Genomic DNA, 288,358 nt, shown 5'->3' with positions numbered 1-288,358 from the left:
TTCACACCATTTGTGTATTCATACATGTACTTAGAGTAATGATGTCCATCTCATTCCACCATCTTTCCTACCCCTGTGCCCCTTCCCTTCCCCTCCCACCCCTTTGCCCTATCTAGAGTTCATCTAATCCTCCCTTGCTCCCCCTCCCAACCCCCCTATGAATCAGTCTCCTTATATCTGAGAAAACATTCGGCATTTGGTTTTTGGGGGGTTAGCTAACTTTACTTAGCATTATATACTTCCACTCCATTCGTTTACCTGCAAATGCCATGATTTTATTCTCTTTTATTGCTGAGTAATATTCCATTGTGTATATATACCACATTTTCTTTATCCATTCATCTACTGAACGGCATCTGGATTGGTTCCACAGTTTAGCTATTGTGAATTGTGCTGCTATAAACATTGATGTGTCTGTGTCCCTGTAGTGTGCTGTTTTTAAGTCCTTTGGGTATAGACCGAGGAGTGGGATACCTACCTAGGTCAAAAGGTGGTTCCATTCTCTGTTTTCCAAAGAATCTCTTTACAGCTTTCCATATCAACTACACCATTTTGCAGTCCCACCAGCAATGTTTGATTGTGCCTTTTCCCCCACATCTTTGCCAACACTTATTGTTGTTTGTCTTCATAATAGCTGCCATTCTGACTGGAGTGAGATGAAATCTTAGAGTAGTTTTGATTTGCATTTCTCTAATCACTAGAGATGATAAGCATTCTTTCATGTATTTATTGATTGATTGTATATCCTCTTCTTGGAAGTGTCTGCAGTTCCTTGGCCCATTTATTGATTAGGTTATTTGATTTTTTTTGGTGCTTAGCCTTTTGAGTTTTTTATATATCCTAGAGTTTAGTGCTCTGTCTGATGTGCAAGTGGTAAAAATTTGCTCTAAAGCTATAGGCTCTCTGTTCACCTCACTGATCATTTCTTTTGCTGAGAAGAAGCTTTTTCATTTGCGTCCATCCCATTTATTAATTCTTGATCTTAATTCTTGCACTATGAGAGTCTTAGGAAGGAAGTAGGGGTCTAATCTGACATGATGGAGGTTTGGACCTACTTTTTCTTCTATGAATTTCAGGGTCTCTGATTTAATTCCTAAGTCCTTGATCCGCTTTGAATTTTGTGCATGGTAAGAGATAGGGGTTTAATTGGGGTCTGAAGAAAAATTCATTTACCTTATCACATTCTTGATTTTGCTACAGTAACAAAGGGGTAATGGTTACTTGAATTTTGAAAGTGGTCAGAAAATTTTTCATGCCACTGAATATGTTCTCATGGAATTATTTATATGAAACTAGTCTTTTTCTAATAATCATTTATAAAACAAATAATACATTCAAGATTGTTAAATGAGTAGAATCTCCAAAAGAACCTGTAGCCATGATATTCCGTGGAGCTTTGTAGAAGTGGTTTGTATGTTGATTGTCTAGACAGAAATATTTTGCAGATTATTCAACATCCCAGTTTTCTAGGTCCTTAGTGTTGGAAAGATTATACTTGAGTGGACATAAAAAGTATTTGATTTTGAAAGAATGATTATTTAATATTCTAGTTTAAAAATATTTTAGATATTTAAGAAGTTAGTAAACAGAAGAATGAAATATAAGAAATTAGGGCATGAAGTCACTGATATGTTTGTTATTCAGGCCTGTGAAAATTAGTCTCTGGAAATCAGAATCAGGCTAGCCAGCAGCTAATTCTTGGGTCTCCTTCAGGAACCAGCTTAGAAAGTCACTTCCTACCATGGTTGGTGAAGTTGATCATTTTGTGTATTCCTTTATAACCTATATGCAAATTATATTTTATCTAGATATTTATCCTATATGCAAGTTATAATTTAGATATTTAGCTGTAACTCCAAAACAAGGAAAGTATATTATTTTGTTTATTGCTCCATCCCCAGCACGGCTGAACAAGCCCACAGCATCCCAGGAGCCCAACATCAGTAGTTATGAAGGGTAAAAGAAATAGAGTGCCTTACTTATATACCTATTTCAGCAAGTAGAAATCTCAAATCATTTGTATCCAATAATTCCCTATGGTATAGTTCATTGGTAAAAAATATCTTTTGCCTTCTTGTACTCTGTTTTAGTCAGCTTTGTGCCACTGTGGCCTGACAAAAACAGAACAGAGTTGGAAAAGTTTATTTTAGCTAGTGGTTTCAGAGATTCAGTCCAAGGTCAGCTGACTCCATATTTCTGGGACTGAGCCGAAACAAATATTATGGTGGAAGGGTATGGTGGAGAGAAACAGCTCAGGACATGCCAGTCAGGGAGCTGAGCTCTCCAGGGACAAAACATAATTCCTAAAGGCACACCCCAATTCCAGGCACACCCTATCTGCCCATAGTTGTCACCTAATTAATCCATATCAGTAGAGTAATCCACTGATTAGGAAGAAGCTCTCAATTAAATCATCTCACTTTTGAAAATTCTTGGATTGTATTGCATGTGAGCTTTTTGAGGAACACCACCTATGTAAACCATAGCATAATCACAAGTGTTTACAGATGATATTCATCTGGAAAGGCCTTTTCTCAGTTTCTGGAGTTATTTTGTTCCCTGACAGCCTTAGTTTTCTTATTTCATAAATTGTTCAAAAGAATCTAAAAATACTGGAATTGTGTCCTGTTTAATTTAGCAGTATTTACCCCAAACACTTTGGGAGTGATACGAAATGTGCACTCATGGTGGCTTTCTCCCAGGATCAGTTGTTGCCCTAGTCATTATGCAACTATACTTGTTTCTGGTTAATTGAAAGCTTCCAGATTCTAGTGTCATTGTGTTTCAAGAATTGGAGACTGGGAACACATTTAGAATTAAAGTTCGCTTTTCTACATTCTGTTTTTGCCCCTTATCCAGAGTTGCTCTGCTGCTAAGTTTCATTATTCCCTAAATCAACTTTGCATCATCTAAAGGAACAACTAGTTTATTTCTACACAGATTTGTAGCTATCAGTCTCAGCAGTAACTCAGTGATTGATTTTTTTTTTTTCATACCTCCATCCACGTCAGAAAGACTTAGATGGGAAGGAATAATTTGAATCAAGTCCAGGGTGTACTTGTAGAAGTATGAAAGTGAAGACTTCATGCCATACAACAGTAAATCTTTGTCATGAATTTCTTAAACCACTTTTTAATTGGGAGATATAATTGGAATGGTCATAAAGTAATTTTATTTACCATTTTCTGATTCTGTTCCTTCATTGTCCTTTCCATATTCTTGCTTCTCAGTAAGGGTATCAACTAAAAATTCTTAAATTATGACTCAAAGGGACCTCACTTTTAAAGCATTTAAAGTAATCACAGGTGAAAGCTTTCTCAAGAGCTTTCAGTCTTTCAAATACATGGATATATAACTTATGTCAGTAATGAATACTGAACATTAAATTGACCTGAAAGATTGGAGCCCAAACTTTTTTCTTAATTTTGGCAAATTTCTGACATAAAATTGAGAATGTAAGAGTTGAAAAAAGTTATTAGAATAATGTACAGACTCTGAAAGGATTTCCAGGTAGCTACATTTTTTTTTCTTTTCTAAATATAATGGAAATTTCCAATATTTTTTACTGAAGAATAATTTCAGTTTCTGAATTTGGTAGTTAAAAAAAAGATAAAATTGTTAGAGGAGCTGTAAGTAATTCAGTAAAGGATTTTAGGCAAAATATCATGTACTTGATAAATTTACGTAAAGGTTCTTCTCTGGGTTCATTCCAGCACCAAGATAAAATCATCAGTGTCATAAGATTGCATTCTTTGTGATTCAGGTAATTTACTTTGACTCTCTTCCTGACAACCATTGGAGTAACCTTGCCCAGATATCCTGTACATCTCAATACAACAGTGAATGAAAGATGAAAGACAGACCAGAGCCAGTGCAGAGCCATCTATAAGTGAATATATTACTAGTGTGCTAATATACATACATGTTTATATATGCCTACATATATATGTATATATATACATACATATACATAGTGTCACAGGCATACACATCTATGTATATATTAAAACAATCCTTTACAAAAAGAAGCAAATCTCTAAATGATAATTATTTGTTTTCATTCTAGTTTTTAAAGCAGTAAAATGAAACCAGATTAACTTTCTGTTTGATCAAGTGTCAAGTTCTTGCATTTGTAATTTTACAGGACAGAAAATATCTACAAAAATGTTTGTTTCAGAGAGAGCAATAGTTTTTGGCAGTTTCCTAAAATGGGCAACAGTTAAACCTAAACTTCTCTTACTATTTGGCAACTTAAGGAGTGTTCTAAATTCATAATTTAAAATCTTTATGCTGTTTTTCTCTTAGTAACAACATAAATGACAGGATTCTTATCTGAAATGTAAATAACTTACCATCATTCATTCTCCTCTTTGGACTCCTAAGCATAATGCTCTGCCCAAAGCATTCATGGCAAAATGTTTGTTAAAGATATTTAGTCAGTTGTCTGTTGTAGAGGAAAAATGTCCAAAACTCTTGATCTACAATTACAGTTTCTGGCGACCTTAAAATGTACCATCTTGACATTTATTTAGAATTTGTCTCCTTGACCTCTTTTGGCTCAGAGTCACAAGCATTGGTTGAGGACTTGTAAAACAACTTGTTTTGACCTCTGTTCTATTATTTGCCGAATTATTTTAAATTGAGCCAGAAAATTCCTATGTATTTTATCAGTGCAATAACCAAACTTCTCAATTAACCCATTAGGTTATATTTCATCATTTCCCCACATTGTGTACGTTAAGTTGTTTAGTATTTTATTGGAATATTCCTCTTTTTCCTGGAGTTTGTACTTTTAAGTTCACCAGGAAAACATCAAATCAATAATACTTAATTAAAGCTCTAAGTATAAGTGCTCTATATATTTTGCAATGTTTAATTAATCTCCCCCAATACAATAGTTCAATTCTGTTTTCAAAACGAGAATAGTAAGAGCTCTAAAAGTATCTTGTGTTACTGTCATTTATTTTTAAAAAACCAATTAAAAAATTTTTTCAATTTAGTTGTTAACTCTTGAAAAGATCCAGTTGTAACACAAGACCTCATGCTCATAGTCCAACTCCAATGCTATGAAGCTTTTCTAACTACTTTTCCAAATGGCAATCATCTTTCTCCTCTGAATCTTCTATACCTTCCTTTAAAACCACAAAATAAAATCATATTGTCATACATTTTAAAAACTCCCATTTTTATGCCAAAACTAGGATAGATATTTCACATATATTTTTTCTAATCCTCATAGCAACTCTGTAAAACTGAGTTTATCTCTATTTTGTAGATGAGGAAATATGCTTAGAGAGGATGCCAAAAATTATACAACTAATTAGGGACAAAAACCAATATTTAAGTCCAGATCTGTCTTCCTTCAGAATCTTCACTTTTAGCCCACTCTATAATACTGCCTTTTACCTAAAAGTACCACACTAATAACCATCAGTCACTGTTTCTGTGACGTTGAGTATATTTAATCTTTTAGCACCTTAGTCTCCCCATCCATGAAATGAGGATACATACATTGCCTTGCTGTGAAGACTGAAGAAGAGGATGTATGTAAAAGTGTTCTATAAACCATTACAGTTACTGTTATTATATTTACTAGGTTTTATGCTCCTTCGGAACAAGTTCATATATGTTCATGTGTGTCACCTTCAAAGGTCAATAAAGGACTTAATATGAATTGAAAAAAAAATTTTAAAAATCTTCTATTTCAGTCAGTTATTATGAAGTAAAACTTCATTCCTATTTCCTCCTTGGTGTGCAGTCATACTACTTACTGTTTATCATGTCCTGCATTTTATGCCAGATAAATTGGTTATATACACTTTAATTGCATATAGTTCATGAATATTCTATAATTTTTCTACTGCTTAAGATCTGCCTACACTATATTTTTATTATGTCAGTACCCATTTTATTCAAGTTACTATGTCAAAAATGTCTTTTTAACCTTCATGAAGTGGCTTAAGCCCAGACTGTTTCTTTCTAGATATAATATGATTGCTAATATCATTAAATAATATACAAAGACACATTGTCAAGAAAAGACAAAAAAAACAAGCAAGAAAGGATACAGTCCACACTTAATTCTTTTCACATTACTATAAAAATTTGATTTGTCATAATGTTAGTTGATTATTTGGAACACTGAATCCAATCAATCTAGTCAGTTTACCAAGGAAAGAAGATAGTGTTAAACTAGGACTTTGGTAAGATTGGTATGCAGTACTAAAATAGATTTAAATAGTTTGGGGCATGTTTTAATAAAAACAGTGCTGTGTACTTTCATAGATAATATATATGTTCACACAGAGCACAGTGTTTTGTTGACAAACTTTATTTTCACTTCTTCTAAAAACCATCATCATTGCATTCAGTGCAGTGTGAATATTATTTAGTATATGTCTATGAATCCTTCAAAGAAATATGAGAGATTATGAAACTGCCAGAAACCGAGTATAGGTAACTGATTCTAAATCTTACAGACTCCTATATATCTCACCTTGTAAACATTAGAAATAATAGAAGTTTTAATCTAGCTGATAAACATATTTTACATAAACATATTTTATGGATTTTTTCATGGATGCATATAGGGATAGCAAACGTAGTTAATAACTGTAGAGAATCAAACGTGACTGCATGTGTGCTTGCAATCAAACGTGACTGCATGTGTGCTTGCAAACAAGACGCTTTGCAGTCTTTGGTTGAGCTTGCCAAGTAACTATTTTGGTTACCAGAAGTGTTCTGAAGTGTGACTGGAATTCTTCTCATATTTGTGTGACTCCTGTACCATATAGTACCAGTGATTCATGGAAATCCATTGGGGTTTCCCCTCGAAGGTTCGTATACTGCCGACTACGCCAGTTGTTGTAAATAACTCAAATGCAGGTCAGCATGAGCAAGGAAGAAGAAGCAGAAGAAGCCCCTTTATTGAATACAGCTGTCTTTTTATAGTATTATGAACAAAGAAGGCAGCAATCCAATAGCAATGACTCAGGTCTATAAGCTTGCAAAATAGTGTATGTAGAAGTAACTTGCTGATCATGTCTTAATCTACTCTTGGGCTGGAGCATTCTGAGCTCTGTTTCTTTTTAAGAACAGATAAACATTCTTGTTTGCAAATAATGTTCTTTTCTCAGAGTCCTCCTAGCCCACTTGGCAGAACATCCTGTTTGCAGGCAAGCTCCACCAAGGACTGCAAAGCATCTTCTTTGCAAGCACACATGCAGTCACCCTATCTAATTCTGTACATTCTTGGCAGAACATCCTGTTTTCAGGCAAGCTCCACCAAAGACTACAAAACATCTCGTTTGCAATCATGCATGCAGTCACGTCTGATTCTCTACATCAACATTAAGCAATCTTAGTGTAAAATCATCAATTTCTTTTGATTTTAAAGTGAGGATTATGAAAACAATAGTACTCTACAAGCAACTAGGTTTCCATTTTCATTGGACATAAAACAATTAAATAGTAACGCTTCTCCCAAATCTTAAAACTAAAGCTTTTTTTTTTATGAAAGCAAATGCAGATACATAAAATGGTCTTAAAGCAACTTGAGTCCTTTGTATCTGCAGTTTTCACATCTGTGGCTTCAATCAACTGCAGATCATTTACTATGTATGTAGTTGGGCCTCTCATGGCTGCAGCTGTACTAAATATGTACAGGCTTAATTTTCATTCCATAAACAATACAGTATGCAAACTATTTAGATACTATTTGCATTGTATTAGGTTTATGCAGAATCTGTAGATGACTGAAAGTACCAGGAAGTGTGTGTGTGTATATTATATGGAAATACTATACCATGTAATGTAAGGGATTGGATCATCAGTGCACTTTATAGGAAAGACACCACATTATTACTTGTAATTTAAGAGCTAATTTCCAACAATTTTCTATATTTTCCCTGCTCTTATTAGTTTTACCAAGTCTTTTTTATGGCTACAGCCTAAGTTGTTCTCTTCAGCTTTAAAGTAACAGTGACGCTAAATCTACCCATTTATTTGACAAGCATTTCTTTTCGGGAACTGTCCTATGCTGGGCTTCATGAGGGTAGAAATAATCAGCTCCACTAAAGGTTTAAACTTAGAATCTACATCTACACTCTTGTATGGATAAATTGAAGATGAAAGGTACATCTGGTTTATGCATGATTGGCTTTAGCATATTGGGAGGGACTTCATACCAAGGAACCAGAAAAAAAGTGATATCTATTCACAATATGTAGAGAAAGAATCCTAGAATGCACAAAATCTCTAGGATTCTGGAATGTCTCAGAAGCATTGACTTCCAATGTATATAAAAATTGATGCAATTTATAGAAAAGTTTGAACCACTGTTGTGTTCTCTGTGAGGGCTGTGGGCCATGCTTATATCAAACAGGGAGCATTGGGAATCCATCATCCTCAGCTCATTTTCTAGACAGTGCATCTTCTTTTTTGTCCTGCCATGAAAGCAGCAGCACTCTGCCATTATCCTAGGTGGATCAGTTTCTTTCTCTTAGAAGGTAGTTCCCCTAGCCTTCTGTGACCATTCCCTTAAACCTCTTTCAGGACCACCTGGGACTCTTGCATCCAGTCTGTCTTGGTTTAATCATACACTTCATCACATCAGGCTGAACAAAGAGAGACAGGAGGAAAAGGAGGAAGTGGAAGAAGCCCTGAAAGACTCATTGATGAGGGCCATAAGACATCTTCCAGTTACTATGAATTGCCTGATATCCACCAACCTCCCTGCTGCAGTGTTGACTGTTGGGTGAGTATGAAGTCTTTTCTCTGGATGCAGCTTTTAATACTCATTAAATGAGTATTATACTTGTATCAGTCATTATTTCTGGGCAGTTCAGTGAAAATTCAGGATGATGAACACAGGAATAACCAGAGTGGAGTGGTTGTGGAGACTGCAGCAGCCCCACAAGCACCACTTATGCATGTGTGGAGCAGAGATCTGCATGGTCTCTTTCCTCCAAGCTGTAACAGTTGATCTCTCCTATAATGTTCTTGCTAATTTTTGATCCTGAACACAAAGTAAGTCTACTTTGAGAATTGGTGAGTGTACAAATAGGTTAATACTCTTGATTGCATCATGGGAGCTATTGTTTGTATGGATCCTCATGAATGTGTTAGAATCATTCCAGAAGGCCTGGACTGTACCCTGACACACTCCACTCCCTTTAATAGAAATTATCCTGCTGTCTCAGTTGCATGAAAGATGTTTCCTCATTGGAAGGTCTGTAGAACCCACACATCATTTTAGTCCCCATATATAATCTCATATCTACCAAGAAGCACCAGCTTCTGGAATAAGGTCTGAGTCTTCAAGAGAGTTTTCTAGAAGCCAGTCTTCAAGTTTGTGTTCTTGATCACTGGGATAATGAATAGATTTAACCGATCACAAGATTTAGAAAATAGAATATGATGCTATTAATTGACCAAATAAAAGATATCTGACCAGTGACTAAGGAAAGGGATACCTTTCCATTCTCAGAAGATACAACCCAGGAGTTCCTTGAGTGTCCTCCTCAGAGTTTCCTTTCATCACATAAAGAATACACTCACCCTATGAATAAATTGGTACAAGGTTGGTAATAAGGCAGTAGATTAAGGTTTTGTTGGGATTGTTTCTGTATGAATATATTTGCAGAAACTCAAGGCAATCTAAAGCAAAAGAGACAATGGACTCCAAGTAAATATGAAAATCATGGATAATGAATGTAATGGTGACATCTTGAGATCACAGGTCCCAAGGAAGAGCAAAAGCACGGAATGTACTCATTTCATCCATTCTGATAACCAGGAGGGGGATCCATTGTTTTCCCCTGGTGGTTCTTTTCTTGGTTTCTATCTTCCTTTAGTTTTTATGTGTAGTAACCTAGAGACAGTCTTTCCCATGTGTTAAACTTAAAGTCAGATTTCCTTCATTCACAATGAACCACTGCGCACTCTTGTTCAAGGTAGTTAGGAGGAAACACACATCAATTTTGTGGGTTTGGCTTTGTTGAATTCCATAGCAAGAAATGTGACCAAACCAAACCAAAATCATATTAATTCAAAATATTAAAGAACAAGGCCTGAATGCCCAACATCTTTTGGAATCAATAATGCCTCAGGAACTTTGATTTACCAGAACCATTCAAGGAACATGGACCAAAAGACACTGGGGTTGAACCATCTGTTACTGCTGTCATCATGGTATGACATGCCTAAACCACGCAGGGAAAGATGAGTCTCCTTCCTCATCAGCAATGTTACCTAACCAGTAAACTGAGCATATGAAGCCCTCTCTCACAGTCCACCCTCCTTCTTAAACTCCCACAAAAGTCACACTCTATAATCAAAGGGGTTTGATTTGTTCCTCCACTTTGGAGGGATAACCACTCTGCCTTCTCAAGATTTTCTTCAAAGGTTTTAATCAAGACCAGGTGAGTAGTTGTGAAGTCCAGTCGTTCATATTTTAGCATTCTGCTCTCCTTACATACAGGTCTCAGCATGGAGCTGCAAGTGGAGGAGGACATGCATGAAGTGCTGATTGACTCATTGAATGAGGCATTTTTGGCTCATTCCAGCTCTCATGACTTGTCTCACCTCCGCAGGCCTCCCAAGACTCCAGCCTGCCTCTCTGAGGACTATGTGGTTTAATCTACTCTGGATGTTGCCAGTGAGTACACAGTATACAATAAAAAGGCAGTGGACTGGAGCTGTAGCTCAGTGACAGAGTGCTTGCTTGGCATGTATAAGGCACTGGGTTCAGTCCTTAACACTGCTTAAAAAAAGTAAACAAAGGCATAAAAATAAATAAATAAATAAAGCTATCTGTCTACCACTGTTAAAAAAAATTAAAAAGAAAAAGGTGGCTCCTGGTGGCTTCCCAGATAGGTTCCCTATTATTTAACTTCAGCCCTGTAGGTGGGTAGAGAGATCTCCCTGCAGGCAGGTCCCATGGTTACTCATTGGTTTGAGTCAAACACTAGGACCAGGTCTAAAGCAGAGGCATTGGTTGGGTCAGGTAGCTTGCACTCTTCCTACTTTTAGCCCCACCTGTCCCACCTGGCACGCACTGACAAATGCAAGTTATGGAACATTGTGGGCAGGGGTGAGGAGAGTGAATGTATCCAAAGAAACAGATAGTTCTTCAACAGGCAGATGCCTCATCATCTATCGAGAAAATTCTTTTGCAATGAGTCCTCTTATCTCTCCTCTACTTGTCTTGTTAAATGTCGATTCTCAACAGTGTTTTTTGAGCATTTGTGGCTATCCAAGAAGGACAACAAAATTGATTATATTTTTTGAGATGGTACCATGTTTGCTTGGCTCTAAGCTCCTGTCCCAAATTCTCATTGCCCATGTATGGCATTTTCCCTGAAAGGAAGGCTTCACCCTGTCACCTGCAAAATCTGAGTGGCCAAGCATCCTGTGTCCGTGGAGCATCAAAATTTTTTCCCTTGTGTGACTGTATATTCCATCTAAATCTACTTTCAGTGTCTTTTCTAATCTGAACCAACATCAAGTAAAGTGTCTGCTGAGGCAAGTTACCCATGTGTTTTAGAAGGCAGCTAGGCACTTTTACCAGGATCTATGGGGGGGGGGGGGGAAGTACATGCTTGACTTTTTGCCAGAGTTCAGACAGTGGATCTGGGTCAGTAATTTATCAGGACTGCCTACTCATTTGGTCCCCAAATAAGGCCAGTTTTTCTCATAGTGCAAGGGTATGTAGGTACGTTTAGGTTCTCCTTCAGTAATCTTCTTAGGATATCCCAGTGTACCCAGAGAACATTTATATGCTTGTGTTTGCAATGTGTAAAGCAGGAGTGGTGTAATGTGACTGGTCTACTCTTTTTTTATTGGCAGAAAACAAACAGGATAGTAAGGATGAAGAACAAGAGCCGAATGCCCCCAGGTAATTCTGATCATCCAGGGGTGCTAAGCTAACTAATGTGATATGTTGATTGTATATCATCTTCCCTCTAGATCCAGGGAAAAATTGGTCTGCTTTATTTATGTACCTATAGAACATAATTTCAAAGTGTGTTTTCAAAGGACTTTGCTTGCTTTCTTCAATATTCCTGTATTAAATGCCAAAACTTATTAGTTTCTTAACTTACTAAAAGAGAGGTCAAGTAAAGTGTAAATGCTCATGGACTTTTGGCATTAAATGAGTCAGAATTGTACTGAAGGACTCCCCATGATACCTTCAGAAACACCTCCCTCAAATCCTTATCACTTATCAATACAGTATGCATTCTGATGTGTTTCCTTGTTCCTGCATCAGGAAATTGTTTGTTCTAAGTCATGCTCAGGCTTGAGAGCTGGCACCCTGTTACCCAGCAGTCACTGGAAGGGAGAGATGCCTCCTCCTCAGTCAGCATCTCAAGGACTTCCTCACCAAGAAAGACTCTGACAGTCACCTGGAGCAGGTCCTCTGAGAGCAAGTGGCTGATGGGAGTAGGCTGGCACTGCACTTTGTCTCTAAGCTCAACCCAGGTGGAAGGACAAAGAGATGCATGACCACTTCCATGACAGAGATACACACAAACTGCTGATTTTTACCATTTCCATTCACCCAAATAACAATGCCATTGCCCACATAAGTTTGTATGTTTTCCTTTTGGTACTTGTAGAGTTACTCCGAATGAATCAGTCTCAGGATTTCCTGTACCCAGGTCCCATTCACCTTCACAAGTATTGTCTAAAGGCAGGGTTAAATTCAGACCTCCTCTCACATACTTCATAAATCATACAGAATAAAATCATGGCATTTGCAGGTAAATGGATGGAGTTAGAAAGATAATGCTAAGTGAAGTTAGCCAAATGCCTAATGTTTTCTTTGATATAAGGAGGCTGACTCATAGTGGGATAGGGGGAGGGAACATGGGAGGAATAAACGAACTCTAGATTAGGGCAGAGGGGTGGGAGGGGAAGGGAGGGGGCATGGGGTAATTAATGATGGTTGAATGTGATGATCATTACTTTCAAAGTACAGGTATGAAGACACAAATAGGTGTGAATATACTATGTATTCAACCAGAGATATGAAAAATTGTGCTCTATATATGTAATAAGAATTATAATAAATTCTGCTGTCATATATAAATAATTTTTTTTAAAAAGAATAAAAAAATAAAAAGAAAAGAAAAAAGAGTCAGGCCTAAGGAAACTTTTCAGATATCCGTTGTGGGCCAACAGGTGATTTATCCTTTCTGGTTTATGTGTTCTCTTCTCAAAAATAGTATTTAAAATGCATATGGCATGATATCTATAGCATTCAAACAGGGAATGTTTGTGAGTGTACATTCTAAAGAATAAAGGCACTCCCAGGGTTTGGTTTAGAGAGTTGAATAGTAGAATCTGGGGCTAGGATGTAGGTTACACTGGAATACTTAAGAGGTGACATGGAGAGACTTTTCCCTGGTTAAGTGATAGAAGCAGGGATCGAGCGTCCTGTGAAGTTCCCAGATGTATGGAGTGTCATGGGACAGGGTTGTCTTTCTTCCCTGAAGAGGAATGAGTAGGTTTTCTATAAAGTCATATTGGGGGGTAAATCACTGAGCCTGGGAAGCAGTCCTGTGGCAGGAGGTAGGTACAGCTGGAGTTTCCCAGTGTTCACCGGTTGTCTCCAGTTTCTGTTGATGTGGGGAGAAACAAACATTTTTCCCTTTGCCCAGGTAAACAAATAGCATGCTGCTGCTAAGGAGATTCATTTGATGGGGGCCACTTTGATTCATGGATACCTGGGCAGGCTATTTGTTGAAAGAAATGCATGAACCCTTTCTAAATTCATACTGAGAATTTCTATGTGCCATGATAGGCCACTGTGTTTTAAACATATGAGGTAGAACTGCCTAATATCTAAAGGGGCTTTTATAAATTTGGTTGAAGAAAATAGTGAAGAGCATCATGATGAAGAAAAGGCATCACTCAAATCACTGGCCCCCAGGGAATCTTCAGGGGAGGGTAATTATCTGACAAAAAGGAGCACAAAAACAGGCCAAAATAGCTGCAGGGTAAAAACCATCTGCTGGTGTCACTGGTTTATTTTGCTTAAACCCATGTCTGTATTGCCTGTTTTCTGTTGGACATTTTTATTATTTGTCTAAGGAGACTTAGGGACTTTTTCCCTTAAAAAAGTGACTTGTTCCTTTGTAAGCACTAAAATGAGAATGGCATGAATAACTTCTCTCTGCAGTGTTATACCAAGATCATGGACAGTTCTGTCATAGCAAAAACAGCAGCTACACAAACAACAACAACATATCATATGATGTGAAAACATTGACAGGAAGAGGCCTAGAAGGCACAGTTCTCTGGAACTTTCCAAATGCAGGAGGCTATATTCACTGGATAGGTGAGTGTATGGTTATGCATAAAGTTGACCTACTCCTATGGTTTTCACTCTGACCTCTTTTCTGTACCCAAAGCTGTTGTCCTTCTCTTCTCTGTAAGCACCACACTGAAGCAGAGCCAATCCGGTGTTCAAATATTATGAAAATGATCTTTTAAATACATGGTGCTGTCCCTGAAATCACACACTTTGTAGGCTGTTTTGCCTTCTCTTCCCAGCTCTCTCAGCTCCACTGCATCTTTCTCCTGGGAGACATGGTCTTCATAAATCATTGGCACATGGAAGGTTTTCTAGGACCTATCTATTAGAACAAGAGTAATTCAACATGTAAGCCTTTTCTTCAGTCAACCATTAACTTTTATACAAAATAAAAATTTAAATCTGACAAGACCCCGATTACAAACCCTAAAGTGCAATGTGGATTATAGGTGGGAAACAAACTGTTCTGAGGACAGTTTTCTCTAGGTCACATAATGCAGAGTCATGTGGAGGACTCTGTATGTGGCATTCATAGTCGAATTGAAGAGGACAGTAACTGGAAGGCTTTAGATGACATTGTAAAGGGACTTCATTCTAATAACTGTGGTATGCGACCACTTTTATGCATTCATTGAGTGTAACTTGGCAAGAAAGAATGGGCAAAATAAAGGGGGTACAGGGATTCTAAAAGAACAGAGCATGAGGTCAAATGTAGTCACAGGTTTCTTAAAGGCATATAGCAGGAATGCTGAGTGCAGTGAAACTATTGATTCAACCCAAGATGATGGAAGCCTTTAACAAAGTTCTCTGTTTTCTTTATGGTATTGTAAGAGTGAGTCTATTAATGGAGAACTGAGCAGCCTTGGGCACTTCTAGCTCTTAAAATAATCATATATTTCCTTGGTAAAGGCTAAACTCAGGATGAAACCCAAAAATCATTTCTGTACTGTTTCTGTTCACTCTTTATTCTGTCATTTACTCTTTATTTGAGTCTGAATGCCTCTAATATTTACATTGGAAATTTAGGACCACCAAATCTGGGATAAGGCTGGAATTTATTGTCTGTTAATTTTATATGCTCCACAAAATATTTTGTCTAAAGTACACGTTAGAGATGCCTTTAATTCATAGTTAATATATTCTATTTGGATTCAAGGATAAAAATCTCCCTTGAGTAAAAATGAAAAGGTTTTTTCATTCTAAACACATTCTCTATGATTTTACAGAGGATTCACCATCTCTGCTGATATTTTCAGAATATAAACCTTAATCTTTAAAATTAGTTCTCATATGGCAGCTACTTAAACTCATTTTTTGTTCTTAAACATAACACAATCAGATCTTTGCTAAGTCTTAAGGACGAAAAATATATCTATTCTCTATTAGATATAAATAGATTTTTTTCTGATTGACTGTATTTTAGGGGGCTGAAACCCTGTTAACCTTTTGGGTACAGCAAGCCCTTAGAAAATGATCTTATTTTAATGAAATAAAATTTAAAAATCAGTTCCTTAGCTATAATAGTAGCTGCATTTTAAAAACCATGCATGATTATTAGATACTTTCTTGATAGTACAGATACAGAATATTCACATCATCCCTGAAAATTCCTTGAGGCAACAGTAGTTTACAGCTTCTCTGTTTTGGTGGCTTTCATATAGACAATTTAGCTCATCCAACCTTCTGAATTAAAAATAAGCTGTTTTACTGAAAAAAAAAATCATATTTCCCTTATCATTTGTTTTGTAGTTGCAGCATTTGACTCTTACTCCCATTTTTCTGTCAGAATGTAATCATTTTCCTAAGGCCTAACAGCCCCAGTTTTCCTCTTTATCACTGCTTTTCAATAATTTGATTCTGATGTATCTCATATGGTTTTCTATGTATTTATTCTTCTTGTATTTGTTCATTGAGCTTCTAGGAGTATCATTTTTGTCATAGTTAGAAGTTTTTTGCATTCTGTTTCTGAATATTTTTGTGTTAGCTTCTCTGGGACTCTAGAAGCATTTTAAATAACTTGATATTCTTCACTGATCTGTGAGGCTGTTTGCTTTTCATTTACATTTTGGTTATTCTCTATTGGAACAGCTTCAGATTTTCTTCCCTGTTCTGCAAAGCTTTATCACCTGTGTTGTCTATCCAGTGATTTTTTTAAAAAAAATGTTTATATATTTAAATTTTTCTCCCTTCTCTACATTCTGTTTTCACCCCTCATCCAGGCTTGCCTCTGCTGCTAAGGTTTATTATTCCCTAAATCAATTTTGCATCATCTAAAGGAACAAATTGTATATTTCTCCACAGATTAGTAGCTATCCGTCTCAGCAGTAACTCAATGATTGCATTTTTTTTCAAACCTGCACATCAGAAAGACTTAGATGGGAAAGAATAATTTGAGTCAAGTCCAGGTTGTACCCCTCAAACTAAGAAAGTTAGGATTTCATGCCATATAAAGGAAACCTTTGTCATTAATTTATTAAACCACTTTTGAATTGACAGATATAATTGGAATGATCATATAAAGAAATTTTAATTCCCACTTTCTGATTCTGCTCCTTCTTTGTTCTTTTCATATTATTGCTTCTCAGTAGTGGTATCAACTAGAAATTCTTAAATTATGACTGAAAGTGGCCTCATTTCTAAAGCATTTAAAGTTATCACAGGTGAAATCTTTCTCAAGAGCTTTCAGTCTTTCAAATACATGGATATACAATCTAGGTCACTAATAAATGCTGAACATTAAATTGACCTGAATGATTGGAGCCCAAACTTTTTTCTCAATTTTGTCAAATTTCTGACATAAAACTTAGAATGTTAAGAGTTGAAACAAGCTATTAGAATAATGTACAGACTCTGAAAGGATTTCCAGGTAGCTACATTTTTTCTTTTCTAAATATAATGGAAATTTCCAATAATTTTTACTGAAAAATAATTTGGCTTTCTAAATTTCATAGTTTAAACAAAAGATAAAATTGTTAGACAAGCCATAATTAATTCAATAAAGGACTGAAGGCAAAATATCATGTACTTGATAAATGTATGTAAAGTTTCTTCTCTGAGTTCATTCCAGAACCAAGATAAAATAGCTAGGATCATAGGATTGTGTTCTTTGTGATTCAGGGAGTTTACTTTGACTCTCTTCCTGACAAACATTGGACTAATCCTGCCCAGATATCCTGTACATCTCAATACAACAGTGAATGAAAGATGAAAGACAGATCAGAGCCAGTGCAGAGCCATTACAGATACAATATCTATAAGTGAATATATTACTAGTGTGATAATTAGGTAAATATTTATATATGCCTACATGCATGCATATATATATATACACACACACACACTCACACACATATACATATTGTCACACATATACACATCTATTTACATAGTAAAACAATTCTTTACAAAAAGGAGCATATCTCTGACTGAATGACAATTATTTATTTTCATTTTAGTATTTAAAGCAGTTAAGTTAAACCAGATTAACGTTCTATTTGATCAATCATCAAGTTACACATTTTTACTTTTATAGAACTATAAAAATGTTTGTTTCAGAGGGAGCAAAAGTTTTTGGCAGTTTCCTAAAATGGGCAACAGTTAAGCCTAAACTCCTCTTAAGGTGCATTCTAAATTCATAATTTAAAAACTTTATGCTATTTATCTTTTAGTAACAACAGAAGTGACAGGTTTTCTGTCTGAAATATAAATCATTTACCATCATTAATTCTCCTCTTTTTACTCCTATGCATAATGCCCTGCCCAAAGCATTTATAGCAAACTGTTTGTTAAGGATATCTAATTAGTTGTGTGTAGCAGAAGAAAAATGTTCCAAACTCTTGACCTACAATTACAATTTCTGGCAAACTTAAAAAGTCATCTTTGACATTTATTTAGAATTTATGTCCCTGATTTCTATTGGCTCAGAGTCACAAGCATTGATTGAGGACTTGTAAAGCAATTTGTTTTGACCTCTGCTCTACTATTTGCCAAATTATTTTAAATTGAGCCAAACAATTTCTAAATATTTTATCAGTGCAGTAACCAAAATTCTCAATTAGCCCATTAGATTTTATTTCACCATTTCTCCCACATTGTGTACACTAAGTTGTTTAAGATTGTATTGCTAAATTCCTCATTTTCCTGGAGTTTGTACTTGGAAGTTCACCAGGTAAACATCAAATCAATAATACTTAATTAAAACTAAGTACAGGTGCTCTATATACTTCACAATGCTTAATTAATCTCCCCCAATAAAATAGTTCAATTCTATTTTCACAATGGAAATAGTATTATGAGTCTCAAAATATCTTCTGTTGCAGTCAATTATTATGATGCTAAACTTCATTCCTATTTCTCCCTTGGGGAGCAATCACATTACCTACTGTTTATCATGGCCTGAATTTTATGCCATGTAAATTGGTTTTATATACTATAATTGCATATAGTTCATGAATATTCCATAAGTTTTCTAAAATCTGCCTACACTATTTTTAAGTTATCTTAGTATCCATTTTATTCAAGTTGTTATTTTAAAATTGTCTTTTTAACCTTCATGAAGTGGCTTAAGCCCAGACTGTTTCATTCTAGATATAACATGATTGCTAATGTCATTAAATAATATTCAGAGACTCATTGTCAAGACGAGACCAAAAAAAGAAAAATACAAGAATGGATACAGTCCACACTTAATTCTTTTCAAATTACTGTAAAAATTTGATTTGTCATAATGTTAGTTGATTATTTGGAACACTGAATCCAATTGATCTAGTAACCTTACCAAGGAAAGAAGATAGTGTTAAACAAAGACTTTGATAAGATTGGTATGGAGCACTAAAATAGATTAATTAGTTTGCGGCAGGCATGTTTTAATAAAAGTGGTGCTGTGTACTTTTATAGATAAAATATGCATTCACACATAGAACAATGTTTTGTTGACAAACTGAATTTTCAGTTCTTCAAAAAACAATAATCTTTGCATTCAGTGCATTCTAGTTTGGTGTGAATACTGTGTAGTATATGTATATGAGTCCTTCAAAGAAATATGAGAGATTATATAACTGCCAGAAACCAAATATAGGAAATTCATACTAAATCATACAGATTCTTATATAATTCACTTTGTAAACATTAGAAAATAATGAAAAGTTAATCTAGCTGTTAACTAACCTACATAAACACATTTTATGGATTTTTTCATGGATGCATATAAGGATAGCAAACCTAATTAATAGCATTAAGAAATTTCAGTGTAAAATCATCAGTGTCTTTTAATTCTAAAAATGAGAATTATTTTTAAAAATCCCACTTTACAAGCAACTAAGTTTACATTTTCATTGGACATAAAACAATTAAGTAGTAAAACTTCCCCAAAATCTTAAGCTAAAGCTTTTTTCTTTTATGAAAGCAAATGCAGATACATAAAATGGTCTTAAAGCAACTTGAGTCCTTTGTATCTGCAGTTTCCACATCTGTGGCTGCAATCAACTGCAGATCATTTACTATGTATGTAGTCCGGCCTCTCATGGCTGCAGCTGTACTAAATATGTACAGGCTTATTTGCCATTCCATAAACAATACAGTATGAAAACTATTTAGATACCATTTACATTGTATTTGGTTTATGCAAAATCCATAGATGACTGAAAGTACCAGGAAGTGTGTGTGTATATTATATGGAAATACTATACCATATGGTTTAAGGGATTTGAGCATCAGTGTACTTTTGTAAAATTCCAGGAACCATTCTGTACACATCAAGGACAACCATATATAAAATGAAAAAAAATATTAAACAATTGTTTTGAATAACTGTATATATAAGTAAATCTCATTCTTAATGTAATTATTCAAGATTACACCACTTATATAACTTCCTTTTTGTAGCTATGTTCGGTGTAATGTCTTTCTTACAGATAATGGTTGAAAAATTAGTTAAGTGTAATAGAGATGTTTTGGTTACTACCTAATAGTTGGTGTAAAGGATAAGGATAAGTGTAAGTAAAGGATAAGGATAAGTGTAAGTAAAGGATAATGTGTTATCTAATATGATTTAAGTTCTATTTGTTTTTTCAAATGAGAAATAAAGAGTACACTTCCATTTTTAACAACAAAATCTATAAAACAAAATTTGGCTTTAATTCATTTTTGAAAACTAAGTACACGATATGATATAAAATATAATACCTGTGTATTTGTGTATATGTATGTATACACTTGCACCTATGTATAAATATAGGTACATTGATTGAGTGATTGATGGAAGAAAGGTATTGCATTATTGCTTCTAATTTACGAGACAATTTCCAACAATTTGCTGTAATTTTTTTGCTCTTATTAGTTTCACCAAGTCTTTTTTATGGCTACAGCCCAAGTTATCCTCTTCAGCTTTAAAGTAACACACTAAATTCACCCATTTATTTGAGAAGAGTTTTTTTTTTTTTGGGGGGGGACTCTCCTATACTGGGCTTCATGAGGGTAGAAATAATCAGCTTCACTAAAGTTTTTAAACTCAGAATCTATGTCTACACTCTTGTATGGATAAATTGAGGATGAGATATATATCTGGTTTATGCATGGGTGGCTTTAGCATATTGGCAGGGATTTCATACCATGGAACCAGAAAAAAACATGATATCTATTCACAATTTATAGAGAAGGAATCCTAGAATGCACAAAACCTTTTGGATTTTGCAGTGCTTCAAGTGCATTGACTTCTGAAGTGTGTAAAAATCAATGCAATTTATAGAAAAGTTGGAGCCACTGTTGTGTTCTCTGTCGGTGCTGTGGGCCATGCTTGTATCAAATAGGGAGCATTGAGAATCCATCATCCTCAGCTCATTTCCTAGTCAGTGCATCTTCTTTTATGATCTGCCATGAAAGCAGCAGCACTCTGCCATTATCCTAGGTGGACCAGTTTCTTTCTTTTAGAAGGTAGTTCCCCTGACCTTCTGTGACCACTCCCTTAGGCCTCTTTGAGAACCACCTGGGACTCTTGCATCTGACTTTCTTGATTTAACCATACCCTTCATCACACCAGGCTGAAAAAGAGGGACAGGAGGAAAAGGAGGAAGTGGAAGAAGCCCTGAAGGACTCATTAATGAGACCCGTAAGACATCCTCCATTTACTGTGAACTACCTGATATCCACCAACATCCCTGCTCCAGTGTTGACCTCTTAGTGAGTATGAAGTCACTTCTCTTGATGCAGCTTGGGAGTAGTTCATTAAAAGAGAATTATACTGATATCAGTCAGATTTCTGTTGGGGTTCAGTGAAAATTCAGGATGGTGAACACAGGAATCACCAGAGTGGTGTGGTTGTGGAAATTGCAACAGTCCCACAGGCATCACTGATGCATGTGTGGAGCAGAGATCAGCATGGTCTCTTTCCTCCAAGCTGTAACAGGTGATCTCTCCTATAATGTCCTTGCTAATTTTTGATCCTGAACAGTAAGTCTACTTTGAGGATTGGTGAGTGTACAAATAGGTTAGTGCTCTTGATTGTATCATGGGAGATATTTTTTTATGGTCCCTCATGAATGTGTTAGAATTATTCCTGAAGGCCTGGACTAGACCCTGACACACTCCACTCCCTTTAATAGAAATTATTCTGTTTGCTCAGTAGCACAAAAGATCTTTCCTCAAGGAAGGTCTATAGATCCCACACATTATTTCAGTCCCTGTAAATAATCTCAAATCAAAGAAACTAGCTTCTGGAGTAAGGTCTGAGTCTTGAAGAAAGTGTTCTACAAGCCAGTCTTTAAGTTCTTCTTGATCATTGGGGTAATGAATAGTTTCAGCTGTTCACCAGATTCAAAAAATAGAGTATGATGCTATTAATTGACCAAACAAGGGATATCTGACCAGTGACTAAGGAAAGGACACCTTTCCATTTCTCAGAAGATACACCCCAAGAGTTCCTTGAGTGTACTCCTCAGAGTTTCCTTTCATCACATAAAGAATACACTCACCCTGTGAATAAATTGGTACCAGGTTGGTAACAGGACATAAGGATAAGTTTTTGTTGTTATTCTTTGTGTCTGTCTTTGCAGGTCCCAAGGAAGAGAAAAAGTACAGAATGTACTTATTCCATCCATTCTGGTAAGCAGGAAGGGGATCCATTGTTTCTTTTCTTGATTTATACCTTCCATTAGTTTTTACCTTAGCAATCTAGAGACAGTCTTTCCCATGGTGTTAAAGTCAAGTTTCCTGCACTCACAGTGAACCACTATGCTCTCCTATGCAAAAGGTAATTAGGAGGAGACACACTACATTTTCTGTGGGTTTGGCCTGAGTTTGTTGGCTTTGTTGAATTCCATAGCAAGAAATATGACCAAACCACACCAAAATCATATAAAATCTAAATATTAAAGAACAAAGCTTGAATGCCCAACATCTTTTTGGAATCAATAATGCCTCAGGAACTTTGATTTATTTGAACTTGTTCAAGGAATGTGGAAGAAAAAGACTCTGGGGTTGTACTGTCTGTTATGGCTGTCATTGTGGTATGACATGCCTGAACCATGCAGGGAAAGATGAGTCTCCTTCCTCACCAGCAATGTTACCTAACCAGTGAACTGAGCACCTGAAGCCCTCTCTCACACTCCACCCTCCTTCTCAAATTCCCGTGAAAGTCAACTTGAATGGGTGCTTTTGACTCATTCCAGCTGTCATGACTTGTCTCACTCTGTTGGCCTCCCAAGCAAGAGTCCAGCCTCCCTCTCTGAGAAACATGTGGTTTACTCTACTCTGGATGATGTGGCCAGTGAGTACACTGCTTACAAAAAAAGGTGATGGAATGGGGCTGTAGCTCAGTGGCAGAGTGCTTGACTAACATGAGTGAGGCACTTAGTTCAATCCTTAGCACTGCATAAAAAAAAGGCATAAAGAAATAAACAAATAAAACTATCCATCTACAATTATTAAAAAAAGAGAGAGAAAAAGCAACTGGCTGAGGAGTGCAAGCTGGCAGAGCATTTTGTAAGGTGCCCAGAGGACCTGCTCACAGGAAGCTGCTCCAAAGTGCCCAGCTCATGAGAGATTCCATTAGGCAAGTGATATTTGTACCTGCTTTCCTGGTATCTGCATTTTGTGTGTAGTCTTGAATGATGAGGACTGCCTCAGGGGGAGGACAGTAGATTCTTCCAGAAGGTAGAGGTCATACTATCCCAACACTGTTTCTGTCTAGACCAGGCATGTGCCTTTTAGATAGCAGGCAGCAACTACCTAGCATAGTTTCAGGAAAGATCGTGTTACAGGTGCAAGTTTGTGAAATTGAAAAGAGTGTGGCCTAAGAAAGAAAACTTTTAAGGAATTTGCAGGCTGATTTAATTGTGGGCCAAGGGAGATGTATCCTTTCTGGTTTATGTTTCCTCTTCTCAAAAATATTGCTTAATGCACATTGCATGATAGCTGTAGCATTCAAATGGAGAATGTTTATGAGTGTACTTTCTAAAGTCACTCCCAGGGTTTGTTTTAGGGAGTTGAAGTAGTAAAATCTGAGGGTGGGATGTAGGGTACACTGGAATACTAAAGAGGTGAAATGGAGAGAATTTTCCCTTGTTAAGTGATAAAAGCAGGCCTGGAGGGTCCTGTAGTTCGCAGATGCATGGAGTGTCATGGGACAGGGTCCCTGAAGAGGAATGAGTATGTTTTCTATGAAAGTCATATTGGGAGGTAAATCACCGTGCCTGGGAAGCAACCATGTAACAGCAGGTAGGTACAGCTGGAGCTTCCCAAAGTTTACCAATTTTCTCCAGTTTCTGTTCATGTGGGGAGAAAAAGACATTTTTCCCTCTGCCCAGTTAAACAACTAGCATGCTGCTCATGAGATCTATTTTACAGGGACTACTCTGTTTCATGGATAAGAATACCTGGGCAGGCCATTTCTTTAAAGAAATGCATGAGATCTTTCTAAATTCATACCAATAATTTATCTGTGCCATGATAGGCTACTGTGTTTTTAACGAGTGAGGTAGAATTGCTTAATATCTAAAGGGGCTTTTATAAATTCAGTTGTAGGAAATAGTGAAGAGCATCATGATGAAGAAAAAGCATCACTTGAATCACTGGCCCCCAGGGAATCATCCTGGGAGGGTAATTGTCAGACAAAAAGGAGCACACAAACAGGCCAAAATAGCTGCAAAGGTAAAAACCATCTGCTGGTGTCACTGGTTTCCCTTGCTAAACCACTCTGTATTGCCTGTTTTCTGCTGAGCATTTTTATCATCTGTCTGAGAAGTCTTGGGGACTTTCTCCCTTAAAAAAAAGTCAGTTGTTCCTTTAAAAGAACTAAAATGAGAATGACATGAATAACTTCTCTCTGCAGTGTTATCCCAAGATCCTGGACAGTTCTGCCATAGCAAAAACAGCAGCTACACAAACAACACCAATATATCATATGATGTAAAAATATTGACAGGAAGAGGCCTAGAAGGCACAAGTTCTGTGGGACTTTCCACATGAAGGAAGCTATATTCACTTGATAGGAGAGTGTAAAATTCAACTTTGGTTATGCATAAGGTTGGCTCACTTCTATGGTTTTCACTCCGAACTCTTTTCTGTATCCAAAGCGGCTGTCTTGCTCTTCTCTGTAACTGCCACACTGACGCAGAGCCAACTCAGTGTCCAAATACTATAAAAATTATCCTTTAAACACATGGCGCTGTCCCTGAAATCACACACTTTGTAGGCTGTTTTGCCTTTTCTTCCCAGCTCCCTCAGCTCCACTCCCTCTTTCTCCTGGGAGGCATGGTCTTCGTAAATCACTGGCACATGGATGCTTTTCTAACACCTATCTTTTAGGACAAGCATAAGTCAATGTGTAAGTCTTTTCTTCAGTCAACCTTTAACTTTTATACAAACTAAAAATTTTTTAAAAATTAAAACTGACATAAGCACTGATTACAAACCCTAGAGTGCAATGTGGATTATAGGTGGGAAACAAACTGTTCTCAAGACAGTTTTCTTTACTTCACATCTGCAGAGTCATGTGCAGGACTCTGTATGTGGCACTTGTGGACTCATTGAAGGGGACACTAACTAGAAGGCTTTAGATGACACTGTAAAGGGACTTCATTGTAATAACTGTGGTATGCAACCACTTTTATGCATTCATTGAGTGTAACCTGCCTCAGTGCTTGGCCTCACTGGAAACTGTGAACACAGAGATGGGTCGAACATAATCTTAGCTTATACAGAACTATCAGTCTCGTAAACAGCAAGTGAAAGAACTGATAGTGGACTCATTGGTGAGTGTAGCCAGTGCTGTATCAAAAAAATGTTGGTAGTCAGGTTGATCCCCCTACTAGTTGTTTCCAACAGGTCCCAGCATAATGATGGATGACTTCTCAGACCAACACCTGCTCTCCAGTTTGGCTCATAGAAATCCATATTCTCAAGATCTGAAGATGATTTTAATGACATCAATAGATACTGAGTATGTTCTGGCCAGCTGGAGAAAGAGGCAGGGTAAGTAAGACACATAAGTTCTTCCTTGCGAAGATTATTGTGATGTTTTCTCTAGACCTCAGCATTTTCTGTCCACTTCAAAACAAACTAATATTGTCATTCCTCAAAGTTGAACTCTTGTTTTTACTCAAACTTCATTTCAAATGCAGGTAAATAATTGAAGTAATTTTCAGGTTTGCAGTCCAAAGGGAGGAAGGTGTGGCTAAAAGCCTGGCTTTCTGACATTCAAGTGGATGAGAGTCGATGACTCTTGTGTTCATAGAAGCAGAATAAACTAACTCCCCTGCTTTGCTCCTCAGTTTACCCTGTGATGTGTATAAAATGTAAAATCTCCATGTATATAGAGAACTTACATTATAAGTGAGTTAAACCAAATGAATGCATTTGCTGAGCTTAGACAGGTAAAGCACTGGGCTCATTTCCCTGCAGCATGCTAGGAAGGGTATCCAATCCTTACTGAAAAGAGCTTAATGTATCTGCTTCAGATTCAGCCATGGTTCTCAGTAGGTGAGAACATTGATTGCAGACACCAGTAGCCTGACCTAGTGAAGGGAAGATTGCCATGAAGAGCAGAGTCAGCACTGGACATTATCTGCTTTGGACTTAGTAAGAGGGATCTGGAAAATTTGTTCCAAGGAGCGTCCCACAGTTGAGGGTTCACAAAGACTTAGCATGGCTCCCCTCCATGTTTCTATTCTCCTTTCCATGTTCCTATTGCCTGAGCCAATTGGAACTTTTATAATAAGTAAGGAATTCCTTCAGAGTCCTGTACACCAACAGATGTCCCAGTGAGAGAAAAGAAGCCACAATAAAAATGGAGTATAACAAAATAATATTGAGAGAGTGCAGAAAACAATTTCAAACACTCATGGTTTACTCTTTGTTCTGTATTTTTAGTGGATTTTGAAATAATGGCATATTCAGAGAAGAACATTATGGCTATATTACATTGACAGTTTTGCATTGTTCCCTTGAGGAAAAACCTTATGATCCACTTTATTATTAAGGAAATAATGAGGTAGTCCTGTAGATAATTTTAACTTGTTGGGAAACCATTTTTACTTCGAGGATTCTCAACATATACCTATAGGAGTAATGTGAAATATGGTGTTTGGAGAAGGGTACAAAGAAAAGTTGGTAACATTGGCATGAGGGTACACAAGTACTGAGACTGCCCAATGAGTGGTGGTCTACGTCTGTACTGACCTTCTGAAGAAACCAGTGGATCAGCCATCATGAGCCAATTGGAAGGCAGAGGCTCCCACATTCCATGACATCTCCAACCTTCTGATTCTGTTAGACTGTTACCTAGCGCACTCAGCCCTACCTCCTCATTTCTGTCTTGAGTCCACGCTATAGACTCAGGTGTGTGAATCCTTGTTTGAAAGGTGAAGGAGTTTCAAGTGTTGTGGACTGCTGAGTACTTGTTTCTCAACAGTAAGTGAATCATGACAGCTGCTGTCTTCCCTTAGTCCTGATGAATTCTACTTGGGTTATTTTATTATTTTTTTAAATATTTGGGTCAGAAGCACTCAAACACTTAGCCACATATGCAGCCCTTTTTTGTATTTTATTAAGAGACAGGGTCTCACTGAGTGGCTTAACACCTTGCTATTGCTCAAGCTGACTTCTAACTCTAGATCCTTCTGTCTCACCTTCTGAGCCTCTGAGATTATAGGCGTTTGCCACTGCAGCCAGCTCTTGGATTCTCTTGTTTTTAACCCATAACATGTTTGGGTTTTCTTTGCAGGTCCTGGCTGTACATTTACTGTACAAACATGGCAGTATTCTTCAGCCCTTCCCCTGATGGAGGGGATGAAATGAACCTTGATGGAGAGCCTCAGATGAAACTTAAAGAAATCATACGGGGACTACAAGCTGAATTACAAGAACACAAACTGAATTTCCGGGATCTGGAAGAAAAATTCATCTTATGTCAATCTACCGTGTATACCCTTGCCAACCAGTTCCAGAAATATCGTAAGTTGCAGATAGGTTTATGGTCACTAAAGTGAGGTATGATTGTCTGTTTCCCCTCTGAGAAAAAGATTCTCTCCAAATTTTTTTCTCCTCTTTTCTTTCATCAAAAGGAAATCCATCATTTCCAGAAGTAAAGATATTGTTATTTTGCCTTCAGTTTACTAACAATGGAATAATGAAACACAAAGACTACAGCCACTTTTAGTTTACAGGGAAGTGTAGGGTGGGCATAGGTTAATTCCCAGTTACTGATTTCTACTGGAGACATGAAAATGCCTTTTCATCCTCAAGAATAGCTCAAACCTTTTTTAACAGTATTCTCTTGTACCATATCAGATCCACAGACATATAACAGCCGTGTTGGTAAAGGTCTGGGACTAATGACTCTCCATTCAGTTCAGGCTTCCCCTGTGTTTGTAGTGAGTGATGTAGAAACTACTCATTGACTGACTGGATGTTTCTGAATTTGATTTCAGGGAGTGGTGCAGAGGAGGAGAGTGGAAAAGAACAGGACTTGCTGGCTCCCAGGTAACAATGAGTGTTAAGAGCCTGGAAGAGGATGGGTTAAATATGAGGAGGGTCCCCAGATGAGCAAACCAAGAGGTGCAAAGTGTCCACACTATTCACATGCAAAGGCAAACACAAGCTGCTGGTATGACTGCATTCCTCAATCACGGAAAAAGTCCATCTTTTAAGGAGGTGTTTTTCTTTTCTCTGTCGTTCCTGTCTGTATCCAACTAGAAGTAATCAAATTAACTGAATGTTTTGTTTTTTTGTTTGTTTGTTTTTTTACCTCACAGAATCTACATCTCCTGTCTTGTATGGGTCCATTGAGTATGAGATATAAATCTGGTTTCTTTCTGGTTGATAAGACTTTTTGGCAGGAATGTCATAGCCTTGGGTGGGGGGAATACACATACACACACACACATATAAAAATGCATGCACACACACACACACACACACACACATAAAGTCCATTTTCTGTGTATGCTGTGGCTCATGGTTGTATCACACAGGGAGAGTGGAGTCTCTGTCCTCAGCTCTTTTCTAGTCAGTAGATTGAGCCCCTCTTCCTATCTCCTGTCATGAAGACATGTGCACCCTGCCCACATCCTAGGAGGATCATTTTCTTTCTCTTTGAAAGGAGTACCCTCTTGCCCTTCTGTGACCACTCCCTTAGGCCTCTATTTAGACCAACTGGGACTCATATTTACTACTCTCATTTAATCGTACTCTTTATCCCTCCAGTCTGAAACAAGCCCCACAGGAGGAGAAAGAAATCCTGCAGGACGTATTGAATGAGGGCTGTAACACTTGCCCCAGTCACTCTGAATCATCAGATATCCACCAGCCCCCATGCTTCAGTGCTGATGTCTTGGGTGAGCATGAAGTCTCCCTTTGTCTAGCTGCAGCTCATGACTACCCCATTAAAACACAAATGCACTCCTATTAATTATACTTCTGAGGGTCCAGTGACAAATTCAGGATGGTAAACCTAGAACTAACAAGAGCAGGGAAGTTGTAGAGACTGTAACCTACTCACAGGTACCATTTATGTGTGTGCATATCAGGGCTCTGCATGACCTTATTCTTACAACCTAGGACAACTGATCTCTCCTACAGTGTTCTTGCTCATGTTTGATCCTTTGATTACAAGCACAAGCCTATAATCCCAGCTGCTCAGGAGGTTGAGGCAGGAGGATCTTGGGTTTAAAGCCAACTCAGAGGGCATGGGATGTGGCTCAAGTGGTAGGACAGTCACCTAGCATGCATGAGGCACTGGGTTCAACACTCGGCACCATAAAAATAAAGATATTGTGTGTCCACCTAAAACTAAAAAAAATTTAAAAAATTTAAAAAGCCAGCCTCAGGAAAAAGCAAGGCAGTAAACAACTCAGACCTTATCACTAAATAAAATACAAAATAGGCCTGGGGATGTAGTGCAGTGGTCATGTGCCCCTAAGTTCAATCGCCAGTACCAAAAAAAAAAAAAAAAAAAAAAAAAGAACATTGAAATGGTTAATCTTGCTTACATTAAAATGCTAGAATCAGGTGGTGGAAATATTGGTTTATACCAGAAAAGTTCTGAAAGAGGAATTTCCTTCTAGTACACTGCCAAAGTAAACTTTGAGATCCTTAAAAATAATCCCTAGTATTGAGAAAAATGAGGCTCAGGTATTTTAATCCTCTTCATAGAGAATGAAACTGGTTCTGTTTGAGAATTGTGAGGGGGCCCAGAGCCACTAAGTCTTGGAATGAGCTTTGTGGAAGGAAGGAAGCTGCAGTTAGTGAAATCCAGAAGAACCTGGAAGAGTATCAAGGGATCAGGAGACCAAAATGCATTTTGACTTTGTCCAGTTACATGAAGAGCATTCCATAATAATGATCCACCCAGTCAGAGACGTTGTGCATGATGGATCAGCATAGCATCTCAGACTATTTCTTTAAACTCAACATGTGAGTTCTTCCAGGTTAAGTCCCTTAGTTGCTCCCTGAATTATATATACATAAATTATGTCTTCTTCTGAGGGAGGTGTCTGTACTGGAATGAGTAAAGTGGAGTTATTTAATGACTTCTACATTTCTGAATATGTTTACAGAACACCATGACAATGAGGACAGTGATAAAGAAGAGTCACTTTATTTCAGGTAACAACGAATGACCAGGGGCTAGAAAAAAATGGGTAAAATAAAATGGGTGCAGGAATCCTAAAAGTACAGAGCATAAGGTCAAATGTAGTCAAAGTTTCTTAAAGGCACAGTAGGAGTGCTGACTGCAGTGAAGTTGTTGATTCTATCCAAGATGATGGAACCCATTAGCAAAGTTCTCTGTCTTCTTTATGGTATTGTAAGAGTGAGTCTGCTCAAGAAGAACTGAGCAGCCTTGGGCACTTCTAGATCTTAAATAAATCATGTGTTCCCTTTGTAAAGGTCAAACTCAGGATGAGATCCAAAAATCATTTCTGTACTGTTAGCCTGAGCTCATCAACAGGTATTCCATAGCAAGAAAAGTAGATAGAACAAAAATGACATCATGTCATAATATGGATGTGCAAAGAAGGCAAAATGTCTCTGAGACTCTTTAATTCAGGAGACTACTGATCAGACACTTGTGTCTAAAATTCACCATGCTTTATGCACAAGGTTGGCCCCTGCTATGCTTCTCATTGTGTGATCCTTCTGTGACTGTACCTTATAGGCAGAGCTGTGCCCTCTTCCTCTTGAGCTTGTTATCTTGTTATCAGTACACTGCGCAATGGTGGCCCTTGGTCTCTCTCATACCATGGCACCTAAACTATGTCCTTGAGATGAAAATGGTTTTTTGAATCATTTTTGAAGGGAGGCACCTGTTTGGGACTCCACCCTTCATCTTTGAATCTGGACCAGCTGGGAGACTGTAATTTTCTAAACCACCATGATTTCATCTTTTGTTCTTCCCTGCCTCAGCTGTCCCCGCAGTCTCAACAGTGAACTGCAGGAAGAGGAAGAGAATGACCTCCAGCTGGATGAAAAATATTTTGGGGACTCTGGTCATCCTGATTCATGTGACACACAAGAACTTGTCAGAAGCTCTGTGTTCCCATCACATGAGCCTAAAGTCAGCTCTACTGTGGATGGAACCAGTGAGTACTTTTATCCTAATTCAGATGAATGCAACTTGTCTCTGGTAAATCACAAATTCTCTGCACTCAACTCCACTATCTAGGCTGAGACATATGCCTGCAGAGCCAGGAGACCCAGTTTGTTTCTCAACAGGTGTAGAGGTCAGGTGGATCTGAAGCTTTGTTATTTTTCTTGCCAGGTCAGTTTATTTTTAATCCTGGTCTGCACTGTGCCAGCCATAGTTGCGAGTAGACTGGAGTTAGGAGGAGGGGATTAGAAGCACCTCACAGACATCACTACAACTTGTTCCAGGAGGGATTGGTCAGACCTCAGTCTTTAAAGGGGTTAAATCATTCCTTCTGCAGTGTCCTTGGAAATTGCATTTATTTTCTAATGATTTCCTCTCCTCTTTTCATGAGATAGAATACTCAAAAATCATATGGAAGTCTCTTATGGTTCTTGAGTGTTGACTCAGTTTCTCAGCTTCCTCTGAGAAGGCTATCCTTCAGTCAATCATTCCTGTTTCTGTTCCACCATACATTGCTGCAGTTTTCAACCCAAAGGAGCACAAATGATTCTTTCCTCCAGAGATTACATGTCGAATCATCTGTTCCATCTGAGAGTTATGTTCTCATGTAAATTGTCAATGGCCAGTGTACATGATGGGGAACTGGCCCAGTTATTCAGACAGCAGAGAGCATTTCTCTCCACAAGTTCCAGGATTGTCACTCTTGTTGAACAAGAGCCCTGAGTGATAGTAGCTTTATAGAGTATGTAGAGAAAAAAAATATATTCTTCTTTCCTCTCTCTCAAGGTAGAGTTCAACTTTTCCTCAGATAAACTTTTGAAATTCTTGAGTCTTTACTCATTAAATCAGTTTTTAGGAAGAGCAGAAGTCTGTGATGTCTCCCTGTATCCGAATGTTTTATAGTAAAATTAACTGACCAAATTTATTTCCCAACCCTTGCTTTAGTCAGTGCCTTTTCAGGTGTGACCATCTTTTTCTTTTTCCCATTTCCACTGAGGTGCAATGATGCAAAGGTTTAATCTCAGTGTCACAACATTTCAGAAACAGAAATACAATACATGTGGTGAACTATAACCACTGCCAGGTGATCTCTGTATACAGACTACTCCATTAAATCCTCAAGAGACACTGTCCACAGTTGGTGGTGTCTCTACAGTAGTGCTGCGGACACTGAGATTCAGCATGGTCACTGCCCCCAAATCTCCACTAGTGTGTGGTGGGAACACAGGGCCCATGTCTGCCTGACTCCTCAGCCAACATATTTTTACTGCTGTGCAGCCTGATCTTTCAAAGATGAGGCTGGTTTGGGTGTTCACCCATTCCTAATTCTGTATGTTACAAATGTTTTTGAGACAATTTCAAACAGAAACAGAGACATTGCTTCTCTGGAACAAAGAATTCATAAGGCCTCTCACATGGGTTGTTGAGCTATTAATCAGTATACTTTGTCCCTGGGAAGAGCCAGTGCCTCATCCATTCCCTCCAAATAGAGCTGGACACAGTCACCTTTATACCTGAATCTGAAATGAAGAAAAAGAGCATTCTAATCGTACAAATATTCATCCTGTGTGGGTTCTCTGACCCTAATGTGTATATTGTGAACAGGACACAGCTGTAACTACAGTAGTGGTGCTGACCTCTCTACTCAGACCTATCCTCTGTGTACACAGAAAGCCCTGCAGAAACAACATGAATATAACTAAGCTACAACTTGATATTTTGTTGAGGACTTTCCCATCTTGCCCACTAATGGCATGTAACAATACTTTTAGAATTTGATAAATGGCTCCAATAGTTGTAGAGGATCTTCTACTGTGAGCCTTGAAAAATGTCAGCAGGGTTCCTCCCTGCTAAAAGCAGGCAACAGAAAACATGACAAAATTCTAACCCAATTTAAAATATTTATTGCAGATGACCTAGAGGGTAGACCTGGCTCTGTGGTCATTCACAGAAGTGGTAGAGAGAGCGAGTCTACATTGAGCTACAGCCACCTTGAGACTAAATTACCCCAGAGCCCTTCAGTCTGAGTTCAAGGTAGTTTAAATGTAATATCCTTGTGGGAAGGTGAGACTTTCCCAAGGGACTTCACAGATTTGGCCACTTTTCATAATAGACACTATATATAGGAGGGGCTGGAGGTTTAGACACAGTGGAAAAAATATTGTACACAATGATTGAGGGATCCAGCCTCAAGGAACTGAAAGAAGTAGATTGAAGGGGAGGAGATTTGTTTTTGATATAATGAGACTAAATAGGATTTCATGAAAAGGAATGGGCCAGGATGTCAGGGGTTGGACATATAAAAGGAGTTCTCCTTCCCACCAAAATTATGTAATGATAGAGTGGCTGGTAGTAAGCATGGCATACAAGACTTTTGTGAAGAAACTGTCCACGTTGCCAAGAGTCCATGAAGAGATTCTTGTGTCAGTGGCCATTTTCAATCCTTCCAGGTCTAATCTCCTTTTTTGTCTGTTTCACCATTGCTTTCACAAACAGGTATATTGGTTTAAGATACTTTCTCCTTCAGGTCAAGAGGATCTCTCATGCATGTTACTGAGTGTCTTCAGTGACAGATGATTAATGATGGATGAACTGAGACTTGGGGACACACAGTACATGAGAGGCAGGGAGCAGCATCTGTAGACAAAGACCTGATTGCTGGAAGACAGTGAAGCAGAGTGAGAGTCAGGGAGGAGACAGCCTGACAAGGAAGGATGGTGTATGGGAGTGTTGGGATGTGATGTTGGATAACCTTGTGGGGCCAGGAATGAGGACTTCAAATGCAAGATGGGGAGTTGAAATTATTCAGGGGGATGTAGGAATACAGTTTTCACAAGCAGAGAGGGAACATGGTAAGAGCAGGACAGTGAGTTAGAAGGCTAGTGAGGCTGGGCTCAGTGGTCCCAGCAGGAGGTTCTCTCATGGCCAGGAGTGTGAGGCCAGCATGGGTAACACTGTGCAGCTGTATCTTAACAAAAGTAAACCTGACGGGAGAGTTGATCTTTGGGGGACTTCACAACCAGAGAAGGTAGTGAGGAGGAGAGTGGAAGAATCTAGACACCAGTAATGAGAGTATGATGAGGTGTGTTCTCAGGGTGATGGAGCCAAACAGTCAGATTGAAGAAATTTTGAGAAAACTGAAGCAGATCGTGGTGAGAATGAGGGATTTTCAAGGAGAGTGTGTGGAGAACACAGTAGTGGGCAGCAGGCCCTCTTGTACCCAGTTCTTCCTGAGCCTGACTTGGATTGACATGAGGCTGCTGGAAACCTCCAGTCAGTTTAATTTCTGAGGACATCTATTCATTTCCCTAGGGACATAGAACACAATTATATCAGGAGGAATGTCCAATTTGCCTCTGTAGTATGTGGAAAATATAAGGATTATGGACCCGATATCTCTTCACAGTTTCATACAATTGATTTACAATAAGGAGCCAGCTCCTCTGCTGCATTGCTTATAGCTGCTAACAGCCTCCAGGTGGCAACAGACTGTACATGTGTATGGATTGTAGGTGGTACATAGTCCACAAGGAATCATAGGCTTCCGAAATGCAGAGAGGGAATGTTATACAACCACTCGACACCCCTTTCCATGGTATCCTATATTCTTTCCATGATCTTTCCTCCCTGGGGAGAGAGATCAAGAAATCTTTTTATTTCAATCACGTCATTGAGTCTCAATAGAATGTCCTCTCTACAAACAGTGATGGAGTTTAATAATACTGAGAAAATAGCCTTGAACTCATTTTTTTCTTCAAAGCCATCTTAAGTGGATGATTTTTCTTCAGGGACACTCTTTTCTGGACACCTGCCTTTGTTGTTGTTGTTCTTGTTTAGTAACATACGACAGTAGAATGTATTTTGCAAATTACACATTACTAGAGTATAACTTATCCTGTCGATGATCCCGCTCTTTTGGTTTATGATGTGAATTTACCCTAGTTATGTATTCAAATACAAGGCTAGTTAAGGCTAGTTAGGTCCAGTTAATTCTATTGTCTTTCCTGTTTCTCTCTCCCCTCCCATCCCTTTATTTTCCTTTGTCCAATACAGTAGATTTCTATTATTCCCTTCCCCAACCTCCCTTGTTTCTGGTTAGCATCTACAAGTCAGAACATATAGCCTTTGGTGTTTGGGATTGGCTTATTTCACTTAGCATGATATCTCCAGTTCCATCCATTTACTGGCAAATGCCATTGTTTTATTTTTCTCAATGGCTGAGTAATATTCCATTCTCTATATACATTACATTTTCTTTATCCATTCATCTGTTGATGATGTCAAATGGTGGTTTCATTCCAAGTTTTCTAAGGAATCTTCATACTGCTTTCCATAGTGGCTGCTCTAATTTTCAGTCCTACCCAGAATGTATGAGAGAACCTTTCTCACTCCATTCCCCACCAACATTTATTGTTACTTGAATTCTTTATAATTGCCATTCTAATTCAAGTGAGATGGAATCTCTGTGTAGTTTTAATTTGCATTTCTCTAATTGCTAGAGATGATAAAGAGTTGTTTGTGTATCTTTTGGCCATTAGTATTTTTTCGGCTGGGAGGTGCATGTTCAGTCCTTTGCCCATTTGTTTATTGGGTTATTTAATGTTTTCTTTTCTTTGGGGTTTTTAGTTTTTTGAGTTCTTAATACATCCTGAGGATTGAATACTCTTGTCTGAGGTGCATGTGGTAAAAATCTTTTCTCATTCTGTAGGCTCTCTCTTCACGTTATTAATTGTTTCCTTTACTGTGAAGAAGCATGTTCTCTCGGTCAGACTGAAAGCTGCGATTCTCTGATATAGTGATGTGAGCTGGAGCCTGGGGCCTAGGGTTAGATACACTCTCAGGTCCTGGGCTGGCCTTTACCAAGTGCATATCTTAGGTGCTTTCATCTCTTTCATTGTTTATTAAAATAATTTCCATAGTACCAGTTCAATAAAAATAAAAATTTTTAATGAAAGCTTTGACTCTGTAATCTCAAATCCTCAGATAACTTCTGGTGATTTGATAAATATAATTTCACAAAAGATATTTTCATTTGATATAGAGCAATTTTTCAGTAATAGTACCAATCCTGGGCCCACAAGTGTGTGCACTGACATATCCAGCTCACTTTTCTCCTTTTCTCATCTCTTTGAATTAACGTGACACCTTCACACAGAAAGTGCACAAATTGGTCTCCCTGATGACTCCACACTGAGTCCATCCTCTCCATTCATCTGTCTCCACAGCCATGTTGCCAGTGTCCTCACAAGGACTCAATTCTGCTCAGATGTGAAGACTGAGTTTCAGTCCCTCCTGCCCCCTTAATCTGGGTTGTGTTCATCTTGATTCTCTGTCTCCCTCAATATCAGCTTCTGGAGCCTGTGGTTCTCATGTCAGGTAGCACACTCATCTGACAGATGTGGGCAACCTTGCACTCATTACAAACCTCTGAGGGTCATGCAAGAGGAGAAACACCTGCCCCTCATGTGGAGCACTCCCTGGCATGGGCTCAGTGTGTGTCACTGGTGTGTAGTTCTTGAAGCACATGTGATAATTTAGGGAGGTTCACCATCTTTTCTTCATGCTGAACTCTCTAGGATGATCCCACAATCCCAGTCAAGACTCAGCCTACAGGCTCAGTTGGATGATAGTGTTCTGGTGTCTCACAGGGAATTTTTGAACATCTGCTTTTCAAACATCTCTCTTTTTTTCCCTCAGGTCTCTAAATTATTTCTGACTTCTAGTGGCCAGAATATTGATATTATACAATCCCACATGTAAAATGTTCATAATTTTCTGTTCATCAGATGTATCCATTATATGTTAGGCATATACAGTAGTTCTATTAGTAATAATGCCTGTATATAAAATAAGTCAGTCATAGTAAGATTTAAAATATTCCAGGGATGATTCTTCCCCAGTTCTCTACTTTCATATAGTTTTCCTTCTACTATGATTTTGCTTAACTTTGATTATCTCTATCTGATTAAAAGCTCTGTCTAGATCTCTAGTGTTATTATTGCCTTTTATACTGGGGAGCTATAGGTGTCTATAACTTCCATATTTCTTGAATATTTTCAAGAATTGGAAGCACACTTGCCTCCTGTCAAGTTTATCATACTGGATATGCCAGAATCATCAACAAAATGAAAGCATCAGTCCCAATGTCTTTATTTTTATGTGGTAGTGAGGATAGAACCCAGGGCCTCATGCATTTGAGGCAAGTGCTCTAACTCCAAGCTACAACCCCAGCCCTGAAAGTATCAGTCTCTATAAGCTACACATCAATACTTAGACTTTCTTGTGCAAGGCTGCTTTCTTGATTAGGTGACTCTTTGGGGTCAATAGGTATGTCACAGGATAATAGTTCCTGTTTTATTTTCAGAACTGAATTTGGATACTTGCATTGAACTGCAGAACCTTCCCACACTTGAGGGTGATGCCCTTGGAGGCTTGGCTGTCAAAACACCTGGATGTGAGCTGCATGTCCTCACTGATACCATGAGTGTCCTGAAAGAGAAGATCATGAAAAGAAAACAACTCTTCAGCAAGTGGAGAATGGCATGCAGATTCCCTGGACTTCAAGCTTCGGGTAGAGTGGTGACAGCTCCTGTGGCTCTGGGATGCACTTTCCCATTTTAGCTTTCTCTATAAGGATGTAGCTCCTTCTGCTGTGTTTTCTCTTCACCATTGGTTCTTTCCAAAACAGATGGAGACTGTCTGGTCTTATGTCTCTATTTTATGTTCTCCCACCCTGAGAGGCCCTTCCATCTCCACCTCCTGTTTGCATTCTGAAGTCTGCTCTGTTCCTACATCTGCTGTCCTGATATTCCCTGTAATTGCCACGGGAAAGCCCAGCTTAATTGGGGGTCCTAATCCCATGAAGAGCATCTTTCAGACACATGCCACCTTCCCTGGAATCACACACTTTTGATCTAACCACCTTCCTTGACTCCGCTGCCTCTTTCTCCTGGGAACATGGCTCCCTCTTGGACCCTCCTTGGCAAACAGGACTAAGTCAACCCTGGATTCTTATCTTGTACACACAGAGGAAAATTGTGAAAACTGATGGGAAAGATTATGACAACTGAACTTCATCTGGGCTTTAGGTGGCAGACCCAAACAGGTCTGGAGTCATTTTGTCTTCACCCCTTAGCCCACTCCATTTTCCATGACTCCTTCTTCTGCTCATTCCTGATCTAAATTGCAATAACTCTCAAGATTTCCTGCAGATCTTATTCCTGTCTAGCCAAGGTGACTGAAGAACCCACATGGGCTCTGTGTTGAGATGGGTGAAACAGCACTATGTAATGACTCCTGGATGTTTTTGAATTGTTTGCAGAAAACCATGAAAATGATGATGAAAAAGACCAAAATTCACTGAATTCCAGGTAACAACAAATAATCTGGAGATTGTAAGAAAGGGCAAAATAAGGGGTTAAGGATAACCTGAAAGAATAGACCATGAGGTCAAAAGTAGACACATTTGATGACCAAATGTAAAAAAGACTACTGTTGGCAGTGGTGATGTTGACTAAGCCCAGTGTGATGGAGCCCTTTAGCCAGGTTATCTTTTATCTTCCTGGTGCTGGTACAGTGAGTGTGACTGAGAAGAACTGCACAGTCAGTCTTGGGCATTTCTTCCTTTTAACAAAAATCACTTGTTTATTTTTAAGTTGAATAATCAGAATTAGAGGCATAGTATCTTTCTGTACTATGGCCTGATAATCGCAGACAGGTATGTCATAGCAAGAAAAGCAGAAATATGCTCCCTTTCTACCCCTTTCACCCCCCCCCAAAAAAAAAGTATTATGTCAAAAAAAAAATGGATAGAAAAAGTTCTAGAAGGCACACATTCTTTGGGCACTCTCTCATGTACCAGGCTGTATTTGCTGGCCATCTATATGTAAGTGTCAATATCAGTCCTGCCCTAGGTTCAACTACAGCTTTGCTTCTCATTGTATGATCCTTCTGTAGTTGTACTTTATAGATGAAGTTGAGCCTCCTTTCTCTTCAGCTTGTAATCTGGCCAGTACACTGGACACTGGTGCTCTCCCTCTCTCTCTCATACCATGGCACCTGAACTATGTTCGTCAGATGAAAATAATTTTATGGATCACTTTTGAAATGAGGGATCTGTTTGGGGACTCCACCCTTCATCTTTAAATCAGGACCAACTGGGAGGCTGTAGCTTCTAAACCACCTTGATTTTTTTCTGTTATTCTTCCTTGTCTCAGCATTCCCAGTGGTGAACTGCAGGAGGAGAAAGAGGATGACCTCCTGCTGGGGAAAACTTATTTTCTACCCTCGGATCATCCTAATTCATCTAACACACAAGAACTTGTCAGAAGCTCTGTCTTCTCATCAGCTGAGCCTAAAGTCAGTTCTGCTGTGGATGAAGCCAGTGAGTACTCCTATCATAATTTAGATGAATCTAACTTGTCTTCCTGAGAAAGCAAAAATTCTCTGCATTCAACTCTACTGTGTAGGCTGAGATATATGCATGTAGAGGCAGGAGACCCATTTTGTTTCAGAGTAGGTACAGAGGTCAGGTGGATCTTAACCTTTGCTGTTTTCCTATGGCCTGGTCAGGTTTATTTCATTGTTGCCTTTTCTGTGTCAGCCATATATTTGCATGTAGGTTGCAATTAAGAGGGAGCACATCATGAGCACTTCAGAGACTCTGACTGATTCTGTCTTTAAAGTATGTCCGCTGTGCTTGGCATGGGGCTCAGGCCAAAAATCCCAGTGGCTTAGGAGGCTGAGACAGGAGAATGAATTCAAAGCCAGCATCAGCAACAGTGGGGTGCTAAGAAATTCAGTGAAACCCAATTTGTAAATTAAACACAAAATAGGGCTGGGGATGTGGCTCAGTGGTCAAGTCCCCTGAGTTAAATCTCTGGTGTCTCCCCGCAAAGAAAAATATGATGTTCACCATTTCTATTCATGATCTTTTCTGCCTGTGGATCAAGATCAATAAATTCCTTTTTTTGTCCCATGCCCTGGTGTCTCTGTAGAATGTTCTCTCCAGAAAATGTAACTAAGATTAATCATATTTGGATAATAAACATGAACACATTGTTACTTCAAAGCCCTCTTTGTCAATTGGATTACTTTATTTTAGGAACTTTTGTATGGGCACCACCCACCCAAGAATACCTAGGCACATGTACAAAAGATGACATGTCCATTGGACACATGATTTCTGTCACTGTGCCTGGGTCGCTAGGTTGGGTCAATTTGCAGGGACATAAAAGATGGGTTTTCCAGGAGTGGTTAGCAAAGGAAGAATTGGGATTGTTACTGAACCCTCTTTTCCTTTCAACTTCCTCTGAGAAGGCCCAAGGGCCTTTGAGTGGACATGTGAGCCCATACATATCATAGATGCAAGTTTCCCATGCACAGGTGCAATCAAGAGCCCAAAGGAGCAGTTGTCCATCAGATAAATATAGAGATCCCTCTTGTGTGTATTACACATTGTTTATACATGTGCTTTATCATATATAATGGGTATACATGAAGTATATCATTATTATGCATACTTTTTAATTCCTTAGGATGAGTTTTCCTTTCTTTAATAATGTGTTTGTTTCTCCTTTGATTTTGCTTGATTTTTATTATCTCTTTCTTCCCCAAAGCACAACCTACCTCCACTCTGATTTTCTAGTGTTTGGCAAATATATCTGGGTGCTATTGGATTTTACAAATCCTGTCTTACTTGCACATACTTACAGAGCATGTCCTCAATGATGGCACAGGTGTCTGCAAACAGAAAATAATTACAAGAAAAATTCTGATGAGCAAGAGGAAACTAGCATGCAGATTCCCTGGCCTTCAGGCTTCAGGTATGTTGGCTCTGGGATGCACTTGACTCCTTTTAACTCTATAAGACTGTAGCTCATCCTTCTGCAGTGATTTCTTTTCACCTGTGCTTGTCTCCAACAGCAGATGGAGCCTCTGTTGGGTCTTATCTGTATTTCCCATGGCCTTGTAGCCCTGACCTGCCCTTCCATCTACACTTCTTGTTTACATTCTGAACTCTGCTCTGTTCTCACACCTGGTCTCCTAATATTCTTGATAACTGACACAGGGAAGCCCAGTCAGATTAGGGTCCCAACCTTATGAAGAGCATCTTTCAGACACATGCTACCTTCCCTTAAATTCTATACTTTCTAGACTTTTTTGCCTTCTGTACCTGATTTCCTTGACTTCATTACCTCTTTCTGCTGGGAATGAGTCTTTCCTAAGTTACTAGCACATGGATCTCTCTCTGGGGGTTTTCATAGGGAACAAGTCTAACTCAAACCTGGGTTGTTATCTTTTTTTAATATTTTTTTTAGTTGTAGTTGGACATAATGCCTCTATTTCACTTATTTATTTTTATGTGGTGCTGAAGATCGAACCCAGCGTCTTGTACATGCGAGGCGAGTGCTCTACCACTAAGCCACAAACCAAGCCCCCTGGATTGTTAACTTAAACATGCAAATTAAAGTGTCATTTTTTATTATGTTTTTTGTTACTTTTTAGTTATTCATGAGAGTAGAGCGCATTTTGATATAATATAGAAGCATGGAATATATCTTAATCTAATTAGGACCCCAGGCATTTGATGTACATAAAGGTGACATTCTCTGCATTGTGTTCCTATATGTACACAGCAAAATTATGTCAGGTTCATTCCTTTTCTTACCATTCATTTCCTTTCCTTACCGTACTCTTTTTCCTTCATTTCCCTTTGTCTAATACCTGGAACTTGTATTCTTCCCCTCTTCCCTCCTTAGTGTAGATTAGCTTCCGAATGTCAGAGAAAACATTTCATATTTGTATTTGGGGAGATTGACTTAATTCACTTAGCATGGTAGTCTCCAGATTCATCCATATATTGGCAAATATCATAAAGTTATTCTTCTTTATGGCTGAGCAATACATGTGTGTGTATATATATATATATATCAAAACCTAGGTTGAATCCATAGCTTAGCTATTGTGAATTGTGCTGCTAAAAACATCGATGCGACTATATCACTATAGTGTGCTGAGGATAGCCTCTTCAACAAATGGTGCTGGAAAAACTGGAAATCCATATGTGGTCAAATGAAATTTAGTCCCTCTCTCTTAAAACTGAACTGAAAGCATATCAAAGACCTTTGAAGTAGACCAGAAACCCTGCATCTACCAGAAGAACATGTAGGCCCAACACTCTAACATCGAGGCTCAGGAACTGAATTCCTTAAGTACACTCCTAAAGTTCAAGAAATAAAATCAAACATCCACAAATGGGATGGCAACAACCTGAATAGTGTTAAAACTGATGAGCAATCATCCTGGATAAAAAGCTGTATTGCAAGACCAGAAGATGGTGAGATAGTGGAAAGCTGCATTACCTTGTCTCATGAGCACAGCAGCAGGAATATATCCACTTACTGAGGTTGATGAAAAAGGAATTTCACAAAATATAATAGTGTACATTCAATTGGACTAGGGAATCAGAAATTTGAGTACAAAAACAAAGAATAAGAATATATAGACGCCAACGCACCTGCCACATGGGTACCGAAAGCAGCAAAGATTCCCCACAAATGGAGGGGAGAACACAGAGAAACACAGATTTAGTACAGAAAAACCTGAGATCAGAAATCAGATCAGAAAAGCTGCCTAAACTTGGTTGATCCAGAGGTTGCAGTATTTAAAATCTTAGCAATTAGAGAAATGTAAATCAAAAGTACACTGAGAATTCACTCACCCCACTCAGAATGGTAAATATTAAAAATAAAAGAAACAGTAAATGATGGCAAGGATGTGGGGAAAGAGATTCACTTAATACATTGCTGGTGGAATTGCAAATTGGTACAATCATTCTGGAAAGCAGTGTGGAGCTTTTTTACAAAACGTGGAATGGAACCGCTATTTGACCCCATTATCCCACTCCTCACTTTATACCCAAACAACTTAAAATCAGCATACCGCAGTGACATAGCCACTTCAATATTTAATTAGCAGCTCAATTCACAATAGTCAAGCTACAGAACCAACTTAGGTGTCCTACATCAGATGAATAGATAAAGAATTTGGTATACATACAAAATGGAATACTACTCAGCCATAATGAAAAATAAAATTATATCATTCACCAGTAAATGGATGGAACTGGAGACTATCATGCTTTGTGAAATAAGGCAGTCCGAAAACCCAAAGGCAGAATGTGGATGCTAACTCACAACAAGGGAGTGAAAGATTAGAGGTTCATTGGACTAAACAAAGGGGAATGAAGAGAAGGGGGGAACATGTAATAGGAAAGACAGGAGAATGAATAAGACACGTCTTTCCTATCTTCATGTATGAATATACAAACAATGAAGTTCTTCGTCATGTACAACCACAATAATGGGGGATCCTATTTTCAACAAGTTATAATTATTCTATGTATGTATAATATGCCAAAATATGCTATTATGTAAAAATAATATTTTAAAAAAGAATTTTCAATAAAAATACTGTATTCCTAGATTTGGGGTTGTAGCTCAGTGGCGGAGCACTTGCCTAGCATGTGTAAGGCACTGATTGGATCCTCAGCACCACGTAAAAATAAATAAAGTAAAAGTATTAAACAAAAATAGCTCTGCCAAAAGAAAAATACTGTATTCCTAAATATATATATATTGTAATTCACCACTTCAAGTTGGGATGTTAATATATTAGCCTACATAGTTGTCTCCTACTATCTAATTCTTGAACTAATTTTCTATTTCAGTTTGTTTTTTATTATTGGTACCACTGTTAAATACAAAACACCCGACAATAAGTAATGCTGCAGAGCTCTAGTAACAAAAAGCATGATATTGTCACAAAAATAGACCCAAAGACCAATAGGTCAGAATAGAAGACAGAGACAAATCCACATACTTAGAGCCCTGTGGTACTTAACAAAGGTGCAAAAATATACATTGGAGAAATGAGCCTTTTTATTAATAAATGGTTCTGGGACAACTGGATAACTATGTAGAAAAATAACACTAAAACCCTATTTCTCACCCTGCACAAAACTCAAATGAAAATGGATCAAACACTTAGGAATTAGACCAGAAAACTTACAACTGTTAGAAAAGAACGTAGGGCCAACATTCTACATATTATTGCTGGCACCAGCTTCCTCAAAAGTACATGAACTGAAACTATGAATAAATAAGTGGGACGCCATCAAACTACAAAACTTCTTCCCAGCAAAGGAAAGAAAGAAGAGTGTGAAGAGAGAGCCTACAGAATGGGAAAAATATCTTGGTCAGCTACTCATCTGATTAGGGATTAATACCCCAAATATATAAATAACTCAAAGCACTTCATACAAAAATATCCCAAATAACCCAATCAATAAATGGGCAATAGAAAAAATGAAATAGAAACTTCTTAACAAAAAAATTACAAATAGCCAAATAGATGAGAAAGGTTCAACATCACTAGCAATTAGGGAAAGCAAATGAAAGCAATACTAAAATTTTATCTCACTCCAGAATTGCAATGTTCAAGAATATACATAAAAAAAATGCAGGCAACGTTGTGGGGAAAATGTACACTTGTATAGTGTTAAGGGGACTGCAGACTAGTCCAAGTCCAGAAACCACTATAGAGATTCATCAAAAAACTAGAGATGTAAACATCCTATGAGGATCTTCCCACTCCTTGGTATTTTGCCAAAACTTCTAAAATCATCATACTACAGTGACAGCTACCTCAATGTTTATAGCAGCACATTTCACAATAGCTAAATTATGGAATCACCTTAATAGATAAATAAATTTTATAATTCTGACACATATATATGATATGTGTGTGAACACACACACACACACACACACTGGGGTTCTTCAAAGGCATAAAAGAAAATGAAATAATGACATTTACAGGTAAATGGATAGCAATGAGAATATCATGCTACGTGAAATAAGCCAAACACAAAAACTCAAAACTTGAATGTTTACTCTCATGCAGAAACTAGAGTAAAACAAAGGAAATGGGGAGGGCAGGATAGGATATCATACAGATAAAGAGCAGTAATGGAGAAGATTGAGAGGCAGAGTGCAGAGATGGGTAAGGGGAGGCAATGCATTGATTGTTTTTTGTTGTTGTTATAGATGAACACAATATATTTATATATATTTTTAACCTGGTGCTTAGGATTGATCAAAGGGACTCAGGCATTTGAGGCAAGTGTTCTCGACTAAGCCACAACCCCAGCCCCAGAATGAATTCTTAAAAAGTTGTTACGTGGGCATATAAATATACCGCAGGGGACGCCACCTTTATGCATAGGTAGAAAGAAGCAATCAAATATAAATTAATAGATGAGCAAAAAGAAGTTTAGTAGAGTAGATGAAAAAGATTTGGGAAATGTTAGGGGGAATGGGAGAAAAAAGAGAGAGGGAAGGGGGCAATCATGAACTGAAGTCAAATTGCATGTGTGTATGATTTTGTCCGAATGAACCCACTACTATGTATAACTACACAGTTCTAATCTTAAAAAAGAAATATAGGTAAGAAAATCATTATGAAACCTAAAAAGGCAAAAACAAATTTCTATGGAAGTTTGGCTATAAGTGGGAGACACATACTGGCCTGGAGCCTGTGTTTTCCAATGTCATTTATAGTAGGACAGGTTTTACTACATTTTTATATTTTACATGATCCAACTGGCAAAGAGGGGCACTGAGACATTAATAGACAAGCTGGGTTTACACGGCTTAGAGACCTAATCAGGTGCTTGGCTTTTTAGTTGCTCTTCCTTCCACCTCACTAGGCTCCGTCTCAGTATCACAGACCTTCCACACTCTCTAGAAGGGCTTCCTTTTCTTCACCTAGGGGGACCTCAGTATGTGGCACAATGCTCCTGTCCCTAAGGAAACCAGGGCTGTGGAAAAGTGCTGGGTGGCAGGCACATTTATTCCACGTGGTAGACATCCACTTGTGCCCCAGTCTCTTCCCTGCCTCTTCAGATAAGCATGTTCACCAGATTTCTCTGGCTCTCTTCAATATCCAGCCTCTATCTTGCCTCCCTAGTTTTAATTTGAGTGTTAACAGAGGTCCCACTCCCCAGCCTCTTGACACAACATTCCGCTCTGTGTCTTCTTTTTTGTCTTTTGGGGACACCAATTGATTCACGCTCTCCAATCACCTCCATGGCCATATCCTCAATCACTTCTGCTCAGGTTTCTCTAAGTCTGAGCCTTGACATTCTCATGCCAGATATTCTTGGGTCATGTTGATCCTTATTTTCTCTGTTGCGCTGAATACACATTTTTCAGATAATGACCTCAAGTGTCAGATGAAAGTGGACTATTTCATGGACTTTTTATTGTGGCCTGTAAGTAAGAGATATCTGTAAACTGCTAAGCACAGTACCCAGCTGGCAGGAAGTGCTCAGCATACATTAGGTTGCTGCCTTGCTCTTTTGGAGCTGCCATGGTGGGTGTGGTGTTGAGTCTCCTCTTCACTTCCTCCTGACAGGGCTTCCCTGTCACTGTTTGCCCATGTACCAGCTGAGATGCAGCAGCATGGCTCAGTCCCTGCTCTTCCTCTTGTTCCCAGCCCCAGAGGCCTGAACTGGAACCTGGCTCTGACCCACTCTCCTCTTAGCAGGAACTCCTTTTATTGATAGTTTACATTTTGATGAACTTTTGTAATACAGGGAATTTGAACCCAAGTTCTTCTATGTGTGCCAGACCTGCCATACTCTATAGAGTGGTTTCTTTTTCTTCATTCTACCACTGAACTGCACCCTAGCCCTTGATAAATATTTTAACATATACATATTTCACATATATGCATATGTATATGTATTTTATAGATGTATGTGATTTTGTGCATATTGAAGTTTCACTACAAGGCATTGTACTAGAAAGCACATAGAAAATTATACATAAAGGTGGTTTATGAAACTGTACCTAACAGGTTTTTACTGGAAGTTACATTCATGTGGAATATCCATCCATCAAACATTTTTTTCCTAAATAATAGAAACATATCAATCTGTTGACTTTTGCTTTTCCATGTGACATATATACGCTAATGATATGAGAAGGAAGTCCTGGCACCTTAGATCTTGTGTGGTGAAGGCTAGACTGTGCATGATATGGGATGCAGGCTGTTTGTGATGTCCTTGACACTGGTTGTTTTTACTCCCTAGATTCAGGTATTTCCTCTGTATTTGGGGTGTTGGCATAGATTTTCTAACTCTGGTCCTCCACAGCTCTTCTTTCTCTTCTCCTGGCTCAGATACTGTCATTGTCACCAGGACAAATGGTATAAATATGACAACTAAAGGGCTTGGACACAATGAAGGAAAATTATTAATGCAAATAGCTGTTGGTCCTCTGTGTGTCATGGGAATTTAGAAAATTTTCTGTGTGCGACATCCTTTTTCCTGACAGAGAAAGCATCGTCCATGTTCCTTGACTCCTCTGTGGCTGCCTTTCTTCTCATTCTTCTTCTTGCCACAGTTGTCCTATTGCTCTCTTTTGGTCATTGCCCTGTACACATTCTTATTCACTTGTCTGTGCCTTTCTATCCAGAAAACTTTCATGTTTATAATATTGTCCTGAATAGCCCACTTGTCAATGAAAACAAAATTTGTCTTCTGGAAAGTTTATCATTATGTAATGATGTAAGAAAGATTATAAAAATAAAGAAACCAAAAGGTGTCTATGGGCTTGAGCCACCCTGCATTTCTGAAGGCTGCCTTTCTTGAACCTGGGCTCTTTCACTGTCTCTGCACTGGTGGGAACTGAGGATATTATCATGAATAACAGCAGATCCTTATTATTGTGGTTTTCTTTTTCAGAGCTGGATTCAAATGATCCTTCAGGAATGAAGAACTCTCTGAAGCTAGAGGGTGATTCTGTGGATGGCTCCTTCGCCAACAAGCATGGCTGCCACATCATAGGCCGCATCGATGACTATACTGCTCTCAGAGAGCAGATTGGGGAGGGGAAACAGCTGGTTGAAAAGATCCAGTCTCTCCTGAGGCCCACATGCAACTTCCTGGGCCTTGAAGCTCAGAGCTCAGAGGTACTCACACCTGTAGCTCCTGGGTTCACCCTTTCTTTGTGCCCTTTGTCCTTAATTCTAGTTTCTTCTCCTCTATTTACTTTTGTGGCCTGCATCTCCCAATGACAGAGAAAGCATCTTCCAATTATTCTATCCAAGCCCTTGCTTCCCTATCTCCTGATTCATTCTATGTTCTACTCTGTGGTACAGGAAGCCAACTAGATATTCTCCCTCAGAGCCACAGAGGTGTCTGTGCAGTGTTGCCACCATCGTCAGTAAAGTATTTGTTAAGAGTTTATGCCCGTATGATGTTGAAATCAGCACTGTCTCATGGTTCATTATCTGTTACAGTCATGCTGGCCCATGTGGATTAAAATCAGTCAGATGGACAGGTAGTGAGGGATTTGCATCCTTATATGTGGAAAGAGTAAGAACCTGGCAATGGGAGGGAGGCAATCTGCAAATGCTTCTCAGAGTGCATCTCTGTTCAGAGACAACAAGGGCCAATGGCTGTGCTGTCTGAGCCACCAGAGACCCATGGATGTATAGACAGAGCCTTGCATCCAGGTAACCCCCACTTCAGGGCAAGACACAGACCCCTATTTATAAACCAACTAAGGGGCCACAGGCCCAGTGTGAGAAGTCACCTCTTGTGCCTCAAGTTCACTGGTGCAGAGGGGTCTTTTATTGCATGCGAGGAAGGTAAAAGGTCTGTAGAGGACATGACATGGGAATGAGCTTTGACAGCCTTATATAGGGTGTCCAGGTGAGGAGTCATTCCAGGTAAAAGGAGCCACACTTAAGTCCTGGGACCTCAAAGGGATGAGCTAGGGTTTTCCAGGTTCAAGCAGCCCATGCTTTGTGCCTCATCAACAAAGGAAGCTTGAGTCTTGTGCAGGGCTGCAATGTCATGAGCCCTGAGATGTCTCAACTTCAGTGATGTCCATGGCTCCCTCCCACCTTTCCACAGGCACCAAGCAGCAAATGTTTCCATGAGCTAAGAAGCAGTGCTCATGCCCTGCAGCACATCCTAGATGAGTCAGCCTCGCTCCTGACCAAGTTCTGGAGAGCAGCTTTACCAAGCTTCCACGGTCCGGGGCTGCCTGGCAAACTGGTAAGAGGCCAGTGTTGTCTTCTGGTATAAGCTTTGTTCTTCTGCCCCATGAGATTCTGTATTCTGAGTTCCAGGGCTTTCTGAGGGTCAGGAGCTACATAGGTTGTGCTGGATCTTAATATAGCATCCTGGAGGGAGACCCCTGGTGGATGTTTTCATTGAAGCTCTGATTACCTTACTTTGTCCTCACACCCCAAACACCAAGATAATAATTCAAAGAGAAGAAAAGGAAATGGAGAAGCACAGACATAGATGCCCTGGTAATCCATAAATATCTGCTTCCAATAAAGCTGAAGTTTGAGCTGAAATTCAGGGGCTTTTGAAGCTTCTCCATTCCTCAGGGCTTCTTGGTCAAAAGATCAAAGGAAGTCACTGTGATCCTGCAGCTTCTTTCAGTCATGCTCCTAGAATCCCAACACACCTTTTATCTCTGTTCCAGTCTGGGGAAAAGGTAGAGCCCCTAAAGAATTGTCCTGCCTTGGGTGGGCTACTATCTGGATCTGCTCCCTAGTTTTTATTTCCATATTAATGTAACTGGTATGTCTGGGGAAAAACTATGCTAATTACAAGGAAGCACTTTACCATCTTCAGATTCGTACAGACATTTTGAAATGTGAACACTGTCATCAGGTAGCCCTGTGTCCCAGACATAGTATCTCTGAAATTCCAAGTCCTGCATGGATGGGAGAAGAAGGGTGAGACAAAACTTCTGCAAGGACTGATTTGGAGGTCTTGTTCACAGTTGGGAGTTGCTGTGGGTCTGGAGTCAGGGTCTCCTTGATCCTTGATTGGGGGCTTTCAGGTTCTCAACATTCCTACCTGTGGTCTTTTTTCCAACTGTTCTGAACTGAGGGATTGAGAAGCTATAATGAAGGAAACTCAGTCTGCAAGTGCTGAGAAGATTATAGAGTTCTACTTCTGATTGGCAGGAACCACAAAGAACTGGATATGTTTGGTGTCCAAACTGTTGTCTGAGAGCTTGTCCTTCTTCCCCAGGATGAGTCAATGGAGAGGGAGCTCCTGGATCTGCGAGCCCAAGTATCCAAACAGGAGAAGCTCCTTGAGAGCACAGCTGAGCGTCTGAAGACTGCCAACCAGCAGAAGGAGAACATGGAGCAGTTCATTGTCAGCCAGCGTAGGTGCCCCTGAGCTGTGGAGCAGCAGAGGAAAGGGCTGGTCTTGCAGATGTCCCACTTGTGCTGCAGATAAACAGTGACCACAGAGGCACTGGAATGTTGGGAAGGGAGAGTCTGATGCACTGGGACCAACCCTCCTGTGACATGAGCAATTGTGGTTGCAGAGGGAGCAGGGACAAAGGGGTCAGCAATAGGCCATGATTGAGGGGTGAGAAGAAAATGCTCTAGAAAATGCATGCCCAGCAAGTAGAGCCTAGCTGGAAATTCCTTCTTTGTGGGGCTCTTTTCTTCTTTCAGTGTCCAGGACACGTGATGTTTTGAAGAAGGCAAGGACTAACTTGGAGCTAAAGCAACGATTGCGTCTTACACAGTCACAGAGCCTGCTTCAAATACATCACCATCTGACATCAGATCTGTAAGTGACCCTGACCTCCTTTACCTTCTAGGAGATAACTGGTCCACCGCACAGGTCTTAGCTCCTGGATAGCCTCCTCTTAAGACTCCATACCTTCACCCTCCTGCCCGCTCAGCTTTCTACCCTGTTATTATTCTCCTCTCGTCACCATCTCTCCCCTTTAGCCCAATTTTCTCTCCTGATGTCAGTCAAGCAAAGAGTCAGAGAAATGCAGTTCAGTTGGTCCTTGAGGGAAGAAACTTTCAAAGTCTCCCTGTGAATCAGTTGTCTACCAAGAGATCTTGAGGCCATATGTGCATTCTGGACTTTCCTGAACTACTTTATGAAACACCAAATAAGGCATAACCTTATAAATTGACTTTAGTGCACAAAATTAGGTTAAGAACAGCATTTTATTTTAACACCTCATTTTCTTTAAAAAACATGAAGGAAGATCCACTTGGTCTCCTGGATATAAAAGAAAAAACTGATAATGAAAAAACGACACTTTAAGGGAAATTTGTAATAGATAGATAGATAGATAGATAGTATCTATGTATCTATCTATCTATATATATATATCAGATATTCTCTACATTTATTTAAATGCTGTGCTAATAATTCCCTAGAAATCCTATTAAGAGAAACTTGATGTGTAACTGATTGTTTTAAATATGAGACATTAAACCTTTAAACTTATATGGTAAACATCAGAGCAGTTGAGCCTTCTAGGAATGTTCCTAAGTTGTACCCTGAGAGCCTTGACACACATAGTGTGATTAAGCATGGGATGTATATCAACTAGCTCTTGCTTTCTAATTCCATTTGGATCTTCTCTGAGGATTGCTTTCTTTCCTGAGTCTCTTATCACAACACTTAGAGGATTGGCTCTGTACAGCCTCCTCCTATCGCTGCCAAGTTAACCCACAGCCTCCAGTTCCTGCTGGCTCCCTCCAGTGTGCAGCCCACCCTCTCCTTGTTCATGATTTCTGGTCTCTAACTCCAGGCTTAATGTTAACTGGTTGTATGCCTTTGGCTGGCCCCTTTGCCTCTGTGAGCTACTACCCTTCATCTGTTAAAGGTGGACCTAGACTTAGATAATCTCTGAGGTCCCTGCCAATTTGACTTCTCCTTAAGAAAAATGAGACACACACTTAACAGGGGAACTTGCCTCAATATGTCCTCTTCAGTACAGGCTGTTTCTACATGTGTGTGTTTCATGCTCCATCCTTATTTTCCTAGAATATGACAAAGGCCTTTATTTTTCTTCAGACCATATAACATGTAGTATGAACTGGGTAATAAAAGGACAGTAGTAGGATCTGACCATATGATATGCAGTAGGGCTATGGCTGGGGCACCAGGGATTTGGGTGCACAGGGAAACTTATCCTCTAAGATGGAACCTGGAATCTCCTCCAGACCCAGTGCATCCCCTTGACTCATTCTTTTTACCACCTCCCACCATGTTTATACCTTCCTGCATGCTTTGCCCTAATTCCAGTGTCTGGGCATCATAAGTGGGGTCTAACAGTTCCATCTGAACAGGATTCTTTTGTTTACTTGCAGGTGAAATCCTTAAGGGTCCTTCTGTGTGCTCCAGCATTGAGACTCTTGCCTTCCAGGAGCCACAAAAGAAGCAAAGCCACCACAGGTCCCTTAAACACAAGGAAGCCTAGGCCTAACCCCCTCACCACATCTGAACAACTGTCTATCTGCTAAGGAGCACCTGGGCCCTATTCCTTCAAATCTGGTGCAGGTCTGAAGAGGTGATCAGAAATGTCTCCTACTAGGGTAGTCAGAAAGGCAGAATGACTTCCTGGCAGTGATGGAATACCAGTAGTCAAATACCACCAGGCCTCTCACTAGACAAAGTGCACCTAAGAGTGCATGCTAAACCTCGAGACACTGCTTCTGAACAGCCTCAGTGACACAGCACCTGCCACAACACAGTTCTCACCTCAGCAGCTCTCCTCAGAAAATCAGCTCTGGGGAAATTGTTGCCTCCTACACAAGGGTCTTGTGGTTCCAATGTAGAGCTCCTTGGCAGTTCTAGAAGCACCCTAGTGAGCAGCAGGGCCCTGCTGGACAGTGTCAGTGAGACTCAGCTAGCACCTTTCACAGATCCACACCTGACCATGTAGCTCCTCTAGGCCAAGCCAGGCTGGACTTTGCACTGCACCATCAGGTCTCACCTCTTTGAGTCCATGTGAGGAAGGAAATTGATGACTTGCTAAGAGGCCCTCTCATTTATAGCCTAGCACAATCTGCTTCCTTTATTCACTCATTCTCCAAATTTTACTGCCCCCACTCCTCCACATTAAATATGCTGTGCCATTTTGCTAATCTAACTTCCCTCAGGGGAATATGAGACTGATGTCCACACCAAGCCTATGCAAAGTCTTGCATATGGCAGCCTCTACTTGTTTCTTAGTGGTGTGGGCCAGGCCCCAATTGTACTGAAGCCTCCTTTGTGTCTTCAGAGTGCTCCTGGTATGCGTAAATGTAAGATAGAGGTTTATTTATGTTGCTGTAGCCATACGTTGAAGGCCAACATCACTGATGGCAGGCAGGGTGAAACTGTAACGGTCTTTCAGTGGCTTTTTTTTTTTTCTTTTAAAGCAAAGTTTGTATAAATAGTTTCTTTTTTTGTGTGTGTGTCTTTGTTTCCCATTTCTATATTAGTCCCTAGAACAAGTGTTAAGAATAGAAAATAAAATAAGCCATACCCCAAAAAACAAAGACTGAATGTTTTCTCTGGTAAGCAGATGCTGATCTATAAAGCAGGGTGGTGGGGAATGAAGGAACCTTGGATTGAACAGAGGGGAGGGAGGTAAAGGGAGGGGTGTGGAGGTGTGGAGGATTGTGGAATGAGAGGGACTTTAATACCCTATATACATTTGTGACTACACTACTGGTGTTGACTCTGCACCATGTTCAGCCAGAGGAAGTGCTCCATTTGTGTACAGTACTATCATATATTATGAATTAGAATAAATTTAAAAATTAATATTAAAAAATGATAAAAATCTTTAAAAGAATAGAAAATAAAACTGTCGTGAAGAAATTTATTGGCTCATTCTGAGGTCTAAGTTTTAAAAAGTGACAATTTTTCCTCCTTGCCATTTTTCAAGAATTTCTAAGATAAGACAAGTGTTTCTTAAACCTGATGTGCCTTTACAAATTCACAGGGAAGGACATTTTTTGCTGTTTGTTCTGCAGCATTAAAACTCAGGAGTCAGGATGGCAATGGAGAACTGGTTTCTTGCCATCCTGGGTTTGAGCAAGATAGAGAAGAACATTTTCTTTGACCTTGTCTTCATCTTTGATGACCTATCTCTAGTTACCACTCAGTTAATCCCATCAGGGATTTATTCACTGCTTAGGTTAAGGCTATGACCCAATCATTTCTCCTTCAAAACTTGCATTGTCTCACATGTGAGCTTTTCGGGGACACCACATCTAAACTATAACAGACAATACCTTTATTTTATTTTTTTAAAATGTAGTGCTGCGGATTGAACCCAGTGCATCACACATGCTAGGGGAGCTCTCTAAAAAATTATGTACTGGGGAATCTGGCTCTTAAAGATATTTTGCTGTCAACTTTTTAAAAATTATTAATTCAAAGATCTATTTTCTACCATCTCAAAGGGTCAGATACGATAGCTTTTAAAAGTTTTCCTCAAAATTAACATAGGAGTATATCCACCAGGTCTCAGACTTATATCATGTAATATGTTGTTATCCTTGTCATAAAGTTGCTAGTTAGTAAGCCTATTTACTAAGTATTAGTATTTGAGTTGTCCTATGATCATTGATTATTTTATCATTGTTACCATCCCTGGGAGCACAGAAATAAAGAAAGGAAACTTGTAGGCTTCTGTAATAGCCTCACATCCAGAGGTCCTTACTACTGGCTGCTTTATATTTAAATGATTTATGTTTGAATGGGTTTGAGGTCTTTTCAAACATTCAGCTAATTCTGCCAGAAAATTTCTCTGTATTTCTCAAGTCAGAAGCACTCAAGCAAATTCCTCTGTTTCAAGTCAAAAGCACTCATGCAAATACTGAAACACCTGAGTATAAGGCATAGGTTGAGTTCATATCTTCTTATAGGGGTAGCCCTATCTCTACACAGGGAGGTCTCTTGAAGGATCTTTTGTTATTGCTGCTGGTAATGGTAGTAGTTATGTTGATAATGATTGGTTCTGTTCTAGCTGTCATTGTTTTCATTTTTAACTGTTTCTAGGGTAAAACTGTAGAGAAATAAGTTTATTTTAATTGCAGAAGGCATAAGGATACAAGTATTTTTCTGAAGGATCCTTTCAAGGTTTTTATTTCAAAATTTATGGACTGACATGATTTTCAACTAAGGTTCTTAAATTATTTATTGTTGTGACTCAATGATGTAGAACAATGTGTGTTAAACTGTGGTCTGTAGCCCACCTGCATCAGAATCACCTGGGATTGATTATAAAGATGCAGATCCTAGATTAGAGTCCCACACCCACTAAAGTGCTTGGTATTACAGGCCAGGGAGTTGCTTCCACAAACTCCACAGCTGATTGTGAAATAGACGACCCCCGCCCCTGAAATAAAAAACTTCAAATTCTAAACTTCTTAATACCTAGGATGGAGGCTGATGGATTGCCCCTGGCCCTGCTAGGCATTGCACAGGAGAACCTGAGACTGAGACATGTTTCTGATTAACACTATCTAGCTAAATGTATACTTGGGAACTTCCTACCTTGTATCCCACTGTATACCCTCTATTCTTATAAAAACTTTCCATGCCATTGAGTCACCAAAGATGGAGATTTGTGAAAAGAAATTATTTACCTCTGTCTTGCTCAAACTTAGGATGGAAACAAACCTATGTTTCTTCTGCTATCCTAACATAAAGATGACAGTCATCTGAGATACCTTCTCACCCTTCACAAAACACTTTGTTCCACTTTCTGGGTGTTCTCTTGTTGATGATCATAAAATTAAATTTCATACTTCACTAGTTCTGCATAACTCCACAGTTTGCCTGAGCAACATCAGCTCTACAGGGAAGGAAGCATGGAAGCAACTGTGATCCTGTGAGGGGCTGGTGGACTCACTGTTGCACAGGATTCACACATGCGTGAACACATCTGAATATGAAAGCAAGATGAAGGAGAACTATGTACACCCTGAGGAACCTGTACTATCAGCTGGAACTGGATGTCTCTGAGGCCTGGCTACCTAGAATGAATGAGTTGGATGACTTACTAGGAAAAGAGTCTCCCTGCAAAGGCTCCAAGTCAAGATGAAGGAAGAAGAAAAAGGAAAAGAGAATACCACAAGAGGATCAGTGGTATGGAGTTGGTCCTATCCCAGCACTATCCCAAAGGAGCTGATATGCTCTGGTATCTGTCAGTGCTAAAACCTTATCTGACTCTTAGCAGAAAATTTTAACCCAGCCACCTTGGAAGGCTCTGTTGAATCTCTCCAGAATCTCTCTGGTAGCAACTGAAAGTTTGCAGCATATATATGGGCACCTGTCCCAAAACAAAAAGGGCTCCCATCCTTGAAGAATTTCTGAGGATAGGTAATGATAGTTGACCACTGCTTTGAGAAATATGGAACTCAACATACACAACAAAGAGGTTATAGGTGAATGCACCATGTGAGTCCTCAACAGGCTTCCAGGTGGCCATGGCCCCAGCATTGTCCAAGAAGACCGTGGCAGCCATGTGTCCTACTCTGCACAAGTTCACCAGGAAAATCATGGAGAATGCCAAAGCCCTGACCAACTCTGGAGACATGCAAAAGCTGGTGAACATAGTCAAAGGCAGAAGAGACAGGTCTTCTAAGGCAGCATCCCAGGTCTTCAATACATTATGGTAATCTCAAGACCTCTGAAGCATTTATAAAAAGGATATGTGGAGGGAGAAGTGCTCTGGCCACAGTCTGGCATGCTGGGAACTGTATTTGTCATGCAACACCCTGCATCTGAAGAAGTGTGGGCAATAAAAGCCACTAAGTCTGGCTTCCTTTTTAGCATGACTTGTGGCCCCAGGTGTGGAACTACTAGGGAGTGGTGAGAGACAGGGTCATCCCAAGAACCAACCAGGAGTGTCTCCAGGCTGGTCATCTTCCTGGCCAGTTTTTATGTGTCCATAGTTTCCCTAAGTGAGCACTACTCCTCAATCCCATTTCACTCACCTGGCCCAGCCAGGTCTCTGCTATAGCCACCCAGGTGCTGTTGCCACCTTATGCTTGGAGGCATCAGGTAACATGCTCTCCTCTCCCCACTTCCCCTCCCTACCACCCTGGCCTCTCCCTCTGGCACCTAGACTTGCAGCAGCTATGGCAGCCACAAGAGTAGCTGTCTCTGGCACCTCACACAGCCATGGTCAAAAACTCCAGCTTGGAGAACCACCACATCAAGAGCTTCAAAAACAAGGGCTGCAATGTGGAAACAATGTGAAGACAGAAATGAAGTGACAGTTGAACTGCTGAAGAACAAAAGAGTGGAACATTTATTGAAAAAGATAAGTGTTCCCCAAGAAGAAAGTTTAGAAGACTCAGATGTCGATGCTGATTTTAAAGCACAAAAAATATAATATTAGGAGCTATATTGCAGAATGCCACAAGTACTAACCCAATCGTCCAGTTGAGTCCCGTCAAGGCAGCAAGAAAACTATTATCCACTGACAGAAACCCACCAATTGATGACCTCATAAAATCTTGGATTTTAACAATTTTAGTCAAATGTCTAGAGAGGGGTGATAATCCTTTGTTACAGTTTGAAGCTGCTTGGGCACTAATATACCATCAGGAACTTCTGCAGACTCAAGCTGTTGTACAGTCTAATGCAATACCTCTTTTTCTGAGACTTTTTCATTCACCACATCAGAATGTTTGTGAACAAGCAGTGTGGGCTTTGGGAAACATAGGTGATTGTCCTCAGTGTAGAGATTATGTCATCACTGGGACGTATCAAACCTCTTCTGTCCTTCATCAATCCCTCCATTCCCATTACCTTCCTTCAGAATGTCTTATGGATCATTGCCAATCTCTACAGGAATAAGGACCCCTACCACCTATGGAGACAGTTCAGGAGATTTTGCCAGCTTTATGTGTCCTCATATACACTATGGACATAAATATTCTTGCAGGCACTGTTTGGCTCTGTCATACTTGACAGATGGAGCTAATGAACAGATACAGGTGGTTATTGATTCAGGGGTTGTGCCATTTCTTGTGTCCTTTCTGCATCACCAGGAAGTGAAAGTTCAAACTGCAGCCCTCAGAGCAATTGGCAACATAGTGACAGGCACTAATGAGTAGACTCAAGTTCTCTATTGTGATGTCCGATCACACTCCCCAAATCTCTTATCACTTCCAAAAGAGAAGATAAATAAGGAATCACTATGGTTCCTTTCCAACATTACAGCAGGCAACAAACAACAAGTTCAAGCTGTAATAGATGCTAAATTAATCCCTATGATTATTCATCAACTTGCTAAGGAAGACTTTGGAACACAAAAAGAAGCTGCTTGGACATTGGGAACTTAACAATTAGTGGCAGAAAAGATCAGGTTGAATACCATGTACAATAGAATGTAATACCACCATTGTCAGTAAAAGATTCTCAAGTGGTTCAGGTCATTCTGGATGGTCTAAAAAACATTCTGATAGTGGCTGGTGATGAAGCAAGCACAATAGCTGAAATAATTGAAGAATGTGGAGGTTTGGAGAAAATTGAAGTCTTGCAACAATAAGAAAATAAAGACATATAAATTAGCATTTGAAATCATAGATCAATACTTCTCTGATGATGATATCAATGAAGATTTTAGCCTCATTCCTGAAGCAGCACAAGGAGGTGCTTACAATTTCCACCCAACAGCCAACAATTAAACAAAGGAGTATATTTTTTAAGTTCAATTGAGTGCAGCATCTTTCTCATGTTCAATATAAAGCACCACAAGATGGCTACCAAATGATAAGAACAACAGCCACAAAAGGTTCCAAAACACATGCTTTACACTCATACATTGCTGGTGGGACTGAAAATTAGTGTAACCAATCTGGAAAGCAGTATGCAGATTCCTTAGAAAACTTGGAAGGGAACCACCATTTGACCCAGCTATTCCACTCCTTGTCAATAAAACAGCATACTACAGTAACACAGCCACTTCAATGTTTATAGCAGCACAATTCACAATTGCCAAACTGTGGGAGCAATTAGATGCCCTTCAATAGATGAATGGATAAAGAAACTGTGGAACACATACACAATGGGCTATTACTCAGCATTAAGAGAATAAATTATGGCATTTGCAGGTAAATGGATGGAGTTGGAGAATATCATGCTAAGTGAAATAAGCAAATCTCAAAAAAACAGGGACTGAATGTTTTCCCTGATAAGTGGATGCTAATTCATGTGGAGAGGGGGCATGCATGGGTTAAGTGGAGAAATCTGGATGGGGAAAAAGGGAGGGAGTAGGGGGAAAAGAAATAGGAAAGACGGTGGAATAAGACAGACATCATTACTCTAGCTACATGGATGATTGCATGAATGATGTGTCTCTACTTCATGCACAGAGAATTGAAAAATTCTGCTCCATTTGTGTACAGTGAATTGAAGAGCTTTCTACTTTCATGTATAACTGATTAGAACTAATAAGTAAATAAGATTTAAAAAATAAATGCCTCTTTGCTTTGATGCTTCTAAACCAACTCATGTCTCAGTTACTTTGCAGTTACCAAAAATCACTTTTACATGGACTGTAAATGCATATGCATGATTTCCTAAACTGTTGTAGAATTCTTAAAGATCTCAACTACCCTATTTTCCCTAGTCCCTGGGGCCACTTACTGACAATTGCAGTCTCTAGTTTAAACTATTCCATAGTGGGGGTAGGTCAGCTGCCTGTTGGTATTCCTTTGGAAAATGGTGCACTGTCAATCAAGAAATTTTGGTATGATGCATATTCACATTGTAAGACTGAAGAGCTACAGTATGATCTAAGCTCTATAACTGTCCTCCACAAACATATTTTCATATTCTTTATGTTGAAGAATAGATTTGAAAGTATAAGCCAAATGATTTTCATTGGTGGAACTGATACAAAAAGAGTAAACTTAAAAACAAAAAACTTGGTTATTGATTAAACAGATAAGTTTTAAAAAACTGTACTTCATCTACCAGTAATTGATATGTTTATTATCTGCCTCAGAAGCCAGGGTTGGAGGAAGAACTTTATATATGGATGGTAATGCTTTCACTGTTGTATCTATAACAAGCCCTATTTGACAACTCACTTCAGCCTGTGTGCTCCTGCTGTTTTGAAATAATCAAATGCTGTGCATAGTATTTTACCTGAGCTGCAACATGTTACAGACTTGAACTTCTGCTTAAGTTGAAAGCAAAATTCCCTGCCTACAAAGGGAAACAAACAAATAAAACAAAACTGCAAACGTCAAAAATATTCATTGGTCGTGTTTTTAAAAAAATCTTGCTTCCAGTTTTCAGGAGTTAATATTTTTGTTTTAATCTGATAATTAGATATGGTTTATTTATGCTAGGTTTAAACTGTGGAGCTTTCATTTTTATTGTAATTTAGTCTTAAAACATTTTTTACTTTGTAACCAGTGCTTTTAATAATGTAGTTGGCAACAAACCAGAAACTATTTAGAAGTGTTATAAGACTTCATTTTTTGAGTATTGAGACAGTTCATTCAGCTCCTACTCTAAAAGCATCTACGTATATTAAAAGGTTCAAACAGTGATCTGTGTGGAGGAATACTCTGTAATTTTAAAATTTTATTTAACATAAGCCTGATTTGCAGTGATCTTGAAGTAGTTCTGCAAAATATGATATTACTATGTAAAGTTATTGCTTTTGGTAAATTGTCTGACCCAGTTATTAATGAACAAATATGGATTTGAAAATTTTATTAATGAACAAATACAGATTTGAAAAATTTTAAACTAAATAATTTGTGCTGTCACAGAAACTTGCTCTTGTTTACTGAATATGATTTCCCAATGTTTGATGTGAAGGAATAGAAAGCCTGAATGCATTTAGTTATTAGGGGGGTGTATTTACTGTGATGAAGATAACACAGATGCCCTCAGAGTTTTGTGAATCAACTGGAGTGTTTTCTCTGATAAACTATACATGATAGGTGTGCATTCATTACAAATAAACATATCTGCCAAGGTGGAGCCACTTTAAAGTGTGAGTTTTGTCTTATATTTAAAGTGAATACAAGCATATGTTCACACTGCAAGATTTTTACGTGCTAGAGAATCTGTTTTAATATAGTGGTTTGGCCTCTGATTATTTATAGGTTTTATAAATTTTAGAATCAATTTCTCTTTAAGGTGGCTCAGATTTTTCAACTTGTGCACATAAAATTGAGTTGAAGTTTACTGTTCCTTTTTTTTTCTTTATCCAAATTTTGAGTTAAAGCTTCATATGGTAACTGCATCCTGTTTAGATACTAATATCTACATTTTTTAGACTGTGTGGTATTCACTAAAAATAGGAATAACAAAATCAAATCAAATTAAGGTCACAAATGTTGGTGAAAACCTTAAAGTACAAATTGTCTGGATATTGTGAATTGTTCCCCTTCCAACTTAGTTTCTTCCAGACTTTCATATTTAATTGACAGTAATCTTTCAAATTTTGCATACACAGAGATTAAAATTGTGCTTCACTATGATGATTCCTATTTCCTCTTATACTTTAATTGCAAACTAACATTTAAGAGAACATTAATATCAAGTAGTGCAGACATACGTGTGCATTTGCTTGGTTCAGTTTATTGTAATCTTACCAATTTTGAATTGGAATTGCACCATCTCATAAACAAAGGAAAGGAAGTATATTGCTGCACTTTCAAGTTTTCAAAACAGTGTTTAAAAATTGCATCATTTTTATTTTCTTAAACTCAGTTAAAATAGACTAAAATGTTCTTGTAAACAATTAATAACATGAGGAGAGAGCCTACAGATTGGGAGAAAATCTTTACCACATGCACCTCTGACACAGCATTAATGTCTAGGATATATAAAGAACTCAAAAAACTTAATACCAAAAATTCAAATAACTCAATCAATAAACATTCTAAAGAACTGAACAGACACTTCACAGAAGAAGAAATACAGTTGATCAACAACTATATGAAAAAGTGTTCAGCATCTCTAGCAGTTAAAGAAATGCAAATCAAAACTACTCTAAGATTTCATCTCACTGCTGCCAGAGTGGCAATCATCAAGAATACAGGCAACAGTAAATTTTGGTGAGGATGTAGTAGAAAAGGTACACTCATACATTGCTGGTGGGACTGCAAATTGGTGCAACCACTATGGAAAGCAGTATGGAGTTTCCTCAGAAAATTGAGAATGGAATCACTATTTGACCCAGCTATCCCACTCCTTGGTTTATACCCAAAGGACTTAAAATCAGCATACTATAGTGATGCAGCCACATCAAGGTTTATAACTCTCAATTCACAATAGCTAGACTTCGGAACCAACCTAGGTGTCCCTCAATAGATGAATGGATAAAGAAAGTACTCTATGGAATATTACTCAGCTTTAAAGAAGTGTGAAATTATGGCATTTGCCAGTAAACTGTTGGAGTTGGAGAATATATGCTAAGCGAAATAAGCCAATCCCACAAAACCAAAGGCTGAAGGTTTTCTCTCATATGTGGATGCTAATTCACAATAAGGAGGAGGGGGCACTAGGAAAGAATAACCTACCTTAGATTAGGTAGAGGAAAGTGATGGGGGAGAGGAGGAGATGTAGGAATAGGAAAGACGGTAGAATGAAACAGACATTATTATTGTATTTATATATGTGACTACATGACCAATATGTTTCTGCAACATGTACACTCAGAAAAATGAGAAATTATATCCTATCTATATATGATATATCAAAGTGCATAAATGCATTCTACTGTCATGTATAACTAATTAAAACATATACAATTTTTTTTAAAAAAATGGGGCATCTAAATATGTTCTTAATTTTGTATATGGGCTTAGGTTATGTAACTAATAAAAAAAGCTGCTATCGACTAAAAACAAAAGGATATATGGAATCAAAACTATTTTATTATACCTATGACAACATTATACCAAGACCAATTCAAATCACATTCTTCCTTGTCCACCACTGACTAACAGGTCACCCATCGTATATATAAAGGACTGAGGATGTAGCTTAGTGGTAGCACACTTGCCTACCATGCTTAAGGAACTGGATCAGTCTTGTTAATGTTTTCCAACTAGAGTTTCTGAATATTATTTTATAAATAAATTTTGTTTTATTTTTTATTTATTTGGTCCATAACTAATGATGGAATAATAAACTTCGGGGGAATTTCTTTTCTGTTTGTAGTAGCTATTATTAGCTATGGGAGAAATAAGTAGTTGAAAAGTAAGGGGGAGACTGGGGTTGTAACTTAGCAGTAGATCACTTGCCTTGCATGCATTAGGCACTGTTCTAGTCTCAGCACCACATAAAAATAAATAAATAAAGATATTGTGACCATCTACAACTAAAAAAAAATATGTAAAAGAAAAGAAAGGGGGTACCTATTCTGAGAATCCCACTAATATGGTCACGTCTGTGAATTAATCCATGGAAACACAGGAATTTCTGTAGCCTCTACAGTTCTCTCATCCTTTGTTACTTAATAAGTGGTAGTACTCTTATTAATTAATTAATCATAATTAATAGCAATTAATCTATTGATTAATAAGGGGTAGCTCCTATTTAAGGCAAAGTACTTTTCAGCTGAACCACTTTTCTTTAATTTTTTGTCATTCAGAAAGCAGTAGAAACTAATGACACCCCTATTCCATCCTCTTCAAATCACTCAAATTGCTCAGAATATCAAAGATACCTGGAGTAAAAGAAAGTTTGCCCAAATCCTCTAAGCAAGTGTCTTTGCTGTGGCTGGGAGGTGTGCAGTCTGCAAGCCAGTATGGTTTACCTCCCCCCCCCCAGGCTCCTAAGAGTTCAAATGAATGGTCCCCAGAATCCAGCCCCACCCACAGCCCCAGGAACTTGTGGGTGTAGAAGGAAGCAGCCCCACATTTGCCTGGAGAGCTGTTAGGTCTCTCTGGAGTCTGCAGGGATGCTCTGATCGGATGTCACTGCTTGGGTTAGAAATACACATGGAAAGGTATGCCACTCCTTCTCCTTCTGTATACTTGAATTAGGAGGAAAAAACAATATCACTTTAAACACCATCATCTCTCTCAGAAAGTTCTGCTTCCACATCATTTCTTGTGCCTTGTGTAATTTCCCCTGAAGATCTAACATGTTTCCTAATTTTTTTTCCCAACTAGAAGTTTCCTACCAGGTAAGACAGACAGGAGACAGGTAGCTGACAGACCCATATTGTCCATCTAGGAATGCACTTAGAGTTGAGCAAAACAATCAAATGAACAAACAAAACTTCCAACTCTGAGCAAATAAGATGCAGTTCTATATTCCTGCAAGTCATCACATGAGATAGTGATGAAGATTAAGAGGTAGACAGCAATTAGTATTCAGGTATAATGTATAGATAAGAAGATGGGTATATTTGCCACATATTTTAATCCATTCATCTATTGAAGGGTCTTCCATTAACACAAGAAAATGTGTTTATGATCCCAACATATGAAGTTCAGAACACAGTGTTTGTTAACCACTGGAGCAAGACAAAGATGTTAACAACCTCTAACTCCTTGCCAATTTCATTTATCATCTCCAGTTGGCTGCCTTTCATTTGATGCTCAAGGATTTAAGTGCAGCATATTATATGTAACTCATTATTTTGCTATTATTAGATTGTTTCAAAGAATCTAAGAGTTTTTGCAATCATAGCTTTTAGGCCTATGCTGAGTCAGAACATCATGGGAGGGAGCATGATGATGAGCAAAGCTACTTACCTCATGGAAGCCAAGAAGGGGGACAGAGAGAAAGAGGGAGAAAGGGGCTGGGAACACATAGTCTTAAAGGGCACAGCCCAAGGGGCCTACTTCCTCCCGCCAGGTGCCACCCCTAAAGTCTTCACCACATTACAATTTGATCCAGTCATCCCCCCAGTGGTTCTCCCTCTGCACACTGCTGCACAGGGACCAAGCCCTCAACACATGAGCTGTTAGGGGATGTATAAGGGTCTAAACCATAACACATGGAAAGTTGAAGAGGTGGAGACAAATGTGTAGATTATTGAAATATTTTTATTTGTCCTTTATCTATTTGCCAACTGATTAAAATAACTTATGGATTAGCATCTATAATTTTATTTAAAAAGAGATACTACCAGCCATAGGGGGGAGATCAAAGTAAAAGCAAAGACATCAAGACCTGTTGTGGAGTTTCATACCTTCCTCATTACCCATGTACGTAATGTTGACCCACCAATCCACAGGGAGCAGTTGAAAGGGTAGTGTTGTTATTATCCTTGGAGTTATCCAGAGTCTAGCATTTATAAAGGACTTTATCCTAAGATTTGGGAGCTGGGTAAAAAGAGACACATTGAGATTGTTTTTCCCCACATTCTAATAAGAGACAGCAAAACGGAAAGATTTCTAAAAACATCATTCCCTTCAGGAACCAAACTCAAGAAGGAATTTACCATGTGGACTTGGTTTGAACTGGACAATATCACCAAGTAATATCTTACAAAGGATATGAAGCTCCTATTTGAACTTGAGATTTTTATGACAAATGTGCAAAAATAAGGGGTCTAGATGATGAGATGTAACATTTTATTTATGAAAAACTAACTTTACACAAAAACAAAATCTGAAGACTTAGATGGCTACCATGCCATTTATTGATGTCTGAAACATAAATTTTACCTATCATTTGACAATTCCTAAAACATAGTCAATAACCATTCAAACTATTTCTGATTAGTAAATGTTATAGACTAAGTATTTGTATTTCCACAAAGTTCACATACTAAACTCTAACCTCTAAGTGTGGCAGTATTTGGAGATGGAGTCAACAAAGAATTAATTAAGAACAAACCAGATCGTGTATATGGGATCCTGATCCAATAGAATTAATGTGCTTATCAGCAGAGGCACCAGAAACATCATCTCTCTTTCCACCTCTCTCTTTTCACCTCTCTCTGTACACACCAATGGGAGGACATGGTAAGGTGACCATCTATGTTATGGTCTGGACACAAGGCATGCCCCAAAGCATTTGTGTTTCTAAATGAATGTTCAGAAGTGACTGTAGTCTGAGAGCTCTAACCTAATCAGTCCATCCTACTTTGAATGAACTAACTGGGTGGTAACTGTAGAAGGTGGGGCAGGCCGGAGGAGGTGGGTCACTGGGTAAGTGCCCTGGAAGTTTTGTTTTCCAGTGGCCCCTCTCTCTTGTGCTCCTCTCTCTTATTCCTGACCCTGCTATGAGGAAGCAGTTGTCCTCCAACACACCCTGTCCCCATGATATTCTGCCTCAAGCTCAGAGCTATGAAGTCAGCTCACTATGGACTGAGACCTCTGAAACCATGAGCTCCAAATAAATTTTTCTTCTAAAACTATTCTTGTCAGTTCTTTTGGTTCTAGAAGCAAAAAAGCTGACAAACACACTGTTAATTTGGCTGACCAATCCATAGTATTTTGTTGTGTCAGCCTGAGCAATGTAATACATCCAATGAATAGATCCTTGTTCCATATGTTTTGATCCTTGTTTGTCTCTCTCAATGGAATGTAAGACTCATGTGGAAAGAGATTTCTGTCTTCTTTGCTAACTGATTTCCCAATGTCAAGAAAATGACTTACATGTGGATGATACCCTACAAATGTCTGTTAAATCAATGAGTGTTTTGGAATCACATTATAATTCTCTCCTAACTGTGATCCATTTGCTACTTACTCCTTTGATACCTGTCTTCACTCTGCATCCCCAGCCTTCTTTTTCTTTGGAGGCTGCCCCTTGGTTTCCTTCACTGGATTGCTACATGGTGGATTTTTCAATTCTACTTCTATTAGATTATTATTATTATTAGATATGACCTTTTCATTACTGATAAATTGCAGAGATGATTGACACACATCTTAGACAAACATCTGCTCTATTTATACAGTCCTTGAAAAGTCAAGAAAAGTGGACCTGTTCTTGCACTTGTCTCTTCACCTAGTACCAGCCACACAAGTGGAATTTCTTAGTTTCTCTGCACATTTTATAACATTGAAGTGAGCATGAGAGCCCCTCTGTCACATCAAGGCTGGAAGTATGGGGTTGCAAACCCATAGCCTGAAGCTATGTGTAACAGGTAGGGGAGGGACAAAGCACCTGAATGTTCCCACTTTCATAAGTCTCACCCTCGCTTTCTGCCATTTCTTTGTCTTCTCTTAATAAGTCTCAGGTCCTCAGTGTCCAAGTTGAAACATTGTAAGTGGAACACTGTTGGGATTCCACTGGTTGGAACTTCTGCAGCAAAACACCTTGCCTTGAATGTGTTCTAGGATCTTCTAAACAAATGCTGACCACCAGGAAATAATGATGAAAAATTTAGTTTGTTATCTTGGATGAAATGACATCACTTCTCTTACATGTGCTATTTGTGGCTGCTTGGTACTTGGTCTAGGGCTGCACAACTAAAGTCAGCAGCAAGGCTCTGGCTCTGACTAGGAAACACAATGGTGGATGCCAGTAATGTCTTGCTGTTTGACTCTCTTTTTGCTCTTTCCTCCACACAATCTTTAACACTATTTTGCTTGCCAGAGGAAAAGTCCAAAAATGGAAAAGAAATAGTTCTTCTTCACTTTTCACTTTCACAATAATTTCACAACAAATGTGGGTGACAAGGATGAAAATTTCTCATGAAGTCTAGTGAGAAGAAATGACCAGGAGACCCTCCACCACCTCCAGTCTGACCCCTAAGGACTCTGTGGAGAGGGGGGAGGTGGCTAATCTCACTGTTGGCACCCCACACCAAGAGTGAGGACTTTAGCACTCCAGAGTGGTCTACAGACTTCTCCAGAGAGAACCCTGAGCATGTGTGCCGACAAGGGAAGGCACTGCTCCTCTGTAGATACATGAAAGCCTGAGTGATGGGCAACAAGACTGCACAGAACTCAGGTTGACCATTTAGAGGTCACATACAGGAATATTACCATCCACAAAATCACAAGAGCAAGGGTCAAGCCATGTGCTGCAGTATGCAGGCTGCAGAACAGTGGAAACTGGCCAACTGGTCCTCTGAGGGGAGCTTTGCTCCATTCTGAGACTGGATCTTAGTCAACAGTTGGGATTTCCCAAAGCTGTACTCAAGTCCATGCTAGAAGCTGAAGTCAATCACAGTTCCCCCTTAGCCAGGAGCTGGCGACATCTCAGCAAGTGGCTCTGCTTCCACACTCCAGGCATCATGACAGTGGTCATTTCTTTATCCAGCCCACTGCGGTTTTCATCCTGAGGGCTTGTTGGTCCTTACTTGAATGAATACCATGTGGCCATCCAACCACAACAATCTTCCATGTGGCCTTCCAGTTGTCACAGTTCTGCAGCTATTAGTTTTCTAGCTGGGTTACAGAGAGGGAAATACAGTGTGTATGTTTTACCAACTGTGAGCATATGTTGCTATTTTATATTTGTCAACAACTTTGGACTTCAGGTCAGCTGCACCAGGTCACTGTCCTTGCAAATTTTGAGAGCACTCAGATCTGTGTCCAAATCCCAAGATTGCAGCACGGTGTGGTGTGCCCACCCTGGGCTTGGGTGGCTTGGAGGTGGAGGGAGTGGGTGTCTTGGAGTAAGCAGGGCTTTCAGTTCTCACAGGGTAGTGTAGCACAGTGCCAGGACACAGTGGCAGCTCAAGGGAGGAAGCAATTAAGACTTCTGGCCATTTGGGGACCAGACCTCATGAGTGGAAGCTTCAGTGAGCATTCAGCGCTCTTCCCCTTTCATCTGAGTATCTACCTGCCTTGTCAGGCTTTGAAGGTGGGCTTCCACAGAAGGTACTGCAGCATTAGAATTTGTTTCAAACTGCCCTAAGCACAAACATAGAAATGATGGTAGTAGCAACACAGGTCATGAATCTCTATTCTTTGTATGTTTACCTTTGCCATTTCAGGCACATCCCACATTTACAGGATCATTGTGTCCTAGCTGCTCAGAGAGAGGAGAAGTGGGCCAATTGGTGATGGAGAGTGGACACATACAGTTATCCTCTCTACTCTCCATCTTGCACTGGAACAAAGAGGGCCTTGAGGCACAGGGTGGGACTCCATAGGGCATAGGTCAATGGGGTGCACAGAGCCCTGGAGAGGAGGCTGAAGAGATGCTGCAGCATTCCTGCACCAGCTCTTCCAAGCTGAGCTTTTGAACCCACCTTGTTGTGGGTGCCCCAGGCCTTTCCACATGCACAACTGAGTTAACTGAAAATAACTATCTAAATTCAGGGAGAGACAGCTCACTTACTCAAGTGGGGAGATCTCTACTTTTCTGTAAGACTGGGTTCCTTGAGTATCAACCTGGCCCTCATGCTGTTATGACCTATGCTTAGAGACATCAAGAGCAATTCAAAGAGTATCTTTGGTAACTTCCTGATGTCTTTGTAATTATGATACTCAGCTTCAGAAGTGTGTTATGTAGATTTTCTTTCACTTGACATTAAGTGTACCACATGTGAGCGTGACATTGTCCTCCTTTGGGAAGAAGAATGTCTGCATCAAAGTAAAATGTATGGGCATGGGATGCACATGAAATGAAACCAGGCCTGTGAAGACTGAGTCATGGAAAACGATTTCTAGCTAGAAGAATGTTTGAAGCTACAAAAAGGGAATTCATTGTGGATGGTGAAATTAGGTCACTTCTTTACTAGATTTATATCATGCTTAATAAAATAAACCCTATTTACTATAAACATGAGAACTGTTAACAAATAACAGAAGTCCAACCCTGCTCCCTGAGTTCTAAGTGTGCAGAGAAGCCCACTGTCAGAAGGCCCACTTAACTGAAGAACACAACCCTGAGGTCCTGGGCAAATTCTCTCAATGGTTATTGATTTACTTCTAGGCAGAATGTCTACCCTGAGAGATTCAGAAGCAGTCAGGGACTCAGAGGAATGCTATTGCTCACCGTCACAGGAATCCAGTGAGGACAACTGCTTGGAAATATCTTGACTGCAGTCAGGCCTGCACTTTGCCTCAGATGCTTCATTGGTGACAAGTTCAAGATCCTTCAAAGCAGTCTTCTCCACCACTCTGATATATTTGGCATCATGTGACAGCATGAGGGCCAGGTTGATACAAAAGGTTCCAGAGCCATACCTGAGCACCCAGTGCACTCAGATACCTACTGTGTTCACTTCATATTTCTCTGCTTTGCACAGGGCGGTGTTTGGAAGCAGCAAGCATACTGACATACAGAATGCACTGGGAAAACTTGGGTGGCTTTGCATAATGGTAATGCTGAATGCCTTTGTATTGCTTTCTTAGCAAACAAATGCATACATACATGTAATTTTTAACTTTAGTATCTTGCTTCTGAAAACAAGACATATTTTCCCTCAGCAGTTTCATTACAGAGAATGATTTGTTTCCTCAGGCTTTAGGGTCATTATCTTTCACTGATGACCAGATACACCCTGTCAGTCCTGCACTAAGGAAAATGATAAAATGATGATTTGTAAACCTTCACTAATGAGTTTCTAAACTTTGTCTTTGTTTCTCTACATTCATATTTTATTAAATAGGATGTGTTTACATGTATAAATCATCTTGTATATAAATGCGTTCTCTTAGAGGATAACTGGCCCTTCCCACACCAGGATAGAATCACAAGGTCAGTGAATGTCAAACGAGGAAGAATTTAGTTTTGAACTGCTCAAATTTTTGCAAATAGTGATCATTTAGAGGGTGTCACCAAGACTGCATCTGAGCCACCAATCTTTTTGATCACCTCATGTGTCACTGTAGATGCCAACACTCTGCTTCCATTTGACTTTCAACATTTGCTTTTTCAGGATCTTTTCAGGATCATCTGAGCCAACAAGGAAAAAAAAGAAAAAAATGAACAAAATGAAAGTATGTAGCAATGGCTTTATATAATTTTGTGCATGTGTGTGTGTGTGTGTATGTGTGTGTGTACTGGGGATTGAACTCAGGGGCACTGGATTACTGAGCCACATCCCCAATCCTATTTTGTATTCTATTTAGAGACAGGTTCTCACTGAGTTGCTTAGCATCTCGCTCTTGCTGAGGCTGGCTTTGAACTTGCAATCCTCCTGCCTCGGCCTCCCCAGTCACTAGGATTACAGGTGTAATTACCACCATGTCTGTCTTATTTGGCATTTTGTTCACACATCATATGGAGCCCCTGAGATAATGTGAAGATTGAAAATGATTGAATAATAACACATTTTCCACAGAACTCTTAAAAAAATTTCCAACACCCTATAATTGAAAAACAAAGAAGTCATCTGTCACCGTGTTTTTAACTCCACTAAGTCTACAGGAACACTCTTCAATTAGAAAGAAGCCAGGAATAGCAGTCTCTATACTGAAAGAGCTGAGTCTCAGAGCTGTCTCTTGGCACATGACCGTAGTGAACTTTGCCCCTTGTACATCTTTCTTTGCATAGGAAGGCAGGGGAGCAGCAATCAGATTAAGCCTGTAAACTGCTGGGCACACAGTCTGCCTACTTGTTTCAGTGGATCTTTTAAAGGGATTTCAGATTTCAGTTGACTCCCCAAAGAGAGTCCTTACTCCTGGTACCTGTGACTGCAGCCTTACTTGGAAGTTGGTAAATGATGAAGTTAAGATGAGATCATCAGGGAAGATCCTAATCCAATACTACCTTGTCCTTTCAAAGGGGGGAATTTGGACATATGCCATGTGAATGTTGGAGCAAAGCTGTCAAAAGCCAAGGAGTACCAAAAGCAGGAGAGGGGTCAGGGTTCAGGAGAGGACATCCCCGGGAGCCCATGGAGGGAGGCTGACCCTGTCATCACCTGCATCTGGGATCTCTGTCTCCAGCACTATGAGAGAACAAGGTATGTCTTTTAAGCAGCAGTCCTGTTACAGCTAGCTAGGCAGACAAATGCCCATGTCATCTGAGGAAACCCAACTTTGAGCATCTGAAGGCACCATTTTGATGAGAAGTATAGATGTGAAAAGTGTATCCACAGGGGAGGAAGATTGGCTAACTTGGACAGTGGTGAGGCCACCTCAGCCCACACAAGCAGGTTGATTCTGCGACACTCAAGAAGAAGAGAGGGCTGAAAACTCACCTAGGAGAAATCTCTGCTGTAGACTTGATCACAGGAGTGCTTCCCTCTTTCTGGTTCACCTTGTTCATCCTTCTTACCTGGACAGGATCCCACAGCCCTGCACTCTAATTTGCCCTCTGCTGCGGTAGGCAACAGGGGAAAGGTGCCTGATAATACAGGTTAAAAGTACGTGTTGGCCTCAGGAGAGGTTCATGTCTCTCCATTTAATTTTACAAGATTATCATGTTAGCTCTCACAGTTTTGAGTTTATTAGAGTCCTTTTCATCTCAGACATTGTCAACATGTGCTCCGTTAAAAAACATTAAAACTCAGGTTTTCTGTGCTATAGGGTTTCTTGGCCAACTTACCAATAAGCTGCAGGGACAATGGTCTGTGCTCTATGAAGTACAAGGCACATTCCTTGTGTTCTCAGAATTTGTTCAAGAGGCAAGTGACAAGCCAGCAGAGCTCTCACCTTATCAGCACTGATGCATGCCTGATTTAAAGTCGTGTTTCTTTTTTTTTTTTTTAATATTTATTTATTTATTTTTTAGTTCTCGGCGGACACAACATCTTTGTTGGTATGTGGTGCTGAGGATCGAACCCGGGCCGCACGCATGCCAGGCGAGCGCGCTACCGCTTGAGCCACATCTCCAGCCCCCTAAAGTCGTGTTTCTTAATGTACATGTGCAAACTTGCATGTGAAGGAGAGTGGGTGTCACATGCCAGGAAGGGCACTAGTATGAAGGCCACGGTGCTGCCCTGAGCCTGGATGCTGTGCTGAACATTGTGTAGGTTAGACACCAGGGTATGTGCTTACTTTTCTCTGCCCCTGTAGTTTTGATTTACAGGAATTGTCAGGGAAGAATGACCTACTGATTTCTGAGTCATCTGGAACTTGAACCTGGAGGTAGGGTTGGGAGACAGAACTAAGGTGCCTTGGCCCAAGCACTTTCTTGGCAAAGCAGAAAATGTTTTTAAAACCACATTTGAGACAGAAAGTCCATACCACTTTGCAATACTGGATTTCCAGGCTAGTGTAGCATCTCCCACAGGGCCATCGCAGGACAGTTTGCATGAAGAATAAACAATGAATTGCTTTTGCTTTCACCTAATTAGAGTAACTAGGTCCAATTTTCCTTAAAAACACTGTGATTAATTGATCATTTTCTTTTGTGTTTTGACAGCATTCACAACTCCAGCACTGGGTAAAAGCAAATTTGATCTGGTGGGAGAACCTGGGGTTGGTTGAGAAACTACCGTGAAAGTTCTAGGTTCCCACATTTCAGCTGAAGCCTTGACAACAAACTGTAATGGCTTTGGGGTAATGGGTCACCCCCAGGTCCTGGCTCTTCCAGCCCAACACTCCTTCTCTCTAACTGCAACAATTCCTTTCTCTTCTGTTATTTATCTCTGTATCTTCCTGGATTACTTACATTATATCAGAACACCTGGTCAATTCCTAGGCTGCTGGAGGAGGAGGAAGGCTACTGGCAGTGTTCAGCTGGCTGCAAGGCATGGCCTAGTCTAAGCACTTCAGGCACTGCAAGAGGCAGTCCCACATGCTTTTTATGTGGGAATGGCCATTTTGTGGCTTTATTTCACTTCACAGATGTACCCAGTCATCTGATGCTTCTGTAGAAGTAGACAATGAACAGAAATTCAGGCAGGCACACCTCTAGCAGATGCAGTTTCTGCAGGACATGGTTCAGATACAGTACAACTGTATATGAAGAGTAGTGCATGTGTAGTCTGTGTCCATAAGATGATGCACACTGGAACATACAGCATGGGAGCTTCTAGAAAGCCAGGTGGGTATGCTTCTGCCTTCACAATCTTCAATTCACCATGCTCTGTATTTGTTCCTTTTCAGTGAATACAAGAGTACCCTACTCAATATGTGTATAAATTGTTCTTATTTGACACATCTCTAGTGGTACCCAGCTAAGGTTTTACACTGGTAAATCATTTTCCAATTTTATTTTAAATTTTAATGCATATTTAAATATGTGTTTTACTGCATAAATACAAAAATGCATTTTTCTTATCTTTCACTTCTCTCCATCTGTATAAATTCATCTCCCTTAATACCAAATTAATGTTCTGTGTTAGTTACCTGTGTTATGTAACAAAGGAACACACTTTTTCACCTCAGCTTTTGCAGGTCAGGGCTCTGGGCATGGCTTAGCTGCTAAGGTCTGCTAAATTCTCACAAGACTGACACCTAGCTGTGGCTGGCCTGTTCTCATCTGGAAGGACAAGTGAGCAAGGATTCACTTCCAGGTTCTTCAGGTTGTTGGCAGAATTCACTTCACTTGGGCTATAGAACTTGTGGCACCTTGCCTTTTCAAAGCCATCAAAGCAGAAAATCCCTTCTGCTTCCCTTCTCTCCCTGCTAGACTGGCATTCAAATGATGTACCTGATGAGGTCAGGCCCATCTAGGATGATCACCTTCTGATGAACTTGAACTCAGTCAAGTAGGAAATTGTCTTAGTATGTAGTTGTAACAAAATATCTGACTGGGAAATTTATAGACAAAATAGGTTAAATCTTTACAGTTCTGGAGCCTAGAAAGCTAAGGTCAAAGTCCCAGGAGGTCAGCTTCTGGTGAGGGCAGCTCCTCATAGAAGGCCCAGGTGTCCTCACATGGCAGAAAAATAAGGGGATCCAAGCAGCCCTTGAAGGTCTTTGATGAGAGCATTAATTCCATTTATCAGGGTGAAGCCCTCAGAGCTTTCACTTCCAAAGGCCCCACCTCTTGATGCCTCTACAGTGGGGGTACAGTTTCATCAGGAATTTAGAAGGGACACAGATGTTCTCACCACAGTGGAGCTTTATTATATCTGCAAATTCCTTCACTTGTCTGCATACAGAACAGAATCCCAGGTGAGGTGGCCCAGCACACTGACTATTCTGCCTTGGTTGCCGCAGTCTTGGCTGGGCACAGAATCACGAGCCACCACAGCTTTGTACATTCAAACAGCAATTCTTTATTCCCGAACTCACACCGGCCTCTACACACATTCTGGGGAAATCCAAGTTCTGCTGCCACCCAATTCACCTACTCCACGAGGCTTTTTTCTCCAATACTTTCTGAATCTCACGAGAACTCAATAGGAACTCAAGGATCGGCGTGCCTGAGGCAGCAGGATACGCCCTATTCCCAGTAGCAATAACCTTAAACCTGGAACTTCCCTAAACCCAGATTGTCTTAAACCTGAACGCCTTAAACCCAAATTATCCTAAACTGGGATACTTACTAAAACCTGCAGGATACACCCTAAACCTGGATCCACCCTCGTCCTTGAGCAGGGTCACCTTTCTCAAACACACATGCAATGTCACAGCGAATTTCCAAGGCAAGTCCATTTAACATGGGGTACGCTGGCAAGGAAATTTCAATGCGTCATTCCTACTTGACAATGGCCCTCAGCACTTGGTGAGAACCATTTCAGGACCCACATTCACAGAGGAAGGGATTGCACAAAGGCCAGAGCTCTACCCATCTGTGTCTTCTGCCTCTGCCTGTGTGCTGATGGACTCAGGATTGACATGTGCAAACACTGGCTCATGCAGTGGTGGGACCAGGCAGTTGCCCTTGCCATCCACAGGACAGTATGAGGATGCATTATCCTGGAATGAGAATCTCTGACAGAAGAACTATAACCCTCTGCCCCCTGGAAGCAGGCCTGATAGGGGGACTGACATGAACTGGTGGACCAATATCCTAGGGACCCTGATCCTTGTCCATGTTCCTTGGGGGCTTTCTCCTCTGTCTTCCAGGACAGGGTCCTGGATTTTCCTGAAGATGGCATGTGGGTCAGTGCCCTGTATCTGACACTTTCCTACCTTGTCTCTCTTTCTAGATCACCCACCAGGCCTTCCTGAGGTCACCTCCCAATAATGTGCTTGACCTCTGGTTCCTGACTCAGCTCCAGGCCTGCAATAAAACTCAAGTTACTTGGACTCACAGTGTCTGGGGGTATACTTTAGCATGGGAGAGTGAGTTTCCTTGACCACCTCAACAAAAAATCCCAGCCAGGCAACTATGTTCTCTCCTAGATCTGGAGACCAGAATTGTGCGGCCAAGGTTTCAGCAGGGTGGGAGGGAGAGCCTGCTCCACATCTCTCCCACTTTTCAAGACAGCTGCCATGTCAGGTGTTTTTTGGTTTGAAGAAGTGTCATCTGGAACTCTACCTTTGTCTTCACGTGACATTCTCCCTGGTTTCAGTGCCTGTCCAAATCTATCCTTTTAATAAACAAAGAAATGTTAACAAATAAGTTGAGAGAAACTAGAAAAAACATGAAGTCTTCTATTCTTGGTTTATGAAAGCTACACTTCAGAACAGACTTTCCTTCTGCAAAGCAGCAGAATGCTAGATAAAACACTGCTGTGCCCTCTTGCCAAGTAAAAAATCCTGCTCTCATGGTCAATCACCAACAAATTCACACCTCTACATTTTCCAAACACGACTTCACCCACCCCAGAGCAATGTCATCAGTACCCCAATCAGTAGGATTACCAAGACACTCAAAGAAAACTTTCCAAGTTTTGCACAAAGAATCAAATTACTGTGTTTTACAATCTCTCAGTATTGTTTCTCTTTGTTTCTATGCCACTAACTTTACCCTTGTTTGGGTTTTTTTTTTTCCTATCATCTTGTTTTTTTTAAAAAAAATTCAATTATCTTCCTAATTTTGTAAAATATTTTCATGGTTGCAAATTTAAATCTCCAAAACAAGTTGTATGCTTGTTCAATCTGTGTCATTTCTTCACCCATTTAAAGATGATTACATTTTTAACATTTTTTAAAATTATAAATTGACAAACTATAATTGCACATATTTATAAGACAAAGTAAATTTACAGATTATGAATACAATGTGGATTAATAATCAAAGTCAAGTTAACTCCCTTGTTCACTACCTCAAATACTCATACTTTTGTGGCAAGAACTTTTGAAATTTAATCTGTTAGAAATTTTGAAATGCAAGGTGCATTATGATTCAGTATGTTTATAATATTGTTCAATATATCTGAATAAAAATCATTCATTCTCCCTGTGTAACTGAGGCTTTGTACTCTCTGACCATAATCTTCTCATTTCAGCCATACCCCTGCCTCTGATAACCACTATTCTGCTCTGTTCTTTGAGTTCAGTTTTTGACTATATGTTTATTTGTTTTGGTTTTCATGTCAATAAGAAATGGTGATACTGGTATTTTGGGGCCTGGTTAATTTCACTTAGCATTTCAGAACACTGGAAATGTCCTCCATTTCCAACCACACTGACACAAATTTCAGGAGTTCACCCTTTTGTATGGCTGAGTAGTATTCCCCAAGTACATACACCATTTTCTTATCCATACACCACCTAATGGACATTAAGGTAGATTTCATATCTTGACTAATGTGAATAGTGCTGTGATGAATACAGGGGTGAAGATGTCTTCTTGACAGGCTGGTCTGTGATCTCTTGGGTCAATACATGGAAGAAGGGTTTCTGACCCATGTGGCATTCCATTTTTAGTTTTGTGAGCAATTGTATGTAGTTGTCCATGTGACTGAGTAAATTAGTTTCCATCACCAGTGTACAAGAGCTTCCTTTCCTGCACACCTTTCTGAGACTAACCATTCTGACAGTTGTAGGTGGTACTGCATTGTGGATTTCATCTGTGTGTACCTAGCAATTAGTGATGCTAAGCATGGTTTCCCATATCTATCCACCATCCGTATGTCTTCCTTTTTAGAAGTGTCTATTTAGCGCCCTTTCTCAATATTTAGCCAGTGGGCTTGTTTTCCTTCTGTGTAGTTGTATGAGTTACCCATATATTTTGGATGTATATGTATGATTTGCAGGTGTTTTCTCCAGTCAGCTTGTCATTTTTTCTCCCTGTTTTCTTTGTAGTGCAGAAGATTTTATTTTGATGCAATCACATTTTCCATTTTTTCCTGGGCTTTGAGGTGTAAAACATCACTGCCTAGGTCACTATCAAGCTTTCAGGTGTTTTCCTTCAAATACACTTTGAGTTGATTTTGGCATATAGTGTGAGATAGAGGTCCAACTTTATCCTTACTGCATATAAATACACAGTTTTCTCAACATTTAACAAAGAGACTGTTCTTTTCCAAATTGTATTCGTGGCATCTTTATCAAAACCCAAATGGATCATACATGTGTGGCATCACTTCTGGAATCTCAGCTCTCTTCCATAGGCCTATAGATATTTTTATGCCAGTACCATGCCCTTTTAATTGCTTAAAATCTGATACTGTGAAGTCTCCATCTTTTTCTTTTTGCTCACAATCGACCTGGTTATTTATCTATTTACTTATCCATTTTTTTGTACTTCCATGTGAATTTTAGCACTTTTTTCTACAAAAAAAATGGAATTGGAATTTGGATAGAAATTACATTGAATGTATAGATCTCTTTATGTAGTGTAGACATTTTAACATTAATTTTTTCAATACATGAATATGAGCTATATTTTCATTCATCATTTTTTTAATTTCTCTTAATAATGCTTTATAGTTTTCAGTTTATAGATCTTTCACCTCCTTGGTTAAATTTATCCTTAAGCTCTTTTTAACACTATTTTAAATAGGATCATCCTCTTGATTTTGTTTTCAGATTGTTCATTGCTAGTTTGCAGAAATGCCACTGATTTTTATGTGCTAATTTTGTAACCTGCAACTGTACTGCATTTCCTCATTAGTTCTTATAGATATTTTGTTACATATTATATGTTCAAAAGGATTTTCTATGTTCAAAAGATAATGTTCTCAGAAAAGAGTAAATATTTCACATTATCACTTCCTACACAAATGTCTTTTTTTTTCCTCCTGTCTAATTGCTCTGGCAATGACTTCTGAAACTATGGGGAATAGAAATGACAAGATGGGCTTGTTGTATTCTGAATCTGAGGGAGAAAGATGTTTTGATCTTTCACTATTGAGTGTAATGCTTGCTATGTACATATCATGCATGGCTTTTATTACATTGAGATGCATATCTCTAATCATTAAATGTTTTTATCATAATAGGATTTTGAGTTTCATCAAATGTGTTTTCTGCATATAAGGAAATGATCCTAATGATTTTCTTCCCTTCTTCTGGTAATGTGATACATTGTATCTACTAATTCACATGTGTTAAACCCCAACCCTATATCACAGTAAAAATTCCCACTTGACTGTGGTCAGTTGTCCTTTTGATATACTGCTGCCCTTTGTTGACTGGTGACTTTGCTGATGATCTGTTGAAGATTCAAGGCCCTCTTCCCACTCTCTGCCCTTCCTCCAGGCTTTGCTGTTTTCCAGAACTCTTGCCGTTCTGTAGTCCACCTCACAATTCTTATATTTATTGTTCAAGTACAGCCACAAGAAAGCAATTTTGAGGTAGTAATGCACGTTGATCAAAGTCATCCCTAAGCCCACACTACTTCATTATACATAGGAGCTGCTCAACAAATGTTTTCTAAACCACTGAACAAATGATTAACACTGAAAGCTACCACTCTTTTTTGTTTATTAAATGTGTTCATAATTTCCAGGTATACAACTCTTTAAGGGAGAAACTTTGAAAGAGAATTATATCAAGCTGGTGTTTTCCAAAAAGTTATATGGTAATTTTAGATTTATAAGAACAGCATATTGGCTATTTATTTATATCATTTAACATTCTAGAACTGGACCTGTTAATTTATGTTTTAAATGTAATATCATATTGTGATAGCTGATATTTATGTGACCTCAAGCAACAATCTATGATAATTTTATAAAATGATATTTAAAAAGCAAAGATCAGCTTCAGTACTAGAACACTTTACCTAAGATTTATAAAGAACCCTGCCTTCCATCTTACCACATGTCAGAATGACTTCAAAGTAGGCTTCAGTTAAAGCCCAGTACTGTTAATTTAAGACTGGTGAGATGGAATCACTAGATGTTTAAGATCAAGACTGAATATTAAAGTTAAATATTTGGCTCTGGCCCTCTGAGTCAGTCTGAATCCAGGGAACAGGGAACTTCTCTAAAGAGCTTTGCAACTCTGGGCCATATAACCTCCTGATTAATGAGACCATTGGAGAATGAAAAGCCAACCAGTGCACTTGCTATGAAAAGAGGGTCATTGGAGAAGGGAGACATCCCTGATGCTTCCAAGGGAAGCCACATGGTCAAGCAAGACCTGGGCCTATCCTAGCACAAACGGCACTAGCAGAACTAAGAAGCTGCTCTCAAGTTCCCCCTATGAGTGACCCCTGTGGAAACTCAGCTGACTCTTAACAGTAGACAGAAACAAAGTCAATTTTGACCAGCTTGATCTTAAACCCCTAGCAAAAACAGTTAAACCAAAACACAGTTATTCCTGGGGGTAGTGAAGGACAAGATCAAACAACTACAAGAACAGCTAGAAAAGAGGAGACAGCAACTAGGTCAACAGTCTCTATGAGGTTTGTTCAGTCAAGTATGGCCTTGGCTCCTCCCCCTTGTAAGACCCCTATTAGTCCTCTTTATGTTTCTCCTAATAGGACCATGTCTGTTAAATTGCCTACAGAAGTTCCTGCAAGATCAGATACACAAATTCATCAACTACTTCTTCAAGACTACCAGCCCCCAATACCTAAGACAGAAAGCTACTCCTCCTCATGACCAATTCCTCTCGCTCCAGAGACTCTGCCTTCACCTAAAACCCTCCCTGACCCCTTTCCAGGAATGAGATTCTTTGCCCCTAGCCAGCAGGAAGTATTCAGATGGAAATTGGAGCCCTATATCATCAAAAAGGCCAGAATGTTAGGTTGGTTTGAAGTGGGCAAGGGAACAAAGCACCAGGCAACCTCCACGCATAAAAAAACAACCAATAAGTCACCCTGCCTCATAACCACCTGTCAATCAGCAGGGTCTCCTGACCAATCCTGGAAGGACACACAGATCTCAGCAAGCTCCCCGCCCCCAACACCAACCCCTGGAGGACAGGGGACTCTAAAAACCTTCCTTTCCTGTCCCAAGCCCTCCCTTCCTTCCCTAAGCCCAATAAATTTCCAATCTAGCTGATCCTGGGTGCAATTCCCCCTGACCCTCTCTGTTGGACTGGAGAGTCTCACCCAGGAGCAAATCTCAATAAAGCCTTGTTCAGCAGCTCTAAATCTGCTTCCTTTTGGTCACCAATGCCTGACCTTAGAAGTTCAATCCCCAATACCAAAACAAACAAACAAAAAACCCTATGCTTCCATCTCTAAGTCCATTCCACTCTCCAATTGCCACATTTCAGTAGAGCACCTCAGATGGAAAGCCAACCTTTCAAATACCCAGTTCATGGCCCCGGGAAACGTTTGCACAGCAGGTCAGTGATTAAGGTATCTTCATCAGGTCTGTTGCTAACAGTCAGCTGAGATACTGCTGCCATGAGAATCACAAGCTCGAAAGTATGTGTTGGGTGTGTGGGAGACTCCCCACCGAAGTTAAGTTTCAGTCTTGTGAAAACATCACGGAATCCCTTACCCCTCCCCCTTACCCCTCCCCCTCCTCTCTGAAGAGTGCCAAGATGAAGAACACCAAATTCAAAGGTTTTCTCAACCAATCCCCACGGAACAAAGTGTCTGCTTGCTGTTCCTAAGGCACCTTACCAGTCAGCACCTGCCACATCACCTATGGAACCCTTCTTAAGCCAAAGCTTGCAAGCTCACGCTCTCTGCCTTCTTCCTCTCTGCTTTCTTCTTCTTCTTTCTCTCCTCTTCTGCTCTCTTTCTCTTTCTCTCTGTTCTCTTTCTCTGCTTTTTCTCTCTGCCCTCCTCCTGTCCTCTCTCTGCTCTCTGCCTCTCCTTTTCTTCCCCTTCAGACAGCCCCCCAATAAAATCTCTTGGTTGAATCTCCATCTCAGGTGCATCACTAGCCTTTCACTATGCCTTAAAGATAATTGTATTTTCCTTTTCTTTTATTAAAAAAATAAATATTGATCAAATTGGAATTATTTAATGGCCACAGAGGTAAAATTCCCAGATGACATACAGATATACAGTTGGGGTGTGTGTGTGTGTGTGTGTGTGTGTGTGTGTGTGTGTGTGTGTGTCATCTGTATATATCAAGTGCCTATCATGAAAAACTTTGCTATTCTCATTATTTATTAAAGAAGGATCAAATTTCCACTTAGAATCACATGGTCTTTGGAGGAGTCAGCTTGTTTTGAGAAGTTCTGCTTGGAGGCTCCTCTTCCTCTTAGCCCACAGCCCTGCTGTCTGACAGTGAAGCCAGAATTAAACAGGCAGTCAGTATAGATAGGTAAAGTGTCAGGTCAGATCAAGGAGGCCAATTTTTGAGTAAGTTGGAGACAGTCCCCTGAGGGATTGAAATGTTAATTCCTTTGGAGCCCTTCCTTCACCATTATAAAGAATCTCCCCCTGCTCCAACCTGTTGCTAAGATAACCTGTCCAGGAGTTGCCCTGCCCCTCCCTACAGGGAGCTATAAAGTTGTTAATTAATGTGTCCTGGCTGCATCATCCTGCCCTTCCTCCTTCAGCCCACCTGTTTTCCACCTTTTGGTCATTCCAGAGCATTCCTGGGCCTAGTCATGTATACAGGAAGGAGAAAGATAAGGGGGAAGAAGGCAGGAGAACAAAGGAAGCCTAGGACCTATAAAAGGGGCAGAACACCTCGCTTCTTGGGATACCAGGATACCAGTTATGGCCCCCTTCTCCCTCACAGGAGAAGTCTATATTACTGCTTTTTAAATAAACCCTGCTTTAATAATGCTTGCCTCGGCATGCTTCTCTAATGTTCAAACTTCAACATGTGAGGAAGCAGAACTCACAAATAACCATCAGTATCAACAGGAACTTCCCTGGTGGCCCCACCAGCCTCCCTTCCTCAGAACACCTTCTGCTTGCCAGTAGGGACCAAGGTGCTACCCCTGGAGAAAGCAACCCATGCCCCTCCTCCCTGCCTTCCTGGCTGGTGAGCTATGAGGGGGTGGGGGCTGCACTGAGGAGAGGCCTCAACCCACAGGGCAGGAAAAGTGTGTCCTGAGGAGGTGGCTGTGTTGGATGTGTGGGAGGCTCGCCCTTCTCATGAGAACATCATATAATCCTTTACCCCTCCTCCTCTCTGAAGGGCACCAAGTCGAAGAGCACCAAATTCAAAGATTTTACAACCAATTCCCGCTGGACACAGTGTCCGCTTGCTGTTCCCGAGTCACCCTGCCAATCAGCACCTGCCACATTGCCTATGCAACCCTTCTTAAGCCAAAGATTGCAAACTCACACTCTCTGCCCTCTTCCCCTCTTCCTCTCTTCCCTCTTCCTCTTCTTTCTCTCCTCTCTCTGCTCTCTTTCTCTTTCTCTCTGCCCTCCTCCTCTCCTCTCTCTGCTCTCTGCCTCTCCTTTTCTTCCCCTTCAGGCAGCTCCCCAATAAAATCTCTTGGTTGAATCTCCATCTTGGGTGAGTCACTCACCTTTCATTGGTGCCATGACTTAGATGGGACCCCCTGCATTTAAGCAGGACTCCCATGCTGCTGGAGATCACCACCTTAGCAGAGACTAACCTGCACCCATCTTCTCGATCGCCTGCTTCGCATCCACCATCTGCCTACAAATTGGTGAGTTCCACTCTCCAGACTCCTGTAAGGAACCGGCAAAACGTCGGAGGAAGAGACCACAAGAGACTGGCTTCATGCAAAACACACAAGGGGATTTTTACTGAGGATCCCAATTGAGTGGGCCTGAGACTCTAGGCCCACTCAAGAAGCCAGAGCAGCCCAGAGCCCAGAGCAGGGGTTGAACAATGCTTAAGTACACCTTTTGGGGAGGACAGGGGGAGGGGGGGCTTTGCATACATCACAGTCTCCTTTAACAAATCACCTTACACCACGGGAAAATCAAACAATAATTCTTAGACTTGATTAGTACATTCATTGGCGGGAACAGGGCTGGCTGGAGTGATAGGTCTTTCCTAAGGAGGGGGTTACATTTAAACTGATTGGTTTGGACCCTGAATGTCTTCATGACAAGCAGCACAGGGTCTTGAATGCTTACATGAGGAGTTGCACAGGACCCCAAGCCATAAATCAACTAAATGGCCAGTAGGGCCTTGTCCTAACTGCCTCAGGAATTTAACCCATGCTTTGCAGTTTAGAAGCAGGTTTACAATGCCTGGTCCTTTACATTTTAACTCAGGCTTTGCAGCTTAGAAACTTTACCCTTTCACTCCTAAGCCCACTGAGGCAGAGTAACAGGGAACTGGCCGTTGATCATCTAGCAGCCCCTGTGTGTCTCGTGGGGAGGAATACACCCCACCCAGACCTTCACGGTCGCAGTGGTCCTCTTGTAGTCTTCCCCTTCCAACAGACCTCAGCCAGCTTGAGAACTGGCAAGTTCCCTCCCCTCCTCAAGCTTGGGTCTCCTCCGCTCCCCTCTTGTTCATAAACCCTGGTGCCAGGTGACCCAGAGCTCCCAGGGCTCACCAGAGGATTTTGGTGACAACTCTATAAAGGCTTGAGGTCTCATTCTGATATTTGGCTTGAGTGGGATGCCTCTCCAGTCAACATATCATTCCCTTCCTCATAGCCCCATGGGAGTTGCCTCCTTTCTGCTGGCCGACTCCCCTCTCAAATGCCTCCTGAAAAATTTGGACACCCTCAGCCTAACCCCCAAGAGAAATCCCAAGAAGTTGATAAAATTATCTACTCACGATTGGCCCAATTATCCCTTAGATAACCAAAACCATTGCCCCGCTTTTGGATCCTTAGACCCCCGCCATTTTGCGGGATCTCTACAATTATTGTGTGTGATTGAAAAAATGGGCAGAGATTTTATATATTCAGGCTTTCTTCCTCCTTCGCTCGAGTCTGTCTCTCTGTACCTCTTGCAACCCAAAGCATGTCCTCTTGGCTTATAAACCCTCCTCTCTTTCTGCCTCCTCATCCAGCCAAAAAGCCACCACCATATGGTCACCCAAATCCCTCCCCCTACTCTCCTCTTCCCTCATCCATGCCAGTCCCTGCCCCTCCGGCTCCTTTTTTGGGTTCTGCCCCCACTTCCTCCTTCAGTCCTCCTGTCACCTGTTCCTGTGCACAGTCTTGCCCAGCCACACCCTACTTCAATTATGGCTCCTTTGAGAGAGGTTGCTGGGACAAAAGGGTTCATTGGGGTCCACGTGCCCTTCACAGCAGACCTTTCACAGATTGAAAAATCAAAGAGGAAAACAAACCATATTCAGTAACATAAATAAACAAATATGGCTGGAAGGATAACCCATATCTCAATAATAACCCTAAATGTTAATGGCTTAGACTCACCAATTAAGAGACACAGGCTAGTAGAATGGATCTCAAAACATGACCCAACAATATGCTGCCTACAGGAGATGCATTTGATAGGAAAAGACATACATAGACTGAAGGTGAAAGGTTGGGAAAAATCATATCACTCATATGGACTTCGGAAACAAGCAGGAGTGTCCATACTCATATCAAATAAAACAGATTTCAAGCAAAAGTTAATCAAAAGGGATAAAGAGGGATACTACATACTGCTCAAGGGAACCATACACCAACAAGACATAACAATCATAAATATATATGCCCCAAACAATGGTGCAGCTATGTTCATCAAACAAACTCTTCTCAAGTTCAAGAGTCTAATAGACCACCATACAATAATCATGGGAGACTTCAACACACCTCTCTCACCACTGGACAGATCTTCCAAACAAAAGTTGAATAAGGAAACTATAGAACTCAATAACACAATTAACAACCTAGACTTAATTGACATATATAGAATATACCACCCACCATCAAGCAGTTACACTTTTTTCTCAGCAGCACATGGATCCTTCTCAAAAATAGATCATATATTATGTCACAGGGCAACTCTTAGACAATATAAAGGAGTAGAGATAATACCATGCATCTTATCTGACCATAATGGAATGAAACTGAAAATCAACGATAAAAGAAGGAAGGAAAAATCATGCATCACTTGGAGAATGAACAACAGGTTACTGAATGATCAATGGGTTATAGAAGACACTAAGGAGGAAATTAAAAAATTCTTAGAGATAAATGAAAACACAGACACAACATATTGGAATCTATGGGACACATTGAAAGCAGTTCTAAGAGGAAAATTCATTGCATGGAGTTCATTCCTCAAAAAAAGAAAAAACCAACAAATAAATGATCTCATACTTCATCTCAAAATCCTAGAAAAAGAAGAGCAAAATAACAGCAAAAGAAGTAGAAGGCAAGAAATAATTAAAATCAGAGCTGAAATTAATGAAATCGAAACAAAAGAAACAATTGAAAAAATTGATAAAACTAAAAGTTGGTTCTTTGAAAAAATAAATAAGATCGACAGACCCTTAGCCATGCTAACGAAGAGAAGAAGAGAGAGGACTCAAATTACTAGCATACAGGATGAAAAAGGCAATATCACAACAGACAGTTCAGAAATACAGAAGATAATCAGAAATTATTTTGAATCCTTATACTCCAATAAAATAGAAGATAGTGAAGGCATCGATAAATTTCTTAAGTCATATGATCTGCCCAGATTGAGACAGGAAGATATAGACAACCTAAATAGACCAATATCAATTGAGGAAATAGAAGAAACCATCAAAAGATTACCAACTAAGAAAAGCCCAGGACCGGATGGGTATACAGCAGAGTTTTCCAAAACCTTTAAAGAGGAACTAATACCAATACTTTTCAAGCTATTTCAGGAAATAGAAAAAGAGGGAGAATGTCCAAATTCATTCTACGAGGCCAACATCACACTGATTCCTAAACCAGACAAAGATACTTCAAAGAAAGAAAACTACAGACCTATATCTCTAATGAACCTAGATGCAAAAATCCTCAATAAAATTCTGGCGAATCGGATACAAAATCATATCAAAAAAATTGTACACCATGATCAAGTAGGATTCATCCCTGGGATGCAAGGCTGGTTCAATATACGGAAATCAATAAATGTTATCCACCACATCAATAGACTTAAAAATAAGAACAATATGATCATCTCGATAGATGCGGAAAAAGCATTCGACAAAGTATAGCATCCCTTTTTGTTCAAAACTCTCGAAAAAATAGGGATAACAGGAACATACCTCAACATTGTAAAAGCAATCTACGCTAAGCCCCAGGCTAGCATCATTCTGAATGGAGAAAAATTGAAGGCATTCCCTCTAAAATCTGGAACAAGACAGGGATGTCCTCTCTCACCATTTCTGTTCAACATAGTTCTCGAAACACTGGCCAGAGCAATTAGACAGACGAAAGAAATTAAAGGCATAAAAATAGGAAAAGAAGAACTTAAATTATCACTATTTGCAGATGACATGATTCTATACCTAGCAGACCCAAAAGGGTCTACAAAGAATCTATTAGAGCTAATAAATGAATTCAGCAAAGTGGCAGGATATAAAATCAACACACATAAATCAAAGGCATTCCTGTATATCAGCGACAAACCCTCTGAAATGGAAATGAGGACAACCACTCCATTCACAATATCCTCAAAAACAATAAAATGCTAGGGAATCAACCTAACAAAAGAGGTAAAAGACTTATACAATGAAAACTACAGAACCCTAAAGAGAGAAATTGAAGAAGATCTTAGAAGATGGAAAAATATACCCTGTTCATGGATAGGCAGAACTAACATCATCAAAATGGCGATATTACCAAAAGTTCTCTATAGGTTTAATGCAATGCCAATCAAAATCCCAATGGCATTTCTAGTAGAAATAGAGAAAGCAATCATGAAATTCATATGGAAAAATAAAAGACCCAGGATAGCAAAAACAATGCTAAGCAGGAAGTGTGAATCAGGTGGTATAACGATACCAGACTTCAAACTATACTACAGAGCAATAGTAACAAAAACAGCATGGTATTGGTACCAAAACAGGCGGGTGGACCAATGGTACAGAATAGAGGACACAGAAACCAACCCACAAAACTACAACTTTCTTATATTTGATAAAGGGGCTAAAAGCATGCAATGGAGGAAGGATAGCATCTTCAACAAATGGTGCTGGGAAAACTGGAAATCCATATGCAACAAAATGAAACTGAATCCCTTTCTCTCACCATGCACAAAAGTTAACTCAAAATGGATCAAGGAGCTTGATATCAAACCAGAGACAAGGCACCTGATAGAAGAAAAAGTTGGCTACAACCTACACACTGTGGGGTCGGGCTCCAAATTCCTCAATAGGACACCCATAGCACAAGAATTAATATCTAGAATCAACAAATGGGACTTGCTCAAACTAAAAAGTTTTTTCTCAGCAAAAGAAACAATAAGAGAGGTAAATAGGGAGCCTACATCCTGGAAACAAATCTTTACTCCTCACACTTCAGATAGACCCCTAATATCCAGAGTATATAAAGAACTCAAAAAAATTAGACAATAAGATAACAAATAACCCAATCAACAGATGGGCCAAGGACCTGAACAGACACTTCTCAGAGGAGGATATACAATCAATCAACAAGTACATGAAAAAATGCTCACAATCGCTAGCAGTCAGAGAAATGCAAATCAAAACCACCCTAAGATATCATCTCACTCCAGTAAGATTGGCAGCCATTATGAAGTCAAACAACAACAAGTGCTGGCGAGGATGTGGGGAAAAGCGTACACTTGTACATTGTTGGTGGGACTGCAAATTGGTGCAACCAATTTGGAAAGCAGTATGGAGATTTCTTGGAAAGCTGGGAATGGAACCACCATTTGATGCAGCTATTCCCCTTCTGGGTCTATTCCCTAAAGACCTAAAAACAGCATGCTACAGGGACACTGCTACATCGATGTTCATAGCAGTACAATTCACAATAGCAAGACTGTGGAAGCAACCTAGATGTCCTTCAAAGGACGAATGGATAAAAAAAATGTGGCATTTATACACAATGGAGTATTACTCTGCATTAAAAAATGACAAAATTATAGAATTTGGAGGGAAATGGATGGCATTAGAGCAGATTATGCTAAGTGAAGCTAGCCAAATCCCTAAAAAACAAATGCCAAATTTCTTCTTTGATATAAGGAGAGTAACTAAGAACAGAGTAGGGAAGAAGAGCATGAGAAGATGACTAACATTAAACAGGGATGAGAGGTGGGAGGGACAGGGAGAGAGAAGGGAAATTGCTTGGAAATGGAAGGAGACCCTTAGGGTTATACAAAATTACATACAAGAGGAAGTGTGGGGAAAGGGAAAAATAATACAAGGGGGAGAAATGAATTACAGTAGAGGGGGTAGAGAGAGAAGAGGGGAGGGGAGGGGAGGGGAGGGGGGATAGTAGAGGATAGGAAAGGCAGCAGAAGACAACAGACATGAGTATGTCAATATGTAAATCAGTGGAAGTGTAACTGATGTGACTCTGCAATCTGTATACGGGGTAAAAATGGGAGTTCATAACCCACTTGAATCAAAGTGTGAAATATGATATATCAAGAACTATGTAATGTTTTGAACAACCAATAAAAAAAAAGTCCCCAAATGGAAGGCTTCTTAGAGTCAGGGCTCTCTAGGTCTCTGTTGTTTCTCCAGGGATGGAGATAGCTCTAAAGAACTCAGGAGTCTGTTGTAGATGCCATCCTGCCTCCCACTAGGGCAGTGAGTCTCAAACAGACTCAGGAACATTCTCTTCTGTAGTGTAGTTACTGTTTGTATAGGTGTCATGGTCCAGTTGGGTGTAGATAATTTTTTTAAAATCACATTTTACACCATTTTAAAATAGCACAAATACAGAAAGCTTCAACTTTTTCTTAATTAATGGTGGAAGATCCCATCATTTCAAGGTAACAAAACCACTGGTAATGTTGCTGGCACAGAACAGGTGCCCATGGGGCAGAGTAGATTTGTGATTTGCTCTTAGCAAATGTTCAGTCATATCAGTAATAATCCATCTGGGCTCAACCTCAGTGCTGTGCATCCCAGTCCCAAAGAGCAGGAAGCCCAGGGACAAAATCACTGCAGCAGATGACAGCTGGGCACAGCCACAACTGCTCTTCTCCAGAGCCTACTTCTTCTAGTTGATCTCTTACAGTAAACTACCTCTTTTCTCAGTGCTACTTTTTGTGTTTTCTATTTTATCAATATTTCCTAGTGCTGTTGAAGAGACACTCATTTTTTTTATTGGTTGTTCACAACGTTACAAAGCTCTTGACATATCATATTTCATACATTAGATTGAAGTGGGTTATGAACTCCCAATTTTTACCCCTAATGCAGATTGCAGAATCACGTCGGTTACACATCCACAATTTTACATAATGCCCTATTAGTAACTGTTGTATTCTGCTACCTTTCCTATCCCCTACTATCCCCCCTCCCCTTCCCTCACATCTTCTCTCTCTACCCCATCTACTGTAATTCATTTCTCACCTTGTTTATTTTCCCATTCCTCTCACAACCTCTTATATGTAATTTTGTATAGCAATGAGGGTCTCCCTTCATTTCCATGCAATTTCCCTTTTCTCTCCCTTTCCCTCCCATCTCATGTCTCTGTTTAATGTTAATCTTTTCTTCCTGCTCTTCCTCCCTGCTCTGAGACACTCATTTTTTTTTAACCAAAATAGTTGGATCTTTCATAAATCCACAGGTGATTTCTCTCATCCAGTCACTTTTTTTGTGTGAAACATCTTTTCATCTGAAACTCACATCTAATGGAACTGCTGCTCCCAACATAGGGCCATGTGTGTCCTCAAAGGACTTCTTCTCAGCATTCTGGGGCACCCACTGCTCTTCTGGCAGGTGGGACACAAAATATAATTTTCTCAGAGAAGAGAACACCACCTGAATCTAGATTAACAGATTTCCTTCTTTCCTATTTAGGCTGTCATTTGCTGTTTTTCTAGAATTCTGTCACTGTTTCATGTTCTCTTTGTACATCCTCTGTGATACCTTACATCTAGAATCTCTTCCTACATCAAAGGTGAGATGCCACCCAGAAAGACTGGAGTCCTCCTTTGTAACAAGGATAGTGATGGCTGTGGAGACCTTCCCTTGTGTTTCCTTAGAGCTCCCCTTCAACACAAGCCTGTGAGCACCCTGCTTGCCACTCTGCAGACCTCACCCATGGTCCCAGACTAGAACACAGACTCCTGAGGACCTTGAGGCCTCATCCGTGTGTATATGTATAGCACCCTTTGTGCCTCCCAGGGTGCTCCCCAGGCAGATCCAGCAAAGAAATGTGAAATGCCCTTTGAGCTTTTTGTCATTTGAGTACTTGAGCTGCTGATGATTCTCAGAATTGGTAAAAGAAATTTTCTGTCACCCTGGAAAATCATCAAAACAATGGTCAATAGACAAATGTCCAGTACATTAAAATAATTGCTAAGATACTTTAGAGAGATCAATACCTTTGAACCAAAAAGACAATGACAGAAGGACAAATTGGTGCCATATTTGTACCCACTCCAATCCTCTGGTGTGATTATCAGTCATTGCTAACTGCTCACCAGAAAAACCATCAGAGCCAGGCCCCAATTTCTCTTAAATCAGAGGAACTAAAAGCTGTACTCTCAGAGCCTTCACCTGAGGACCTGAACTCTGAAAGGGCAGTGTAGTGTGCTCTGAACAGAACCCAGTGATACCAATGCCACAAACACTCATGAGGCATCTCTACAGAGTAGCCTACAAGCAATAGCAGTCTTGGCACAGTTTTTCTGGACAACTGTGCCCAGAAGAGAAGCTAGTGACCACAGGGAAGCTAGCAAGTCCTCTAGGAAACCCTGGGCCTGGCTAGTGAGTGGGGGCCACTTTGTCCTTATTGTGGATCTGCATTTGCCACTAGAAAAACAGGCATAGCCATTTGGGCAGGCTGGCACACCTGAAGCACCCTGTACAGCTGCAAATCAACGTGCTTGTCTTTATGATTAATGGCAAGCCTGTGATCAAATGGACAGGTATAGATGTCCCTTATGTGCAAACACAGGATCAGACCCAGGATGGTCCACTGTGGCTTCTTGCCTGACAGTTGTCATATACAAAAATCTAAATCTTTGTGAAGCAGCTTGTTGGGCCATGTTCTGCCCTCCTGTGCATTTGTCTGTTGGTGTTTGCTTATGTAAAGAGTTTTTCTGGCTTCAGCTCAAATAGGCAAGAAAAATTCAAAGTGAGAGAAGGCCATGGGGGACCCTGGGTCACTACCTATAACACTCTGCCTTTCTGAATGATGGCATTTTAACTGGTCAGCTTTTGAACATCCACAAAGACCCCTGCGCTTGACAGCATCCTCTCTTCCTCCTTCCTGTTGCACTGGAATTTCCTTCCAGGCGGTGGTGGAGGACCAGGTACCACCCTGGTCTTCCCTGGATGAGCTGTGAGAGAGCCATCTCTTGTGAGCTCATGCTGCACATGGACAGGAGAATTGTTCCCCAGAATCCATGGAGCTCTTCAGCTGTTTTAAGTTGCACACCACCCTTTATTCCCTGTATTCTTTCTGAAATGCTAGTTTATTATTAGAATGAGAATAAAATCATCACTTTCCTATTTTTTGATTGACTCAGAAACTGAAAATAACTCCTGGCTTCAATTGCTGGGAAAGTGTACATGCCGATGTCTTCAAGGGGTCTGCATGGGGGGCCAGCTTCTCTCAATAAATTCTTTTTGCATGGGTTTAGGACTCAAAGTCCTACCTTCAAATCTCAATTGTGGAAACCAGGATGATAATAATTTAATAATCACCACAATAACCATATTATGGGGTTTCTTGTAGAGCTAAGCAAAATGGCCTATCTAATTTGCTGAGCTGACCTGGCTCAAAGAGAGCAGTTTAAAGATAGGGGAGATATCATTATGTTAGGTACATGTATGACTACACATGTGGTGCGACTCTACATCATGTACAATCAGAGAAATAAAAAGTTGTACTCCATTTGGGTACAATAAATCATAATGAATTCTGTTACCATGTATAATTAATTAGAACAAAAAAGATAGGGGGAAATACAACAAGTGCCAAAAGTTATGACTCAGGACTTCTCACCCAGGTGGAATGTGCCTGAATCTCCATTCTCAAGGGCACATGAGGTCCAGTTTGAGTTCCCTGTGCAACCAGACTTCACTCTCTTAGGGTGATATGAGTTTTCTGAGGCTCATGGTATTTTCTAGAAAGGAGTCTTTCCATGGTGTTGGAAGGCTTGAGGATCTGTCAGAAAGTAGATACTGCTGAGCAAGAGATGGCTAGTCTCCCTTGCCTGAGAATCTGCCAGGATTCTGGGCCCTGAGGTCCAACGGGTACAGATTGGTCAATGGTCACTGGGTCAACATTGAATTGACAAATATATTCATGCATTTATAGGTATGTGTTTTAAATAAAAAAGGTGTAATACTACACAATATTCTTTGATTAGAGAAATAAAAATATTAAGGGCCTAGTGTGCTTGAACAGGGCTTGACAGCTCAGGACCTGTCTCCATCCCACAGAACAAAACTGAGATCCACTTAGGTATGGCATCCCTATTTTGCATACCAACTATAAGCTTGACACACCTGCTCTCCAAAAGCTAATTTGATATTTGCATTGAAACTTGGGGGCAATGAGCAAGGGACACTTGGCTGGTGAGAGCTAGGACTGCTGGGAAGTGGATGAGTAGGGGCCAGGGAGGGGTATGATGCTGCAAGAAAAGGAAGCATCCTTGGCCAAAGTCTGGCATTCATCAAGAAAGCCACTCCCTCCTGGTCTGAATCTGGAAGCACATACTTCTCCAGCAACCTTTAAAGGGACTTTAAAGCCTCACTCAGAAACAAGAGCTTAGTGGTCCCCAGCAGTGTGGCAAGAACTCCAATAGGAAGAGAGCAGCCATCTCCCCCATAGAATGAGGTTGGCTGCCTTGAAAAAGAGAAAACAGCTGGTCGAGGCTGGGCTGTGTGCTGGCAGCTCTACCTGCAGTACCTGCAGAAAAAAATCACACATTAATGAAGCCAGAGCCTCACTTTGGAAAGACTTTGTATATGAAGAGCAAATGTTGGGTGAGTCTAGTGAGTCTGAAGGCTCAGCCATCCCAGGAGGAACCACAGGTGGAAGCAGAACACCAACAGGTGTTCATGAGACAGGACAGGTATGAAAGATGAGGAATCAGAATAAGGACACAAATACTAGACGCCCCTGATCAATGCTGTGCTGGGGTCTTGCTCACTTTCCAGAAAGAGAAGGTGCTTGCACTCTGCCCTGCTGCTTCTTCGCCCAGGAGGGAAGAGCATGTTGGCGTGAACACAGCTGAACCCTGCAGCAGGCTTTACCAAACTGATTGAAACTTTTCCTGTGGACAAGTCCAGGCATTCTCACACTGCTTTTTAGTGTTGACACATGCTTTCTGCTTAAGGACCTGCTTTAAGTTACCTTCACTGACATCTACTATCACCAAGCAGTAGGTGTGACCCTGACACTGAAGCAAACAGAGCAGATGTGGCTCTTGGCAGTGCCTCCTGCTCTGCAGACCTGGACTCCCCTGCAGCCTGAACTGAATCACTAGAGGTGGAAACTCATTACCAGTCTGTGGCAGACCTCTCTGTGAACTATCCCATCCCTATTATTCAATTAAGGGACTCTTTCACATGCTTCCATTTTAAAAAATATCTCACCTTTTTAGAGTTGAAATATAAGATATTTGGGGAAAATAACTATGAAAAATCAAAATTGGAAGCCAGGGTGCCAAAAACAGAAGCCTGAGGAATGGATGCCCTGGGTGGAAAGTTGATGCATGTCCACTAAATGTATGAAAGTGCTGTAGACACTCTTGGATGAGAAGTCAGGAGGGACAGTGTGGTATAAGAGCAGCAGGCAGGTCAGCAAGGTCACATGCAGGCGCCAGCACGCAAGAAAGATTTTCACACTTGTCAGTTCTTGGGTTAGTTCTTGGCCCAGGAGCCCCTGGTTTCCAATTGATGACACATGGCAGCTGGGAAGCAGTGGCCCATGCTCATTCACAGCCCCCAACTAAATCATTACCAAGAGCCCCGACCCAGTTGCCAAGTGCTCTCAGGTTATGTCTCCTTTTGTCCCTACCCCTCATGCCAGTCCAAGCTCTTGCCAGCCTTTCTAGCTTCCCAAGACCAAGCTCCTGACTGGCTCCTTGACTCCAGCTTGGCACACCTGCCTTTCCCCATGACATCAGCCATGCTGTTTCTCAGCTGCAATGATATTCTTACCCTGGCCATAGTCTATGAAACTCCTACCCCATCTGGAGGTTGAAGGTGAAATGCTGTCAGAGGCTCCTCACCACCTGAACTACATACTTTCAGCCTCAGTCCTGACCTTTCTCTGATGTGCTGAGTTCTTCCTCCCCAGGTGACCCTCTCCTTGCACCCCTAGATTCAGCTCAGTCCTTCTTACTAACACAATCCTCCTGGGTGCTCAGTGACCTCACAGGCCACTTGGCTTCTCATATTCACCATGCCATGGTTTTCTTGTCCTTTCCAACCCCATCACCAAGTCCCTGAGGACAGATGCTGTCTGTTGCTGATGAGTTGATTTCTGGGGCCTTCCATAGAGTGGTCCAAGGACTGTCACTAAAGAGATAGAGTGCAGGACAGTGGTCCTTGCAAGTGGCTCAGAGGTGGCAGAGGTAGAAGCCACAGAGAAAGCCAGTGTAGGCTGTCCTGTTGGATGGGAATGAGAAGGTTGGAGAGACTAGAAAACAGGAGCAACCCAAAATGAACACCAATGAGAAGACATGTCACGTGTATTTTACTTCCCCAAGCATTCCCAAATTGCAGGCAGCATGGTCCTTTCTACAGGAAGTATCTGAATCAAATAGACCTCTCGCCTGGTAAGTCAGGCTCCTGGTTGTAATTCCTGAGAGGTGTGTGAAGAGCTTTTCTTCTCCCCAGGGACTGTGCCCATGAGTGACTCCCCAAGTACACACAGACACACATTAACACAATACCCTGTCCTACACATTCATGCACACACACACACACACACACACAAATACCACCCACACCCACAAGGACATATTCGCATAGACATGCGAACACACACTTTCTCTCGCCATGCACAAAAGTTAACTCAAAATGGATCAAGGAGCTTGATATCAAACCAGAGACAAGGCATCTGATAGAAGAAAAAGTTGGCTACGACCTACACACTGTGGGGTCGGGCTCCAAATTCCTCAATAGGACACCCATAGCACAAGAATTAATATCTAGAATCAACAAATGGGACTTGCTCAAACTAAAAAGTTTTTTTCTCAGCAAAAGAAACAATAAGAGAGGTAAATAGGGAGCCTACATCATGGGAACAAATCTTTACTCCTCACACTTCAGATAGAGCCCTAATATCCAGAATATACAAAGAACTCAAAAAATTAGACAATAAGATAACAAATAACCCAATCAACAAATGGGCCAAGGACCTAAACAGACACTTCTCAGAGGAGGACATACAATCAATCAACAAGTACATGAAAAAATGCTCACCATCTCTAGCAGTCAGAGAAATGCAAATCAAAACCACCCTAAGGTATCATCTCACTCCAGTAAGATTGGCAGCCATTAAGAAGTCAAACAACAAGTGCTGGCGAGGATGTGGGGAAAAGGGTACACTTGTACATTGTTGGTGGGACTGCAAATTGGTGCAACCAATTTGGAAAGCAGTATGGAGATTTCTTGGAAAGCTGGGAATGGAACCACCATTTGATCCCGCTATTCCCCTTCTGGGTCTATTCCCTAAAGACCTAAAAACAGCATGCTACAGGGACACTGCTACATCGATGTTCATAGCAGCACAATTCATAATAGCAAGGCTGTGGAAGCAACCTAGATGCCCTTCAATAGACGAATGGATAAAAAAAATGTGGCATTTATACACAATGGAGTATTACTCTGCATTAAAAAATGACAAAATTATAGGAATTGGAGGGAAATGGAGGGCATTAGAGCAGATTATGCTAAGTGAAGCTAGCCAATCCCTAAAAAACAAATGCCAAATGTCCTCTTTGATATAAGGAGAGTAACTAAGAACAGAGTAGGGAAGAAGAACATGAGAAGATGACTAACATTAAACAGGGATGAGAGGTGGGAGGGACAGGGAGAGAGAAGGGAAATTGCTTGGAAATGGAAGGAGACCCTCAGGGTTATACAAAATTATATACAAGAGGAAGTGAGGGGAAAGGGAAAAATAATACAAGGGGGAGAAATGAATTACAGTAGAGGGGGTAGAGAGAGAAGTGGGGAGGGTAGGGGAGGGGAGGGGGGATAGTAGAGGATAGGAAAGGCAGCAGAAGACAACAGACATGAGTATGTCAATATGTAAATCAGTGGAAGTGTAACTGATGTGACTCTGCAATCTGTATACGGGGTAAAAATGGGAGTTCATAACCCACTTGAATCAAAGTGTGAAATATGATACATCAAGAACTATGTAATGTTTTGAACAACCAATAAAAAAATTAAAAAAAAATGACCATATTCCAAAAGCACTATACAGATTTAATGCAATTCCGATAAAAAATTCCAATGACATTCTTCGAAGACATAAAAAAGCAATCATGAAATTCATCTGGAAAAATAAGAGACCCAGAATAGCTAAAGAAATCCTTAGTAGGAAGAATGAAGCAGGTGGTATCACTATATCAGACATTTAACTGTACTACAGAGCAATATTAACAAAAACAACTAGATCTTAAACTGTACTACAGAGCAATAGTAACAAAAACAGTATGGTCTTGGCACCAAAACAGACTGGTAGACCCACGGTACAGAATAGAGGACACAGAGACTAACCCACAAAACTATAATCATCTTATATTAGACAAAGGTATCAGGAACATGCATTAGAGAAAAGATAGCCTCTTCAACAATGGTGCTGGGAAAACTGGAAATCCATATGCAACAAAATGAAATTAAACCCCTATGTCTCACCATCCTCAAAACTCAACTCAAAATGGTCAAGGACTTAGGAATACAACCAGAGATCCTGCATCTAACAGGAGAAAAAGTAGGCCCTAATCTCCGTCATGTGGGATTAGGCCCCAACTTTCTTAATAAGACTCCTGTGGCACAAAAATTAAAATCAACAATCAATAAATCAGCTGGACTCAAACTAAAAAGTTTCTTCTCAGCAAAAGAAACAATCTGTGAGGTGAATAGAGAGCCTACATCTTGGGAGCAAATCTTTACTCCTCACACATAAGATAGAGCACGAATCACTAGGGTATATTAAGAACTCAAAAAGCTAAGCACCAAAAAAAAACAAATAACCAATCCATAAATGGGCCAAGGACCTGAGCAGACACTTCTCAGAAGATGATGTACAATCAACCAGCAGATACATGAAATAATGTTCATCATCACTAGCAATTAGAGAAATGCAAATCAAAACCACTCTAAGATTTCATGTCACTCCAGTCAGAATGGCAGCTATTATGAAGACAAAGAGCAATAAGAGTTGGTGAGCATGTGGGGGAAAAGGTACACTCATACACTGTTGGTGGGACTGCAAATTGGTGCAGCCAATATGGAAAACAGTATGGAGATGAATGAAACCACCATTTGACCCAGCTGTCCCTCTCCTCGGTGTATACCCAAAGGACTTAAAACACAGTAGACTACAGGGACACAGACACACCAATGTTTATAGCAGCACAATTCACAATAACTAAACTGTGGAACCAACCTAGATGCCCTTCAATAGATGAATGGATTAAAAATGTGGCATATATACACAATGGAATATTACCCAGAATAAAATTATAGCATTTGCAGGTAAATGGATGAAGTTAGAGAAGATAATGCTAAGTGAAGTTAGCCAATCCCAAAAAACCAAATGCCAAATGTTTTCTTCAATATAAGGAGGACGATTCATAGTGGGATAGGGAAAGGGAGCATGAGAGGAATAGATAGGGCAGAGGGGTGGGAGGAGAAGGGAGAGGGCATGGGGTAATTAATGATGATGGAATGTGATGATCATTATTATCCAAAGTACATGTATGAAGACACAAATTGGTGTGAATATATAACCAGAAATATGAAAAATTGTGCTCTATATATGTAATAAGAATTGTAATGCATTCCACTGTCATATATAAATTAAAAAACCGAAATAAGATTTTTATGTATCTCTCAAATCGATTTTTCTTTTTAAAATGTTCTGTTATTCAAACTTGAGAGAAACTGCCTTTTACTACTGCTCTACTAGAGCCTTCATCATTCCAGTACACCCTGACATTTCACACCTGCCTCTTTGTCTCTGTTCTTTCCCCTGCCAGGTATCCTTCCACTTGATGAGTTCTTTCTCCTCTGAAAACCACATTCCGAACTATTCACACTCTCTTTGCATTTTAAATGTATCTATTATTCTGCATTGATAATTTACTAGATTATAGACTAAGGTTTTTTAATATTTATTTTTTAGTTGTAGTTGGACACAATACCTTGATTTTATTTATTTATTTTTATGTGGGATGCCAGGGATCAAACCCATGTCTCTGCCGGTGCTAGGTGAGCACTCTACAGCTGAGCCACAACCCCAGCCTGTAGACTAAGTTTTTACATATGTATTTTACTTTCAAAAACTCTTAAGCAGATTAAGACCTTGCCTGTCCTTGCACTGGATTTCCTACCACTTAGTCTTATCTCTCACAGAAGATACACATCACTAAATATTCATTAAATGAATTGAGTTTATTGAAAAGTCTGTCTGTCTTGATTTCTAAGGTGCTATCTATTGCAATACTATCTTTCAAATTGACAAAAGTTTTTCAGAAAAGAAAACCTACCAATTTAAAAATACATTTTACTTTAAGAAATATTAAAATGGAAAAAGTATTTACGTATCTGAATTGATGTAACCCAACAATGTTTAGAAAGGAGACCTACATATATTAAAATAAATAAAGCATGTGCATAAAATGAATTAATAAAAAACATAAAATATTCCAAAGTAAAACTACATCTTCTGTTTTAGAAAACAGCACTGCATGTAAAAATGTTGCTTTTGTTCAAAAACAGGCTTTTAATTTTAACCCAGTATGTTTTGTCTCTAAGCAGTTTTGCAAAAAAATATAACAGCTTCTATCTCTTGGTTCTTTCGTGATGCTAACTGCACTCCCAAGTAATTATCTCATCTTTTCATCAATTATTACATTTCCCACCTGTGAGTTAGTGATGCCTTTGCTTGGTTGCATATAGGTAGAATTAAGGTTAAGGACAAATGCACATTATTTAAGTGAATTGCAATCATTCATGTTATTAATAAATGGAGGGCAAAAGACCACTAAGGTGAAGTTGAAATTTCTGGAGTTTACCATCCTGTGAAAGTTATTAATCAGCTACATCACAATGGCCTGATTGACCTTAAGAACTCAGAGGACTTCAATTATGTCACAAGGTCTACACTGCCACAACAACTAATACTCTGTCTCTAGAGGGTGAAGGAGGAAATTATGTACCTAGTCTGGTGTTTGAAAATTTATGTCTAATCTGCAGAGGAAAAAAAGTTATTTAAGTTCTACTTTTTTTAGAGTATTAGCATTGTACCATGTTATATACTCATGTAAATTAGGAAAAAATAAAACATTTAATGATAGCACTGCAATCCTCGACTAGAAATTGAAATAATTTTATATTTATTTTAAATGCTAAATATCCACACACTTAATTTCACTTTGATTAAATTTTAATTCTCCAATTTTTATATCTTCAAAATTTTTTCAAAGAATACTAAAAGGATCACAAAATTATTATCTTTAACATTAAGACGTTAACTTAGACACAATATACAATAACATAACTCTTATATTAAACATCCTGCAAATCTAGGCACAAAATCAAAATGCTATTTTCACCCTGTGGCTATTAAGGGAAACAATTAGTCAACAGAGAATCAGTTACCTGTATGAGTGTCATTATTATTATTACAGACTATTATACTTATGTCATAGCACAATAAATTATTTGGTTCATTTATAATTCTTTCAATGAGGGGTATATTACGGAGATCATTTTATAAGAAAAAGATTAGACACACAGTTCCCTAGAACAACGTATAAACAAAACCAAGAACAGTGAATCACTATTTTTTAAAAAAATATGCTCCCAGATACACAGTTCCTTATTGTGTGTGTCTGTTTTCTGTGGGTCTTGCTTCATGACCATTTTATGCAACTTGTGTCCAGTTACAGACAAATGGAGATTTTTAAGGTTGCTAAATGAATGGAATTTGAGTGGTTATCTGACTGCAAAAAAGCATATATAAAAGGTGTAATTATTTAATAGCTAAAAGAACACAAAGCTATTGAGCATAAATCAGCACACACCAAAAAAAAAAATCCACAAATGAAATTGATTATGCTCAATATTCATTATAACTAGACAAGCAAAGAACTTTTTACTAGACACCCATATGATTAACAAGAAAATAACTTGTTACACAGGACACTTTTTCAAGAGAGGTATCTATTATGAGATTTGATACTTACCCTCATCTGAAAACCTAAAACTAAGGGAAAAAAGCTGTAACTGCTGTTCTCCATAATGTGGTTCTACCACGAAGATTTTTATTTTAAACTTTTTCTGGTTTTCTTAAGTATTAATGTAAAGCATAAGCTTATTTTTTAGATATTTTTAGATATAGATAAAAACAATATCTTTATTTTGTTTTATTTGTTTTTATGTGGTGCTGAGGATTGAACCCAGTGCCTCACATCAGCTACATCACAATGCGAGGCAAGTGCTCTGCCACTGAGCCACAAACCCAGCCCAGCAAAAGCTTACTAACTTAAGAAAATTCACTATTGAATTACCATTTTCTTGACATAAATTTGCATATAACAACGCAGAATAATATTAGAACCACATACATGGTCATCCAAAAGTTCCTTTTTTAATTTACAGTTTTTTTCTCTCTTTTTAAAAAATGATTTATCAAAACTATACTGAGATTTTATCTCGCTCCAGTTAGAATACCACCCATCAAGAGTACAAATAGTAATAACTGCTGGCAAGAATGCAGGGAAAAGGGAACACTTACAGACCCTCGGTGGAATTTTAAATTAATACAATCACCATCTATATCAGTATGGAGGTTCCTCAAGAGTACAGGACCCAGCCACACCACTCCATAGTATTTATCCAGAAGAACTACAGTTAGCATACTTTAGAGATGCATAAATCGTGTTTATAAACATGAAGACATGCATAATCATGTTTATAGCGAAACAGTTAACAATAGCCAAGTCATGCAACCAGCCTAGATGTCTGTCACCAGATGAATAAAGAAAATGTGATATATATACATTACACACACACACACACACACACACACACACACACACCCGTTTTACTCAGCCCTAAAGAAAAACAAAATTATGTCCCTTGTAGGAAAATAAATGAAATTAGAGAACATCCTGTAATATGAAATAAGCTAGACTCAGAGAGTGAAGGGTCATCTGTTTCCATTCTATGTGGAAGGTAGAGAGAAAAAGGGATAGAGAGAAAAAGGAATTTAAAATTCTACCGAGGGTCTGCAATATCTCATAAAAATAGAAGAGAGAACAGTAGTTTAAAGGATGGGGTCAAGGGGCGGGAGGATGGGAGAGAGCGCGCAAGTCCTGGGGAATGAAATTGACCAACTTGTGCTATGTGCAGGTATAAACATATCACCATGAAGAGGAGGGGGGTCCGCAGAGGAGGCAGCGCTCCTGCGGAGCGGGGTGTACCTGGGAGCAGAGGTACGCGCCCTGGACGCCCGGCTTGATGCACTTACGACGCTGGAGCTTGGTCTCGCTGCGGCAGACGTCCACCTCGCACACCCGCGCCGCCGTGCTGTCCGCCAGCCTGCCTGCCGAGGAGCACCACACCGGGGAAGAGGTGGGAAGGAAGAGGGAATGGCAGGGCGAAGGAGAAAAGTCAGCAACCCAGCCGAAAGCGGAAGGGGGAAAGGCGGACGGGGGGAAGGCGGACCCGCCGGGACCACGCTGCGCGCCCCGCCCTCGTCCGCCACCCCGCCCCCCCACCCCGCCCCCCCACCCCGCCCCCCCACCCGCCACACACCCCGCCACACACCCCGCCACACACCCCGCCACACACCCCGCCACACACCCCGCCACACACCCCGCCACACACCCCGCCACACACCCCGCCACACACCCCGCCACACACCCCGCCACACACCCCGCCACACACCCCGCCACACACCCCGCCACACACCCCGCCACACACCCCGCCACACACCCCGCCACACACCCCGCCACACACCCCGCCACACACCCCGCCACCCCGGCCTACCCCGGCCTCCGGGCCCAGCACGGGATCGGGTCTCGCTGCGGCAGACGTCCACCTCGCACACCCGCGCCGCCGTGCTGTCCGCCAGCCTGCCTGCCGAGGAGCACCACACCGGGGAAGAGGTAGGAAGGAAGAGGGAATGGCAGGGCGAAGGAGAAAAGTCAGCAACCCAGCCGAAAGCGGAAGGGGGAAAGGCGGACGGGGGGAAGGCGGACCCGCCGGGACCACGCTGCGCGCCCCGCCCTCGTCCGGCGCCCCGCCCTCGTCCGGCGCCCCGCCCTCGTCCGGCGCCCCGCCCTCGTCCGGCGCCCCGCCCTCGTCCGGCGCCCCGCCCCCCCACCCCGCCCCCCCACCCCGCCCCCCCACCCCGCCCCCCCACCCCGCCACACACCCCGCCACACACCCCGCCACACACCCCGCCACACACCCCGCCACACACCCCGCCACACACCCCGCCACACACCCCGCCACACACCCCGCCACACACCCCGCCACACACCCCGCCACACACCCCGCCACACACCCCGCCACACACCCCGCCACACACCCCGCCACACACCCCGCCACACACCCCGCCACACACCCCGCCACACACCCCGCCACACACCCCGCCACACACCCCGCCACACACCCCGCCACCCCGGCCTACCCTGGCCTCCGGGCCCAGCACGGGATCGGGTCTCGCTGCGGCAGACGTCCACCTCGCACACCCGCGCCGCCGTGCTGTCCGCCAGCCTGCCTGCCGAGGAGCACCACACCGGGGAAGAGGTGGGAAAGAAGAGGAAATGGCAGGGCGAAGGGGAAAAATCAGCAACCCAGCCGAAAGCGGAAGGGGGAAAGGCGGACGGGGGGAAGGCGGACCCGCCGGGACCACGCTGCGCGCCCCGCCCTCGTCCGCCAGCTCCCACCCCCGCCACCCCACCCCCCCACCGCGCCCCCCACCCCCCCACCGCGCCCCCCACCCCCCCACCGCGCCCCCCCCCACCGCGCCGCCCCCCCCCTCACCGCGCCGCCCCCCCCCTCACCGCGCCGCCCCCCCCCTCACCGCGCCGCCCCCCCCTCACCCCGCCGCCCCCCCACACACCCCGCCGCCCCCCCACACACCCCGCCGCCCCCCACACACCCCGCCGCCCCCCACACACCCCGCCACACACCCCGCCACACACCCCGCCACCCCGGCCTACCCCGGCCTCCGGGCCCAGCACGGGATCGGGTCTCGCTGCGGCAGACGTCCACCTCGCACACCCGCGCCGCCGTGCAGTCCATCAGCCTGCCTGCCGAGGAGCACCACACCGGGGAAGAGGTGGGAAGGAAGAGGGAATGGCAGGGCGAAGGGGAAAAGTCAGCAACCCAGCCGAAAGCGGAAGGGGGAAAGGCAGACCAGCCGGGACCACGCTGCGCGACCCGCCCTCGTCCGCCAGCGCCCACCCCCGCCGCCCCCACCGCGCCGCCCCCACCCCCACCGCGCCCCGCCGCCCCCACCCCACCGCGCCCCGCCGCGCCACCCCCACCGCGCCACCCCCACCCCCGCCGCGCCACCCCCACCCCCGCCCCGCACCCCGCCACCCCCGTCCCGCACCCCGCCACCCCCGGCCTACCCCGGCCTCCGGGCCCAGCACGGGATCGGGTAGCAGAGGAGTCCAGCCTCCTTTTCCTCCGTTTGGGCGCAGTTTTGTGTCCGCACGCAGCTCTCGCGAGCTCGTGGCTCAGGGCGGTGAAGGCCAGTCGGGGGTCAGCGACAAGGGGGCACGCCGTGCCCTCTGGTGCTTTGGAAGACGCTGGCCCAGACGTCCTTACTGACGGAGACTCTAGCGCTCTGCAGGTTCCCACATCCTGCGCGTCGGGCAGATGGAAAGGGCGCTCTGCTTTTCTTCTTTGGTTCCACTGGCCGCTCTGTGCAAAGTAATTTCCTTTTCTATTTCTCACCTATAATATTTGTTCTCAGGCCTAAGGACCACCGCTTGTCACATAAAAGGGCATCGCAGACCTGTCAGTGGGGCAGCGAGCTAGGGTTTGCCTTTGCCCCCCCCCTTTTTATTTGTTTGTTTATTTATAACTTTTACAAACACCACCACCACCACCACCACCACCGCCCGCTGTTCAAAATGCATAATGTTACTAACACAACTACCAGGATTAAATACACTGAATTATTGTATTATCCTGGTTGAGTATGTAAGAAGTAAATAGGAAAAAAAAAAATGTGTTAATCGTGAAATGTCAGAGTTGAGAAAAGTTTTAAGGGTTATCATCAGCTGCAAACCTGTTGTCTTAAAACTTCCAACTACATTCCAGATCTGCCATTTTCTAAATTGTGCTTGAATACTTCTGTCACTAGGGAAGATAAACTAGTATTTATTGATCACCAACTAAATGCCGTGAACTTTGTTATTTTTTTAACTTTCATATTTAATACACCAGAAAAACTCACATTACTTTTAATAACTTTGTCTTGCTATATAAGCATTACTTGTAAGGTAATTAAAATCAAGTAATAGGGGCTGGGGTTGTGGGTCTGTGGTAAAACACTTGCCTAACATGTGTGAGGCACTGGGTTCAATTCTCAGCACCGCATATAAATAAATAAAATACAGGTCCAACAACAATAAAAATAGTTTAAAAATCAAGTAATAAAAATGTTTATATACACATTTAAGAAAATTAATATATCACAATGAATCTCACTATTATGTATAATTATACTGTATATATTAATTATAATGTAATTTTAGGTAAAATTATCATTTACATATTTTAAAATATATAGAACTTAAATACTCAATTTTATGACAGTTGATAATTCCTGTAAATCACCACCCAAGCAAAATATGACATTTCTATTACCCAGAATATTTTCTTTTCAATTCTCAATCAAAGGCCATCGTCAAACAATCATCTTTTAAATTTCTGTCTCCATAAATTAATTTTACTTTTCTAGTAAAACAAATGGTTTGTAGTATGAACTCTTTTGTGACTAGCTTCTATGCTTTGCATAATATGTGTGCTACATGCACCTTTCAGCAGTTTCTTTCATCTATTATTGCTGAATACTCTGTTATGTGAATATACTACTCTTTGTTTTATGCAATTTTTTCATACATTATCCTATGGATGGATATTCAGATTTTTTTCCAGGTTTTGATTAGTATAAATAAAACTTCTATGAACATTTATGATAAAATCCTTTTGTTAAAATTCAAGATAGGGGCTGAGGTTGTGGCTCAGCAGTAGAGCACTTGCCTAGCACGTGGGAGGTGCTGGGTTCAAGCCTGAGCACCACATAAAAATAAACAAATAAAATCAAGGTATTGTGTCCAACTACACTAAAAAAAAAAAAAAAAAAATTCAAGATAGGACCCGGTATGATGGTGCATGGCTGATGGTGCATGGCTGTAATCGCAGTGACTCAAGATGCTGAAACAGGAGAATTGCTATTCAAAACCAGCTTGGACATTAGTAAGACCCAGGCTCAAAATAAAAAAATAAAAAAGACTGGGGAGGTAGTTCAGTGGTATAGAATACATCTGGGTTAGCTTCCCAGTACAAAAAAAAAAAAAAAAAAAAAAGAAGAAGAAGAAGAAGAAAAAAAATTAAGATAGGACTAGAAGGGAAATTTTTCAATGTGATAATGGTTCCCATGAAAAATCTACAGCTAACCTCACACATAATGGGGAAATATCAATTCTTTTTCTCCTGAGGTAAAAACCAGTAAAGGATGGTTTAATATTAGTATTTCTGTTCCAACACTGAATGAAAACCTTAGTAAATGTAATACTACAAGAAAAAGAAATAAGAGGCATAAAAATTGAAAAGGAAGAAAGATAGTGGGCATCATTCATAGACCACATACTGTTTCTGGAAGATATCTTTATGGATTCTACACCAAATCTCAAAATCTAACACTTGAACTGTATAATGTGATATAATTTAAAGTCAAAATATTAAAGGAAACTTTATTTCTATATAATAGTGTAAACAACTAAAAATGAAATTTATAAAAATATAATTTAAGACAGTAACAAACAACCTCTTAAAGTTGACTTGTTCTCAAACTCTTGTTGTCCGTTTTTGTCCTGCTTTGACCCAGACTTCTAGACCTTTGTTAACATACAAAACTCCATTTCTACTATTCATGATAATCAGCTACAACAACAAAACATGCATATCTGTAGTAAATACATTCAAAGGTTTGTAAGCCCAGATGATACCAAGCATGTAAGTGATACAAAAACACATTAAAGAGTTACAGACATTTCTATTTATTTTGAACCATTTTCAATGAATATTATTGCATTAGCTCTTCAGTTTATGTCATCAGTCAATGAAGAGGAAACTAATTACGACAAAGATTATTAAGTTTACGTTGGGCATATTTTTATAGCTGTTTTTCAGAATCAGAAATGTGTGGGATCAGCATCCACTAATCAGACGAAACATTCAGCCTTTGGTTTTTTCGGATTGACTTATTTGCTTAGCATGATATTCTCCAACACCATCCACTTAACTGCAAATGCCATAATTTTGTTCTCTTTTAATGCTGAGTAATATTCCATTGTGTATATATACCAGTTTCTTTTAAAATATTTTTAGTTGTAGATGGACACAATACCTTTATTTTATTTACTTATTTTTATGTAGTGCTAAGGATAGAACCCAGTGCCTCATAGGTGTGAGGCAAGCACTCTGCCACTGAGCCACACAATCTCAGCCCCCCCCCCAACAGTTTCTTTATCCATTCATCTATTGATGGACATCTGGGTTGGTTCCAAAGTTTAGCTATTGTGAAGTGAGCTGCTATAAACATTGATATGGCTCCATCACTATAGTATGCTGATTTTAAGTCCTTGATCCATAATGGGGGACATGGGAAAAATGGAGAAACTTTGGATTGGGCAAAGCGGGATGAGGGGCAGGAAAGATGGTGAAATTAGATGGATATCATTACCTTAGGTACATATGTGACTGCATGAATGGTGCAACTTTACATCATGTACACAGAACTGAAATGTGCTCTATTTGTGTACAATGAATTGAAATGCATTCTGCTGTCATGTATAACTAAGTAGAACAACAACAAGAATTGTGTGGGTATATAAACGTGATTTCTATTATTACCAGGTTTTGTTTGTTTGTTTGTTTGGGTCTTTTTGTTTGTTTCCTTGCTTGCTTGCTTTCTCTGTTACTCCAAAAAGGAGTTAGTATAGAGGGGAGACATACAAGGCTGGTACATTCCATATTGTAAGTTGGAATAAGAAAGACACGTGGCAGTCAAAGTTTTTTACCTAGATGGGATGTCAAAGACTATGCAAATTAAAATGTGAGATTAATATAATCTTATTTATATATCCGATTCATTGTGTATGTCATGGGAAACAGCAGTAAATCGTTTCCTAGATAGTGCTCATGTTCTATAAAAGACCAATCTAGCCATAACGCTTCCACCCCCACCCCCGCCCACAGTTCTTGATTCTTCTGTGGAAAACCTGCATCACTTTCACATCATGATCAAAGACGAGAAAGGAGAAATATTTTATGCTTCATATTTTCCCATATCATCAAATCACTACCCTTTCAATTCTTTCTCTCTTGAATTCAATGGAGAGATGACCTTTTGGAGTAACATGAATTCAGGAGCTGTATCAATGGTCATTCATCATTTTTCCCTGATACAGAGAAATAATTTAAATATTCATTCAATGAATGTCATTTAGTAACATTAATGCCAAATAGAAAATTTTCTAATTTGCAATTCTGTAACTAAGTAGTACTTTTATATATCATGCATTCATCCTAGACTATGCCAACTAATACGATATCTCAAAAGAGTTCATTCATTAATGCTATGGTCTTAAATAAACTCTAAACTAATATGACAATGGAAATTATAATAAGATTTTAAAAGTCTGGAGACCATATCTTCAATGACTTCTTTGGGTATTAAAAACAATTTTTTTACCAGAAATTATTTTTAACACTAATTTTCTATTGAACCTGCTAATAATCTCTCATAATTCACAATCCTCACAAAAAGAAAATAAACTAATATTTTATTACTTTAGTGTATACTTAAACAGATATCTTTCTAGCCCTTTAATGAGCTATAGCTGTTTGCCCTGAGAAGTTTTACATTAGAAATTTTTCTAATTTGTCTAAACTCTCATCTGTGAATTTTCTGTTTCCTTATGTCAAAGCAATAAATGTTAAAGTACAGTATATTCCACAGTCACCACACCAAGAATCTAAATGAAAACAGATAGTTTGAAAAACCCAAGTTTCTTTTTGTGTGTAATGGTGCTGGAGATTAAACCCAGGGCCTTGTACAGCAAAGTGAGCACTCCACTAACTGAGATATATCCTCAGCCCTGAGAAACCCAAGTTTCTTAACAGAAACACTTGTGAGAGGTACACTTGCAGGGACAAAGATTTACAAGGCCATAAAGCTAGACTTTTAACCTTTAGGACTCCATTGAGATAAACCCCAGAGATTACTGCATACTATAATTATAAATATGTTTCTTAAATACCAATGTGCTTGAAATTCCATTAAAATTTATTCCACATATACGATGCTTTAAAGAGCTAGAGAATTTTCTGTAGCACTCCATAATGTGTTCATAAATTTTTACTTACTATATTTTGAGGTTATAATAATTCCAGGGGCTGGGCCTGGGGCTTAGCGATAGTGCACTTGCCTGGCACATATGAGGCACTGGGTTCAATTCTCAGCACCACATAAAAATAAAGAAAGAAAATAAAGGTCTATCAACAACTAAAAAAAAATCCATTTTTCCCTTGAAAAAAATGGTAGAGATGTTTAAAATTAATATTAATTATGTTTAGTAATGATAATGGTACTTAAAATACTATTTATAGTAATAATACAAACAAATAAAAGGTACTAATTTGTATAATGTACATATTTCATATGGTAGACCAGGACCACAAATATGAGTTAGATAATTATTGGTCAAAGGCCTATAAATGTATGAATATTTCAATTCTTCAAATAACACTTCAAGTGAAGTAAGTGTTCTGATTTTCTAGTATTAACCTATTACAAATCAAAGGACATTGTTTAAAAAGTTTACAAAATGAACACATAACAATATTAAATGCATAAGGTGGTACATTCTATGTTGAAAACATTGTTTCCCTATAAACACATTTAAAAATCAAAAAACTAAACTGGAATAGTTCCTTCTTCAAAACATGTAAAATTTAAGGAAAATATTTAAAAGTTATAAATTAATTAAAATAATACATTTAATTTGCATATGATAATTGTATATTAAATATTGTTAATTCTCCTTCAATTTTTTGTCTAGGTGTTGGTAAATGCATTTTAGAGTTTTTTTTACACCTAATACATACCTTTTTTTTTTCTTTGGTTGTTCAAAACATTACATAGTTCTTGATATATCATATTTCACACTTTGATTCAAGTGGGTTATGAACTCCCATTTTTACCCCGTATACAGATTGCAGAGTCACATCAGTTACACTTACATTGATTTACATGTTGACATACTCATGTCTGTTGTATTCAGCTGCCTTTCCTATCCTCTACTATCCCCCCTCCCCTCCCCTCCCCTCCCCTCTTCTCTCTCTACCCCCTCTACTGTAATTCATTTCTCCCCCTTGTATTATTTTTCCCTTTCCCCTCACTTCCTCTTGTATGTAATTTTGTATAACCCTAAGGGTCTCCTTCCATTTCCAAGCAATTTCCCTTCTCTCTCCCTGTCCCTCCCACCTCTCATCCCTGTTTAATGTTAGTCATCTTCTCATGCTCTTCTTCCCTACTCTGTTCTTAGTTACTCTCCTTATATCAAAGAAGACATTTGGCATTTGTTTTTTAGGGATTGGCTAGCTTCACTTAGCATAATCTGCTCTAATGCCCTCCATTTCCCTCCAAATTCTATAATTTTGTCATTTTTTAATGCAGAGTAATACTCCATTGTGTATAAATGCCACATTTTTTTTTATCCATTCGTCTATTGAAGGGCATCTAGGTTGCTTCCACAGCCTTGCTATTGTGAATTGTGCTGCTATGAACATCGATGTAGCAGTGTCCCTGTAGCATGCTGTTTTTAGGTCTTTAGGGAATAGACCCAGAAGGGGAATAGCTGGATCAAATGGTGGCTCCATTCCCAGCTTTCCAAGAAATCTCCATACTGCTTTCCAAATTGGTTGCACCAATTTGCAGTCCCACCAACAATGTACAAGTGTACCCTTTTCCCCACCTCCTCGCCAGCACTTGTTGTTGTTTGACTTCATAATGGCTGCCAATCTTACTGGAGTGAGATGATATCTTAGGGTGGTTTTGATTTGCATTTCTCTGACTGCTAGCGATGGTGAGCATTTTTTCATGTACTTGTTGATTGATTGTATGTCCTCCTCTGAGAAGTGTCTGTTTAGGTCCTTGGCCCATTTGTTGATTGGGTTATTTGTTATCTTATTGTCTAATTTTTTGTGTTCTTTATATACTCTGGATATTAGGGCTCTATCTGAAGTGTGAGGAGTAAAGATTTGTTCCCATGATGTAGGCTCCCTATTTACCTCTCTTATTGTTTCCTTTGCTGAGAAAAAACTTTTTAGTTTGAGCGAGTCCCATTTGTTGATTCTAGATATTAATTCTTGTGCTATGGGTGTCCTATTGAGGAATTTGGAGCCCGACCCCACAGTGTGTAGGTCGTAGCCAACTTTTTCTTCTATCAGATGCCTTGTCTCTGGTTTGATATCAAGCTCCTTGATCCATTTTGAGTTAACTTTTGTGCATGGTGAGAGAAAGGGATTCAGTTTCATTTTGTTGCATATGGATTTCCAGTTTTCCCAGCACCATTTGTTGAAGATGCTGTCCTTCCTCCATTGCATGCTTTTAGCCCCTTTATCAAATATAAGAAAGTTGTAGTTTTGTGGGTTGGTTTCTGTGTCCTCTATTCTGTACCATTGGTCCACCCGCCTGTTTTGGTACCAATACTATGCTGTTTTTGTTACTATTGCTCTGTAGTATAGTTTGAAGTCTGGTATCGCTATACCACCTGATTCACACTTCCTGCTTAGCATTGTTTTTGCTATTCTGGGTCTTTTATTTTTCCATATGAATTTCATGATTGCTTTCTCTATTTCTACCAGAAATGCCATTGGGATTTTGATTGGCATTGCATTAAACCTATAGAGAACTTTTGGTAATATCGCCATTTTGATGATGTTAGTTCTGCCTATCCATGAACAGGGTATATTTTTCCATCTTCTAAGTTCTTCTTCAATTTCTCTCTTTAGGGTTCTGTAGTTTTCATTGTATAAGTCTTTTACCTCTTTTGTTAGGTTGATTCCCAAGCATTTTATTGTTTTTGAGGATATTGTGAATGGAGTGGTTGTCCTCATTTCCATTTCAGAGGGTTTGTCGCTGATATACAGGAATGCCTTTGATTTATGCGTGTTGATTTTATATCCTGCCACTTTGCTGAATTCATTTATTAGCTCTAATAGTTTCTTTGTAGACCCTTTTGGGTCTGCTAGGTATAGAATCATGTCATCTGCAAATAGTGATAATTTAAGTTCTTCTTTTCCTATTTTTATGCCTTTAATTTCTTTCGTCTGTCTAATTGCTCTGGCCAGTGTTTCCAGAACTATGTTGAACAGAAGTGGTGAGAGAGGGCATCCCTGTCTTGTTCCAGATTTTAGAGGGAATGCCTTCAACTTTTCTCCATTCAGATACATACCTTTTAATAGATTCAAATGGGCTGTAATATATTTAAACTAATCTAATTATTTGCTTAGTTTAAAACTTTTTTTTACTTTCCCTTGTTTTTACTTAAATAATTGAGTTTTTGTTAGAACTTTTAACAAACATAGTAAGAGCTTGGTCATTTAAAAAAATTAGTTTCACAAAGCAAGTGGCAAAATCAATCAAACTATAACTATACGAATTATTATAAAGGAGTCTGAATGACTCCTGCCCTTTCCCCCACCCGTTATAGATATGCATGAAAATGTAAAGGACTACATGGAATTCATTTAAAGCTTTCTAATTATTTCTCTCTGTTTGGCTGACAGAGTACTAAAGCTGAGGCTCAGCAAGCTCAAGAAATCTGGTCTCCCAGCATCCACAGAAGAGTTTTGCTGCAGTTTCAAAGTCAATGTCATTAAAATAAATCCTTGATAAAGAGTAAGCTACCAGGCAATCAACACAGAACAACTTCCCAAGGAAAATAATATTCTAGAACCTCTCAGAATTAAAATTTTAGAGAACTGAAAATGAGGAAGTAAAAAACAGTTTTCTGCCTCCTTCAAGCCCTAAATACTGGCCAGGTTTATTTCACTAAATCATCTGAGCTCATCTACTTTTTCTCAGAGTTGAGTGCACAATCCTATTAAGGTCTCTTTCTGTCCCATGAATTGACTAAAATCTTCACTTGTATTCAAAATTTGGAGGATCTGGTATAAACTATTTCCATTTTTTTTTTTTACTCACAGCTCTTCTTTATCTACTTTACGTATTTCAGTTCCATGTAAGTGGTTCCTCATATACTAAGATGCATTTTTTTGAACTTATTTCTTATAGTTCTCTTTAGCTAGAATTTCCCTTTTGCATGACCAAATACTACCATTTCTTTCAGGATCTGCTAAAAGTCTTCTCCAGTATCTTGGAGAGAACTTATAGCTTCACTCTTGTAAATTTTCTTGGGACATTTATCTACTTCTTCTGCCACTAAACATTTTTTTTGTTGTATACAAAATTTAAGATGGTTTTCTCTCTTGCAGGAGGAAAACAAGGAGAATATATATATATTCATGTAACCAAGAATACAGTAAGATCTGAATAAATGATGAATGAAAGAATCAAAGGTAAATGGATGTATTAAAAAGTTATTTTCTTCAAGTGACAAGAATTTTTGGCTAGAAGATTAGCAGTGGAATAGAAATTAGCCAAATAAGGATAAACTGAGTATTTGTACAAAAAAGATAAAGATGAAAGTGCCAAGCTGAGGTTGTAGCTCAGTGATAGAACACTTGCCTCACACATATGGGTTCTATCCTCAGCACCACATTTAAAAAAATAAATAAATAAAGATATTGTGTCCACCTACAACTAAAATATAATAATAAAAAAGATTGAAGTGTCAATCATATAGGCAGAAAAGTTTCTACTGAGAAGTTTACAATTTCATTAAATAGACATTAAATGGGCATGTAAGTCATGTCCAAAGTATTGTAATTCAATGTAAAAGAAACAAATTCATTTATTTTATATGGAAAAGAAAAGTATTTTCATGTTTTGGGTCAAACATGATGAGACCTTCCTAGAACTACTGAAAGATGTATACTTAGCTTAGAAAAACAAAGAACACAAAATCAGATATTTTTATGTTTCATGGATTTTCTTTTTTACTTTTTAGAATAAGAGGGAATATTACATTATTACACAGGCCTCCCTGACCTCTTAAAGACTGAGTTGGGATGGGTGTCATAGGCATCACCTCCCTGGTCTTCAGCAAAGCCCACAGGATGGTATCTCTATTTTGCATGAATTAGGTAAGACCTTGTCCCTTCAGTTTTCTACCTCTGTCCTTGATCTTCTTTGCCAAAATGTGGGTATATAGAAATATTTATATATATCGAAACATATGACAATTTAGCATCTGTAATAGATTGCATTCAATTAGAGCCCTTTTTATGGTCACCTCACTAATTTTTACTAAAAGATTACTAATGTTCATGTAAAACATGAAAAAAATTCAGTGAAACTGATAGTGTGAACTTGGAGGTCTAGATGCTCAGATCTGTGGCCTCATGCAGTGGGAGAAATGGTTGGGCTCTCCTGTCCTGGACTCAGTTCTGTCCAACCCTCTCTTCCACTCCAGATGATCAGTGATGCCTGTTCAGCAAGTGCCCATGCCTCCTGGGCATGCAAGTCTTGGCACATGGCCTGTAGGGTCCCGCTCCACATCCAGTCCCAGCTCACACATACTGTTGTGCAGCCTTCGCAGGAATTGTTTATGGCGGTGGAAGGCTTGTTGAATACTCAGGATATACAACAACCTTTTAATTTGGGAGCCTTGTTGTCATTCAGATGTGTACCTCTGCAGGTGTACAGAGGATCAGATTCTCTGTCTGTGGGTTGTACTTGCCAGACAGGTCTTAAATTGTATGATTTTTGAAGAACTTCATATACTTTCTTGGAGACAGGTTAGCCATTTCTTTAATATCCATTTAAAATCTATTCATTTTATGTTAGTAGGAGTGTTAACTTGTCACCACACAGGACTTGACTTAAAACAAAATTTAAAACTTTTTGTGGCTTGTATGTGTAGGCTGGGCATGGTGGTGCATACCTGTAATCCCAGCTGCTCAGATGGCTGAGGCAAGAGGATGGCAAGTTCAAAGCCAGTCTCAGCAAGGGCAAGGTGCTAAGCAACTCAGTGAGACCTTGTCTCTACATAAAATACAAAATAGGGCTGAGGATGTGGCTCAGTGGTCAAATGTCTCTGAGTTCCATCCCCAGTAACCCCCTCCCCCCAGAAAAACATAAAGCTTCATAATGATGTTTTTTTTTTTTTTTTTGTTTTTTTTTTTTTTTTTTTTTTTTTTTTATTGAACACATTAACCAGCTGTGAAACACAGACCTTTAGCAATTCCAGGCCAAGAATTTCAGGATAGACTGTAAAGTCATGTATTTTGAAAAGCAGTGTTGGGTTATGAAAAAACACTCAAGTTGCTTGTGAAGTTAAGCTAATTTAAAAGATGTATAAATGTTCTTGAAAAAAAAAAAGAGATCCCTGGCCCATAGTTAGTAAGTAAAGCAGTCAGGGTGGAGTCTGGGACACTCTCATTCCCAGTTCAGAGTGATGTCGTTTAACATGGGGCCTTCTGTCACAGTCTCCTTCTCAGATAGATGCTTCCCCTTCATCCTGAGGTTGTTTTCAATCAGGAGGAAAGGACTGTTGGACTGCTATGACTTTTCATCCTGTGTATCTTCTGTGACCCACTCAGGCAGTCCTGATATTGCCATACCCTAAATCTGACATGGAAAACAGAAGAGCTGGTCAAAAGTTCACTTGGTGAGTGGAACATCCTGAGATCCAGGAACCTTGGAGCAGCAGCTCAGTGTAATAAAAGTCTCTGGCAACTTTACATGGGCTGTTTGAGGACAAGCCACTCTGCCAACCTATGCCCCTCAGCCAGTAGCTAGCTCATGGAGGTCCTGCCCCTGGTGGCTGTCAGAGTCTTCCTGGGTGAGAAAGTCCTTCAGATACTGGTTGAGTATAAATGACACATCTTTCCACTGTTGTAATTTCCTCCTTATCTCTGGGACAGCTCCTGGGTTTCATCTTGAATGAGCATACTGGATTCTCTGAAGTGGAATAGAGAGAAATTTAAGACTGCAGAGTTGCACAGTAGATTATCTGGGCTTTGAGAAAGATTTTGGTGAGAACATGCCCAAGGATCTTTCAAAGGAGAATTCCCATAGCCTATGGGAAAATGGTGGGGGGAGGTAAAACAAAGGCCCTCCCCTATATGAGAAAGTGCTGAGTAAGATTCCTAGACATCTCCCTAGATATTCTCTAATTATGAATCAGGTGTCTTCCTGAATCTCCTTCATAAAGATGTCCCTTCAGTTCTCATTCCACTATGTGGAAATCCACATAGTGCATTGTGCCTGGATGCAATATTAACCACACACATAAATGTGATTCACACAGCTGTAGTTAACTCCCAAGCACATAATTAATGATGTCATTACCCTCTTCACATTCTGAGAAGACACAGATGTGCCTTCCTCAGTGGTCAGCTGGACATGCTGTTGTGGACCTGGCCTTCAGAAGAGTAGGCAGGCCTACACCAAGGATAACAGAAACTTCAGTCCTAGGCTCTATGCAGGAACCCCCACCTCTTGAAATCTCCCCAAATACATGACATTTGATTATCCTCAATGTATAGATGATGAAAGAGAAGTTCAAAGATGTAGGAAATATCATGGAAGAGCAATTAAATGAATTTGGCAGTCAGAATCACTTCTATCTCCAAATCTTAGACCACTTTAATTACTGTAGCTACAGTTGCTTAAATGAGATACTAAGCTGGACATGAAGCACTGATTCCTTGTATACACAGGAAGGCCCCCAAGGACCACAGGGCTGAAGGTTTCCTTGTGCTCAGAATTTCAAGGAAAAAGCAAACCGCTCCAAGATAAAAAAATTGCATCTGGATGCTCTTGAGTGAAGTATAATCTTATGACTATAAGTACCTTGAAAGAACTATGTCCAAATTAATAAAATTTGTGTTAAATGAGAAGCACTAGAACAAGGCACTATTGGTGTTTACTCTATGCCAGGTACTGATGTAAGTAAGATCTTTAAGAGAATTAACACATAAGGACACTGAAACTCAAAGATGTAAGTATCATTATATACCATATGGGCAGAGTAGGAAATTGAGGTGCAGCAAACAGAAAACCCTTTATTAGCACCCAGGACATTGGCCTGTGCTCATATGCTGTACATAGTTAACCAAACAGATTATTTGGGATATTTTTCTTTTTCAACTTCAAATTTCTTCTCTATATTTATAATATGATTCTGAGGAAATACATTAATTGTGGAGAGTGGTGACTTGGACAATGGTCTTTGACTGCCTCAGAGCTGTGGCTGCACTTTGCCCTGGGAACTTTCTGTGCAAAGGTTGAGGACAAGATTGCCCAGAAGTTATGGTAAAGCCCTGCTTAGGAAGTTTTGTGCAAAGGCATGAAACTATATCAGTTTTGAACTTGAGCTCAGACACCAGCTGCAGGGGATAGAAAATTCTGAGCATAACAAGATAATAACAATTTTTTGTGAGTGCTACAAACTTCAAGCCGTCTTGCTTTGCAGAAACTTCCCTACAAATAACCTTTTGATGATAAAACCTATATAAAAATGAGCTGTCCTAGCTCTGGGTCATGATTCCTCCATCAGAGGTTGGTGTCCCATTTGGTCCCAGCTGTCTCTATAAATGTTTGTGTGGGTGGAGGCAATTAATAAAATATAGTCTTCCTTATTCCAAACCTCATTTCTTGAATTCTTTAGAATGCTTCTATACTTACTTTTTTGGGTATTCCTTCCCTATTAAAAATTATACCACTAATTTCTGGAAAAAAAAGTTGGTGAAGGAGGCAAATTTGAGCTCAGAAGTGGTAAGGTTCTTTCTAACCATAGTAATTAGCACAGGTCCTTATTTCCATGATTCCTTTAGTCCTACCAGCCCACTGTACTGAACAGGCAAATGGGCTTCTATTGCTGGGCTGACAGTGGGAGGGAAGGCCCTGCCCTTCAGCACAGCTTGTGTTTCCCTGGGGATGATGGTCTCCTCCACCTACCCTCATTCTCATCTTGACCTTATGTACCATAGTTCAGAACAGACAGCAGCTTCTGGACCTGCTGGCCATCCTCCATCCCTGAAACTTCCCCAGCTCAAGAACAGACATAAAGGGTGCTAAATATTTTTTAATGTCCCAGAAACACCTGCATCTGCACTACATGGAGAAGGTACTTCTGCATTCATAAGAAGAGCCTGCATCCCAGGAAGCAGGGATTTCCCCTCACCAATAGCATTCCTGATCTTCATGGTGTCACTTCTGGATACCACAGTTTCTGTTAACAGCAGATTGCTCTTCAGCTCCTTTAAAAAAGGTACTGTGCACTGTCACATTGGTTCCCACCATAACTAGATAATGCTGTCCAGTTACTACTCAACAGAAGTTTGAACTGAATGGATGATCATTAGTTGCAGTCCATTAGACAAACATATTGTTATATGACTTTAGAATCTGAAATGGTTTAGAGATGACCCTGCTAAACATGGAGTAAGCTATTCTTGAAGATGAAAAGGCATTTCCATACCTCCAGCAGAAATCGGTAGCTGGGAATTAACCCTACTATTCCCACCCTACACCTCACTTAAACGAGAAGTTGCTGTGCTGTTGTTGCCTCATTATGCCATTGTCAGTAAATTAAAGGCAAAATATCAACCTATGCTTCTAAAAAATGTGCTAATGATGGGATTTATTTTGAAGAAAGAAAGGAGATTTAATTCAAAATCTTGTTTCTCAAGAGAGGAAACAGATGATCGATCATACCTCACGTTGGTGACTGAAAAACTATTTGCAACATATGGTATTTCTGCAGTTGGTTGGCCAGGGAGTAGCCTGTAAAATTAGACATAAGGAAATTTCTCTTTGAGGTCTTAGAACTACTGTTTTCTCTCTTCCAGTTGAGAGTGAAGTTCCTGGTTGTTTTCTAGGAGGTTCATTCTGCCCCGGATCAGGTGAAGAACTTATAGACACAACCATGATGACATTTGTGGCAGAGGAGATGCAGACAGGGACTGCAAAGAAGAAGCCCAAACGTGTAACAGGTTAAAAAACAAATTAAATCAAGTAGCGTGCTGTAATGATGAACTTACTGATAAGAAAAGGTTAATCAACACCCGAAACACTTGAGAGTCCTCAACTCCCCAAAACAAGGATCCAGATGCCAGACATCAGACCTGAAAAGCCTCTGCATGTAGTTTAGACTCAGATAGTGAAGAGGTAGGGCCGAGTGTTCTTGGTAGCAAGAAGTGTAACAGAATTAGAAGGTGGGAGATGTCGTGGAATGTGCAGAGCTCTTGCTTTCCAATTGCCTCATCCAGCCTGATCCACAGGACACCTGCTGTCTTCAGAATGTCTCCACAGATATGGACCTCTCATTCATCTGCGAGGATAAATACTTCACAGTTGTATACCTCATGCCAATACCACCACCTTCCCTTTTATACCACCCTCCCAAACTAATCTTATTTTACCTTTCTTCTACATGGGGATGCTGAGACTCCTCAAAGCACAAATGGTTTCCCAATAAGTTATATATTCTTCAGGACTACCCAGAAGTGTCCTTATCCTTTCCTTAAGATTAAAAGTCAATCTTAAGGCTTTTCCTCAAGTGAAAAATACAAAACTGTCAATGTAAAACTGGCATGTTGTTTTTCCTCTGAATATCCACCTACCATGTTTAAATCCATTAAAAATATAATACAAAGAGCACTGTGTAACACTAAGGAAAAAACTGAGTGTTTGAAGTTGTTTTCTGCCTATATCAGTATTATTTTTGTTAAAATCAATTTTATGTTGGCCCCTTATCTCTAACTGGGACATATGTTGGAGTTTCATTAAGTCTACATCAAGTTTGACATTACTACTTCTTAACCTCCTCCTCTGTGTCTGGTTGCTTGGCTTTTGTTTCTTAATGTCACTTAAACATTGAACTTCATACTTGTTAATTATGGATTTTATTCTGTCCCTAAGAGAGCTCTGAATAGGTCAATGTGATTAAAACTTTATGTATGTAACTTTGAATACACGTAAACACCACTCATGATGCTGTTGTTGTTTTTTGATCAGATTTGTCACATATTGAAAAACAGAGGGTCTATCAGAAATTTTTGTGGACATTGATCAAAAAATCTGTGTGGTTTTTCTCACCCCTTATAATCTTCAAATTACTCTGTGTAAGGATTTCCTGCTGAGAATTATTGAAAGCTTGAAAGAAATTCCTGATTTCAAGAAGAACATTTGCTATTGGACCAGAAAAATATAGGATAAATTTGGCAGAGAATGGTTATAGAGAAGAGGTTACAAATTTAGTGTCCATTGAGTCAAAAGTTTCTCCTTCCTCCTATGTCTCCTACCCTGGGATGCCTTTCCTTTCCTGGCCCTAGAGCCCCAGCCATTCTTCTAACTTGTTTAAGTGCATGAGGGGCTACAGGTTTCTGTGAGGTCAGCTGAAGTATCTGCTATTTAGTAGAGTGACACCAGTTGGGTCGCTTGGGAATGTATTTGTTCCAGAAGTCATTAGGAGCTGCTAAGTGCAGTAAATATTTTTTTCATTAGGGGATAATTAAACCCCACTAATAAATGGAATTTCTCTGACTTCCCTTTTTGAGTAGGATTAGACATGGTTGGATTGATACTGTACAAACAGGTATTCAGACTTTTCCAGACCACTTCTGTGTGGCTTCTCTTGATTTTGCTACTATCTAAATATAAGCTGTGAATGGGACATGTGGAGGGGACTCATGCTAATTATTTGTGAACTCTCAACTGTGAGACACTCATGAAAGAGGTTTTCCAGATTCCTCTTGTCCTAAATCCTCATGTGATAGAGTCCAGTGGACTCTCCTATTCATTGCAGTCTCCTATCACCAGGTTGCATATTGTTGTCTACTATCGATGTTCTCACCTACTGAGAACCCTGGATGAATTTGCAGCTGAGATTTTAAGCTGTTTTCACTGAGGACTGTTATATCCTTCCTATGTATCTCCCAGTGTAAGCAGCATAATGCTGATCTCATATTCCTTCGACTTTGGCAGTACCTTTAGTATTTCATAACCCAAGTTTGCTGATGTGGGATCACTCCAGTTATGGAGTGGTTTTGGATCAACCAGTCTAATCCCAGGCCTGCAGGAATAGTCCTAGACATTCAGCAATTAAGTTGGAGGTACTACTTCACTTGGCCTCCCCAGAAGAAACCCTCAAGAGGATTCTGACAGGAGAAAAATCCATGCCTCTTTGTCCTCTCAGAGTGTGGTAGCCGTTCCTATGATGGACTGTAGGTATGCTAATGGTGGGGAAGCATGGCAGGAAGGAGAAGAAAAGGGGGCAGGAGCCAAAGAGAGGAAGAGCAAGAGCTGAAGAAGAATAGATGTAAAAATAGTTAGAGCAAGCTGGGAAAAATGGGTAAGGGGGGAGTCAGAAAGAATGCAGAAGCAGAGACAGGGACTCAGGAATTAAAAATGGGCAAGAGGAAGAAGAGGAATTCCAGTTAGTAGAAATCTTTTTTACAAAAGCCATCAGTGTGGACCTGGGATCCTCAGGAGGCGGTGCTTATCTAGCTGGCCAAGTCTGTGCCATTAGCCCCAGCTTGGTCATTATGGGAGACCAGAAGCCCAAAAGGGCAGAGGTAGCAGCCCGTGGGGGTTTGCCCCTGGAAAGGGCCTCTTAGCAGGTCTTGGCCATGGTGTTGCAAGATGTTATGGCTGCCCACATGGTTCCCCTGGTCCCCTGAGTCCTCCATTCCACAGAATTAGGGAATAATTAAAACCCACTAATACATGGAATTCCTCTGACTTCCCTTTTTGAGTAGGATTAGACATGGTTGGATTGATACTGTACAAACAGGTATTCAGACTTTTCCAGACCACTCCTGTGTGGCTACTCTTGATTTTGTTACTATCTAAATATAAGCTGTGAATGGGACATGTGGAGGGGACTCATGCTGATTATTTGTGAACTCTCAATTATGAGACACTCATGGAAGTGGTTTTCCAGATTCACATGCCCCACCACCCCAACAGGTCAAGTGACTTTCACAGGCCAGGCCTCCTGACCCACTGCATTTGTGCAGAGAACGCTTGATTCCCATCCATTGGCCTTCTTCCACTCTGAGGCGGCAATGAAGGGTAACCCCTGTCCCAGAGGACAGCCCTTTCCCAAAGGTGAGCCAGCCCCCCAACCTACCCTGGTGGTGATGCTGATCCCAGACTCCCAACTGAGGACTTTACAGATGAAAACTGCACATTTGCTGTCCCATCACAAAGAGTTGAGCCTACCATGATGGTTCACCAGCCAATGCCTACATCTAAGGACCTAAAACCTCCATTCCAGCCATCCACCTTTTTTGCAAAGTTTCCAGAGAGCCCACCACCAGCCTCAGATTCTGCTCTGGAGCCCCTATCCATCCCATCACCATCCAGTCTTTTATATCTCAGTGTCAGTCCCTGGGGCTTGGCCCCCCTCTTCTGTTCTGTCTGCTTCAAGCTGGAGAGTTTTGCTGACATATTCCACAAGTTCAACAAGACCCTGTGGGCCCTGCCCCCATCATCTCCCATGAAACTGGAGTTGAAGAGAAGCCGGGAACGCCGGGGGCGGTGAGAGCAACCAGGGCAGCGCCGGCTGTAGAAACCGCGGCGGAGAGAGGCGTGGGAGCTCGAGGCAGAGACACACCGGAGAGAGCGAGCCAGCACCCCGCCATCATCCCGAAATAGCGAGAAGAGGAAGATGGCGGCGGGAAGTAAGTAAGCCCCTCCGTGTTCCGCGCCCCGCACCGCCGCGTCTGAAAAGCTGAGACAGACAGCTGCAACTCAGCATTAAGCTATCCGGCTGAGGCGGCTGGTCAGCCCTTCTCATCCTACGGAGGTGGATGCCTGCCGGGCCTTCGTGGGTAGTGGCTGCAGGGTCCAGGCGGGGCTTGGGAGACAGTGGGGACCCGCCCGTGGCGTTGGTCACCCGGCAGGGTGAGGCGAACTGTAGCCGTTTGCGGAAGACACCATTGTGGTGGAGGGCTGGCATGGCAGGACTGCGGCGGAGGAGATAACTTCTTTGAAGCCTGCTGCAGCAGGTGTGTGGTCTCCTGGCTTTCCCTCTCCACGCATCAGGGAAACCTTAAGAGCCCCTCCCAGCTCTCCCGAGAGTGCTACAGCCAGCCCGAGGGAGTCAGAGGTGGTGTGGGACTGCCGCTCCCGCCAGGGCTGACTGCTGAGGTCTCTTGCACCAGCTACGGGGGTGTGGCTACCGGAGGGCAAGCAAAATTCGCTGATGATTCTCAGCACCAAGCTCTACAAGCTTAGGGTCTGAGGGAATGGCAATCTGGAGGAGTGAGCCCAGTCGTTCATGAAAACAGGGCTCCCGGGAGCAGCAGACCTGGCCTGTAGCCAGTATTGTGGTGAGAGGGGCCTGGCTAGAGGAAAAGTGGAAGTGATTGGACACAAGAGGAGGCCCTAGGCACTCAGGATTGGAGACTCGCCCAGTCTGGGAGGAGCTGCTGCACAGTGATTGGTTCCCGCGTACTGACGGGAAAGACTTAACCTGGTGGGCACAGCGCCACCTAGTGGAAGAGAAGTTAATCAAACTCTAAGACGGCATTTATTAGTCTTTTTTATTGTTTTTTTTTTTTTTATTGGGGTTTTTCTTTCATCTTCATTTTTCTATCTTGTTTTTTCTTTCTTTTCTCTTTTTTTTCTTCTTTCTCTTCTAATCTTAATTTTATTTTTTTTAATTATTATTAATATTTTTTAAAATTTTTGTTCTTTTTTAGTTCCTATTTCTTTCTTCTTTTGTCTTTTCATTTTTCTCATCCCCCCTTCCTTGAATTCTACCTGCCTACTCTCATTCTCCTTAGTGACTTCTTCCCTTCCCTTCTAATACCTTTCCTCCCTAGCATCAAATAGATTTATAGGAATAAACAGTAACCCAGCAGTCAATCAGAACAAGAAGCAACATGAGCAGGTTCAAGAAACAAGGAAGAAAAGGAGTACAAACAATGCAGGACAGCCTAAATATTCAGGAGGACCTAGAGTCATCAGAAAAATGGTCATATAAAGACCTCAAGGAACACCTTAGACAGATGGAATGGAACGTCAAAGAGGATACAAGACAGCAAATTCAAGCAGCGAAAGAACACATTGAGAATGAGTTACATAAACAGCTAAAAGAAGAAGTTAAGCATCTCTATAAGGAGATAGAGATTATAAAAAATAATCAAACAATAATTCTAGAAATGAAGGAAACGATAAACCAAATTAAAAACTCAATTGAGAGTATCACTAACAGAGTGGAACAAGTAGAAACCAGAACGTCAGATAATGAAGACAAAATATACCATCTTGAAAAGAGTCTAGCCAACTCAGAAAGGCTGGTAAAAAATCATGAGAAAAACATCCAAGAGTTATGCGATAACATGAAGAAACCAAACTTACGAGGCATCGGGATAGAAGAAGGTACAGAGATTCAAACCAAGGGAATGAGAAACCTGCTGAATGAAATAATTACAGAAAACTTTCCAGAAATAAAAAAGGAAACAGATATACAAATTGAAGATGCGTACAGGACACCGAGCACACAAAATCACAGTAGACCAACGCCAAGACACATTGTTATGAAGATATCCAATATACAGAACAAAGAGAAAATATTAAAAGCTACAAGAGAAAGGAGACAGATTACATTTAGGGGTAAACCAATAAGGTTAACAACGGACTTTTCATCACAGACACTGAAAGCAAGAAGGTCATGGAACAATGTATTTCAAACACTGAAAGACAATGGATGCCAACCAAGAATTCTGTATCCAGCAAAATTAAGCTTCAGGTATGACAACGAAATAAAGATCTTTCATGATAAACAAAAGTTAAAAGAATTTGCAGCCAGAAAACCTGCATTGCAAAGCATTTTGAGCAAAACACTACACGAGGAAGAAATGAAAAACAATAACCAAAACCATCAGTGGGAAGTGCCTCAGTAAAGACAGAGGGCGAGGGGAGAAACAAACTAAATATTTAAAAAAAAAAAAGGATAAACATTCAAACATGGATGGAAGTTCAAACCATATATCAATAGTAACTCTGAATGTTAATGGCCTAAACTCTCCAATAAAGCGACATAAGCTGGTATCATGGATTACAAAAACAAATCCAACAATATGCTGCCTCCAGGAGACACATCTGATTGGAAAAGACATACACAGGCTGAAGGTGAAAGGATGGGAAAAAATATACCACGCACACAGTTCTCGTAAGCAAGCAGGAGTGGCCATCCTCATATCGAATAAAATCGACTTCAAGACTAAGTTAATCAAAAGGGATAAAGAAGGTCATTATATACTGTTAAAAGGAACCATTCACCAACAAGACATAACAATTATCAATATTTATGCACCAAACAATGGTGCTGCGACATTCATAAAACAGACTCTCCTCAAGTTCAAGAATCAAATAGACCACAACACAATAATTATGGGTGACTTCAACACACCTCTTTCACCGTTGGAGAGATCCTCCAAACAAAAATTGAATAAAGAAACTATAGAACTCAATATCACAATCAACAACCTAGACTTAACTGACATGTATAGAATATATCAACCATCATCAAATGGATATACTTTTTTCTCAGCAGCACATGGATCCTTCTCAAAAATAGACCATATATTATGCCATAGGGCAACCCTCAGTAAATATAAAGGGGTGGAGATAATACCATGCATTTTATCTGATCATAATGGAATGAAACTGGAAATCAATGATAAAAGAAGGAAGGAAAAATCCTACATCACATGGAAAATGAACAATATGTTACTGAATGATCAATGGGTTACAGAAGATATAAAGGAGGAAATTAAAAAATTCTTAGAGATAAATGAAAATACAGACACAACATATCGGAATCTATGGGACACAATGAAAGCAGTTTTAAGAGGAAAATTCATCGCCTGGTGGTCATTCCTCAAAAAAAGAAAAAAACAACAAATAAATGAGCTCACACTTCATCTCAAAGCCCTAGAAAAGGAAGAGCAAAACAACAGCAAATGTAGCAGAAGGCTAGAAATAATTAAAATTAGAGCGGAAATCAATGAAATTGAAACAAAAGAAACTATTGAAAAAATTAACAAAACTAAAAGTTGGTTCTTCGAAAAAAAAATAAGATCGACAGACCTTTAGCCATGCTAACGAAGAGAAGAAGAGAGAGAACTCAAATTACTAATATACGGGATGAAAAAGGCAATATCACAACAGATGCTACAGAAATACAGAAGACAATTAGAAATTATTTTGAAAACCTATATTCCAACAAAATAGAAGATAGTGAAGACATCGATAAATTTCTTAAGGCATATGATTTGCCAAGACTGAGTCAGGAGGATACACACAATTTGAACAGACCAATATCAATGGATGAAATTGAAGAAGCCATCAAAAGACTACCAACCAAGAAAAGCCCAGGACCAGATGGGTATACAGCGGAGTTTTACAAAACCTTTAAAGAAGAATTAAAACCAATACTTTTCAAGTTATTTCAGGAAATAAAAAAAGAGGGAGCTCTTCCAAATTCATTCTATGAGGCCAACATCACCCTGATTCCGAAACCAGACAAAGACACCTCAAAGAAAGAAAACTACAGACCAATATCTCTAATGAACCTAGATGCAAAAATCCTCAATAAAATTCTGGCGAATCGAATACAAAAACACATCAAAAAAATTGTGCACCATGGCCAAGTAGGATTCATCCCTGGGATGCAAGGATGGTTCAACATAAGGAAATCAATAAATGTTATTCACCACATCAATAGACTTAAAGATAAGAACCATATGATCATCTCGATAGATGCAGAGAAAGCATTTGACAAAGTACAGCATCCCTTTATGTTCAAAACATTAGAAAAATTAGGGATAACAGGAACTTACCTTGACATTGTAAAAGCTATCTATGCTAAGACTCAGGCTAGCATCATTCTGAATGGACAAAAGTTGAAGGCATTCCCTCTAAAATCCGGAACAAGACAGGGATGCCCTCTATCTCCACTTCTATTCAATATAGTTCTCGAAACACTGGCCAGAGCAATTAGACAGATGAAAGAAATTAAAGGCATAAAAATTGGAAAAGAAGAACTTAAATTATCACTATTTGCAGATGACATGATTCTATACCTAGAAGACCCAAAAGGGTCTACAAAGAAACTACTAGAACTAATAAATGAATTCAGCAAAGTGGCAGGATATAAAATCAACACGCATAAATCAAAGGCATTTCTGTATATCAACGACAAAACTTCTGAAACGGAAATGAGGAAAAACACTCCATTCACGATATCCTCAAAAAAAAATAAAATACTTGGGAATTAACCTTACAAAAGAGGTGAAAGATTTATATAATGAAAACTACAGAACCCTAAAGAGAGAAGTTGATGAAGATCTTAGAAGATGGAAAAACATACCCTGTTCATGGATAGGCAGAGCTAACATCATCAAAATGGCGATATTACGAAAAGTTCTCTATAGGTTTAATGCAATGCCAATCAAAATCCCAACGGTGCACGCTCCGCTGGGAACAGAGTCTAAAACGCACTTCCCGCGGGCTCCCCAGCTCCAGGCCAAAACTGTTCCGGGAGACAGAGTTTCGCTGCCCCTGTCGCAAGTTTCACTTGAGGCTGGCCTCAGCTTGCGGTCCCCGCAGGCTCCGCGGCCCTGGGCTCAAACAGCCACGGGGAGCCGGAACCCAGCCTCTCCGATCCCTGCCATACTCTGCTAGGTGCAGGTTCCACAGAGGTACCCCAGCCTCAGGCCCAAGTGGCCCCGGGAGCCGGAGCTTGGCAGCTCCAATCTCTCCCAGCTCAGTGTATGCTCAGCCAGGGGCAGGGTCAAAGACGCAGTTCCCTCGGGCTCCTTAGCCCCGGGCCAAACTGTTCTGGTAGCCAGAGCCACGCCGCCCCTCAGCGCACAGTTCCCTTGTAACTGGCCTCCACCCGGAGTCCCCGACGGATCGCCCGCCCTGGACCAAAGCAACCTGGGGAGCTAGAATCTGGCCGCTCAAAGTCAGGCGCCCGGCGTGAAGCCCGAGGAGTATTCTCCTCAGGTATCCCCGTCCCGAGCCTGGGCGATCTGTCTGCGCGACGCAGGCAAATACCAGCCTGGAATCACCTGTTCTGTAGTTGAATGAGCTGAGATCAGTAGAAAACAGGGATGATTGCATCAGCTCTTCATGATGGCGGCTGCTGCCCTCGTCCGTTTTCCGACCGGTGTCTGGTATCGAACTGGACCGGTTCTCTCCTCTGATTCAAGGCTGGAACTCAGCACTCAGCGCGGCCAGTGCGCCGCTGGCAGGAGCCCCAGAATCCGCTTCGCTGCAATCCCGCACAGTAACCAATCCACAAAACTACAACTATCTTATATTTGATAAAGGGGCTAAAAGCATGCAATGGAGGAAGGATAGCATCTTCAACAAATGGTGCTGGGAAAACTGGAAATCCATTTGCATCAAAATGAAACTGAATCCCTTTCTCTCACCATGCACAAAAGTTAACTCAAAATGGATTAAGGAGCTCGATATTAAATCAGAGACACGGCGTCTGATAGAAGAGAAAGTCGGCTATGATCTACATACTGTGGGGTCAGGCTCCAAATTCCTCAATAGGACACCCATAGCGCAAGAGTTAACAACCAGAATCAACAAATGGGACTTACTGAAACTAAAAAGTTTTCTCTCAACAAAAGAAACAATAAGAGAGATAAACAGGGAGCCTACATCCTGGGAACAAATCTTTACCCCACACACTTCAGATAGAGCCCTAATATCCAGAGTATACAAAGAACTCAAAAAATTAGATAATAAGATAACAAATAACCCAATCAACAAATGGGCCAAGGACCTGAACAGACACTTCTCAGAGGAGGACATACAATCAATCAACAAGTACATGAAAAAATGCTCAACATCGCTAGCAGTCAGAGAAATGCAAATCAAAACCACCCTAAGATACCATCTCACTCCAGTAAGATTGGCAGCCATTAAGAAGTCCAACAACAACAAGTGCTGGCGAGGATGCGGGGAAATGGGTACACTTGTTCATTGTTGGTGGGACTGCAAAAGGGTGCAGCCAATTTGGAAAGCAGTGTGGAGATTTCTTGGAAAGCTGGGAATGGAACCACCATTTGACCCAGCTATTCCCCTTCTCGGTCTATTCCCTAAAGACCTAACAAGAGCATGCTACAGGGACACTGCTACATCGATGTTCATAGCAGCACAATTCACGATAGCAAGATTGTGGAACCAACCTAGAAGCCCTTCAATAGATGAATGGATTAAAAAAATGTGGCATCTATACACAATGGAGTATTACTCTGCATTAAGAAATGACAAAATCATAGAATTTGGAGGGAAATGGATGGCATTAGAGCAGATTATGCTAAGTGAAGCTAGTCAATCCTTAAAAAACAAATGCCAAATGTCTTCTTTGATATAAGGGGAGTAACCAAGGCCAGGGTAGAGATGAAGAACTGGAGAAGAAGATTAACATTAAACAGGGATGATAGGTGGGAGGGAAAGGGAGAGTTAAGGGAAATTGCATGGAATTGGAAGGTGAGCCTCAGGGTTATACACAATTACATATAAGAGGACAGGAGGAGTAGGATAAAAATTATATAAGTGGAAGAAACGATTTATAGTAGAGGGGGTGGAGAGAGAGAAGGGGAGGGGAGGGGAGGGGAGGGGAGGGGGGGATAGTGGAGAATGGGATAGACAGCAGAATACATCAGTCACTAGAAAGGCAACTTATAAATCAATGGAAATGTAACTGATGTGACACAGCAATCTGTATACGGGGTAAAAATGGGAGTTCATAACCCACTTAAATCAATCTGTGAAATATGGTATATTAAGTTCTATGTAATGTTTTGAACAACCAACAATAAAATATTATAAAAAAAAAAAAAAATCCCAACGGCATATCTTGTAGAAATTGACAAAGCAATCATGAAATTCATATGGAAAAATAAAAGACCCAGAATAGCAAAAGCAATTCTAAACAGGAAGTGTGAATCAGGCGGTATAGCAATACCAGATTTCAAACTATATTACAAAGCAATAGTGACAAAAACAGCATGGTACTGGTACCAAAACAGGCGGGTGGACCAATGGTTTAGAATAGAGGACACAGAGACTGATCCACAAAGTTACAACTATCTTATATTTGATAAAGGGGCTAAAAGCATGCAATGGAGGAAGGATAGCATCTTCAACAAATGGTGTTGGGAAAACTGGAAATCCATATGCAACAAAATGAAACTGAACCCCTTTCTCTCGCCATGCACAAAAGTTAACTCAAAATGGATCAAGGAACTTGATATCAAACCAGAGACTCTGCGTCTGATAGAAGAAAAAGTTGGATCCGATCTACAGATTGTGGGGTCGGGCTCCAAATTCCTTAATAGGACACCCATAGCACAAGAGTTAACAACAAGAATCAACAAATGGGACTTAATTAAACTGAAAAGTTTTTTCTCAGCAAGAGAAACAATAAGAGAGGTAAACAGGGAGCCTACATCCTGGGAACAAATCTTTACTCCTCACACTTCAGATAGAGCCCTAATATCCAGAGTATACAAAGAACTCAAAAAATTAGACAATAAGATAACAAATAACCCAATCAACAAATGGGCCAAGGACCTGAACAGACACTTCTCAGAGGAGGATATACAATCAATCAATAAGTACATGAAAAAATGCTCACCATCTCTAGCAGTCAGAGAAATGCAAATCAAAACCACCCTAAGATACCATTTCACTCCAGTAAGATTGGCAGCCACTATGAAGTCAAACAACAACAAGTGCTGGAGAGGTTGTGGAGAAAAGGGTACACTTGTACATTGCTGGTGGGACTGCAAATTGGTGCGGCCAATTTGGAAAGCAGTTTGGAGATTCCTGGGAAAGATGGGCATGGAACCACCATTTGACCCTGCTATTGCCCTTCTTGGACTATTCCCTGAAGACCTTAAAAGAGCATGCTACAGGGATACTGCCACATCGATGTTCATAGCAGCACAATTCACAATTGCTAGACTGTGGAACCAACCCAGATGCCCCTCAGTAGATGAATGGATAAAAAAAATGTGGCATCTATACACAATGGAGTACTATGCAGCAATAAAAAATGACAAAATCATAGAATTTGCAGGGAAATTGATGGCATTAGAACAGATTTTGCTTAGTGAAGCTAGCCAATCCCTAAAAAACAAATACCAAATGTCTTCTTTGATATAATGAGAGCAACAATGAACAGAGCAGGGAGGAAGAGTAGGAAGAAAAGATTAACATTAAACAGAGACATGAGATGGGAGGGAAAGGGTGAGAAAAGGGAAATTGCATGGAAATGAAGGGAGACCCTCATTGCTATACAAAATTACATACAAGAGGTTGTGAGGGGAATGGGAAAATAAACAAGGAGAGAAATGAATTACAGTAGATGGGGTAGAGAGAGAAGTTGGGAGGGGAGGGGAGGGGGGATAGTAGGGGATAGGAAAGGTAGCAGAATACAACAATTACCAATAGGGCATTATGTAAAATTGTGGATGTGTAACCGATGTGACTCTGCAATCTGCATTTGAGGTAAAATTGGGGGTTCATAACCCAATTCAGTCTAATGTATGAAGTATGATATGTCAAGAGCTTTGTAATGTTGTGAACAACCAATAAAAAAAAAAAAAAGAAACTGGAGTTGAAGATTGCTATCTCAGAGACTGAGCAGTCCTGGGCTGAGGGCACTGCATCTGTTAGTCCCCAGCCTCCCATTCACCAGTGGCCAGTTTAGGACCATAATATCCCTCTTCCTAAGCTTTCTCTAGGCCAAGGCCTCTTCTGCCCTAATCTGGGGCCCCCTGTCCCAGGTACCTGCATTTGGCCCACAGTTCCACCCCAAACAACCTGGCCCAGGCCCCAGTGGCATACTGTGGGTTGTGGGGAGATGGCCCAATCCTCACCACCCCCTGGGCCCTATCTCTGGAAAGAAATCTTCCCTCTTGGAGGAGTGGTATCCTCCACTTCTCTTGCTACGTCTTGCTCATCCACCGAATATACTTATTACTTCTCTGAACGAGTAGAACCCTGATTGGGCTCAACCAAGGGGAAGGAACCAAGACCCTCAAAAAACAGGTGCTTTCAGATCCTGAGACTAAGACTATGGGAAACGTACCTCAATTCAGAATATGCAAGACACCAGTCTGTCTTCAACTCAACCCCATACCAATGGGGCTGCCTCGATCGGTCAGGTTAAATGAGAAGGAGTTCAGCTTGGAGGAAATGTATAACAACAAGAATTATCAATCACCCTCAACCAGGAGGACCTTTGAGACCACCTTTGAGGAAACTGGGAACACAATAGGACTCTCATATTCACCAGCTCAAGGAAGCTCCAGAAGGCTATAGAAATTCAGGACAGCAGCCTTCCCAGATCCTGGTGGCCATCCTGTGGTGTCCAGGCAACACCTAGCAGAAACCTTACTCCCAACCTGCTACCAGCCCAGATGTGAGATCCCTACTGCAGAAGAGGCTGGAGGAGCTAGATGTCTTGTTCTTTGAGGAGGAAGATATAGGAGAGAGCAGCTCCATAAACCCTAGAAATTCTCTTTGTCAGTCCATCCATCTGGAGTGAGGAGAAACCTCTCTGAGGCAGTTATATTTTTTCTCTATATTTCTAGAAAAGTTTTCAGTATGTTTCTGATTAAAAAAAAAAAAAAAGAGTCATCAGTGCTCCATGAACAATGGGCAGAGGCCAACTGCAAAGAAAAAGAAAGGAACCCTTGGGAGGGCAATATTTTGCATTGGACAGAAAATTCTAGTAATTCCAATGCAATAGAGGGATTTTATGAAGGCCTAAAACACACTTTATTCTTGCTAACTCCAGAATGGATGCCTTAGTTTTATTCTCAGAGATACGAACCTAGAGAAAAATCCAGAGAGAACACAAATAAGAGTGGTGGTGACACCTCTGGTTATAGATGGATGATACTCTGGTCATGTCTGGCAAGGAGAAGGGCCTGGATGAAATTCTGGGGCAGAGTGGAGGCAGAGAGGACTTGACATCTACAGTGAGGCCACACCACTTTGTTCTTATGTTGCTGTGATTAATTGTGCAAACTCTGGACTCTGAATCCAGCCATCCCAAGAGCGAGTCTCAGGGAAAACTTTCTATTTAATGAAAACCAAAGCTGTCTTTTTCTCGGTGTTTAGAACTGGTTCCCCAGAGCAATCTTATTACTTCAGCAGAGTGGATGGGACTTGAGTCCCATGTCCCCTCCACAGTCTGGGATAGGGAATAGAAAAGCTTAGAATAGGGAAGGAAGCTGTGAAGGGTAAGGTCTGCTCCAGGTCCTGGGTCCCTGCTGCTCCCTGCTGCCATTTCCACTGCTGCAAATGTGTCCCATGTGTTTTCCCACTGGCTCCTCAGGAGTCTTAGTGCAGGTGATCTGTTGTCAATGAGGCCCAGTCCACAGAGGATCACGGGCTAATCCAATCAGGGTGAGCATGCCTGAGGTGACCTTTCCTCAGGGAGCCTGCCTGGCTACTTGCAGCTCTCCCTGTAGCTGGCACAGGAGGTGGCATCCCTGTCCAGTGACCAGGTAAGTCCATCTACAACCACCACCTGTCCCATACAAAGGTTTTCCTCAAATATCCAGGGTGGCAGGTAGCCAGCATTGAAAAGGCTGTTCCTACTAAATCCTACTGGCGGAGATTTATCTCACACTCTGTCCAGCACCCCACACACTCCTTATAACTGAACAGCTGTCCTATGAATTTCTGGACAGTAAATGATTCATTGAGCAACTCTATTTCATGTTTTCTTAATCCCTTCATACATTAGTGTGGTGCTGCTTTTCATCTCCTGATCATGGGTTAGGAGCATTTAATTAGGTGCATTTAATTTTGTTTTTACTGGATCCTCTCCAGCCAGCTACCGGAGGATTCCCTAATTTCTTGTCTTTGTGAATAACAACTACAGATAGCTGTGATCCCAAATCCTGATAACTATCTCTGGGAAAATGCCTCAGTCACCTCATCAACCATTAGAATCTGGCTAGGGACTCCAAGACCCCGCCAGACTCCACTAGGGGTGAGAGTAAGATGAGTTGTACAGTTGCCAGGGGTGAACTGGATCTCAGGGCCCTCTCTCTTACACTGACTCTGCTCCAAGGAAAAGATACCCCAGTATATGAACAGGTGTAAATATTTCATCATCTTCTGCTTGATTAAAAAAACAATTCAGTTGGAGCTGGGGCTCTAGCTCAGTGAGAGTGCTTGCTTTGCAGGTGTGAGGCCCTGGGTTTGATCCTGAGCACTCCTTGTAAATAGGTAGGTAGGCAGGTAGGTAGGTAGATAAAGAGAGAGAGAGAGAGAGAGAGAGAGAGAGAGAGAGAGAGAGATGATAGATAGAGATATTGTATCCATCTACAACTAAAAAATTAAAAACAACAATTTAGTCAATAGTTCTGAAAGACCTTTTCATATTGCTGAAAACAATCACCACAAAATCTCTCTCATTATGAAACTTTCAGTGCTTACAGCACTGTAAAATGAAGGGGTTTTCAAGACTCACTTTGGAAGGTCTGAAATGGGGCTGAGGACCCAAGAAAGCAGTTTAGGGAAGAAGAACTAGGGGATGAGCAAAGGGGAGCAGGAAGAGAAGGAAGTACAGGGGAACAGGCATTCATAAAACAGAATGACTGTCACTTTTTGCCACCTAGGATCCTAATTCTGGTGTATTTCTGTTCATGGCTTGAATCTCTCTCTCCCCCACCCTCCCCTCTCTTTCCCTCCCTCCCTTCTTCCTTCATATTCTCTCTCTCTCTCTCTCTCTCTCTCTCTCTCTCTCTCTCTCTCTCTCTCTCTCTCTCTCTCTTCTTTCCCACTCCAATTTGTGGTACCAGGAATGGAACCCGTGGCCCTGAGCATGCAAGGAGGGTTCAAGTCTAATCCTCAGGCATTTGTCCTTGTGATGATTCTTGTCATGGAATGGAATAAGGTTATTAGTGATTGGGAGCCAAGTCAGGATGTTGCTTAATTTCTTGGAGTTACTCCTTCCCTATCTCTCTCCTTCCAAGACAACTTTTTGCAGGGCAGAGCCTGGAGAGGGCCAGGGCACACAAAGCTCTGAAGAACTTTAGGGAACTAGTCTAGATGGAAATGCTAGGAGAAGCTCAAAATGTGGGCTTTTAGGGCAGGCACACTGGGGGCCATTAGGTTAACTCTGGGTTTCTGAACCACGATGCAGACTTTCATTTTTGAAGACCCCAGATCAGGTCTTCCAGCTCTCCCTAAGAACTCTTTACCATCAGAGCTATTCTTCCAGTGGATCTGAAAGTTTGTTCATAAACTTTAGACACTTCTATGGCCAACCTTCCTCAGCTGCCAATGGCCAGGTAAGGGTCACTCCCTTCCTAGAACTCTGGAAGTCCAGAACTTTGCTTGGCCTCTGAGAGAAAAGGCTCCTTCCCTTCTTTTCTCACCAGAACTGCCCTAGCAAAGCACCTCAGCCTGGTGTCCAGGACAGTCCCTTCACTAGTCTCCCTGAGCTGGGAAGGGTAGATTCTCTTAAGTTGCCAGTGTAGAGCACAGCAGGTTGACAACTACATACAGGTGTCACGAATGGGTTAGTTGCGGCCTTGGCTTGAATCCCATTTAATGCAATTAACTAAACAGCTGCCAGTTTCCTCTAAAAAACAAAACACACAACAATAAAAACAGAAAAAAAAAACCCTCTGATTAAAACAAACAATATCATGGGACTTCTCTCTTTGCCCTGGAAATACCAGGAATAGGGTGAAGGACCCTCTATCCTACATGATGATGTGCTGAGGACTGCAGTCTGTGTTCCTGGCAGGAAGTGGAGACCTGCCTAATGTGTGAGAAACCGCCCAAGCACACAGGTCTGCAGAATAGTCTTGTTCACCCCAGAACTCAGATGGAGAAAGTGCCAGCAGATAGGCTTTGAGCAAGAACTGGTGACCACAGAGAGCATGCCCCTGGGACTACTAACTCTAATGTATGTGTAAGGCACAAAAAAAGAGGTGGGCTGGGCAGGCAGCAGCTGCAGCTTATGGGCAGCAGAGGGGAGCTCTGGGGCTGCATCCACATCTTTGCTGGCCATGGAAGAGGCACCTTGGGCATCTGGGAGAGGATTGAGTTGTCTACCACTGCCAGCGCAGATGGTGGGAGAGCCTCTGGGAAGGGGGTGAGGTACAGTATGGGAGGTCAGAGTGGCAGCCACTAGGCAGCATGTGGCACTTAAAAAAAATTGGATGCTGCAGCAATGACCCTGAAGCAAGATAGTTCCTAATCCCTAACCCCTGCTGCTTGACCTGGAAAGAGAAATCCCCTCCCCCAGCAGGCCTCATTTGTGGAGGAGGGGCAACCACAGATCTGCCAAGAAGCTACTTCGAATGGCAGAGGCATAGAACCAAACACTACAGCCATCACTATTTCACCTTGCTTGAAGGAAAAGAAGAAAAAGTTTTAGTTTCAACCACTCTCCAGAGAATTGGAAGTAGAAAGGCAGATTGTTGCCAGTCAACTAGAGAGATGCATGCTTGGAACAGAATCACCAAGCACCCTACCATAAGCTCAACTGAGAAGTCATTTCAATGAAGATCAGCAGATGAGCCATCTACTGGACACATCCAAGCAAATCTGGAGTTTCTAGTGCTGTCTAACCCAACAACTATCTCATCAGGACAGAGCTATAACAACGGGCCCTCTATTCACCAGAATAGATTTCTCTCCATGAAAGATCATTAGGTAATTCAAAAAGTTTTACAGAAATAAATTATTAGTCTGACAGTGAATACTAGGAAGCCAGGAGTTCCACAACCACCAGAATGTGAGCAAGGCAGATAAGAGCAGCACTCACTCATGAGATCAACCACTAATAATTTTGTGAAGGATCCAAGAGCTGAAGGTCAAACACTGATTCATCACAGGCAGGGCTCCTTTAAGGGGGTAACAGAATTTCTCTGGGTAGTGAATTTGGCCTGGCCTTTAAGCTTTGGGTATAGTGGTGATCACGTATGTGGCTCTGGGATGCACTTATTCTTTTTAACTCTCTCTTTAAGATTATAATCCCTTCTCATGCTGTGACTTTTCTTCATTTTCTCTAACAGCTGATGGAGCTTCTGTCTGGTCTTACCTCTGTCTTCCTTGAATTGCTGCCCTGCCATGCCATTTAATCTGCATCTCTCTTTTGCACTTGTGTCTCTGCTTCATGTCCTGATCTATTCTGTAACAGCCAGAGGGGTCAGATAGGGGTCCTATACCCATGAAGAGCATCCTTTAAACATGTGCTACCCTCCCACAAATCACACATTTTCTAGGCTTTTTTTTTTTTTTTTTTTTTTTGCCTTCTTTCCCAACTTCCTCGACTTCACTGTCTCTTGTCTGGGAGCATGGCCTTCATAAGTCACTGGCACAAGGCCTGCATTGAGAAAAAAAAAAAAAAAAGACTGAGTCAATGCTGGACTATTCTCTTGGATATGCAAATGAAAAGTGTTAGAATTGATGAGAAAGAGCCCTGATTACAAACACTAAATTGCATACTGGGCCCTAGATGGGAGAAGCATGCTGGCCTGAGGCACATTTGTCTTCAACATCACATGCTCAGCCCTATGCCAATGAATGTGGGGTTTCCAGGACTCAGTGTCTAGTGATCCTTGACTTATTTAAGCTGACATTAACTAGAGGACATTAGATGGCACTGTAGATGAATATCAGTCTAATAACAGACCCCAGAGCAGTGCTTCAAACAGCGCAGATCCAGAGCTCCTTAGGCTCTGTGTTCTCCCTTTTTATTCCTGTTTCCACTTCTACATGTCCCATTAAGAGTTAAAAAATGCAACTTTATTGAATCTTGAAGTCTGAGAATATCAGAGAGCATTTTTCTTGACTAACTTGACAAAAGTAAGTCTGGAGACCAGCTCTATCAAAACCCAATGTTATTGATAAGAACATAGGACACTTTTTGCCTCAGACCAGTCCAAATGACAAGAAAGGGATTTATGTGCAATTTTCAGATAAAAGAGTTCCAGCTATAGTGCCAACTAGGAAAGAGCCAACCATGATGAAGATGGAGAGATAAAAGAAGATGATGGGAGTCAGGGGTTCATTCACTATATGTAAATGATGTTGTCAGGCAACAGGTACCTGGGGAGATGTTCCTTAAGATGAATGTGAGAGCACATCTGAGATTCTCACACAAATGGTCTGGGATATAATTTGGGCATCAGCATTTTCAAAAGCTCTCAGATAATTTTTAGCAATAAGAAGGAGCATGGGGTGCACTATGACCTCAGATTACCAACATGGAAATGCTCCAAACATGTGAATTACTGCATAGAAAAGGCTGAGCATCCATCAGCCACTGAGAAAATGTTGATTTGCCTCTCAGGACAACTTGTTTTATATCACAGAAAAAGTTTTCAAAAGAAAACATGCAGATTCATGCCTTATGCCTGTAGCCTCTCTATTGAAGCACATGTGTGCAACTCATTTAGAATAGAAGATAAAGTAAGAAGTAATAGCTGCATTGAAACTCAGTGCACAAAAAATAATACGTCCGGGCTGGGGATGTGGCTCAAGCGGTAGCACGCTCGCCTCGCATGCGTGCGGCCCGGGTTCGATCCTCAGCACCACATACCAACAAAGATGTTGTGTCTGCCGAGAACTAAAAATAAATATTAAAAATTCTCTCTCTCTCTCTCTCTCCCCTCTCTCACTCTCTCTTAAAAAAAAATATAAAAAAAACAATACGTCCTGTTATTACAAATAATCAAACTGAATATTTTCTTTTTGATTTTTAAAGTAAAACCTGCAGTTTACATGCTACCACATGACTTACAGCATTTCAATGAGCTCAGCACCACAACTGAGAGTTTTACTTTAGTTTTACATCCCCCAATAAATCTCTTCAGTCTCACTCCCTTGAATGCTACAGAATGGTATATCTCAATGGAAAAACAGAAAACATGGTTATTTAGACTTTATTATGTGATTCTTGACATCAGTATGAAATATTATCAAGAAATCTTTCCCAAAGGAACACTTTGGAAAGAAAGAAAATGAAGGGAGGAGAGTACAGTAATACACAATGTCATCCTTTCACTTGAGAGAGGTGTTGAACTGTCCATAGAGAATGTCCTCAGCCCTGCTCAGTGGTACATGCCTTTAATCCCAGAGACTCAGGAGGCTGAGGCAGGAGGATCTGGAGTTCAAAGCCAGCCTCAACAAAACCTAGGCACTAAGCAACTCAGTGAGTACCTATCTCTAAATAAAATACAAAATAGGGCTGGGGATGTGACTCAGAGGTCAAGTGCCTCTGTGTTCAATCCTTTGTTACCTACCCCACCCCCCAAAAAATAAACAGAATGTCTTGGAAATAATTCACCTTCTGACAAGGTGCAGAGTCACCTACAGGGAATTAGAGAAAAGGATTTGGGCGGTGGTTAAACTCACTGCTCTCCCATGGCTCATGGCACTTTGAATGATTCCTTTTTCTATTAACTCCTGATCTTCTTCGGAAGAACTGCTAATGTTTCCCATGGATTCTTCTTTCTCTCTAGCCAAGGTGACCCCAACAGTCCATAGTGCCTGAGGAGGCATCCAGATTGCAGCCTTTCGGTCCCTTCCCCAATATTTATGGAAAGGTCCTGAGGCCTCAGTTTTGGATCCAGGCTTCTTAAGACAGGTTGTATGGCTTTACTTAAAGCTCAATCCCTGTGATCCCTGTGGCATCACTTTTTTCTCATTCGTGAAATGTGGTAGTAGCCTTGGATGTTGTCTGTGGTCCCCACTGGCTCATCCTTCTAGAATTTTTCCTATCCCCTACCCCCATCATTGCCATGATAGCCTGGAGCACAGAGTTCTAAGAGTGGGCACTTCTCCTCATCCTCCTATATCAGCCTACTTTTGGACATGCAACACTGGTGCTAGCAGCCTCTTTCCCTAGGAGGTGGGAAAAGCCCTCAGTTTGGTCAAGAGAAAGAGGAACAGGAAGAAGATGTTTGGTATCACTGCTGATGGGTGGGGCAGTGCAAGTGCCCAATGTCCTGCAGCCCATGCTAAAGTGCAAGTTCAGGAGGGTTTTCTGTACCTTGTAGATGTCACATTCCTATTAGCCAGTGTGTGGCCCAGCCCTTTAGTGCATCTTTCCAGAGGAGTTTAGAGGGCCTCTGACCATTGTTATCACTGAGTCATACCTCCTGGGTAACTGTCAGCTGACCTGACCAAGTCTCTCATTTGATTTCTCTTTTGCTCTCTCAGAGGCCAAGAACTACTGGAACTAAGATATTACTGATTTGAATAAAACTGCATTGCCAAATGTAGTTTTCCACTTGATGAAAAAGAAAAGACAGCAAACCAAGTTAAAGGCCAAAGTGAACACTGGAGAGATCATTTATGAACAATAGATTTCACAGATGTATATAGCTTTTTTTCCCCTCCAAATGTCCAGGTTTACTGTTATTCCATTCCCTTAGCCACAAATTGTGACAAATAAGAATTCCAAAGCCTAGATCTACATATTCTATTGACCAATCTTAATTCTGGTTGTCTCCAATCTCAACCTGCATAAAACCAATGACATGATCAAGTGAAAAGAGACCATATGTCAACATGAACATTCTACCTTGAAATAGGTACAGATATTATTAGCATTTACTATTAGTAATTCATATTTTTGCTGAATGTTTAGCCTGAATTCAAGCACAAGGAAATTATCTGACAACTGCAAAATGTAAACCACTGAAAAAGACAGCTGACCTATCTTCTTAAGTCAATGTCACCAGGAATAAGATAACAGGACTCTGCAGTGTGGCCCTTGGGCTCCTCAGTGTGAGGACACAGAATCCTGAGCAGGGGCCTATCCTAAGGGGAAAGGAAGTGTGCCCTATGCAGTGCTCCTGACCCTTCTGAAGTGCATGGACTTGGCAGGGCTTAGAGTCTTGGTGGTTTAAATGGTGACTACAATAACACTTTGAGAAAGTGTGTTTTTCCAGAAATGTCATCCAAACTATCTGTTCTGGCTACAAAAATTAAATCCATAAAGTAATACATATGACATGTGTCTGTGCTTGTTTGTATGTTTCAGATAAATGTGAGCATGCATGTATTCAAGTTTTTCTTCTGAACTTGAAAAATGGGTCACAATATGTACAGTAAAGGAAAGATGAGAACATTTAATGTAGGAATGAGAGGATCAAGGAAAAGTAATCAGATAGAGAAGAGGAGAGATCAGTTACCCTTCTTATAAAACTCATAAATAATCTTTCTGAAAAGAAAGAAGGGAGGGAAGAAGAAACAAAGAAGGAGGACAGAAGAAAGAAAAAGTAGAGGGAAGAATAGAAGGAAAGATAGTAAGAATGAAGGAAGGAGAGAGGGAAGGAAGAAGAGAAGGAGTTAGATAGTAAAATTTTATCATCAATGATTACATCAAGGAGTCTCTGCCAGTGTATAAAAGTCAAGCCAGAAACATCTCTCAGAAACTTCTTGCTCACATATGTACACACACACACACACACACACACACACACACACACACACAGAGTCATGTACACACATGTTGGCCCATAAGGAACCACATGTGTAAAGGCAGCCTCCTCAAGTCCCATGGCCAAGCAATGGCGAGATTTGGTTAGCCTCTGTAAACATGCTCTGTAATGTTTGTGCAATGAAGAAATCGCCCAACCATGTGGTTCTAAGAAAATGTCCTTGTCTGAACAGCACTTTGTTCCATGTTAATCTAGCTATATCTGGGGTGCATGAATATCACTGTTTTAAAGGTCAAGTGAGCAACCCCATACCCAGAAGCAAGCCAAGCTGCAATGTATTGCTTTGCATGCCACCTCTGACCCTATGCTGCAGGAAGGCCATGTTATTTAGGATGTGCACCTTCTCACAGATCTGAGGGCTCTGCATCCAGGGCCCTCTGTGGCAGCCTTTGTTTGTGGCCCCTCTCTGCACAGACTCCCAGGGTCTCCCCAGCCTTGCTTGGTGTCTGCTGACAGGGACAACTCTGCATGGTCAGATGTCTCCGGACTTCTGCAATCTGAGCCTTCTCAAGACCCTCTTGGGGCCAAGGGCCCTCTAGTGAGTGGGCTGTCTGCCTTCTGCGGGATCAGGGAATCTGCATCTCCAGAAGGCCTCAGCCAGTGCTGCCTACCAGCTCACTGCCCCTGCTTGACAGGGCCACTTTGCCAAGGATATACTCAAGACATCTGTTACATCTCCAGAGCTACCTCTGTGCCCAAGGCATGGTATCATCTGCAATAGTCCTGTTTCTGTAGTTTTTTTCCCAGTAGCTTTCTCTCCATTAGAGCTCTGGATTCTGTGTAGGAGGGCCAGAGCAGCAAGCCTTACCCAGTCTGAACCCTCACTTCCATCTCTCTTTGACCAGAAGTGTGGTCTCTACCCTCTTGGCTCCTTGAAATTCAGTCTGAGTTCCTGATTCTAGGACTCAAAGCTCCACCTTTCAAAATCCTTAACTATAAGTCTATTTCTAAGGCCAGGTGATATCTAGATGTCAGGTTGTATCCTCTGTTCTCTTAAATTAAAGGGTGTCTCTCATTCAAGAGTGAAGATAATATAGCTCAAAAGGGCACAGAAAAGAAGACACCTTTGTGTCTCTAGATACAGTGCTACTCTACCCTTCTGTGTCTCTCTGCCCTACAATCTGAGGAAATTCTAGTCTAATTCATTCTATTTGGAAGACGGCTTTCCCAATTTTCTTCTTCATTTTCTGTGCACATTCCTTCCTATCCATTCCACTAGGATTTCTGTTTCCTATCACAGAGCACCAGAGAAGTGGACTCAAACCACAGTTCTTAGCCACAATCACCTTCTTGTCCCAAGTCTAACAAAGAAATTAAGAGCATAGAAAATCGAAAACATCCCCTGTTCTCCCCTCTCCCTTCCCTCTCTCCATTTATTACTGCAGGAGAAATAGGCTGGGGAGGCCAATTTGGTGTGATTCTCTAACAGATTTTAAATTTTACCATGTGCTTATGGAGATATAAAAATTAGTATTGGTGGGGGGAAATGCAAAAATCAGAAGAAAAATCATTCTTCTTTCTTGGATTGTGGTGGTAGTCACAGGACTATATGTGTGTGTCAAAGCTAATAAACTATTTACCAAAAGAAGCATTTCAGCATTTCGATTTTCAAAAAGTGAACAATAAAAGAAAGAGATGAGGTGGCAGAGAATTGAGAGCAGAGTAGGGAGAAGCCACTGAAAGCTCAAGTAGCCTTCCTTGGGTAGAGAGAATGCCTGGGCCGATCCTGCCTTGGATTGAAGGAGTACCCTAACCTCCACAAAGCTGTTCAGAACTTGCTTCTAAAGACCTTGTGGAAAGGAGCTTCAACCCCTTCCTGCAGTGACCCCGACTGGCCTCAGGAAGTTCTCTATGTCCTAAATTATTCCCACATGATGCCCTTGGAGCTCATCTCCCTCAATCTCATGTTTACCTGCTGAGGGCAAAAAGCAGACATCCACTGTTCCCGGATGACACCTGTTGGTGTTTCTGAATGTTCCATACAGGTTAGCTGTCAGCCATCTCATAATTAATCTACTGCCATGCAAGGCCAATAGCCTTCCCAAATTCTTGCCAAGCCATTAATCGAGTTCATGTTCCCTGCACAAAACTGAGCACAGGGCTTAGGGAGAACCTGGGTTCCATACACAAGGGAGGGCATTGTGCTTCTGTAATCCTGCCTGTGGTTTTCTGCAGCCCACTGCCTACACATGTCAGGTCTCCATAGTGCCACACAGTGACACAATCTTACCGTGAGCTGCTCCAACATCCAGCTCCTCCAGAGCATGTATTTTCATAGATCAGTGGCAATTTTAGGGCTGATGACTATTGTGTAGGGCATCACGTCATCAGGTCTGGGCAGATCATTTGGCAAAGGGACAATAATAATAAGACATGAGTTCGCTGCTGTATCAGGTGGAATCACTAGGAGATCTTCTAAACTGAGTTCAGTGCAGAGGTGAGCGACCATTAGCCAGGGAGCAACTGGCAACTGATCTCTAATCTGAAATGTTGGAGATGTGTCACTTTAGACTGCTACAGTCAAAAGCTTTCATATCCAATACTTATTTAGTACTTGTGAAAGCATTGTATGCTAGTGTGTGTTCGCATGTCTATGCGAACATGTCCTTGTGGGTGTGGGTGGTATTTGTGTGTGTGTGTGTGTGTGTGTGTGCATGAATGTGTAGGACAGGGTATTGTGTTAATGTGTGTCTGTGTGTACTTGGGGAGTCACTCATGGGCACAGTCCCTGGGGAGAAGAAAAGCTCTTCACACACCTCTCAGGAATTACAACCAGGAGCCTGACTTACCAGGCGAGAGGTCTATTTGATTCAGATACTTCCTGTAGAAAGACCATGCTGCCTGCAATTTGGGAATGCTTGGGGAAGTAAAATACACGTGACTTGTCTTCTCATTGGTGTTCATTTTGGGTTGCTCCTGTTTTCTAGTCTCTCCAACCTTCTCATTCCCATCCAACAGGACAGCCTGCACTGGCTTTCTCTGTGGCTTCTACCTCTGCCACCTCTGAGCCACTTGCAAGGACCACTGTCCTGCACTCTATCTCTTTAGTGACAGTCCTTGGACCACTCTATGGAAGGCCCCAGAAATCAACTCATCAGCAACAGACAGCATCTGTCCTCAGGGACTTGGTGATGGGGTTGGAAAGGACAAGAAAACCATGGCATGGTGAATATGAGAAGCCAAGTGGCCTGTGAGCTCACTGAGCACCCAGGAGGATTGTGTTAGTAAGAAGGACTGAGCTGAATCTAGGGGTGCAAGGAGAGGGTCACCTGGGGAGGAAGAACTCAGCACATCAGAGAAAGGTCAGGACTGAGGCTGAAAGTATGTAGTTCAGGTGGTGAGGAGCCTCTGACAGCATTTCACCTTCAACCTCCAGATGGGGTAGGAGTTTCATAGACTATGGCCAGGGTAAGAATATCATTGCAGCTGAGAAACAGCATGGCTGATGTCATGGGGAAAGGCAGGTGTGCCAAGCTGGAGTCAAGGAGCCAGTCAGGAGCTTGGTCTTGTGAAGCTAGAAAGGCTGGCAAGAGCCTGGACTGGCATGAGGGGTAGGGACAAAAGGAGACATGACCTGACAGCACTTGGAAACTGGGTCGGGGCTCTTGGTAATGATTTAGTTGGGGGCTGTGAATGAGCATGGGCCACTGCTTCCCAGCTGCCATGTGTCATCAATTGGAAACCAGGGGCTCCTGGGCCAAGAACTAACCCAAGAACTGACAAGTGTGAAAATCTTTCTTGCGTGCTGGTGCCTGCATGTGACCTTGCTGACCTGCCTGCTGCTCTTATACCACACTGTCCCTCCTGATTTCTCATCCAAGAGTGTCAACAGCACTTTCACACATTTAGTGGACATAAATCAACTTTCCACCCAGGGCATCCATTCCTCAGGCTTCTTGTTTGGCACCCTGGCTTCCAATTTTGATTTTTCATAGTTATTTTCCCCAAATATCTTATATTTCATCTCTAAAAAGGTGAGATATTTTTTAAAATGGAAGCATGTGAAAGAGTCCCTTAATTGAATAATAGGGATGGGATAGTTCACAGAGAGGTCTGCCACAGACTGGTAATGAGTTTCCACCTCTAGTGATTCAGTTCAGGCTGCAGGGGAGTCCAGGTCTGCAGAGCAGGAGGCACTGCCAAGAGCCACATCTGCTCTGTTTGCTTCAGTGTCAGGGTCACACCTACTGTTTGGTGATAGTAGATGTCAGTGAAGGTAACTTAAAGCAGGTCCTTAAGCAGAAAACATGTGTCAACACTAAAAAGCAGTGTGAGAATGCCTGGACTTGTCCACAGGAAAAGTTTCAATCAGTTTGGTAAAGCCTGCTGCAGGGTTCAGCTGTGTTCACGCCAACATGCTCTTCCCTCCTGGGTGAAGAAGCAGCAGGGCAGAGTGCAAGCACCTTCTCTTTCTGGAAAGTGAGCAAGACCCCAGCACAGCATTGATCAGGGGCGTCTAGTATTTGTGTCCTTATTCTGATTCCTCATCTTTCATACCTGTCCTGTCTCATGAACACCTGTTGGTGTTCTGCTTCCACCTGTGGTTCCTCCTGGGATGGCTGAGCCTTCAGACTCACTAGACTCACCCAACATTTGCTCTTCATATACAAAGTCTTTCCAAAGTGAGGCTCTGGCTTCATTAATGTGTGATTTTTTCTGCAGGTACTGCAGGTAGAGCTGCCAGCACACAGCCTAGCCTCGACCAGCTGTTTTCTCTTTTTCAAGGCAGCCAACCTCATTCTATGGGGGAGATGGCTGCTCTCTTCCTATTGGAGTTCTTGCCACACTGCTGGGGACCACTAAGCTCTTGTTTCTGAGTGAGGCTTTACAGTCCCTCTAAAGGTTGCTGGAGAAGTATGTGCTTCCAGATTCAGACCAGGAAGGAGTGGCTTTCTTGACGAATGCCAGACTTTGGCCAATGATGCTTCCTTTTCTTGCAGCATCATACCCCTCCCTGCCCCCTACTCATCCACTTCCCAGCAGTCCTAGCTCTCACCAGCCAAGTGTCCCTTGCTCATTGCCCCCAAGTTTCAATGCAAATATCAGATTAGCTTTTGGAGAGCCGGTGTGTCAAGCTTATAGTTGGTATGCAAAATAGGGATGCCATACCTCAGTGGATCTCAGTTTTGTTCTGTGGGATGGAGACAGGTCCTGAGCTGTCAAGACCTGTTCAAGCACACTAGGCCCTTAATATTTTTATTTCTCTAATCAAAGAATATTGTGTAGTATTACACCTTGTTTATTTAAAACACATACCTATAAATGCATGAATATATTTGTCAATTCAATGTTGACCCAGTGACCATTGACCAATCTGTACCCATTGGACCTCAGGGCCCAGAATCCTGGCAGATTCTCAGGCAAGGGAGACTAGCCATCTCTTGCTCAGCAGTATCTACTTTCTGACAGATCCTCAAGCCTTCCAACACCATGGAAAGACTCCTTTCTAGAAAATACCATGAGCCTCAGAAAACTCATATCACCCTAAGAGAGTGAAGTCTGGTTGCACAGGGAACTCAAACTGGACCTCATGTGCCCTTGAGAATGGAGATTCAGGCACATTCCACCTGGGTGAGAAGTCCTGAGTCATAACTTTTGGCACTTGTTGTATTTCCCCCTATCTTTTTTGTTCTAATTAATTATACATGGTAACAGAATTCATTATGATTTATTGTACCCAAATGGAGTACAACTTTTTATTTCTCTGGTTGTACATGATGTAGAGTCGCACCACATGTGTATTCATACATGTACCTAACATAATGATATCTCCCCTATCTTTAAACTGCTCTCTGTGAGCCAGGTCAGCTCAGCAAATTAGATAGGCCATTTTGCTTAGCTCTACAAGAAACCCCGTAATATGGTTATTGTGGTGATTATTAAATTATTATCATCCTGGTTTCCACAATTGAGATTTGAAGGTAGGACTTTGAGTCCTAAACCCATGCAAAAAGAATTTATTGAGAGAAGCTGGCCCCCCATGCAGACCCCTTGAAGACATCGGCATGTACACTTTCCCAGCAATTGAATCCAGGAGATATTTTCAGTTTCTGAGTCAATCAAAAAATAGGAAAGTGATGATTTTATTCTCATTCTAATAATAAACTAGCATTTCAGAAAGAATACAGGGAATAAAGGGTGGTGTGCAACTTAAAACAGCTGAAGAGCTCCATGGATTCTGGGGAACAATTCTCCTGTCCATGTGCAGCATGAGCTCACAAGAGATGGCTCTCTCACAGCTCATCCAGGGAAGACCAGGGTGGTACCTGGTCCTCCACCACCGCCTGGAAGGAAATGCCAGTGCAACAGGAAGGAGGAAGAGAGGATGCTGTCAAGCGCAGGGGTCTTTGTGGATGTTCAAAAGCTGACCAGTTAAAATGCCATCATTCAGAAAGGCAGAGTGTTATAGGTAGTGACCCAGGGTCCCCCATGGCCTTCTCTCACTTTGAATTTTTCTTGCCTATTTGAGCTGAAGCCAGAAAAACTCTTTACATAAGCAAACACCAACAGACAAATGCACAGGAGGGCAGAACATGGCCCAACAAGCTGCTTCACAAAGATTTAGATTTTTGTATATGACAACTGTCAGGCAAGAAGCCACAGTGGACCATCCTGGGTCTGATCCTGTGTTTGCACATAAGGGACATCTATACCTGTCCATTTGATCACAGGCTTGCCATTAATCATAAAGACAAGCACGTTGATTTGCAGCTGTACAGGGTGCTTCAGGTGTGCCAGCCTGCCCAAATGGCTATGCCTGTTTTTCTAGTGGCAAATGCAGATCCACAATAAGGACAAAGTGGCCCCCACTCACTAGCCAGGCCCAGGGTTTCCTAGAGGACTTGCTAGCTTCCCTGTGGTCACTAGCTTCTCTTCTGGGCACAGTTGTCCAGAAAAACTGTGCCAAGACTGCTATTGCTTGTAGGCTACTCTGTAGAGATGCCTCATGAGTGTTTGTGGCATTGGTATCACTGGGTTCTGTTCAGAGCACACTACACTGCCCTTTCAGAGTTCAGGTCCTCAGGTGAAGGCTCTGAGAGTACAGCTTTTAGTTCCTCTGATTTAAGAGAAATTGGGGCCTGGCTCTGATGGTTTTTCTGGTGAGCAGTTAGCAATGACTGATAATCACACCAGAGGATTGGAGTGGGTACAAATATGGCACCAATTTGTCCTTCTGTCATTGTCTTTTTGGTTCAAAGGTATTGATCTCTCTAAAGTATCTTAGCAATTATTTTAATGTACTGGACATTTGTCTATTGACCATTGTTTTGATGATTTTCCAGGGTGACAGAAAATTTCTTTTACCAATTCTGAGAATCATCAGCAGCTCAAGTACTCAAATGACAAAAAGCTCAAAGGGCATTTCACATTTCTTTGCTGGATCTGCCTGGGGAGCACCCTGGGAGGCACAAAGGGTGCTATACATATACACACGGATGAGGCCTCAAGGTCCTCAGGAGTCTGTGTTCTAGTCTGGGACCATGGGTGAGGTCTGCAGAGTGGCAAGCAGGGTGCTCACAGGCTTGTGTTGAAGGGGAGCTCTAAGGAAACACAAGGGAAGGTCTCCACAGCCATCACTATCCTTGTTACAAAGGAGGACTCCAGTCTTTCTGGGTGGCATCTCACCTTTGATGTAGGAAGAGATTCTAGATGTAAGGTATCACAGAGGATGTACAAAGAGAACATGAAACAGTGACAGAATTCTAGAAAAACAGCAAATGACAGCCTAAATAGGAAAGAAGGAAATCTGTTAATCTAGATTCAGGTGGTGTTCTCTTCTCTGAGAAAATTATATTTTGTGTCCCACCTGCCAGAAGAGCAGTGGGTGCCCCAGAATGCTGAGAAGAAGTCCTTTGAGGACACACATGGCCCTATGTTGGGAGCAGCAGTTCCATTAGATGTGAGTTTCAGATGAAAAGATGTTTCACACAAAAAAAGTGACTGGATGAGAGAAATCACCTGTGGATTTATGAAAGATCCAACTATTTTGGTTAAAAAAAAATGAGTGTCTCAGAGCAGGGAGGAAGAGCAGGAAGAAAAGATTAACATTAAACAGAGACATGAGATGGGAGGGAAAGGGAGAGAAAAGGGAAATTGCATGGAAATGAAGGGAGACCCTCATTGCTATACAAAATTACATATAAGAGGTTGTGAGAGGAATGGGAAAATAAACAAGGTGAGAAATGAATTACAGTAGATGGGGTAGAGAGAAAAGATGTGAGGGAAGGGGAGGGGGGATAGTAGGGGATAGGAAAGGTAGCAGAATACAACAGTTACTAATAGGGCATTATGTAAAATTGTGGATGTGTAACCGACGTGATTCTGCAATCTGCATTAGGGGTAAAAATTGGGAGTTCATAACCCACTTCAATCTAATGTATGAAATATGATATGTCAAGAGCTTTGTAACGTTGTGAACAACCAATAAAAAAAATGAGTGTCTCTTCAACAGCACTAGGAAATATTGATAAAATAGAAAACACAAAAAGTAGCACTGAGAAAAGAGGTAGTTTACTGTAAGAGATCAACTAGAAGAAGTAGGCTCTGGAGAAGAGCAGTTGTGGCTGTGCCCAGCTGTCATCTGCTGCAGTGATTTTGTCCCTGGGCTTCCTGCTCTTTGGGACTGGGATGCACAGCACTGAGGTTGAGCCCAGATGGATTATTACTGATATGACTGAACATTTGCTAAGAGCAAATCACAAATCTACTCTGCCCCATGGGCACCTGTTCTGTGCCAGCAACATTACCAGTGGTTTTGTTACCTTGAAATGATGGGATCTTCCACCATTAATTAAGAAAAAGTTGAAGCTTTCTGTATTTGTGCTATTTTAAAATGGTGTAAAATGTGATTTTAAAAAAATTATCTACACCCAACTGGACCATGACACCTATACAAACAGTAACTACACTACAGAAGAGAATGTTCCTGAGTCTGTTTGAGACTCACTGCCCTAGTGGGAGGCAGGATGGCATCTACAACAGACTCCTGAGTTCTTTAGAGCTATCTCCATCCCTGGAGAAACAACAGAGACCTAGAGAGCCCTGACTCTAAGAAGCCTTCCATTTGGGGACTTTTTTTTTATTGGTTGTTCAAAACATTACATAGTTCTTGATATATCATATTTCACACTTTGATTCAAGTGGGTTATGAACTCCCATTTTTACCCCGTATACAGATTGCAGAGTCACATCAGTTACACTTCCACTGATTTACATATTGACATACTCATGTCTGTTGTCTTCTGCTGCCTTTCCTATCCTCTACTATCCCCCCTCCCCTCCCCTCCCCTCCCCTCTTCTCTCTCTACCCCCTCTACTGTAATTCATTTCTCCCCCTTGTATTATTTTTCCCTTTCCCCACACTTCCTCTTGTATGTAATTTTGTATAACCCTAAGGGTCTCCTTCCATTTCCAAGCAATTTCCCTTCTCTCTCCCTGTCCCTCCCACCTCTCATCCCTGTTTAATGTTAGTCATCTTCTCATGCTCTTCTTCCCTACTCTGTTCTTAGTTACTCTCCTTATATCAAAGAAGAAATTTGGCATTTGTTTTTTAGGGATTTGGCTAGCTTCACTTAGCATAATCTGCTCTAATGCCATCCATTTCCCTCCAAATTCTATAATTTTGTCATTTTTTAATGCAGAGTAATACTCCATTGTGTATAAATGCCACATTTTTTTTATCCATTCGTCCTTTGAAGGACATCTAGGTTGCTTCCACAGTCTTGCTATTGTGAATTGTACTGCTATGAACATCGATGTAGCAGTGTCCCTGTAGCATGCTGTTTTTAGGTCTTTAGGGAATAGACCCAGAAGGGGAATAGCTGCATCAAATGGTGGTTCCATTCCCAGCTTTCCAAGAAATCTCCATACTGCTTTCCAAATTGGTTGCACCAATTTGCAGTCCCACCAACAATGTACAAGTGTACGCTTTTCCCCACATCCTCGCCAGCACTTGTTGTTGTTTGACTTCATAATGGCTGCCAATCTTACTGGAGTGAGATGATATCTTAGGGTGGTTTTGATTTGCATTTCTCTGACTGCTAGCGATTGTGAGCATTTTTTCATGTACTTGTTGATTGATTGTATATCCTCCTCTGAGAAGTGTCTGTTCAGGTCCTTGGCCCATCTGTTGATTGGGTTATTTGTTATCTTATTGTCTAATTTTTTTGAGTTCTTTATATACTCTGGATATTAGGGGTCTATCTGAAGTGTGAGGAGTAAAGATTTGTTTCCAGGATGTAGGCTCCCTATTTACCTCTCTTATTGTTTCTTTTGCTGAGAAAAAACTTTTTAGTTTGAGCAAGTCCCATTTGTTGATTCTAGATATTAATTCTTGTGCTATGGGTGTCCTATTGAGGAATTTGGAGCCCGACCCCACAGTGTGTAGGTTGTAGCCAACTTTTTCTTCTATCAGGTGCCTTGTCTCTGGTTTGATATCAAGCTCCTTGATCCATTTTGAGTTAACTTTTGTGCATGGTGAGAGAAAGGGATTCAGTTTCATTTTGTTGCATATGGATTTCCAGTTTTCCCAGCACCATTTGTTGAAGATGCTATCCTTCCTCCATTGCATGCTTTTAGCCCCTTTATCAAATATAAGAAAGTTGTAGTTTTGTGGGTTGGTTTCTGTGTCCTCTATTCTGTACCATTGGTCCACCCGCCTGTTTTGGTACCAATACCATGCTGTTTTTGTTACTATTGCTCTGTAGTATAGTTTGAAGTCTGGTATCGTTATACCACCTGATTCACACTTCCTGCTTAGCATTGTTTTTGCTATCCTGGGTCTTTTATTTTTCCATATGAATTTCATGATTGCTTTCTCTATTTCTACTAGAAATGCCATTGGGATTTTGATTGGCATTGCATTAAACCTATAGAGAACTTTTGGTAATATCGCCATTTTGATGATGTTAGTTCTGCCTATCCATGAACAGGGTATATTTTTCCATCTTCTAAGATCTTCTTCAATTTCTCTCTTTAGGGTTCTGTAGTTTTCATTGTATAAGTCTTTTACCTCTTTTGTTAGGTTGATTCCCTAGCATTTTATTGTTTTTGAGGATATTGTGAATGGAGTGGTTGTCCTCATTTCCATTTCAGAGGGTTTGTCGCTGATATACAGGAATGCCTTTGATTTATGTGTGTTGATTTTATATCCTGCCACTTTGCTGAATTCATTTATTAGCTCTAATAGATTCTTTGTAGACCCTTTTGGGTCTGCTAGGTATAGAATCATGTCATCTGCAAATAGTGATAATTTAAGTTCTTCTTTTCCTATTTTTATGCCTTTAATTTCTTTCGTCTGTCTAATTGCTCTGGCCAGTGTTTCGAGAACTATGTTGAACAGAAATGGTGAGAGAGGACATCCCTGTCTTGTTCCAGATTTTAGAGGGAATGCCTTCAATTTTTCTCCATTCAGAATGATGCTAGCCTGGGGCTTAGCGTAGATTGCTTTTACAATGTTGAGGTATGTTCCTGTTATCCCTATTTTTTCGAGAGTTTTGAACAAAAAGGGATGCTATACTTTGTCGAATGCTTTTTCCGCATCTATCGAGATGATCATATTGTTCTTATTTTTAAGTCTATTGATGTGGTGGATAACATTTATTGATTTCCGTATATTGAACCAGCCTTGCATCCCAGGGATGAATCCTACTTGATCATGGTGTACAATTTTTTTGATATGATTTTGTATCCGATTCGCCAGAATTTTATTGAGGATTTTTGCATCTAGGTTCATTAGAGATATAGGTCTGTAGTTTTCTTTCTTTGAAGTATCTTTGTCTGGTTTAGGAATCAGTGTGATGTTGGCCTCGTAGAATGAATTTGGACATTCTCCCTCTTTTTCTATTTCCTGAAATAGCTTGAAAAGTATTGGTATTAGTTCCTCTTTAAAGGTTTTGGAAAACTCTGCTGTATACCCATCCGGTCCTGGGCTTTTCTTAGTTGGTAATCTTTTGATGGTTTCTTCTATTTCCTCAATTGATATTGGTCTATTTAGGTTGTCTATATCTTCCTGTCTCAATCTGGGCAGATCATATGACTTAAGAAATTTATCGATGCCTTCACTATCTTCTATTTTATTGGAGTATAAGGATTCAAAATAATTTCTGATTATCTTCTGTATTTCTGAACTGTCTGTTGTGATATTGCCTTTTTCATCCTGTATGCTAGTAATTTGAGTCCTCTCTCTTCTTCTCTTCGTTAGCATGGCTAAGGGTCTGTCGATCTTATTTATTTTTTCAAAGAACCAACTTTTAGTTTTATCAATTTTTTCAATTGTTTCTTTTGTTTCGATTTCATTAATTTCAGCTCTGATTTTAATTATTTCTTGCCTTCTACTTCTTTTGCTGTTATTTTGCTCTTCTTTTTCTAGGATTTTGAGATGAAGTATGAGATCATTTATTTGTTGGTTTTTTCTTTTTTTGAGGAATGAACTCCATGCAATGAATTTTCCTCTTAGAACTGCTTTCAATGTGTCCCATAGATTCCAATATGTTGTGTCTGTGTTTTCATTTATCTCTAAGAATTTTTTAATTTCCTCCTTAGTGTCTTCTATAACCCATTGATCATTCAGTAACCTGTTGTTCATTCTCCAAGTGATGCATGATTTTTCCTTCCTTCTTTTATCGTTGATTTTCAGTTTCATTCCATTATGGTCAGATAAGATGCATGGTATTATCTCTACTCCTTTATATTGTCTAAGAGTTGCCCTGTGACATAATATATGATCTATTTTTGAGAAGGATCCATGTGCTGCTGAGAAAAAAGTGTAACTGCTTGATGGTGGGTGGTATATTCTATATATGTCAATTAAGTCTAGGTTGTTAATTGTGTTATTGAGTTCTATAGTTTCCTTATTCAACTTTTGTTTGGAAGATCTGTCCAGTGGTGAGAGAGGTGTGTTGAAGTCTCCCATGATTATTGTATGGTGGTCTATTAGACTCTTGAACTTGAGAAGAGTTTGTTTGATGAACATAGCTGCACCATTGTTTGGGGCATATATATTTATGATTGTTATGTCTTGTTGGTGTATGGTTCCCTTGAGCAGTATGTAGTATCCCTCTTTATCCCTTTTGATTAACTTTTGCTTGAAATCTGTTTTATTTGATATGAGTATGGACACTCCTGCTTGTTTCCGAAGTCCATATGAGTGATATGATTTTTCCCAACCTTTCACCTTCAGTCTATGTATGTCTTTTCCTATCAAATGCATCTCCTGTAGGCAGCATATTGTTGGGTCATGTTTTGAGATCCATTCTACTAGCCTGTGTCTCTTAATTGGTGAGTCTAAGCCATTAACATTTAGGGTTATTATTGAGATATGGGTTATCCTTCCAGCCATATTTGTTTATTTATGTTACTGAATATGGTTTGTTTTCCTCTTTGATTTTTCAATCTGTGAAAGGTCTGCTGTGAAGGGCACGTGGACCCCAATGAACCCTTTTGTCCCAGCAACCTCTCTCAAAGGAGCCATAATTGAAGTAGGGTGTGGCTGGGCAAGACTGTGCACAGGAACAGGTGACAGGAGGACTGAAGGAGGAAGTGGGGGCAGAACCCAAAAAAGGAGCCGGAGGGGCAGGGACTGGCATGGATGAGGGAAGAGGAGAGTAGGGGGAGGGATTTGGGTGACCATATGGTGGTGGCTTTTTGGCTGGATGAGGAGGCAGAAAGAGAGGAGGGTTTATAAGCCAAGAGGACATGCTTTGGGTTGCAAGAGGTACAGAGAGACAGACTCGAGCGAAGGAGGAAGAAAGCCTGAATATATAAAATCTCTGCCCATTTTTTCAATCACACACAATAATTGTAGAGATCCCGCAAAATGGCGGGGGTCTAAGGATCCAAAAGCGGGGCAATGGTTTTGGTTATCTAAGGGATAATTGGGCCAATCGTGAGTAGATAATTTTATCAACTTCTTGGGATTTCTCTTGGGGGTTAGGCTGAGGGTGTCCAAATTTTTCAGGAGGCATTTGAGAGGGGAGTCGGCCAGCAGAAAGGAGGCAACTCCCATGGGGCTATGAGGAAGGGAATGATATGTTGACTGGAGAGGCATCCCACTCAAGCCAAATATCAGAATGAGACCTCAAGCCTTTATAGAGTTGTCACCAAAATCCTCTGGTGAGCCCTGGGAGCTCTGGGTCACCTGGCACCAGGGTTTATGAACAAGAGGGGAGCGGAGGAGACCCAAGCTTGAGGAGGGGAGGGAACTTGCCAGTTCTCAAGCTGGCTGAGGTCTGTTGGAAGGGGAAGACTACAAGAGGACCACTGCGACCGTGAAGGTCTGGGTGGGGTGTATTCCTCCCCACGAGACACACAGGGGCTGCTAGATGATCAACGGCCAGTTCCCTGTTACTCTGCCTCAGTGGGCTTAGGAGTGAAAGGGTAAAGTTTCTAAGCTGCAAAGCCTGAGTTAAAATGTAAAGGACCAGGCATTGTAAACCTGCTTCTAAACTGCAAAGCATGGGTTAAATTCCTGAGGCAGTTAGGACAAGGCCCTACTGGCCATTTAGTTGATTTATGGCTTGGGGTCCTGTGCAACTCCTCATGTAAGCATTCAAGACCCTGTGCTGCTTGTCATGAAGACATTCAGGGTCCAAACCAATCAGTTTAAATGTAACCCCCTCCTTAGGAAAGACCTATCACTCCAGCCAGCCCTGTTCCCGCCAATGAATGTACTAATCAAGTCTAAGAATTATTGTTTGATTTTCCCGTGGTGTAAGGTGATTTGTTAAAGGAGACTGTGATGTATGCAAAGCCCCCCCTCCCCCTGTCCTCCCCAAAAGGTGTACTTAAGCATTGTTCAACCCCTGCTCTGGGCTCTGGGCTGCTCTGGCTTCTTGAGTGGGCCTAGAGTCTCAGGCCCACTCAATTGGGATCCTCAGTAAAAATCCCCTTGTGTGTTTTGCATGAAGCCAGTCTCTTGTGGTCTCTTCCTCCGACGTTTTGCCGGTTCCTTACAGGAGTCTGGAGAGTGGAACTCACCAATTTGTAGGCAGATGGTGGATGCGAAGCAGGCGATCGAGAAGATGGGTGCAGGTTAGTCTCTGCTAAGGTGGTGATCTCCAGCAGCATGGGAGTCCTGCTTAAATGCAGGGGGTCCCATCTAAGTCATGGCACCAATGAAAGGTGAGTGACTCACCCAAGATGGAGATTCAACCAAGAGATTTTATTGGGGAGCTGCCTGAAGGGGAAGAAAAGGAGAGGCAGAGAGCAGAGAGAGGAGAGGAGGAGGGCAGAGAGAAAGAGAAAGAGAGCAGAGAGAGGAGAGAAAGAAGAGGAAGAGGGAAGAGAGGAAGAGGGGAAGAGGGCAGAGAGTGTGAGTTTGCAATCTTTGGCTTAAGAAGGGTTGCATAGGCAATGTGGCAGGTGCTGATTGGCAGGGTGACTCGGGAACAGCAAGCGGACACTGTGTCCAGCGGGAATTGGTTGTAAAATCTTTGAATTTGGTGCTCTTCGACTTGGTGCCCTTCAGAGAGGAGGAGGGGTAAAGGATTATATGATGTTCTCATGAGAAGGGCGAGCCTCCCACACATCCAACACAGCCACCTCCTCAGGACACACTTTTCCTGCCCTGTGGGTTGAGGCCTCTCCTCAGTGCAGCCCCCACCCCCTCATAGCTCACCAGCCAGGAAGGCAGGGAGGAGGGGCATGGGTTGCTTTCTCCAGGGGTAGCACCTTGGTCCCTACTGGCAAGCAGAAGGTGTTCTGAGGAAGGGAGGCTGGTGGGGCCACCAGGGAAGTTCCTGTTGATACTGATGGTTATTTGTGAGTTCTGCTTCCTCACATGTTGAAGTTTGAACATTAGAGAAGCATGCCGAGGCAAGCATTATTAAAGCAGGGTTTATTTAAAAAGCAGTAATATAGACTTCTCCTGTGAGGGAGAAGGGGGCCATAACTGGTATCCTGGTATCCCAAGAAGCGAGGTGTTCTGCCCCTTTTATAGGTCCTAGGCTTCCTTTGTTCTCCTGCCTTCTTCCCCCTTATCTTTCTCCTTCCTGTATACATGACTAGGCCCAGGAATGCTCTGGAATGACCAAAAGGTGGAAAACAGGTGGGCTGAAGGAGGAAGGGCAGGATGATGCAGCCAGGACACATTAATTAACAACTTTATAGCTCCCTGTAGGGAGGGGCAGGGCAACTCCTGGACAGGTTATCTTAGCAACAGGTTGGAGCAGGGGGAGATTCTTTATAATGGTGAAGGAAGGGCTCCAAAGGAATTAACATTTCAATCCCTCAGGGGACTGTCTCCAACTTACTCAAAAATTGGCCTCCTTGATCTGACCTGACACTTTACCTATCTATACTGACTGCCTGTTTAATTCTGGCTTCACTGTCAGACAGCAGGGCTGTGGGCTAAGAGGAAGAGGAGCCTCCAAGCAGAACTTCTCAAAACAAGCTGACTCCTCCAAAGACCATGTGATTCTAAGTGGAAATTTGATCCTTCTTTAATAAATAATGAGAATAGCAAAGTTTTTCATGATAGGCACTTGATATATACAGATGACACACACACACACACACACACACACACACACACACACACACACACACCCCAACTGTATATCTGTATGTCATCTGGGAATTTTACCTCTGTGGCCATTAAATAATTCCAATTTGATCAATATTTATTTTTTTAATAAAAGAAAAGGAAAATACAATTATCTTTAAGGCATAGTGAAAGGCTAGTGATGCACCCGAGATGGAGATTCAACCAAGAGATTTTATTGGGGGGCTGTCTGAAGGGGAAGAAAAGGAGAGGCAGAGAGCAGAGAGAGGACAGGAGGAGGGCAGAGAGAAAAAGCAGAGAAAGAGAACAGAGAGAAAGAGAAAGAGAGCAGAAGAGGAGAGAAAGAAGAAGAAGAAAGCAGAGAGGAAGAAGGCAGAGAGCGTGAGCTTGCAAGCTTTGGCTTAAGAAGGGTTCCATAGGTGATGTGGCAGGTGCTGACTGGTAAGGTGCCTTAGGAACAGCAAGCAGACACTTTGTTCCGTGGGGATTGGTTGAGAAAACCTTTGAATTTGGTGTTCTTCATCTTGGCACTCTTCAGAGAGGAGGGGGAGGGGTAAGGGGGAGGGGTAAGGGATTCCGTGATGTTTTCACAAGACTGAAACTTAACTTCGGTGGGGAGTCTCCCACACACCCAACACATACTTTCGAGCTTGTGATTCTCATGGCAGCAGTATCTCAGCTGACTGTTAGCAACAGACCTGATGAAGATACCTTAATCACTGACCTGCTGTGCAAACGTTTCCCGGGGCCATGAACTGGGTATTTGAAAGGTTGGCTTTCCATCTGAGGTGCTCTACTGAAATGTGGCAATTGGAGAGTGGAATGGACTTAGAGATGGAAGCATAGGGTTTTTTGTTTGTTTGTTTTGGTATTGGGGATTGAACTTCTAAGGTCAGGCATTGGTGACCAAAAGGAAGCAGATTTAGAGCTGCTGAACAAGGCTTTATTGAGATTTGCTCCTGGGTGAGACTCTCCAGTCCAACAGAGAGGGTCAGGGGGAATTGCACCCAGGATCAGCTAGATTGGAAATTTATTGGGCTTAGGGAAGGAAGGGAGGGCTTGGGACAGGAAAGGAAGGTTTTTAGAGTCCCCTGTCCTCCAGGGGTTGGTGTTGGGGGCGGGGAGCTTGCTGAGATCTGTGTGTCCTTCCAGGATTGGTCAGGAGACCCTGCTGATTGACAGGTGGTTATGAGGCAGGGTGACTTATTGGTTGTTTTTTTATGCGTGGAGGTTGCCTGGTGCTTTGTTCCCTTGCCCACTTCAAACCAACCTAACATTCTGGCCTTTTTGATGATATAGGGCTCCAATTTCCATCTGAATACTTCCTGCTGGCTAGGGGCAAAGAATCTCATTCCTGGAAAGGGGTCAGGGAGGGTTTTAGGTGAAGGCAGAGTCTCTGGAGCGAGAGGAATTGGTCATGAGGAGGAGTAGCTTTCTGTCTTAGGTATTGGGGGCTGGTAGTCTTGAAGAAGTAGTTGATGAATTTGTGTATCTGATCTTGCAGGAACTTCTGTAGGCAATTTAACAGACATGGTCCTATTAGGAGAAACATAAAGAGGACTAATAGGGGTCTTACAAGGGGGAGGAGCCAAGGCCATACTTGACTGAACAAACCTCATAGAGACTGTTGACCTAGTTGCTGTCTCCTCTTTTCTAGCTGTTCTTGTAGTTGTTTGATCTTGTCCTTCACTACCCCCAGGAATAACTGTGTTTTGGTTTAACTGTTTTTGCTAGGGGTTTAAGATCAAGCTGGTCAAAATTGACTTTGTTTCTGTCTACTGTTAAGAGTCAGCTGAGTTTCCACAGGGGTCACTCATAGGGGGAACTTGAGAGCAGCTTCTTAGTTCTGCTAGTGCCGTTTGTGCTAGGATAGGCCCAGGTCTTGCTTGACCATGTGGCTTCCCTTGGAAGCATCAGGGATGTCTCCCTTCTCCAATGACCCTCTTTTCATAGCAAGTGCACTGGTTGGCTTTTCATTCTCCAATGGTCTCATTAATCAGGAGGTTATATGGCCCAGAGTTGCAAAGCTCTTTAGAGAAGTTCCCTGTTCCCTGGATTCAGACTGACTCAGAGGGCCAGAGCCAAATATTTAACTTTAATATTCAGTCTTGATCTTAAACATCTAGTGATTCCATCTCACCAGTCTTAAATTAACAGTACTGGGCTTTAACTGAAGCCTACTTTGAAGTCATTCTGACATGTGGTAAGATGGAAGGCAGGGTTCTTTATAAATCTTAGGTAAAGTGTTCTAGTACTGAAGCTGATCTTTGCTTTTTAAATATCATTTTATAAAATTATCATAGATTGTTGCTTGAGGTCACATAAATATCAGCTATCACAATATGATATTACATTTAAAACATAAATTAACAGGTCCAGTTCTAGAATGTTAAATGATATAAATAAATAGCCAATATGCTGTTCTTATAAATCTAAAATTACCATATAACTTTTTGGAAAACACCAGCTTGATATAATTCTCTTTCAAAGTTTCTCCCTTAAAGAGTTGTATACCTGGAAATTATGAACACATTTAATAAACAAAAAAGAGTGGTAGCTTTCAGTGTTAATCATTTGTTCAGTGGTTTAGAAAACATTTGTTGAGCAGCTCCTATGTATAATGAAGTAGTGTGGGCTTAGGGATGACTTTGATCAACGTGCATTACTACCTCAAAATTGCTTTCTTGTGGCTGTACTTGAACAATAAATATAAGAATTGTGAGGTGGACTACAGAACGGCAAGAGTTCTGGAAAACAGCAAAGCCTGGAGGAAGGGCAGAGAGTGGGAAGAGGGCCTTGAATCTTCAACAGATCATCAGCAAAGTCACCAGTCAACAAAGGGCACCCAAGCAAAGGCTCAAGTAGGGAGTAAAATCCCACAGAGAGTTGTTCCCAGAAGAAGAATTTCCAGCACAAGGCTCTGAGGTGGGAATAGGAGGCCACCAAAGAAGAATGAGGGCAAAGAAAGGATCAGGAGAGCATGAGGCTATTGCCATAATGGGCCAGGGTGACCACCCAGGGCCTGCAACCCCTGTAAGAGTTTGACTTCTATTCTAAGTGAGACTGGGTATTTTTGGAAGCTTTCAAGCAAAGAAATGGCATGATGTGGTTTACATTTAAAAGAGTCATTCTGTATTCTTTAAAGTAGATAATAGGAACTGTACTATTAAAAAACAAACAAACAAAATAAAAAAACAAACAAACAAAAAAAAAAAAACAAAGAAAAGAATCCCTGAGTCCATCAAAGTCCATCAAAGTCCTGGGAGCAGGGGCTTGGGGCTTGGTCTCCACTCTGGCTATTGGGAGCACCCATTTCACAGAACCCATCCACAGCCTCTCCTGGTTCCAGCCTTGGGCCTTACCTGATATGCAGGCTGTAGGCTGAAGTCCAGCTGAACACTGAGGAACCCAAGCAGGTTTCTGTGGCTCTCTCTGTTACTACATTTTCTCTAGTGTCCTGACCTGCAAATTCTGAGCAACTCAGCCTCTGGGCCCTGATTTTTCTCATCTCAGCTCTGTGAGAAGGCCATGTTCTGCTCCTGCTACCCTAACACCATCCCAGGGAAGCGTCTCCTAAAGGAAGGTCTATTTTCTGTGTTCCTATTACCTTCATTACCTTGGTGATTACAGTCACTGACTGCCTTCAGTTCAGAATCTAAGAGCAGTTAGATGACTGACAGATGCATAGGTAGACAGAAATATAAAGAGATGTCTGACAGGTAGCAGATTCATAGTAAGATACACACATACTGCATTTGTCCTCTAAATTATGAGTAATTAAATCATCACAACTAACCAGGACTATTCCAAAGAGTAATGTTAATAGCATAGTGGAATAAGAGGTCCGAGGCTTCACTCACCCCCACAGAATGCTCCACAGACAAGAAAACACTGTTGAATGGCCTTCCCAAACCAACCAATTAGGAATAAGTCTGAGTTACTTATGTGGTCATAGAATGGACTAAAATTTTCATGGAAAGGGGAAAGAACTGGTCCCCATTTATCAACTTCCCTGCCCCAAGTAGGCACCTTATTACATAGAGAAGATCCTCTAGAAGCCACAGTATCTCCATAAAAGAAAGGTGGCAGTCATCTGGCTTGCCATCACCCAGAGACACTTCCTAGAAAACCCATTCTGGGGTCACCTCTTAGGAAGATCAAGGAGAAATGGCAAGGCTGCACCACCTGGGCTCATGTGGAAACAAAACACAAAGGCAAAGCTCATCGTGACCATCACTCAGGTCTTAGTGCTAGTTCTTTGGACCTGCCAGTGGTAATGCATGATCAGGAGCACTGGATCACTGCATAGCCCACTTTCAAAACTGAGCTGTTCACTCTCAGAAATGGTGGTAATATTTACCTGCTTTGAATCATAGAGAACCAGCCTCCAGAACTAACATCAGACTCTACTCTGAAACCTTTCCCAGGGAAGACGGTGGTCATAACAAATTTGGCTGAGGAGGGTCTAGACATGCTATCCCTAGAAGTCTAAACAGTGCTCAGCCCCAGTCTTAAGCTGATTCTAAAGCCCTTCATAGGCCAGGAGGCAAACCCCAGCCAAGCATTTCTACTAAGCAAAGCAGGAAGTCATATCCATCCCAATCAGCAATCTTTAACTCATTTTAGAGCTCCTCCTGCAACCCTGTTCACCTGCTGAGCTCAACACTGCTTCTGACTTACTGAAGAACATATCAGGACTCTCTGAGGTGGCTGTAGAACCTATCCAGCATGGTGAGAGATCACTGCCAGTGGTCTTCAGAGAGAACAGCAAGCATCCAGTCTCATGTCCTGCCTTAGTCAGAACCAAGGGAGCAGACAGGCCATCTATAGTACTGCAAGAAATCTTGGTCTCAAAATTGTGACCAGAAGAACCATCTAGAATCACAGTCTACACCAAATAGTAGAGGTCTATCATGCCAATGAATACTTGTGTAAGGAAATGGTAGCTCCCTCTTCAATGCTAAACACCCACAAAAAATCCAAAGAATTACAAAGACTCAAGTCATCATGACTCCTTCCAAAGGAGCCAACAACACTCCAAATGTGGATCTTCAAGCAAGAGGAATCTGTGAAATGTCAGATTAAGAATTAAGACTAAGGGGAGGGGAGGGGAGGGGGGATAGTAGGGGATAGGAAAGGTAGCAGAATACAACAGTCACTAATATGGCATTATGTAAAAATGTGAATATGTAACAGATGTGATTCTGCAATCTGTATTTGGGGTGAAAATGGGAGTTCAAAACACAATTTGAGTCTAATGTATGAAAGATGATATATCATGAGCTATGTAATGCTTTAAATAATCAATAAAAAAATTAAAAAAAAAAGAATTAAGACTAATCCTCAGTGAATTACAAGAATATATGGATAAAAAATTAAGTGGAATTTTGAAAACAAAATGACAAGTTTGACCAAAAAAATTGAAACAATAAAAAGATAGAAATCCAAAAGATGAAGAATACAATGACTGAATTAGAACAATAAAATGCTTCAACAACAGTTTTAATCAAGCTGAAAAAAGATTCATTGAGCTCCAAATTAACATTTGAAATTAACCATGCAGAGGAGCAAGAAACAATAACAAAGAATGAAGAAAGATCATAGAAAGTATGAAACCCCATTAAAAAGCCTAACTTAAGCATAAGATGGAATGTAAGAAGGGGAGTAACAGTAAAAGGAACAGAAAAAAATTTAATAATCACTGAAATCTTTTCTGATATAGGAAAAATTATCAATACTCAAGTATTGGAAATAGAGAGGTCACCAATAAAATTTAACTCAAAGCAGAGTTTGACAAAACATATAATAAAACATTAAAACTCCAAGAGAGAAACAATTCTGAGGGCTGTAGGGACCCCAAAACACATCATTGATAATGGGACAATGGGATTTCTCAACCAAACTCTATAAGCCAGGACTCAGTGAGATGGCATATTCTGAGAACTGAAGGGGGCAAAACTTGCAAATAAGAATGCTTTACCCACAAAGTCATCTTTCCAAAATGATAAAAAAATAAAAAACATTCCCAGAGAAATGAAAGTGAAAGAGAGCTATCGCCAGTAGTTCTTCTTGCAGGAGTTGTTGAAAGGAGTTCTCTAAGCTACAGCAAAGGGCCTCTCATTAACTACCTAAGATTTACAAAAGCACAACACTCAATGGCATGAGTACTACAATGTCCTACCCTGAATACTCTAGGGCTGTAATGACCATGTATGTGGAGATTTCATACCTGCTATGAAGGTTAAGAGACAGAACTGTTAATAACAACTATAACTAAAACAAATTATCATAAGACATATATTACCAAATGATGTGCATTTTGGCATCAAAACATGAAATGTGGGGAATGAAAGTGCAGGCACATAAACAATCAGTTAGGCTGTCATCAGTTTAATATAGACCGTCATAATTGTAAGGCATTCTTTGTGAGCCCCAGGGCAGCCACAGAGTGAAAACCCACAGTGTGGGAGGCCGACATAGCATATGACCAGTGTTTGCCTCCCCTTCTGATTGGTGTGGCACTGTGATCTGGTTGCTTAGGTAACCAAAGATAGTAGCCCCAATCTTTAGGGTTGAGAAAACACAAATGTGTTTTTGTGCATGAGAGTGCCTTCCTACATCCTCAGGGGTCCTTCACCTGTTCCTTTGTGATATTACCCTTGCCTTGTTTAGGATAGAATGTTCTATGGAAATGCCCTTTGTGTGTTCCTTCTCTTACTCTGCCCTTGGGTGTGGCCTATCTAGATGTCAGTCAACCTGCTGATAACAGACATTATGAAGCTAGACTCAGCCCCTGAAACCTGACCTCTTGCCTCATTTGAATGCCTTCTCCTCAATAAAAGGGGTCAGCATGTGTGGGCTCTCTCTCTTTCTGCGGACCCTTAAGGTCAGAGGAGCCATCACAGCACCCCTAAAGAAAAAGGTATTTCTGTCTCTTGTATGGTTATTTCACTTGGCCCAGTTCCCCTGGAGTGACCCCTGAGTGTTTAAGTCACAGGAACGTGACAACACAGGGAATGTGCTATAAAAATATGGAGTATCACAAGAAGCTGTTACAAACAATCACATATCAAAAATGGATAATTAGAATAAATGGATACCTTCCTGCACACTTACATTCTTTTTTTTTTTTTTTTGCCATTCCTTCTTTGGAATGTCACTTTTTTTTTTAGAATTTTAATGTTTATTTTTTAGTTATTGGCGGACAAAACATCTTTGTTTGTATGTGGTACTGAGGATCGAACCCGGGCCGCACGCATGCCAGGAGAGCGTGCTACCCGCTTGAACCATATCCCCAGCCCCACACTTACATTCTACTAAGATTGAATTGTGAAGAGATGGAAAATGTGAACAGACCAAAAATAGATAAGATTGAATAAAAAAATATGAAATCAGATAAAAGCCCAGGAGCTGATGACTTCACTAACCAGTTTTATTAGTCATTTAAAGAACTTATGTTGAGAGCCACAGCCAAAGGGGCCCCAGCAAACTTCCAGCTGCCGGCTGATGATTGGCTCACAGCGGCCCCAGCAACATCTAGCTGATTGGCTCCTCTGCGGTGATGTTCATTGGGCTGTTTCCCCACCCTTCAGACTGCAAAGCTGATGATTGGCTCACAGCGGCCCCAGCAACATCTAGCTGATTGGATCCTCTGTGGTGATGTTCATTGGGCTGTTTCCCTGCCCTTTCAGACCACGGAGCTGGTTGCTCATTGGGGGACTTCTTTGGTTCCGCCCACATGACCCAGCCAATCGGCCTCAAGAGCAGGAGGATTGTGGGAGGTGGTGAGGCTTGTGTGGGTGAGAGGCTTGTGGGAAGCCGGTGGTGGCAGTTGGGCTCTGAGGGTTTTTTCCTGAGGAGCTGTTTTGTTTGGTGTTTGTAGTTCTAAAAATAAAGTTCATTTCTTTTGACAAGTGGCTCCTGAATTGTGCCCAGCCAGACTGCGGCATTTGGTGGCCTGTAAGGGGATTGAACCTGCGACCTTGGCGTTATCAGCACAGTTCTTGAAGTACTAGCCAGAGCAATTAGACAGACAAAAGAAATTAAAGGCATAAAAATAGGAAAAGAAGAAATTAAACTATTGCTATTTGCGGATGACATGATAATATATTTAACAGACCCAAAAGAGTCTACAAAGAAGCTGCTAGAGTTAATAAATGAATTCAGCAAAGTGGCAGGTTATAAAATCAACACGCATAAATCAAAGGCATTCCTGTATATCAGCAACAAAACCTCGGAAATGGAAATAAGGAAAAACCACTCCATTCACAATATCCTCAAAGAAAATAAGATACTTGGGAATCAACCTAACAAAAGAGGTGAAAGATTTATACAATGAAAATTACAGAACCCTAAAGAGAGATAGAAGAAGATCTCAGAAGATGGAAAAATGTACCCTGTTCATGGATAGGCAGAACTAACATCATCAAAATGGCGATATTACCCAAAGTTCTCTACAGGTTTAATGCGATGCCAATCAAAATTCCAACGGCATTTGTTGTAGAAATAGACAAAGCAATCATGAAATTCATACGGAAAAACAAAAGACCCAGAATAGCAAAAGCAATTCTAAGCAGGAAGTGTGAATCTGGAGGTATAGCGATACCAGAGGTCAAACTGTACTACAAAGCAATAGTAACAAAAACAGCATGGTACTGGTACCAAAACAGGCAGGTGGACCAATGGTACAGAATAGAAGACACAGAGACTAATCCACAAAGTTACAACTGTCTTATATTTGATAAAGGGGCTAAAAGCATGCAATGGAGGAAGGATAGCATCTTCAACAAATGGTGCTGGGAAAATTGGAAATCCATATGCAACAAAATGAAATTGAATCCCTTTATCTCGCCATCCACAAAAATTAACTCAAAATGGATCAGGGAGCTAGATATCAAATCAGAGACACTGCGTCTGATAGAAGAATAGTTTTAGAAGAAAAATTTATTTGGAGCTCATGGTTTCAGAGGTCTCAGTCCATAGTGAGCTGACTCCATAGCTCTGAGCTTGAGGCAGAATATCATGGGGACAGGGTGTGTTGGAGGACAACTGCTTCCTCATGGCAGGGTCAGGAATAAGAGAGAGGAGCACAAGAGAGAGGGGCCACTGGAAAACAACCCTTCCAGGGCACTTACCCAGTGACCCACCTCCTCCGGCCTGCCCCACCTCCTACAGTTACCACCCAGTTAGTTCATTCAAAGTAGGATGGACTGATTAGGTTAGAGCTCTCAGACTACAGTCACTTCTGAACATTCATTCAGAAACACAAATGCTTTGGGGCATGTCTTGTGTCCAGACCATAACATAGATGGTCACCTTACCATGTCCTCCCATTGGTGTGTACAGAGAGAGGTGAAAAGAGAGAGGTGGAAAGAGAGATGATGTTTCTGGTGCCTCTGCTGATAAGCACATTAATTCTATTGGATCAGGATCACATATACACGATCTGGTTTGTTCTTAATTAATTCTTTGTTGACTCCATCTCCAAATACTGCCACACTTAGAGGTTAGAGTTTAGTATGTGAACTTTGTGGAAATACAAATACTTAGTCTATAACATTTACTAATCAGAAATAGTTTGAATGGTTATTGACTATGTTTTAGGAATTGTCAAATGATAGGTAAAATTTATGTTTCAGACATCAATAAATGGCATGGTAGCCATCTAAGTCTTCAGATTTTGTTTTTGTGTAAAGTTAGTTTTTCATAAATAAAATGTTACATCTCATCATCTAGACCCCTTATTTTTGCACATTTGTCATAAAAATCTCAAGTTCAAATAGGAGTTTCATATCCTTTGTAAGATATTACTTGGTGATATTGTCCAGTTCAAACCAAGTCCACATGGTAAATTCCTTCTTGAGTTTGGTTCCTGAAGGGAATGATGTTTTTAGAAATCTTTCCGTTTTGCTGTCTCTTATTAGAATGTGGGGAAAAACAATCTCAATGTGTCTCTTTTTACCCAGCTCCCAAATCTTAGGATAAAGTCCTTTATAAATGCTAGACTCTGGATAACTCCAAGGATAATAACAACACTACCCTTTCAACTGCTCCCTGTGGATTGGTGGGTCAACATTACGTACATGGGTAATGAGGAAGGTATGAAACTCCACAACAGGTCTTGATGTCTTTGCTTTTACTTTGATCTCCCCCCTATGGCTGGTAGTATCTCTTTTTAAATAAAATTATAGATGCTAATCCATAAGTTATTTTAATCAGTTGGCAAATAGATAAAGGACAAATAAAAATATTTCAATAATCTACACATTTGTCTCCACCTCTTCAACTTTCCATGTGTTATGGTTTAGACCCTTATACATCCCCTAACAGCTCATGTGTTGAGGGCTTGGTCCCTGTGCAGCAGTGTGCAGAGGGAGAACCACTGGGGGGATGACTGGATCAAATTGTAATGTGGTGAAGACTTTAGGGGTGGCACCTGGCGGGAGGAAGTAGGCCCCTTGGGCTGTGCCCTTTAAGACTATGTGTTCCCAGCCCCTTTCTCCCTCTTTCTCTCTGTCCCCCTTCTTGGCTTCCATGAGGTAAGTAGCTTTGCTCATCATCATGCTCCCTCCCATGATGTTCTGACTCAGCATAGGCCTAAAAGCTATGATTGCAAAAACTCTTAGATTCTTTGAAACAATCTAATAATAGCAAAATAATGAGTTACATATAATATGCTGCACTTAAATCCTTGAGCATCAAATGAAAGGCAGCCAACTGGAGATGATAAATGAAATTGGCAAGGAGTTAGAGGTTGTTAACATCTTTGTCTTGCTCCAGTGGTTAACAAACACTGTGTTCTGATCTTCATATGTTGGGATCATAAACACATTTTCTTGTGTTAATGGAATACCCTTCAATAGATGAATGGATTAAAATATGTGGCAAATATACCCATCTTCTTATCTATACATTATACCTGAATACTAATTGCTGTCTACCTCTTAATCTTCATCACTATCTCATGTGATGACTTGCAGGAATATAGAACTGCATCTTATTTGCTCAGAGTTGGAAGTTTTGTTTGTTCATTTGATTGTTTTGCTCAACTCTAAGTGCATTCCTAGATGAACAATATGGGTCTGTCAGCTACCTGTCTCCTGTCTGTCTTACCTGGTAGGAAACTTCTAGTTGGGAAAAAAAATTAGGAAACATGTTAGATCTTCAGGGGAAATTACACAAGGCACAAGAAATGATGTGGAAGCAGAACTTTCTGAGAGAGATGATGGTGTTTAAAGTGATATTGTTTTTTCCTCCTAATTCAAGTATACAGAAGGAGAAGGAGTGGCATACCTTTCCATCTGTATTTCTAACCCAAGCAGTGACATCCGATCAGAGCATCCCTGCAGACTCCAGAGAGACCTAACAGCTCTCCAGGCAAATGTGGGGCTGCTTCCTTCTACACCCACAAGTCCCTGGGGCTGTGGGTGGGGCTGGATTCTGGGGACCATTCATTTGAACTCTTAGGAGCCTGGGGTGGGGGGAGGTAAACCATACTGGCTTGCAGACTGCACACCTCCCAGCCACAGCAAAGACACTTGCTTAGAGGATTTGGGCAAACTTTCTTTTACTCCAGGTATCTTTGATATTCTGAGCAATTTGAGTGATTTGAAGAGGATGGAATAGGGGTGTCATTAGTTTCTACTGCTTTCTGAATGACAAAAAATTAAAGAAAAGTGGTTCAGCTGAAAACTACTTTGCCTTAAATAGGAGCTACCCCTTATTAATCAATAGATTAATTGCTATTAATTATGATTAATTAATTAATAAGAGTACTACCACTTATTAAGTAACAAAGGATGAGAGAACTGTAGAGGCTACAGAAATTCCTGTGTTTCCATGGATTAATTCACAGACGTGACCATATTAGTGGGATTCTCAGAATAGGTACCCCCTTTCTTTTCTTTTCTTTTTTTATTGATTATTTAAAGCATTACATAGCTCATAATATATCATCTTTCATACATTTGACTCAAATTGTGTTTTGAACTCCCATTTTCACCCCAAATACAGATTGCAGAATCACATCTGTTACATATTCACATTTTTACATAATGCCATATTAGTGACTGTTGTATTCTGCTACCTTTCCTATCCCCTACTATCCCTCCTCCCCTCCCCTCCCCTCCCATCTTCCCTCTCTATCTCCCCTGCTGTTGTTCAATTCTCTCTCTTTTTTTCCCTCCCCCTTGCCCCTCATAACCTCTTATAATTTTATGTATCATTGAAGGTCTTCTACTATTTCCATGTGCTTTCCCTTCTCTCTCCGTTTCTCTCCCCCCATTCGTCTTTGTTTACTGTAGTCTTTTCCTCATGCTCTTCCTTCCTGTTCTGTTCTTAGTAGTTCTCTTTATATCAAAGCAGACATTTGGCATTTGTTTTTTAGGGCTTGGCTAGCTTCGCCTAGCATAATCTGCTCTAATGCCATCCATTTCCCTGCAAATTCTATGATTTTGTCATTTCTTAGTGCTGCATAATACTCCATTGTGTATAGATGCCACATTTTTTTTATCCATTCATCTATTGAGGGGCATCTAGATTGGTTCCACAGTCTAGCTATTGTGAATTGTGCCGCTATAATCATTGATGCAGCCGTATCCCTATAGAGCGCTTTTTTAAGGTCCTCAGGGAATAGTCCGAGAAGTGCGATAGCACTTTAGTGGGTGTGGGACTCTAATCTAGGATATGCATCTTTATAATCAATCCCAGGTGATTCTGATGTAGGTGGGCTACAGACCACAGTTTAACACACATTGTTCTATATCATTGAGTCACAACAATAAATAATTTAAGAACCTTAGTTGAAAATCATGTCAGTCCATAAATTTTGAAATAAAAACCTTGAAAGAATCCTTCAGAAAAATACTTGTATCCTTATGCCTTCTGCAATTAAAATAAACTTATTTCTCTACAGTTTTACCCTAGAAACAGTTAAAAATGAAAACAATGACAGCTAGAACAGAACCAATCATTATTAACATAACTACTACCATTACCAGCAGCAATAACAAAAGATCCTTCAAGAGACCTCCCTGTGTAGAGATAGGGCTACCCCTATAAGAAGATATGAACTCAACCTATGCCTTATACTCAGGTGTTTCAGTATTTGCATGAGTGCTTTTGACTTGAAACAGAGGAATTTGCTTGAGTGCTTCTGACTTGAGAAATACAGAGAAATTTTCTGGCAGAATTAGCTGAATGTTTGAAAAGACCTCAAACCCATTCAAACATAAATCATTTAAATATAAAGCAGCCAGTAGTAAGGACCTCTGGATGTGAGGCTATTACAGAAGCCTACAAGTTTCCTTTCTTTATTTCTGTGCTCCCAGGGATGGTAACAATGATAAAATAATCAATGATCATAGGACAACTCAAATACTAATACTTAGTAAATAGGCTTACTAACTAGCAACTTTATGACAAGGATAACAACATATTACATGATATTAGTCTGAGACCTGGTGGATATAATCCTATGTTAATTTTGAGGAAAACTTTTAAAAGCTATTGTATCTGACCCTTTGAGATGGTAGAAAAATAGATTTTTGAATTAATAATTTTTAAAAAGTTGACAGCAAAATATCTCTAAGAGCCAGATTCCCTAGTACATAATTTTTTAGAGAGCTCCCCTAGCATGTGTGATGCACTGGGTTCAATCCGCAGCACTACATTTTAAAAAAATAAAATAAAGGTATTGTCTGTTATAGTTTAGATGTGGTATCCCCCAAAAGCTCACATGTGAGACAATGCAAGTTTTGAAGGAGAAATGATTGGGTCATAGCCTTAACCTAAGCAGTGAATAAATCCCTGATGGGATTAACTGAGTGGTAACTAGAGATAGGTGAGTTGTGGCTGGAAAAAAGTAGTTCATTGGGAGTGTGGCTATGGGATATATATTTTGTATCTGGAGAGTGGCGTCTCTCTCTGCTTCTGATCATGATGTGAACTGCTTCCCTTAGCCACACTCTCCCACCATGATGTTCAGCCTCCTTGAGGCCCAAGGAATGGAGCTGGCCTTCTATGGACTAAGACCTCTGAAACCATGAGCCCTCAAATAAACTTTCCTCCTCTACAGTTGTTCTAGTCAGATCTTTTAGTCATGGTGGTGAAAAAGCTGTCTAAAACAGTGTCCATCTACAACTAAAAATATATTTTAAAAAATGAGAGGTGTGCAGTTGGCAGTAAAAAAAGCACAAGCTACATCAAGGTAGGAAGTCCCTGACACTAGTTAATGAGAAGAGGGGATGATACATGCTTCTGACTAGAGAAAACTTCCTGTATCAGTTTCCACATTAATCAAAGACAATGTCATAAAATCAATTTAAGACAAGAACACTCAATACAACAACTTTCTGGTCTTTCTCTGGTAGTGCAGGAAAAGGGCCAAGTAAGTACATTGGAGGGGGTGGTTACAGGAATTTAGAGTACTATGAAGCAAATTACAGCCTTCTCTTTGATTAATGTGAAAACTAGTACAGAGTAGACTCATTCTTGCCAGCGTCATTAGAGTTCTTTGCTAAAACAATCCTAAAAGGGTTCCACAAACTGAATGAAGGGTTCCTTTTCACAAGGACTACTGATTCCCAGGTGGATATCAAGACAAGTCAGGCAGAAACATTCTTATTAAAGTCTTCATATAAAATTGAAGTTGGAATAAAGGAATAATAATGACTGATTACTGAGAGATGCTAAATTATACCTAATAATGAGAGCTATACTTCTCCTTTACTACTCACCAAGAATTGTTCAAAGCACTTTATGTATACATTAATTCTTTCAACCCTCACAACAACCCAGCATCCTTGCTAGTATTCTCATTTTGTAGATGCTGAAATGGAAACAGTTAGATTAAAGGACTTATTTGAAGTTGCACCATTCCATATTTCAGAATCTGTAGTTATTACTCCTGGGATAGAGACAGGGTCTTGTCTGTAGTTATTACTCCTGGGATACAGACAGGGTCTTGCAGGGTTGCCCAGGCTGGCCTTGAACTCCTGGACTTACTCCATCCTCCTGCCTCAGCTTCTGAGTAGCTGGCACTGTAGGCATGCACTATTGCACCTGGCTCCAGAACCTTTTTATCCACTGTATGCTAATACTATCTAGGCAGTCATTTCATCTAAAAAAATGTGTTTGAGTTCCATAAAAATTCTCTTCCTCATGGGTTAATATTGGCTAGAGCAGCATTTTTTCACTAGGGAGGATACTTTAGGGAGGATATTTTAAGCTGTATTTAGTTGTTTGGGACATATTCATAAGCCATCACTGTCACTTGCTGGCAATATGTGGAAAAAACTTCACCTCTTGAAAACCAGAAGGAAACCCATTAAATGAAAATGCTGCAGAACTATAGCAAAAATGTGATAGCAAATATAACAGTGTTTGGAAAATGTTAATGTCCAGGACTGCTTCAGCTCCTAGATAATCTACTCTGAGGCCTCCCAAGAAGACTAACTAAAAATCAGAGGTTTCTTTCTTCCTAATTTTAGATGTTTTAAACATTATCTGCTCTCTAAATATGAATAATAAAATCTTAAAAAAACAAAAATGGAATTCCTCTTCCAACATTGATGATGCATGTGACTAGATCCTTCAAGTTTCCCCTAAGATTAACCATGAGACATGAATGAATGGCTTTGATGCAGGATGTGGTCCATGACCTTGGAAGAGACTGAGGCCAAATAAATCTGATTGTATCTTATTATTGTCTTTATTAGAGAGATAAGACATATACTGAGAAATGATCTCCTTGTACTCAAGGATTAAATCTAACACTTCTTTTATGTACCCATATAGTACAAAGCACTTACTAAATGCTTTCTAAATAAGGATGAACTTTCTTTTCATAAAGACCTTAATCTCTTTCATCAAGGACAAACATCCTTTTTGTGTTCCTGTATCTATGCCATCAGAATTAAGGTCTACAAAAAATAAGATAATGAAACTCAGATTATGAATTCAAAATTAATTCAAGTTCTTATTGATTTGGATATAGGAAAAATTCCATCTCCTAAAACTGATTTCAAATTATTTAATAGTGAAAGCACTATGCAACTGGCAAAGCACCACAAATGTCATATGGTATTTTTGATTTGAGTCATATAAGCAATGCCATAATAATTATACAGAGCTGGCAGTTTCATTATAATCACATTTTAAACAATAAAATATTTGTTAAATTTTACAACACTATTCCAGAGATACTCCTGGAAGAGGGGCAATTACCAAAGAGATTATCTTATTTTCCAAATTCATGGCTGGGAAGGAAAGCTAAATGTCAATAAAACTTTCCCCAAAATTACAAAAAAATAAAATAAAATAAAGACATTCCCAGGTGAGTGATGTAACTGGAACAGAGTTACTTTTTTAAATGTGTTTAAACAAGCCTAGGTTTTAGCCTTACTTCTTTGTTGAGATCACAGCTTGCATAGGTTGAACAGAAAAGAGCTCCACTCTAGAAGTCCAGTACTATGTTATGTCAACTGCCTTGATTCTCTCCTTTTTTAATACTCCTTGGTAATAACCTTACCTATCAGAGGATTATGGAAAAATGTACCAATGGGTGGGATGTAAAAGTACCACACCACTCTTTATTTGTCTGCTGTGGTTTACCTGCCCTGGTACTCAGGAGAAAAATAAAAATGGGTTGCTGTCCAAAGTATTTTAAACACAGGTGTCTCTCTTTTCCTCTCACAGAACCATCCACATGCTCGTAGCTGTAGCCTTTACAAGAAGAAGACAAACAAACAGGTCTTAACTCTTTTCAAGGACTCTTCAGGAAATAAAAAAAATCAAGTCATTCCTAAACCAAATGCCTATTTTTTTCTTTCCATATTCAGGCATGCTCCTACTTTAAATAAACCCCAGGGGAAAGACCTAAATTTAGGGAGACGATTCATCACTTTACAAAAAATTTCACCATAACACGCTAGCCTCAGTTTTTAAAACACATGAGCCAAAGTTTTTGGGATTTACAGAGTTAATATTTGGTTGTGACTATTCCCAGGCAACTCTAAATATCCATACTCTGTGGCAGTTTGTATTTGCTGAGACACAATTTTTACTTAGGCAAGCCATAAATCAAGCCCTTGGGAGCCTGCCTGAAGACCCAGCATCTGCTTTTCAATAAAGCTTTAGGGCTTTCCACCTATCACCACCTATCAGGAAGGAAAATTATAAACTCAAGTCATGTTTTGGCACTGGAGAGTCCTATCAATGGCATAAGTGTCCAGGTTATTGCAGTACTTGGGGGGCATCAAGTGGATCTGAGAGTCCACTATGAACTAAATTTTAAAGCTGTTAGTTCCACAGCTAATACTCTCCCACAGACTCAAAAACCAATCATTGTTCAAGCTTTTCCCCATTGTCCCATATCAATTTTATTATATATTAAACAGAGTTCTCAAGTAATTGCCCACATTCCCTATTGTCCATAGAAATAATTAATCTTACCTTCCCCCTGCTTGATTTGTGGGATCTCTATACTATCAATATTTATTTTCTTGCTAATGCTGAATAAGTACACAACTGTTGAGCTGTTGCAAGACACTGAAAGCTTTTGTCACAGAAACTTGACTTATCATACATTTTTGAAGATACTCAACATTTTCACAACATCTGCCCCAGTACCCATCATGTACATCACCTGATGAGAATGTGGGTGTTTATTTCTGCCCATGCACCAATCCTTGCTTCACACAGCACTGTCCACTCTCCTCAAATTTTTCACCTTCTTTTGATTCTGAATAAAGTTTTTATACCCTTTTCCTCTGCAACATTCCCACAACCCTTATTATTCTTCATGGACCTATATAATCATTAAATCTAAAAAAAGGTTTAGATAATGTAGTGGTCAAGGGGAGTCATATTTGTAATCCATATAGTCTTGAGGAATATCCAAAATCTGGGTCATTTGGGAGAAAAGTAAAACCCAATGGCCCCTGACAATAAGAAGAAAAGGAGAAATTGCCAACTCTAGTAGTATTTAGGGTGAGTTACCCTCAGGCAAAATTTACCAAAGAATACAATTTTATAAATAAGTGAAATGCTAAAGTAGAAATATAAATGTCATAAAACTTTCTCAGAAATTCTAAATACTTTATTACAAGAATACAAATTGCCTCCACACGTAGCTGTATCCTACAGAGCAGTAGTTTTAAAGCTACAGTGGAGACATTCCCAGAGCACCTGTCAATTCACCAGGGAGTATGGAAGCCCTAGAGTAACAAAGGAGACTCCTTCTGGAATATCGCTTCACTCAATGAAAATATAAGCTTTCACTTTAATAGTAAAATAAATATACATGTGAAGAGTAAAGGGCAAGGTTCAAATACATGTGCACCTCCTCCCCAAGATCCTAAAGAGCTATGGTAGGCTATTTACTGCAATTACCTACTTGGGAATATAAGCATTATCATCTAGAAAAGTCTGAGAAGCATCACTGTAAGAAGCAATCTCCCATGGTACATGAGAAAACTTACATTTAGAGAGCGAAGAAAGGAAAGAAAAATTCAAAATAATGCAGTGAGAACAAAGTCAAAGTGACAGCCCTTTGTTATCAGACATTGTTTTAAATTTGCCTAAATAAAGAGGTACAATGCTGTCAAAAAAATATTCTTTTCAAGAAACAAACTTAATTTAAGGTTGCCACAAGAGTAAGATCAAGAGTTAGGGAGAATATCTTCCAGACTCTAGCCCCAAATTGTTGGAAATAGCATTGAGCTTGAAGGTGAGTATCTTAATTCTTATCTCTTTCTACTATTTGCTGGATATATGACATTGGACATGACCTTTCTAGGTCTGTGACATAAAAAACATGGATGGAAGGTATTTATATGTTCTTCTTCATCTCTAAAACACTTATGGTAGACATGTCAAAGGCAATAAAATACAGTAAGACATGAAATTATTTAATTTGCAAAAGACTGGGCAATTTTGCCCAGTTTTAGGTTAGTTCAGGCCATACCTGGGACAGTCATCCTAAAGGGACAATTTTGAATTTCTTGAGTATCTGGTCTTTTCCTAGACTCCCCCTTTCCTGTGGTGATGAAGATGTACATGCTGAATACCAGGCTGATACCCAACTCACATTTCTGGGAAAAAGTACCCCAAGTTCCCCTTAAGTTTAAATCAAACCCCACAGGTTAACAAGAACCAGTGTTTATTCAACCTTTATTATGTGTCAATTCCAACACAAGGTACCAGCAGGCAATTGTAAAAGAAATGCTCAGTTTTGACTCATCCTTGTGGATGTAAACAATATAGCTGGATTGATGAGATGGAACATACACTAACCAACCAGGTAGTAGATTAAGATAGGGCTTGCTAAGTCCTGAAGCAAGATCCTAAATGCTGTAGGAATTCAGGAAAGAAAAGATAATGGTGAAGAAGTCAGGTTTGATGAGATGGAATGGGGTAGGTGTATACTTGCAGAGAAAGTAGACCCTGAATTAGAGTCTTGTAAAAAAGAAAAATTGAATCAGCCTCAAGAAATCACTAAGTTCCTTATTATTCAGGTTTGAACCAGTCACTCCCCCAGAGCAGTGAATGTAAGCCTATTACCTACCTGGAATGCAGGAATGCCAGTAGCTTATATAGCAGGTGAAGTTTCCCACTAGCCTCAATCAGGTGGTCTCCAACTTCAAAGGCTCTAGCTCAACATCTGGAAAATAAAGAGCCCAATCCTAATCATGTGCCCTGAGTCAGGGCAAACTTCTTGAGTAGAAAAGCCAATAGCTAGGCAATAATAGCGAAAGGAACCAAGCTCTTTCTAATGCATTATGTCCCTCAGTCTCATCTATTTGAGGCATTTTATACTTATTTGCTTCCATGACTATCTCAGTGCTGCTTAACACCAATTGCAGAGCTTGGCACATCCCAAAAGCCTAATAAATACTTATCTGAGAAATAAAACCACTCTTTAGGAAACTGAGGCAAAGGGAGATTCCAAAGGTTAAGAAAATCCAAAAATGAAATCCTAAGACTTTCACTCTAGATAAGAAAACAAGAAGTAGGCTTAGGTGTGTATAAAAGTGATTCTCAAGGTATAAGGTGGCAGTCAGAATATTCTAGAAGATTTCCTTCAAAATATATATTCCTAATGCCCCTTCTCCCTTAAAAAGAAAAATAAATTTCTAATGTGCATCTGATTAAAGTTCTGTTAAACTTTTAATTCGTAGTGCTACTTGGCAAAGACTCCTTAAAACAAGTATAGCAAACCTTTTGCATTCTTTCTATATTAGAGCCTCTATTGCCAGAGAATTGCCCATCAGAGTGTATAAAAAAACCAATTTGAATGAAAATGAAAATACATCAAATTTATAGGCAGGAATGAAAGCAGTGCTTAGAAGGACATGTATAGAAGTCAGTGAGATGAAGGGGAAGCAGCTACTATACCAAGTTCACTGAGAAGGAGCATGCAGGCAGTGCTTAGAAGGACATGTATAGAAGTCAGTGAGATGAAGGGGAAGCAGCTACTATACCAAGTTCACTGAGAAGGAGCATGCAGGCAGGAGGAAAAGCAGGAAAAAATGCTACCCCAGAAGCTGAGTGAAGAGTAGTTCAAGGAAGAAGTCACCTACTGTGTCAAGCGTTTCTGAGTGGTTAACTGAATTGTGAATTGACAATCACTGGGTATCACAGAGATCTATGGTGAACTTGGCATAGTAGCTGAGTAGGTTCAAGACAAAAGGAAATCTAATCATGAAGAAAGGGTCAGATGAGTCCAAATTATGACACATTCTGTAAAACTACCAGTTTTATTCTCCACAGCTGTCAATATCATGAAAGACAGAAAAGCCCCCACCCTCCAAGAAAGGTTAAAAACATTTCTAGATTGTAGAAAAATAGAGTCATGGCAAATGCAATGCACACCCTATGACTGGATCTTGATTAAGAGAAAAAGAAAAGCATAGCCATAAGGGATATTACAGGGAAATCTGAAGAAATCTGAGTATGAATAACATTAGATACTATTAATATAGAGAAAATGAGAATATGAAAGATAGACAACAGTAAATACAGGTAGTTCTTTTGAAGAATTCTGCTATGCTTTTTGTTACAGAACTACTAATAAAAAATAATGTGGAGAAAAAGAAAATTGCCTCACCATCAAACAATCATGGGTGATTCATGCACTGTGATAGTAGGAGCAAATGTGACTCCATTTTGTTTTATGACTTGTAAAACAACCATGCCAAGTAGAAGAGTCATGACTGGGGCAAGATGTTATTTTCCTTTTGCTATAGAAACCTTTAAGAACACAAAACTACCTAAAGGGGTATTGTTTCTGTAACTAGGGTAATGGGGCTCTGTTTCTGTAACTGGGGTGACTGGGCTAACTATGATTGGTTAGGGTTCCCGCTGCTTGACTGCACTCTCCTGCTTCTGTAACCTGGCTTGCTTGCATTGGCTAGACCCATGAACATCCTTTTTGCGGTTTTCAGTCTCATAAGGTCTGCCCTTGCAATTGTTTGGGGCTGATCAGGGGAACAGCTTTATGATCTGGTCAGCTGCCACTGGTGTGCTTCAATAAAGGCTTGATTCGATTTGATTATATGTGAGTGGTCTGGAAGTCAGTTTATGAAACCCAGGGACATTGCTTTAACTGTAACACACTTTCAAAGCTGGAATAAGATATTCTGAAGTTTAACTTTTTTTGCCATTTCATTTTCAAATGCATCTGAAATTTTGAAGAGAGAAAAATGGACTAACAAATAGAAAACTAAAACAAAAAATAAACCCAACTCTTCATCAATAACTTTACCCATTTCATAGTATATTCCTCAAATTTATACTAACCTCCCAAGTGGCAATCAGCTGCACTGAGAATTAAAAACTTATTCATATGGAATTTTCTTACCCATCACTTTGTTTTGAGAAGGAAGTCTATAAATTGAACTTAGGAGTGCTTTGTTATAATGATTGAAAATTTCTAAAATGTCCTTGTTTAACTGCTATTGTGGATTCAAGAGGGGTCAAAAAGCAAATAGAGGACAAAAGGCATGAATGGGAACAAAAAGTATTTATTCCATTGCAGGCAATAAGAAAAAGTAGGTAAGAGGAAAAAGGGAAATTTCATCATGCAACAGCCAAGTCTGAACTGCACTTAACACTGCCACTGTCTCACTGTAGTTGACCTGAGTATCATTCAGAATACAAAATTCTATCTTATATTCTTGCTATACAAAGTAAGTGTAATTATATTTCCCGGCACAAAAATCATATCGTCATTTAGTTTCTCTTTGGACCAAGTGCCCTCTGATTACCTAGGTCTTTCATCAAATATCTAGTCTCAGGCCATTGTCCTTTCCTGGAAATAAGCATTCCTGGAAGTGATGCAACTTAACAAACAACACATGGATTGTTCACATGCTTGCTTAATGGAACCCATCTGAATTTGCCATTCATGCTGTATTGTTCCTAAAGAAAAAGTGGACAAACACCATGACCCTGAATGCTGCCTTTTTATTCCCCAAACCTATCAAAAATAAGGAAACAATGAGAGCAAGCCTAGGCTGGAAAGTCCAGATACATATTACCTTGAAGGACACTGGCTTTCTCTATGCACACTGGGAACTAGGGCAAGTTAGTGTTATCTGTAAAAAGACACTTGCTTTCAAGTATGCTATGACAGTTGTTCCTTGGGATGCTGTTCATACAAGCAAACTAATGTGATGTCACTGCTTCCTCATCTAACATAAGACCCCTCCCTGAATGGAGATGAGCAGAAAACTGAAGGCACTGTGGAAAGGATACATGTCACTTGTTTGGCCAGTGCCACTAGGGAAAATACTACAAGGAACAGAGGAACTACTTGGAGACGCACCTTAAGGGACACAGATGCTATCTGTTCAATCTGTTGCCACAGAACTCTTCCTGGAGCTGTCACTGACCTGTTAGAAGCTTTCCCCAATAAATCATGTCTCTCATGCTGTCTCCAGCACCTTCTTTGGCCTTTCCACAACCTAGCACAAGTGGGCTATGGAGTGACATACGCTAAAGGATAAAATGAGTACAGGACTAAACTGTGCTTCAACACAGATGCAGAGGTAAGAATGAAAATGATGCTACATAAAGAGTGTTTTTTAAAAAAATATTTATTTATTTGTTAGGTGTAGATGGACACAACACAATGCCTTTATTTTTATGTGGTGCTGAGGATGGAACCCGGGTCCCACCCATGCTAGGGGAGTGCTCTACTGCTGAGCCACAATCCTAGCCCCCATAAAGAGTGTTTAACACTGTACAAGGATGGCAAGATACTTGATAAATATTTTAGGTATAAAATATTTATGAGTAGATATCTCTCCCTATATATACATATATATATACATAACATATACATATATATGCATGTGTATATTTATACACACACACACACACAATAGGTCAAAGGTCAAAGATTGGATAGTCTTTCCTGTGCACCAAGAAGGACACAGCAGGTGCCATACAAGCGCCAGGAGGTGCATGCTGAGAGGACATCTGCTGGGAGCTGCTGCTGTGGGTCAGCCTCAAGGTTAGTCTGGGAATTCGTGGGTAGAGTCCTAGAATGGCTACTCTGTTCTCAGGAATAGAGCTCAATTCTGTTGACTCAAGTGATAAATTGGGTTCCATCTTGGAATCCCCTGACCTGTTCTCTGTTAGTTTTAGGCCAAATGAAAGCCTATGAACATTAGTGAATTGAAAGCACCAAAGACCTTATGCTGCCAAGGATATTTCAAGAAAACTATGGGGAGTAAATTGAACCAATGTGTTAACTTAAGGGTGACTCAACATCAGTTTTGAGTGATTTATGATGTAGTATACCACTAATACTAAAATTATAATAATAACAAAATTACTGCATTTATTTATGTAATTCTAGTTGCTACCTTAAGGAGTTTACACATATTTTCTTATTTAACACAACAATTTTATTAATAGGTCTTATTTATTGTAACTTGGAATTTGAATCACCAAAACAGGGAACAGAAACTATTATTTTCCTAAGTAATGTTATCAGAATATTATTTCCACATAAGTTAATCCTGGTGCTTCAATTTCATTTTTTTATTAGTTGCTAATGACAATACAATGATCTTGATATATCATACATTTTAATCAAATGGGGTATATAATTTCTCATTTTTCCAAGTGTACAGGTTGCAGAATCACATGGGTTATACGGCCACGTATATACATACATCAATACTACTGTCTATTTTATTCTGTTGCCCTTCCTATCCCCCTCCCCACCCCTCCCTTCCCATCACCTCTCTCTACCCAATCTAATGTGACACATTTCTCTCTCTCTTTTTCAACCTCTCACATAATACATGTATTTTGTATAACGATGAGGGTCTCCTTCCATCTTCCATGCAATTCCCCTTCTCCCTCCCATTCCCTCCCACCATTCTTCCTTATTTAGTGGTAATCTTCTTCTAATGCTCTTCCTCCCTACCCCATTTTGAGTCACCCCTTATATCAGAGAAGACATTCGGCATTTGTTTTTTAGGGATTGGCTAGCTTCACTTAGCATAATCTGCTCTAATGCCATCCATTTCCCTGCAAATACCATTATCTTGTTATTTTTAGTGCTGCGTAATATTCCATTGTGTATAAATGCCACATTTTTTTGTCCATTCATCTATTGAAGGGCATCTAGGTTGGTTCCACAGTCTAGCTATTGTGAATTGTGCTGCTATGAACACTGATGTGGTGTGTCCCTGTAGTATGCTCCTTTTAGGTCTTTTGGGTATAGTCTGAGAAGGGGAATAGCTGGGTCAAATGGTGGTTCCATTCCCAGCTTTCCGAGGAATTTCCATCCTGCTTTCCAAATTGGCTGCACCAATTTGCAGTCCCACCAGCAATGTATGAGTGTACCCTTTTCCCCACATCCTCGCCAGCACTTGTTGTTTGACTTCATAATGGCTGCCATTCTTACTGCAGTGAGATGGTATCTTAGAGTGGTTTTAATTTGCACTTCTCTGATTGCTAGAGATGGTGAGCATTTTTTCATGTATTTGTTGATTGATTATATGTCCTTCTATGAGAAGTGTCTGTTCAGGTCCTTGGCTCATTTGTTGATTGGGTTATTTATTTTTTTATTGTTTAACTTTTTGAATTCTTTGTATACTCTGGAGATTAGGGCTCTATCTGATGTGTGAGGGGTAAAAATTTGTTCCCAGGATGTAGGCTCCCTATTTACCCCACATATTATTTCTCTTGCTGAGAAAAAGCTTTTTAGTTTGAAATCGTCCCATTTGTTGATTCTTGATTTTAACTCTTGTGCTATAGGTGTCCTATTAAAGAATTTGGGGCCTGACCCCACATGATGAAGATTAGGACCAACTTTTTCTTCTATTAGATGCAGAGTCTCTGGTTCGATTCCTAGATCCTCGATCTATCTTGAGTTAACTTTTGTGCATGGTGAGAGAAAGGGATTCAATTTCATTTTGTTGCATATGGATTTCCAGTTCTCCCAGCACCATTTGTTGAAGATGTTATCCTTTCTCCATTGCATGCTTTTAGCACCTTTGTCTAATATAAGGTAGTTGTAATTTTGTGGATTGATCTCTGTGACCTCTATTCTGTACCATTGGTCTACCCACCTGTTTTGGTACCAGTACCATGCTGTTTTTGTTACTATTGCTCTGTAGTATACTTTAAAATCTGATATAGTGATACCACCTGTTTCACTCTTCCTTCTTAGGATTGCTTTAGCTATTCTGGGTCTCTTATTTTTCCAGAAGAATTTCATATTGCTTTTTCTATTTCTGCAAGGAATGCCCTTGTGACTTTGATCGGAATTGCATTGAACCTGTAAAGCACTTTTGGTAGTATCGCCATTTTAATGATATTAATTCTGCCTATCCATGAGCAAGGTATATCTTTCCATCTTCTAATTTCTTCTTCTATTTCTCTCTTTAGGGTTCTGTAGTTTTCGTTGTATAGATCTTTCACCTCTTTTGTTAGGTATATTCCCAAGTATTTTATTTTTTGACGATATTGTGAATGGGATAGTTGTCCTCATTTCCATTTCAGAGGATTTGTCACTGATATACAGGAATGCCTTTGATTTATGTGTGTTAATTTTATATCCTGCCACTTTGCTGAATTCATTTACTAGTTCTAGAAGTTTCTTGGTAGAACCTTTTGGGTCTGCTAGGTATAGGATCATGTCATCAGAAAATAGTGCTAATTTAAGTTCTTCTTTTCCTGTCTTTATGCCTTTAATTTCTTTCATCTGCCTAACTGCTCTGGCCAGTGTTTCGAGAACTATGTTGAATAGAAGTGGTGAGAGAGGGCATCTCTGTCTTGTTCCAGATTTTGGAGGGAATGACTTCAGTTTTTCTCCATTTAGAATGATGCTGGCCTGAGGCTTAGCATAAATAGCTTTTACAATGTTGAGGTATGTTCCTGTTATCCCTAGTTTTTCTAGTGTTTTGAACATAAAGGGATGCTGTATTTTGTCAAATGCTCTTTCTGCGTCTATCAATATAATTATATGGTTCTTATCTTTAAATCTATTGATGTGGTGAATAACATTTATTGATTTCCGTATACTGAACCAGCCTTGCATCCCAGGGATGAATCCTACTTGATCATGGTGTATGATCTTTTTGATATATTTTTTTATCTGATTTGCCAGAATTTTATTGAGGATTTTTGCACTATGTTCATTAGAGGTATTGGTCTGTAGTTTTCTTTCTTTGAAATGTCTTTATCTGGTTTTGGAATCAGGGTGATGTTGGCCTCATAGAATGAATTTGGAAGTACTCCCTCTTTTTCTATTTCCTGAAATAGCTTGAAGAGTATTGGTATTAGTTCTTCTTTAAAGGTTTTGTAAAACTCTGCTGTATCCATCCGGTCCTGGGCTTTTCTTTGTTGGTAGTCTTTTGATGGCTTCTTCTATTTCCTCACTTGATATTAGTCTGTTTAAGTTGTGTATATCCTCCTGACTCAATCTGGGCAGATCATATGACTTAAGAAATTTATTGATGCCTTCACTATCTTCTATTTTATTGGAGTATAAGGTTTCAAAATAATTTCTAATTATCTTCTGTATTTCTGTAGTGTCTGTTGTGATATTGCCTTTTTCTCTTCATTAGCATGGCTAAGGGTCTGTTAATCTTATTTATTTTTTCAAAGAACCAACTTTTAGTTTTGTCAATTTTTTTAATTGTTTCTTTTATTTTGATTTCATTGATTTCAGCTCTGATTTTAATTATTTCTTGCCTTCTACTACATTTGCTGTTGTTTTGCTCTTATTTTTCTAGGGCTTTGAGATGAAGTGTTAGATCATTTATTTGTTGGGTTTTTTTTTTCTTTTTTTTTTTTTTTTTTTGAGGAAGTAACTCCAAGCAATGAATTTTTCTCTTCGTACTGTTTTCATAGTGTCCCATAGATTCTGATATGTTGTGCCATTTACCTCTAAGAATTTTTAAATTTCCTCCTTGATGTCTTCTGTAACCCATTGTTCATTCAGTAGCATATTGTTCATTCTCCAAGTGATGTAGGAGTTTTTCTTCCTTCTTTTATCATTGATTTCCAGTTTCATTCCATTATGATCAGATAACATGCATAGTATTATCTCTACTCCTTTATATTTTCTAAGAGTTGCCTTATGGCATAATATACGGTCGATGTTTGAGAAGGATCCATGTGCTACTGAGAAAAAAGTATATCCGCCTGATGATGGTTGATATATTCTATATATGTCAGTGAAGTCTAGGTTATTAATTGTGTTATTGATTCTAAGTTTCTTTATTCAACTTTTGTTTGGAAGATCTGTCCAGTGGTGAGAGAGGTGTGTTGAAGTCAACCATAATTATTGTATTCTGGTCTATTTGTCTCTTGAACTTGAGGAGAGTTTGTTTTATGAACATAGCAGCACCATTGTTTGGGCATATATATTGATGATTGTTATGTCTTGTGGTGGATGGTTCCCTTTAACAGTATATAGTGTCCTTCTTTATCCCTTTTGATTAACTTTGGCTTGAAGTCAATTTTATTTGATATGAGTATGGACACCCCTGCTTGCTTCCAAGGTCTAAGTGAGTGGTATGATTTTTCCCAATGTTTCACCTTCTGCCCGTGTATGTCTTTTCCTATCAGATGAGTCTCCTGTAGGCAGCATATTGTTGGATCTGTTTTTTTTTTTTTTTTAATCCAGGTTACTAGCCTATGTTGCTTAATTGGTGAGTTTAAGCCATTAACATTTAGGGTTACTATTGATATATGGTTTGTACTTCCAGTCATGTTTGTTTATTTTTGTTATTTAACTTGATTTGTTTTTCCTCTTTGATTAATTTTTTCCTTTACTGAGCTACTTCCCACTGTTGATTTTTGTTGTTGTTTTTCATTTCCTCTTTGTGTAGTGTTTTGCCCACAATGCTTTGCAGTGCTGGTTTTCTGGCTGCGAATTCTTTTAACTTTTGTTTATCATGGAAGGTTTTTATTTCATTGTCAAACCTGAAGCTTAATTTTGCTGGATACAATATTCTTGGTTGGCACCCATTATCTTTCAGCATTTGAAATACGTTGTTCCAGGATCTTCTAGCTTTCAGCGTCTGTGATGAAAAATCAGCCATTAACCTAATTGGTTTACCCCTAAATGTAATCGGTCTCCTTTCTCTTGTAACTTTTAATATTATCTCCTTGTTATGAATGTTGGATATATTCATTATAATGTGTTTTGGTGTGGGTCTCTTGTGGTTTTATACATTCAGCATCCTGTAGGCTTCTAGAATTTGGATTTCCGTTTCATTCTTCATGTCTGGAAAGTTCTCTAAAATTACTTAATTTAACAGATTGCTGATTCCTTTGATTTGGACCTCTATAACTTCCTCTATCCCAATAACTCTTAAGTTTGGTTGTTTTATGATATCCCATATCTCTTGGATGTTTTGTTCGTGGTTTCTTGCCAGCCTTTCTGAGTTGACTAGACTCTTTCCGAGATGATATATTTTGTCTTCGTTGTCTGATTGTTCTGACTTCTATTTGGTCTACTCTACTGGTGATACCCTCATTTGAGTTTTTAATTTGATTTATAATTTCCTTCATTTCCAGGATTTCTGTTTGATTTTTTTGTATAACCTCTATCTTGCTGTAGAGTTGTTCTTTCACTGCTTGGATTTGTTTATGCAATTCATTATCAAAGTGATCTTTCATTGTTTGCATATGCTGTCTAAGGTCTTCTTTAAGACTCCATACCAACAGAAGCAAGTATATCTTGAAATCTTTATCTGACCATCTCTCTGCTGTGCCTAGCATCTCCTGTAATGTTGAGCTGTCCTGCATTGATTGTGTTCCTTTTCTTCCTTGTTTCTCCACTAAGTCCCAACTTCAGTTTTCAGGCCGGTGCCCTGTGGAGGCGCGGTTAGCAGATCTTCACAGGATCCAAAGCTCTGATTCTTTGCCAGGTCTCCGCAGAGCTCAATTTCCTCCAGCTGTGGCAGGTTACTATTCAGCTGTTCGGGTACCTCCATGCACCGGGCTGCTGGGGTTCTCTGGAGTGTGAGCCACAACCCTGCCCCTCAGATGCTCAATCTCTTGCCTCAGGCTCCATGTAGCCCAACTTCGTTGAATATTCCTGACAAGACAGCATCCGGCCGTTCTGAACTCACACCCTGCTGGCACAGCAGCGCAGGTCACTGGGGTGCTCACTCCCTTCCCGCCGCCATCTTCCCCATAGCCTGTGCTTCAATTTTAGAAGTGCAATCACCTTCAATAAATTCATTGTAAACTACAAAAGAGTTTAATTTAGTTGTTTTTTCATAGAAACTCCAACAAAGCACGGTTTTATGAAGCTAATTTTGTGTCATGGGTCTTCATGAATACTGCTTGAGCCACTTTATGTGCCAAGCACTCTATGACAATAGAGAGAATCTACTAATTTCATGGAACTTATATTTTAAAAAGAAAATACAGGCAATAAATTAAAATCAGATAGTGATCAATGCTAAGAGAGTGAGAAATGTTAATATCAATGGTAAGACAATAAAACAGTGTCTCATCATAGGCTATATTGATTTTGTCCAGCACCTTTCCTGTTATCCAAGTTTGAGGCCAGAGGACTAATTCTGGGGGTCCCAACAAATCAAAACTAACCAATTACCCCAAAAACCAAATGGACAAAATAATAGGGAAAAGGAACTTTAATCACTGTACCTATACTGGAAAGACAAGTTGTGTCAAGTGTCTCAGTCCTATCTTTCAGGATATTAATGTGAGCTTTAGTTAAATAGAGGAAGAACTGGGCAGGAGACAAGAGGTATGTGTCTTAAGCAGTCTTGGTCAAACTGTGGTGTGGTTTATCATTCTCTTTGAGTTCTGATCATACCAAGTGTTATTGGTATTGAGGAAATTGCCAGCTGTTCAAGGGGCAATTTCCACTTGCTTCATAGGATATTCATCTATTAGATCTATGATCCTGGAATGGGGGCAAATTCAGTTCCCATGGGACTATATTGCTTCTGCTGAGGGAAAGAAGCCTCTTCATCATTGATCCGCCTATAAGACTCACTGTTTGTGGAAAAGAAGAGTAAAGACTGAAGACTTCTAGGCACCACTCCAAGGCCCTGGAACAGGACATAGTAAAAGCAAGAAGTCTGGAAAATATCTTAGTTTTTCTGACCTTGATGTCTTCAGTCTTGAAGGAAGCATATTATCAGCTTTAGATGAATACTCTTCAAATGATTAATATGCTTATGCTCATATATATTAGTACAGCAATTATGGAAATGTTGTGGGGCTCCTCAAAGAAAACAACAACAACAACCAGAAATAGAACTATCATATGATCCAGAGTTGTGCAGAAATCTGACCCAAAGTTTAATAAGGTAATAAAACAGGTGAATACAAAATGAAGGCAGAGATGCTAAACTTTATCCTGCTTTTAGTTACCCATTGGGCATCAGCAAACCCAACTTAAGAGACAGAACTTTTTAACAAAGGCAGCCTAAGTCCCTGTTTTACTTTCCTATTTGGGTGTTTACTGAAAACATTATCATAAATTTGTATCCTTTGGTTGCTTCTCTGAAAGACCCTCTGTCCTACAAAACTACTTCTCAGTATTTGCATCCTGTTCTCTCTTTGACTTGTTTCCTTCCCTTCAGATTCCAATGCACTAAATTTATCTACTAAAGCAATGATATCAAACACCTTCCACTTAAAAAAAGATTCTTATTGTTTTTTAACTTAAAGTACATTTCAGAGATAGGGTCCTAAGCTAAGTAGACTGTTGATATATTGAGTATGGCATCTAAAATATAACTGAGAAAGGTAGCTGAGAGACTCCAGGTCTTCAAGTTGGTAATACATTTAAAAGTTTTACTCTGAATACTGTAGGAAATGATCCTGTAGAGAGAGGCAGGGGAGAATCAGAGAGTTCAGTTAGGAGGCTATTGCAATAGTCTGGGCAAAAGATGATAATCTGGGGGCCAGCATGGTAGCAGTAGAGTGGTGAGTGGATATATTGAACAGGTAATGCCTAGAAGATTCACAGTGATGGTCTTCATCAAATGCAGTTAAGAGCGAAGTAAAGATAGGATAGAAAATAAGCACTAAATTGGGCAACATTATGGTTGTCAGTGACCTTGGCAAGGAGTCCAGGGCCTGACTTGAGTGATAAAAGAAAGAGAATGAGAGGAATAAAGGTGGAGACAGACAACCTCACTCCTTTTGAAGAGTTTTGATGTAAAAGGAAGCAGAAAATTGGCAGCAGTAACTACCAGGTCAAGTGCAATTTATTTTGTTTTTAAGATAGGTGATGTTATAATATATTGAATGCTGATGGGAATGATCCATTGGAGATAAAATCTAATGATACATACCAGGGTGATGTCCTTGAGTGAGAGGAGGTGGGACCTAATGCACAAGTAGAGGGGTTGGCATAGACAATAGACGATACAGTATGAAAACAGATTTGGTCATGATAGTACCTGATGTCTCTTGACTCTATTGTCTAAATGAAATAAGAAACAATATTATCAGGTGAGCTTGTGAGGGAACAGTGTTGGAGGTTTGAAGACAGAAAGATGTGAAATAGTTGTCTAAGGAAGTAGAGAGTGAATGGACTAGAGGAATATGGTACCATTGCCAAGCAGCAGTGAGGACCACTTGAAGTTGATGGACATGAGACCAAGCAGCATGGTGTGTGTTGGCTGCAGGTGGGGAAAAGTTAGAGAATTCAGTTTTACCAAAATGGATATTTGCCAGCTGAGTACAATAGAGAGTGATTATATTGGTCATGTCACCAATGTCTAGAAGAGAGGGGAACACGTTAGATAAGATATTTTGCTAAGAAAACTGTAAAACGGGGTAATGATAGTCAGAATGGGGCTGGGGAGCAGCTCTGGATAGAATGGGTTGAAGAGGATATTGCTGAAAAGATGACATTCAAATCAAGGTCTGAATGATGAGAAGCCAGCTTTGTAAAACCAGAGGAAGAAGTTTAAGGTAGACAGATGACAAATAGAAAGACATTGAGACAAGATTTGTAAGAGATAATAAATATATTTTAAAAATTGGTGACAGGGCTGGGTGCAATAGAGCACTTCTGTAATCCCAGCTACTAAAGAGGCTGAGATAGGAGGATGGCAAGTTCAAGGTAAGCCTGGGCAATTTAGTGAGACCCTCTCAAAATAAAAAAGACTATAAAATAAAATAAAAGTATGTAAAATAAAAAGGATGTAGCTTAAAGGTAAAACAATTACCTAGCATGTGTGGGGCCCTGGGTTCTATCTCTAGTGCTGAAAGGAAAAAAATTTAGTGAAGATGCACTTGAAGGGATTTTGTTATTAATAAACACAGCACTGAAGGAGAGAGAAAAGTTGTGTACTCCCACAGGTTTCTGCCCTGGGATATGCATATTTATGCCACCACTGAGTAATTACAAGAGATAAAACTGGTTTAAGGGAGGGAAGATAATAAATTCATCCTTAGGATATACTGGATTTGCTCCTAGAACAGTGTCTGGACTCTAGAAAGCATTCACAAAGTATTGTTAAATGTTCGAGTAAGGGGTCTGTGGAGCAATTAAAAAAACTAGGACCTATCATTGATATAACCTGAGGTAAAGAGAGGACATTTAACAAGTGGACAAACTAAGGTACAGAAAGTTTAGGAAACTTGTTCAATATTTTCAAGCAAGTCATTATTAACTGTCAGAATGAAATCTACCTCAACTCCTTTTTCATTCATTTCTCAGGTTATACAATCATAATGTTTATTTCTCCACATAAAGGGTAGGTCCTCTGAAAACAGCAACCCAATAACATTAGCAGTAACCAAATCATGCCTTTGATAGATCTTAGCATCTTCAAACCCAACCAAAACAAGCATGATTGTAGCACAGGTTAGTGAACAGGTTATGTTTGCTGTCCACTATGTCCTTGGTTTACTGGGTTACAACAGGATACTAGCTGGCAGCATTTAGTGAGTCAGATATGGAGCTTGAAAAAAAAGATGTGACCATAGGGGAAATGTGTACACACCTCTTCTTGCATACATGAACTTGGACCTTTGAGCTAAGGTTAGGATTAGGTCAGTGCCCTACACTGAGTTGCAAGTAATGCGTCTTTCCTTTCTCATAGTATTGGCACCAAAACAGACTGGTAGACCAAGGGTACAGAATAGAGGACACAGAGACTAACCCACAAAATTATAATTATCTTATATTAGACAAAGGTGCCAAAAACATGCATTAGAGAAAAGATAGCATCTTCAACAAATGGTGCTGGGAAAACTGGAAATCCATATGCAACAAAATGAAATTAAACCTCTGTCTCACCACACACAAAACTTTACTCTAAATGGATCAAGAACCTAGGAATTAAACCAGAGACTCTGCGTCTAATAGAAGAAAAAGTAGGCTCTAATCTTCATCCTGTGGGGTTAGACCCCAACTTCCTTGATAAGACTCCTATAGCACAAGAATTAAAACCAAGATTTAATAAATGGGATGGAATCAAACTAAAAAGTTTCTTTTTAGCAACAGAAACAATCTGTGAGTTAAACAGAGGTCCTACATCCTGGGAGCAAATTTTTACCCCTCACACATCAGATAGAGCACTAATCTCTAGGGTGTATAAAGAACTCAAAAAGCTAAGCATCAAAAAAACAAATAACCCAATCAACAAATGGGCCAAGGACCTGAACAGACAATTTTCAGAAGAGGATATACAATCAATCAACCAACAAATATATGAAAAAAATGCTCATCATCTCTAGCAATCAGAGAAATGCAAATCAAAACTACTCTAAGATATCATCTCACTCTAGTCAGAATGGCAGCTCTTATGAAGACAAACAATAATAAGTGTTGTTGAGGATGTGGGGACAAAGGTACACTCATATATTGCTGGTGGGACTGCAAATTGGTGCAGCCAATATGGAAAGCCATATGGCAATGCTTTGGAATTCTGGGAATGGAACCACCATTTGACCCAGCTATCCCTCTCCTCAGACTATACCCCAAAGGACTTAAAAACAGCATTCTACAGGCACACAGCCACATCAATGTTTATAGCAGCACAATTCACAATAGCTAAACTGTGGAGCCAACCTAGATGCCCTTCAGTGGATGAATGGATAAAAAATGTGGCATATATATATACAATGGAATTTTACTCAGCAATAAAAGAGAATAAAATAATGGCATTTGCAGGTAAATGGATGGCGTTAGAGAAGATAATGCTAAGTGAAGTTAGCTAATCCCCCAAAAAACAAATGCTGAATGTTTTCTCTGATATAAGGAGGCTGACTCATAGTGGGGTAGGGAGGGGGAGTATGGGAGGGTTAGATGAATTCTAGATAGGGCAGAGGGGTGAAAGGGAAAGGGAAGGGGCAGGGGATTAGCAAGGGTAGTGGAATATGATAGACATCCAAAGTACATGTATGAAGACTAATCGTGTGTCAGCATACTTTATATACAAACAGAGATATGAAAAAATTGTGGTATATATGTGTAATAAGAGTTGTAATGCAAAAAAAACAAAGTACATGTATAAAGGCATAAATTTAGGTGAACATACTTCATATACAAAGATATGAAAAATTATGCTCTATTTGTGTAATAAGATTTGCAATGCTGTCATGTAGTTAAAAAATGAAATCAATAGTAAAAGAAAATAAAGGAAAGACAACATTTGATTTTGATGTAATTATATACCTTAGGCATTAAATTTATATAATAATTATAAAACCCAGAGAGTCTAAGAGCCTGAGAAGATATACCAAAGAGAATATACATTTAACTATAGCACAAAATGCCTTACAGAACTCTTGTTCAGTCACCTCTGAGAATTTTTACTCCCTTTCAATACCAAAGGTAAGGGAACACACTAAGATATTATCAAGTAAATTTGTGAGGACGCATGTCAGAGATGGTAGATAGTTCTGCACTGAAGTTTGCCTGTGTGTCTTTTGTTTGACAGAACAGTTCCTGTTTTTCTCTTTTGTTTGTTTGCAGTACTGGTGCAGTACTGGGACTGAACTCAAGGTCTTGGTCATGTTAAATAAGCACTTTCCTACTGAGCTACACCTCCATCCCTTTTTATTTTATTTTATTTTATTTTATTTGGGTGGGTGGGTGGGTAGTCCAGCTAAATTGGCAAGATTGGCCTCGAACTTTTGATCCTCCTCCATTAGCCTCCTGAGTAGCTATGATAACAAGCATGTGCCATCATGCCCAGCTTTTATTTTTCCTTCATAATCGAATAATTTTTAAAGTAGTCACAAGCAATTTCACTCTTTTTCTTCTCTGTCCAGCAGGAAAACTTTTATGCAATCTACCTAGATAGTCCCTGTAACTTTGAGTTTACTAGTGCTGGAATTTAACTTTTCTGACAAATTTTTACATAAGGAGCAAGTTATCAATAATAAAATTATATGAAGCCAAAATGTTCCCCATGATTCAGTCCACACCGAATTCCTAAGAACTCTCTGGGACATTCCTCTTCCTCTAGTTGGTAAGAAAGAACCCAAAGCTATCTTATACCCTACCTTCACAAAGCCTGGGTCTTACATTTGAAAAATGAACATATCTGTTGAACATATATATCTATATTTCTGAGGTACAGGTGTAACATTAAGCCAAGGAAGTTCCCCATTTTGATACCCCAAAATGCTCAAAAATGGCACGTAAGGGGCTGGGAATATAGCTCAGTTCGGTAGAATGATTTCCTTGGATGCACAAGGCCCTGGGTTCTATCCCCAGCACCAAAAAAAAAAAAAAGGCATGTAAAATAATCTTCAACATCAGAAGGCTTAAACAATCTGAGTGCATCTGAAAGGCCCATAATGCATAGTAATTCACAGTGAGGACAATGGAAGCTGTCCTATAACACTGTTGTGAATACTAAATAAAACCACCCTTTTTTATAAGAAATTAAACACAAATTTGAATTTCCAGGATATTGTGAAGGACCAAATCACTTTAGCTGGAAATAAACCTGGAGATCACCCAATTGTCCACATCTCACCAGTAGACTCCAGAGATTAGGAGTTATCCTTCATGGTTGAGGGTCCATGTTAATCTCATTAGCTTGGGAAGTCTGCAAGTATAGTGTTTTCCCCAATTGCATATCCCATAGATATGATCTCTGAAGGTAAACAGAAACACAGAGTGTGCTATACCTACTCAATTATGGGTCATGAATAGCCAACTTTGTAGTAGATTTTATTCCTATTCCCAACTATCCACTTTCTCCCCTATAGGATTATTGTGCATCCAGGCCCTTAGTCATATAGCTTTCTGTGTCAGTGAATGGGCAGAACCCATGTGCTTTGTTTTGGAATGTGAATGGACGTGATATATGAGTTGAAGCTTTAAATGTGCCTGCTCAGATTGTTCCTGCCCCTGCCATGAAAACTATACAAACCAAATAAGTTCCATGGTGGTTAAAATCTTTCCTAAACTTTCATGTAAGTATTAATTCATATCATTTTCAAAATGCTTCTGTATGTGTATCGATATATGTGTGTCTCTTAATGTCATCATCTGTAGAGGTGGAACTTCAGTTGGGCCTTTGTCTCCTTCATCATGCCATGTGTGTTATATCTCATATCTCATTTCCAGCTTACGTCTCCACCTTAGTTTTTCTTGTGGGGTGTATACATTTTACTAAGCAAATAAGGTAAAGGTAACTGTTGGTCAATTCAATGACTATTTTGCACTTGTGTTTGTCCCTCAACACCTACAGTTGCACTTACTATCTGGGAAAGTCTCTGCTATTAATAGTTTCTTTCTTTTTAATTTTTTTATTTGTTCTTTTCAGATATACATGACAGTAGAATGTACTTTGGCATATTATACATACATGGAGTATACCTCCCCATTCTTATGGTTGTGAATGATGTGGAGTTAAATTGCTTGTATATTCATATATGAACAGAGGAAAGTTATGTCCTATTCATTTTACTATCTTTCCTATTCTCATCCTCTCCCTTCCCTTCATTTCCCTTTTTCTAATGAAAAGTACTTCTATTCTTCCCTCTCCCTGCCTTATTGTGTATTAGCATCTTCATATCAGAGAGAACATTCAGCCTTTGATTTGGGGGGATTGGCTTATTTCACTTAGCATGATAGTTTCCAGTTCCATTAATTTACCAGCAAATGCCATAATTTCATTCTTTATGGATGAGTAATATTCCATTGTGTGTATATACCATAGCTTCTTTATACATTCATCTGTTGAAGGGCACCTAGTCTCAATTGAACTGCTATATACATTGATGTGGCTGCATCACTGTAGTGTGCCAATTTTAAGTCCTTTGAGTATAAGCTGAAGAGTTGGATAACTGGGTCAAATGGTGATTCCCTTCCAGGTTTTCTTAGGAATCTCCATACTGCTTTACAGAGTGGTTGCACCTATTTGCAGTCCCAACAGCAATGGGTCAGTGAACCTTTTCCCCCACATCCTCGCCAACATTTACTGTTATTTATATTCTTGATAATTACTATTCTGATTGGAGTGAGATGAACTCATTGTAGTTTTAATTGGCATTTCTGTAATTGCTAGAGATATTGAACATTTTTTCATGTTTTTTTTCTGCTATTAATATTTTCAGAATAGTGCAGACCTAGTTTGTCTGGCCTGAGTTGGCCTATATGCTGACCACATAGTCTCAGGAGGCCTGTCTCCTGGTATGTTATTCACTCCCATAGTCTTGAAGACTGGTGTAATTTTAACTACTAATTTTTTAGAACACTGTTAACCCCATAAGACTGAGAGTTGCCTGGGTTGTCTTATTTCACTAAGGTGTTTATCCCTTAGTCCTAAAGCATCTTGTTTTCTATGGATGGAGGTCCCTGACTATTCCAAACCCACCAACTTCAATTCCTGTCTTCCAGAAGTCTACCTGGTTATTAACATTCCAAACTACAAAAAAGGAGAAGGAGTGAAAGACTAGATCAAGCCATTTTTTAAAAAAAGTTTAGGTAGTAGTTGCTCTCATTTGCTCTTCTTATATTCCTTGGTGAGAACTTAATCATAAATTTACACATAGCTTCAAGGAGAACCAGGAAAATATAGTTCCCCTTTAGGCAGCCCCATTCCAAAGGAATATATGATATTGTAAGAGGAGGGGAAAACATTTTAATGAGTATCTAGTAGTTTCTGCTACTCATCTAGCCACTATAATTCTCTGTTAATTATTCTCTTGATATGCTCATTCCTACTCCAAGGAAGACAACACCAAACCCATCCAGCTACTGCACTCAACTTGAATTGTAGGTCTGCTTGACTAGCAATTGTCTCTCTCAGATTCAGATGTAGCTCCTTGTGGTTCAGTGATTCATTAACTGAAAGAATACCAGTCTGCCTTCTCCAACACCCAGTAAACCATGGTTTAATAGAAACTGGATGGTTGTATATGAGATGTCCTGTGCTTAAGCATCAACTACCAAGGGGCCCTTCTGTTACCATAGGTCTTGGGAGGGATGGAATAGGAAACTAATTCTGAAACCTGAAAGGAGATACATTGAGGTACTGAAAAAAAGAACATTACTTTCTCTTCTAGGAGAAAGTAGCATTAGACAGAAGGAAAGTTACTTGGTGACAAATCTTTTTGCTGATTATCTGTCAGGACAGATACTAGTAAATAAAGGTTTTAGTGAAATATTGCAGGAGCAAAATGAGAAGAGAATCCAGAGCAAAATTAAATAGCAGGTCTTTTTAAAAAATTTTTTTAACACAATGCCTTTATTTTTTTATGTGGTGCTGAGGATCGAACCCGGGTCCCGCCCGTGCTAGGTGAGCGCTCCACCGCTGAGCCACAATCCCAGCCCCAATAGCAGGTCTTTAAAATAAAAACTATTTGACTAAGTCATCTTTATGTATCCATTGAAAGATAAGGAATATTTTGATGAATAATTATTTTGACAGAACCACATCAAAAAGTAAAAACAGGGGCTGGGGATGTGGCTCAAGCGGTATCATCTCGGCATGCGTGCAGCCCGGGTTCCATCCTCAGCACCATATACAAAACAAAGATGTTGTGTCTGCCGAAAACTAAAAAAAAATAAATATTAAAAAAATAAAAAGTAAAAACATTCTGCCTGGTCCTGTAGTGTTCACCTATAATCCCAGTGGCTCAGGATGTTGAGGCAGGAAGATCACAGGTTCATAGCCAGCTTCAGCAACTTAGTGAGGCTCTAAGAAACTTAGGCCCTGTCTCAAAATAAAAATAACATGGCTCAATGGTTAAGTACCCATGGGTTCAATCCCTGGTGCACACCCTCCCCCAAGTGAAAACATTCCTTTTTATTACTTGAGGTGTGTGTGTGTGCGTGTGTGTGTGTGTGTGTGTGTGTGTGTTTATATACACATACACATACAAATATATACTCACATATGACTCCACCTTTGATCCTCTTTTCTTTCATTCTCCCATTAGGTGATATGGAGACCATGTGTTCCCCATTCTGTGCTAACTATATTTTAATATAATTCAGACCACCTATTGGACAGGCATCTTCCTGGTGGAGTAAAATGATTGTCTGAGTCAAAGATCTATTTTTGACTATATTTAAAAGTGTTAAAATGAAGCCTGCTATAGTTCAGCTAAAAGCAGTTTAAAACATGCATGGGGATTTTAAAGTAAATTTTTCCCAGTAGTGTAGATCTGAGGATCAAGTATATGAGGTGGGGAAGACCCAGAGAAGGGGGTAGAATCACCTGTTTGAATGGATCCCCTGAAATGTAGGTGTTCTGCACTTAGGCATTTGTATCCAGCTTGACTGGGAGTTGTTGATAGTTTCACTTCAGTAGTAGGAGTTTATTACTTTAAGGGAAAAGCAGGAAGTTAAAAGTAGTTGCAGCCGACAGGAAAGCAAAGGAGATTAGAAGACTATTCTGTCTCCAGAGGGAGTAAAAGGGCACTGCCAACAACAGCAGCTGAAAAATACAGAAGTTGTAGATGATTTTTTTTCCTGCCCAAAGCAGATTCAAACCATGTTTTCTTCCAATTAAGAGAGAGCGAATTGGTGCCCGTGAGTGGGTGGAAGTGTTGTCTGAAAGGAGGTGGGGCCAAACAGCACCAGCCCATGGGCTATTGCTGCTGTTTGTACTTTCCTAGTTTATATTTCTTTCGTAACAGCAGAATGAGTAAGTTCCAGATCACAGCTGAAGGATCAGGTGCTTCTGGAAAGAGAGTAAGATGACACTGAGGAGCTTCTCAGCTCTGGTTCTTGTAGACACAGGGCTGCCCCATCCTGTGCAGGAGATTCCTTCTAAAGAGGGCAACCAAATCTGGCTTCCCCCAAATCACTTCTTGTTACAGCATTTTTATTTTTATTTTTTTAGTGTCATGGCAGCTGTCTTTCTTAAGAACTGGTGACAGATTCGTGGCTTTCTGTCTCTTGTTCTTTCTTTAGGATAAGTGACATTGCCCAAGCAAGGTGGAGATCTGTGAAGACCATGACCAAGAAAAGAATCTGTGTGATTGGGGCTGGAGCCTGTGGGCTCTGTTCTATCAAGTGTTGCCTGGATGAAGACTTGGAACCTGTTTGCTTTGAAAGGACTGATGACATTGGAGGGCTCTGGAGGTATCAGGTAAGTCTCCTTGTCCCTTAATATTTGAGTACCTCCCTGCAACTGGGTGCATGCAATATTTTATCTCATGTCAGGTGATATGAGAGCTCAATAGTGACCAACCTGATTCTGCCTGTTGACTTAACATCCTCCCAACCGACCTTTTATGAAGGTTTCTCTTCCCTCTGTTGGCTGCAAAATTCATCACACATGACTCTGTTTCCTATTCTAATGTCTATGAAATCCACAGAGAACATTTTTATTTCATTAGTTTTGCTGTTTTTCAGAAGAGGGAAACAGTCTGGTGAGGAGGGGAGAATGAGTAACAAAACCACACACATTAGAAAGCACATAAGGATTAGAAAATGGAAGGTTGTTCCTTCTGATATGTCTAAAGGTAAATGAGCTAGAATTACCTGGTAACAACTCCTTCTAGGAACCCCCCCCCCTTCAATCATTAACCTTATTTTTCCTATTAAAAAACCCAGGTATTTCTGACAATTCTAGTCCTTGAATAAAATATAAAATCTGATAGTATTGTTTGCTTCTTGCATTGAGAAGTTCAAAGTCCTTTGTTTTCCAGAAGAGGGCAAAGTGCAGAGGACACCTGCAACTGGATTTTTCTTGTTCTTGCTTATATACAGCTTTAAAGTTAAATTGTTTTATTTTTTTTATTATTTTTTATTTTTTTTTATTGGTTGTTCAAAACATTACATAGTTCTTGATATATCATATTTCACACTTTGATTCAAGTGGGTTATGAACTCCCATTTTTACCCCGTATACAGATTGCAGAGTCACATCAGTTACACTTCCACTGATTTACATATTGACATACTCATGTCTTTTGTATTCTGCTGCCTTTCCTATCCTCTACTATCCCCCCTCCCCTCCCCTCCCCTCCCCTCTTCTCTCTCTACCCCCTCTACTGTAATTCATTTCTCCCCCTTGTATTATTTTTCCCTTTCCCCTCACTTCCTCTTGTATGTAATTTTGTATAACCCTAAGGGTCTCCTTCCATTTCCAAGCAATTTCCCTTCTCTCTCCCTGTCCCTCCCACCTCTCATCCCTGTTTAATGCTAAGTGAAGCTAGCCAATCCCTAAAAAACAAATGTCAAATGTCTTCTTTGATATAAGGAGAATAACTAAGAACAGAGTAGGGAAGAAGAGCATGAGAAGATGACTAACATTAAAATTGTTTTAATATGCATCTAACTCTGCAACTTGTTAGTAACCACTTAAAATATTACTGTTTAAATGATATGCTTGTTAAGTGCCAAAATATCAATCACCTTCATTGATCTCTAATTCGTATTGCTTTTAAACTCATTTTCTGAACCAGTGAATTCTGTCCATCTACAACTACCAAAAAAAAAAAAAAAGTTAAAAAAAAGTGGCCTCATGATATTTCTTTGTTGAACATAATTATTATATCTTGGCTCCATTTTGGGAACTAATTATATTTAACAATACTCTTATTCAGGTCCAAAATGGACCCTCTTAGCAAATCCCTACACCTTTATCAGAATCAGTCAGACATGGGCTGAAAAACCTGTTAATTCATTTTAAGTAACAGAAAATTCTACTCTTGGAATCCTGTCACACCCTAGTGTAGAGGTTAAGAGCACTGTTTTAGATTCAAAGACTGTCTCATTTACAGGTAGTATGGCCTTGGGCAAATCATCAAACCTCTCTGTGCCCACTGTTTTTTAATCTTTAATCTTTAAGAAGGGATAACAGAAATACCCACTTTCTACAGTTATACTGGGGAATAAGTGAATAAATAATTGAGCCAATCACTTATAAAAGTGCCAGCTCTGCACAGTGCTACATGTCAGTTATTATTCAGGCCTAGAGTGGGACCCCTGACATTTTGAGTCTCCATAGGCATCCTAGCCAGGTTTGGCAATTATTGAACAAGAATGAAATCAGTTGAGGCAGGGATGATGTTGGCAGGGTAGCCATTATCCTGTCTGACAATCATATTTCTGGTTTTTATCTATAAAGTGATTTAAAGTTATTACCTGCTAAAAGTACAGCATGAGGATTTTTAAAAAATTATCCTCTGGGCAAAATTTCAACACCTTACGAACTACTTCCTTGAAAAGAATAAACTGTTTCATCGTAATGCTCTAACTTCTTTTAACACAGACATACCTATATGGTTCACCATTATATTCTAGACCAAGAATGATGCCTGGCACATATTAGCTTCCCAATATATTTATGTTTAATGTATAGATTCCTGAGAAGGAAACTGTCCTGAGTGGCTGCTAAGAATCTTTATGGAGCTGAGACCCTCCTTCTCACATTTTCCACAGTTACAAAGCTATGGAGACTAGGGTATTATAAACATCCTTTAATGTTGGACTGAACATATTTTACATGCTGTTGGTGGTTACCTTGAGAATTTTTTCTGAGACATGCCTCTCTATCACTCCCTTGCTTGTTTTTTGGAGTCTAGTTGTCTCTCCACACCCCCCCCCACATACACCAAAAAAAAAAAAAACTTTTTTTATAATTTGTTAGCGGTTTCATATGTGGAACTGGCTTAAGCACTTTGGAATTCCACCTCCACTGCCAGATGTCCAGTAAGAACACTGGGAATTCAGGGCTTTCATTTTCTCCTTTCTTTGACAGGTTTCTGGGATTCAGTATATTTTAATTTTCTTTTCAGTACCATTTGTACTTACCTATCATGATTCCTCTTTCTTTTTTCTATCTGCCAAACAAGTATTTTCTCAGATACCACCATTTGTATTTTCTTCTCTCTTTTCCTTTTTTGTTCCACCTGCCAAACTAATATTGCCTCTTCCTTGTATAGCTGAATACTTTCTAATAATAATCATATAAGTTCCCAAGACATTAATTTCAATCAATTCTTGATCTCTTCATTAACATTAAATAAGATTTATGGTGGAAAGTAGGTGCTAATGTGATATATATCAGTTTATTTTATGTTAACTTATAAATACAATAGCTTTAAAAAGTAATAAATTTGGGCTGGGACTGTGTATCAGTGGTAGAGTGCTTGCCTGGCACATGTGAAGCACTAGGTTCAATCCTCAGTACCACATAAAAATAAAATAAAGGTATTGTTTCCACCTACCACTAAAAAATACATATCAAAACAAAAAGTAATAAATTTCTTAGAAAATGCTGAGGATTTAATAAGTGCTCAATGCTATATAATAATCTTTGCTATTTTTTGGTCAAACTGCATTATTAAAAATAATTAAAGCATGCTAGACTGCGTTTCAAAATTCAATGCACACATGAATTACAGGAGATTCTGATGAATTAAGTTAGGGTATACCAAGATTCTAATGGATTAGAATTTCTAACAAGCCCTAAGTAATATTTATGCTGCTGATCAGATAACTACATCATATAGTACATTTATAAAGTATAGACAAATAGATACCATGTGGACGCAATATAATGTAAAATGTTGCTGTTTAATCTGTTAATTTAAAATAGAAAATTAATTAATAAATACCCTTAAATGAAATATTTTTTAAAAAAACTATAAATTTCATAACTCCTCCTTTCTCAAAAAAAAAAGAATAAGACAATAAATGGATTAAAAAACACTTAAAAAGGAACAGCTATCAGCTTTCCCTGCACACTAAAGAATTAAGCACTGGGGTAACATTAACAAAAAATGATGTCAGCCCATTCATTAGATTCTGATTGTGTTGCTCTGGAGTCCCAATAAAGCTCTCTGCTAGGTATTTCTAATACACAATTGATGTGAAGGAGCAAGGCTTTACAGCTTCTACCCCAGCTTGCCCAGATCATAAATGAGGATGACATTGCATCCTTAAAATAAGATCAGTAATAGTTTATGACATAGACATTTCTGGACCTGAAACTCTCTCTAGAGGATGCAGAGATACAGAGAAATAGCTTCCTCCCACTGCCCTCAGGCATTTTGCGGTTTAGCTAAGAAATATGCAGAAAGGATTGTTGAAGTTGATGGAGTAAACTAGTGCTGTGAACTCTCCAGGGCCAGCATACTACCTCTTATTGGCAATCCTCACACTTGTCTACACATTACACAGGGAGCACTTAAAAGAATTTCTAGGAGTAAAACCCTGGTTCTGGTACTTTTTGAAAAGTTCTCTATCTGATTTCAATATACAGATAACAGAACTGAGAACTACAGTTCGAACAGTGCTCTTGTCCATGGGATTTGTAGACTATGACAAGGAAACAGAAGTCATCATTCCTCCCACCGAAAGGGAGTCATTTTTCTCCTTGTTTTGTCCTTCTACTCCTTTAATCCATTCATTTCCAACTTACTCCATTATATACCCTCTTTCCCCACGCTTTAAAAAAATTCTTTAATAGACTTTATTTTGAGAGCAGTTTTAAGTTTATACAAATTGAGCTTCTACCTTTATAGGTGTACAGTTTTCCTCATTATCATCATCCTCCTATAGTGTGCTACATTTATTACAATCAATGACAGATTATCCATCATTCACAGCTCATGGTTTACATGAGGTTCACTATTGGTTTTGCACATTCTATGGGTTTGAGTAAATGTATAAAAACATATATTTAGATTATGTTTCAATTGAGATTTTTCTGCTGTTTATTCATGGTTACTGAGGTTATAGATTTTTTAAAGTAATACTGAAAATGGAAAGTACCATTCTCATTATATCATATCAAAGATACATTTTGTTAGTAAGCCTTATCATTATTTTGTTAATGATGGTATGTTCCTTAAAGTGGAGTTTGTCAGATTTTTCCAGAGTAAACTTTATCCCTTTTATCTCTCTTGCTTTGCTATACTATATTCTTTGAAGATTACTATGCACAGCCTACACTTAAGGACAAAGTTGGCTATTTTTAGCCTTCTGTCTTCCCACACAAACATTAGAATCAGTTTGTTGATGTCTAAAATGTACTTGCACTGCATCTATATATCACGTTAGGAAGAAATGACATCATAGTTTGGTGTCTACAAATTCATTCTCATAATTGCATAACTAATTCATTCCTAAGCATACATTAATCATTCACTATATATATCAGGTACTGTGTTGATGACAGAAATATAAAGAATAATAAGACATATATACTATTCTCAGGTCCCTTAAAATCATGGAAACAAATGCAAAATAATATAGTATGTTTACATTACTTTTGTAGCAATATGAATTGAAAGGTTTGGGGACTTGGAGGATCAATGGAAATACAGGAAAGTCTTCATCAGAAAAGTAACATTTGATATGACTCAAATGATAGGATTTTTTCAAGAAGTAGTGATATGCACAAAAGTTTAAAGTTGTGAGAAAGAGCCTACTAGAATATTTCAGCTAATAATTTAATGATTTAGAAATATGGGATTTGTTAAGGGGAACAATGAATGATAACTAAAAGTTATATTGGGCTAGATTGTGAAATGTACTAAATTTTAAAATAAATATGTTGGTTTCCAGAAGGAATTAGAAGCCAATAAGCAGTGGAGTAACAGGATGTTCTTTGTATTTAGCAGAATACCTGTGGAATAGTGTCAAAGATAAATTGTACATCATATTGAGATACTGTAACATAACTAAACCACTCATGGATTTGGGGGATATTTTAAGTTATTATTAACTAATACAAACTTAATTAAATAATAATTAATTTAAATAATATAAAAGTGGTATCTTTTTGAATTTGATTTTTATATTATTCCACAATTTTCCTTAGAAAATTTCAGAAATGACACAAATATGTCTCATTCACATTGTTTTGAATGAAATTTTTATCTATTTCATAATTTGTTATGTATTATGTGAAAATTGCTTTTTCTATAGATACCTTTTGCAATTCAATTGGACATAGATTTATTAAACATTTATTAAGGGCTATTTATAATTCTAGATACTCTAGAAAAAAAATGACTACAATTTAAAGGAATTATAATCCAATAGGGGAGATAAAGTCTACTAGACATTATAAAGGCTTTTGAGTTCTAAGCAAGAAATAGGAACTTTATAGGAAATGTGAACAGCTAAAATGTTAATTAGGGGAGAGATATAGTCACAACCACACTTTAGAATGTATACTTTGTTGAAATAGGTAAGATTGATAAGACTTGAAAGGAGACTCATGAAAAAAGAAGTCAAAAAGACATGATTATGGGACAGACAAATGAGTATGATCAATTTCAAATTCCTAGACTAAATAATTCTTTAATAAGAATTGGGAGGAAAATAAACCTGAATGTGGACAAATACAATGCTCTGTTTTGTGGACATTTAATATTTCATAATACCCACTCTCCTCTTATTTATTCATTGCTGTAATAAAAAAGAAGAGTGTCTGAATTGGTGAAGGTGATTTTCTATAATCATATTGCATTATTTTATTGGATCACCACATCAACCCATGAAATAATTAATTGGAAATTTTTGAGGAAGCAAAGAGTTTGTTGTAGGAAGACACTGAATTAAGGATTAATGTCATCTAAAGCAGTGCTCCTTTGTTTTTATGTGCATCTGAATCAATTGAGGATTTTGATAATATGTCAGTTCTAATTCAGTAAATCTAGAGCAGGGCCTAAAATGATGCATTTCTAACAATCTCCCTAGTGATCAATCCCCTTTGTGCTGGTCCACAGATGGTAGTTTGCATAGCAAGGATCTAGAGCAGTGGATCACAAATTTCAGTTATTTTTTTCTTAAGCATTTAATTTGCTTCTTTTAATTTTATGAATAATGCTGACACTAACATCCTTCAACAAAAATCTTTGTTTACAAGTCTGAATATTTCTTTAAAAGGCTATGTAAATTTCAAGGATTTTTCTATACATTGCAAAATTGCTCAAAAAATATTGTATTCACTTATACTCTCCCTAGTATGTTTTGATTGACCCAATTTTTACTCATTTATATAACTATTACTTACCAATAGTAAAAATGGAGTAAATAACAACTTATACTAAAAAGAGACTTAGTACATTTTCTTGAGAGCAATATCTCAATATAAATGAAAATTCTTGAGACTTATCCTTTCAACTGGTAAGTTCTCACTTGAAATCTCATGTGATTGCCATCTGATGACAGCTAAGACTGGATTTACACGTTTAGAACTTCAGATGGGATAGCTAGAAATTCTAGTTGAATATTTCTCTACCCTAGATATTTTCTTCAACATGCCTAGGTTGGGCTTCCTAACAGTATTGTTGTTTTAGTGTAGTTGGACTTTGTTATAGTTTAGATCTAGAATATCCTCAAAAAGCTCATGTGTTTGAGCTCATCCCATATATTGATTCTTGATTATAATTCTTGCATCACAGGAGACTTATTAAGGAAGTTAGGGCCTAATCCCACATGATGAAGATTAGGGCCTACTTTTTCTTCGATTAGACACAAGGTCTCTGGTTGTATTCCTAAGTCCTTGATCGATTTTGAGTTGAGTTTTGTGTATGGTGAGAGATAGGGGTTTAAGTTCATTTTGTTGCATCTGGATTTCCAGTTTTCCCAGCACCATTTGTTGAAGAGGCTATCTTTTCTCCAATGTATGTTCTTGGCACCTTTATCTAATATAAGATAATTGTAGTTTTGTGGGTTAGTCTCTGTGTCCTCTATTCTATACCATTGGTCTACTAGTCTGGTTTGGTGCCAAAACCATGCGGTTTTTGTTACTATTGCTCTATAGTATAGTTTAAGGTCTGGTACAGTGATGCCACCTGCTTCACTCTTCCTGCTAAAAATTGCTTTAGCTATTCTAGGCCTCTTATTTTTCCAGATGAATTTCATGATTGCTTTTTCTATTTCTCTGAGGAATGTCATTGGGATTTTTGATCAGAATTGCATTAAATCTGTATAGTGCTTTTGGAATTAGGGTCATTTTGATAATATTAATTCTGCTTATACAATAATCTATGAGGTGAATAGAGAGTCTACATCTTGGGAGAAAATCTTTACCCCTCACACATCAGATAGAGTACTAATCTCTAGGGTATATAAAGAACTCAAAAAGCTAAACACCAAAAACAAACAAACAAAACAAAACAAAAAACCCACAAATAACCCAATCAATAAATGTACAATCAATCAACAAATCTATGAAAAAATGTTCATCATCACTAGCAATTAGAGAAATGCAAATCAAAACCACAATAAGATTTCATCTCACTCCAGTCAGAATGACAGCTATTATGAAGACAAACAACAATAAGTGTTGGCGAGGATGTGGGGAAAAGGTACACTCATACACTGATGGTGGGACTACAAATTGGTGCAGCCAATATGGAAAACAGTATGGAGATTTCTTGGAAAATTGGGAATGGAACCATCACTTGACCCAGCTGTCTCTCTCCTCGGTCTATACTCAAAGGACTTTAAAACAGCATACTGCAGGGACACAGCCACATCAATGTTTATAGCAGCACAATTCACAATAGCTAAACTGTGGAAACAACCTAGATGCCCTTCAATAGATGAACGGATAAAAAAAAATGTGGCATATATACACAATGGAATATTATTCAGCAATAAAAGAGAATAAAATCATGGCTTTTTCAGGTAAATGGATGAAGTTAGAGAAGATAATGCTAAGTGAAGTTAGCCAATCCCCCAAAACCAAATGTCAAAAGTTTTTTTTATATATATATAAGGAGGCTGATTCATAGTTGAATAGGGTGGGAGCATGGGAAGAATCATGAACTCTATATAGGGCAGAGGGGTTGGAGGGGAAGGGAGGAGGAATGGGGTTATTAATGATTTTGGAATGTGACGATCATTATTATCCAAAGTACAGGTATGAAGACACGAATTGGTGTGAATATACTATTCACACCAATTGTATACAACCAGAGATATAAAAAATTATACTCTATATGTTTAATAAGAATTGTAATACATTCCGCTGTCTCATATATATACACACACACACACACACACACACACACACACACATACACACACACACACACACACACACACACACACACTCATGTGTTCAAGTCTTGTTATCCAATGCAGCATTGTCTAAAGGTGGGTCTTTTGGAAAGTGATTGGTTCATGAGGGCTCTGACCTCATCAATGGATTAATTCATTGGCGCCTGAATGGACTACTAGGCAGTGGTGGATAGTGTATGCAGGTTGAACATGGTTGGCAGAAGCAGATCATGGGGACAGGAGAATTGCCCTTTGGGACTATATCTTGTCCTGGGCCTCTTCCCTTACCCCTGATTTCTGGCTGCCATAGCTGAGAAGCTTTCCTCTGCCATGCCCTTCCATCATGATGTTCTGCCTAAAGCCAAAAGCAATGGAGCCAAAACCTCTGAATCCATGGGCCATAATAATTCTTTCTCCTTGTCAGGTATTTGGATCACAAATGAAAACTAACTTCTTATATGGCTGCTGGCTTCCACTACAGTGAGTCTTCTAAGAGACTCAGATGGAAGCTGCAAGGCTACTTATGAGTTAGTGTTGAAATTCATTCAGTGCCATTTCAACTGTTGGTCAAAAACAAATCATAAACATAACTGAGATTCAAGGAGAAGGAACTACACAGGGGCACAAGTACTGGGAGATGAGTGGAGGTCATGTATGTGTGTAATTTGTTTGAATTGACATTTATTTCAGGAAATTTTTTCAACTGTTGATTGGGTATTTGTAAATCATGAAATTAATTCTCAAGTTGCCATAAATGCTTCTTATTTACTGCAGGAAAATCCTGAAGAAGGAAGAGCCAGTATTTACAAATCAGTGATCATCAATACTTCTAAGGAGATGATGTGCTTCAGTGACTACCCCATCCCGGATCATTATCCTAACTTCATGCACAATTCCCAGATCCTAGAATATTTCAGGATGTATGCCAAAGACTTCAACCTTTTAAAGTATATCCAGTTCAAGGTAGGAAGTTTTGTGGGTGTCTTGTGTTTGAAGTTATTCATCAGTAAATGAATAATGTGGCTTCATTAACCAGTATGTAAATGTAAATATTAGAGCGATATACTCAAGTACAAAAACTTAACTCTTTGTTTATTCTCTCTAAAATACCCATGGAAAGCTCTCTCTTATATATTTTGGCTGCAGATACAGAAAGATACCTGCCCGAGTATTTTCATTGCCTTCATTTCACATTCCCTGCTTATAATCAAGGAGATGAAAGGAATAAATAAGTATGGGAACTTTAAATCCTTCTGTTCCCCAAACTTGTCCACTATTTCTTAATTCTTTTATACTTTCTGAAGCACTTTTGAATATATTTTTTATATGATCATCACAAAGTACTTAGTGACTGGGAAGTTATTGAAAAAGCAAAGAAGTTGAATCAGGTGTAGAGTGTAGAACATTGTATTGGGAAACCATGAATTCTGGCCCATGTTCGTACCACTAATTAGTGACCTAAGACAAGTAAGTTTCTCAACATGAATTTTACCCTAATTTTATTTTCTGTAAAAGAAGATGATTGTACTGTATAACTTTTAGTTCCTTCCTTTTCTAAAGTCTGCCATGATTTTCCCATAATTTATAATCATTGCCATATTAAATCACCTGGCATAAAGTCCAAACCTTCCACCTTTTTATGTTTAGCAACAATAATAAAGTGGCAACATCTGGTGACAATTTCCAAAGTTATTTATAGCCCAGTGGTGCATCTCTTCACTTGTTTAAGAGACACTTTTTGAGCAAGCTTGTTACTGTACTAAGCAGTGATGATGCAAAGACAAAAAAAACCATAAGTAACTTAACAGTCTAAGTTAAGGACACAGGAAAATGAAGAAAATTATTATTATACATATAAGTAATAAACCAAGTGAAATGCTATAGAGATCTATACATTTGCAGCTCAGAAGAGGGATGTTTAACTCATCAGGGTAGAGGAATCAAGTTCCAGGAAAGATTTTTGGAGAAAATAATGTCTAAGCTGAGGCTTCAGCAGGAAGGAGTCCTCCAAATGAAGAAGGAATAAAAGGGTGATCCAAGTAGAAGAACCAGCTTGTGTAAAAACACATGACAGGAAATATAAATAGTACAGGATGGTTAAAGCATAGACAGTGTCTCTATTAGTCAACAAAGACATTATAGCCAAGACCCTAGAAGCACATTGGAATACATTCTTGATGTTTCCTTTGGCTGGACAGAGTAACCCATATTTATTGTTTATTTTTATTTTTGAAAAGCTAAAACTTATGCCACTGACTACCCTATGTCACAACCTATTTCTTTATAGTTACTTGTAAAATGGGCATATGTAGAAGGAAAACAGAAATTCTTTTATAAAAAATAAGAGCCACTGACATATGTTCCTGCTCTAACAGGAAAGGTAGCCTCATAGTCACATGTTTAAGCCTAGCCAAAGAGAACAGGACTTGGGAATAAGAAGACATCAGAGAGTTTAAGGATGTCTGGGGTTAGTGGAGAAATAGGTGTTTAGTGCAGAGTGCCACAGAAGTACAGGAGAAATCCAAGCTTTATTCAGGTGCTACAATGCCTTAAGGTAGAGACTTACTGTCCTAGCAATTTCTACTTTTCTAGAAGCAGAGGAGAATACACTGGTCTGTCAACTCTGTTTTACTTTGTCTGCCTTATAGTTTTCTCACTCAGACCACAGCCCCAAACAAAACTGTTCTTTATGGAGGATGAAAATCAAATATTCTTGCAAGGACCCTAATGATGTGATGGTGCCTGTTGTATCAGCCCTTTGTGTAACATTTTGCAGGAAGGGTCATCTCAGGGAAGATACCCACTGTACAGGCTCTGTGTATGTCATTTTTCTTTCAGACTACTGTGTGCAGTGTGAAGAAGCGGCCTGATTTCTCTACTTCAGGACAATGGGAGGTGGTCACTGAGTGTGAAGGAAAAAAGGAGGCTAATGTCTTTGATGGAGTCATGGTTTGCACTGGCCATCACACTAATGCTCACTTACCTCTGGAAAGTTTTTCAGGTTAGTGACCTTCCAGGAAGGAGATTGACATTTGAGCCATGCCTATGACCCTGAGAAATAGAAGGGTTATGGTCTGAGTGATTTTTACCTTGGGGTAAAATAAGAGCCTAATTATGCATGTTCCCTTGAAGATGGAATAACTTGTATTATTGCTATTTGGGAACTAGAGTTGGTGATTTTAGAGTTTAGAGGTCTGTAAACAATCATGCCACCAATTAATCAATTGTACTTTCAGTCAAGGCTGGAGAACATATAGAATGGCGCTCCCATAAGATTATAAGGGGACTGAAAATTTTCTATTGCTGAATAGTATCATAACCATTATAACATCACGGTGATACTGATGTACAAAACCTTCTGTCAGTTGTATACAATTATAGCCCATACAATTACGTATGTGGTACCTAATACTTAATAAGAAACAACTATGTTACTGGTTTATGTATTTACTGTGCTATATATTTGTTTTAGTGTGTACTCCTTCTACTTATAGAAAAGTTTACTGTAAAACTGACCGCCATGTTACACCAGCAATATCTTCACATTTCTCATGATTATTGTGGATCTTGATTGCATCAAGAGGCCATATTGAGTGGCTGGCCCATACAATATAGGCTTATGTAGGTACTTCTGTGATTTTTCACAATGATGAAACCAACTTACAGTAAAATTTTAAGAATGTATGTATATCTGTCAAGTGGCACATGATTGTATTTAGCTTTACAATAACTTTGGTTTTCCTTTTTATTTTTTAATTAATTAATTTAGTTTAATTAGGTATACATGACAGCAGAATGCATTTTGATTCATTGTATAGCACAACTTTTGCAGCCCAACTCTTTATTTCTCTGGTTGCACATGATGTAGTGTCACACCATATGTGCTGTCATACATGTACCTAGGTTACTGATGTCCATCTCATTCCACCATCTTTCCTACCCCCAACTTTGGCTTTCCTCAGGATCAAAAAGGAAGACTGTGGAACACTTACTTAGTATTGGTTCAGATATAAAATTTTTCAGTAATTGAGGAAATGAACAAATGTTGAATTTCTAAGGCTTAAATGAAAGCTTGAATAGTTTCAATTTTGGTCCTAAACTTTTTTTTAAAAAATGCACTGTATGTATATCCTAGAGTATACAAAAACATATATACTCTAATTAAAACAGGAGTATATAATTAAGGGAATGAAAGACAAAAAGAGAATGGCAGTTTTCTGAGGCAGTTTGGATTTATGAGTCTACAAATCCAAAATACAAACTACTTATGATAAAGGGATAACAAGTTACTATTCCAAGGCTCTGGAAGAAAAAAAAATAAGCAAAAGTATTTAGAAAGACAAGAGTAGCTGAATAAAGGGAGAACATGTGGAGAATATGTTCTTCAACTTTAAATTCTACAAAAGAATTTTACAAATGATATCCATTATATAAACTATCATCCAATAATTATTTTCTGTTCTCTTGCAGGAATTGAGAAGTTCAGAGGACAATATTTCCACAGTAGAGACTATAAAAACCCAGAGGCATTTGCTGGGAAAAGAGTCATTATAATTGGCATCGGGAATTCTGGAGGGGATCTGGCTGTAGAGATTAGCCACACAGCCAAGCAGGTTTGAATCAGTGACTTACTTTGCTTCATTCTATCTTCAGTCTCACCAGGGAGACAGACCCAACAGAGTATAGATGGCTGCACATTGCCCATTAGTGCCACTGGCAAATATAGGGCTTGGTTTCATTGCTTCAGTTAGCATTACGGTAGATGCCATAATGGTTAGAGTTCCATTACTCAGCTAGCTTCACACTAAGGAATAACTTCACTGCTTCAGGTTGCACTCATGATCCCAGTTATCCTCTCCTGGCTTTGATGAAGACCAAATATCTGCTGGAAGAGGTTGGGAGAATGCAACATTGACAGTGTGAATTGTCCATTGGCCAGAAGAAATGCCATGTTCTCATATACACATGTGGAAAGCACACTGTGGTTATTGAAAACTTTTCATTAAAAGTTTATGGGTGAATTTCCTTTTTGCCCCCCAAATGGGAAAAAAAAGAAGCAACCTAATCTTTCCAAAAACAATGTAGATATCGGCATATGTGAACAGATTGTGTCAGCCTTTGCATGCAGTTAGGTAGCACAGAATGGCAGTCACTTCAAAGCAACTTCTATCTCCTTGGTTTTTTGTTTTGTTTGTTTTGGTTTCTGTATCATAGATTTTGAGCTTTGAAGAAAGTGTCTTCACTATAAACTTCTAGGAAAAGGCATGCTATTATTATATTTTTTGTCTTCATTGAATCATAACTTTATTAGTAATAGGTGAATGCTTGGTTGTTCTTCAGTAACTTTAATTATGCTATACTTCTCTATAAATATGCTTCAAATTATTTTTTAAAACAGAAGTTTAATGACATAATTTTGTTAAATGACCCTTACCTAGCAACTTGATTCCAATAATTTCTCAGTACTATTTTCATCTATCAATATATAAATGATCTCATATGTTATTCTGTGAACTAACTCCACAAACATTTATTAGGAAGTAATTATATAAACAAGAAAGAGTAAAAAACACATGTGGTAGAATGATGTACAATGTAGGTAGTGGGGATCCATGCAAAAGTCTTCTTTCATATCAAGTGGTCATTTCTAAGGAAGCTGGACCTAACCTGCACTATGGAATTAAAATTTCCCAGGAACAAAATATCCAGAGTGTGGAGATAAGGTAGCCATATTTGTGAGAAAGCCCTGGGAAAACACATAGCAAACACATCTGCATAGCAGGGGCAACATCCTCACAGCACTAATGCAAACTGAAGAAATTTAATTGCTGAGTTTTACATATTAAAATGTATTTATATTTAAGAGAAGTTGTTTGCAAAGTCAAAATTTTTAAATGGGTCTATAAATTTCAGTGCATAACAAAATTTTGGTATAACCCTGTGGTATAATGATTTGTGAAAGCATCCCTTTCTCATCAGGTTAATTTCATACACAATTATACTGATTTAACAGTTTTCCTTATAAACCAGATTTATAAATATATTGTTTGCTTAAAACAAAGTATTGATGGAAAAGTTGACATAAGTATGACAGCCATTAAGCATTTATTCAGTGTTTACTGTATGCCACACTTGTTTTATAAAAATTATCACAGCAGTCTTGTGATGTATGTGTTGTTGTAACTATTTTATAAATAGGGAGCCCTTTAATAAGGCTATAAGCATTAAACTAAATCATTTGAATCCCAAGACCATGCAGGCTCTTTCAACTGTGAAATGTAAAAGCACTTAAATCTGATAGTGCTTAAAATTACTCTCTGTGAGGATATATGTATGAAGTAAAGAATTATCCCTTTGTATACAGGCATCTTTTTACTGAGAGCTTAGACAAAGACTATGAAACAATATACTAATCTACAGTAACACTCTAAAAACTTCTTCCAGGGGGTAAAGTTGAAAGTGTAAAGTTGAAAATGTCCTGATACTACTGCCAGGTAATTGAATATCAACCTTAATCCATTCTGAACATGTATTTTTAGCCAGAAAAGAACAAAGAATTACTGAAAAATTTCCTGTAGTTCTATTAGCAATCTTTATTTTTTTCCCCATTCAATAATCAATAGAACATTTCTTAATAGGATTTAGAGTCAGTCAGATATGGGTTGAAAATTCAGTTTGTCTCTTAATAGCTATATGATCTCTGGCAAATTTTTCATCTTCTTGATGTCCCTCACCCATAAAATGAGGATAACAGTGGCTCCTCAAGGGATTGTTGTGTTACCATTGTAAAACCCGTTAGTCAGTGTCTCATGCCTGTAATTTCAGCTACTCAGGAAGCTAAGGCAGGAGTTTTGTAAATCTGAGGCCAACGTGAACAACTTAGAGAGACACTATATCAAAGTAAAATAATAATTTTTTTAAAGAGGGCTAAGGATGTAGCTCAGTGGTAGTGCCTTTGCTGAGCATACATTTGGCCCTGAGTTTGATCCCCAGCACCTCAAAAAAGAAAAAAGAATACAAAGAACTTAGTATCCAGAGTTACAGGTCACAAGTCTCATTAAATGAAAGTAACAATGATGTGCTGAGGAGACTAAGAGATGTGCAGGCTAACCCTCCCACTGTGAAGAAAACACAATTGGACACAATTGGAGAGACAAATTAAGAGCACAGAAAGTTTCACATCATATACATGACATAAATGGTAAATAATAGTTCTTAATAATGCAAACAATGTCAATGAAAAAAAGACTGGAGATTTTGGGTTAAATGATATCCAGTTGTTTTCAGTTTTATCATTACATGATTTTTTTTTTTTTTTTTTTTTTTGGTACTCGGGATTGAACCCAGGGGCACTTAGCCACTGAGCCACATCCTCAGCACCCCTTTTTTTAAAAAAAATATTTTTTTAAAGATGGACACAATATCTTTTTACTTTATTTATTTTTATGTGGTGCTGAGAATCTAATCCAGTGACTCACATGTGCGAGGCAAGTGTTCTACTGCTGAGCTGTAACCCCAGCACCCTCAGGACCTTTTTATATTTTATTTAGAGATAAAGTCTCACTGAGTTGCTTAGGACCTTGCTAAGTTGCTGAGGCTGGCTTTGAATTCATGATCCTCCTGCCTCAGCCTCCAGAGCCACTGGGATTAAAGGTGTATGCTCTGCTGCACCCGGTCTATTGCATGACTTATTTTTTTAGTTGTCAATAGACCTTTATTTTATGTATTTGTATGTGGTGCAGAGAATTAAACCCAGTGCCTCACACATGCTAGGCAAGTGCTCTACCACTGAGCCACAACCCCAGCCCCTATTCCATGATTTTTATTTATTTATTTATTTATTTATTTATTTTTATTTTATTTATTTTTATTAGCTCATGACAATACAATGATCTTGACATATCATACATTTGAATCAAATGGGGTATGATTTTTAATGAGTCCTATAGGTGCTAGTGAAGTTCAGAGAAGGGAAAGAGAATTATCAGCCTGAAAGGTCAGTGGTATTCTCATGGGGGATGCAGACTTGATCTGGACCTTAAAAATGAACGGGCTGAAGAGAATTCAAAAGAGGAGGACTTTTCAGGCACATTGGCTTTAAACAGAAATGTAGTGGTAAATCACAACAAGACATATTCTTTGACAGTGTTTTGGAAGGAAAATTTTTAAAAGATTGTACAGAACTAAAATGCCACACTAGTAAGTATGAACTTAATCTTGAAGAAAGTGACAGTGCTTTCAGATAGTGAGACAGAATGACAAAAGTGAACAATATTTCCCATGCCTTAGGTATTCCTCAGCACCAGGAGAGGGGCTTGGATCCTGAATCGTGTAGGGGACCATGGATATCCTTTTGACGTGGTACACTCTTCTCGACTTAAATATCTTATATCAAAGATATGCGGTCAAGCATTAACAAGTACATTTTTGGAAAAACGTATGAATCAAAGATTTGATCATGAAATGTTTGGCCTGAAGCCTAAACACAGGTATGTTCTCAGGATGGGAATGGGGTTGGTAACAGCCAAGGCATAAGAATAAGGACTGTTCACAGAGGCTAATAAAGCTACCTCTACCCATACATTAAGAAACATTAAAAAAATGGTTTTTACCTATCAACCACAGAAGATCAAGATCTGCTGGTCTCACTCTCATTGACATTAGCCATTTTCTTATTCTGCCAGGTATCAGTTCTTTTTATATGATGCCCAACAATAACAAAAATGTAATAGAGGGCAATGCCTCATTTAGTCATTCAACAAATACGGGGTACCTGTTGTGAGCAAGGCATTATATCGGGCATGAAAATGCAGAGAGAAAAGACATAATAATAAAAATAACACCCTGCCCTTTTTTAAAAAAAATTTTGAGACAGGATCTCGCTAAGTTGCAAATGGGACCTCTCCAAGTTCTAAGGCTGGCCTCAGACTTTTTTTTTTTTAATATTTTTTAGTTGTCAATGGACCTCTATTTATTTATTTATATGTGATGCTGAGAATCAAACCCAGTACCTTGCACATACTAGGCAAGTGCTCTACCACTGAGCCACCACCCTAGCTCCCATACATTGCCTTTTTTTGAAGACTTTTTAAATAGAAGCACAGTGATGAGCATACATATTATCTCATTTAATCCTCACAAATGGCCCTATGGGTCAGTGCCAGTTTTTTGTCTATTTTACAGATATAAAATATTGAAACTTAGAGAAACTAAGTAATTTGCCCAAAGGCAACATGAGTAACAAGTGGAAGACTTCAGAAATGGATCTTACCTTAAATATACAAATGAAAAGACAGACAACAGAATATGACAAAGAAATGAATAGAATGCAATGAGAGTCTAAAGAATGAGTTCTTATATAGCCAAAGGTACATTATGAAAGAATTTCTATATACTGACTTTCAATGACTTTTTTCTGTCCAACTTTTTATTTTTGAAAATGTTCAGATCTACAGAAAAGTAGCACAATAATAAATACATTGAACATCCTTATATTTTACCTAGATTCACCTATCATAACAGTTTGCTATATTTGCTTTTTCTCTCTTCCCTCATGAAAGATAGATCCAAACAATATGTAGTATACATACATATTTAAGTACACATTTTTTTCTGAAAGTAAGTAAAAATCATTAAGACATACCCCCCAAAAAGGGCATTCCTCTATATACCATAATACAATTATCACATTTCAGAAATTTAACATTGATAAAATACATTTTCTAAAATGTTGGCATATTCAGAGTTCCACAAATGTCCCAATAATAGTCTTTTCTTTTTTTTCTTTTGGTACTGGGGATTGAATCCCGAGAGTCACTTTACCACTGAGTTATATCCCCAGTCCTATTTATTTTTTATTCTGAGATAGGGTCTCACTAAGTTGCTTGGGGCCTTGCTAAATTGCTGAGGCTGGCCAAATTTAAAATCCTCCTGACTCAGCCTCCCAAGTTGCTGGGATTATAGGCATGCATCACTGCAATCAACCCAATAATCTTCTTTATAAAGAAGCTTTTCTTTTTCTCTTCTAAATCCAGAATCCTAAAAAATGTTAATCACACCATTTCACTTAGTTGTCATGTCTTTTTTAATTTGAAATAATAAGTCTCTATCCTTCCTTTTTTTATATACTAGGTATTGAAACTAGGAGTACTTTACTACTGAGCTACATCTGCAATTCTTTTAAATTTTTTTTGAGACAGGTCTCAGTAAGTTGCTAAAGCTGTCTTCCAACTTGTAATCCTCCTGCCTCAGCCTCCAGAGTCACTGGGCTTATAGGCATTCACCACCATGCTTGGCCATTCATTTTTTTTAATATGGACTTGTATTCTCTTCCTCCTCCTTCTCCTCCTCTTCTTCCTCCTCTCCTCTCCCTAAATCTTCTTCCTCCTACTCTTCTTTCTTTTCCTTCTCCTTCTTCTTTCCAAGGCATGGTTTTTGTAGAACATCTCTAAATTTTGAGTTGCATTGTATCTTAGCATATATACTACATAAGTGATATTGTCTTCTTAGTGAATCCCATCAGGACCCACATGATGTCAGTTTATTCCATATTAATGATGCTAAATTTGATTGTGTTTAAAAAAGTGGCATCTTCCATGTTTCTCCAGTATAAAGATATTTTTCCCCTTGAGATTAATTAGTGGGATGATACTGGGACACTGTGTTCCCTAATAATTTTTCATTCAATTATTTAAGCATGAATATCTTTTGTAGTTGCAAAACAAATTGAGGTTTTATTGAATAATAAAAGATAGGCAAATAGGGTCAGCATGTAGCATTCTAATTGTAATAGCTTAGAATAGCAAAAGGCACATTATACCCTGAGACTTGTACACAGTCTGGTATTCCTAGACTTATATGGCAAAGCTAAAAGAGTAGTTGAATACATCTCTAGGTCTATCAGGCATGAAACCTTTTGTATTCTCTGCTAAATAAAAAGTATGAGGGGCTGGGGATTTAGCTCAGTGCTTGTCTAGAACACACAAGGCTCTGAGTTTGGTCCTTAGACCTGAGACAGGGAAACAAAAAAAAAAAGTTTGGAATGAAGACAGCAAAACCATTCAAGTGAGTGACATATTAATAATAAGTCTATAATCTATTTTAGAATGACCAAGCATGTGTCACTGCACCTGACTGAATAATATTCTTTATAGATTTTTTTTTCTTTTCTAAATCAAAGGATCCTAAAATCTTGTTTATTTGCCTTGCTTATTCTAAGGCAAATGGTATAGAGGGGAGATGAGAAGGGAGCCTTAAAGACAACTGTAATTGTTCAGGTGAGACAGTAAACAAAACTATTCTAGGAATTCTTCTTTTTTAAGAGAGAAAGAACATAGGCTTGGTGAGTAGATGTGAGTCAGTTTTGTGGCTTAGGCAACTATGTGGATGGTGGTACTGCTAGTGAAAAAGAATAGGTTTAGAGAGAAAGATGAAATCGTGAGGTTGGAATGCAGAACAGAATCTTCCTAAAGGTTAGAATCAAAGCAAATTTAATTCAACAAATCAGGTAAAGTTGTAAAACGTATAATATTCCTGAGGCTAGGCCAGGAAGATGATAGGATGAGGGTTCTCAGAGCCTGACTTAAGTTCAGGAATTAAGACTGTTTTAAAACTGAATCAAGGGGCTGGGACTGTGGCTCAGTGGTAGAGCACTCGCCTAGCATATGTGGGGCACTGGGTTTGAGCCTCAGCACCCCATAAAGATAAATAAATAAAGGTACTGAACATCTACAACTAAAAAATAAAGATTCTTAAAAAAAAACTGAATCAAGACTTTTTTTCTAAAGACCCAAGATACTGGAAACCTGATTTATTTATTTTGATACCCTTATTCCATGCTGTCTCTAGAAAACACTACTTAACATGTCCAAAGTATTCCAAGAGAGTTTATAGAAAACTATTTTGATAGAAATTCTAAAATCCTAGGCTGTATAACATCAGTCAAGTCATTTAATTTCTCTAGACCTCAGTTTCTTCATTCATACAACCTGGATAATGACATCTATCCTACCCACTTCATAGAGTTTGTGTGACTGTCAAATAAGTTAATACGTGGAAATGTAATTTAAACTCTAAATTGCTGTACATATGTAATTTATTACACAGTTTGGAAAATGAACGTCTAAGTCTACCTCTTGGGCCTTTGGAATTAGAAACGAAACAATATTAACAGCCAAGTTCTGTCAGACTAATTGATATATGAACAGAAACTATTGGCCTATGGCCTTAAGATACCACAGAGCATTATTATAACTTGAGAAACCACATATGCACTCCTCAAATAAGACTCTTGTTCCTTCACTTTGGGGAAGGAAGGTATTGCCTTCCCCTTTCAGTGACTTCCAGGGTTCAGCCTTTTCAGTCTTGTGTCCTGAAAAGCTGATATAAAGTAAAACTGGTGTAAAGTGGGACTTTTCCAAATTTCACAGGTAAACTGAGGGGAAACCATTGATGTATTGTTTAACCACCTCCACCAAAGCAAAAATTTACTTACATGATTTATTTCTCTCTTTCCCTTTCTTTCCATCTCTCGGTCACTCTCATTTCTCATTCTCTTCATCTTTATTGTCACACATAGAGCTCTGAGCCAGCATCCAACAGTAAATGATGATCTGCCTAACCGTATAATTTCTGGCTTGGTGAAGGTGAAAGGAAATGTGAAGGAATTCACAGAAACAGCTGCCATATTTGAGGATGGCTCCAGAGAGGATGACATTGATGTTGTTATCTTTGCAACAGGCTATAGCTTTGCCTTTCCTTTTCTTGAAGATTCTATCAAGGTGGTCAAAAATAAGATATCCCTATATAAAAAAGTCTTCCCCCCCAACCTAGAAAAGCCAACTCTTGCAATCATAGGCTTGATTCAACCCTTAGGAGCCATTATGCCGATTGCAGAGCTCCAAGGACGCTGGGCTACTCAAGTATTTAAAGGTAAGTGACAATAAAATTCTCTCCTTAATTACTTGGTGATGTTTAATTATGTTTTTGTGCTTGCTTTTAAAAAGCAGTATGTTTGATCAAAATCTTGAGGGCTGCATAATATCTAGCACAAAGTTAGTATTGGAAAACTTATTTTTAAGTGAATCTAACGTAGTAATTTATAACCATAGACATATCTTAGAATCACCTGGGATATTTTCCCAGCTTACGCATGCTTTGATCTCACCCCTGGTGATACTTATTCAGTAAATGTGGGTGGGGCAGACACAAGATTTTTGACAAAATTGTTCCCCAATTAATTCCAATGTGTACTTCAGATTAGAATCCACTCATCTAAATTTTAGACAATTGGTATATATTTGTGAAGTAAAAGAATTTCATCTTTCATTATGGAGAATGTCAAATATAGAAATGGTGTGACTTACTTTCATACAATAAGTTAACGCTTGGTAGGAGATTAATCTAGAACGTAGAATATTCAACTTTCAAATCCTTACATCCTACCCCCGTTTATGTCCCCGCTTTCAGTTTTGGCCAGAAGTACAAAAAAAAAAAAAAAAAAAAACACTTTGAGCTTTGGGATAGTAGGCTCAATATGAGTCAGCAGATGATAAGGGTTCCAAAAGGCTTCTTTAAATCTAGCATCATCCCAGAACATCATAATTGTTCTCTAAACTGGTCAGATTACCAACTAAAGACATTGTAAAAGTGAAACTGGAATTCACTGAATGAGGAGAAAGATAAGAATGGTTTAAGGAATGTGAAAACATATCATTTGAAATACAAATAAAGTTACTGGAGAAGTTTAGGCTAAAGAAGTTAATATCTGAGAGTTCTCTTCAAATATTTGAAGGGATACTCATTGGATAAGATTTAGACTTATTTAGTGAGCAAAGAGTCAAACTAGAATCAAGGAATGAAATTTTGAGGGTTGCATAATATCAGCTTTACGTTAAAAAAGACATTTTTTTCTTTTCTTCTTTTTTGTCCATATAAAGTTTTTTTAATTTGTTTTTTTTTTAGATATACATGTCAATAGGCTGTATCTTGACATATTATATATTAATGGAGTGCAACCCATTCCAATTTGGATCCCATTCTTGTGGTTGAACATGCTATGGAATTACACTAGTCATGTATTTATATATAAGCATAGGAAAGTTACATCTATTTAATTCTACTATCTTTCTTATACTCAGTCCTTCATTTCCCTTTGTCTAATCCAGTAAACTTCTATACTTTCCTCCCTATACCACCTTGTTATGGGTTAGCATCCACATATCAGAGAGTACTTCAGCCTTAGGTTTCTTGGGACAGGTTTATTTCATTTAGCATGAAATTCTCCAGTTCCATTCACTTAATGCCAAATGCCATAATTTGATTCATCTTTATGACTAATATTCCATTGTGTATATATGCCACACTTTCTTTGTTAATTCATCTGTTGATGGCACATAGTTTGGTTCCATAGCTTTGCTATTATGAATTGAACTGCTATAAATATTGATGTGGCTGCGTCACTGTAGTGTGCTGATTTTAAGTCCTTTGGTTATAAGCCTAGGAGTGGGATGACTAAGTCAAGTGGTGGTTCCATTCCAAGTTTTCTGAGGAATCTCCATAACTGCTTTTCAGATTGGTTAGCACCAGTTTGCAGTTTCACCAGCAATGTGGATATACATTTCTCCCCACATTCTTACTGACTTTTATTGTTACTTGTATTCTTGATAACTGCCATTCTGACTGAAGTGAGATGAACTCTCAAGTGTAGTTTTAAGTGGCATTTCTCTAATTGCTAGAGATGCTGAACATTTTTCCATATATTTTTGACCATTTGCATTTCTTCTTCTGTGAGTTGCCTGTTCAGTTTCTTTGCCCATTGATTGGGTTATTTGGGGTTTTGTGTGTGTGTGTGTGTGTGTGTGTGTGTGTGTGTTAAGTTTTTTGAGTTCTTTGTATATCCTGGAGATTAATGCTCCCTCTGAGGTGCAGATGGTAAACAAAGGCTCTTTGTTCAAGTTCTTGATTGTTTCCTTTGCTGTGAAGAAGCTATTTAGTTTAATACCATACCATTTATTGATTCTTGATCTTATTTCTTGTGCTTTATAAATTTTATTAAGTCAGTTCCTGAGCTGACATGATAGAGAGTTCAGCCTAGTTTTTCTTCTAGTAGATGCAGGGTCTCTGGTCTAATGCCTAGGTGAACGAAAACTTTTCCTATCAACCAGTGCCCTTTCAAGATGGATTGGGCTGCTTCTGAGATTGTAAAGAATTCAAACATCATAGGAAAAGAATGTCATATGGCTAGATGGCCATTAGAACAGAGGTTAATGGAGGAGAGTTAAGCCTCAGAATAGAGAGAAACCATATGACTTTGTAGTTTCTTTCTAAAGAAGAAACTCTTTGATCCTATAATAATAAAATCTGCTGTCAATACTAGTGTTTAATTGAAACTATTCAGTGTTTTTGTTGGAATTATAGCTGAATGTTTGCCAGTGAAGATTTTCATGATAGCAGAGGGGAAAAATGCAATGGAATCATAGTTGATAGGCAAAAACCATCTTTCCAAATGTCTGCCATTTCTTAATTCCTTACACTCTATGCAGTAGGTCATGTGCTATTTGAGAGCAATGGACCACCAATCAAACATAAGTAACCCATGAGGTTGGCTTAATCCTAGTCATATTAAATGGATATTTTAATTAGATCAATTATGTAAGGGGAGAAAGTTTCATTAAAATAGGTCAGAGCATCTTAGTATACTTGAAGCAACTGGGACTCTTATTCCAGGCCCAAGTGACTTGCTAAGAGGAACTGGGAACATGAGTATTTGGAAGAATCTGCATTATGGATATGAGAGTAGGTGATCTGAAGGGAAATGTAAAAAAAAAAAAAAAAAAAAAAAAAAAAAAACTTAGCTTCTCATGGTAGCAGAAGCCTAGCACACATTCTTCCAACTTTTGCAAAGATGGAATCTTCAGAAGAACCCCTATGACTTTATCAAACTTTCAACATGAACCCTGAGTTTTTTACTCTAGCTATAGCTTACCTGGGTCTACTTACCAAATTCTTGTCTTTCTCATCCCTGAATTCTATCTTCACTGTGCCAATTTCAAACCTTTCAGATGAACTAGTTTCTCCCAGTCTTTCATGCCTGTCCAACTCAGCCTGTCCTCTTCTTTGGTCTGTCCTCTCCCTACCAACTCCCATTTTTCTTCTTCCTTTGTTCTCTGAAATTATTGCCCTCTTGTCAAGAAAAATATTCCATCCTTTTCTAGAGCACTGAACCCGGAACCTTACCATGGATAAAATCAAGTTTCTTTGTTCTTTGCCTGTTTTGCAGTTCTCCCAAGGGTTCTCATTTAGCAACTTTCTTTCCTTATAAACCATATCAAGTTATATCAATTCTTTGTATCACAAGAAACATTACATCATAGGACGACATTCAGGTTCTGCCACAGATTGTTATAATCTGCTTTTTCAGGTCCATCTTGCACTAATCTTTACCACACATCCAGTTTTCTAGAAGCACTAGATGACTTACCTACTAAGCAGCAAATATAGGAGATACCCTTGTACCTGATATTCTTTCTTGGTATGCCTTCCCATAATTCCTATTTATACAGGATAAACTTATGCATATGTTGTCCCTCCTTTCTTAGTATTTTGAAAGCTCTTTAAATAAAATAATCATGTTTATGTGCCTTTCCATTCCAAGGCTAGACCAATGCCTAGCATATCGGAGGTATCTCATAAATGCCAGGTCAAATGAATACAGTATGGCCTTCATGCAAATGAAGTTCTAAATTCTGTTGTAGAAACTTCTGAAGAGCGCAGCTTATCAACTCCCTTGGCCAATTTCTAGTCATGTTAAAAGGCTGGACTGGTCCAGAAGGCCTGAATGGTGGCCATATCTCTCTTCTCTTGTAACATTATACAAAAATGTGCAGGGGCAAGTCAGGATTATAGAAAGTCAGGATTACACAAATACAACATGCCTTATTCTGAGAGTAGATTGAAAGGCCCATTACCATAGAGCTTAATTTAGGCTCTCTTTGTTCCCACATTGTCTTGAGACTCTTGGAAAATAAACTTCAATTCCTCACTGTTCTTCAATAACACTGTTCAGCTAACATTTACTGATCTCTTAGTATGTATGATCTCCTAGGTGCTGGAGATGCAAACATGACCAAACAGAAAATCCCTATTTTTTTATTTTTCATTTGTTCTAATTAGTTATACATGATAGCAGAATGCATTTCAATTCACCGTACACAATGGAGCACAACTTTCTCTGGTTGTACACAATGTAGTATTGCACCACATGTGCAGTTATACATGTACCTAGGGAATGATGTTCATCTCATTCCACCATCTTTCCTACCCCCATGCCCCCTCCCCTTCCCTCTCTCCCCTTTGCCCAATCAAAGTTCCTCCATTCTCCACACACACCCACTCCCATTACAGGTCAGCATCCATTTATCAGAGAGAACATTTGGCTTTTGGTTTTTTGGGATTGGCTTATTTCACTTAACACGATATTCTCCAACTCCATCCATTTACCTGCAAATGCCATAACTTTATTCTCTTTTAATGCTGAGTAATATTTCATTGTGTATATGTAACATAGTTTTTTTTTTATCCATTCATCTCTTGAAAGGCATCTAGGTTGGTTCCACAGTTTAGCTATTGTGAACTGAGCTGCTATGAACATTGATGTGGCTGTATCATTATAGTATGCTGATTTTAAGTCCATTGGGTATAGACTGAGGAGTGGGATATATGGAACTAAGAGTCATAGAAGGAAGACAAACAAGTAAACAGACATTTACTGTGTTCATTCACTTCACAGATATTTACTGCATCCTAAACAGATGTTTTAGTAGCAATGTAGAGGAGCTATTATGGGAACAATGGACAACAAGTACCCAATGCTCCTATGACTATATATATACTAAAAGAAAAAAGAAATATTGAGAAGAATAAGAGTGGGAAAATCACCAATATTTATATAAAGTTAGGGTAAAATGACAGAGTAATTGAGTTCTGGGTATTGCAAGTAACTGAGAATATTGGGAAATAATGTTATAGGAATTAAGGGAAATGAAGCTAGGAGTATTTACAGAGGTGATATCAAGAACTTGGCTGCCATGCAATAAGTCTGTATTTAATGTAGGCAACAGAGAACCACTGAAGGATTCTAGCTGAGAGAGGAGAACTTGTCAAATCAGATTTGTAATTTATAATACATGTCAGAGGGAGTAAAATGGGAAGTAGTTCAGTTTAAAGACTGCATGAGGCCTTTAAACCAAGGAAATAGCAATCTAAATGAATAGGGGGAGACAAACTTGGATGAAACTTCACAGGTACCTTTGAAAGGATTTGGTGACAGAAACCATGCTGGGGATAAGAGAGAAAAGAATCTGCCCAGGTGCTGTAGCCATTAATGTAAACTATGAATATAAAAGGGTAGGGAGCAAGATTTGAAGGAGGGAGATAAAAAATATGATACAATATGTGTCTAAACAAGGTAATACTGAAAGTTAATAAATTCAAAGAGAACTGCATCACAGAATGTTGTAAATATCTTTATCTGTCCATCAAATTTAATAGTTTATGAACTGACTGCCTCTCACCACCAAGAAATAGACCACCGCCCCCTCCTCCTCCATAAAGTTTCTAGCTAATAAATGCAAAACTTGTGGCTGTACCTTGTAAGAAGTAATTGGAAATCAGTTCTCAAAATGTACTTCTTGAGCATCCTAAAAGACCTGTGATTAATTTCAAAGGAAACATTCCCATGCTTCCTTATTGATTTTTATAAGTCATATAGCTAAATTAGGAAAACACACACAAAAAAAAACACAGTAGGCTCTGAGTGTTGAATTTCTTACTTCTGTGTTTCAAGAGGGGCATATCAGGATAGGGAAACCAGATGGCAGAGAACATGAAATCTTTTATAGAAGGAACCTATGCAGGTTAGTCTGATAATAAGAAGACTTAAAGTACTTATGAATGGTGCTTTTCACATTTTAAGTCCTATCAACTATTAAAATTCAATTATGTGGCTCCAGAAGAAAGAACTAGGTCCAGTGGTATAAGTTGTATAGAAGTAGATTTGGGGGTCAGTACAAAAAATAATGTTCCAGCAACTACATCGGTCAATTATATCATCTTCTTAGAAGGTAGTGAGATCTCCAAGTCCAGAGACTTTTAAAGAAGAATGAGATAACCACCTGATATTGTATTGTAGAGAGACGGATTGTACTGAGTAAGATACATTCCCATTCTGAAATTCTACATACCGGAATTTATATAGAGAGTAACATTTTTTAGGATTGTGGCTCAAATTTTGTACAAGGCATAGTGTCTACATATCTGGCTGGGCATAATGCTATATATGAGGGCAAACGGCTAATTGTTTGAGCTAGAGTTGTTTATACAGACTTAAATGTGATTCTGCCTTTGTCTAGTCATGTCCTTGGTGTTAAATCACAGTACAGGAACTGTCTGTACATTAGTGCTTAAATTTATTTGTCAAGATTGGGTATATGAGTTGCCTTTGGCCTAACCCCCCTCCCCCCCACCACAAACTCTTATTGAATAAAAGAGTTAGAGGGAGTAAAATGGGAAGTAGATCAGTCGAAGTAAGACCTCATGGGACTTTCAACCAACGTGAGGCTTATCTTCCATAATATTTTAGCATAAAATGTGATTGAGAGTTTACGTTTACTTCCTTTATTCTCTCTTGTATAAAATACTTTTGTTATTAAGATATTTGTACAGGTGTTTCTCCACTCCGTTCCCTTTTTTGAGATGGGGTTTTACTACATGGCTCAGGCTGATTGAATTCCTGGACCCAAGTTATCCTCCAACTTCAGCCTTCCAAGTGCTGGAATTATAGGCATGCATCACCACACTTGACTTGCCTTTTGACCTTGTACCTCATGTTTTCATATGATTTTAAGGCCATCTGTCATTTCCTTTGTCCATATTTAATTTACCAACTCAAAGACTATGTTAAGGAGGAGGCTGAGTACAGTAAATATGTTCCAAAGACAAAGCAGAATAAACTATGCATATTTTTTATTGATTATTTAAAGCATTACATAGTTCATGATATATCATCTTTCATACATTTGACTCAAATTGTGTTTTGAACTCCCATTTTCACCCCAAATACAGATTGCAGAATCACATCTGTTACACATTCACATTTTTACATAATGCCATATTAGTGACTGTTGTATTCTGCTACCTTTCCTATCCCCTACTATCCCCCCTCCCCTCCCCTCCCCTCCCATCTTCCCTCTCTACCTCCCCTGCTGTTGTTCAATTCTCTCCCTCTTTTTCCTTCCCCCTTGCCCCTCATAACCTCTTATAATTTTATGTATCATTGAAGGTCTCCTACCATTTCCATGTGCTTTCCCTTCTCTCCCCATTTCTCTCCCCCCATTCGTCTTTGTTTACTGTAGTCTTTTCCTCATGCTCTTCCTTCCTGTTCTGTTCTTAGTTGTTCTCATTATATCAAAGCAGACATTTGGCATTTGTTTTTTAGGGCTTGGCTAGCTTCACTTAGCATAATCTGTTCTAATGCCATCCATTTCCCTGCAAATTCTATGATTTTGTCATTTCTTAGTGCTGCATAATACTCCATTGTGTATATATGCCACATTTTTTTATCCATTCATCTATTGAGGGGCATCTAGGTTGGTTCCACAGTCTAGCTATTGTGAATTGTGCCGCTATAATCATTGATGCAGCCGTATCCCTATAGAGCGCTCTTTTAAGGTCCTCAGGGAATAGTCCGAGAAGGGCGATAGCTGGGTCAAATGGTGGATCCATTCCCAGCTTTCCCAGGAATCTCCATACTGCTTTCCAAATTGGCCTCACCATTTTGCAGCCCCACCAGCAGTGTACAAGTGTGCCCTTTTCCCCACATCCCGCCAACACAGAATAGCAAAAGCAATTCTAAGCAGGAAGTGTGAATCTGGAGGTATAGCGATACCGGAGGTCAAACTGTACTACAAAGCAATAGTAACAAAAACAGCATGGTACTGGTACCAAAACAGGCAGGTGGACCAATGGTACAGAATAGAAGACACAGAGACTAATCCACAAAGTTACAACTATCTTATATTTGATAAAGGGGCTAAAAGCATGCAATGGAGGAAGGATAGCATCTTCAACAAATGGTGCTGGGAAAATTGGAAATCCATATGCAACAAAATGAAATTGAATCCCTTTCTCTCGCCATCCACAAAAATTAACTCAAAATGGATCAGGGAGCTAGATATCAAATCAGAGACACTGCGTCTGATAGAAGAAAAAGTTGGATACGATTTACATATTGTGGGGTCGGGCTCCAAATTCCTTAATAGGACACCCATAGCCCAAGAGTTAACAACAAGAATAAACAAATGGGACTTACTTAAACTAAAAAGTTTTTTCTCAGCAAGAGAAACAATAAAAGAGGTAAATAGAGAGCCTACATCCTGGGAACAAATTTTTACCCCCCACACCTCCGATAGAGCCCTAATATCCAGAATGTACAAAGAACTCAAAAAATTAAACAATAAGATAACAAATAACCCAATTAACAAATGGGCCAAGGACCTGAACAGACACTTCTCAGAGGAGGACATACAATCAATCAACAAGTTCATGAAAAAATGCTCACCATCTCTAGCAATCAGAGAAATGCAAATCAAAACCACCCTAAGATACCATCTCACTCCAGTAAGATTGGCAGCCATTATGAAGTCAAACTATGCATATTGATACAGGTGAATATTCCTTAGGACCAGAGGTTTTGAACTTCATATATTTTCAGATTTTTGAAATATCTACATATACATAATGACCTATCTTGGAGATAGAACCCAAGTCTAAAAATGAAATTTACTTAGTTTTCTTTCATATGCACCTTACACAACATAGCCAGAAGGTATTTTATACAATAGTTTTAGTGTGCCTGTGTTTTGGCCATGACCTATCATGAGGCCATGTGTAGAATTTTCTACTTATGGTATCTGTCAGTGTTCAAAGAATATTGGGTTTTGGAGCATTTCATATTTCTGGTTTTTGAGATTATGTATGTTCAACCTATTATATTTTGGTTATGGCAGGATCAAGTGATCAAGCAAACTGTAATCTCTCTGAGTATAGAAAATTATCCTATATTTCTTTGAATTCTCCATAGCACAGTAATTGTTAATAGGATCACTGTTTCTACTGAGGTAATTTATATTTATATTTAAAATTTTTCTCTTTAGGGCTAAAGAAATTGCCCTCACAAAGTGAAATGATGGCAGATATATCTAAGACTCAAGAGGAAATGGCAAAAAGGTAAGAAATTCTCCCAAGAAGATGTATGGTAACTTTTTCTACTAATTTCTTAATAAGAATAATATTTTACTACATTTAGTTTCCTCTTGTTAATTTGAGAATTCTGATTATATTGTGATGAAAAGGGGAATAATAGTTTGTGACAACAGAATGGGGAAATAGTACTAGCAGTTTCAATGTGGAGGGAAAGGAGAGAAAATTCAAGAAAGTGTATAAAGGCTATGTTTAGGATCTAAAAGAAAAGTTAGATAGGGAAAAGCTCATTGAGAAGAAAAATCAGGTATATTATTTTGGGGAGAATTACTTGAAGTATTAGAAAACTATGTTGAATTAATGATAATTTCAAATCTTTAAGTAGATTCACAAATCTGAAGTGACTAGTTTGCTGGCTATCATCAGGTGGACAGCACACACAGGTTACAGTGGCTGAGCATGAAAACTCCATGTGATTTGGTAAAGTAGTAACATCAACTGGCTGCTTAGTACTTTGGTGAACACGATGATTTGGCAGTCTGAATTTCAGAACTTGAGCTCAAATCCCAAGGTTGTTTTTATGTGGAAATTGATTGTTGCAGGCCCCAAAATGGTGGTTTTCTGCAGTTGACTATACTAGCATGATTCTCCCCTATCTTGGAAGAAGAGAAAGTAACTTTTTATTTAATCTTATCCTTACCCAGTGCTCTCCTATTTTCCTCCCCTCTTTCATTGCTAAAGGTCTATAGTAAAGTTTCTACATCCTGTGCTCTCAGGCCTCTCCCTTTGCTTCCCCAAGTCCCTGTATTTTCAACTTGCCTCCTTACTCCTAAAATTGTTCCCTTGAAGGTCATCCATGACCAGGTTCCTTTCTCTTACTACTGAGCTTGGCACTTTTAAACATTTTCCCTGCTTAGAGGGCTTTCTTTCCTTTCTTTTCTGGCACTAAATTCTCTTATTTGGATTTTCCTGCTGCTCTCTTTCTTTTGACTTATGCTTGTCCAACCACCTTCTTACTGTGAGCAGTCCCCAATGATATAATTTGAACTTTATTGAAGGTTGACAGTTTACACATATTTAATGTGCTTGAAGCTTATTTAATCCTCGTAACAACCCCACAAGGCTGGAACTAGTGAATCTGTGAAACCTTCATAAAAACTCTAGTTCTTGACCTACTACTATAAGATAAATAAATGCACATGTACAAACCCCTGAATTACTATAATCTCCAGAAAGGAAAGCTCTCAGATTCTTTCCTGTTTCATCTCTTCAAAACTCCAGCCCCATTTTGATAGGTACTAGTTGACCATCTCAAGAATTCTACCAAAAATTTATTTTCTAATCATTTTTTCCTGTCTTTGTTTTTGGATTCCTCAATTAGCTTAATTTAACTTTTACTTACTTTGTGTTCCATTGTTCTTTTCATTATAGAAAATAAAAGTGAAAGTCTCCTAGTCACACTTCTTCCATATATTTTACTGTAACTGTATTTTCCCTTTAAAAAGTCTTTTTAGCTCTCCAAATCTGCACTTGGTATAATCATTCAACTTGGCTCCACTGGGAGGGCCACTTCCTCTGGTAGGATAAGTCACCCTCTGGGGACCTTTCAGGATTCCAAATTAACATTTTCGCTGGGAAGCCCTGATCTGTGGACACCCCTCACCCATCCCAGGACCACTGCCCTCACAAAGTAATTGAGAATCCCATGCTTGAGGACTGGAGTGAGTTCCTTCTTTTTCATCAGAGTCTTTGGTATCTGGAATGCTGTCCATTCTTGTTTTCTACTAATTTAGACAATGACCACAAATATTCTATGCCCATTCTTGCTTTATTCCTTCACTTTGCTGCTGTTCCCTGATTTTAAATACTTTTTCTTTGTTCTCACCTATATCTTTCAATTCTTCAATGGCCCTTTTTTAACTACCCTTTTTTTACATTTCTATTTAGCAGTCCAACTCATAATACCCTTTTATGTTCTGTTACGTACACAACAATCTTTTCTCTTCTAATGTATTATAAGATCTCTAAGAATGGTGACAAATATCATCTTTCTTCACTGTTTACTACAGCATGTAGCCCAATATACAAGCTGAGGGTGTAGCTCAGCAGTAGAGCACTTGCCAAGCATGTGTGAGGCACTGGGTTCAATTCTCAGCACCACATATAAATAAATGAATAAAGTAAAGGTCCATCAACAACTAAAAAAAAAAAAATTTTCTTAAATCAATATAATGTGCCCCAAATCAATACAATGTGTATGCTGACTGATTGACTAGTTGATAGCCTTTTTTGATAGACCATGGCTTCTCTCGTCTCTATTTTAGGTACGTGGAAAGCCAACGCCATACCATTCAGGGAGACTACATTGATACCATGGATCAGATTGCTGATTTGGTGGGAGTCAAGCCTAATCTACTGTCTCTGGCCTTCACTGATCCCAAGCTAGCATTACAGTTATTTTTGGGACCTTGTACTCCAGCCCAGTTTCGTCTACAAGGCCCTGGAAAGTGGGATGGGGCTCGAAAAACCATCTTTACCACACATGATCGTATCAGGAAGCCTATGAAGACAAGAGTAATTGAAAAGAGTAATTCCATAGCTTTAACAAAGACAATGGGCAGGATTATGCTAGCTGTTATTTTCTTTGCAGTGATTATGGCTTATTTTTAGAAGTCCCATTGTCAAAAACCTGGCTTTCATTGGGAAGCTCAATCTAGAGATGGCTTCCAAACCTAACAAGATTGAACAATTCTCAGTTTCATTTCTTAGAAATCTACTTTTGTTTCTTTCAGAAGCATTGATCCTCTTTCCACTTTTCCCTATAATGAAATCCTGTGTTTTCATTTGTGTTGATTCATCCTCCTTCCTCTTATGATCTGTCACTTTTTCCTTTCAATAATTTCTAGACTGTGAGCTCAGGCACTCTTTTAGTCATCTTTATATTATGTCCTTAGCAGATATGTGGCCTTGTTGATTATCAAATATTATGGTGAGGACCCTAAATCAGCATCTATAAAAAATGACTGACTTCAGGCTGGGGCTGTAGCTCAGTGGCACAGTGCTTGTCTAGCATGGGTAAGGCATTGGGTTTGATCCTCAGCATCACATAAAAATAAATAAAAATAAAGGTATTGTGTCCATATACAACTAATACACATTTTAAAAAATGACTGACTTCATGTAATTCTTCTGATAAGATTTGATTTCTATTAAAAAAGGTCAATTTTTGTTTTTAATATTATAATTAAATATACGTTTTCTGAGAGATAGGAGAAATAATGGTCTTAAAATAGTTGTTTTTCTATGATAAGAAATATAGATTATATAAAACATTTTGTTTTACTTACTATTCACTAATGTACTTGATAACTGGTCATTTTTATTCCTTTCTCTAAGCAACATGTCTTTATTTTCTTAATAAAGAAATTAGTTTCAATTTTTTAGGCTCATTGGTTGTTTTAATAATTTAACATCTACCCGTGGGTTCTACTTGGTTGAGAAAACTGGGATATTTTTTAAGTAGCTGTCCTAACTTTTTTGATCTCTTAGTTCCCAGATTGGATCTAATCAGATTTTTAGTTTAGGAAATAAGTACCTGCCAACAATTGTAGTCAAGTCTACAAATGTGATGTTTCGTTTCCTCTTACTCTTTCTTCCACTCCTTCAAGTAAAAAGTAATAAGAATTCAAAGAGGTTTTGACTAAAATGTAGGAGTATTCTAATACCCCTTTTTCTTAAATCATACAATGTAGTTCTGAAAAACAGAGCAAATAAATAGAAAGCAGGAACTTGGGTTTACATCCCAGTGCTGCCGCTGATTCTGTTTTCTCATCTGTTGAAGTTTTGCTATTCTTGTTTCATGAGAAATTGTCAGCTGTCAAGCACACTTAACTCCAATGGGGAAAGGTATTGGAAGTACCAGTCAAGTGTTTATTCACAAATAGCTGTTGTGCAGTATGTTTTTAAATTTGCATTGCTGCCGATTTCTTAACTATAGGATAAATTTGAACAAGTAAAAGCACATCCCACTAATACAAATACACATTAAAAAATTAGAGATTTGAGAGTTAGACTTCTTAATCACATAACTATTTGGACAGCTGCCTATTATTTCACCTAATTTACTTTTTGAGAACTAGAAAGCCGAAAGTTGGTATTATTCCTTAGGTCTTTTTCCTTCTGGAATCCCTATGATATAGGGTATTTGTTATCTATGAAAGTAGATCTAGGGCTGGGGTTGTGCTCAGCAGTAGAGTGCTAGCCTAGCACATGGAGGCCCTGGGTTCGATCCTCAGCACCACAAATAAATAAAATAAAGGTATTGTGTCTAACTACAACTAAAAAATAAATATAAATTTTTAAAAAAGAAAGTATATCTAGTGTTTTTTAAGATTTTTTTTAGCTATTGATAGACCTTTATTTATTTACACACGATGCTGAGAATGGAACCCAGTGCCTCACACATGCCAAGCAAGTGCACTACCACTGAGCCACAGCACCAGATCTACTATTTTTTTGACCTGCAGATTACTCTTGTTCAAAAGTAAATTTAAGCTGGGTATAGTGGTACTTGCCTATAATCCAGCAGCTAGGGAGGCTGAGAAAGGAGGATCACGAGTTCAAAGCCAGCACCAGCAACAGCAAGGCAGTAAGCAACTCAGTGAGACCCTGCCTCTAAATAAAATACAAAATAGGTCTGGGGATGTGGCTCAGTGGTTGAGTGACCCTGAGTTCAATCCCCGGTACCCACCACACCACCACCACCACCACACACACACACACACACACACACACACACACAAAAGTAAATTGAAGGATGTGGTTGTGGCTCAGTGCAGTGCTTTCCTGTCATGTGTGAGGCCCTGGGTTCCATTCTCAGCACCACATAAAATTAAATAAATAAAATAAAGGTATTTTTAAAAAGGAAAATTGAAGGTCTCTTGCTTTTTAAATTTTCTCCTTTCATAATATAAACTTGCCTCTTTTAGAATGTAAATGTATTGAATTAATAATCCCTTAATTCCTAATTATCACTAAAAACACCCCAGTTTCCTCTTTAAAGTGTGTATTTTTAAATTGATTTGACTCTCTCATTGTATGTATAACATGTAAGGTTACCCCCCCCCAAAAAAAAATCATTGCTTGATTTCTAAACCAAGCTGAATGTAAGATGTGAATAGGATACTGCATTCAAAACAACTCAAGATTAAAAGCCTTAGTTATTGATAAATATGTATTAATATTATATATTACTTATATATTTTGCTCTTATGTTAAGATCATGCATATGTGTATATATATTTATACAAAAATTCTCCAATTATATTAAATCTGGTTACCAAAGAAAAATGCATTCTCGTAATGCCAGAGAGTAAAGAAGTATTCACAACAGAAATTGAATAAGCATATGTCAAGGGGACAAAGAAGCCATCAAACAATGAACAAATTTTAGCAATAAAATAAATAACCTACTATTAGAACATAAGACATAAAAATACACGAGTCCATAGTGATATAAGTAAATGATTGAATAAATTAATAAATGAGACAACTCTCCCATATACAAGAATTCCAAATAATTTATATAAATACTCTCTTCTCAAGGAGATGGAGCACAATTGTCTACTCCTTAAATGGGCTGCATAGATAGATTCACTTCCTTTCAAAAATTACAGTATGGAAAGGGGAAAAGGTGACTTCAGTGGAAAAATTCAACAAATATCACTTCAGCAAGGTGATCAAGATTAACATCAACAGCGATAAGGCATACTGACAATATGTACCCTTGATATGATATGATGAGAAAGTTACTTTACCACTATGGTATTCACCCCCTAAAACCATACCCCGTTTAACCATGAGAAAAGTACTAACAATCTCAATTTGAGGAATATTCTAAAAACTGCCTGACCACTTCAAAACTGTCAAGGTCATCAAAAACAAGGCAGTTTTGAACACAGTATAGAGAACCCTAAGGAGACTTGTCATCTAAATATAATGGGGTATTCTGGAATGAAGAGACGATAGTAAGTAAGAATTGGTGGATATAAATAAAGTAGGCATTATGGTTAATAATAATTTGTCAATGTTGGTTTATGAGTTGTGACAAATGTACCATAATAATGTGTCAACAGTAAGGAAAACTAGGTGGGTGTATCCAATAACTCTAATATTTTTGCAAGCTTTCTTAAATCAAAAACTATTTCAAAATTTAAAAATTACTTTAAAAAAGAAATGTATTAATTTGATTCAGGATTTGATCTAGAGCTACAGTCTAGAGGAATTTTCTTAGAAGAAGAACAACATTGTTTATGCCATTCATCTACATTACTATGTGTTTACCTGATTACTCACAAATTAAGTTGATTTAATAAAACATAATATAATTTACTACAGCAAATTTTACCTCCTTTGCTAAGTATTGACTGTAATTGTATTGATTGAGAAATGGCGATATAAAGTCAAAAGACGATTTCTTCAATTCACTTAGATAAGTTTTCTTGTATCTGAGAACATGAAGCTGGTAGTCTCCTCAAACAAGATTTATACTAAGGGTAGCTATGTACATAAGTAAGGTAATGTTACTTAATATTGGGCCTGCCTTGTTACTTTGGCTAACCGTAATGTAGTAATAAATATTCTCTAGACTACCTAATTGGAATTTCCCAAAGTGCGTAATTTTCTATGCTTCTGTATATTCTTTTGTTGTACTTTCAATAAATTCTTCAGCTAAATAACAGCTCTATCATCTTCAAGATTCAGTTCATCTGTTACCTCTTCCGTGAAGAGCTTCTTAATCCCCAATATGAACCTGGGCTCCTTTGTGCTTTTATCACACCTGTTGAATATCCTTACAAAACTATGTGGTAACAAATGGTTCTCTCACATGGTTCCTCTTTGAACTACTACATTCTTGGGAGGCAGATTTCTTTGCAGTTATGTGTTCTTAGTTCCTAGTGTAGTGCCTGGAACACAGTGAAGCCTCCATAGATTAATTAATTAAATGAATACACATAACATGGGAGATAAAAATATGACCTAGTTTTTAAAAAATTAAATAGTGGGGGGGAGCTGGGGTTGTGGCTCAGTGGCAGAGTGCTCGCCTAGCACCTGTGGGGCACTGGGCTCGATCCTCAGCACAACATATAAATAAATAAAACAAAGGTATTTTTAAAAAATAGTGAATAACACTTTCAGAAAACATGATTAAGGAGATCGAGATGCTTAATATTTTGAAATGTCTGTGGGGCAAACATGTTTTTTCAGAAGATATTCTGGAATGACTCACTGATCTGAGTCAGTATGATATCTAATATTCTGTTGTGGTTTGAAACACACCTGTCTGTCTATAACTTTTTTATGCATTTGACTTTTAAAAAGTCAGGATCCTCTCAGCTGGTAGAGTGCTTGCCTCGCATGCACAAGGCCCTGGGTTCAATCCCCAGCACCACACATACACACACACACACTTTCTTTTTTAACATAAAAAAGAAAGTGGGGTGCATGTCTTATTCAATCCTCAAGCCCCCTAGAGTTCCTCATTGCTATTTCTCTTTACTTTCTCAAATCCTCCTACTCCATTGAAGTATTGGTGACCACCTCTCCTGGTTGTAGTTATTTTCAGACCCATTCACGCCCCTTCATTCTGTAAATATTTTAGTATCAAGTTTTGTGCCTTTCTCTATAAACATAACTACCCCTGCAGTTTTAATATGTAGGTAACTTTCACCTATCCAATATATTAGTTGGGATTAGTTTGGCTATATATAAAAGAACACTGCCCCCCCTCGCCCCGCCAAAATGATTTTAAAAAGACCGAAGTTTATTTCCCTCTCACGTAAAAAGGTCCAGAGGTAGGCAGACTTGATATACAACAGCTCCGAAGTTTGTTTTTCTGCTCTATCATTCTCAGCTACCTCATGGTCCAGCTACCTCATGCTAGATTCCAGCCATTCCATGAACATCCTACAAGAAGGGAGGAGAAATGTAAGGGCATACCCTTTCTTTTAAGATTTAATGTAAGTTCCATATAAAATTTCCTCTTAGATCTCTCTGGAAGAATGTAATCACATATATCTTGCTACCAGGAAAGCTAAAAATGTGCCATACCATATGGTTGTTATGCTTTTATCACACCAAGGTTATTATACCAAGGTTATTGAAAAGGAAGAGGAAACAAATGTTGAGGTGGGCCTCTAATACTCTCTGCCATCTCATTTTTCAGTTCTATGACCTTACTCTGATGATTTTATGATCAATTTCACCTCACCTACCTACACCTACGGTCATATCTAAGACAGTCAATGTGAATAACTGCAATAGCACTGAAATTTCAATGTCAAACATTCTACACTCCAAACCACTCTTACCTACTCAGTTCATTCACTCTAGTATTTTTGACTCCCCTAGGCCCTCCATCAATTTGCTCTTCATTTCCCAGCCCAACCGGTTTAAAATCCATGACCCAACATTATACTCTCACCCTGTTATGCACTCTCAACTCTTTTGTTGCCCTTCTCCATGTAACAGCTAATTATGATGACAACAATACTATGGTGGATTGGCTTGTCTTATACTCATAGCCACCATACCTAGACCTTCAGTACAATCTGCCACTCACACTTCATTTTTCTAGTCAATTATCTGTCCTACTATTCTAGTTGATTATTTCTCACCTTCTACCTTCTCAAATCTCAAATACTTTGTCTCTTCTCTTCAGCCAGCTAATCACCTTGCTGCTTTTTTTCCCCTAAGAGAACAGAACCAGTCAGAATTATTCTGAGTCCCACAAGGAAGGATGAAAGGAATTGAGGGTGAAAGGGGAAAAAGTAAGGATAACCCAAAGGAGGTGCTCAGACAGTCAAGAATTTGGAGAGGGTGAGCAAGGGGTTGTGGTAAAATTGCACTTTCTTCCCTTAAACTGTTTTTGATCAATAGCAAGAAGATGAGTTCATAAGGAACAGAGCAAAGAATGGGGGAGCAGTATATTAACTTAAGTAGACTTTTCAAAATCATAATACAAGAACAGACTACAACAAACAGGGCTGCTCACTCAGAAACCCTGGTTTGTGTGACTTGGAGTTCCACAGCCCTGGATGCATTCCCCATCACTATGCCTAATCTCCTTAGAAATGTAGTGAACAGTATTCCTTTACCCTTCATTCTACAAATGTTTATTGAAAGCTTACTCAGTACAAGGTGTGTGCAGAATATGAAAAGGGATCAAAATCTGAATCTGCTCTCTATCAGCTGTTAAAGCAGCAATTTTTTCACTTGTTAAGTGCAGATTCTGGTTCTGTACATGGGGATGAGGCCCCGGATTTTGCATAGATTCTAACAAGCACCCAGGTGATACATGAATGCTGCTGGTCTATATATGTGACACATATTTAGTAATAAAGGTTTCTGTTGGGAACAATAAGTGCCACTTCATAAAATCCTGGACCCCTCCCAACCCTAGAATCGTCTGTGACCTTACACACATTTTGTGTGCCTTCTGGTGTTTTTGTTGTGGACGTTTCTCTTGGATTTTATTTCTTCTGGAGTTAATCATTGCAAATGTTATTTCTTAGCTTATAAGAGAATTCTTCTTCTAACCATTCACTAATTTGTCAAGGTCTATCTTGAATTCTTCCCCAGACCCCAATTCGGGCTGACTACTCTTTCCTGTGGTTTGGCACAGTCTTAGCCTCTAGCCTTGACCTCTACTCCCTCAGCCTGGAGATGAAGCCTATTTTATTATTCCCTATAGGAACCCACCTCTCCCGGTCACCGCTCAGAGAAATGCGGCTCATAAAATGTTTTGGCGCACCTGAGGTCGCGTGAGACGCCCCGAAAGAAAGCAGCACTGGTCCTGTGGCAGCGAGCCCCGCGAGTCCTCCAAGCTGTTTCCTCGCCAGAGTGTGCGGAGCCCGCGGCTCCCACGTCGCCGCTGGAGCGGACCCTGCCCGGCGCCCCCGCGCGGCGCTGGAGGCTGCGCGCGCCCACCATCGAGGCGGCGGCAGTGGCTAGAGAGGCGGGCCCGGGCTCCGCAGCGGAGGGCGGCAGGAGTGCGCAGGGGCGGCCCCGCGCCGCGGGCCTCGTAGCCATTTTAGGAGGAAACCCAAATCGTCACCCCGGGTGCAGCTTCAGTTTCAATAACTTTATTGGTGGCCTTGTCCGCAGGGCGGCCATCGCGCCCGTGGTCCCGGGGAGAGGGAGCGCATCGCTGGAGGTGATCGGGGTGCGGGAGTGGGCGCGGGACTGCGGGGGAGTCCCGAGGGTGGGTTTTCAGAGCTGGGGCGACGGGAGACCCAGGGGCATGCGGGCGTCCCTGTAGGCCGGGAGGTTGGGGACAACGGGGCGTGGTTTCCTGCGGCGGGGATTCCCTTCCCGGGTCCCCAGGCGCAGAGGCGGGGCGGGTGTGCCCCTGACGCGGCCGCTGGGGTGTTCCCCGCCAGGTGTAGTTCTTCACGCCGGGTGGCCCCGGACTCGAGCTGCAGCCATGGGAAACACCACCAGCGACCGGGTGTCCGGGGAACGCCACGGCGCCAAGGCTGCACGCGCGGAGGGCGGCGGCGGCCATGCCCCGGGCAAGGAGCACAAGATCATGGTCGGGAGCACCGACGACCCCAGCGTTTTCAGCCTGCCGGACTCCAAGGTACTCCTCTCCGCGGCCCCGACCGTGGCCGTGCAGCTGCTGCCTGGCTTCCGGGCTCCGTGTTTCCTTGGCTCCTTTTTCATCGCATTGAACTGAGTTACGGGATTTTTTTATTTTTATTTTTTTTAAGGGATTTCCCGGGGACAGAGGTGTTCGGTCGTAAATTCTTGTGGTGCCGCCTCAAAATAGGGTAGACGTGTAGTTCTTGTTTTCTTGGTATTTTAACTAAGCCTTGAGACACATTTTTAAGGCAGGAACTATAGACACCTTCCCCACCCGCACCATCCTTGATTCTTCTGAGAATTTATAGGTTGTAGACTCTGGTGGGAAACTTGTGAGGATAATTTATTTGAACCGCTGGCCCTAACTTACATTTTCCTGGAAATGGCTAAGTGAATTCCCCCCCCCCCCGGAATTTTCTATTTGTTTGGATCCCTTTTGCTCTATTAGGAACTCTGTACTTTGGGTCCTTATCCCTTTTGGCCTGATTGTGACCAGCCACCACTTATTTACTTGAATATTTGTGCCTAGTGTTGAAGATGAATAAAGGGCATCATTTAGTTGACTGTTCAGTTTTTGTCCTATACTTTGTAGTTGTGGTGACAGGATGTGCTTTCAGGCCAGCTTCTCCAGTGGGAGAGCCAGTGATTCCCAGATAGCTCCAATCTGCAATAGTCTTCAAAATATTTCCTTGGCCTAAAAGCAACAATTCATTCACCTGAAGACCTTGCTTTCAGTTGAAGGACTTACAGGAAGAGGCCACTTGTGTTCACCTTAACAGAAAAGACAGATGGAGCTGACAGCAATGTGATTACCATCCTAATGTTTCTAATCACTTAGAAGTCTCAGCATAAATACTTTTAATTCTTTCTGGTAGGCTGTTCAGGGATGAAATAGAAAAATGGAGGGATTGAGGTGATTGGGGGTATGTGTGGAAGCTTTGGAGAGAATTTAGTTTTATTTGCCATAATGGTAGTGCATGAAATTTGGATACTAGGTTTAATTTTTTTTTTTTTTTTTTTGGATCCCAATTGAGAACATGATCATAGAAGGAGAAGTGAGAGTGATTGAAAGGAGCATTTCTTGGGGGCTTTTTCTCCATTCCTTTCTTTTCTCTTCCACTTCAGAACTTCTTCCTCTTCATTTGGTCTGTCTACCCAGTCATATGTATTTACTTCTTTAAAGCTTTCCCAAGGTGATGGACCTCATTGTATTTTTACCACTTTTCTACATCATTGACTCAGGATTTAAGTACATTGTATTTGTCAAAGTATTTTGTCAAGCTATGACTGAAGTCATTGGTGTCCTGAATAAAAACCAAGTTGTTCTGTGTGAATTGGGGCCTATTCTGGATCATTCTTTCCCTCACTTCAATCTTGCCATTTGGAAGATTGAAGTGGGAAGTAAGAAAATGGGTCATATAATTCTTAATCCCATCCAAATCTAAGGGTTTTTACCCTACCCTTTTCTTTGCCTCTATATTTTATTAAAACCTCTTCAAATTATAATTTTAGTTGTTGTTTTGTCTTTTATTCCCTGGTGGTTCTGCTGTTTTACTTTAAGTAATCATTTTTTCTGGTAGTCAGCAGCATTCATTCCTGCCACAGAAATGTCATTAATAGTTTGTGGCTTCAGATTCTAAAGGAAAAATCCTAAGTTGTAAAATAATTGATAGAAACAGTAGCCATGGGGCCTACATTGGATACCACCCTTTTTCAGCAGACTAATTCAATGGTTCTCATCTTATTTGTGTATTGGAATCACCTGAGATTTGCTTAAATACTTTATGGAAAATTTGAATCATTTACAAAGTAGGGAGAATAGTATAATAAATTCTGTGTACCTCTCACCAAGTTTAGACATTGATCAAGCACAAATGAATGTATATCAACCATACCCTAATTCTACTGTCTCTCCACCAATTTTTTTTAAGCAAATTCCAAATGTCATAACAAATTTCTGTATTTTTAATGTACCCCAAAAGGTGAGTTTTTTTTCTTTATTTTAACATAATCAAAGTCTTATCTGGGATGATTTTAAAAATAGATTTCCAGATCCCTATATCTGAATTGTAATCTTAGATTATTCTTAGGCATATGCAAAAATTCCTGTAATTCTAATGCAGCCAGTCAGACAGAATGCATTGTTTTGAGAATATGGAGATAGGTTTTCTCTTAAGCTAATTCCTTGTAATAATGTAAAAGCTCCTTCAGTTTTCTTTTTTCAGCTTTTTTTTTTTTTCCTTTTAGTTAATTAAGTACTTACTCTGCTGTTTTGGGGCTGGAACCCAGGGCCTCATGTCTACTACATCCACGGATCTTGGATTTTATTTTAGATTATGTGCCTAGTTTCTCATATTGTAATTTTGAGAAATAGTGAGAGAAGTATGGAAAAATAGACTTTTCCATTTCCCCCAACTGCCCCCCCCAAAAAAAGCCCAAGTAAATAAGCTAGTTTTTTTTTTTTAATGCACATTATTTTGTTTGGTAATATCTTTACTTAACATTGTATGATCTTATTTATCTGTTTACCAATTTAAGTTTAAGCCAATTTAAGGCAGGGCTTAGCAAACATTTTCTGTAAAGGACCACATGGTGAATATTTTAGTCTTTGTAGCTCAGTCTTTCACAACTGCTCAGTTCTGCCACTGTGGCATGGAAACATTTGTAGATAAAAGGTATACAAATGAATGTCTAGCTGCTTTTCAGTAAAAACCTTATAAAAGCACTTGGCTTACTGGCTGTAGTTTGCCAACTACTGGTCTAAAGGATGGTAATGAAAAACAAAAAAATAAGGAGTTAATGTTATTCAGAATCACGCAAACCTTATTTGATTATATAATTGTTTTTGTTAAAGGAAACTGTTTTATCTTTTGCTGTTTGAGGTGCCAAAATTTGCATTCCTATACCTCAAATAGAATAAACCTGGCATAGGTGAGCAAGTAAGATTTCATAGCCACTTTTTTTTTTCCGCAGTGCTGCCTTTCACTAGCTAGACCAAGTGCTCTACCACTAAGCTACATCCTCGGCCCACTATTTCTCCATTTTATAAAAATCAATGATCCAGTTTTCTTTTTATTAATTAACTGATTAATCTGTGGTTCTGGGGTTTGAACCCAGGGCCTTGCACAGGCTAAGCAAGTGCTCTGGCATTGAGCTGCTTCCCCAGACCTTTGATATTAAATTTTTAATGTCTCTTCATTGTGTATCCTATTAGCTAAAATAGAGTTTATAAATTACTTATGAAGTTTGGTATCTGTAACTTTCATTACAGCTGATAATTGAGAGCTATTTATAGTTGCTTGTGAAAAATATATACCTGACAATTTTTAAAAATATAGCTATCTTTTGTTTTCTTTTTTCTCCCTTAAGAGGTACTCAGAAGCATGTCATAATTGCCTGCCTATGAGTTAAATGGCAGTAGGGGAGTAGGGTTTTCTTTTCTTTTTTTAAGGGCAATCTTGAGGCTCTGACAGAGTAAGTAATATATGCAGACTCAAAAGTTAGACTCCTGATTCATGCAGCACTTGAGCATAAGCCATTTGACCATTTTTGGTTCAAGATGTGTTCTTTTCCTATGGTTTGTTAAAAATCTGATTAGTTTCTAATTTTAAGGCATGTCTCCATAGCTGAAGCCTAGCACCCCTCTCTACCCTAAAAAAAAGAATGATCTTTTAAGAATTCCTGGGTCACAATTTATTCTAGGGATGACCTACTCCTTCTTACAGCTCCCTGGGGACAAAGAGTTTGTATCATGGCAGCAAGATTTGGACGACTCTGTAAAGCCCACCCAGCAGGCCCGGCCTACTGTTATCCGCTGGTCTGAAGGAGGCAAAGAGGTCTTCATTTCTGGGTCCTTCAACAATTGGAGCACCAAGATTCCACTGATTAAGAGGTGAAGAAGATAAGTGTCTTGATTGAGGCTAAGGGGTCCAGGAATAGAGACCTTATTTCCTTTCTAATAAGAGTGAACAGGCTGGACTTCCCATCTCCACTCACTAGATGTTCTCTTTAGAATATGCCCCTTTCTGTGACCACTTAGTATCGATGGCATTTTTTTTTTTTTTTTAGCAATAGACTTTTTTTTTTCTTTATTTTTATGTGGTTCTGAGGATTGAACCTAGGGCCTCATGCATGCAAAGCAAGCGCTTTACCAGTGACCTACAACCCCAGCCCAATGGCATTGTATTTTAACTTCATTGTGAGTCGAATGCTTTACCACTTAAAATATCATTACCTCAAGGAAAATTGTAGCAGTTTTGTGGGTGTATTTTTTAGGATGGTGTTACACAGTCTTTTTTTTTTTTCCCAGTTGTAGATGAACACAATACCTTTATTTATTTTTATTTTTATGTGCTGCTGAGGATCAAACTCAGTGCCTCACACATGCTAGGCAAGTGCTCTGCCACTGAGCAACAACCCCAGCCCTTACACAAGTCTTTTCTATGCTTGGAGGAAATCTGTAACTGACTGAATCTGTTGCTCTGACTTCTGCACTAAAGCAAAATGCACTGTGAAGTTTGCTATAGTAGTATTATTTGGTGCTTGCAGAGCAATAGTGAATCAATTGGTTTTCTAGTAATGGCTCACCAAAATACGGAAAGTATTTTAAGTACTTTTATATTCCAGACCTCATTGTTATGGTTTTTATACTTGTGATGGATCTGTTCTACAGGAGCAAAATAGTTATACTAAGGTGAACCATTTTGGGAGATCGTTGACTATTTTTTTCTAAACATTGATTTAAGAACCAGAATTTTTGGAAGGGTTGGTAAATATATGTCCAAGATGATAAAGAAAAAAAGACCTGATTTTATACATTATTTTTTTTTACACGAGGGATACAGTGGCTTAGGGATGTGAGAGGTCATTGGTACAATACTGTAAATACCACTTATTGTTTAACATTCTGTCTTCTAAAAGGAACTTGACTGTTTGACCTTCTGTTTTCTTCTATAGCCATAATGATTTCGTTGCCATCCTGGACCTCCCCGAGGGAGAGCACCAATACAAGTTTTTTGTAGATGGACAATGGGTTCATGATCCATCAGAGGTAAGTCTTTGATCTACAAAGGTCCCCATGACTTAGTAGCCTATTTTAACTGTCATTGCTGTCTGAATTGATGGGTAGCAGTTCCCCTATACTACAGATTTCCTCTCGCGATAAAAGATGGAGATTCTGATTATGATCATTTTTCACCTTTAGTAGAAACAGAGAGGAGGTTGGATGGAAGAAAGGGATTTGAAAAGGGGATTCAAGAATTTTTTTTCTGCTTATCGTTTCAGCCTGTGGTTACCAGTCAGCTTGGCACGATTAACAATTTGATCCATGTCAAGAAATCTGATTTTGAGGTGTTTGATGCTTTAAAACTAGATTCTATGGAAAGTTCTGAGACATCTTGTCGAGGTAATTTTATAGTATTTGCTCTTTCTTGCCATGTATTTCTTGTAACCCAAAAGTGGTTTTTAAATTTCCTTCATGAAAGTGGTCTTTTAATTTTGTTTTGTATTTCCATATCTTCTCAGAATTCTATCTTCTGAATCCTGCATATATGTGCATATGTATATATACACACATATTTCTTATATAAACATTTAGGTCCCCTTCTTTATATATAGCAAAAAACATCTCAGTCTGGTATACTTTAACTTTTTAACCAGGATTTACAGTAAGACATTTATTTTGCATTGCAACCCAGAACACAAATACAAAAACATACAGAAGTATAATATGTGGTATAATATTTACCTTTATTTCATGTGATGTATTTTTTCTGTTTTTTAAAAATATTTATTTAGTTATTAATTTTGGTACTGAGGATTGAACTCAGAGACCCTCTACTAACTGAACCACAACCACAACCCCTTTTATTTTTTTTTGGGGGGGGAGGGGTTTCCAGAGATTGAATTTAGGTGCACTTGACCACTGAGCAACATCCCCAGCCCTATTTTGTATTTTATTTAGAGACAGGGTCTCAGTGAGTTGCTCAGTACCTTGATTTTTTTGCTGAGGCTGGTTTTGAACTCACGATCCTCCTGCCTCAGCTTCCTGAGCCACTGGGATTACAGGTGTGTGCCACCATGCCTGGCAACCCCTTTTATTTTGAAACAGGGTTTCACTGAGTTGTTGCATCTGGCCATGAACTTGAGATCCTCCTGCCTCAGCCTTTTTGGATCACTGGGATTACAGGCTTATGCCACAGCATATGGCTGCTATTATATTTTTTATAGCCCACTAGTGGGCTCTAGCCTAATGTTTGAAAACTCTTTCTAATAATATTTCAAGTTTTCCATTGACTTTTGGTGGTATCACCCAGCAGAGGTTAGATGAGCTTCATTTGTCTTATTAAACTACTCAGCTTAATCTTGTTATTTTGATAAATCAGTTTGCAATTCTATAGTTTTATAAGGCCTTACAAGTTAGTAGTCCTTGGGGAAAAGTAGTTTAAAAAGAAAAAAAACACAATAGGGCTGAAGAGTTGTGGCTCGGTGGAGAGCACTTGTCCTGGGTTGGATCCTCAACACCGCATATAAATAAATAAATAAAAATTAAAAATCCGTTGTCAACTCAAAAATATTTTTAAAAGAAAAAAAAAAGAAAGACTTTAAAAAAATAATACTTTGCAATTCTTTTGAATATAATAAAAAATTTGTAAATGTTTAAGTATTTTTTTTCAATTGTAGATGCACATAATACCTTTATTTTTGATTGATTTATTTTTATGTGATGCTGAGGATTGAACCCAGTGCATCACACATGGAAGGCAAGCGCTCGATCGCTGATCAATATACCTCTAGCCCCCAAATTTTGTAAATTTTTAATTATGTTTTTGATTTCCTTGGAAATATTGGGAAATAGGGCAAAGATTATTTTTATTTCTATGGATGAGGAAACCGATTGTGGTAAAGGGATTTTCCAAGGTTGTATAGATGACAAATGGGGTAGCTCTTTTCTGAGCTCAAGTCTAGGACCCCTCTCCTCTTCATGGAATCATGTTTCTGTGTTGGGTAACTTTTTCCTTGTGCTACTTGACACTTGTAGACCCAGTGGGTTACAAGTTATGATCCATGACTTCTATATTTAATATTAGTGGCCATGTATTTTTTTCATGTATTATCCTAATTTTCCTACTTTGCCTTATATTTGTGGAAATATCTTTTAGACCTTTCCAGTTCACCCCCAGGACCTTATGGTCAAGAAATGTATGTATTTCGATCTGAAGAGAGATTCAAATCCCCACCCATCCTTCCTCCTCACCTACTCCAAGTTATTCTTAACAAGGACACTAATATTTCTGTAAGTATCCTGAGAATATTTCTGGAGCATCTGGGGAACTGTAGGATTAATCGGGCCAAAATTCAGTAATCCTAGAAATTGGGATTATTATAAAGGTATACTGAGATTATAAATTATATATAGGAATATCGTTATAAACTCCTTTTACCAAGGCTGGGTTGTATCTTCAGGAACTAAAATGAAAGTTTATAGTTGTCTCTGTTCCTGAAAAAATCAGGACCACACTATATTCTAGAACCAATTTCTGAGATTTCCATCATGAGATAAGGAATACTTATCACTTGGGGGTATACAAAAGAGTTATAATTTTTATTTGCATATAATTGACTTCTGTATTTATTCTCATTGATTCTCACTAAAATTATTTTTGTCATTTAGTGAAAATCTCCCATAGTTGTTGTAGGCAAGATTTTTGTTTTAGCTCTATTAAGAATAGCACATCTTGATGCTTAGGGTTTCTGCACTGAACTGAGAATTTTCCAGATTTTCTGTAATAAGAATGTATTATTGATATGCACTGGAGTGGATACATTATTGAAAGGAGATAAGGTGTTCTTAACAGTGCCAAAGAGCTCTGAGAAAGAGTAAGCTATTTTGTTGTCCATGCAACTAATGATTTTCTTTTTCTTTTTTTTTTTTTTTTTTTTTTTTTTTTTTTGGTGTCTCTTAGTGTGACCCAGCCCTACTTCCTGAGCCCAACCATGTTATGCTGAACCATCTCTATGCATTGTCTATTAAGGTAAGTGTTGTCATTGGTTCTTCACATCTCCCCTATATGAGAGGATAAGGGTAACATATACTGTGCAGTGGTTACTTGCTCAACTACTACTAGCTGAAGGTGACAGCAGTGGTTAAGAAAAACTTTTTTTTTTAGCTAATGCATCCTTTGTTTTAAATCTCAGTTTCTGTGTCTGCGTTCTAGCTAGCTGAATTATCCAGTGATTAAATGATCTTTTTTGTTTCCCAGTTTCTTTTGGGTGGGTAGAATCTTTATACCACCTACTTATTTGAGTTCATGGCAGTAAGATTTCATTTGCAGAAAAATAAGTTTTGTTTCTAGTTCAAAGAATGCTTGAATGTGATAGTAAGACTTCTTTCTGGTTTTTTAAATGTGGAATTGAACTACTTTTAGATGTCTCTGTTGTATATACCCGAATGCTTGCTTCTTTCTGTATAGTAGGTAAATGAGAAAGTGACCAGACTTGCCTTGTTCCCTCTAGCTCTAGAGTCTTCCTTTCTTTCTCTGTTGCTTTAGAGTCTGGGATGAAAATATCTGTTGTGTTCTGTCTTGTCATGTCTGGTTTGGCTATTAGAATAAAGTTATATAGCTTTGTGACTGTCAAAATAAGCTGGTTATCATCAGAATGACCTGGAGAAGTTTGTGAGCATACAGATTCAGTGGCTCCATCTCCAAGTCAAGTCTTCAAAAAAGTACATTGAGATCTGGCCACAGTGATTTTCCTTTAAACTGCCTTTTTTTTTTTGGGGGGGGGGTACCAGAGAATGAACCTAGGATTCTTAACCACTGAGCCACATCCCTGGCCATTTTTGTATTAATTTTATTTTGAGACAGGATTTTGCAAAATTGCTTAGGTCCTCATTGTGTTGCTGAGGCTGACTTTGAACTTGCAATCCTCCTGCCTCAGCCTCCCAAGTCACTGGGATTATAGCCATGTGCCACTGCTCCCAGCAAGCTGCTTTTATTTCTTAGATGTGTAGCTAGATTAGGGAAATCACTGGTAGAGCCAAGATGAATAGATTGTATGGTAATACAGAAAATTTAAAAATATTGTTGAATTTCATTTATAATAATAACCTTGTGAGATAAGTATTATTTTTAACCCCTGTTTTATAGATAAACTAAGACTCAGAGAAGGTCAAATTGCCAGTAAGTAACAAATAGGATTGAGGTCCTATCTTCTTATGTTAATTCCATGTTATTTCCTCTGTATCATCATGCCAGGTTTACCAAAAAGGTCTTTCTTAGACCTGCTTCTCATTTCTATAAAATCTTTACTGGGATTGTATGCATGTGTATTTTACTAGGGCTTGAATCCAGGGTCTGTGCATGTGAGGGAAGCACTCTACCTCTGAGCTCTACTCTAGCATTTTTTTTTTTTTTAATTTTGAGATAGGATCTTGCTAAGTTGCCTAGGCTCACCTTGAATTTGCCTCAGCCTCCTGAGTGACTAGTATTACAGGCATGCCTAACTTTAGTTGATTTTTACCTGCCTTCTATCATATTTAGGCTATGTTAGTATACTTTGGTCAATGTGTTAACCTAAGATGCATTCATTATGGATAATATAGTATGGGGGGAAGGTAGGAAGATATATTGGTTTCTAAATTGGATTGGCTTGGGTTTTTTGGTTCTGATTGAATTTTGTCTCCTATAACTGCTTGTTGACTGTCAATTGAAGTCACAAGCCTGCCATCTCCTCCTATGGTTTATCCACATGTTGTAACATAGTCTGGGAAATGGTAGTTCTTACTCTTCTTGAATGTCTTTCTAAGGAAGACTTTGTCTATATTTTTTTCAAGGAGAGAGAAGAGGATTCCTCAGTTTCTTCTATATCAGGATTTATTTTCTTTTGTTCAACCCTGATTTTCTTTTTTTTTTTTTTTAATAATGAAGACAGGTGTTTTTTTAATGCTTCTCTTTTTTTTTTTTTTTTTTTAATATGGTGCTGAGGATCAAACCAGTGCTTCACATGTGCCAGTCAAGAGCTTTACCACTGAGCTACAACCCAAGTACAACCCTGATATTAAATGGAAATTAGACCTGCTTTAGGACTTTGAAATGGTTTTTTTAGAAGGATTATTTTCCTTCTCATTGCATTTAAGATTTCCTTCTAGAAATTAATGCCAGTGTATTTCTTTTTTCTTTGCTAGTTTTAAGCTCAGTATTAGAATTTGAAATGAGGAAGGAAGAATAGTAGGAAGTTAGTAGTTTCTTTAGCACCTTTCATGTGTTGGGTACTGTGTCAGATATTGTGTGATCATCTGGACCACCTTAATGGTAGGTGTTATTCTCTGTATGAGGAGGGAAAAAAGGACTTAGAGACCTTAAGTAGATTACCCAAGGCTACAAATACAGTAACAATAGGAGTCCAGTTTGGAACTGAAGTTGATCTGACTCTAAAATCAACCTCTTTATTACATCAAATTATCTCTGTGAACAGTGAGTGACTGTGTAGTACTATTGGCTGGGAACATCTGCCTCCCACAGCAACTAAGAAATTAACTGCATGTGCTTCTTTTTCTGCAGGACAGTGTGATGGTTCTTAGTGCAACCCATCGCTACAAGAAGAAGTATGTCACTACGCTGCTATACAAACCCATCTGAAGCCATCCTGTCTTGCCTTCATGGATTCAGGAGAAGCTTCTCCCTTGCCTTTGAACTGAACCAGTCTTACCTGAGACTGGAAGGCTGATTTGCTTTCAGGCCAATATGTGTGTTTCAGAGCTTCTGAGTAGGATGCTCTGCTTTTGCATTTGATTGCAGATGAGAGCTTTATGAGTTCATGGAATTTATTTTAAGAAGAAAACATATACATATGAAGGGAAGGTTATTGGAAGCCTCCTAGCCCCAGCTATGGGTATTCACCAGGACCCCTTTTGGGGAGCTATAGAGAGAACTGTACAGGGAGGTTTTTTTCCCTAAAATGAAAGAACAGCAAACTCTTGTTGGGTGAAGATTCTACCACTGCTACCTTTGGTGTCCAAAAAATGAACTTGGGCTAGACTGTTGCCCTACTTATAGCTTCTGCCTCGCAGGGGCAGCTTCTCTTGCATGGGGTCTCTGTATTTTCACAGTGTGTGGCACAGTCTGTGTTTTTTGATATAACAAATGCCTCACAAGAACGCTTTGTTCTCTTATTTCACATTCTTCCTTTAATAGCCTCCTTCAGATCCCATACTTGACCCCTCACAAAATTCTTTCAGTAAGTGACCCCTTTGGAAAGTTCTGTGGGACCTGACCACCTTATTGATGATGGTTGTTAGAATATCTCCTTTTTAGCCCACCAGAAGCCCAAGCCACTTTGTTACCACTTGTTTTAAACTTCTACTAAAGAAAATATGGGTTCAATGTTATAAGAAAGGCATATGCAGAAGATCTGTTTTTTTCTTTTAATTTGCTACTACAGCTTTGACTGTATGGCACATAGGTTTTCCTGTTTGGCCTGGCCTTGCTTCCAGTTATGCTTTCTCAGAGCAGACAGCTCTGCAGGTAGACATGGACCAGGCAACACTTCTAGGACTTTTATCCTTGAAAGATTTTTATGTGCCTGCATTTTTCTTTAATTAAAAAAATTCCTTTTCATTGGTCTTAAAAGACTGTAGTAGAGAACTTAAGGCTTTTAATAAATGGTCCTTAAGATTTTCTTCTTTAGTTAGAGGAGACTGTACTCTTATGTTAATATGGCCAGACCCATGTTCATCTTTATCCCAAGTACTGCTCTTGATACAAGTTCATACAGACTCATTGATACACATATGGATTCCCTCAACTGTTAAGATGTAAAGGCCATGAAGCAAGAAAGTATTCCTGGAAGGGTCTTTGTACTAAATAGTAAGAAGATCACTTTTTTCTTTCTGCCTCTTTTTTAAAAATGTGTTTAGTAATGAGGTGGGGTCACTGATTTCCATTTATGGACTGAAAAGTATTCAATCCACCCTTGGGGTTCAGAGATAAGACATTTTTTCCAAGTATCTTGGCTCTTCCATTTTACAGACAAATGCAAGTCAAACATTCAACCTTGAAGGAGGCCATACTTGATGGTTGAGAGACTCTTTGACTGCTAAGATGAACCCAGCCACACTGAAAGGGCACCTACAGGTCAGTTTAGCTACCTCTTGTTTTTTCCATGCAAAGCTGACAATTCAGTTATCTTTGGGAATGTAGACCTCCTTGATCCCAGGTATGAGGCAATAAGATGTGGGCTTGTAGTTTAGCAGGGAATGCAAGCTACTAAGTGCATTGATGGTTAATTGTGGAGAGTAGATACTGCTTTTGCCTTTCAACACCACCTTCTGCATCAAAAGGTTTTTGTGGAGAACCTTTTATGGTCCAAACCATTTTGTCAGTGGTGTGCCATTATAAAAATCCAGGCCAAATCCTATTTTAACCAACTCTCAGGACCTATATAGTCTTTAGTTGTGCTGGAATTTTGTTCTTACCCAATATCCATTAAGTAATTGGGCCACCTAGAAGGATTTAAAATCTTGGTTGTTACATGGAGGATTCTCTCATATTCATTTCTTGTCAATAGTACTGAAATGCCATTATCTGTGTGTTCATGTATTAAACATTTTACTCCAAATGGGTATATCAGTATTGTGGGACAGGGAAAGAAATCTCCTCTATGTGTCTCAGACCAGAGGCTGCTTGTCATTTGGGTCTGGCTCTAATGACAGTATGTTTTATTGTTGGTGCTCTTCAGATTTAAATGTAGAAATATACAGATTTTGTTTCCCAAATTCTTCTTGCCCAGCCAGATGTGAAATAGGTGCCTACCAGTAGGTATGGAAAGGGATGTGTAGGGGGAATTGGGTAGTGACTACTTCAACACAGTTTCTTTTCTAGCCTGCTAATAAATGGCCCTGAGATACCCTATTTTGGTCTGTCACCAAGAAACTGTTCTAGAAGGGGAAAAGGGAGGAAGAAAGGGAGCCTGATAACTCACCCTTTTATATTGGCTAGTTAAAGAGATAGATTATTTTCTTTAGAAGAGAGTGGTAGAATTTGAAAATGAGTGAAAGCAAAAATAAATTTTTTACCTTTTTTTTTTTTTGACCTCTAGGAATTTTGTTAAGTCATAGTTGGCAGGATAAGAAGATAGCTCTTAAAAGGCGGCTGACCCTTAACAATAGCAGTATGGTATTGTGATTGTGGGGCAAAGAAAGAAGAGTGACTGAGTTGAGGAGTAAAGGACGAAGTAACTGAAAATAATCCATTTTTATAAGAAAATTTAAATCAGACTAACCTGGTGATATATCCTTGGATCTCATTATACAAAACTTAGCATTATGTGGAACATTTTCCCTTTGTTTCTTGTTCCTATTTGCTGCTTTAATTTTATTTGTCAGATGGACTCTACCAAAGTCTTAAGTTAAATGTTACCTAAAATACATAGGTTAGTCATTTCACTGGTATGGAGAACTTCCACACCAGAGTTAGTAGGTTGCTTTAAGTTAGACTTGAATGGGATTTAACCACTATAGGCAACACCCCTGCAGTGCTGACTTTTTTTAGCACATGGTTGTGTAATTAACGTGTAAAAGAGTCATCCAAAAGATGTTTCTGAGAGGATCCGACAAACCAGACTCACTCACTTTTTTTTCCAGTTATTTTTAGTCCTTGTAAATCTACAGAATTTGAGAGAAAACCTTTGAAAAGTGCCAGTATTCCATGCATGCTGCTAAAATGAAGTGAAGTTTGGAAAGAAGTGATATCTCCAGACAGGATTTATAGTAATCTGGGGTGTAAATGAAGAAGAAACACTAATGATTGAATTCCCTGCTTTTATTGGGGAAATAGGGCTTTTAAAATTTTGACCTCAACTAAAAATGATATGCAATAGTCTATGTTTGTGTGTGTTTGAAATATATCCTATTCTCAGAGATTTCTACATCCTCACATTCTAGTGATTTGGGGCATGGGCTTATGAACACTATATAACTTATTCAAACATTATTTTGGTTCATCCTTAAAGCCAAGTTCTTGCTGTCTTCTACCAGGGGCTGCTGACTCCAATTACCCATGGGATGAAGGACCTGGTAGGGATAAGGGTCTTTCAAAACTTTATGGGTCTAGGCATTTGTCTCTCCTTAAGTGCCAATCACAACTGGAGATTGAAAAACTGATTTCTGCAGTGAACCTAAACTTTTGGAGTAAAAAGCCAAATCTTTTTAAAAATTTTAACAGAAAAGGAAGGAAGGAAAAAAACCCTCCAAGTTGGTTACTTGTATAATTCAATTATGAGCAATGGAATCCCTCCAGGATTCTCATTTGGGCCTTGTGTGATTTGTTTTTCTTACTTGTGCTTTGAAGTAAATAAGCTTCAGTAAAAAATAATTTTGTTATTGCTTTCAACATTAGATGGTGTTGACTTGAATCATGTATAGCACAGTACTTTTTGCAGTAAGATTGGTGTGAAATACTATACAGTATGGATTTTATAGGTATCAAGTTAGATGGTCAAGGGATATCTATATTGTTAGATATTGATGATCTTACTTATTTTCTATTCCACTTCACAGAGCACCTTACCCAGCTTGCGGTTTTAGGACAGCCAAAGCTCATTGTTATTGATTAGTCCTAATCTCTGCACTGGGTCCCCTATATGAGAGTCTTGTTTGAATTTTGGTGAATTAGAGAATGTTGATTGGTATTACACGAAAGCATCTGGAAGGAGTGTAGCTCTGTGTCTGTCATAAAGGAGGGATAAAGACTGTAATTTGAAGGGAATAAAATATGTGAGATCCTCCATTAAGTGGTGCTTTTTGTAATCTTTAATGCTGAGACACAGAGGCTGCTTTTCAATATTTCACAAAGGAGTGGAATACAAACAAGTATGGATTTTAAACCTATTCTCCAAATGTAATTGTCACTGGACCCTGAATTGCCTGAAAATTATATGTAACTCATACAAAAATGTGGGGTTTTCCCCATAAAACTGTTTAATAAAAGTATTACACAGCAATAATATTGAAGTTGTTTACTGATTGATGACTATATTGTCAAGATCTGTCTGCCTAGATAATCTCAGAATCTGAAGAATGTAAATTGCTAGGCAGGCACATTTGGATAAAGGGAAGAATTCATGGCTGCAGGGACATTAGTGATATCCTTCCATCTGCCACATTTTCTCCTCTTTTTGTGCTGGGCAATGCCATCATTAATTGTGGGAATGCAGACCAAGTCAGTGATTTGATTTTCAGCATTTTCTCTGAACTGACTGCACATTTAGCTATTATGCTGTGAAATTATCTGAGATCTTAAACCAGTGATTGTCATTCCCAGGTGTACATTCATATCACTGCTGAGGATTCTGTAAACGTTAATCCCCAGTCTACTCCCTCCATCCCAATTAAATGGAAATCTCTGGTGTGTGATCCAGACAAGTATTTTTTTAAGCCCCCCCCCCCCCCGATTCTAATAAAAATTTAGGGTGTGAGGAACATTATCCTGGACTCCCCTAGCTGGCTTTCTCTGTCAAATTATATATTTCATTGTATGAAAATAGATTATATACTTCATTCTGACAGCAGATCAGATGTCCTTAAGATAAGATGGTCTTATTCGGGGATATGAGTGTAATACGATCATTCTTGGGTTTTGTCCCTTTATTTTACAGGGTTTTAACACAGCTGGCTTCTGTACTTCTCCTAAAACAACCATCCTCCCCTTTATTTAGTCCTTTAAAGATTCAACTGAGTTGAACTTTCTTAAGGGAGAGAAGAGGATGACAATACGGGGGTGACCACAGTTTGAGAACAAGGAAGTTAATGAAGGAGTAGAGGTATAACACAGGACATGTAAGAAAAACTGTGATAATAGGAATGGAGCAAAATAGTTAGCCACAAAACTCTAGTAGGCCCAGACAATACCTGTAAACTAGAGTTAGTGGTAGATGACATGTGGACACCACCTTTGGAAGCATGCCTAAACATGGCTTAGTCACTAAAACAGAATGACGGTATGATTCCATCAAGGCCAAACTTGCATTGGCATGTGCTTTCTAAAGCATCTTTTTTCTGGTCTACTGGGCTTGGGGTCTTTTGTTATATCCCTTCTAAACCTGCCCTGCTGCTCCTGCAGTGACAAGGACCCATGACAAGTGGTTCATGGACATCCTGAATCTCTCTTTGCCTTTCCCTCTGGCCTTTGTGGTAACTTCATCCAGCAGCACATATGCACATGAGATGGTCTTATTCAGGGATATGAGTGAATAATATGATAAATTCACTGAAGATGAACTGCTCCGTGTTTTCTGTCCAGTTGGCATTTTTCGTGCACTCAGTTGCATTCTGAAGGAAGCTCCTGTCTTGAGTTTTCCTTTGTCAGAAGCCTGAGGTACATATGCTATATATTTTTAAACCCCAAGTAGGTTTCACATACTTCTTAAATATTCTTGACCTAATTGCCCTTCACTGCTGCTTCCAAAGTCCTTAATAGTGACAGTTTATGAGAAGATCAGGTAAACAAACATATCTGAAAGAGTGAAGATTACTTCAGACCCGTGTACCTGGATCTTACGGGGATGGTGGGGGAATTCTGATTTCCAGACCCATTGATAACTCAAAAGTGACCCTACATTTCTATCTTCTTGTTTTCAGGGATTTTTGTTATCAATTGAAAAGTTCTAGTTCTGTTCACAATTACAAGTTGGGGGTTAGAACTGAGTAGTGGCATGGGTGTTGTTCTTAACAAGGCCTCAGAAAATAAGAGAAAGGGAATTGGGACAGGCTGAGGACATTTTAAATATACAATGTTTGGAAATGTTTGTGATAACTTGAAGGTAGTGTTTTTCTCCTTCAGTTAGCAGAGCTGCATTCTCTAGATTGTCTGGGAGGGTGATTTACAGTTAGAATATCTGTAGATGAAGTAAAAGGAGTTGACAATCCAAAGATCCACCAGATCAAGGGCTAGTCTGAACTCAGAGAATTCTGAGGCGTAGCTTCTTAATTTTAAGCAGCAGAGAACTGTGGTAGCAACTAAAACTAGATGAACTAAAAGTTCAGGAGAAAAGGTAGCACTGTCCAAAGTGAACTGAGATCAATAGTCATTTTATCCTTTGGGGCCATTTGCTGATTATGTGCCTGGGCTGTGGATTGACCTTTGCCTAGCCAGAGGGTATCTGATGAGGTAAACAATAAAGCTCCTAGCAGTATTATGAGCTAATAGAGGGGCGAGTTGGAAACCTGGGGGACTTCAGATGTGCAGCTGGTTTTTCCCCAAAGGACACTTACTAAGTATGGGAAGTATAGGAGACACCATAAAGCTTATAAAAAGAATAAAATTTCTCAAAGATGTATAATGCTAAGGTCATAAAAACTAACTAAAGCTAGGGGACTCAACTGAAGCATATGGTTCTAAAACATTTGCCAAGCACTGAAGTAAGGCAAAGTATTATAACTAAAGAGCTTTTCAAACATTTTTTTGGAGGAGCAAACAATACTAGAACAAAACTCAAGGATACAAAAATATCCAGCTCTCCAATAGTAACAAAGACAGCATGGTACTGGTACCAAAACAGGCGGGTGGACCAATGGTACAGAATAGAGGACACAGAGACTAATCCACAAAGCTACAACTATCTTATATTTGATAAAGGGGCTAAAAGCATGCAATGGAGGAAGGATAGCATCTTCAACAAATGGTGCTGGGAAAACTGGAAAACCATATGCAACAAAATGAAACTGAATCCCCTCCTCTCGCCATACACAAAAGTTAACTCAAAGTGGATCAAGGAGCTAGATATCAAATCAGAGACTCTGCATCTGATAGAAGAAAAAGTTGGATCTACATATTGTGGGGTCGGGCTCCAAATTCCTTAATAGGACACCCATAGCACAAGAGTTAATAACAAGAATCAACAAATGGGACTTACTTAAACTGAAAAGTTTTTTCTCAGCAAGAGAAACAATAAGAGAGGTAAATAGGGAGCCTACATCCTGGGAACAAATTTTTACTCCTCACACTTCAGATAGAGCCCTAATATCCAGAGTATACAAAGAACTCAAAAAATTAAACAATAAGAAAACAACCCAATCAACAAATGGGCCAAAGACCTGAACAGACACTTCTCAGAGGAAGACATACAATCAATCAACAAGTACATGAAAAAATGCTCACCATCTCTAGCAGTCAGAGAAATGCAAATCAAAACCACCCTAAGATACCATCTCACTCCAGTAAGATTGGCAGCCATTATGAAGTCAAACAACAACAAGTGCTGGCGAGGATGTGGGGAAAAGGGTACTCTTGCACATTGCTGGTGGGGCTGCAAACTGGTGCGGCCAATTTGGAAAGCAGTATGGAGATTCCTGGGAAAGCTGGGAATGGAACCACCATTCGACCCAGCTATTGCCCTTCTCGGACTATTCCCTGAAGAGCGTACTACAGGGATACTGCAACATCGATGTTCATAGCAGCACAATTCACAATTGCTAGACTGGAACCAACCCAGATGCCCTTCAATAGATGAATGGATAAAAAAAAATGTGGCATTTATACACCATGGAATATTACGCAGCACTAAAAAATGACAAAATCATGGAATTTGCAGGGAAATGGATGGCACTAGAGCAGATTATGCTTAGTGAAGCTAGCCAATCCCTAAAAAACAAATACCAAATGTCTTCTTTGATATAATGAGAACAACTAAGAACAGAGCAGGGAGGAAGAGCAGGAAGAAAAGATCAACATTAAACAGATACATTAGGTGGGAGGGAAAGGGAGAGAAAAGCGAAATTGCATGGTAATGGAGGGAGACCCTCATTGTTATACAAAATTTCACATAAGAGGTTGTGAGGGGAACGGGAAAATAAACAAGGAGAGAAATGAATTACAGTAGATGGGGTAGAGAGAGAAGATGGGAAGGGAGGGAAGGGGGGATAGTAGAGGATAGGAAAGGTAGCAGAATACAACAGTTACTAATAGGGCATTATGTAAAACTGTGGATGTGTAACCGATGTGATTCTGCAATCTGTATATGGGGTAAAATTGGGAGTTCATAACCAACTTGAATCTAATGTATGAAACATGATATGTCAAGAGCTTTGTAATGTTTTGAACAACCAATAAAAATAAATAAATTAAAAAAATAAAATATTTGAGACAAAAAACAAACAAAAAAATATCCAGCTCTCAACAAGGTAAACAGCTACAATGATTGACAGCCAACCAAAAATTATTAGGAAGGCTTCTAGGCAAGATGGAGTAACATGAACTGGATTTACCCTTCCACCAAAAACAACATTTCAGACACTGTATGAACCAATAGTTTTCAGACATTGTCTTAGTCTATTTGTGCAGTAATAACAGAATACTTGAAATTCAGAAATTTGTAAAGAAGCCGGGTGTGGTGGTGCATACCTGCAGACCAGCAATCCTGGAGACTGAGGCAGGAGAATCACCAAGTTTGAGCCAGTCGAGGCCCTAAGCAGCTTAGTGAGACTGTTTCAAATTTTAAAATTTCTAAAAAAGATACCAAAAAAAAACCAAACCCACATATAGAAAGATTTAATTACTACAGTTCTGGAGACTGGGAAATCAAGATCAAAGGCCTAGTACCTGACTAGGGCCTTTGTGCTGTGTCATCCCATGTGAAGGGTAGAACTCAACCTTTTATAATAAACCCACTCCCACAATAACAGTAGCAGTCCATTAATGAGGCAGAATCTTCATGGCCTAATCACCTCTTAATGTTACTATAATGGGATTTAACTTTGTAACACATACTTTTTTGGGGAGATACATTCAAACTACCCTAGATATTAAATATCAAGCAATAAAGAATGATGACCTCTGAAATATGGGAAACAGATGAAGTGAGCCCTTTAACTTCTCAGCTTACTACCCTGAGAGTTTCTGAGTTATGACCGGAAAACTGAATTTCCGGCCTAATGAACTGCCTAAGTTGAGGACATGGAGTACAGAACAGAAGGGTTTTCCATTAGTAGTAGGGAACTATTACCTCAAGACTAAATGTGGATAGTACACAGAATAATGGTCCTTCAAAGATATTTTTGTGTTAACTCCCAGAATCTACAGTTATGTTAGCTTCTATGACAAAAGGTAACTAAGATTGTAGATGGAATTAAGGTCAGCTGACCTTGAAATGGGGAGTTTGCTCTGGATTATTTAGTTGGACCTAACTATAAGTGGAAAAAGCTTTGAGTGATGTGATATGAAAAGAACTTGACTTGTTTGCTGGCTTTGAAGTTGGAAAATGAGGGCCATGAACCAAGCCATGTAGGTGGCCCCTGGAAGCTAGAAATTAAGGAAATGGATTTTCTCCTTGAGCCTCCAGGAAAGAGGGGCTTTAATTTAACCCAGGGAGACCCATTTTAGAGTTAAGAACCAAAGCAACATAGGATGATTTGTGTTATTTTAAGCCACTGGATTTGCTGTAATTTGTCACAGTAGCCATAGAAAACTAATACAAAATCTAAATCTTAAAATGCTGAGAGTCATATGGATTAAGTTATTTCCACAACTGTATCCCAGAACAAAGCTCAGATATTTACAGAAAACAAAAAATACCTAGCATCATCAAACAAGATAAAATTTATAATATCTGATATCCAATAAAAAATTATGAAGCATTCAAAAATAGGAAAATTAAACCATAATGAGAAAAAAAAGAAAAGACACAGCAGACAATGGATATTGAAAGATAAAATTTCTTTGACATATTTGGAAAGATTGACTGTATGTCCATATACATATATATTTATATCACTTGAGCTTCAGAGGTTAGAACTACAAATCATGAGAGGAAAAATAGATAAACATTAGACATTGCAAAACAACGCAAGCCAGTCAAAATGAAACAAACAATAAAAAAAGGCTTTCAAAGATAAACAGTGCAGGGCTGGGTTGTGGCTCAGTGGCAGAGTGCTTAGCCTAGCATGTGTGAGGCTCTGGGTTTGATCCCTGGCACCACATAAAAATAAACAAAATAAAGATATTGTGCCTGTATACAACTAAAAAAATATTTTTTAAAAAAAAATGAACAGTGCAGGGGATTCAAGATGGCAGGCTGGAGGAAGGCTGTATTCCTTGTTCAATGAACAGAGATTCAAGCAGCAGGAATAGGTTGGTGAAAGAGGGGTTTCACTGTATCTCCATATTGGGCAATCAAAGTGTCTTAGAGACTCAGAAAATTGGATATATTAAACAAAGAAAAAGATTACATTGTTGATTGCAGTGCTGGCTCAACATTGAGGAAGGGATAATGCAGAGAAACAAACAGATTTAGTATGGAAAATTATGAGATCAGAAAAGTGCCTACCTTTAGCTAATCCAGAGGCTGCTCCATACCTGGTATATATTAACTTGCCCCAGAAAGCTGAAGCAGGAGCCATCTTGAGGAGGCCATGCTTCAGCAGCTGTGGCAGGAGCTGGGAGATGTGAGCAAATGCTATGTTCCTGGTTCGGGTGCTGGGTTCCTGGTTCAGCAAAGAATTGAAGAACAGGACACACAGATAGCAAGTACAAAGTAGGTTTATTGTAAAAGCAACAGAAATACAGAGATAGACTTCTCCAAAAAGAAGGGGCCCCAGAGCTGGGAATCCTCTGGGGTTATTTGGCTTGTTCTTTTTATGGTCTCTGGAGTTTCCTTCTTCTGTCCTCCCCTAATGTGCTCCTCACTGTTATTGATTGGTGCCCTGTTGAGAGCCACAGCCAAAGGGGCCCCAGCAAACTTCCAGCTGCCAGCAAACTTCCAGCTGCCGGCTGATGATTGGTTCACAGCGGCCCCAGCAACATCTAGCTGATTGGCTCCTCTGTGGTGATGTTCATTGGGCTGTTTCCCTGCCCTTTCAGGCCACGGAGCTGCTCATTGGGGGACTTCTTTGGTTCCGCCCACGCGACCCAGCCAATCGGCCTCAAGAGCAGGAGGATTGTGGGAGGTGGTGAGGCTTGTGTGGGTGAGAGGCTTGTGGGAAGCCCGTGGTGGCAGTTGGGCTCTGAGGGTTTTTTCCTGAGGAGCTGTTTTGTTTGGTGTTTGTAGTTCTAAAAATAAAGTTTGTTTCTTTTGACAAGTAGCTCCTGAATTGTGCCCAGCCAGACTGCGGCATTTGGTGGCCCGCACGGGGAGCGACTGAGGGTAAGTAAACTGGTCACCCCTGAGGGCAGGGCAAGAGGATGGGTAGCCATTCTAAGTTTACTCTTTTGTTTTGCTTCATTTTTGTTTTAAGTTGCCTGTCCCTGGAGATGAGTGAGACGGAAGAAAAACCGCTCACATCTGAGGAAAAACTATTTGCGTCTGAGGAACAGATAGGGAGAAAGGACGGATGCACATGTCAGGAGGATAGAAAGGCTATAATGAATTTTTGTTGTTCCATTTTTATTTCATTCTGTCTCGGTTTTGTTTGGCGTCATCTTGTTGGGTTGTATTATAGTAGAAATACGGGAACAGAAATTAGTAAAAAACAAACCGAAAGACTGTTAAGTAAATTGTTAGAGGAAGGAGGCATCCCAGTAAAATCAAGAGCAGTCAGGGCATATGTTGATACAATACAAAAATGTAGCCCATGGCTTTTTAAGGAGGAGTTGTTAAATATATCACAGTGGGACCATCATGGTGAAGATTTAAAAAGAATAGAAAAGAACAGCCCAGGGACTCTGCCAGTTGGCACATTGCCATTGTGGACATTTGTATCTGGTTTGCTTAGTCCAAAGCCTTCAGTTCAGACAATGGTAGAGGAAGGAGAAGACATATTGAATCAAGTAAAAGAGAAGGTCTCTCAAGTTAGGCAGAGGAAAAGATTCAAGTAAAAGAGAAGGTCTTTCGAACTAGTCAGACAGAGGAAGAAAGTGTAAAGCAGAAAAAGCCATCAGGGGAAAAGTTACAACAGGAGACTGCTAATAATACCTTTCTATCAGAGAGCGTAAGTGTCCAACCAACAGCACCACCTCTACAGGAGACTGCTACTAACAGCATTCTATCACCAGAGGGCATAAGTGTCCAATCAACAGCACCACCTCCATATGCTAGGAGGCTCCCAACCCCCACAGTTGATAGTTGGGATCCTGAGACACGATCTCAAGTATTAACATGCCCTGTATTTGAGGTAGGAGGGCAGCAAATTTACCAGGGCTTAAATTTCAAAACAGTGAAGGAGCTAAAAGAGGCTATAACAACCTATGGTCCTCAAGCACCCTTCACTGTAAGCTTGGTCGAATCCATTAACAACTTGAACATGACGCCAGCAGATTGGGCTAATATGTGTAAAGCTGTGCTAAATGGAGGTCAATACCTGTTATGGAAGGTTGCCAATGAGGAATTTTGCAAGGAGACGGCTAAGCGAAATGCAGCAGCTGGTTATCCTCAGAGAAATCTAGATATGTTGTTAGGAAAGGGACCTTATGAGGATCAGCAGCAACAAATTGCATATGATCCTGGCATATACTCACAAATTGCTGCAGAGGCAATTAGGGCATGGAAGACTTTACAAGGACATGGAGGTTTACAAGGTCAATTATCTAAGGTAATACAAGGAGCTAATGAACCTTACGCTGAATTTGTAGATAGGCTTATTCAAACAGCTACCAGAATTTTTGGGAATACAGAACAAGCAATGCCATTAATAAAACAACTGGCTTATGACCAAGCAAATCGTTGGTGCAGAGATATCATTAGACCATGGAAACAGGAAGATTTAAACACATATATTAAATTATGTAGAGACATTAATGAACAAGAGCAAGTCATGGCAGCTGCAGTAAAACAGGCTTTAGATGCCAGAGACATTAATGAACAAGGGCAAATTGTGGCAGCTACAGTAAAACAGGCTTTATATCCCAGGCCAAGAACATGCTACAATTGTCAACAAACAGGACATTTTAAAAGGAATTGCCCCATAGGAGGAGGGTTTAACAAAACTAGGTATCAAAGGAGTAGAATACCGGGTATTTGCCCACGATGCCGTAGAGGGAGACATTGGGCTAATGAATGCCGTTCTCAAACCACCATAGAGGGTACTCCATTACATTGGGCTAATGAATGCCATTCTCAAACCACCATAGAGGGTACTCCATTATCAAAAAACGAACAAGGACAAGGTGTTTATCCACAATATCGTGGACAAAGGCATCGGGCTCCGTTGCCAAAAAATGGACAGGGGGCCCCAATGCGCCAGGGCCCCAAACCACAAATATACAGAGCACTGGAGGAACCCAGAAACCCCATCAGGTTAGTGACCAGGACACATTGTCCATCAGATCCCTCATCAGACAAACCAGAGGGAGCGCAGGGTTGGACATCTGCACCTCTGCCAGATCAGTACTAACTCCAGAGGTGGGAGTTCAAATCATTCCCACAGGGGTAAAAGGACCTCTTCCCGAAGGAACAGTAGGCTTATTATTGGGACGCAGCTCTTCTACTCTAAAAGGACTTTTGATAAGTCCTGGGGTAATTGATCCCGATTATGAAGGTGAAATAAAAATTATAGCCAGTTCTCCAAAGGGTATATCAGTAATTTCACCAGGAGATAGAATAGCACACTTACAAATAATACCAAGCCTACATGATAAATTTTCCAGTCATGCTGTAGAAAGAGGTTCCAAGGGATTAGGCTCCACAGGTGTAGATTGGGCTATGCTTTCTTTAAATTTAGATTCTCGCCCAATGCTAAAACTAAATATTCAAGGACATGAATATAATGGGCTACTGGATACAGGTGCAGACCTTAGCATCATCTCTCGTCAAGAATGGCCAAAACATTGGCCATTTCAACAAGCCACTCAAACGCTTCGAGGCCTAGGAGTGGCGACTAATCCCCATAGAAGTGCAATGGTATTAGATTGGAAGGATCCTGAAGGATGTGAAGGAACTATACAGCCCTATGTATTGGATCATCTTCCCGTAAATTTATGGGGACGAGATGTCTTAGATCAATTAGGTTTGACATTAACAAATAACATCAATCAAAATGCACCCACTATTATGGGTAGACAAGGTTTTAGGAAAGGAAAAAGATTAGAAAAACAAGAACAAGGTATAGCAGCACCAATACAAATAGATCAAGAAACAGACAGACATGGGTTGGATTTTCACAAAGGGCCACTGAGACAATAAAAATTACATGGAAATCAGAAAGACCAGTATGGGTTCCTCAGTGGCCCTTGACTAAAGAAAAGATACAAGTAGCCCATGATCTGGTCAAACAACAATTAGCGGAAGGACATATACAACCTTCTGTATCTCCCCATAATACTCCCATTTTTGTCATCAAAAAGAAATCTGATAAATGGAGATTATTGCAAGATTTAAGAGCCATTAATAATGAAATGGTCATTATGGGACCTGCTCAATCGGGGATTCCTCAATTGTCTGATTTGCCAAAAACTTGGTATGTTTTAGTTATAGATATTAAAGATTTTTTTTCAATTCCAATTCATCCTGAGGATAGTCCACGTTTTGCATTTACTATCCCTGCACTGAATCATGAAGGTCCTGATCAGAGATATGAATGGAAAGTACTCGCTCAAGGGATGGCTAACAGCCCAACTATGTGTCAAATTTATGTTAACAAAGTAATCCAGCCACTTAGAAATCAAAATCCTGAACTACAAATATTTCACTATATGGATGATGTATTATTAGCACACAAAGCTAAAAACACATTGCTAGAATGTTATGCCACACTTACAAACTTATTAAAAAATTATAATCTAGAGATAGCAATAGATAAAGTACAATTAAATTTTCCAATTAATTATTTAGGAGTTCTATTATCCTCAACCATGGTCCGTCCACCAAAAATTCAAATACGAGTAGATCAACTCAAATCACTTAATGACTTTCAAAAGTTATTAGGAGACATAAATTGGATAAGGCCTTATCTAGGTATTCCAACAGGAGAATTGGGACCTTTATTTGATATCCTAAAAGGTCCATCAGATCCAAATTCACCCCGAATGTTAACGCCTGAAGCAAGAAAGGCATTAAAAATCATTGAAACATATATGGAAAATATGCATTTGGATAGAATTGATATAAATTTGCCTTTATTATTTATTGTACTACCAACAAAAAATATTCCTACAGGAGTATTTTGGCAAGAAGGTCCATTATTATGGATACATTTATCTTATTCTCCTAACACTATTCTTACTAGGTATCCTGAGGCTGTAGGACAATTAATACTCAAAGGAATAAAAGCAGCAAAGGGAGTGTTTGGAAGTTCTCCCAATAAAATTATTACTCCATATACGATGAATCAAATTGATGAGTTAGCTAATAAGTTAAATACTTGGGCAATAATCATGTGCAAATCTAATGTTTCATTTGATAACCACTTACCATCTAATCCTTTGTTGTCTTTTTGGTCATTGCATCCTGTAATTTTTCTAAAAATGACAAAAAAAAAAACACCTATCATGAATGCTCCAAATATATTCACTGATGGGTCAAATAATGGTACAGCAGCAATAGTTACACCTGATCAAACTTTTACATTTTTAGTACCCAAACAATCAGCTCAAAAGGTAGAGCTTAATGCAGTATTACAAGCTTTTGTGATGTTTAAAGATTCTGTATTTAATTTATTTTCTGATAGTCAGTATATAGTTAATGCTATAATCCCTTGAAGATGCTGGTAGGATTTCCCCTTCTTCTACTGTTTTCTCTTTGTTTTCCACTATATAAAGTTTAATCTGGGACAGAAAAGATCCATTCTTTATAGGACATATCAGGGCACATACAGGATTGCCTGGAGCCCTTAGTTTGGGCAATGATTTAGCAGATAAAACTACACATGACATACATATTTTCTCTACACTGGAAGAAGCTATACATTTTCATAAAAGGTTCCATGTCAATGCTAATACTTTACAAAAGCGTTTTAAAATAACTAAGGAACAAGCTAGACAAATAATAAAACAATGTCAAAATTGTGTGACCTTTTTACCACAAGTTAATCTTGGAGTCAATCCTAGAGGATTGATACCTAACCATATTTGGCAGATGGACGTCACACATTTGCCAGAATTTGGAAAATTAAAATATTTGCATGTTACAGTTGATACTTCTTCTGGATTTTTGATGGGCTCCCTTCATGCCGGAGAAAAAACTAAAGATGTTATAGCTCATTGCTTACAAAATTTTGCCACTGTGGATGTTCCAAAACAGTTAAAAACAGATAATGCCCCTGGTTATACTTCTACCTCTTTTAAACAATTTTGCTCATCATTTGGCATTACTCATATAATAGGAATCCCATACAATCCACAGGGACAAGGCATAGTTGAAAGAGCTCATCAAACTATTAAAATGTACTTATTAAAGCAAAAAGACGGAATTGGGAAGGGGTATATATTCCCCAAAGATAAACTTAAAATAACCCTTTTTACTCTAAACTTTTTAAATTTGGATTCATCAGGACTTAGTGCTGCAGAAAGGCATATGTGTCCAAAAAATGTACATAAGCCCAAGGTACTTTGGAACGATATTCTAACAGGACAATGGAAAGGTCCTGACCCAGTAATTGTCTGGAGTTGGGGGTCTGTTTGTGTGTTTCCACAGGAAGAACAGAAGCCGATTTGGATTCCAGAGAGGTTAACCAAGGTCCTGACCCAGTGATTGTCTGGAGTCGAGTGCCTGTTTATGTGTTTCCACAGGAAGAACAGCAGCCAATTTGGATTCCGGAGAGATTAACTAAAGTCCTGACCCAGTGATTGTCTAGAGTCGGGGGCCTGTTTGTGTGTTTCCACAGGGAGAACAGCAGCCGATTTGGATTCCAGAGAGATTAACTAAAGCGATTTCTACAGACCAAAAAGAAGATGATTTGGCTCAAATCCATAACAGCTGATATCCAAAACTCCAGTTTGGCTATTCTTACATCTGCAACAGGACCAGGATGCTTTTTTCAATATCTATTTTATTATTGCCCTTTCCCATATCATGAAGTTCTAAGTTTGTATTTTGAGCTCATACAGACCTAGGTTAAGTTTTGCTGATCAGTTCTATTTTTTTTTTCTATAGAGTTTTTAAACATTGTAATGGAGGTTTCACCTGTAAAAAGTTATAAGGCCTTTACTATTATGTTATGTGTTGTATGTATTATATTATGTGTGCACACTTGTGTTTTGTGTTCTATGTTTGAATGTACGTATGTCCATATATCATATATGATGAGCGCTCATGAAAAAATGGATCCAAATATTTTTTTTATTCACGTGATTTAAATGGTTTAATTTAAATTGGGTAAACAGCTGTTGAGGATTGTTTTAATATGTGAACAAAAAAGGAGGTTAACAGATCTGTTTGTTTACTTTCACCTTTCCTTTTCATTATATTTATTAATTCTGTTCAGGATAATGTTTCAGAATAGGTACAGAGGTCAGGTGGATCTTAAGCTTTGCTATTTTCCTATGGCCTGGTCAGGTTTCTTTCATTGTTGCCTTTGCTGTGCCAGCCATATATTTGCATGTAGGCTGCAGTAAGAGGGAGGGCATCATGAGCACTTCTCAGACTCTGGTGAAAGGGTCAGTCCTGCCAAGTATCAAGACAATATGGAGGAAAAAAGGTTTTAGTTTTTCCAGTATACTCGGACTTTTCTGCAAGTTGCTCAATTCTCCAAAATGAAGGTGTTCCTGCCATGTCTGAGAAACACCTCTGTATAGGCCTACTTCAACAGAAAACAAAAGAGAGACTGCCCACTGAGAACTAATTGGGCATGTGAAGTTTCAAGCAGCTAGCACAAACCCTGTTGGATTTCCACTTCCAACTGCATTCATCCCTATAGGGCAAAAGGAAGTGAAAAATAAAAATGAAGTGTTCCTGTAAGCGAACGTTGGAACCTAGGAGAACCCAATATAGGGGGGCAAAGTGCGACTGGTGTAAGGGTCAATCCTGCCAAGTATCAAGACAATCCAGAGCAAAAAAATTTCAGGGTTTCCAGTGAGTTCGGACTTTTATGCAAGCTGCTCAATGCTCTGAAATGAAGGTGTTCCTTCCATGCCTCAGAAACATCTCTGCTTAAGGCTACTTCAACAGGGAACAAAATAGAGTGTGCCCACTGAGAACTAATTGAGTATGTGAAGTTTCAAGCAGCTAGCACAAACCCTGTTGGATTTCCAGTTCAAGCGAACATTTGAACCTAGGAGAATCAAACTTGGGGGGGGGGGGGGCAACGTGCGACTGATGAAAGGGTCAGTCCTGCCAAGTATCAAGACAATCCAGATGAAAAAAGTTTTCAGTGTTTCCAGTATACTCAGACTTTTCTTCAAGTTGCTCAATGCTTCGAAATGAAGTTGTTTCTGCCATGCTGGACAAATGCCTCTTCTTAGCGTGACTTCAACAGGGCACAAAGGAGAAAGTGCCCGGTGAGAAGTAATGGAGTATGTGAAGTTTCAAGAAGCTAGCAGAAACCCTGTTGGATTTCCAGTTCCAACAGCATTCATCCCTACAGGGCAAAATGAAGTGAAACCTGAAAAAAAAAAGTGTTCCTGCAAACGAATGCTTGTACCTTGGAGAACCCAATTTTGGGGCAAAGTCTGACTAGTGAAAGGATCAGTCCTGCCAAGTATCAAGACATTCCAGAGGAAAAAGTATTCAGAGTTGCCAGTAAACTCGGACTTTTCTACATGCTGCTCAATGCTCCCAAATGAAGGTGGTCCTGCCATGCCTGAGAAATGCCTCTGCTTAGGACTACTTAAACAGGAAACAAAACAGAGACCCGCTGAGAACTAATTGAATGTGTAAAGTTTCAAGTAGCTAGCATAAACCCTGTTGGATTTCCAGTTCTAACAGCATTCATCCCTATAGGACAAAACGAAGTGAAACCTAAAAAAACAACATGTCCTTGCAAGCCAATGCTTGAACCAAGGAGAACCTACCTTGGGGGTAAAGTGTGACTGGTGAAAGTGTCAGTCCTACCAAGTATCAAGACAATCCGGAGGAAAAAGACTTTTCTGCAAGCTGCTCAATGCTCCGAAATGAAGATGTTCCTGCCATGACAGAGAAACACCTCTGCTTAGGGCTACTTCATCCCCAGCCCTATTTTGTGTTTCATTTATAAATAGGGTTTCACTGAGTTTCTTAGCACTCCCCTGTTGCTGAGGCTGGCTTTGAATTTATGATTTTCCTGCCTCAGCCTCCTAAGCCACTCAGATTAAAGGCCTGACCCACCGTGCCCAGCACAGTGGACATACTTTAAAAATAGAATCAGTCAGAGTCTGAGAAGTGCTCATGATGCCCTCCCTCTTACTGCAACCTACATGCAAATATATGGCTGGCACAGCAAAGGCAACAATGCAAGAAACCTGACCAGGCCATAGGAAAATAACAAAGCTTAAGATCCACCTGACCTCTGTACCTATTCTGAAACAAAATGGGTCTCCTGCCTCTGCATGCATATGTCTCAGCCTACACAGTAGAATTGAGTGCAGAGAATTTGTTGTTTACCAGGGAGACAAGTTGGATTCATCTGAATTATGATAGGAGTACTCAACTGGCTTCATCCACAGCAGAACTGACTTTAGGCTCATCAGATGGGAAGGCAGAGCTTCTGATAAGTTCTTGTGAGTCAAATTTTGAGTTAGGATGACCAGAGGGTAGAAAAAACTTTTCATCCAGCAGGAGGTCATTCTCTTTCTCCTCCTGCAGGTCACCATTGGGAATGCTGAGACAAGGAAGAATAACAGATAAAATCAAGGTGGTTTAGAAGCTACAGCCTCCCAGTTGGTCCTGATTCAAAGATGAAGGATGGAGTCCCCAAACAGGTCCTTCCCTTCAAAAATAATCCAGGAAACCATTTTCATCTCATGGACATAGTTTAGGTGCCATGGAATGAGAGAGAGAGGAAGAATCACCAGTGTCCAGTGTACTGGCCAGATGACAAGCTTATGAGTAAGGAGGCTCAACTCCTTCTATAAGGTACAGTCACAGAAGGATCACACAATGAGAAGCAAAGCTGTGGTTGAACCCAGAGCATGACTGATACTGACACTTACATATAGATGTCCAGCAAATACAGCCTGGTGCCAGAGAACTTGAGCCTTCTAGAACTTTTTCTATCCAATTTTTTGACAAAATACTTTTTTGGGGGGTGGAGGGAGTGTATTTCTGCTTTTCTTGCTATGGCATATCTTTCCACAATCTGATCATTAGTGTAGAAAGATGGTATGCCTCTAATCCTTATTTTGAAATTTACAGAGTTAACAAGTGATTTCCTTAAAATCAAAAAATGCCCAAGACTGACTCTGCACTTCTTCTTCATCACACTCACTCTACCAGCACCAGGAAAATAAAAAATAACTTTGCTAAAGGGCTCCATCACACTGGGATTAGTCAACATCAACACTGCCAAGAGTAGTCTTTCTTTACTTTTGACCTTATGGTCTTTCCTTTCAGTTTATCCTTAACCCCTTATTTTACCCTTTCTTACAATCCCCAGATTATTTGTTGTTACCTGGAATTCAGTGAATCTTGATCTCTTTCATCATTATTTTCATGATTTTCTGCAAACAATTCAAAAACATCCAGGAGTCATTAAATACTGCTATTTCAACACAGAGCCCATGTGGGTTCTTCAGTCACATTGGCTAGACAGAAATAAGAATCTGCAGGAAATCTTGGAAGTTATTGCAATGTAGGTCAGGAATAAGCAGAAAAAGGAGTCTTGGAAAATGGAGTGGGCTAAGGGGTAAAGACAAAATGATTCTAGACCTGTTTGGGTCTGCCACCTACAGCCCAGATGAATTTTAGTTGTCATAATCTTTCTCATCAGTTTTCACAATTTTCCTGTGTGTGTGTGTGTACAAGATAAGAATCCATGGTTGACTTATTCCTGTTTGCCAAGGAGGGTCCAAGAAGGAGCCATGTGCCAGTGACTTATGAAGGCCGTGTTCCCAGAAGAAAGAGGCAGTGGAATCAAGGAAGCCGGGTAGATCAAAACCCTAGATGGTGTGTGATTCCAGGGAAGGTGGCATGTGTCTGAAAAGATGCTCTTCATGGGATTAGGATCTCCAATCAGGCTGGGCTTTCCTGTTGCATTTACAGGGAATATCAGGACAGCAGATACAGGAACAAAGCAGAGTTCAGAACACAAACAGGAGATGGGAGATGGAAGGGCCTGTCAGAGTGGGAGACCATAAAGAGACTAAGACCAGACAGTCTCCATCTGCTGTTGGAAAGAACCAATGGTGGAGAGAAATCACAGCAGAAGGAGCTACATCCTCATACAGAGAGCTAAAATGGGTAAGTGCATCCCGGAGCCACAGGAGCCATCAGCACTCCACCTGAAGCTTGAAGTCCAGGAAATCTACATGCCATTCTCCACTCGCAGAAGAGTTGTTTTCTTTTCATGATCTTCTGTGTTGTGGTATCAATGAGAACATGCAGGTCACACCCAGGTGTTTTGACAGCCAAGCCTCCAAGGGCATCACCCTCCAGCTTGGGAGGGTTCTTCACTTCAGTGCAAGTATCCAACTTCAGCTCTGAAAATCAAACAGGAACTATTATCCTGTGACACAACTATTGACCCAAAAGGGTCACCAAATCAAGAAAGCAGCCTTGCACAAGAAAGTCTAAAGATTGATGTGCAGCTTATTGAGACTGATACTTTCATTTTGTTGATGCTTCTGATATATCGAGTAATGATATACTTGAAAGGAGGCAAGTGTGCTTCCAATTCTTGAAAATATTCAATTAATATGCAAGTTATAGACACCTATAGCTCCCCAGAATATAAGGCAATAATATCATTAGAGATATTGTCAGAGCTTTTAGTCAGGAAGAGATTATCAAAGTTAAGCAAAATGCTAGTAGAAGAAAAACTATATTAAAGTAAAAAACTGGGCAAGAGAGTCCCTGGAAAATTTTAAATCTTATATACGACTGATTTCATTTATTTTATATACAGACATTATTACTAATAGAACTACTGTATACACCTAACATAGGATGGATACATCTGATGAACACAAAATTATAAATATTTACATGAGGGATTGTATAATATTGATATACTGGCCATGAGAAGTTGGAAATAATTTAAAAACATGAGGAAAAAAGAGAGATGTTTGAAAAGCAGATGATCGAAAATGACCTGTGAGACAACAGAACACAATCACACAACTGAGCCTGTAGGCTGAGTCTTGACTGGGATTGTGGGAGCATCCAAGAGAGTCCAGCAGGAAGAAAAGATGGTGAACCTCCTCAATTTACCACATGTGCTTCAAGAACTGCTGAGCCACAGCCAAGTCGGAATGGCCCCTGGCATTTTGCCAACAGTATTGGTTGAGAGGCAAGCCATTACTGTCCACCTCAGCCATGCTACTTTGGAGTTCTCACGCTACTTTTGAGTTCTCTCGGAGTTCCCATTGAGTTCAGGTTGAGCTCTCGCGGGGATTCCTGAAGAGTTCACATTGGTTGGGGAAGTGCAAGAGGAGGGAGTTCCAGTTGTTGGTTCCTGGAGGAGCCGCATGGCATTTGGGGGAGTTCCCAGGAGCATGTGTGGAGTGTGCTGGTGGAGTTCAGAAATAAAGATTGTTTCTGCTTCACTGGCTTGTGATTTGTGCCAAGCCAGACTGCGGCATTTGGTGGACTGTATGGGGAATGACTGAAGGTCGGAGGTAAGTGAAATTGCTCGCCCCTGAGGGAAGGCGAGAGAATGGGTGACCATTACAAAAAACAATGTGTTCTTGTTTTGATTTGTTTTGTTTTTGTTTCAAGCTGCCTATCCCTAGAACTTTCTCAGGCAAACTGGGCAAAATGGTTGGCTCAAGGTTTGAAGTTGTTCGCCCCTGAGGAAGAGATAGAAATAGACCACAAATGCACATGTCAAGAAAATAGGAAAACTGATAAAACAATTGTTTGTTCCATTTTTATTTCATTCTGTTTTAGTTTTGTTTTGTGTTATCTTGTTGCGTTGCGTTATCTTTATAGTAGATTAGAAATTAGTAAAAAACAAACTGAAAGAGTGTTAAGTAAATTGTTAGAGGTCCAGACTATTGTAGAAAACATGTTAGATCAAGCAAAAGAGAAGGTCTCTCGAGCTAGTCAGATAGAGGAAGAAAATTTAAAGGAAGAAAGCTTAGAGGAGAAAAAGTTATCAGGGGGGAAGCTACAACAGGAGACTGCTACTAACTCTGTTCTATCACCAGAGGGCATAATTCAACCAACAGCTCCACCTATGGAGACAGCTGAGTGTGGCCCTCAACCCCCATAGTTGATAGATGGGATCCTGAGACAGGACCTCAAAGATTAGCAATGCCCTGTACTTGAGCAGGCGGGAGGGCAGCAAATTCATCATGCTTTAGATTTCAAAACAGTGAAGCAGTTAAAGGAGGCTGTAACAACCTATGGTCCCCAAGCACCCTTCACTGTAAGCATGGTCAAATCCATTACCAACTTGGACATGACACCATCAGATTGGGCTAGTATCTGTAAAGCTGTGCTAAATGGAGGGCAATATTTGCTATGGAAGGTAGCCAATGAGGAATTTTGCACGGAGTTGGCTAGGTGACACGCAGCAGCTGGTTATCCTTAGAGAAATCTAGATATGTTGTTAGGAAAAAGGACTTTATGAGGATCAGCAACAACACATTAGATATGATCCTGCTATAATTCACAAATTGCTGCAGATGTAGTTAGGGCATGGAAGACTTTACAAGGACATGGAGATTTACAAGGTCAATTATCAAAGGTAATACAGGGAGCTAATGAACCTGACACTGAATTTGTACATAGGCTTATTCAAACAGCTACCAGAGTTTTTGGGGATACAGAACAAGCAATGCCATTAATAAAACAACTGGCTTATGAGCAAGCAAATCATTGGTGCAGAGAGGTCATTAGACCATGGAAACATGGAGATTTAAACACATAGATTAAATTATGTAGAGACATTAATGAACAAGGGCAAGTCTTGGCAGGAAGTACAACAGGCTTTAGATGCCAGGCCAAAAACATGCTACAATTGTGAACAAACAGGACATTTTAAAAGTAATTGCCCCATAGGAGGAGGGTTTAACAAAACTAGGTATCAAAGGGGTAGAATACTGGGTATTTGCCCACGATGCCATAGAGGGAGACATTGGGCTAATGAATGCCATTCTCAAACCACCATAGAGGGTACTCCGTTATCAAAAAATGGACAAGGACCAGGTGTTTACCCACAATATCATGGAGAAAGGCATCAGTCTCCATTGCCAAAAAATGGACAGGGGGGCCCAATGCTCCGGGGCCCCAAACCACAAATATACAAGAACCCAGAAACACCATGGAGGAACCCAGCAACACCATCAGGGTAGTGCCCAGGACACATTATCCATCATATGTCTCAACAGACAAACCAGAGGGAGTGCAGGGTTGGACATCTGTGCCTCCGCCAGAGCAGTACTAACTCCAGAGATGGGAGTTCAAATCATTCCCACAGGAGTAAAAGGACCTCTTCCCCAAGGAACAGTAGGCTTATTGTTAGGACGCAGTTCTTCTACTCTAAAAGGACTTATGATAAGTCCTGGGGTAATTGATCCTGATTATGAAGGTGAAAAAAAATTATAGCCAGTTCTCCAAAGGGTACATCAGTAATTTCACCAGGAGAGAGAATAGCACAGTTATTAATAATACCCAGCCTACATGATAAATTTTCCAGTACTACTAAAGAAAGAAGTTCCAGGGGATTAGGCTCCACAGGTTTAGATTGGGCTATGCTTTCTTTAAATTTAGATTCTCGCCCAATGCTAAAACTAAATATTCAAGGACATGAATTTAATGGGCTACTGGACACAGGTGCAGACCTTAGCATCATCTCTCATCAAGATTGGCCGAAACATTGGTCATTTCAACAAGCTACTCAAACGCTTTGAGGCCTAGGAGTGGCAACTAATCCCCATAGAAGTGCAATGGTATTAGATTGGGAGGATCCTGAAGGATGTGAAGGAACTATACAGCCCTATGTATTGGATCATCTTCCTATAAATTTATGGAGACAAGATGTCCTAGATCAATTAGGTTTGACATTAACAAATAATATCAATTCAAATGCACCCACTATTAGGGCAAGACAAGGTTTTAGGAAAGAAAAAAGATTAGGAGAACAAGAATAAGGTATAGCAGCAACAATTCAAATAGATCAAGGAATAAATAGACATGGATTGGGTTTTCAGAAGGGGTCACTGACACAATAAAAATTACTTGGAAATCAGAAAGACCAGTATGGGTCCCTCAGTGGCCCCTGACTAAAGAAAGGATACAAGCAGCCCATGACCTGGTCAAACAACAATTAGTGGGGGTACATATACAACCTTCTGTATCTCCTGATAATACTCCCATTTTGTCATCAAAAAGAAATCTGGTAAATGGAGATTATTGCAAGATTTAAGAGCCATCAATAATGAGATTGTTATTATGGGACCTGCTCAATTGGGGATTCCTCAATTGTCTGCTTTGCCAAAAACCTGGCATGTTTTAGCTATAGATATTAAAGATTGTTTTTTTTTTTTTCAATTCCAATTCATCCTGAGGATAGTCCATGTTTTGCATTTACTACCCCTGCACTGAATCATGAAGGTCCTGATCAGAGATATGAATGGAAAGTACTCCCTCAAGGGATGGCTAACAGCCCAACTATGTGTCAAATTTATGTTAACAAAGCAATCCAGCCACTTAGAAATCAAAATCCTGAACTATAAATATTTCACTATATGGATGATGTATTGTTAGCACACAAAGATAAAAACACAATGCTAGAATGTTATGCCACAGTTACAAATTTATTTAAAAAATTGTAATCTAGAGATAGCAATAGATAAAGTACAATTAAATTTTTTAATTAATTATTTAGGAGTTCTATTATCCTCAACCATGGTCCGTCCACCAAAAATTCAAATACGAGTAGATCAACTCAAATCACTTAACGTCTTTCAAAAGTTATTAGAGACATAAATTGGATAAGGCCTTATCTAGGCATACCAACAGGAGAGTTAGGACCTTTATTTAATATCCTAAAAGGTCCATCAGATCCAAATTCACCCCGCATGTTAATGCCTGAAACAAGAAAGGCATTAAAAATTATTGAAACATATATGGAAAATATGCATTTGGATAGAAAAGATATAAGTTTGCCTTTATTATTTATTGTACTACCAACAAAAAATATTCCTACAGGAGTATTTTGGCAAGAAGGTCCATTATTGTGGATACATTTATCTTATTCTCCTAACACTATTCTTACTAGGTATCCTGAGGCTGTAGGACAATTAATACTCAAAGGAATAAAAGCAGCAAAGGGAGTGTTTGGAAGTTCTCCCAATAAAATTATTACTCCATATACGATGAATCAAATTGATGAGTTAGCTAATAAGTTAAATACTTGGGAAATAATCATGTGTAAATCTAATGTTTCATTTGATAATCACTTACCATCTAATCCTTTGTTGTCTTTTTGGTCTTCGCATCCTGTAATTTTTCTAAAAATGACAAGAAAAACACCTATCATGAATGCTCCAAATATACTCACTGATGGGTCAAATAATGGTACAGCAGCAGTAGTTACCCCTGATCAAACTTTTACATATTTAGTACCCAAACAATCAGCTCAAAAGGTAGAGCTTAATGCAGTATTACAAGCTTTTGTGATGTTTAAAGATTCTGTATTTAATTTATTTTCTGATAGTCAGTATATAGTTAATGCTATAGTATCCCTTGAATATGCTGGTAGGATTTCCCCTTCTTCTACTATTTTCTCTCTGTTTTCCAATATACAAAGTTTAATCTGGGACAGAAAAGATCCATTCTTTATAGGACATATCAGGGCACATACAGAATTGCCTGGAGCCCTTAGTTTGGGCAATGATTTAGCAGATAAAACTACACATGACATACATGTGTAAGAAGATACTTCTTCTGGATTTTTGATGGGCTCCCTTCATGCCAGAGGAAAAAACTAAAGATATTATAGCTCATTGCTTACAAAATTTTACCACTGTGGATGTTCCAAAACAGTTAAAAACAGATAATGGTCCTGGTTATACTTCTACCTCTTTTAAACAATTTTGCTCATCATTTGGCATTACTCATATAATAGGAATCCCATACAATCCACAGGGACAAGGCATAGTTGAAAGAGCTCATCAAACTATTAAAATGTACTTATTAAAGCAAAAAGACGGAATTGGGAAGGGGTATATATCCCCCAAAGATAAACTTAAAATAACCCTTTTTACTCTAAACTTTTGAAATTTGGATTCTTCAGGAATTACTGCTGCAGAAAGGCATATGTGTCCAAAAAATGTACATAAGCCTAAGGTACTTTGGAAGGATATTCTAACAGGACAATGGAAAGGTCCTGACCCAGTGATTGTCTGGAGTTGGGGTTCTGTTTGTGTGTTTTCACAGGGAGAACAGCAGCCGATTTGGATTCCAGAGAGACTAACCAAATTGACTTCTACAGACCAAAAAGAAGATGATTTGACTCAAATCCATAATAGCTGATATCCAGAGCTCCAACTTGGCTATTCTTACATCTGTGACAGTGATTCTCCCACACCTGGAGGCTAATGCATAATGAACACCTTTAAGGCCTATTTCAAATGTAAAAAACCTTGAGGCTTGCTTGTGGAAATATCTTCAGACCCATATGCAAGTTACAGGAAGACGGATGGGATATCAAAGAAGAGTCAAACCCAGGAGGTAACCAGGATGCTTTTTTCAATATCTATTTTATTATTGGCTTTTCCCACATCATAAAGTTCTATTTTATTTTTTGAGCTCATACAGACCTAGGTTAATGTTTTTCTGATCAGTTTTATTTTTTGACTGTGGAGTTTTTAAACATTGCAATGGAGATTTCACCTGTGTAAAGCTACAAGGCCTTAACTATTGTCTTATTATGTGGCACTCTTGTGTTTTGTGTTGTATGTCTGTATGTGGGTATGTCCATATATCATATATGAGGAGCGCTCAAGAAAAAAAATGGATCCAAATTTTTTTTTATTCACGTGATTTAAATGGTTTAATTTAAATTGGGTAAACAGCTGTTGAGGATTGTTTTAATATGTGAACATAAAAGGAGGTTAACAGATCTGTTTGTTTACTTTCACCTTTCCTTTTCATTATATCTAATTCTATTCAGGATACTAAATTTTTTAGAAAATTGCTTTCTTTTAGTGCCTGTTGGAATGTTACATAATTTTTTTTAGCCATCATTGCCAGAATTCCTATCTTCATCCCAGTGGTGGTGAAGACAAAGATAAAACCAAACTACAGCTTCTTCGATAGCTATCACAGTAAACTGTATAAACTGATGCATCAATGAATATTAACTCAACAAGTAATGCTCAATCAAGGAGTCGATTTACTGTGGGAGGAAATGGACATATTGATAGATTCCTCTGCTTTGAACTGCTTGCAAAACTTGCCTGGACTATGTATCACTTGTATGCATTGTGAACTATCTCTTGGTGCAGCAAATTGTGGTAATGCTGGAGTATCTTTGCTGATGGTGTCACCAGTGGTACAATTTTTCCAAAGGAGCTGTCATTTGGCTTGGTGTCATGGCATTCTGCATCCTCCTCCCTTCTGCTAGTGATGGTCTAAAATTTGGGGGCCAGCAGAGGTGAGGCAAAGAACCTCACCCCCCCCACTGGCACCAAGGCCAAATTTGGGGGCCAACAGAGATGAGGCAAAGAAACTCACCTCCCCCCCACTGGTGCATAGGCCTATCCACAAGTTTGGCTGTATGCTGGACCTGTAGTCAGTGACGGGTAAGATCCAATTGCAGTGGTACCAACCTAAGACAGGAGGCTGACGCCTTGAGGTCAGCTCATCCAATGATGGGTAAGGACCATATGTTGTATTGGACAGCCTAACTGGCACGGTTCCTAAGCCATATGCTTGGTGTTTAATTAAACAGAAGCAGGGAGAAGCTGAGAGCCATAGCAGAGTCAAAATGATGCATGGCATTTTTGCCAGAACAGAGTGGTTAAGAGGTGAAGCCAGCAAGCCATTGAGATGATAATGGTTATGTTAAGCTGTGTATTCAATTGCATATTAGACCCCTACTGTCTGCCTCAGCCTGCTACTTTGGAGGCCTGCTACTTTGGAGTTCTCGAACTACTTTGGAGTTCTCGTGGAGATTCCCAGAGAGTTCCCATTGTTTGGGGAAGTGCCGGAGGAGGGATTTCCGGAGGAGGGTGTTGGTGTGTGGTGTATCCCAGGAGAAGACCATGTGGGTGGCATTGGCAGAAAACCACGAGTGCAGTGCTGGTGAGAGTTGAAATAAAGTAGTTGCTGTTTGAACCTACAAGGCTTTATGGCGGTTCAGTTATTTGTGCCCAGCCAGACTGTGGCATACTGTTACTGAAAAATTGCTCTATATCAAATGAAAATATCTTTGTGAAATCATATTTATCAAATCACTAGAAGTTATCTAAGGATTTGAGATTACATAGTCAAAGCTTGCATTAATTTTTTTTTTTATTTTTACTGAATTGGCACTGTGAAAATTATTTTAACTAATAAAACCATGAAAGAGATATAAGCACCTAAGATATCCTCTTGGTCAAGACCAGCCCAGGAACTGAGAGTGTATATAACCCTAGACCCCAGGCTCTGGCTCACATCACCATGTCAGAGAATCTCAGCTTTCAGTCGGCACTGAGAGAACAAACACAGCCAATCATCTCTGCCACTCACAACATTCTGACAACCAACACGAGGATCAGAGATTACAAATTCCCTTTCATTCCCTACCTGGGAAGAGCATCCACTGTTTTCCAGAATCAGTGTTGGCTACACAGCTATTGATAGCAGAGGGAAGGCTCAGCCTGGCTCCACCATCACCCCAGCTGAACTAGTGTCCCAACATTGTCACCTGACAACTGCTCATTTGGGCATTTAAATCCAGGTGTGCATCTGAAGCTTGCATCTCTGACACATTGGGGCTTACATGTCCATTCAAAGGCCCTTGGAAACAGACCTTCTCAGTGACACCTAAAAGGAGAAGAGGGCTCAGTAACTATCCCGGTTCTCTCTTTGTTTAGTACCCCCAGAATGTGCATTTATTATGTTCCTGCCTGTGGGAAAAACCAGCTAGTGACTCAGGTACAGAGACAGAGATCATGAGTGTGATGGATATGTCACCTTTGGTTTCTGTGCCTGGGATGCTAAGAAGGCAAGAATCAATAAATGGAAAACTGCAAAGATTCTTCACAGTAAAGGAAACAATTAATAACATGAAGAGAGAACCTGGAGAATGGGAAAAGATTTTTACCACATGCACCTCAGACCAGAGCATTTAATCTCCAGGATATATTAAGAGCTCAAAAATCTTAACACCAAAAAAAAAAAAAAAAACAAAAAAAACAAAACAAAAAAACACCAAATAACCCAATAAATAAATGGGTAAAGGTCTTAACACACACATCACAGATGAAAAAATAGAAATAGCCAAAAGATATATGCACTACTCTTTAACATCTCTATCAATTAGAGAACTGCAAATTAAAACTACACAGAGATTCCATCTTGCTTGAATCAGAATGGCAATTATAAAGAATACAAGTAACAATAAATGTTGGGATGAAGCTAGGAAGGTACTCTCATACATTTTGGGTAGGACTGAAAATTAGAGCAACCACTATGGAAAGCAGTATGGAGATTCCTTAGAAAGCTTGAAATGAAACCACCATTTGACATCATCAACAGATGAATGGATAAATAAAATGTGTATAAAGAATGGAATAGAACTGAGCCATAAAGAAAAATAAACGATGGCATTTGCCAGTAAATGGATGGAAGTGGAGATATCATGCTAAGTGAAATAAGCCAATCCCTAAACACCAAAGGCTATATGTTCTGATTTGTAGATGCTAACCCAAAACAAGAGAGGTTGGGGAAGGGAATAATAGAAATCCACTGGATTAGACAAAGGAAAATAAAGGGATGGGAGGGGAGAGAGGACTGGGAGAGAGTAGAATTAACTGGACCTAACATTCTTAGCCTTGTATTTGAATACATGACCAGGGTAAATTCATATCATGTACAAAAGGAGTGGGATCATAAATAGGATAAGTTATACTCTAATAGTGTATAATTTGCAAAATACATTCTACTGTCAGATGTTACTAAACAAGAACAACAACAACAAAGGCATGTGCCCAGAAAAGAATGTCCCTAAAGAAAAATCATCCACTTAAGATGGCTTTGAAGGGATAAATGAGTTCAAGGATATTTTCCCAGTATTATTAAACTCAGTCACTTTTTGTAGAGACGACATTCTATTGAGTCTCAAGGACATGTCTGAAATAAAAAGAGTTATTGATCTCTCTCCCCAGGGAGGAAAGATCATGGAAAGAATCTAGGATACCATTGAAAGGGGTGTCGAGTGGCTTGCTACATAACATTCCTAGTTATGAGACTCTCTCTGGATTTTGGAAGCCTATGACTCCTATGGCCTATGTACCACCCATCCATACACATATACAGTCTATTGCCACCCGGAGGCTGTTAGAAGCTCTAAGCAATGCAGCAGAGGATCTGGCTCCTTATTTTAAATAAATTGTATGGAACCGTGAAGTAATATCGGGTCCATAATCCTTATATTTTCCACCTCCTACAGAGGCATCTTGAACATTCCTCCTGATAAAATTGATTTCTATGCCCCTAGAGAAATAAATAAGATGTCCTCAGAAACTGAGCTAACTTAAGTCTTCCAACAGCCTCATGCCAACCCAGGTTGGGCTCAGGAAGAAATGGGAGCAACAGGGCCTGCTGCCCACTGCTGTGTTCTCCACACACTCTCCTTGAAAATTCCTAATTTTCACCATAGTCTGCTTCAGTTTTCTCAAAATTTCTTCCATGTGACTGTTTGGCTCCATCACCCTGAGAGGACACCACATCAGTCTCTTATCACTGGTGTCTATAGATTCATCCACTCTCCTCCTCACTACCTTTTCTGGTTGTGAAGTTCCCCAAAGATCAACAGTCTCCTCAGGTTCACTTTTCTTAAGCTATAGCTGCACAGTGTTACCCACACTGGCCTCAAACTCCTGGCCAAGAGAGAACCTGCTGCTGGGACCACTTGTGTGTGCTACTGAGCCCAGCCTCGCTAGCCTTCTCACTCATTGTCCTGCTCTTACCATGTTCCCACTCTGCCTGTGAAAACTGTATTCCTACATCCCCCTGAATAATTCCAACTCCCCATCTTGCATTTGAAGTCCTCATTCCTGGCCCCACAAGGTTATCCAACATCACATCCCAACACTCCCATACACCATCCTTCCTTGTCAGGCTGTCTCCCCCCTGACTCTCACTCTGCTTCACTTGTTTTCCAGCATTCAGGTCTTTGTTTACATGTGCTGCTCCCTACCTGTCATGTACTGTGTGTCCCCAAGTCTCAGTTCATACATCATTAATCATCTGTCACCAAAGACACTCAATAAGATGTGTGAGAGATCCTCTTGACCTGAAGGGGAAAGTATCTTAAACCAATATACCTGTTTGTGAAAGCAATGGTCAAGCAGAGAAAAATAAGAAGTTTAGAAGGATTGAAAATGGCCACTGACATAAGGATCTCTTCGTGGACTCTTGGAAACGTGGACAGTTTCTTCACAAATGTCTGTACAGCATGCTTACTACCAGCCACTCTGTCATTACATAATTTTGGTGGGAAGGAAAACTCCTTTTATATGTCCAACCCCTGACATCCTGGCCCATTCCTTTTCATGAAATCCTATTTAGTCTCATTATATCAAATACAAATCTCCTCCCCTTCAATCTACCTCTTTCAGTTCCTTGAGGCTAGATCCCTCAATCATTGTGTACAATGTCCACTTCCACTGTGTCTAAACCTCCAGCCCCTCCTTCATATAGTGTCAAAAAGTCATATCAACCAGAGAGAAACCATATTTATATCTCATACTAAATGGACCCATACAAGACAGGAGATGTAGATTCTGTGAATTTAAAAAAGTTTAGTTTGGTTACTTCTAGTTGGATACAGACAAGTACCACAAACAAAACAAAACAAACAAACAAACAAAAACACCTTGTTAAAAGATGGACTTCTTCCATGGTTGAGGAATGCAGTCATACAAGCAGCTTGTGTTTCCTTTGCATGTGAATTGTGTGGACACTTTGTACCTCTTGGTTTGCTCATCTGGGGATCCTCCTTGTATTTAACCCATCTTCTTCCAGGATCTTAACACTCATTGTTACCTGGGAGCCAGTAATTCTTGTTCTTTTTCACTCTCCTCCTCTGCACCACTCCCTGAAATCAAATTCAGAATGTCCAGTCAGCCAATGAGTAGTTTCTACATTACTCACTACAAACACAGGGGAAGATTGAACTGAATGGAGAATCATTAGTCCCAGACCTTTACCAACATGACTGTTATATGTCTGTGGATCTGATATGGTACAGACAGGATCCTAATTTTTAAAAAAAAAAAGGTTTCAGCTATTCTTGAGAATGAAAAGGCATTTCCATGCCTCCAGTAGAAATCAGTAACTGGGAATTAACCCTATTTCCACCCTACACTTCCCTGTAAACTAGAAGTTGCTGTAGTCTTTGTGTTTCATTATTCCCTTGTCAGTAAACTGAAGGCAAAATACCAATATTTTTACTTCTGGAAATGTAATAATGATGGATTTCATTTTGATGGAAAGAAAAGAGGAGAATAAATTTTGGAGAAAATCTTTTTCTCAGAGGGGAAACAGACAATCATACCTTACTTTAGTGACCATAAACCTATCTGCAACTTATGATATTTCTGAAACTGGTTGGCCAGGGCATACACAGTAGATTGACAGAAGATGAATTTTTCTTCCATTTCTCTGAAATTCTGTTTGTGTTCTTTTAATTTAGATTGTAATCCTCATATGATTTCTTTAAAATTCATTTCAGGCCCTCCTTCAAGGTTCATTTCAGCCCCTCTATCAGAGGAAGGGCAAAAGAATACTGCCATGATGGTGTTTGTACAGTAACTTACAGTCAGGGCCTGCAAAAAGAAACTCAAACATGTTATGGGTTAAAAACAAGTGAACCCGAGAGCTGGCTGTGGTGTCATATGCATGTAATCCCAGAGGCTCATAGGGTAAGACAGGAGGATCTGGAGTTAGAAGTCAGCTTGAGCAATGGCAAGGCACTAAGCCATTCAGTGAGACCCTGTCTCTTAATAAAATACTAAAAAGGGCTGCATATGTGGCTCAGTGGTTGAGTGCTTCTGACCCCCCTCCCCCCGCAAAACAAAATTAACCCAAGTAGAATTCATCAGGACTAAGGGATGATAGCAGCTGTCATGATTAACTTACTGTTGAGAATTGAGTACTCAGCACTCCACAATACTTCAAACTCCTTCACCTTCTGAACAAGGATTCTGATACCTGAGTCTGTAGCATGGACTCAAGACAGGAATAAAGAGGTAGGGCTGAGTGCACAAGGTAACAGTCTAACAGAATCAGAAGGTAGAAGATGTCATGGAATGTGGAGAGCCCTGCCTTCTAATGGCCTCATGCTGGCTGATCCACTGGTTTTCTTCAGAAGGTCATTACAGACATAGACCACCACTCATTGGGCAGTCTCAGTAGTTGTGTACCCTCATGCCAATATTACCAACTTCTCTTTGTTCCCTCCTCCAAACTTACCTTATTTCACATTTCTCCTAAGGATGTATGCTGAGAATCCTCAAGTAAAAGTGGTTTCCCAACAAGTTAAAATTATCTACAGGACTACCCAGTGGTCACCTCATGATTTCCTTAATAATAAAGTGGATCATAAGGCTTTCCCTCAAGTGAACAATGCAAAACTGCCAATGTAACATAGTCAGAATGTTCTTCTATGAATATGCAGCCATTTTTTCAAAATCCATTAAAAATACAGAAAAAAAGAAGACTCTAGAACACTAAAAAGTAAACCATGAGTGTTTAAAATTATTTTCTGCACTTTATCAATGTTATTTTGTTATACTCTATTTTTATTGTGGCCTCTTTTCTCTCACTGAAACATCTTTTGGTGTATCAGACTCTGAAGTAATTCCTCACTTCCATTACAGAAGTTCCTATTGCTCAGGCAATAGGAACATCGAAGAGATAATAGAAATATGGAGGGGAGCCATGATAAGTATTTGTGAACCCTCAACTGTGGGACACTCACTGGAGGAGATTTCCCAAATCCCTCTTACTAAGTTCTCAGCACATAAAGTCCAGTGCTGACTCTGCTCTTCATGGCAATCTTCCCTTCACCATGTCAGGCTACTGGTATGTGCTATTGATGTTCTCACCTATTGAGAACCATGGCTGAATGTGGAGCAGATACTTTAAGCTCCTTTCAGTAAGGACCGGATACTCTTCCTAGCATGCCCCAGTGAAACAAGCCCAATGCTTTCTTTACCTGTAGGACCTCAGCAAATGCATTCTTTGGGCTTAACTCACTTATAATGCAAGTTCTATAGATACATGGAGATTTTACATTTTATTCATATGATAGGGTATACTGAGGAGCAAAGCAGGGGAGTTAGTTTATTCTTCTTCTATGAACACAAGAGTCATCGACTCTCATCCACTGAAACTTCAGGAAGCCAGGCTTTTAGTTCCACCTTCCTCC

General features: G+C 39.5%; 5 protein-coding genes, 3 long non-coding RNA genes and 2 pseudogenes across 16 annotated transcripts; 9 read left to right on the top strand and 1 right to left on the bottom strand.

Moving 5' to 3' along the window:
• The first annotated feature begins 21,368 nt into the window (after positions 1 to 21,368).
• Positions 21,369 to 27,704, top strand: LOC308656960. Its single transcript, XR_014023817.1, has 3 exons — positions 21,369 to 21,493; positions 25,637 to 25,783; positions 27,534 to 27,704. It is a non-coding gene; the product is annotated as an uncharacterized lncRNA (long non-coding RNA).
• Positions 27,705 to 28,217: 513 nt separating this feature from the next.
• On the top strand, positions 28,218 to 50,386 carry LOC308656765 (uncharacterized protein; the record flags this gene model as incomplete). Its single annotated transcript, XM_081308141.1, has 10 exons — positions 28,218 to 28,291; positions 29,015 to 29,145; positions 30,367 to 30,415; positions 31,214 to 31,389; positions 37,762 to 37,968; positions 38,719 to 38,767; positions 39,614 to 39,780; positions 48,208 to 48,434; positions 49,384 to 49,527; positions 50,330 to 50,386. The coding sequence occupies 10 exons, from the start codon at positions 28,218 to 28,220 to the stop codon at positions 50,384 to 50,386; spliced, it is 1,281 nt and encodes a 426-aa protein (XP_081164267.1).
• A 142-nt stretch (positions 50,387 to 50,528) lies between these two features.
• On the top strand, positions 50,529 to 53,541 carry LOC308656949 (myomegalin-like). Its single transcript, XM_081308327.1, has 3 exons — positions 50,529 to 50,662; positions 50,961 to 51,078; positions 52,626 to 53,541. The coding sequence occupies exons 1-3, from the start codon at positions 50,533 to 50,535 to the stop codon at positions 52,627 to 52,629; spliced, it is 252 nt and encodes an 83-aa protein (XP_081164453.1). The 5' UTR covers positions 50,529 to 50,532; the 3' UTR covers positions 52,630 to 53,541.
• A 3,897-nt stretch (positions 53,542 to 57,438) lies between these two features.
• Positions 57,439 to 59,549, top strand: LOC308656943 (importin subunit alpha-4-like; annotated as a pseudogene). The gene has a single exon. The product of its transcript is annotated as an importin subunit alpha-4-like (transcript).
• A 10,265-nt stretch (positions 59,550 to 69,814) lies between these two features.
• LOC308656952 lies at positions 69,815 to 77,356 on the top strand. The gene is made up of 3 exons (XR_014023809.1): positions 69,815 to 71,102; positions 71,890 to 72,070; positions 76,154 to 77,356. It is a non-coding gene; the product is annotated as an uncharacterized lncRNA (long non-coding RNA).
• Positions 77,357 to 105,139: 27,783 nt separating this feature from the next.
• LOC308656953 lies at positions 105,140 to 119,188 on the top strand. Its single transcript, XR_014023810.1, has 5 exons — positions 105,140 to 105,427; positions 114,290 to 114,373; positions 114,925 to 115,060; positions 116,519 to 116,586; positions 119,020 to 119,188. It is a non-coding gene; the product is annotated as an uncharacterized lncRNA (long non-coding RNA).
• Positions 116,153 to 241,224, bottom strand: LOC308656948 (uncharacterized protein; the record flags this gene model as incomplete). Of its 4 annotated transcripts, none has more annotated exons than XR_014023804.1 (3): positions 116,153 to 116,879; positions 178,522 to 178,617; positions 240,947 to 241,086. XR_014023804.1 is itself a non-coding variant. In XM_081308326.1 (2 exons), the coding sequence occupies 2 exons, from the start codon at positions 241,222 to 241,224 to the stop codon at positions 116,828 to 116,830; spliced, it is 330 nt and encodes a 109-aa protein (XP_081164452.1). In that variant the 3' UTR covers positions 116,153 to 116,827. The 4 variants fall into 4 exon arrangements, 1 of the variants encoding a protein (XP_081164452.1); XR_014023805.1 differs by lacking the exon at positions 116,153 to 116,879 and adding an exon at positions 160,110 to 160,493; XR_014023806.1 differs by lacking the exon at positions 116,153 to 116,879 and adding an exon at positions 175,357 to 175,679.
• On the top strand, positions 119,854 to 123,471 carry LOC308656761 (proline-rich protein 14-like; annotated as a pseudogene). Its single transcript has 2 exons — positions 119,854 to 119,910; positions 122,913 to 123,471. The product of its transcript is annotated as a proline-rich protein 14-like (transcript).
• Positions 199,573 to 234,563, top strand: LOC308656942 (flavin-containing monooxygenase 5-like). 2 transcript variants are annotated; one of them, XM_081308321.1, is made up of 9 exons: positions 199,573 to 199,593; positions 199,816 to 199,993; positions 209,653 to 209,841; positions 211,717 to 211,879; positions 213,349 to 213,491; positions 217,168 to 217,367; positions 221,456 to 221,808; positions 231,090 to 231,162; positions 233,460 to 234,563. In XM_081308321.1, exons 2-9 carry the CDS (start codon positions 199,859 to 199,861, stop codon positions 233,803 to 233,805), a joined length of 1,602 nt encoding a protein of 533 aa, XP_081164447.1. In that variant the 5' UTR covers positions 199,573 to 199,593; positions 199,816 to 199,858; the 3' UTR covers positions 233,806 to 234,563. The 2 variants fall into 2 exon arrangements, 1 of the variants encoding a protein (XP_081164447.1); XR_014023803.1 differs by lacking the exon at positions 199,573 to 199,593 and having other exon boundaries at positions 199,645 to 199,993; positions 221,752 to 221,808; positions 233,460 to 233,521.
• Positions 241,210 to 256,779, top strand: PRKAB2 (protein kinase AMP-activated non-catalytic subunit beta 2). 3 transcript variants are annotated; one of them, XM_081308325.1, is made up of 9 exons: positions 241,210 to 241,348; positions 241,575 to 241,774; positions 245,502 to 245,668; positions 246,733 to 246,826; positions 247,060 to 247,180; positions 248,937 to 249,070; positions 249,741 to 249,809; positions 250,926 to 250,958; positions 252,339 to 256,779. In XM_081308325.1, the coding sequence occupies exons 2-8, from the start codon at positions 241,619 to 241,621 to the stop codon at positions 250,932 to 250,934; spliced, it is 750 nt and encodes a 249-aa protein (XP_081164451.1). In that variant the 5' UTR covers positions 241,210 to 241,348; positions 241,575 to 241,618; the 3' UTR covers positions 250,935 to 250,958; positions 252,339 to 256,779. The 3 variants fall into 3 exon arrangements, with proteins under 3 accessions (XP_081164451.1, XP_081164449.1, XP_081164450.1); XM_081308323.1 differs by lacking the exon at positions 250,926 to 250,958; XM_081308324.1 differs by lacking the exon at positions 250,926 to 250,958 and having other exon boundaries at positions 241,231 to 241,357.
• The last annotated feature ends 31,579 nt before the right edge of the window (positions 256,780 to 288,358 follow it).

This window comes from Spermophilus citellus (genome assembly GCF_964194105.1).
Source record: "Spermophilus citellus genome assembly, chromosome: 9".
NCBI classification, from domain to species: domain Eukaryota; kingdom Metazoa; phylum Chordata; class Mammalia; order Rodentia; family Sciuridae; genus Spermophilus; species Spermophilus citellus.
This window is presented reverse-complemented; position numbering and strand designations above follow the sequence as displayed.

What these genes read in the sequence shown, in the direction of transcription:
- LOC308656949 (XM_081308327.1), top strand. Translation starts at nt 50,533, where the DNA reads ATGGAGAGGGAGCTCCTGGATCTGCGAGCCCAAGTATCCAAACAGGAG. An exon ending in GCAGTTCATTGTCAGCCAGC is followed by an intron (nt 50,663 to 50,960) that starts GTAGGTGCCCCT and finishes TTCTTCTTTCAG; the next exon opens with TGTCCAGGACACGTGATGTT.
- LOC308656942 (XM_081308321.1), top strand. Translation starts at nt 199,859, where the DNA reads ATGACCAAGAAAAGAATCTGTGTGATTGGGGCTGGAGCCTGTGGGCTC. An exon ending in TTAGCCACACAGCCAAGCAG is followed by an intron (nt 213,492 to 217,167) that starts GTTTGAATCAGT and finishes CCCATGCCTTAG; the next exon opens with GTATTCCTCAGCACCAGGAG. An exon ending in GGCTACTCAAGTATTTAAAG is followed by an intron (nt 221,809 to 231,089) that starts GTAAGTGACAAT and finishes TTTTCTCTTTAG; the next exon opens with GGCTAAAGAAATTGCCCTCA.
- PRKAB2 (XM_081308323.1), top strand. Translation starts at nt 241,619, where the DNA reads ATGGGAAACACCACCAGCGACCGGGTGTCCGGGGAACGCCACGGCGCC. An exon ending in TCAGCCTGCCGGACTCCAAG is followed by an intron (nt 241,775 to 245,501) that starts GTACTCCTCTCC and finishes TCCTTCTTACAG; the next exon opens with CTCCCTGGGGACAAAGAGTT. An exon ending in TCTATGCATTGTCTATTAAG is followed by an intron (nt 249,810 to 252,338) that starts GTAAGTGTTGTC and finishes CTTTTTCTGCAG; the next exon opens with GACAGTGTGATGGTTCTTAG.